General features: G+C 43.4%; 1 protein-coding gene across 2 annotated transcripts; it reads right to left on the bottom strand.

Annotated features, from left to right (window-relative positions):
• Positions 1 to 2,678: 2,678 nt before the first annotated feature.
• SIL1 (SIL1 nucleotide exchange factor) lies at positions 2,679 to 220,916 on the bottom strand. 2 transcript variants are annotated; one of them, XM_004420126.3, is made up of 10 exons: positions 220,739 to 220,916; positions 167,536 to 167,650; positions 160,917 to 161,052; positions 95,443 to 95,563; positions 87,329 to 87,428; positions 79,405 to 79,596; positions 73,392 to 73,513; positions 7,631 to 7,727; positions 6,995 to 7,159; positions 2,679 to 3,215 (listed from the first exon to the last, which is right to left on the bottom strand). In XM_004420126.3, the coding sequence occupies exons 2-10, from the start codon at positions 167,638 to 167,640 to the stop codon at positions 2,859 to 2,861; spliced, it is 1,395 nt and encodes a 464-aa protein (XP_004420183.1). In that variant the 5' UTR covers positions 167,641 to 167,650; positions 220,739 to 220,916; the 3' UTR covers positions 2,679 to 2,858. The 2 variants fall into 2 exon arrangements, with proteins under 2 accessions (XP_004420183.1, XP_087285853.1); XM_087429727.1 differs by lacking the exon at positions 2,679 to 3,215 and adding an exon at positions 3,224 to 3,528 and having other exon boundaries at positions 220,739 to 220,862.
• Between the last annotated feature and the right edge of the window lie 22,877 nt (positions 220,917 to 243,793).

Here is a 243,793-nt window from a genome sequence, read left to right as displayed (position 1 = left end):
GGACCACCATCCCACTCCTTGTCCCTGTCATCCTCCCACATAGAGGGCCTGGTTTAGCCCAGTTGAGGAGCAGGGAACCAACAATCATCCAGGGTCTATGGGGCGTCCACCAGTCACAGCTCTCAGTCCAGTCCTTATCATAAGGCCAAGAGCCCTGTGGTCCCACCATGTGACAGAGGTGGGAGAAGAGGAAAGCAGCCTCCAGGCCCTGGCAGGAAGAAGTCACATAACTCAAAATTCTGGTAGTTGTGGACCCCCATTACCATTTCCTGCCTAACTTTGAGCCCAGGTCACACTCCCTGGCCATAGTTCCCAGGATGGTACCCACAGGGAAGGCAAACAAGGGCTCCTTCTAGACCTGCAGACAATAGCCAATGATGAACTGGGTGGTGGAATCAGAACCCACACCCAAGCAGCCTGAGCCTGAGCCCTGGGTCACACTGCTGCCTGTCTCCTAGGAGGGTCTGCTTCAGGGCCCAGGACCAAGAAGTCCGAGGCCCAGGACAAACCCAAATGAGGTCAATGAGAAGATAGACTGTAGACCAAACTTCACTCTCCCTGATGCCTCGTCTGTGTGTATATGGAGTGGGGAAGAGAGTAGCAGCACTCCCATCACCCGGCCTGTGGGCTCAGCAGCCTGGCACTAGTCTCACTCCCCTCACTTCAGCCCCCAGATGTTCCTCCCTCAGCCCCAGGGACCACCCAAGAGCTTGTGGCCCAAAGTCCCCTTTCTGCTTTACAGATATGCTATTTTGTGCAGCAGACCTGAGGGTAAAAGAGATACTGGGGTCCTCAATTAGGCCTCTACTAGTGTCACTCCTTCTATGGGGATCCCTTCATATCCCAGATCAGACTCTGGTGGTTACTGAGGCCTCAAGGGCTCTGGAGATCCCCAGCCCCAGCCTGATGCTACCCAGGGGCCTCACAAGGCCTCCCTCCACAGTTCCCCACATTCTCGCAAGCCCTTGCTCAAAGAGTGCAACTGCTCCTATAGTCTCAGTGCTCACCGCTGCCAGGATGAGGCCCAGACCAGACTCCTCCCCAACCCCAAGCCCTCCTCTCTCCCAGCGTGTGCCAGGGCAGCCCTATCCTCCCATGCCTCACCTTCCCCCTTTCTCAAATCCACCTGCAGAGCCTGCTGACACCGTCTTTAAAGTGATTCTTGACCTTGGCCTTAGCCAGGCCCCAGCACCTCCTTTCTGAACGCTGCCCTGCTCTGCCACAGAATAGTTGCTTTGACATCTCCTGGCCCTCCCACCATTATGCCCTTCTGAGCCACACATTCAAGCCTTCCATAGCATGGTCAGCCCAGCAAATCCCAGCTCTGCCACTTACAAGCTGTGTGATCTCGGGCAGATCATTTAGCCTCTCTGAGCCATGATTTCCTCATCTGTAAAATGTAATTCGAAGGCTACTGAGAGGTTTTAAAGGCAGTGAGGCAGTAATACTTTGGGTCTGATCCCAACTATGCCCAAGACCTGAGGCTTCCTACCCTGGCAAAACAGTTTCCTACTTCCCTCCTGCTCTCCTGGGAGGGCTCTGTGCGGGCAACAGCTCTCTCTCAAGCTTCCTGTGTGTTGTGGCATGAGATGGGCAGGAGAGCGTCTCAGGCTGAGCAAAGGGACTGCAGGGACGGAAGCCCCCCACTACCCCATGTTTCTTTGGGGCTCAGTTTCCCCTTAACCCAGTGAAGCTGAGATTTCTACCTGCAAGGCTAGGAGGGGGAGATTTCTACATGGAGGCTGGGAGGGGCTGCCTGAGCAGCAGGAGTGAGCCTCTGGTGCATTGGGAAAGGCTGAAAAACAAATGCACCAGAATCCAAATCAGGAAAGCCCAGAGCTGCGGTTGCCGTGGCAACCCACAGCAGGCTCCCAGCCTGGCGCTCAGCCTCTCTGGGGTGGGGGCCAGGACTTGCCAGGCTCGGCTGCCCCCGCCTCTAAGGCCTCCTCCTCGGGCTGGGCCCAGCTCAGCACAGACACAGGAGAGGGGCAAGGGCACAGAGAGGCAGCTCTGTCCCATCAGGTGGGCCTGGCAGGCCTGGGCTCCCACTACCAGCTTTTTAGTGAGATCACTCCTTTCCCAGAGCGAAGCCTATACCCAAGGGCCTCCAGAGTACAGCAAGCCACCCCCAGTGTCTTTCCACCACCCAGCACCAATTGCTCCAGCCTAGCGCATCAGGTGCCTGGGCTGACACAACAACCCTGCGTGTGGAGATGCCCTCAGGCTTCTGCCAGTGCCAGTGACCTCGAAACTATTACTCGGACACAGGGTAGAGGGAGCAATGAGATGATCCCCCAGACCTCCCCTCATGGCTGGGTGGGGGAAGGGACAAGCACAGGTGCCAGGCATTGGTGTAGTGCTTTATGCACGTTTTCTCTCATTTAATGGCACTCTCCTCTGACACATGAGGAAACAGGCTCAGGGAAGGTAAGCGACTTCGCAGAGTCACAGAGCTACTGGGTGGTAAATAGCTGGGTTCCAGCCAGGGTTTTCCAACTCCTGAGCACAGACCCTTCCCACGGAGTCTGTTACTGGATGCCCTGGGCTAACTATCCAGCATGTTACCAGGGGCCCTCAGGAGCCTATCACGCAATAACCCACCTATCTACCCTTGGGGGCTCCCAGACACAGCCCCACAACCAGAGGGCTCTGCCCAGTCTGCACAGACACACAGTAGAGACAGACAAGGGCCTTCATGCCTATATTTAATGGCCAAGCCAACAGTGCCCAGATGATACCCAGGTCCCAGCAGGGAAGTCCTCCCTCTTGTCTGGTGTCCTCTGAAGAGCCCACCCAAGCTGGTGCCCTTCAGCCTCGCTAGCAGCATCCCAGTCCAGTCCCGGTACTGGGAGGGCACCTCATCTCAGTTCCTTCAGCAAGCTGTTGATAGAGCCCAGCAGTTCCCGGAAGTAGCCCTCATCTTCGCCATCTTGGAGCTCCAGGGTAGCCAGTGCCTGGTACTCCGCCTGCAGGCTGGCCAGCATCCTGCTGAGCTGGGGGTCCTGACGGTAGCGGTCCCGGCAGGTGGCCAAGAGGGCACCCAGTGTCTGCAGCACCTTTTCGCGAGCATCATGCTCAGGCAGTGCCAGGAGGTGGGCAGTGATCTCACACCAGCCCTGTTCCCGCAGGCCTGGCAGAAGATGCACCTGGCGATACTGCTGCAGCTTCTCTGGGGACATTTCTCGGGTCAGCTTGGCTTCCTCCTCGGCAAACATCTGCCATCCGCACGGCCAGGCGCCAGGAATGGGGTGGTGGGGGGTGGCGGGGAGAGAACACACAGAGAGCAGTCAGCACTGCCCTTCAGACATGAAGGCATGTGGCTGACCCGTGAGTTCACACTCTCTTCTTTTATCCGCTTGGGCCTCAAAGCCCTTCATGGGAGAAGGCTAGCTGGATTCACAGCTTCACACATGCTCTCCCATCCACCCAGCTGTCCATCCATCCAGTCATCAAAAACAACTGCACAATGTGCCAAGTGCTGGAGAAACCAAGCTGGAGACATGTCCCTGCCCTCAGGGAGCTCAGGGTCTAGCAGGAGAATAAAAATTAACTAAATAATTCCCAAATAACATGATAAATTTAGTCCAGCAGTGTAGTGTGGAGGCAGTCTGGGTTCACATTCCTGCTCCCCCACTGACAGTTGAATGATCTTGGGCTGGCACTTAGCCTCCTTAAGACCCAATGTCGTCATCTCTATGTGGAGGTATGACCCCTTCACCACTGTTGGGAGGACTCAATGGGATAGTGAACATGCAGCCAGGGTCCAGCACAAAGAGCACACCCAACAATGAGAACTTTAATATCAAGTATTATTACACCATCTATACCCCAACAAACTTTAGCTATATCAGCAACATTGCCATCATTACCACCACTACAGATCTACTTCCTCAGAGGAGTTACGGCATGTGGAATAGAGGAGGACGGCATTTCTCTCAGTCTTAAGGGGTAAGTGAGAGTCGTCCAAGCGGACGAGGGTGAAGGGTCCACACAGAGAAGGGTCGAAACAACAGGCCTCGGCCCATCTCATGTTTGAAGAATGGCAAGTTGTGCTGGTCGATGGGGTACGAGGGCCTAAGGGCTGGGCTGGAGCCCAGAACACACAGAACCCTGGGTGTCCCATTAAAGAAGGTGGCCTTTAACCGAGGGCCTGGAGAATTGAGGAAAGTTTGGGCAGGAAGTCATATGCTCAGCCCCTGTCTGTAAAGTGCAGAAACCCAGCTCTGTCAGCAGAATATGGTGGGAACCGATCCTGCCAGGCTGCCGGAGGCAGGAAAGGAAACACCTGAAACCTGACAAGTTACCAGCTTACTTCAAATGTCAGAGGAAGGCCAAGCAGAGGTGGAGGGTTGGCAGGGGGCAAAGATGTCCCATATCGGCTACACTAAATGTACCTGCAAGAAGAAAGAAGGATTCTCTGCCCTAACTCCAGGTGAGAATGAGGCATGCAGAGGACACAGAAGGCAAGAAGGAAGCCCAGGAAAAGATCAGGGGCCACAGTGGACTACCTGACGGCCTTGGGACCCATCCGGGCTGGCGGAGGAGGCAGGGGAGGGGTGGGGGTCAGCATCCTGGGACAGAAGGCTGAGAAGAATCTGGTAGTCCTTTCCTAACCTACCCCCAAGTCCTGCCAGCTCGACCTCTAAAACACATCCCAATCCTCCTAGCTCTCTGCCTTTGCCCCATGTACCCTGCCCCTCATTGCACTTTTGCAGTCCACTGCCTCCAGCTCACAACCCACCTCCTCCAGTCCTCTAATGGCAGACAGTACTGCCCAGCCCCAAACCCTTCACAACCTGGCATTTCTGATGATCAAGACTAAATCCCTTCCCTGGGAGTTCTGCAGGATCTCCCCCTGCCTGCACTTGGCCTCATCTCCACACATGCCCTCACTCTGGCAGCTGTCACATTAACTCTTCCCCCAAGACTTTGGAAGGGCAGCTCCTACTTCAAGGCATATTCTCACCCAACCCTGACTCCACAGTTAACTGGGCTCACCCCTCAGATCTCAGCGCCTCACTTGACTCCCCTGAAGAGGTCAGGGCCCTAATCAGAGGGAGGCCTCCATGACCCACATGCTCTGGGTGGTTCTCTGATAAACGTCTGCCTGAAAGCACCAGGAGAGCAGGGGCCACGGACTTGGCACACCATTGGACAGGACAGATACCCAGTCAACACTTGTGGAAGGAACCAGCGGGTGGGTCACCCCTGTGGCCCTTCAGCTCCATGGAGGTGTGAGAGGACATGGGCTCACAACCACAGGCAGGCATCCCTTTCTGCAGAAGCAGCAATCTGAGAGGTAGGTCCACATTTTCCATGGAAATTCTGCAGTTCAGCTGCCACCTCCCCACGCCAACAACACCCTTGAAGTGCATGGTGCCCCAAATGGCAATCTCTACATCTCCACCTTCAGGCAGCTCTGGACCCATCCCCAGTTTGGCTAGTTCTTCACTCTTTCTGAGGAACCACAAGAACAGAGAAGCTCTGACTGCCTCAGGCATCGAGTATGGCTGACATCTGTCCTAAAGCTTTCTGGCTGAAACTCCTCCACTATTCCCTTCCCTATAGGAGGATGACTGTCTCTATACTATTTACAGAGAGATGCCAGTCCCTCCCCGATCTTCACAGCACCCCAAAGCCTCAAAGGCAGGCTCCCGGGGTCAGACTCAGGACAGCCTTGATGAATCTTCCCAGTGGTAGCTCTCTGGGAATGAGCCAGTGTCATAGTGCCTGCCATACCAGGGCTGGGGGAGCAAAGAGACACCCAAGACACCAGACTAAAGAGATCAGTTTCTCCTGGGAAATGCCAAGCCAATGTACATGTCCTTCTCCAGGCTCACTGGCCCACTCTCAGGATGTCAACTGTGCCCAGGCCTTATTAATTGGATGTGAGCACCACATGGCTGCCTGCTGTTCTGAGAAACTGGATTTCTGCAGCTTGGAGGGGTGGGGAGGCAGAGAGAGAGAGAAACAGATTGAGAAACAAGACAGGCCAAGAGAGACAGAGAGGCAGAAAGAGTGAGCGAGCAAGCGCATACACAAAAGCAAATAGCTGACAGAGAGAAGCAGCAATAGACAACCCTGACCCTCAGCCTGAGGCCTGGAGGAGGGGTGCACAAAGCAGGAGAGGGGGTAGGGAGGAAGGGGTGGGCCCCTTGGCCTCCAACACTCAGCAGCAGTTCCAGTGGCTGCCCAGCCCTGCTCTACCAATTGCAATCAGCTCTTCTAGGGAGAGTGTGGCCCAAGAGAGACAGCTGAGAAAGCCATGCCAGTGCTCTCTGCAGCAGCTGAATTAAGAACCTAGGCCTGGCTGGTTTGACTCTCTCCTTAATTAAGACACTTTTCAGGCTCATAAAGACCAAAGTGGGCCAGGTGCCAAGTCTCCTCACAGGCGGAAGCACCTGGGTCCCCGAGGCCCTTGAGGGCAGCCATTCTGAGCCCCTACCCAGAGCCAAAGCTCCCAGAGGAGGCACCTCTAGGTTGTTAGAATCTCAAGATTCAGCATCATTCCAACCCCTGGCTCCTTGGTCTCCTGGCTGCTGTGATGGCTCCCAGGTGCAACTGCTTCATCCCACCTGCTCCTCACAACCCCACACTATGCTTCAGCCAAATGACCTTTCATTCCATGAAGGGCTGATCCTGGCTATTTCTGGCCGTCAATCATACTGATCCCTCTGCTTGCACACTTTTCCCTGACCACTGACAGTGCCCCTCCTCCCTTCGCCCTCCTCATCAGCCCTCAGGTTTCAGCTTAGCAGTCATTGCCCAGAGGACATCCTCCCTGATGTCTCAGAAATCCTGGGTACGGGGCTCTGAGGAGGGTCCCCCACAGCAGCCCTGTCTGTCCAGCTCAGGGCTGGCATGTTTGCTCAGGAGCACTCAGTTATGAGGATGGAGGGATGGATGGGAGAGACGTGGGAGGGGCCAGGGTCAAATGGCCAGAAGTAAACACAAAGCAAAGTGAGGGGGAGGCAGGGCAGGCCTGGGCACTCACCTTCTCAGTGACCAGGTCATAGAGCAGGGTGACCACACGCACAGCCAGCACCTCTGTGCCCTTCTCCTGCACCAGGTTCCTTAGGACATGCAGCCCCCCCAGCTTCAGGAACTGCTGCTGGGCATAGGGGAAGTGTCGCAGTAGGGAGCACAGTGCAAACAGGACCTGGGGAGGCACAGATCCAGATGGGTGAGGGGTGAGGAGCCACATAGACCTGGCTCTGCCCCAAGGCCCAGAAAAGGCAGTCAGAGGTGCCTCAACTACCCCAGCCCAGCCCCCTTTCTTCCTCGCCCCACCCACATCCCTCAGGTATAGCTACACCCAGAATCCAGGTCTGAGAGAGCCAGAAGAGATGTCAGCCACCTTCAACATCACCCAGTAGACAAACTGAGGCCCATGGCAGGAAGCCAGAGTGCAGGACCCAAGACTACACTATGGGAGCTGAACCCAGGCCTCCAGACACCTTGGCATGCTGCCATGCTGCTTTAGGTGAGTGGGACCTCTCCCCCTATACCACATAGCACACGACCAATCAGACCCTCAAAGGGTGACATGTACAGCCTGGAAAGGAACCTTGCCTTCCAGGCTCCATCACTGTGCTGGGGGCTGGGCAGGAGGAAGGGAACAGAAACACACCTTCTTCTTTGCAGTGAGAGGCTGCTCCGTAGCCAGGATTACTAGCAGTTTCTGCAGGGCTCCTCCTTCGATGGCCTCCACCTGGACCTTTGGGTTGCTGAGGTGGGAAGCACATGAAAGTGTGACATTGCACATACTCACTGAGTTGAGGGCCCACCACTGTGCCCAGCCCAGGGATCCTGGTGGTTAGGGAGATGACACCACACCAGCCACCCCTGGGGAGAAACAAGGTGCACAAGGTGGGGAGTGTTCCCCCTCTGGACAAGCTAGAACTTAGCTGGGGAAACAGAGACTAATTGGTGTGGATACACCTGGGTACAATGCCTATGGCACAGATGACGGGCCAAGGGCTCCATGCCAGTCTCCCACTCCCCGGCAGCCAACAGGCTGGGGTGATTTGGAAAGGAAAATCACCTCTACCATTTTAAGATTCTTCTGATGCTAAAGGTGCTACTTCAGAGTCCCTCCTATGGAAAGCCTTCCTCTATACCCCCAAGCCAGTGTTGGGTGCTTCTTCTTCTATGACCACAGGCAAATCACACACTGGGGGCTATTACTAAGATATCTGTTCCCCTCTGGGTGTGGAGCTTCTCAGGGCCAGGGGCAGGGACCCATTCCACTCCTTTCTTCTCCTGGGTGGAGAGCACACACAGCACATAGTAACCGCTTGCGAGAGGAAGGCAAGAAGAAAGAACAAGATCCAGGGAGCCTCTGAATCCCTGAGTATTAAATCCTAAAACACGACCAACCCAGCTGCCTCCCCACCAGACCCTCCGCTCTATGAGAGCAGCTACTGCGATTTTCTCTGTCCCTTTATTCTCAGTGCTCAGCACAGAGCCTGCCACGTCGTAGGGCCCTGGACAATAGGCAACGAATGAATAAACACATGTATATAACCATGATTGTACCAACCAACAAATGGCAACACTGAAACACTCAAAATCCATTCTGGGCTGGAGAAAAGAGTGAGGAGATTCAAACAAACTCTTCAGGCACAGCCCTCCTGGATGAAAGGATGTGAGGCCTGGAAGGTGAGACCTCCAACAGGGCTGGGTGCCAGGCAGGGAACATGGCTGGGAACCCCAGCAGGATACCCTTTTGTAGGCTCCTTGCTTTCTAAGCTCAAATTAGCGATCAATCAAGGAGCTAGCGCCAAGCACAGGGACCTGTGTAGTTAGGCCCTTGAGAAAGGGTTAAGGCTCCCTCACCAGCCCTACGAGGCCTCAAAGAACAAAGGCTGCAGGCACATAAAAAGCCTGAGGCCAGCAGCAAGGGGTGGGTCCAGGCCTGAGATCAGAGAGTCCACAACTGGCACCAAGTCTCCACCTGGCTCTGCCTGCCCTACCTTAGCATGGCCACCAACTCCATGGAGACCCCAAAAGCACCTGTTCCTCCTAATCCCAAACCTTGGCAGGGGGCCCTCATGGCATCCTGGAGAGTGAGGCAGGGTTCAGACAAATCAGAAGGAGTTGGCTTCTGGTCTAAAACCCAGAGAAAAGGGGAGGCAAGTAACAAGAGAGTATATACACTGTTGCTTGCAGGAGAGGGCCTGGCACACAGCAGGAGCTCCATAAAAGCTGGCCAAATGGCATGGTGACAGGGCCTGAGTGAGTCCTAGAGGGCCCACCTCTCTATTTCTACCAGGCACGAGCTTCAAGGTTCAAGGCAGTCTTAGCATGTTGAGCCAGTTTCCCTGCTATAAAATGGGAGGCACCTTCTTCCCTCAGTGTCTCTCTGCATCCTCTCAGCCAGAAAGGATGTGCAGGGTGGGTGCTGGCCTGTCCCACTGCAACTCCACTTGTGTCTAAGGAGCAGCCTGGAGATGGCCTGGGTTCTCTGGGGAAGAGAGGCTGACAGCTCTTCACCAGACAGCAGGTGGGTGCTGAAGCAGGGGGGCCTGGGAGCTGAGCCTCTCCCCTGCCCCCTGCTCCCCCAACCTGAGAAAGGCAGCTGCTTCATCAAAGCATGAGCTAATTAGGGCTGTCTCTGCCATCATGTGCCTGAGGAACGCTCACCCGTGACAGGCAGGGTCTAGGAAAAGATGAAGACCATGCTGAGAAATTCATACAAACGTCAAACGCTGCCTCCCAAGGAAGGAGGGCTGCGAGGCCTGACATTTCATCAGCCTCAGTGAGCACTACTGAGGAGCCCTATCCCTCACGGGCCCACAGATCGGCAGAGACAAGACTCTCCAAAGACAGCACACGAGGCTTCATCCTTATCTACAGATCTGCTGAGAACAAGACCCAGAAATGAGATAATCACCAGGCCAACCCTGAAGGCCAAGATCAGAGCTCAGGAACAGAGGGGGCATCCAAGGAGTCCCGGCCTGAGCACGCTGGGCCAGGGACCCGCCTGGGCACCTCCCAGAGTAGCAGCCCTGTCACCAACATGAGGTAGTGTTGGGGGAGGGGAGAGACAACATGCAGAAGACTTGGACTTTGCCCACCCAGGTCTCACCTGGTAGAAGGAGAGAGAAGACTCAAACCCCAAAGGGAACCAAACCACAATCAACAAGAAACAAACTATCAGGGGCAAAAGGGGAGGGCATGTCCTGTGTAAGCAAATCCCTGGGATCCTCCAGAGAAAGAATAAGCCAACTGAGAGTAAAGAAAAGATGCCAAGAGCCAATGAGAGGTATGGCTTCCCTGGTACTTCTTGTCACGGGAGCCCCGATGTGGGTTAGAGAGGGCCCGACAGCACTCTGTCCTAGGAAAGATCTAGAGGTAAGCCACTGCCAGGCAGTTGCTCAGAGAAGCCCCACACACAGGGCAGATCCTCAGGGATGCTCACCCTGCTCTCTGCCACTCAACACTGAACAAGCCAGCATCCACACATCCAAGAGAGACCACACCAGCAGATTCTACTCACAGGTCTCAAGTGAATGAATGAATGGCTACGTAACTTTAGGCCAGACCAGATGACCCCAGGGACAGGAGAAGAGCTGGAGGGACACTCTGAGCCAGGCACAGCCCACCATACCCAGGTCAGGTTGGCTCTAGCTACGGGGTGTGTGCCTGTTTCAGCCCAGCACCCCTTCTTCTCCACCTCCTGGCACTGATACCCTTTCCTCTCTTCCTCCCACTCCTGTGGTCCCGATGGGACAGGTCCCAGCCCCCCAGGCCACAAGGGACAGCTTGTGGCCCAGTGCTGGCCCATCATAGTCCCCCATTACCATGGCCTCAGCGGGTCACCCAGGACGGGGCAATCAGAGCCCCTCAGTCTTCTACACTGGAGTCAGGACAGAGAGAAGCTCTCTTCTCCACAAGGCAGGTTGCTCTAAGCCAGGAGCACCTACAGCTACGCCAACAGCATCCGGGTCCCACCCTATCCTCATGGAGGGAAGCCCATTCAGATTAGGAGAGAATAGAGCTCATACACAGAAGTGAAACCACAGAGAAAAAGAGAAAGCCTGATGCCCTTTGCCACTTGCTGAAATCACTTTCATAAGGCAATAAATCTACTTTTTCACCTGCAGCAGAGTCATGAAGGACCTGGGTGAGTAGAGCAGGACCGTGGGCCAAATGTGGGCCTGTGGCTGAGTGTGGCCTCGGCAGCCCTGGGCCCACACCCTGCCTGGCCTTTTCTCCTGACAAGCTTAAATGAGGGTGCCCACATAACTCTGGGCTCTACCCCACACTTCAGGGCTTCAGTGGCTCTGTAGACACTTCAGGGGTTCCATACAACAGCCTCTGAAGACAGCCTTTTAGCACTGCCCAGTCAAGGGGCTGAGGAAACACAGCAGAGGGAGGGTGGGAAAGACAAAGTCCGCATTTCCAGATGGCACTCAGTCCATCCAGGCAGGGACAGCAGAGCCGGGCATTTCCTGAGCAATCTGCCTTGGAGAGGCAGACACCAACATGCTTTCAGAACCTCTCTCTCCCCAGGCAGCTCAGCATTGGGCTCTGAATGACCCAATTGCTGTGTGCTTTTGGTGAGGAAATGCCCCAAACAGCTCAGAGTGAGGTCTAGGGGATGTGCAAGGGTCAGGGCCTGGAGGACCTTTGGTGAGAATCCTGTGAACAATGGCTGATGACCTTGGGCAAGTCCCTTTGCCTCAGTTTCCTCACCTGGGAGGCAGAGCTAAAACTACCTTGCATTAAAGATAGAATAGCTAACGAATGCCAAAATGCTAGCCAATGTGTTGTGATGGAAAAATTATAATTATAGTGGGTTTGCTACACAGAGAGGCCAGACCATATCCTTGAGAACACAGCTTTATTCAGCCCTGATGCCTTGGACACATATGCTGGCCTCATCCCTCTCCCAGCCTACAGACTCAGGACCAGAGCTGCAGCCCACTCCTAGGGTGGGGGTGGGGGTGGGGGGAAGCACTTGCTGGCTGGAAGGTGGGTATCCTGACAGTTGGGGATCTGAGGGCATGGCCTGGCATGCCTCTCAGTGACATCAGTGGCGCTGGTATGCTCAAAGTCAACAAAAGGATATTTAAGGACGTAGCTCATCTCCGATGGGATAAGTGAGAATAAACCTTGTTCAGGGCTAATCTGGCTGGACTGAATAAATACCATTAGCACTTGGATTACTGGGACATTCACAATCAGCAACCGAGTCAGCTGTCTGTGTGTAGAGGGATGGCAGCAGCTGCTACTCTGTAAGTCTTGGCTAGGGGGTGGAGAGAAGATTGCAGAAATGAAAGTGACTGCATTTGCAGAAACCAAACAGTTTGGGTCAGGATGACCAATGTGAGCAATCTGCCAAGGGTCAGAGGTCATATTTTAGCTAACCAAAGCTGAGTAAGTGTCAGGGTGGGGTGGGAGGTGAGGGGGAAATAGTGGAGCTGATTTCAGGGTGTGCAGCCAAACCCAGCCAGGGGGCCCATAAGAATGCAGCTCACTTCAGATCCAGAAGCTGTCTTTCTCCATCCCTGGCACTCAGGACTGGCTACATAATTTTCAGGCCCAGTGCAAAATGGAAACGTGTGGCCCTTGTTCAAAAACTATCAGGAATTTCAAGATGGTGAGGGCAGAGCATTAAACCAAGCACGGGCCCTTGTCAGGGTGGGGTCCTGTGCAGCTGTACAGGTCGCACGGCCACACAGTGGGCACTGCTGGCACCAGGGTTGTGTGCACAGACACAGAAATCCCGCTCGGGGTGAACTGGAACAACAAGGGCTGAAAAGGGAGTTTGAATTAGTGGAAAAAGAGAAAAACTGAAAAAGGCAGAGCTCTGGGATGGGAAATAAGAATTAGGTTGACCAGTTAGGTGGGGCTGAGGAAATACTAAGGTGAAAGCCCCACAGCAGAACCTGTGTCATCCAGAGTCCCAGTTCAAACCTACACTTTAGGCTTGTCCACAGGACACCAGAGACACATCGGAGTATATGCTCTCATGAGTCCTCGCAATATTTCTAAGTAGGACAATTATTATTTCTTTTCATTCTCTTAATAACAGAGGAAAAAACTGCCATTGTTCTGAAATACCCCCTTCTGAGAAGATGGTGTGCAGTAGGGAAAAGGGGCATATCTGACAGGGATATGTGGTCAGGCTTAATCATTTGCAATCCTGCCTGATGAAGTTGTGCATGTTCACCTTCTTGCCCAGAAAGATTCCTTCTCTGGTGGCCTCACCTTGTCTGTGCCCTAGTGTGTGGACTTGATCACCTGTGTATCACAACGATCGGCAGGACGTGTAATCCTGAAATAAGTAGGTTCATTAGGGATCTATACCAGCATGCCACCTAAGGATTTATAGGGCTAAGCAATCAATAAATCAATTAAGATACAGACAATTACCAACTTGAATAAAAACTGAATAGGTCACCAAAAAAAATGAATGTCACATCCAACTCTTCCACATGAAAGTGAAGCCCCCAGGAGAAACAAAATATCTTGCCTGTAACAAGCCTAATAGCACCTAAGTGTGGTGGGAGCTACACTGGGCTCCTCAGAAGTTCCATCTGAACACTGCGGAAGGGAAGGAGTTATCACTAGGCCCATTCATATATGGTCCCCAACCAGCAGCCAGTCATGTAAGCAAATATGGGATGCCCACAATTCACCACAATGATAGCACTCATAAGAGTATCTCTAGGACCTCCTTCCAGTCTCTCTCTCTCTCTCTCTCTCTCTCTCTCCCACACACACACACACACACACACACACAATCTGCCCACCTGTGAAGAGATAAGTAGGCCTCAGAGGGAGGGGCACCAAAGAATCTTCCTGACAAATAACTGGTAGCTCTCAAACATAGCTCTGCATTACAATCACTCGGGGCATTTTTTTCCCTTAAATCATTTCAGACTGGGCACTTAAAAAATTATCAAAAATTACACAGAAAAATAACTTACAGAAAAGTTGCAAAATAGTAAAAGAACTCCCATCAAGATTCTCCAATTAACATTTTATCACATCTGCTTTTTCATTTCTTTCTCTCTATATATGTTTACACATATTTTTTTCTTTGTCTTTCATGACATTGACAGTTTTGAAGAGCAAAGGTCAGTTGTAGAATGTCCCTCAGTCTGGATTTGTCTGACATTTTTTCATCATTAGACTGAGGTTATGCATGCTGGCAAAAATACCACAAAGGCAATGTTATGTCTTTCTCAGTGCATCATATCAGGAGGCAAATGATGTCAGTCAAGCCCACAACAAGTCATGTTCACTTTGATTACTCAGTCATGGTGGTATCTGCCAGATTTCTCCATTATAAAGATACTATTTTTCTCTTTGAAATTAATAAATATTTTGTGGAAGACACTTTGAGATAGGAAGACAGCCTATTCCTCATCAAACTTTCACCCACTAGTTATGGCATTCACTGATAATTCTTGCTTAAAATAATTATTACTATGATGCTTGTCTAATGGTGATATTCAAATTCCATCATTTCTTCAATCTGTTTTTTTTTTTTTTTTTTTTTTTTAAGATTTTATGTATTTATTTTTCCCCCAAAGCCCCAGTAGATAGTTGTCTGTCATAGCTGCACATCCTTCTAGTTGCTGTATGTGGGACACGGCCTCAGCATGGCCGGAGGAGCGGTGCGTCGGTGCGCACCCGGGATCCGAACCCGGGCCGCGGGCAGCAGAGCGCGTGCACTTAACCCCTAAGCCACGGGGCCGGCCCTCTTCAATCTGTTTTTGTTGGCACTCTACCTGAAAGAAGTTTTCCTTCTTCCTCATTTATTCATTCATTCATTCATTTATATCAGTATAGATTCATGGATTTAATCTATGGGTTAATCTATTTCTATCATTATTTATTTTGATGCTCAAATGATCCCTAATTTAATCACCAGAGCATTGTCATACTGGCTTCTGCATCTTTTTGACACATTTCCATCATTCTTTGAGCACTTCCTTACTTTCTGGCACAAGATGTTCTTGTACAAGATATCGTACTTTTCCTGCACTAGCCGTGGAATCAGCCATTTCTCCAAGGAGCACCTGGGGCACTTTTTGAAAATTCTAACAGATTCTAACCCTTACCCTACACATACTGAAACATAATCCAGAAGATGGGGCCCAAAACCTGATTTTTTTCATACATGCCCCACATGATTCTTATCAGTAGGCCTGGCACTAATCTGAGGACCAGCATTTGGGATAACAGGACCCAATGCACAACCTTTTATCCACTACAGCACCTCTTATAACTAGCTGCCCAATACTTGAAGACTAGCACAGCAGGGAGCTTACTATTGAACAAGGCAGCCTTACAATAGTTTTAAACTCTTCCAATTGCTAGAAAAATGTCTAATACTAAGCTGAAATCTGCTTTCATGAAGCTTATACTCACTGATCCCAAATCTACCCTCTCAAAGTAGACAGGGTTGTCTGATCCTGCCCTGACAGGTCAGCCCTCTAAAGCTTAGAAGCAGCCAATGGCCCAGAGAAAGCTCCCCTCTCACATCATGGGATCCTACAGTCATTCTTCGTGTGACTCTTGAAATCCTTTGCCTCCTTGACAACGCTCTATGGGATGCTGTTCCATGTACCGATGAATCCCTTCAGAGGTGGTACCTAAACCTACGTGCAGGGCTCCAGCCTGGCCAAATCCTCTAGTCCAGTGGGCCCAGCAGCCTCTGCCCCGAGGCTACTCTACTCCAAATGCCTCAGATCACATCTAGGTTTTTGACAGTAGTGTCACAGAACTGACTCACACAGGGCCTGCCTAGGTCAAATCCCTGGAGGCTGTTCACATGATCCTCGGATGAGCCAAGGGTTCCCCAAACGGCTTTGGACATAAGTACAGCAGGCAAAAAGCAAGTTACAAATGGTATGGGTGGTATGACACCATATATTTGTTTCTGGGTGGTAAGATTTATTTTCTGAAATAACGAATATAGGTTATTTATAAAATTAAAAATTTAATAACAACAAAATTTAAAATATCACTTTGCTACCTGAGCCCTTCATCCTAGCCTGTCACTATTCTTTTGGATCCTCATTCTGTCATGTATTCAATATGCTGGTTATCCCTTCATGATCTGTGTCATCTGCTCCCACGTCCTCACATAAGAATCTGAATGCAGGTTGGATGGGACAGAGTCTGATATGAGCTCTCCAGCACGTCACAACAGTGAGGGCTCTGTTGACACTGAACCATTTATAAATAAACATTTATTAGGTCTGATCATTCAAGTAGCTACAAACCCACATATCTTTATCATCATTTCTCTACTTGACTCATTAGATTATCATGAGATTCTGCCAAATGCTTTCCTGAATTGCAGACTCCCTCTGTGTCTATAACATTGATTTAATTTCATAGGCTGGCAAATCTTTTTGGATTTTATTTATTTTATTTTTTCCCCCCAAAGCCCCAGTGGATAGTTGTATGTCGTAGCTGCACATCCTTCTAGTTGCTGTATGTGGGACTCGGCCTCAGGATGAACGGAGAAGTGGTGCCTCGATGCGCACCCGGGATCCGAACCCAGGCCACCAGCATCGCAGCGCGCGCACTTAACCACCAAGCCACAGGGCCGGCCCCTGGCAAATCTTTTTGAAAAAGGAAATTAGAATCGGGGGGGAGCATGAGAGAGTCTTCAGGGGTGCTGATAAAGTTCTATTTCTTGATATGGGTGGTAGTTATACGGGTGCGTTCACTTTTAATAAGCCATCAAGTGGTATGTGTAAGACTGATGTACTTTTCTGTGGAAGAGAGGGAGGGTGGGAGGGAGGGAAGAATTAAGCACTAAAGTAGTCTGGCAAGACCTGCTTTTATAGAACCCACACTAGCTCCAAGAGATCACCTCTTCTTTTTAGAAATGCTCATAAACCACATCTCAAAACCTTGCCCTGTTACTTTGAAAACCAAAACAGTTAGCCACCCTGTCTCCTTGCCCCTCTCAACCGCCATGACGCCATAAAGATTCACACACACAGGTCTCATGATGATGTCCAGAAGCTTTCATTTGATTTTTCAGATCCAAACGAATTTAGAGAAGCCAGTGCCTCTTTTCCTCTTTCCTCATGCTCCTGGGCTCAAGTTCCTCTTCTTTTTTTTTTTTTGTGAGGAAGATCAGCCCTGAGCTAACATCCATGCTAATCCTCCTCTTTTTTTTTGCTGAGGAAGACCAGCTCTGAGCTAACATCTATTGCTAATCCTCCTCCTTTTTTTTTCTTCCAAAGCCCCAGTAGGTAGTTGTATGTCATAGTTGCACATCCTTCTAGTTGCTGTATGTGGGACGCGGCCTCAGCACGGCCAGAGAAGCGGTGCGTCGGTGCGCGCCCGGGATCCGAACCCGGGCCGCCAATAGCGGAGCGTGCGCACTTAACCGCTAAGCCACGGGGCTGGCCCTCAAGTTCCTCTTAACCATGTTTGTTTTACTCTTTCTGGCAAGAAGGCCATTGTCCTTAAAAGAGAAGTCAAAGGCAAAACAGAAGTACAAGAGAGGACAGCAATGCCCTCTCTGTCATCTGCTACATTGAATCATCTGACGGAAGCAGGTGGCCAAACGCTTTCCTTGCCATTCCTCTCACTCTGAACACTAACTGCTCAGGCAGGTCCTTTTGTTCGTAGCATCCCAGGTCTCACCCACCTGGTGTTCCTGACAGTGTTCTCAGAGGTTTACACCCTTCTTCTCTATTCGTTCTTGGTTATAGGCCCCTTTTTCATCTCTTAGACAAAAGCTCAACTTTAACTGCTCCCCATGTGGCCACGTTGGTCTCTTTTTTTTTTTTAAAGATTTTATTTATTTATTTTTTCCCCCCAAAGCCCCAGTAGACAGTTGTGTGTCACAGCTGCACATCCTTCTAGTTGCTGTATGCGGGACGCGGCCGCAGCATGGCCGGAGAAGCAGCGCGTCGGTGCGAGCCCGGGATCCGAACCCGGGTCGCCAGCAGTGGAGCGCGCTCACTCAACCACCAAGCCACGGGGCCGGCCCACGTTGGTCTCTTTAGGTGTCTCCTCTCTTGTTCCTTGAAGTAATCACTTGTGATTGCATTAAGCACATCTCATTTATCAGACTATGAGTCATCCTTCCTTTTAAAGCTCTTGCCCAGACAGACCCACTTTTTCCTGGACCTTCTAAAATCTGCTTTCCCCCAAACTCAGCGAGTTCTCCATTTCCCTTGGCTTCTCCAAACATGGCCACTTTCTGCTAAGGTTCCCAACACTTTGACTTTACCAACCAGATCCTTCTTGTTGCTAAGAATATAATTTCAGTGAAGTCTTTTTCTTTATGGCTTCCTCAGCTTTCTGAGAGATAAAACTGTCAGAAAAGTGAGTTAAGAATTAAAGTAAGTCAAGAATTTATCAAAGTCTTGTTTCTTACAGAAGGAGATTTCCAGCTGCTCAGATACATAAAGACCCATAGCACCACACCAACTTGCTTCTGCACCAGTTTTCTAATCTCAATTCAGAAAGCCTCTTCTACACTCAGGGTAAATAGCTGACACCTTATCCCAAGGATAGTTTATTTTTTGGTGGGCTAAGAGCCAATGACCTGAGCCCAAACTCAGTAAGCAAACTAGTGAATAAGAGTTGCTCTGAAATCAGACCTGGGTTCAAATCCTAGTTCCAGCGTTTTTGAGCTGTGTGACTGGGGTAAGTTACTAAGCCTCTTTGGAGCTCTGTTTCTTCAACTATAAGATGAAGATTAATAATACTTATATCAGGCTGGCCCCGTGGCTTAGTGGTTAAGTGCTCACACTCGCTACTGGCGGCCCGGGTTCGGATCCCTGGCGCGCACCAACGCACCGCTTCTCTGGCCATGCTGAGGCCGCGTCCCACATACAGCAACTAGGAGGATGTGCAACTATGACATACAACTATCTACTGGGGCTTTGGGGTAAAAAAGGAGGAGGATTGGCAATAGATGTTAGCTCAGAGCCGGTCTTCCTCAGCAAAAAGAAGAGGATTAGCATGGATGCTAGTTCAGGGCTGATCTTCCTCACACACACACACAAAAATAATAATAATAATAATACTTATATCATGGGATTGTTGTAGGATGTTGCACAATTCCTGGCAAATACCAAGCATTCAAATAATAGCTGTCTTACCACAATATATTATACTTTTTATGAAAATTATTATTTTTACTTTTCTGCTAAGAAAGAGTGCCTGGGTTTTCAGGCTTCTCAGAAGTGGGAGGGGCTACCTGTGGTGGAGGACAAAGAAGAACGTACCACCTCCCACTGAGTGGCCCTAGATTCTCATTCTCAGCTCCTCTGGCTAGACAGACAAAGCCAGTATAGAAAGAATTCATGGAGGAGAAATGTAATTAACAAGCTAGAGGGAGAGACTGGGAGGAAGGATCAAAGAAGCTAATTAGAACTGGCTAAAAGGAGACCACAGGGTGGGGAACAAGGAAGAGAGAGGACTAAAGAGAAATTATCTGTGGCCTATAAGTATTCAAAGAATGTCTCCTAGTAATTGTCTCAGGCAGTCTGAGGGAGGCAAAGTAGGAGTAACAGGGTTAAGCAGAGGAAAATTTAAGCTAAAACATATGGGAGATTTTTCACACAATGAGATTTATCAAGTTTATTAGAGAACACAGAGAGAGTGTTACCTTAGGTCATCTATACCAGCTGGTGTTACAACTATCTCTCTAGGTGCTGGGGGTTAAGGGAGAGCAGAGAAGGCCAGATCCCACAGGGTAAGAGGGCTCCAGGGAAATCACCGGGCAAATCCCTGTTCCAAGCTGCAGGCAATACACCTTCTTACTAGGCCCTTTGTGGTTGAGGAAGAACTTCCTTACTCGCCCAGATCTTGCTCTCTAAAGTTCAAAGATGTGTGCTGGGAAATTCATCACCTTTCCCTCCAAGCTCCTCATCTCCTCAATCACAGACAATGGAATCAAGCAGGGCCTTATTTTGCTTTGCCACAGAACTGCAAAAATGTTTATGAATGAGCCATCTCTTAACAGTAAAAAAGAAAAGGCAACGATCGTGGGATGGTCTATAGCTGAAAATGACAACACTGAAATGCTTCATTTACAGGATTTGGAAGTCGTATAGACTACAAATCTCTCTGCTGTGCAACATACATAACAAGTCCTCAAAATATCCTTTGTTTGCTAAGGTTTTGCTCAGATATTTAAGGTTTCTGACAGTTTAAATATGGTGAACAATATGGTGAACCACCCAAATATTTTGCATCATTGGTATTTGGAAAGATCTTTATGAACAATTAGTTCTAGTTCTGAGAGGCAAGTGCGGCACCCAGGCTACTGGTTTTCCATGGGGGCAGATCAACACGGCCTCCTTGGCCAGCTCCATTTCATGTGGCCAGTTTCATGGCTCGAGCGAGCATGGGTTTCCTGCCTCCAGCCACTTCTCTCACATTATAAAAGAGGCGAAAACTAGGTGGAGTGGGCCTGCTGACTTCCCAGCTGGGCTCAGGACTCACCAGGTTTCCTCCAGGTTAAGAAGGACAGAGAATTTCCCCTGATGCAGGAACAAAACTGAGAGGCTTGACCTTGCCCGAGGCCCTTAGGCCTGACTCACCAGACTCTGGAATTGGGGGCCTAAAAGGAAAGTGAAGACTTCCCACTCTTTGGCGATCTTTAAGAACTGGAAAAAAGCTCCAATTACTCACAGCTTTCAGAGACACAATGACGGACAGTTTTGTTTGCAAGCATGCTATTTGTCTGAGGCTCTTTGTCCAGTCAGCTGGTTGACAAATCCTGATTGGACCCAGAGTGCACAGGGTCCTCAGCTAATCATCTTGGGGCCAGAGCAAATAATGAAAATACTTCTTGCCCCTATTAGACAAAATTAACAGCCAAGAGAGACATGCAAGGTACTCTATTAGACAAGTCACTGTGCAAGAGGGGTGACTTCAATATTAGGTGTAATCTGAAAAACGGAGGGCTTGACCAAGAAGGTGTTCTAGAAGAATGACCCTGGCAAGATCAAAAGTCATTAAGTAGGAGTAGAAAGGCTAAATATCTGTATATATTACTCAACTGAAGTCAGTAAAAATCTACTTTTTTTTCCCAAAGAAAATATTAAGAACAACCTCCACAGATTCTTTTAACTCTTTTTTCTAATAAAGCATTAAAAGGCCTTCTGCTGGAATCATTCTAATGCCAAGGGAAAAGTTACACTTATAAAATAGTTAATGTCAAATGTAAATGGTTTGTTTAAGATTCAGCAATTGTTGCTGAATCAAATACAAAATCTCTATGGCTTGAATAGCAAGGGAAACAAAAGGCTTGACGATTTAGTGCTCGTTAAACTCTGGCTAAATTTTAGATTGCAACTCAAAAGAAAAACATTAAACCAGTTCAAGTGTGAACGGACATATGCACAGCAGTTTTCAGCTACCTGCAAATGGGGCAAGGACACAGCCTGGAATCTGACTTGCACACACCTGGAATCTGACTTGCACACACCAAGGCTGAGAGTGAGCGTGGTCCCATGTCCAAGGTACAGGGGTAGAGCCTGAGGTGAGCAGAAACCCAGACAAGAAAGCACTTGGAAGGCGAGCCCAGGGTCTCATCAGGGCTTGAGTTCAGCACTGTGGAGAGGGTCAACCCCAGTTAGCTCTTTCCTGCAGGAAGGGTAGGGGGAGCTTGAGCAAAGTCAAATGCTAGGCAGGGGCTCACTTCTGCCTGGGAAAGGTGGGACAGCAAAAGATTTTTGCATTCCTTCCCCTTTTCTGGCCTTCCTTGTCAGACACTTCCATGACACCACAGTGGGACTCCTGACCTGCCGAATCTGAGACAGGCCTGGTGACCCTCACAGGCCTCAAGTCTGGTCTCAGAAATAGTCTTTTGTGATAGGTGTGTGGGGTGCTGAGCGGAACCTTTGTCTAAATCCTCTTGCCCACCAGGCCATAAAAGTGCTTAAAATTTCACTATCTGGGATTTATTTCTTTGAGTCTTAAAGAGAATTCTGTCTTTCAGGGTTCTCAATTAAAATGGCACTGTCCCTGGGTTGAGAGAACCAGTCATGTGTAACAAGGGTGACCATATAATTTATTGCCCAAACTGGGACACTTTTAAGAGTGAAAGGAGGCACTGGGACAAGAGGCATAAACGAAACATATGGTCACCCTCTGCATAAGGCTTTGCTTTGTGTTAGCTTCTATGGAAGATACAAAGGTGAATAAAACACTTTCACAGTCCTGGACCCTGGACACTGAGCTGAGGGGCAAAGGATCCTGGGAACAGGCCAAGGCTAGGCACCCATGGGAGGGAGAAGACGGCACCCCAGGCAGAAACATTATGGTAGAGTCCAAGGAGGCAGCTTCACAGTGGTAAAGACCATGGGCTGTGGAGCCAGAATAGACGAGTTTGAATCCTGGACCTCTTTTCTGCATGACTTAATTAACCTGTCTTTGCTCAAGCTTCCTCGTCTGTAAAACGAGGATTATTTCATAAGGTTGTTGGAGGATTAAATGAGATATTGAATGTAACAGTGCCTGGCACATAATGTTCAATAGGTTCAATGTTAGTAGCATTATCAGGACCAGCCTTCTACTGAAAACCCCAGCTATTTGTATAAATGCCTGAGTCAGAAGGTGGAGGAGAGGCAAGAAGAGAAAAAAACAATACAAGGGAGACTTAGCTTCTCTCTCCAAATGAACCCCTGAAGGGCCACTCCACGGCTGAGCGCTGAAGGGCCTCCATTGCAGCAGCTCCCGAGGAGTGCACCAGATGACGTGCTGCCTTGCTCTCCTGATGGCTCTCCTCCTGGTCCTAGACTTCACACACTGGCCCAGCCCATCAGCTACAGCTACATCTCCAACTCCTGGAGACAAATGCCATCCTCCTGGCTTCCTCTGCGCCAGTTCCCTCAGGGCAGACACAGATAGAAGTGCCTTTCCAAAGTGACTGAGCCCTGTTCTGATGGCCCCAGATAATGCTGTCTGATGGGTAGTGGTACATTCTCCTGGGCCTCTTGTGATAACAGAAATGCAAAAATAAGGGCAGCCTCTCGTAGCTATTAGGAGAATGAATTATGGAGTGCCACCATTTAATAGCTCTTAAGTGCTTTTCAAACGTTAAGTCATGTAATCCTCATGACAACTGTATAAGCAGATACTATTATTACACTCATTTTACTAAACAACAAACTGAGTCACAGAAAGTTAAGTAATTTTTCCCAAGGTCATATAGCTAATAAGCTGAAAGCTCTAGAATAGGAGCTGAGAGACCTAGATTCCACTGGGGCTATAGCACAAACTACTAGCTGAATGGCCAGGAAAGAGTCCTTAACTTATCTAAATTTTACTTCTATTTCTGTCAAGAAGCTGTGCTACTTACCCAAAGGATTACTCACATTAGTGTGAGAATCAAATGATATAGGGTAAGTGAAATCACTGTAAAAGTGTTTAAATATTATGATGTCATTGCCAACATCTGCCATCATTTAGTTTTGGAAAGCTGGACCCAGTTTGGAGAAGAGGGAACCTGGTCCCCTGCTCTTCTGCCCTGCCTAGGGCCCTGGACACTCTGGCTCAAGGTAAAAGAGGAATCACACTAAAACAGTGGTTTTTAAAGTGTGGTCTCTGGACCAGCAGTACCAGCATCACCTGGAAACTAGTATAAAATAAAAATTTGGGGGCCCCAACTCAGACTTACTGAATCAGAAACTTAAGGGGATGGGCCTAGCAATCTGCATTTTAACAAGCCTTCCTGGTGCTTCTGATGCATGCTTAGGTTTGAGAACTACTAGGCTACACTGTCCCTGGACAGATGACAGGCTGGGCTCTCTCCAGTCCTGGCCAGGAAAGGCCTGCTTCAGGGGCTTGAGGCAGAGCCCAGCTTTTGCGAGAAGATCCAGGCCCTGAGGGCCACTGCCAAGAAGATGAAAAGTTCCCAATAAAACCCAGACCTACATGGCCACATTGATCAAAATACAATAAAGAAGAAAGTGAGAAATCTGACAAAAGGAAAACTCAGCTTCGGTGGGGGACAAAATACAACAATCTTCTGTGGGAGATGAGAAGCATAAAAGGGATGATAGATGTTCAAAGAACCAAATGTCGAAATGACATAAAAATACAAGAATAAAGACAAAGTGTGGACATCAATGCCACACGGGCCTCAGTCTACTGATGGCAGTAGCAGGAAACAGCAGCCCCCCCAAGACTAAAGCCTGCTCTCCCCCACCCCCAACATGACAGCCTATATAAATAGAGTCTTGAGGAAAAAAATACCAGCAATTAGTCACTGAATCCTGTTTGTTAGAATGAGGAAAAGCTTGTGAAAAGTCACCAGAGACTCTGGTGAGAAAAGCTCGGCTAAGGAGGCCATGCAGACTGAGGGCGGGAGTGAGATCATTAAGGGAGAAGGCCTGTGGTGTGTTCCTGGCAGTCTTTGATGCCTACCAAGTCTTAACCTGGAAGGGAAAAGGGACGGCCTGGCCACAGGGCCATAATGAGCTCCAGCCTGGGCCCACATCCAAGTCAGAAGGCCTTTAATGTGGGATTGGGCCAGAGGCAAGGTGGAGAAGCGGGAGAGGGAAGAGGAGTTTCAGCCCACTGTAGCAGACCCTGCCCTGGGATGTGGGCACCCTGGAGGCTGAGGCGGTAGAATACAGAGCCTCTGACCAAAGCGCCTCCACCACAGAAAGCCTATCAGCTACATACAAGTCCTCCCCTGGACCCCAGGCGTAAATGCTTTGGAAGCAGTAACAGTAGCAGCCTTAGTGCTTCCATTCAGGAATCTGCTGAAAATGACCCTATGTCAGAACCCAAAGTGGACCTCCCCTCCCCGAATGAATTTCTAAACTCAAAAGTGCCGTGCTGTCTCCTGCTGCTGGCTGGAGTGCCCTTCCCCCACCCCTCCCCATCCCTGTCCCGTCTTCATCTGGCTAGTTCCTATTCCTTCAAGTCTCACTCCAAATATTTCCTTAGAGAAGCTTCACTGACCACCTGACCCACACAGGGCCCCTGCTATGCATTCCTGGGGGCTCCTTTCTCTTTCATTATGTTCAACAGACTTGGTCAAAGTGTTTCCCCTGCTAAACTGTCAAGTCCTCCAGGACACAGACTGTACCTTGTTGCCTGTTTACCTGTAAACTTACTCTCTAGCTAGTTTAGCCCAATGCCTGGTACTCACTTAGCAGGAGCTGCCTCAAGGGACGAGGCTGGCTTGGTGCTGCTCCCCTGCTGGGACACTGAGGCCTGGACCGTCTAGCCCCATAATTTGATGTGTGGATGGGTTGGGTACATCACCTCCCTCCCTTTCTGAGCACCTTACCCACTCCAAGAGCTCACACAGGGTAGACTCCAGCCAGTGCTCCAAATTTTGCCTTCTCTTCTCCTCCCCCTCTAGTTTGATTCCCTTAACCAACTCCCTCATGTGTCCCCATCGCCACACACTCCCCACCTACTTGAAGAAAGGGATACAGCAGAGGTGCTCAATGACTCCTGGGGTACCCCTCTTGGGAGTATCTGCATTTGCCCACAAAGAGAGGTAACAGATATATTTTTTAAAAAGCCAAGAAATTAATTCCCAATGGTATTAAGAGAATTTTTGGCAGCAGCAGGAGAAATAAAAAAGATTTGGGGACCAGGATCCTCTACATGGTTCTTGAAATCACCCTCCAGTAGGTAACGTCTACCTCTGCTGTGTCTAAGATCAGCCTTGACTCAATCCTAATGTTAAGCACCGCTTGCCAGCCATGGCGGGGCAGTCATAGACATGTCCACAGGTGGCCACTGTCATCTCTTTTCAGTCTGACATCACCTGGCTTCCCTCCTTGACAACAGCCCTCTGGCTAAAGACCATAAACCCTAGGCTAGAACTTCTGTTCTGGCACTCTAATATCAATCCAACCTCAGACCTATGTCAGGTCAGCATGGCATCAGAGATGGCTCCTTGGCCACTCTCCTCCTTCTGCAATACTCTAAGCTCCACCAACCTCTGCTCCATCTAAGAGCCACTCACAGTCAGCTCTGCCTGGGGGCCCTGATAGACTGATATGCTAGGGATCCACTGAGGAGGTGGCAAAGAGCCATGCAGAGGGGCACTAACACTGGAAGAGGGCAAGGTCAAGTTGACAAATATCATACAATGAGAAAAAATTGCATGAACTGCAGTGACATAATGTGGCATAACAGATGGATAATTAGATTTATTCTAAGAGCTGTAAAAGTAAGTAATTAAATAAAAATATGGAACAATGAATCTGCCATAGAGAGACACCTAACAGCCTCACAAGGGCCCTGCAGCTGGCACAAGCAGCCTGGGAAAGAAGCAGTGGGCAAGGAACCTCTAACACTGACCTGATGTTTTAGGCACAATAAATTCAGTACCAGCTCAAGCTGGGCACCAGGGTACAGCCCTATTTCAGCAGGAGATAGTCAGACCCATGGTTGCAAACAGTGTTATGCCATGGGAGTATAGTCCCCTGTCTAAATCTGGAAGACAGCAGCCTGAGGTAGGCCAATAAACTCCCCACAACTGGCATGTTTGGCAAGGCCCCTGCAAAGCGAGACTGACAGATTGTATTTATCTCTGCAGAAGCAGAGAAAGGAGACGAAAAATGCATGCACAGATGACAAGATTCACTGATAGCAAAAGGCAGGCTGGGAGACCCAGGCTCAGGCCTCCACTCTCCTCTCAAAGCTTGGTGGCAGGGCCGGCCCTGTGGCTTAGTGGTTAAGTGCGCGCGCTCCGCTACTGGCGGCCCGGGTTCAGATCCCGGGCGTGCACCGACGCACTGCTTCTCCGGCCATGCTGAGGCCGCGTCCCACATACAGCAACTAGAAGGATGTGCAACTATGACATACAACTATCTACTGGGGCTTTGGGGGGGAAAAAAAAGGAGGAGGATTGGCAATAGATGTTAGCTCAGAGCTGGTCTTCCTCAGCAAAAAGAGGAGGATAAGCATGGATGTTAGCTCAGGGCTGATCTTCCTCACAAAAAATAAATAAATAAAAAGCTTGGTGGCAGATGGTGAGGGTGCAGTTACCCATATAAGAAACATGAAGTGAGCACCCAATGTGTGTGAAGCACAGTGCTGGGCACAGAGTTCCACCAAAAAAGCAGCTTCCCTGGACACGGCATTAGCTATGGAAGCAATGTTCCAGCTAGGTCAGCTGGAAGCTGTTTTGTATTAGTTGGGACTCTGTTTTTAAGGGACCAAAACTGAATTCAGACTCATCTAGGGAAAAAGAAAGTTTGTTGGGGCCCATCATGAAGAAGGATGACAAAAGTAAAAGTACAGCTGGGTCCAGAGGCTCAAGCAATGTGCCAGGCTCTATCAAGCTGCATCTCTTGGCTTTGCTTCCCTCTCTATATAAGGCTGCTTTCTCCAGGCAGGGATGTCTGATGGCCACTGGCAGCCCCTAAACACATCAATCCCAGCATAAAGAGTTCTCCCTCTCAGGGCCTGCCTGGTGGCGTAGTGGTTAAGTTTGTGCCTTCTGCTTTGGCGGCCCGGGGTTCACTGGTTCAGATCCTGGGCACAGACCTACTCACCTCTTATCAAGTCATCCTGAGGCGGTGTCCCACATAGAAGAGCTACAACTCTACAACTATGATACACAACTATGTACTGGGGCTTTGGGGAGAAAAAAGAAAAAGAGGAAGATTGGCAACAGATGTTAGTGCAGGGCCAATCTTCCTCAATAAAAAAAAAAAAAAAGAGTTCTCCCTCTCAAGAGTCTTCTCTCATCTAGAGGGATTTCCATACTTAGGAAATCCACACAATACTAAAGCATAAAGCCCCCAGGCAGCCAACTCCTTGGGGGCTTTCCGCACCCACTAACTTGAATCTTCTTTCCATAGCACCAACCATGGAGAATAAACTGCCCCCAACCTGGAAACCTCAGCTCAGCACCTTTGATAAGGAGCCAAGGATGGAGATGAGGCTCAGCCCAGAATCACTCCCATTCACACCAGTGGTTCCACAGGGTGGCTCTCTCTTCCAAGATACTCCTACCTCCTGGAGAGGGGAAACAGGTATTTTAGGTACAGAAATAGAAAACCTACCACATCCCCACTGCCACAAAAGCCACCATTTGTTCAACACCTAGCACGCAGGGCTCACAGTGGGGTCCTCCCCCTAATCTGGCTTGAAGGAAGAGAGGTCCTTGGCCTTCATCACCTCCAGGGCCCACTGCACACTCCTCTAACTCCCTCATCACGATTCAGCCAACAGCCTCAGTCATCTCTCAAAGCAGCTTCCCTTCTCAAAGGACTCTGGGAACTCAGACCTCCTTCAGGCCACACAGATCACACCCTTCCTCCAAAAACCCAGAATGAGTTCTGTCAAGGTGCCTGGGGGGAGCTGTGACATATTCAGGAGGCTTCTTTGTTCCAACATCAGCTGTGGACAGGAGACCACAGGGACCCTCTGGGGCGAGACCCAGCAGAGGCTCTAGGTTTCAGCTCCTAAGCTCTGCACATTCTTAAGTGATTCCGTCAACTTTATCATCGACCTGGGGCCTGCCCTAAGCAGTGACACTGGCCAATAGGTGGCTACCAAGTTTTTTCTGCCACTGAGGCCTTCTCTAGAGATGGAGAAAATTAAAGCTCAGCTCCCATGTGGAGCAGCTAAATGCTCTGGCTATGCCTGGTACTCTGGAGCCACGTTTGAAGGTCTGGTTCAGCACTGCCATGCTGGGCCCAGATGTAAGAACCTCCAGCCAGGCTGAAAAGCAGCTTGCCCATGGATGGGCCCTCTGGCCCCGAGCTCTTTGAGCTGGCTCTGCTCCTGCTCCACACACACCACAATTTATTGCTGCTGTTAAGAGCCACAGAGACAAGAAAGCTCCCACCTCTCACTTGGTCCCTGCCTTTCCTAAGCACAAGCTGGAACCAATCACCAGCCAAACCCTGGAGTGAACCTCAGTAACTATGAACCCCAAACTGAGCTCAAACAACTTTTGTTGAGCCATAAACTAAATGAAACTATTTTTTTAAACCCAGAGAAACAGTTCAAATAGCAACTAACCTTTTTCCCCCTTTAAAAGTACTGAACTTGGAAAAACCTCATACGTCAAAATAGTACCAGAATCAAGACTTTAATTCTCCTTCCCAGAGGCAAAGAGGGGACTATGCTGATAACTTCAGGGCAACCCCGGGTCTAGCAGATCCAGGGCAAATGGTTCCTGGGCCCTCAGGGAAGGAGAAGAGAGAGGGAGAATATGAGCAGGAAAGAGGATGGCAACCTTGGGGCCAAGGCACTGATGACTGGGGGGAGACAAATACTTGTTTAGCTCCAATATGGAGAACAAGACTCTGACAGAATATTCATGAATAATGCCTCACTGGCCACCTGGCTGAAGGATCTGAGGAACCTGTTAACTCCACCCCAAAACTCAAGACAATTAAAGGTTATGTACCATGAAGGTTCAAAGGGCTCATGCCAGGGCCGGCCCCATGGCTTAGCGGTTAAGTGCACGTGCTCCACAACTGGCAGCCCGGGTTCAGAACCCCGGGCACGCACCAACGCACCACCTCTCCGGCCATGCTGAGGCCACGTCCCACATACAGCAATTAGAAGGATGTGCAACTATGACATACAACTATCTACTGGGGCTTTGGGGAAAAAAAAAGGAGGAGGATTAGCAATAGATGTTAGCTCAGAGCTGGTCTTCCTCAGCAAAAAGAGGAGGATTAGCATGGATGTTAGCTCAGGGCTGATCTTCCTCACCAAAAAAAAAAAAAGGGGGGGGGGGCTCATGCCAGAAAATCCAATAGCAACTTCTCTTCTGTGTCTTAATTTTATTATATCTTTTTTTGTGTGTGTGAGGAAGATTAGCCCTGAGCTAACATCTGTTGCCAATCCTCCTCTTTTTGCTGTGGAAGATTGGCCTTGGGCTAACATCTGTGCCCATCTTCCTCTACTTGATATGTGGGAGGCCTGCAACAGCATGGCTTGATAAGTGGTGTGTATGTTCATGCTCGGGATATGAACCTGCGAACCCCAGGCCCCTGAAGTGGAGCACGTGAACTTAACCATTACGCCACCGGGTTGGTCCCTTATTATATTTTTAAATTAGAAAATAATATAAGGTCATGGTAAAAAAAAAAATTCAAACAGTACAGAAGGTGCAAATAGGAAAGTCCCTCTTTCTCATAACCTCATTCTTCATACCCTCAGAGATAAGAGCTGATTTTTATATTACATATTTAAAAATACATATGCACTATAAATTTATACATAAATATTCACTCATTTACTTTTTATATGACTGGATCATTACCACGCATGCTATTTTCAATGTAGAGACCCCACTTTACAGAAAGGAGAGGCTCCTTGGGTCTCCTAGTGCAGTCCCCTGATGCTAAATAGAGCAGCAAATAGAAGGAAAGATGGAGGTCAATCATATTTTAAAAGATTCCAGGAACATCTAACATTCCAGAGTCAAATTTAAGTCCAAAGAGTTCCTCAGGGAAACATGACCCTTAGCTCCATTAGGGCCTCTCCCTTTGGCCCAGGAGAGAGACAAGTCAGCCCTTCTACACTGTTCCTCCCTGGCTCTCCTCATCTGCAGTTGGCAGGCTTGCCTCCCCCAGTGTGTCATTCCAGGGCTCTCATCCTTCACTCTCATGCCTGTCATCACCTCTGTCCTCTCTCCTTGGGCTCTGCTCTACAGCCTCTATGCGCCTCTGAAACATCGCCACTGGCAAGGCTGAGTAACTGAGAACAACAGGAAATGGCCTCATGGTCTTCACATTCTAAAGCCAGCTCCTAATTACTTGTACTGTGAATAAGTGAAGGGGAGAATAATCCACTCAGCTGATTTCGGAAGCTAGCCAGGCACAGATTATCTCAGAGTGAATTATTCACACTAGGGATAATTGGGAGTTGCCCAAACTTCTATTTGTGGCTCAGGCATCACATGGAAGAACATCTAAGATGAAAAGTACGACTGCTAAAAGAGGGAAGGAGACCTGGCTCCCAGACCGTGATTCCCTTTGTGTTGCTTGGTAAGTCACTGCCCCTCTCTCAGTCTCACTTAGGGTCAATGAGCATAATAACGATGATGAGGAGGAGGATGAGATTACCATTAATAATAATATTAGTGACAGCTCGTACTGTATTTCTTTACCCTGTGCCATGCACTGTGCTAGGAGCTTTATTTATACTACACATACATTATCTCACTTACTCCTCACAGTGAGTCTGTGAAGCACCACTGTCTTCTCCATTTCTCAGTTGAGGCAGCTGAGGCTTACACAGGTTAAGTAACTTACCCAGGACACAGAGTGTCAAGCTGTCTGTCTATCCAGAGCCCAGGCTCTTATGCAAGAAGATCTTTTGCCACCCAGCTTTCACCTCTCCCACTTTGTAAGGGAGAGTCTTCCTTACAGAACACATGACACTACAGGAATGAAAATAGCCCCTTTTTAATGATACCATTCACCCTCATCTTGAAATGACTGAATTCCAAGGTACCAAAAATGCCCCCTTCCTCTGAAAGCAAAAAGCTTGTAGGAAGAGACTAGTCAGCTGGTCAGTCTACTTCAAGAAATCCCAAGTCTGAATGCATAAGCCATTGGCAGACTTGCAAGAGAGCACAGTCTTCTATCACACACTTCATCTATGATCATGATCAAAGACTCAAAAATGAAACCACTGTCCTCCCCATGACATGCCAGCACTTCAGCCAAGAGGCAGTTACTGAGCTGGACAGCTCAGTATCATGAGGCCAGAGAGTGGGGGAGCGGTATAGGCTCTGCAAGCCACAATGAGCACTGCGTACCTCACAGACGAGTATCTACAAGGTAACTGGCCCTGGATGCCTGAGGTTCCCTCCCACAGTGCTGGGACAGGGTCCTTGGATACTAGGTGTGGTGGTAGTCAACCTCTAAAATGGCCACCAATGATCCTTTCCTTCTGGTATTTATACCTTTGCATAGTTCCCTCCCACACTGAATCATGGCTGACTTGTGTGACCAAAAGAATACAGAGGAGGTGACAGTGATGACTTCTGAGGCTAGGTCGTAAGAGGCACTGATGCTCTGCCTTGTTCTCTTACATTGCTCACTCTGGAGGGAGCCATGGGGATACCTGAACAGCCCTATGGAGAGGCTCATGTGGAGAGGAACTGAGGCCACTCATCAATAGCCAGCACCAAGTTGCCAGGCATACGAGTTGGAAACAGATCCTGCAGGCCCAGTCCCAGCCAACATCTTGACTATGCTTTCAAAATCCTGACCCACAGAAACTGTGAGAAATAATAAATGATTACTGTTGTTTTAAATTATTAAGTTTAGAAGTAATTTCTTATGCAGCAATAAAAAGCTAACAACAAGAAAAAAAGAGATGTTTCATAGCATTCTGTTTCCTGCAAGTGACACATCAACAGAAGAACTGGGTCCAGTGTTAGGGCCATAGGCCACCAAAATTTGTGACTAAGCCCCTAAGTTCTAGAACACTATGCAAGAGAGGACAATGACCTTCATGGCCCAGAAGTCCCAGCTCTCCAGTCAAGTAAAAGCTTGCAGAAAATACTCACAATGCACACACCTCTGTCTCCAGTCAGGATGACAATTAACAACAATAGAAGTTACCATTACTGAGCGCTTACTCGGTGTCTGGCATGTGCTGGGTATTCTTACATTATCTCCCTTACTGTTCACAATAACCCTCAGAGGACGTACATAATAGGCACTCAACAAATATTTGTCGCATGAGTGAACAAACTACCATTAGGCAGTTCTTCTCTGCAACTGGATCTACATCCTTTTGATATAATTTCAGCTTTCTACATTACATATTACTTTAATGTTTGGAAAGCTTACGCTGATCGTGTATTACTTTTAGAGTCAGAGGAAACAATACATATAAAATTTAAAAAATATATTTGCAGAGCAACCAAAGCTCTAATGACTATGTGCCATCCACCTCCTTCCCCAGAGAAGTGCACCTCTGTCCTGAGCTGACTCTTTGAGATTATGTTTGGGTGAACACAGAGAAGATAATAATAGAAGTTAACACTCTCTGAGCACTGCTTGCCAGGCACTCTTCTAAATGCTTTACATGTATTAACATATTTAGTTTTCCACAATAACCAACCCTATGTAGGTGCTACTATTATCCCCATTTTACAGATGAGGAAACTGCTTAAGAGATTAAATAACTTGCCCAAGGTTAGATAGCTAATGAGTGGGGGGGGTCCAGATTCAAATCCAGGCCGTATAGCTCCTGTCTTATGCTCTAATTCATCATATGATAGGCCTCTCAAGAGCTAACTAGAGCTATAAAAAAGTTCATTCCAACTCTGCCACTGGATTGTGGGACTTCAACACAGCACCCTGCATTGCTTACCTTTCTCCAGATTGCCCTCAACCTCAGGGGAAGGAAGTGGGTATGCTGCTAGCTGGTGGAGGTGGTAGGATTGCCCTACTCACCTTGGGGCCAGGGTACCAAGGTCAGAGCCAGCCCCAGCACTGGAAAACCAAGTAGACACCATGGTCCTGAGCCTGGAAAGTCACAATCTCCTGATGAAAGTAGCCACATCCATGGAAAGACATGGAGGCTTTCTGACTCCATATCCTAATCTGGAGAACAATAATCTTCCCAGTTATGAAGGGCTATCATGGCCATCAGATCTACCAGCCAGAATCCTGAATCAGAAGAGATGACTGCCACAAGACACCAAGAAGAACTTCCTACCATAAGAGTTGTAAGATAACAAGGTAAGAGGCTCTACATTCTGAAAACATGAAGAGATCCTTCCCACAAAGCAACCAGAGGGATCATTCAAAAAACGTAAATCGTATCTTGTTACTTCTCTAATTAAAAGCTACCAGTGGCTTCCCATTATCCTTAGAATAAAATCCAACTATATCTTACCTTGGTCTCTAGGTACGCTGCCAAGTATCGCAACCTCACTTCTTCTCAGTCTCCCTATGGTTCCCCTCACCCCATTAACACTGGCCTTCTGGCTGCTTCACCGACTGGTCAAGCTTGTCCCTGCCTCAGGGCCCTTGTACTGGCTACACCCTCTGCCTGGAAAATTCAGGCTAATGTGTGCATGGATGACTCCGTCTTGACATTTAAGTTGAGGCCAGAATGACATCTCTTCATGAATGGCCTCCCTAACCAACCTATCTAAAAAATCCCTACATAATGCTATTTTATTTTCTTCATAACACATATCACTGACGTTTTAAAACAGCTTTATTGAGATATAATTCACATACCATACAATTTACCCTTCTAAAGTATATAATCCAATAGCTTTTAATATATTCACAGAGTTGTGCAACCATCACAAAAATCAATTTTAAAACATTGTCATCATTCACCCTCCCCTCAAAACTCATACATATTAGCAGTCACTTCCCATTTCTCCCCAGTCTCCTCGCTCCCAGGATTAGGCAACCACGAATCTACTTTCTGGCTCTATAAATTTGCCTAGTCTGAACATTTCATATAAACAGGATCATACTACATGTGGTCCTTTGTGACTGGCTTCTTTCAGTTAGCATGTTTTACAGTTTCTTCCATGTGTAGCATGTATCAGTACTTCATTTCTTTTTTATTGTCAAATAATATTCCATTGTATGAAAAACCGCATTGTATTTATCCATTTATCAGTTGATGGACATTTGGGTTGTTTCTACTTTTTGACTGTTATGAATAGTGCTGCTATGCACACTCATGTATAAGTTTTTGTGTGGACATATGTTTTCATTTGTCTTGAGTATACACCTAGGAGTGGAATTGCTGGGTCATATGGTAACTCTATGTTTAACCATTTGAGGAACAGACAGACTGTTTTCCAAAGTGGATAGATCATTTTACATTCCCACTAGCAGTGTATGAGGGTTCCAATTTCTCCACATTCTTGCTAACACTTGTTATTTCTGTTTTTTTGATAATAGCCATTCTAGTGAGTGTAAAGTGTTATCTCATTGTAGTTTTGATTTGCATTTCCCTGGTGGCTTACGATGCTGAACATCCTTTTATGTGCTTACTGGCCATTGTATATCTTCTTTGGACAGCAATCTATTTAGATCCTTTGCCTATGTTTTAATTGGGTTTTCTTTTTTATTTTTGAATTGTAAGAGTTCTTTACATATTCTAGATACAGGCATACCTCAGAGATATTGAGGGTTCCATTCCAGACCACCACAATAAAGCAAATATCACAATAAAGTGAGCCACGAAGATTTTTGGTTTCCCGGTGCATATTTAAAGTTATGTTTACACTATACTGTAGTCTATTAAGTGTGCAATAGCATTATGTCTAAAAAAACTAAGCCTTCAGCAAATCATAATCTTTTTGCTGGTGGAGGGTCTTGTAAAAAAAACACAATATCTGCGAAGCGCAATAAAATGAGGTATGCCTGTATAAGTCCCTTAACAGGTATATGATCTGTTAAATTTTTCTCCCATTCTGTGGTTTGTCTTTTCACTTTCTCGATGGTATTCTTTGAGGTGCAAAAGTTTTTAATTTTGATGAATTAACTGACTTTTAAAGATTAATTTCTGACTAAAAGGTAAATTATTTAAGAAGTGAGACCTGTCTCGTTCACCAGTATATCCCCAGTACAGCAGAGTGCCTAGCACATAGTAGGTACTCATATATCTTTTTTAATGTATGAATGAATTTTTAAGACCAGAAGAGCCAAGTGTTGAGATGGGCTATGAAAAGGGCTTCCCTGCTAGAAGACAGGGGTAAATAAGATGACATCTGGAATCATTTCTGATCTAGAGAAGATATTAAGAGGGAGAGAATGTAGGCTTCCACAGGAGCATGGGGAAAGAGCATCAAGGGGTGCTAGATGCAACCTACCTGAGAAGTGTACCTCATCAATAATAAACTCCCGCATTTAAATGCCCAGGCAGTCATCTTGTCTTTTCAGCCACTCTGGAGAGCCAAAAGAGGTGCCCAGCCACAAGGGGGAGGTTCTCTCCAGAGTCCTCAGCTCAGTGCAACATCCCTGGGGTGGGCTCCAGGCTCCTCAGTTGTTCGTAACTGTTAGGGCTTGTGTGTCAGTGTGGCTGACAAGCAAATGTTTTCCTGGGAAAAAAGGAGGTGAAAACTGGCTCCCTACTCATCTCACCTAACATTTGTCAAGAACAACAACAACAACAAAAATCTGAAGAGCTGAATGGCCAAGCCAGGGTACCTCAGGGATCCTGAACTTGACTGCCAAGGGGAGGCATTTCACCAGCCAGGCAAAGAGGATGGAAGTATGACATGGGAGGATCAAAGTTGGCTGAGTTCTGAAAAAGGTAGACTTTGGACAACCAGAGCAGGGAGAAAGGTAACCGCACAGACAAGCAGGAACATGGAACAGAGGTGTGGACACTCGTTACTTGCAGCATCAAAGAAAGGAGTTCAAAGACAAGGGACCCTGCTTTCCATTCCCTGTCTTCCACTATGTCACCTTTTATGATAGGAAGGAAAGGAGGGTCAGAACGAATTTGAGAGACACACGCATGTATGCGCACACACACGTATATGGAGTTGCCTCTGGGAGGGTGAATAAATATTCATGAACGTTTCAGCGTGTGAAAAGCAAGGACAGAGGATGACAAATGGTGACAATTAGAAAGAAAGGGTGGTATCTATTTTTAAAGTGGCTGAATAAACAATAATGGATTGCTTGCTAAAAATACTGTGCTTGACCCTCTCCCCAATGGCAGGGTCCCTCTCCTGTGCTTGATGACTACAGGCAAACTCTCCTCCCAGTGTGGTAGGTCCAATGCTGCCATGGCAGCCTCATGTTTGCACCAGAGGTTCACCCTGGGTGCCTGTCTCCAGCAATAAGGAGATGATTTCTCCTGAGAAGCATTCTAGCCACAGGACCAGAAGCTGAAATGGGCACTCATGCTCTCAATGATTCTAAAAGGAGCCCTTGGGCCGGCCCCGTGGCTTAGCAGTTAAGTGTGTGCGCTCCGCTGCTGGCGGCCCGGGTTCGGATCCCAGGCGCGCACTGACGCACCGCTTCTCCAGCCATGCTGAGGCCGTGTCCCACGTACAACAACTAGAAGGATGTGCAGCTATGACATACAACTATCTACTGGGGCTTTGGGGGGGAAATAAATAAATAAATAAAATCTTTAAAAAAAAAATAAAAAAATAAAAAAATAAATAAAAGGAGCCCTTGGTGAGGAGAGGCAAGTGAATGAAGGATTCCATTGAATAATTCAGCTAGAGGGGCACCAGAACCCAATTTATAAAAAAAGGAGGGAAGAATCCCTAACTACCTTCCCCAGGGAACAATCGGAGTCCAGCTCATGACAGGAATGTTTTTCAAGGGTCATTTTATGGGACTGGTGAGCCACTAAAATCAAATTTCTTATCTACTACCCACTCTTGATACATATACTGATTTTCCTCCTTGGGTTTGATCTGACCTATGGTACATGGAAATAATGGCAAAGAGTAAGGCTGATTATCACTCACAGGCAGAAAAAAACAGTAGGAACCCAGATATCTAGCTCTCTCTCTCTCTCTCAACCTCTCTCTCTCTCCTCCTTGCTTCATCTTCTCTCCTATCTCCATTCCTCCCTCCTCTTTCTCTCTCTCTCCCTCTCTCTCTGTCTGTTTCTCTCTCTGTCTCTCTGTCTTTCAGTGTCTCTGTCTGTCTCTGTCCCTCTCTCAGTGTCTCTCTCTCTCAGCATTTATCATCACTCAGCATGGCACAGTGTTAAGAACTTGGCCTATGTGTCACACTGCCTAGGTTCATGTCTTAGCTCTAAAAGTTTAGTTATGTGACCCTAGGGAAGTACTTGACCTTCCTAGGCCTCAGTTTCCTCATGTGTAAAGTGGAAACGATAATTTACTTATTCATAATAGGACTTACTTTGACAGATTCAATGAGAAAATGTAGGTAGCTTAGCTCAGTGTCTGGAATATTGTTAAGTACTCTAGTTATTTCTAAACATTCTTCACGCCTTGGTCTAGACTCTAAACATTTTGAGGGCAGTAAATATGCCAAATGCATCCTTCTATCCCCTTAGAACATAACAGAGTTGAAATTCAGTAAACATATGTCAAATGAGCTGGCCTCTCTGAGCCTGTTTGCCATGGGCAACAAGCACAGCCGCCAAATGCCTTTACCCAGTCCATGGTTCCGGCTGTGCTCACTACCTCCAGGTTAATCCTCCCAACCATCAGTGAGATGTGCAGGGCGGGCAGCATCTGCCCCTCCCTTTATTAGGAAAAAGTGAGAATAAACTGGAAAACAAACAGGTGTGGGCAGTATTTGCAGCTCCTCAGAGTGATGCCCTATTGATTTTCAAGTGTCACTATTTATAACGACAACTGGCAGAGATACAGTATTTTTCTTCCAAGACAATCAGAGCATTTTATAGGGATAATCTCATCGCTCTCCATGGAGGTGTAAGAGAATATTCCTCACTTCCAGATAAGACCACAGAGAGAGGCCAAGAGCTTTGGCCAAGGTCACTGTGCAAGTCAGGGGGATGCTGCTGCTCCCGGCCTTGGGTCCCTCTGCATCTCTAGATGTCATCTCTGCTTCCTGTAGGGTTTCCCTAGCACAGTTCTTTTTGGATTTTTAGCAAAGTTACTTCTTAACAACACACCCATGTGGCGAGGTAGCATCAGGCACTATTCCAAAAAGCATCCAACTTGGTGAGAAGATCTTTAGCCATGACTGCTACTTAGTTTAGTCCTCCCCTTCCAGCTTGTCATCAACAATCACATTTGCCTAGTTGTCTTGAGGTTGGGGTACTACACAGAGAGGGGAGCAGGGCAAGGGCAGGTCCCTTCATACTGCATGAGACATACAGGAGATACGTGTGCAAGTAGATGTCTGTCCTACCACCACCCATCCCACCCTAATGGGTCTTCCATATTCTAGCCCTCCCCAATAGAGCTTGTCCATTCATTCAGTCACAATAGAGACACTGCCCCCAAGAGAAGAAGAGGGACAGGGAGGCCTGGCAGAAACTGTGTATGTGAAGGACGCTGATGCCCAAGCAGAAAGTCTCTGTGAGACACAAGCCTAGTTGGCATCTCTTTTCCCAGAGATGGTTCCTAACCACTCTCGGACAAGAGCTTCTTCCGCTGGGAATTGCTCATTCAGCCATCTCTCTGATACATATCCTGCCCACAGCACTGGGCATTCGACAGATAGGTGGGACACAATAGCCACAAGTAGTGTTTATCATCCTGGAAGCTAAAATAAGAGCTTCCTGTCACATTGGGCTTCATTGGGGAATTACAAAGGTGGCTAGAATTTTCCCCTGCCCCAGAGGACAGGTTCCAACCAAAGACTGGAGAATCAAAGGCTAAGGAAGACACTGTTAAGTTCTTTTTTCACCTCATATAACCAACAGGGTTAAGTATCTGGCCTGTCCTCTTTTTTTTCTTTGCTGAGCAAGATTCACCCTGAGCTAACATCTGTGCCAATCTTCCTCTATTTTGCACATGGGTCACCGCCACAGCACAGCTGACGAGTAGTGTAGGTCCACGCCAGGGATCAGAACCCACAAACCCGGGCCGCCGAAGTGGAGCACACCAAACTCAACCACTATGCCACTATGCTAGAAGGCCAGCCCCTCTAGCCCGTCCTCTTGTCACTGAATAGAGCAACTGCATTCCCAGCACTTTAGGAGAAGTATTGCTCTAGGCAGATGGGAAGTAAGATCCAGGCTCAAGCACAAAAAAAGGAACGAGTCCCTTAGATTCTGGATGCCAAGGATTACTTAGTCCCAGGCAAGACTGACACTGTACCGCTGATTCTTCCCTTTCCCATATACGCTTCAGGCCTTTCAGGTCCAGAGAATCAGGCATGGCCCCCTAAGCAGGATTGCCAATCCCCCTTCCATCCCCACACAGAAGCAAGAAGGAAAACCTGCTGAGCACTGCTTGCTCTTGGGGTCCAGGCAAAGGGTCCAGCTGAGGCTGAGCTGGAAAGGGAGGAGATGCCTCTGACAAAAACAAAGGCTATATCGGACACAGTCTCAGGCGCTATTCTTCACAAAGGAGACTCCAACAAAATAGGCAAATTAAACTCCTTTGTGCCTGACACAATGGCAGCAGTAAAAGCTACAGCTGGAGCAGCTAGTGGGGCCAAGGTAACAGCAGGACATGGCACTGGGAAAACAGGGAGAAGAGAAACAGGGCTCAGTTCTTAGCTCAACAGCAGCCTGAGGGTATGGCATGGGTCTTGGTTTCACCTTTTCTGTTGTGGGACCAAGAAACCTCACCTCCTTCCCTTGGGGATAGTGCCTTTTAAGTATGTTCAATTTGGAGAAAGCCAGAGTTGACAAATGTCATCAAGGAAAAATTTTTTTCCACTCCCTTCTGGGGTGCTTTGCTGTACTCACTTCCATCTAGGGATGAGTGAGATCCCTTATGATTCCCTCTGACCTGCCTGGTTAGCAATTCAACAGGAAAACACCTCCCACGGCAGAATTAAAGTAGACTTCAAGCCGCTTTCTTTCTGGCTGACTCCCATGTAAATGAGCTGCCTGCAGCCTGACTCAGAAGAGCTCAAAATGGAAAAATGAAAGGGAAAGAAAAAGCACAATTTGAAGGTAAGGGTGCGGCTTGCCTATCAGATGGGGCTTCTATGGGCCTAAACCCAGCATGCTGCCAGGGACTTGGCATGGGCACCAGCACCTAGAAGAGAACTCAGGAAGGGACGGGGGCACATTTCTCCAGCCAGAAAGAACCTCAGATATCTAGTCCTCTTGTTTTTATAAGTAAAATGATTACTCAAATGTCAGTGAGTTGGCTGTAGGCCTGAGACTGTGACCCATGTGTCCAGACTCCTGAGTTCAGGACTAGATCAGAGCCACCCTTGAGATCAGGACCTCCTACCCCACATCCTACTCCACGCTTATGGCTACAGTTAGTGGTAGCAGAGGGTTGGAAGGGAACTTGGGCTTCCTCCCTTCAGCTCCTGGCCCAGGAAGTGTAGCCCATCCATGAAGGCAAACTCAAGCTAACAGGCCCCCTGACAAGGCACCAGGGTACTCATCATCCTAATGGACATGCTGGTTAACGCGCTGCAGTCTCCCACAGCCCCAGGCCTTCTCCCTTCCTGCTCCCTGGATTGCAAGGTCCCCACAGGCAGCAGCTGCCCTAGGTGACCGTTTGATGCAAACATTAAAAAAGAACACATCCATCTATTCACTGTGGAGAAGAGGCAGTCATTTCAAACCTATACATTATGTATCCCTGCTGGAGAGAAAAAAGAGCAAAATTAAATTAAAATTCTCTCTGGAAGACATCTACTCAAAAAGACAGAAAAGCACTCTACAGTTGTACCTAGTTTCCAACCCCAAGCAGCAATCTGCTCCCCTTCCCCCTCCTACCCCTTCTAGCTGGACAGCTCCAGATGTGTCACTGAGTTTCAGAGATTCACTCTAATGATAATGCACCCTCAGAACAAATCATGGACTCTGATTGATTTAGAAGGCAACTTGCGCAAATACCTGTAATCTAGTTCTAATCTTGTTTGTTTCCATTCCAATTATCCTGCATCAATGGTTTAAAAATGGGGACCGTCTGGTGCATACATCCAATACATTTTAATAGAGGATAAATCTGGGTTATTGTGACCCTTTCCTCTCCCAGGCTGGAGACAGCACTAGCCGTCTCAAGTTGCTGATTGGGCCGAATCAGCTCTAACTCTATTCAACTCTTCACGGATTCAATTAATCATAAAGCCAATTCCATTCCGGGCTCCATCTGTCTTGCCTCCTTTGGGGACTAATAATCACTCACTGTGTGTTTTTACACACTAGTTGAACTGAAATTAAGACTGATTTCATCATGGAGCACTCAAGAAGAAAATGTATTTCTTGGAGGAAAATTTCAGAGCTATTTTAATGTTCAGTTTGGGTAAATATATTATTAAATAAACAAAAGAACATTTTTTATTTTATTTTATTTTTTTATTTATTTATTTATTTTTTTTAAGATTTTATTTATTTATTTTTTCCCCCCAAAGCCCCAGTAGATAGTTGTATGTCATAGCTGCACATCTTCTAGTTGCTGTATGTGGGATTCGGCCTCAGCATGGCCGGAGAAGCGGTGCCTCGGTGCACGCCCGGGATCCGAACCCGGGCCCCCAGCAGCGGAGCGCACGCACTTAACCGCTAAGCCACGGGGCCGGCCCAAAAGAACATTTTTTAAAAACTTCAGAATTCTTGACATTGTAAAATAATTCCTGGCACCCAAATCATAGGAAGAGGGCAGCTCCTCAGGAGAACTAGGTACTCTCAATGTTGGATCATACAACAGAGAAAGTGAATTTGTCCTTGGGCATCAGCAAAGCATGGATACCCAAAAATGTGAGAAAAAAAAATTGACAATTTGATATTTGATACATTATTTTTAAAAAACCTAACTAGACATCCATCCTAGGGCTAGTGAACTTAATTTAAAATTTGGAATTATTTTTATTTTGAATTACCTATTTGTGGGGAGAAGGGAATGGGCACCCCATTCTTTTTAGTGTTCAGGACCTCTGGATATCTCAAGCTAGCCCTGAGGATTCTAAGTCCCTCTAAAGGGCAAGAAATGTGGCTTTTGTCTTCTGTAAATAGCCCAGCTCTCCCAGAAGCATTAAAGTGGCTGCCCTGGCAAACACTCAAGATGGAGCCCTCTTACCCACCCCAACTCATCCCCCCATTCCTCTGAGGATCATCTCCTTACCAAGAACATGACCACAAAAGGGCCACAGCCCAACCAGTCAGCCACCTGAGGCTAGCAGTATTCCCAACTTGTCAGCAGGTTTCAGTGGGAAAAATGCAAATAGCTAAGCTTCTTATTTTTACTTTTCACAGTTGCAAAGACAAAGCTTCTAGGCATCCTCTGAGTCCAAAGTCCTAGTGACCATGGTACACCTAGCATGTCACCTTATTATTGTCACCCTACACCTTATTACAAAACAGTTCCAACACAGTGGTGGGGAGACACTGCAGCCAAGGAGACCCAGCATGTGGCTGCTTTATTGCCTTAGTTTAGGTTTTAAACTAAAATTCTGATTTGCACAAACTCCCAATCAGAACTAATGACACAGTCATTCCAAACTTATCATCAAAGATGGTTTGTGAGTCATACTGGCTCTAAAAAGCCATCAGTAATCACTTCTTAGACACAACAATCAAATATATCCTTCATTTAAACAATAAATTTTGCCTCATAATAAGTCTAATTAATTGGAGCACTGTCTTCTTTTTTTTTTTTTTTGGTGACGAAGACTAGCCCTAGGCTAATATCTGTCGCCAATCTTCCTCTTTTTGCTGAGGAAGATTGGCCCTGGGCTAACATCTGTGCCCATCTTCCTCTACTTTATATGTGGGATGCCTGCCAGAGCATGGCTTAAGGAGTGGTGCGTTGGTGTGCACCCGGGATCCGAACCTGTGAACCCTGGGCCACCAAAGTGGAGCCCACACACTTAATCTCTAGACCACTGGGCCGGCCCCCCATCTTCTTATATTTCATATGTGGGACACCTGCCACAGCATGGCTTGATGAGCAGTGTGTAGGTCTGCGCCCATGATCCGAACCTGCGAACCCCAGGCCGCCGAAGCGGAGCGTGCAAACTTAACCACTACACCACCGTGCCAGCCCCCTAGCATTGTCATTTGTAAACAGGGGTCAGTGCACACATTTTCCCAAAAGCTTCCGCTGAGTCATTCTATATATATTAAAAACAAAAGCCACTTCCTAAGAAGCTCTGTATGTATTGATAAAGAATGATATCTAATATAAATTGTTAAATAAATTGTAGAATCATGTATATACAGTAACCTGCCTTTTGTGTAAAAACAGGGTAAAAAACACTATATGGGTATATTTGCTTGAATATGCATAAATATCTCTAGAAGAAACTGGAGACACTGGTTTCCCTGAGGAAGGGAAGCTAGATGGCACAGGGGCAGGGTGGGAAGAAGTGCTTTCACCATGCCCTTCTGTGCCCTTTAAATTTTGAACTATGTGAATATATTACCAAATCAGAGTTGAAGACATAAAATTTAAATTTAAGTAAGTCACCTCACAGACACTAATCTGGACATTTACCAAAATACTACGGAGAAGTCTGACCACATTCCATGGGGAAAATAAGGGTCTTACACATCTCTGAGCCATGCAGTTTTAGTGAACCTTCAGGTACAGACTTCAAGAACACAGGGCCAAGATTAGCCACAGCAAGAGAAATGTGGGGACCCAAGTGGTCACTACAAATATCAGAAGACAGGCTGTAGCAACAAAGGAGGGAGGGAAAAGTAGAGGGAAGGAAGGCAGGCAGGCTGGATAACTTTGTATAAGACACCCAATGCCCCATCAGGCACCACCTAGCTTGATAAGCTCCCAATAGTGTCTTACCTTGGCAAAAGGGGAAACTGCAGCTCATTTAAGGCAAAGTTCATTGTGAGTTATAGGGCGAAAGAGGAGGGCTTTATCTGAATCTTGCAGGAACACATTTGTCCAGATCCCAGGAGTTCTTTGACTTGGCAGGAAATGCTACCTGAAGGCCATATCTTAGCCTGAAAAATCAGAGCTTCTGACTCATCTTCTCATTCTGGCTGCCAGCTAGCTCTGTGGTCTTCAACAAATCACTTCAACAGAGGCATTGAAAGGGATTTGAGGCTCCTGCATTCAGCCAGTAACCATGTCCATAGCTCTTTGGCAAGAGCATTTGCGCAACGGGTCTTTCATGTTAAATGCCACAGGTAGGCACCAGGGCTTACCTATTCCTGTCCTCTGTTCCTGGCTAAGAAATGCCCAGCAAGTTTACTCTTGGGCCCACTTTCTGCTTGGCTTTTGCTTCTCTTTGAATCTTAGCACCCACCCCAATGTGGGCATATGCTTACCCAAAAGAGTTTCCACCAAGACACTGAGGATTGTAAAAAGACACTGAACTCAAAGTGAAGGTACCACTACTATGAGGGAAAGTCCCTCAAGATGCCCCCAGAACACCCAGTCTAATGCTAAACAGAAACCCTACTGGGGCAGCCTGTACCCTTAACTCCTTACCAGAAGAATCTAAATGACCTAACCACAAAAAGTAACTTGGGGAGGACTCCTGGGAATTGGGCAGGTGGCTTGCATTTTGTTTTTCCTTCCCAGTTGGCTTTTAAAAAGAGCCTTGGGGCCGGCCTGGTGGCGCAAGCGGTTGGGTGCGCGCCCTCCGCTGCGGCGGCCCGGAGTTCGCTGGTTTGGATCCCGGGCGCGCACCGACGCACTGCTTGGCAAGCCATGCTGTGGCGGCGTCCAGTATAAAGTGGAGGAAGATAGGCACAGATGTTAGCCCAGGGCCGTCTTCCTCAGCAAAAAAAGAGGAGGATTGGCAGATGTTAGCTCAGGGCTGATCTCCTCACAAATAAAATAAAATAAAATAATAAAATAAAATAAAATAAAATAAAATAAAATAAAATAAAATAAAATAAATAAAATAAATAAAATAAATAAAATAAAATAAAATAAAATAAAATAAAATAAAATAAAATAAAAATAAAGGCACTGATTTAAAAAAAAAAAAAGAGCCTTCAGCCCCTTTTATCCTTCCCATTTCCTGGTTGCTCTGCAAAGGGAAGGCTCCCTGACAGCCTAAACTACTCTGCACTTGCCAGTCAAGGAGAGCAGGAAGCCTCTGACACATTCTGCATTTTGGCACATTGGCTAGATGCTCTGGATGAGGCTGGGGCACCAGGGCCCAGCTATAATCTTTTCCTGGCAAGCCTGGCTGAAGTGGCAGTGGGACCAAAGCAACTGATTAAATGCAGTATAAAAGCTGAGAGAAAAATGAGATAGAAATAAATTAGCTTTAAACCTCAAGGTTGGTTAGGCAAATGAAATGCAGTGGGGGCTGGAAGGCAGCCTGGGAAGTCAGTCTCAGAGATTTCCCTGAAACGAAGGGATTACAGATTGTCCAATATGAGGAAATCCTTCTGTTCCATAGCCACATGACAGCCTTTACCCAGTACTGTTCATTAAACACTTTGCACACATTCTGAGATAATGGGATGCAGCCAACTTCCTGAAAAAGCCCTGAGACTCCCCGCCCATTCTTCTACTTAGGCAGCACAGGCTGCAAAAAGCATGGCTGTCATCAGCGGGGGACAGGGTCGATATTTCCTGCCATCTTTCAATTATTGCCCTCCCCCTACCCTTTATGGATTCTCCTCTTTAAGTAATGGACTACTGTTGCCAGCAGAAGTAAGGCTGAAAGAGAAAACTTCTAACTAATCAGAATTCAATAAGCAAAACACTCATAAGTGCTTGAGGAGAGGGAGAGAAGAGAGAAAGTATAATAGGAAAAAGTTTCCCATCTATGACCTTGTAACTTAAATTTCATAAAGAAACCATTCAGAAGAGGCTTGAGTATTCTGAAAAATCAACCAGAGCAGCAGAGTTTGAAACATGCTTGTCCAGTCTAACCAGGCCTATTTCTGGAAAGGTTGGTCAGAGGTGTTTTCAGGCAATGGGGTGAAGCCTGTGGGCATGAAATTCTTAATGAGGCTCAATCCTGTCAGTGCCCATTGGACACCTCCTAATGCATAAGCAGACCATGGAAGAAAAGGAAAGTATACAACAGAGTTTCATCAAGTTACATCCTGACCACCACTCAAACTGCTGGCTATGGGAGCTAGCCTGAATAAGACCTTTCTTTAAATCTCACCTGTTCCTTCCCCCATCTCATTTGCTGCAACCTCAAAATATCAAAGTCAAGAGCTTGTGTGATTGATGAAGAAAAAGACTAGGGTCCCCGTTCAAGACGCTTAGAGGGATGGCCCTTTCTGTGGGAGTCTATTAACTCTTCAAACTATAGAAAGAACATGAGCTTTGACATCAAAGCTCTGAGTTTAAAGTATAGCCCTCCCATAAATTATCATAGAGCCCTTGGGCAAGTATCCTCTTCTGTAGAGCCAGAATACTATTCCCCAAGAATTGTTCCAAGGATTAAATGAGACAACATATGTAAAGCCCCTAACCCTAGCAGGCTCCTTTTCCACAAGCAGCCTTTCTCATATCCACACTGTACCTGGTCCAGGTTAGTCTAGTCCTCCCTGGTATACTGTGCTCTTCAAGTCCTGCCCATTCTACAGAAAAGAAATTGAGTCATTGGTATTTTCTCAGATTATGTTTTGAATCTCAAAAAATTAGATAATTTTATGCTAAATTATTCCAGAGCAAACACAAAAGAGAAATTTTATTTTATTTTCGTTTTTGGTTAAAGCTAGCTATGGCAGAAACTGCTAGTGGTCCCTCATGATCTGCTCTCCCATTCTTCCAGAGTAGCAAAATTCTTGCCAGGCAAATAAAGTATAAGTATAAAGACTACATTTTTGCCAACAGGGTACAAGCAGAAGCATCATTTGACAGCTTTTAGGATTCTCCTTGGAAGACTTTTAAGTGTCACTGGCCTCCTATTCTATGTCCCTTCTATTCTGCTCTCTAGAATGTAAATCTGGCCATCTGGGATGAGGAGGAAACGGTCACTCCGTAGGGATGGCATCATAGTGTGACTGGAAGGAACTCAAGACCCCTGTGTCTACCTGGAGCACAGCTGCCACATCAGCCCTAGGCTGCTGACCTGAAGATGATGTTTAGACTAGCGAGAAATAAACATCTATCTTACGTACACCATTCTCTGTCACTTGCAGCCAATTCATAATGTCTAGATCAAAACCAGACACATCCTTGCGTAATCCCCTCCCCTTAAGTGGGAGAGTATGACTTGCTTCTAACCAATACAGCAAAGGTGGCAGGATGTATGTGATTATGTGTATGTGATCAGACTACATAACACTGTAACATCTGTTTTGCTGAGAACTGTCTCCCTTGCTGGTTTTGAAAAAGAAAGCTGCCATGTTGTGAATTGTTTATGGAGATGCCCACGTGGCAAGGAACAGAGAGCAGGCTCCAGCCAGCAAGAAACTGAGGCCTCTCCTCTGACAACTGCAAAAAACTGAATTCTGCCATATGAGTTTAGAAAGAGATCCTTCCCCAGTCAAGCCTCAGATTAGACCCTAGCTACTGCAGTGATGCAGAAGACTCCACTAAATCATGCTGGACCCCTGACTCATTAGAAACTGATATATTAAATGCGCATTGCTTTAAGCAGCTAAGTTTGTGGTAATTTGTTATGCAGCAATAGATAACTAATACAATGGCCAAAAAAATTCACTATAGATATGAAAGGATAATTCACTATTAGGTAATATACAAATACAATTCACAAAAAGAGAGGTCACAGACCTCTACAATGAAAACTATAAGACATTATTGAAAGAAATCAATGATGATATAAAGAAATGGAAAGATATCCTATGCAAATAGATTGGAAGACTAAACATAGTTAAAATGTCCATACTACCTAAAGCAATCCACAGATTCAATGTAATCCCAATCAGAATCTCAACAACACTCTTTACGGAAATAGAACAAAGAATCCTAAAATTCATATGGGGCAAGAAAAGACCCCGAATAGCTAAAGCAATCCTGAGAAAAAAGAACAAAGCTGGAGGCATCACAATCCCTGATTTCAAAATATACTACAAAGCTGTAATAATCAAAACAGCATGTACTGGTACAAAAACAGACATACAGATCAATGGAACAGAACTGAAAGTCCAGAAATAAAACCACACATATATGGACAGCTAATCTTCAACAAAGGAGCTAAGAATATAGAATGGAGAAAGGAAAGTCTCTTTAATAAATGGTGCTGGGAAAACTGGACAGCCACATGCAAAAGAATGAAAGTAGACCATTATCTTTTGCCATACACAAAAATTAACTCAAAATGGATCAAAGACTTGAAGGTAAGACCTGAAACTTTATAAAACTCCTAGAAGAAAACATAGGCAGAACACTCTTTGACATTGGTCTTAGAGGGAGCTTTTGGAATACCATGTCTACTCGGATAAGGGAAACAAAAGAAAAAATAAACAAGTGGGACTTCATCAGAGTAAAGAGCTTCTGCAAGGCAAAGGAAACCAGGATCAAAATGAAAAGACAACCCACCAACTTGGAGAAGATATTTGCAAATCATATATCTGACAAGGGGTTAATCTCCATAATATATAAAGAACTCACACAACTGAATGACAAAAAAAACAAATAACCCAATCAAAAAATGGGCAGAGGATACGAACAGACATTTTTCCAAGGAAGATATACAGATGGCCAACAGGCATATGAAAAGATATTCAACATCACTAATCATCAGGGAAATGCAAATCAAAACTACACTAAGATATCACCTTACACCCATTAGCATGGATATAATCACCAAGACAAAAAATAACAAATGTTGGAGAGTATGTGGAGAAAAGGGAACCCTCATTCACTGCTGGTGGGAATGCAAACTAGCGCAGCCTCTATGGAAAATAGTATGGAGATTCCTCAAAAAATTAAAAATAGGGCCGGCCTGGTGGCGCAGGTGGTTAAGTGCACGCGCTCCGCTGCAGTGGCCCGGGGTTTGCCGGTTCAGATCCCAGGCGCGCACCAACGCACTGCTTGGCCAGCTGTGCTGTGGTGGCATGCCATATAAAGTGGAGGAAGGTGGGCACAGATGTTAGCCCAGGGCCAGTCTTCCTCAGCAAAAAAAGAGGAGGATTGGCAGATGTTAGCACAGGGCTGATCTCCTCACAAAAAAAATGGAAACAAATAAAAATAGAAATATCTTATGATCCAGCTATCGCACTTCTGGGTATTTATCCAAAGAACTTGAAATCAACAATCCAAAGAGGTCTATGCACCCCTATGTTCACTGCAGCATTATTCATTATAGCCAAGAAATGGAAGCAACCAAAGTGTCCATCGACAGATGATTAGATAAAGAAGATGTGGTATGTATACACAATGGAATACTACTCACCCATAAAAAAGACAAAATCATCCCATTTGCAACAACATGGATGGACCTGGAGGTTATTATGTTAAGTGCAATAAGCCAGAAAGAGAAAGACAAACACTGTATGACTTCATTTATATGTGGAATATAAACTAACACACGGACAGAGAAAACACTTTGGTGGTTACCAGGGGGAAGGGAGTTGGGGGGTAGGCACAAGGGGTGAAGGGGCGCATTTATATGGTGACTGAAAAATAATAATGTACAACTGCACTCTCACAATGTTATAAACTATTATGACATCAATAAAAAAATTTTTTTAATAAAAAAGAAAGTTGTCACAGAAGTATATCATATGGTCATTTTAGTAGATGGCAGAAGGCATGCAGTTCACGATAAATTCCTCTGAGACTCCCCGTTGGTGAAAATGAAATTATATACACATACTTAACATAAACAAATACATGCACAAATAAACAGACAAAACACATACACACAAACACACCACATCAAATGCCAGCATCATGCCTAATCAATACCCAAAATACCAGAAATACCAAAAGGATTCCTGTCAAAAACAGACACAAATAACAGCACCTATTATCATCACTATTACTAAAATATATATATATCATTCTTTGCAGGTATTATTGCAGGTTGTACAAATAAAAGAATAAACTGAAAAGCTGTTAGAAACAATAAGATGGTCTAGTAAGGTAACTTGCAATATTTTTTAAAACATCAATAGCCAACTCTCATTTCCTGTAATGGTGAGTTAGATTATTCAGAGCAACCCACTCTTTGAAAATAAACAAAAAAATTTTGAATATAAAAAGTATTTCCCTAAAAGCCTCAAAAAAAAAACAAGATGATTAGGAACTACCAGACCAAAAGCTAAGGAAGAGAGGGAACCCAGAAAAGTAACCAGAGTATTGAAGGTACTCAGGCCTAGAGCATTCACTGATTCAAACTTGGGTTTTGGTTTTGGCAACCTTGTAGGGAAATGGGGACACAATCAAGGTCTAGAGCCACCCAAAGTGGAAACTCTCCACACATTTATCCTGAGAATGTAGTCTTTTGGAGTCATAGCTTAAAGGTGAATCAGAAAGATTGCTGGCAATAATAAGAACAATGAAAAAAAAAAGAGGAAAAAAATGAAAAAGAAAAAACTGACCCCAAAAAGTTGAAGCCACAATTCAGCCTTCATACAGTTTACAATCTAGGTTCACATCCCTTGGGCAAACTAGGAAACCTCAAGTTGTGAACTTGATTTGAGATGATCCCAGATTCTTAATTACCTCCAGACATCTAGCAGAAGAAAATCCAAATCCTCTCTGAAAGAAGAGCCCTTCTTTGTACGCTCCAAATTATTTTTAAAAATCAATGAGTAGTACAGTCAAAAATAACCAAGCACATAAGGAAACAAGGCACCATTGATGCAAACTAGCAGAACCAGAACTGGAATTATAAAATATGGATTATAAAATAACTATGTTTACAATGTTTGAATAAATAAAAGACATCCTTAAAAATATCCACAGTGAATAGGAAACTAAAAAAAAAGAATATATCAGACTTTGACAAAGATGCAAATAAAACTGCTAAAAATTAGAACTGTAAATCCACAATTGAGCGTTTAATGGACTGATTCAATAGTAGATGAGACACGGCAGAAGGGAAAAGAAGTAAACCGGAAGATAGGTCACCCAAAATTATCTAGATTTTAGCAGAGATGTGACATATAGATGGGAAATATGGAAAATAGGTAAAGAAACATGGAAGACTGAATAAGAAGGTGTAACATATGTTTAGTTGGAGTCTTGAAAGGATGGAATAGAGAAAGAGGCAATTATTAGAGACAATATTTAAAGGATAATAGCTGAAAATGTTCTAGAACAGATAGAAGACACACATACAGATTAAATAAATTCAACAAACTCCAAGCAGAAAATTAACAAATAAAAAATCCACACCTAAACACATCATCTTGAAAAAGTACAGAAAATCATAGACAGAGAAAATCTTAAAAGCAAATGGGGGGGAACAGATTGTTTTCAGAGGAGTGACCAACTGACAGATAACTTCTCAATAGCAACAACAGAAGGTAGAATGGAATGATATATTTAATTTGCTGAAAGAAAATAAATGTCATCACAGAATTCTATATCTAGATGAGAGAGAGACAGAGAGAAAGAGAAAGAGAGAGGATATGGGGAGGGAGAAATAGAAAGGCAGGTAGACTATCTCATGGTCAAAGTACAGAATACGGGCCGGCCCTGTGGCTTGGTGGTTAAGTGCGCGCGCTGCAATGCTGGTGGCCCGGGTTCGGATCCCGGGTGCGCATCGAGGCACCACTTCTCCATCCATCCTGAGGCCGAGTCCCACATACAGCAACTAGAAGGATGTGCAGCTATGACATACAACTATCTACTGGGGCTTTGGGGGGAAAAAATAAAATAAATAAAATCTTTAAAAAAAAAAAAACAAAGTGCAGAATACATTCTTTTAAGGTACATGTGCCTCCCCCTCTCCTCTCTCTTTCTCTTTCTCTCTGTCTCTCTCTCTCTCATCTGGATATAAAATTCTATGATGACATTTATTTTCTTTCAGCAAATTAAATATATCACTCCATTCTGCTTTTATAAAAACTAATTGTATAGTAATCAAACAAAATCTCAACTATTTTCAAATGACTGAAATAGTAAAAGTATTTCTCTGATCGTAAGCTAGATGTCAATAACAAAAACATAATTAGAAACTTTCCATTATTTTGTGGAAATTAAGAAATACTCTTAAATATAAACCATAAATCAAAGAAGTCATAATTGAAATTTTAAAATATTTTGAGTGAACAATACTTAAAATATTACATATCAAACTTTTGGATGCCATTGAAGCAATAATTAGAAGGAAACTACCATAAATGAAAAACATAGCCATTTAAATTGCAACTTTAGGGCCGGCCCCCTGGCTTAGCGGTTAAGTGCGCACGCTCTGCTGCTGGCGGCCCAGGTTCGGATCCCGGGCGCGCACCGACACACTGCTTCTCCGGCCATGCTGAGGCCAAGTCCCACATACAGCAACTAGAAGGATGTGCACTATGACATACAACTATCTACTGGGGTTTTGGGGGGAAAAATAAATAAATAAAGTTTAAAAAAAAAAAAGAAATTAAGCATTAAAAAAAAATTGCAACTTTATAGATGTAACAAACACATTAGACACTAGTGAAGAAAGAATCAGTTAGTTGGAAAAATAAAGTGGAGGAAATCATCCAGATAGAAGCACAAGAGATGGAAAATATGAAATAATAGTTAAGAGATGTTAGAAACAAATGGTCCAATATAATCCTGACAAAAGTTTAGGGAGATGAGAACAGAGAATATGAGGGAGAGCCAATGAACCAGGTAATGGTAAGGAATAAGGAAATTTCCATAATTGAAGTCTGAAGATTGAAGTAGCACATTGAGAACAAAACAGGATAAATTAAAATAAATCATACTTGGACATATAATGGCAAAACTTGCTGATAATTAAATGCAACTGAAAAACTTTAAAACATCAGGGCAAAACTGATTGCCTACACAAGGAAAAACTACTAGACTGGAAATAGATTTTTCATCAATAACAACAGATACCAGAAGGATAACTAGATATACTATCATGCAAGAGGGAAGACAAAATGATGACAACAGTATGAGGAAAGGCTAAGAAAGTTTACCAGCCCAAGACATTTCAGGAAAGAATAACTAGAGGAAATTGAACCCCAGAAGGAAAAAGTAGGCAAAGATATCAGTAAACATATAGGAAAATATGAACAAGCACGAACTGTAAAATATTAGCATTGATTATAATAATGACTAATTTATGAAGTTAGTTAAAAACAAGGTGGAAACAAAATATTAGCCTACGATACCATGGAGAAGAGAGACTGGAGAAATTGGATTTAAAGCATTCTTAGAGTTCTTGTATTGTTTTAAGAGCAGGTAGAAAACCTTACACTTCAGAAGCCCAATCAAGCATGTTAAAAGCTTAAAGGTAATCACTGAAACAGATGGCAGAAATTAATCCAAATATGTCAATAAATCACAATAAAAGGGAGTGGAGTAAAATCACCCAACAAAAAATGAAGATATTTAATTAGATTAATAAAGCAAAATCTAGCTATATGCTGTGAAAAGAAAAGATACATCCAAAATATAATGGGAGAAAGACTGAAAGAAAAGGATGGAAAAAGATATATCAAGAAAATACTAACAGAAAGAAAGCTCATAGATAAATTAATATCAGACAAAGACTTCAAGGCAAAAACGACTTATTAGGAGTAAAGATGATTATAACTTAATGATATAAAGCACAATTCATCAGCAGCTTATAAAAATCCTGAACCTATATACACTTAGAAAACTTAGCTCAAAATAAAACAAAAATTGAGCAATTACAGGAAGAAATAGAAGTACATAATCATAAAAAGAGATTTCATTACTAATTTCTCAGAAAAGAAAGCAAAGCTGGCCACAATTTAGTAAGAAAACAGGAGACATGAACACCTTATAAACAGAATTGAATTCATATACAAAAATATACAAAGCAAAAAAATTATACATATGCATGTATCCAACAAATAAAAAATGCTCATTCTTTAGAAGCACTTACAGGACATTTACAAAAACTAACCACCTGGCAAGCAAAAAAGGAAGTCTCAGCAAATACTAAAGAATCATTATCATAGAGACCATACTCTTTGCTCACAATGCAAAATACGTACACATATACATATAAGAATGAAATACAGAAAAGGGAACACTGTACGGTCACGCATTTCTTAACAGCAGGGATTTATTTTGAGAAATGTGTTGTTAGGCGATTTTGTCATCATACAAACATCACAGAGTATACTTACACAAACTTATATGGTATAGCCTACTATACACCTACACCATATGGTATTAATCTTGTGGGACCACCATCGTATACATGGTCCATCGTTGAGCAAAACGTCGTTATGCAGTGCATGACTGTATTTGGGCAACTAAAACCACATTACTAAATAATTCATGGATCCAAAAAAAATACCCAACTATGATACAAATTATAGAACATTTAACTAAAATGGTATTACAGGGGAAGCTGAAGCCTTACATTTATTTTCAAATACAAAAAGACTGAATATTAATGAGCTATGCATTCAACTTAAAAAGTTAGGGAAAAACCCAAAAGAACGAACCCAAAGAGAATATATAAATGAAAACAATAGTTAAATGCAGAAATAAATTAAATCAAAAACAAAGGGGAAAAAAGGATTAACAAAACCAAAAGACTAATAGAAGATAAACCTCTAGCAAGACTGGCCAAGTAAAAAAGGAGATAAGCACAGATAAATAATATTACGAATAAAAAGGGAGACAAAACTATAGATGCAATACAGATGAAAATAAAAAATCCTAAGATAATATTTTAAACAACTTCATGTCAATAAATTTGAAAAATTAAATGAAATAAACAACTTCATAGAGAGAAAAATAACCAAAATTGACTCAAGAAGAGACAGAAAATCTAGAGATTTAAATATTAATGAAATTGAATGAGAAATTTTTTAAAAATCTACCCACAAAAAAAAGTACCAAACCCAGATGGTTTTACAGGTGAGTTTCATCAAGCCTTTATGCAACTGACAACCCCACCTTGTACCAAATGTTCCAGACTTTAGAAAGAGAAGGAAAGCATTCTAAATCCTTTTACAACATCACTGTAATCTTCATACAAAACCATACAAGAATAGCATGATAAAGAAAAATCACATTGCCAATATCATTTATAATCACAAATAAAAAAATTCTAAGTTAAAAATTAACAAACTAAATCTAACAAAATATTAAAGATAATAATATATCACAGCCAAGTAGAATATTAGAAAATCTCCTAATGCAATGCATCACATCAGCAAATTAACGGAAGCAAAATCATATAATCACCTCTATAGATACAAAAAATTATCAATAAAATCTAATACCAATTCATGATTTTTTTAAAAATCAGCAAACTAAGAAGAGAAGAGAAGTTTTTAGTCTATTAAAAATCTGCAATAAATATTTAATGGTAAAATATTCAAATCATTACCTCTCAAGACAGGAATAAGACAGGAATGCATATTATTAATATTTCAAAAAACATTGTATTAAAAGTGTTAAACAATGCAATAAGAAAAGTACAAATGAGGGATAAAAATTGGATAGAAACAAATGGTTTTTTTTAAATGATATGATTGTCTACAAAGAACATCTAAGAAAAAACAGATAAACTATTAGAAGTAATAATACCTTAGCAAATTTGTTAGATATAAAATCATACACCAGCAACAACAAATTAGAAAATAAAAACTTGAAAATGATCCTATTTGTAATAACAAATACTGTAAGATACTTACAGATAACAAAAGAGATTCAACACCTATAAGGAAAAATTTTGAAGCTTTATTAAAAGAGTTAAAACATCTACGTGGAAAGATAGGCCACATTCGTAGATGGGAACACAATTTTGTAAATATGTTAATTCTCACAAATTAATCTATAAATTTACTGCAACTTTAATGAAAATATCTAAAGTTTTGTTGACCCTGACAAAGTATGTCTAAAATTCATGTGGAAGAATAAAGGGCCAAAAATATCCAAGGCATTTTAAAGAAGAATGAGAAAAAAAAGGAATTTTTTTACCTGATACAGAAACATATAAAACTATAGTAATTGAAATAATATGAGATTGGTGCAAGGATAGAAAAAGAGACCAATGGATCAGAATACAAACTCATAAAAACAAGGGAACTCGGTACGTGGTGGAGGAACTGTTATAATTCACTGGGGAAAAGATAACTACTCACTACATGGTGCCAGGACAACTAGTTGGCTACGTGGTAAAAACTAAAATTAAATCTATATATCACAGCATAGAAAAAATATGTCTAAGTGTCAAAACTTTACACTCTTAGAAGGTAATATAAGAGAATATCTTTATACCCTCAAGGTAAGGAAGAGTTTCTTAAAATATAAAGAGAACAAACTATAAACAAAAAGTGATAATTTTGACGTTATAAACGTACTTTAAAATGTCTATAACAAAAGGCAACATAGGCGATGTTAAACAACCAGCCACATACTAGAAGATATTATACTAGAAGATATTTGCTATGCATGTAACTGACAAAAGATTATATCCAGACTATATTTAATATAAATGAAAAAATATATACTATATGTAAGTATCCAGATTATATATAATATATTTAAAAACACCTACCAAGCAATAAACAAAAGGTTCAATGGAAAAATGGGCAAAAGATATGAAAAAGTAATTCAAAAAGGTGGCAGCCTTGATGGCACAAAAACATATACAAAATGTACTCAACCAAAAAAAAAGAAAGAAAAGAAGGGAGGGAGGAAATTTCTGAGCAGTATGTACAGTATAATTCCATTATGGCGGGGGAAGTACTCAACCTCTATAGTAGTCAGGGAAGAGTGAATTAAAAAGGATGAGATACCATTTCACACTCATCAGATTGGCAAAAACTAAAATAAATAAATACACATATACTTACTATGAAGACAGATATGTAAGACATATATAAAAAAATAGATATGATACACACAAAATTCAGAACAGTGGTTATCTCTGGGGAAGAAGAAAGGGAAATAGAATTAGAAAGTATTATGACAAGGTCTTCAGCTGTATCTAATATTTTATTTCTTTAAAAAATCTGAAGCAGGGGCCAGCCCGGTGGCGTAGTGGTCAAGTTTGCATGCTCCACTTCGGGAGGCCTGGGGTTCATGGGTTTGGATCCCAGGCGCGGACATATACACCGCTTATCAGGCCACGCTGTGGCAGGCATCCCACATATAAAGTAGAGGAAGACGGGCACAAGTGTTAGCCCAGGGCCAATCTTCCTCAGCAAAAAGAGGAAGACTGGCAACAGATGTTAGCTCAGGGCTAATCTTCCTCACCAAAAAAAAAAAATCTGAAGCAAATATAGCAACTTTTAGTTTATTAAATCTGGCTAGTGAGTACAAGATTTTCTAAAATCTTTGAAATATTTCATATTTTTGAAATAATATGAAGAAAATATTTATATACTCTTGGTATAGAAAAGGCTTTTTACTAAGTATGTCATAAAAAACAGAAACCATAAAATAGTAGATTAACAATTTTGTCTAAATGAAGATTTTTAACTTCCATATAGAAAAGTACTATAAATAAGGTTGAAACAGAAATGACAAACTTAGAAAAAATATTTGCAATACAAAAGGTTAATCCTGAAAATATAAAGAGCTCTACTGTTTCAACAATGCACTGGGGCATAAATTGTTCTACAAACTAATCCATCCAATCAATTTATGGCTCCTTTGAAGAAACAGTTTCTGAGGTCCCTGTTTGATGTTTGTTCTGACCCAGGAGGACTCTTCCCAACTGTCTTACTCCCTGGTTCCCTCCTGCAAACCAGCTGGCCTACCATCTAGGCTGTATATTTATTAAATTCATTGTTGGGGGCGAGGGATAATTCCTGCCCCCCACCCCACTGTTTCCCTTAAGTTTCTTATGGCTGGCCAAATAATTAAAAATGCAGGTTAGCAGGAGAAAATAAAGTTTAATAACATATATACATGGGAAAGACCCAGGGAAAGTGAGTAACTCGACAAAATGGCAGAGGTTCTCATCTTAAATAGCATATTCAGGTAAAGACAAAGGAGGATGTTAGGGATGGGGGAAGTCAGCTATAGGAGATTACTAGAAAAGCACACTAAACAAGAGTATGCAGATTTAAGTCTTCACATTCCACATTGATAAGGGTTTCTAGAGATAAGGTCATCCTCACTTCTTCCCGGTACAGAGAGGGAGATACCTTTACAAATGAAGATTTCCCTTACAAATGTAAATGTTTCTTACAAAGGGTAACTTCTACTTTTACTTGGTTTTTAATAAGAATGGACCTAGCAAGGACCCTCCCAGTCTATCCATAACCAGAGTTATCTATGGTGATGGCCTGTCTTGCGGACAGGCCTTCTATCTTAAATTCTTTTAGGCAGTTAGTAGGGGGGGAGGTCAAAGTTTCTTTCAGAGTCTTTTGTTCTTGAAAATAATCAAGATAAAGAGAGAGATTTTGAGGTGGCCAACTCTGATCCCCCACATCATCAATCTCCTCCCAGTTGCCTTTCACCACAAGCTCCACTGTTCTTGCAAGTGTCCTTAGCTTTGAATTCTACACATTCTATTGCAAATCAAGTCAGTTCCACTGGGAAGAGATTGGGAGCTATCTGTTTTATGGTCTTGCTTCTCCCCAAGGCAAAATCTCTGAGCACAGGGCTCTGGAGCTGGGAATGGGGACAATGCCAAGCTTCTCTCTAAGTAACCCCTCACTCTAGGAGTTGAGTGCTTAGTAGGCTGGGGGACAGCAGGCTGAGGTCCTCTCAGCTTGCCTCTCTCAGCATGGAACCACTGCCTCACGAGCCAGGGCAAGGGTGATTAGGGCCCCAGTATTCTCAGTGCTCCACATCCAAGGTAGAGCCTCCATTCCACAAGTGTGGGATGGGTGGAAGAAGGGAGCCCGCACTCTGGAATGCACTCACCCACAACTTAGCTTCCGCAACAGGTAGCTCAGGGCAGGATAAGAAACACCAAATTTCTGCTCCTCCCAAAAGGAAAGCCCTCCAACTGGGAGCTGAGGGCAAAGGAAGTCTTGTGTTCTAGGCTGCAGTAGTTTGGAGTGGAGTCCTACTTCACTGAGCTGGAATTGGTGAGGGAGGGAGCTGTCTTGGCTCAAATAACACAGACTCTTGCCTTGTTACTGGATTTTGAATTTTCATAGATTTCCTTGATTAGATGTTTTTTTACTTGCTGTTTGCCCTTAGGATCACTTTCAGAGGGTTAATTTATTTTCTTTTTAAAATAATTTTCAGCGGAGACTGGGTCAGCAAAACATACACTGTCATGCCAGAAGTCAGTCTCTCCTATATCATTTAAATGTTTTACAACGAGCAAGTATATTCTCTACAAAACCAGTAACATTTTAAAAAATAAAAACAGAGAAAGAGAGAGAAACTGAGGCCTGGTAGGAGGTAAGAAGAACGTAGGAATGAAATAGTTAGAAAAGCCCATACTGGCTGCCTCTCAATCAGACTCTACAGTTCCACTCTTCTCTTTCCTCAAAGAGATGAATTATTCTCTTTCCAATAACCTGAGCCCATGAACAGGCACTTAATGAGAAACCTGGAAGACCTGAAGTACCTCCAACTTTGGGAAGCATGGCGGATTCTTTTTTAAATCCAGATGTCTAAGAGGATGCACATGGAACCAAGAAAGAAATGTCATAGGCAACAGAACTGTGGTGGCAACTACTGTCTAGAATTGATGAAAATGACATCATGGCCTAGTTCTCAGGCCCAGCAACTAGGCTGAGAATACTCAGAGCAAAGTTGTTTTCCCTCTTTCTGCCAAGTACCATTCCAGGTACTTTGTAGTTAATCTGTCTTTTCTCTAGCTGTTTTTCGTAACCCCGTCTTTCTATAGCTTCGGTATGTTGCTAGAAATGTTATTTTTTCTTAATCATCCTGCTTGGGATTCAGTGGGATTCCTGAATAAGAATTCATGTCTTTCACCAATTTTGGAAAAGTATCAGCCAAACTTCTTTAAATATAGTCTCTCTTGGGACCGGCCCAGTGGCATAGTGGTTAAGTGCGCGTGCTCCGCTTCGGCAGCCCAGGGTTCGCAGGTTCAGATCCCTATGCACTGCTTATCAAGCCATGCTGTGTCAGCCATCTGACAAATAAAGTAGAGAAAGATGGGCATGGATGTTAGTCCAGGGCCAATCTTCCTCAGCAAAAAAAGAGGAGGATTGGCAACAGATGTTAGCTCAGGGCTAATCTTCCTCACCAAAAAAAAAAAAAAAAAAAATATATATATATATATATATATATATATATATATATATACATATAGCCTCCGTCACATTCTCTTTACCCTTCTGGAACTCATGTTACACCTTTTCATTCTATTCTCCATGTCTCTTATCCTCTTTTTGATTTTTAATGTTTTCACTTCAGTCTCTCCATGCTGCACATTGAATAATTTCTTTAAATATATATGCCAGTTCACTTAATTACTCTTCAGCTGTGTCTGGCCAGCTGTTTACCTTATCTACTGAATTCCTAACTGCAATTTTTTTTTCCACTTCTATAAGTTCTATTTGGATCTTTTTCAAATCTTACTGGACATGGTCATTTTTGATAGTCTATATTCTTTGCTCATACTTTTGATAGAATCTTTTATTTCTTTAAAGACAATAAAAATTATTTTATATTCTGCACCCTCAGAATTTTACTATCTGTAATTTTGCAGGTCTGATTGTTTCTGCTGTCTTTCACTTGTGATGCCTTATTTTTATGTGTGTGCTTTGTGTTATTTTGATTGGGAGCTCATGATCATTGGAATTTTTTTCTTTGTGGAGATGCTTTCAGGTCTAGATTTAAGACGTGTTTCTCTAAAGAGGATTTATACATGTTTCTACCAGTAACCTGGAAATTCTGCCAATTTGGAACTACATTAAAAAAAACACAACTTTTTCTTATGGCAATTTTCATCCATTTCATCTACTAAAGTAGAGAGAACAGTATAATAATCCTCCATGGACCTTTCATTCAGTTTTAAAAATTATAAAGTTGTGGCCAGTTCTGTTTCATCTATACCCCCACCCACTCACTTACCCACCTCCTCCAGATAAGAATAAAGCAAAACTCAGACATCCTATCACTTTACCCATAACTGAAACTGGCAAAGAGTTAGCCACTGATGATTAAATAGCAAGGAACTAAAGTTTTGCTTTCCTTTTTGCAATTATTGGTTATAGCTTTTAGCTGTTTACCCATCCATTGTCAACTGTGCTGTTTAGGCAATATACTATCTGACTCCCACTAGGTTTCTATAGATAACATCTCCCTAGAACCTGGGTCACCATGGTAATGGGTGTTTGAGCTGTTTTTCAGGAATTAGAACCCCATGTCCACTTCAGGCCAGTTGAGACCACCAACCCATCAACTGGGCCCACACAGATGTCTGATAAGTGACCTTTTGACGTCAAGAGGCTAAAAACTCCACACTTACGTCATGCTAACATCACCATTTTGTGAACATGTGTCCTATGAAGAGGCATGAAATCTGACTACACTTGCGCAGATCATCAATTACCTCACCTCTCCTCACCTCCAATCATCTATCTCCACATTTCAGACCACCTTGCCCCCTACCCCATAAATATCCCTGAGTCCCCAGTATCGGGAAGGCGGATTAGAGACTTGTTCTCCCGTTCTCCTCACTTGGCTGCCTTGTGATTAAACCCTCTCTCTGCTGCAATCTTGTCGTCTCAGTGTTTGGCTTTCTGGGTGATGGGCAAAAACAGACCTGGTTCTGTAACATAACTTATTCAGTATGTTTCTCCAAAAGGACTCTCTTTTTAAAAAACATAACCACAATACCATTTCACATTAAAAACTTTTAACAATAATTCCTTAATATTATCAAATACCAAGTAATTGTTTAAACAGCCCCAATTATCTCATAATTTTGTTTTTAACAGATTGCTGATTTGGTCAGGATCTAAATATAGTGTAATTGGTTGATAGTTATCTTAAGTATCTTTTAATTTATGGGTTTCATTCCCTCTATTTTTTGCTTGTAATTTATTTGGTGAAAAATTCAGTAGTTCTACAGTTTCCAACAGTCTGGACTTTGCTGATTACATGTCCGTTATATCATTTAACATATCCCCTGTCCCATCTCCAGTATTTCCTTTAAATTGGAAGTTGGATCTTGATCAGATTCAGATTCCATTTTCTATCAAGATGACTTCATGGGCGGTAGTGTGTACTTTATCAGGAGGAAGATAGGAAACAGACTCTACGATTTGTGGGCAGGAAGTTTATTGGGGAGTACTCTTGTAAACAAAACCTGTGAGGGATGAGGGAAGCAAGATTAAGCAATAGGAGAAATTAAACTGTAATACAGTTGCAAGAGAGGGTTCATTTGATCCCACAGGGAGCTCTAGAGCTAGGATGGTCTTTCAGAGTTGTCTCCTTTGAGACAGGAGTGGAAGCCCTTTGAACCCCTGCATTGTGTCACTGGAAGCAGGCTGTCCCCAGGCAGGGACTATAATCTTGGGCAAAGCAGCTTCCTTCTGGATTAATTCTTGGAGGAATTGATTCATGAGCCTTGAGTAGCCAACACTCCTGGACCTGGGGGAATAAATGCCTTGGACCTCAAGGGATATCTGGATGTGCACCACATCATCCACTACAAGACACATAATGTTTGACTGTCGTTCTTTCTGTGATGTTAGCAGCCATTGATGATCATTGCCAAGATCTATTAATTCACTAAAGTTTGCAAAATGGTGATATTCTAATTATATCATTCTTCCTTTTTTAGCTGGAATTTCTCTATAAACTTCCCCATATCAACTATTTGAGTACACTGAGGCTCAGTTTATACCAGAAAGGTAGGATAAATGGTTTATTGTTTCTATTTATTTTCTACTTTTGATTATGAATTGGTTCCCTACCTAGTACCCACCAAAGGTGACCAATGAGGTAGGTTTAATTTGTTTTTTTAAGTATCGTGACGAACTTGGGGATTTAAACATATTTGATTTGCTTCAATTCATTGCAGTTGTTATCCTTCTTGAAACTCAGTGTCCCATCTACAGCCAATGGAGACCTTTTCAGGTTGAATCCTGAGTCCTTTACACAAGACCTTAGTACTTTTTGAGAGCTTCTTTGCTTTCTATTAGGACAAGATATCTAGGATCATTTTGCACATGTCTTACTCCAGACTTGAAATGAGCTATTTCTCCAAGAAATCAGTTCCTTTTAGTGGAAAATGCTATTTTAGAAGATAATGGTATCTAGAAAATAAAATCTGGGAGTCAGAGTTGATTATTGTTATTGGGTTTATCTTTTTTCTAGATCCTTTCAGAGACAGAGCTAAAAAATACATTTTTTTTTTTAAAGAAAAAATTCATCATGAGTTCATACTAATACTTTCAGTTCAAAATCAGGACTAAAGGAGATGTTACCCAATCTCTAGTTTCACATCTGTATCTCCCTTTTGTCATGCTGAAAATCCAAGTTCTCAGAGAAATCAGCATAATTGTTCATCTGCTTTATTCCACGATACATACAGCAGTCTCAGAATAACACCAACACTTCCATCGACAATAAGATTTCTGAAAAGTTTTGCAAGTTTTCCTTGTCTTTAAGATATGTCCAAATAGGGATGTATAAAAGTATTGGGTTGTAAAACCACATGAAATAGTTTCTCCCTGTGTGATTATGCCACTAATTCCATAGACAGTTAGATTCAATTGTTTCATTTTGCTCTCGATTTTACATTTTAATTGAGTTTTTGAGTTATATAAAATATTGGCATGATTACAAAGTCCCTCTCCCTGTAGTAACTTTTTCTCCTTCATTTTTAAAAATATAAGTACATACACATGCTTAATAGCAGTTATTCATACTTTTCTCTACCTTCTTTTTTTCATTTAACAATATATTCTAGGATATACCACAATAGAAATATTCTATATTATATAGAAATATTCTTCAATCTTTTCTACAACTGCAAGGTATTCGATGGAATAAATTATACAATTCATTCAATCAGTTCCCTACTTTTCCCTACACAAAAAGATTCCTGGCTTGTGCTATTACAAATAGTGCTATAACGAACAAGCTTGAGCATACATATATCTTTTCATATTTTTATCAATGTATTTTATTTTATTTTTTATTTTTTTTTTTTTTAAAGATTTTATTTATTTTTTGCCCCCAAAGCCCCAGTAGATAGTTGTATGTCACAGCTGCACACCCTTCTAGTTGCTGTATGTGGGACTCGGCCTCAGGCTGGACAGAGAAGTGGTGCCTCGATGTGCACCCGGGATCCGAACCCGGGCCGCCAGCATCGCAGCGCGCGCACTTAACCACCAAGCCACAGGGCCGGCCAATATCAATGTATTTTAGAGGTAGAATTCTAGAAGTAGGAATAATATTTCAAAGGGTAAATATATATGCAATTTTGCTAGATATTACCAAATTTCATTCTGTAAGGGCTGTACCATTTTATAGTTCCACCAGCAATGTATGAGAGTCTATTGCCCCATAGCTTCACAAACAGAATATGCTCTCAACTTTTGGATTTCTGTCCATCTGATAGGAGAGAAACAGGGTCTCAGTATAGTTTTAATTGATCTTTGTCTTCTTATGAGTGAAATTGAGCATTTTTCATATGATTAAACCATTTGCATTTCTTTTATTCTGTGACTTGTGTGTGTCTAGCCCATTTTTCTACAAGGTTGTTAGTATAGTTATTCTCTATTTTTAGGTACTCTTTACATATATTAGGAATATTAATGCTACATCTGTGATATAAATTGCAAACATTTTTTCCAGTTTATTATTCAACTGAGACCATCTTAGAGTAAATTCTCAGGTTGCAGATTTTCAAGCCACAAAAGGAATAAGATTTCCAGCCCAAAAGCACTCTAGGGCTGGCTTGAGTGAAGAATTTTCTGGGAAATTTTTCTCCCTTCCATTCAAAACCAAATTGCCTTAAGATATCCTTTTGAGTGGAAGATTTTCATTTTTCTAATTCTCCCTTTCATGGGCTGTAGGCTTTGTCTCCTGTCCCCCAACTTACAAAGTCTGTTGAAAACAAAAGCTCTCAGCCACCAGGGAATGGCAAATGTTCCCAGGATAGCTATAAGTTTCAGTGTTCCAGATCTCTTAGGATTTGTACTTTCTATTATGTTTGTCTTTAGGACTTCTCTCACTTTCTTACAGGGCCACCACATAAAGAATATGATATTATTAATTTCTCCTTTAGTTATACAAAGCTGGGGCCCTACAGTTTGTAAGCTGAAATGAGCACTTAAGGAAATGTTTAAATATTTAATCCAGCATCTTGAGGCATTCTGAATGAAGAATGATTCTTGGGAATGTAATCCACCATTTGCTAGATATAGAAGTTACCCAGTTCTGTTTTGTTTTGTTACTTACTGTTTAAATTTTAATTACAAATATAACACATACTCATTGGAATAAAAATAAAATAAAATAGAAGAGAAAATAAGATCCTCTGCTATTACTGGCTTCATTCTTCCCACCAATTTTTGGTGATTTCAGCTCTTGTGTTAGACCATTTAGTTTGTACCATGAAATGCTCTAAGCAGCCACATGAAACTTATCCTCTGTAAGGTTTTATGGGTACCATAGACTTGGCACCAGTTTCCACTCTCAAGAAGTTTTCAATTTTATTGGGGAAACAGAGGAAAGAATTGGCACACACAGAGAATAAGATGTATTAAAGAGTCAATTTAGGAGTCCAGACAACAAACGCTAATAAAGCTAAAAGGAAAGTACTTTGTGGGCTGGACTTATGCAGGGAAGAAATTAAGAAGGAGGTAGTCAACAATGAAAAAATCTGAAGGCAGCCACATAGAGGATGTGGAGGAGGCAGAGGCACATCACAGAGTAGATTCATAAAGCATAGTGCCTCCCTCCCCAGAATGAAGTCTTGGTTTCTGCAGTACGCAGGGTGACTGGTCAGGCTTAGAGCTTATTTTCCATTTGTCATTAATTCCCATTTGAAAAAAGAAATCAGACTTTGAATGCAGTTTTAAGAGCTATGGCTATTCAATTGCCTGGGCCAATCTTGATTAATATGCTAATCAATTTATCAGATACAAAATGGTTTGAGCACCTTCCCTGTCACTGAAGGAGTATGAAAAATTAGCTTCTGAAGTCAAGAAGTCAGAACTAGTCCTACGGGTCACATTTGAACTTTTATTCAAATGCTGGCATCTCCAACATCTGACCTCATCCCAATCTCTAACGTTCTCTCTTCTGGGCCTTCAGCCAGGGGGGCTACACACTCATTTCCACGGCCTTAGATTTTAAAGGGTCAAGGAGCAGTATCTGAATCATCCACTATTACATCATTAATAATAATGACAGCACTCTTCATTCAGCCTCCATATGCTATCTGGAAAAACATTTCATTTCCCAGGTATCTGTTCATTCTTTTGTTTCTTCATTTATTCACTCAATAATTATTTTCTAGCACTTAATGCTAGGTCCTGTGTTACATACTAGGGACACAGCAAGATTAAGAGAGAAAACGAATCCAATCCTCCTCATACTGTCTAACAGGGGTTATCAAAACTAAACAGGTAATCAAACAAATATATAATTGCAAATTGAGATGAGTACTATGAAGAAATAAGGGGAATTTAAAAGATCCCAGAGAAATTTTATAAGTTTTATGAGTATCTTCAGTTGCAAGTAAAAGAATAATGACTAACATTGATTTTTAAAAAACAAAGACATTTAATTCTCTCTCACAACAAAAGTCTGGAAGTAGATGATTCCAAAAATCAGTACAGTGGCTAAACTATATCACAAAGGACCTAGTCTCCTTCTATCTTTCCCCTCTATTATGCTCCTCAGCATGTTGACTTTTTGTCCTTGTGCTTCTCACCTCACTGGTCTAAGCCAGCTGCTGTAGCTCTAAGACAATTGTAATTAAGGCAGGAAGAGGTAGGCAGGGTCTCCTTGCTATCTTTCTTTTTATAAGGGAGCAAAATCCTCCCAGAAGACTTTCCAGTGAACATCTCTTTATGTCTCATTAATCAGAACTGGGTCACATGCCCATCCCTAAATCAATCTACATCCAAGAATGGGATTACTATGCTTGGTTTAGACTATTCATAGCTCATTTCCTAGCACTGAGAGAGGGAATCCTCTCCCTAAACATGCTGCAGCCCTCACAATATCTACAGTCCTTAAAATAGATTTAAAAAGGGATATAGTTGTTTAGTAGACAACAATAGTGGAAACAAAAATCCACAAGATTCATTCACCAACTAAATAACTAAATAGGGAGAAAGAAGACTCAAATATCACTCAAAAGTTTCAAGCTTGGGTAACTATGACAATCATACCAGCAAGAATAGATAAAAAGAGAATGTGGGGGAAAAAACCTAGTTTGTGAGAGAGAGAAAAATGAATTCCACTTTCTTCTCCTTGAGTTTGAGTTGCAATTAGACAGTCTGGTAGAAATGGAGGATACGACCTGAGGAGAAAGGCTGGACTTCAACATAGACATTGGAGTCATCCACAATGAGGTAGAATCTGAAACCATGGGAATAGACAGGACCATTGACAGAGAAAACGAAGAGAGAAAATGGACAAGGCCAGAAAAATCTTGGTGAATAATGAGGAGATAGTAAGAAGATGATATTGCCATTAAAGGAAAAGGAGAGGGAGTAATTAATTACAGACATACAAGAAACAAGGGATAATCACACGGCAGCCAAGAAGTAAAGTTTCCAAAGGAAAGTAGTGCTTGACATTGTTGACTGCTAAAGACATGTCAATGATTTCAAAATACTCTTGAAAAATTTCAGGGATGGTAGAAACATAATGCTCATGTGTACTTACTTGGATCCCTTTTTGTCTATTCTTTTAAGAAGTTTGGGGGCCGGCCCCGTGGCTTAGTGGTTAAGTGCGCGTGTTCCGCTGTTGGCGGCCTGGGTTCAGATCCCAGGCGCACACTGACGCACTGCTTCTCCGGCCATGCTGAGGCTGCGTCCCACATACAGCAACTAGAAGGATGTGCAGCTATGACATACAACTATCTACTGGGGCTTTGGGGAGGAAAATAAGTAAATAAATAAAATTATAAAAAAAAAAAAAAGAAGTTTGGAAGGGAAGGAAAATATAGGTTGGCAAGTTGGAGGCGATGGACAAGTTAGTGGTGGGACAGGGGTCAGTGGATAGGTAGTTGAGAACATTTGTGGGCTAAGAGAAAGGAGCCTAGAGAGAGGGACGAGAGTGAGGAGGACTGATGGTGAAGGAGAAAACAGGAAAATGTGCAGAGGCGGGAGGTCACAACAAGGATAAACACCACGTTCAACAGGAGAGATAAAAATGTGAAGAGAGGGGCCGACACAGTGGCGCAGCGGTTAAGTTCACACGCTCTGCTTTGGTGGCCCAAGGTTTGCAGGTTCAGATCCTGGGCGCAGACCAACGCACTGCTTGTCAAGCCGTGCTGTGGCAGCGTCCCATATAAAGTAGAGAAAGATGGGTGTGGATGTTAGCCCAGGGCCAATCTTCCTCAGCAAAAAGAGGAGGATTGGCAACGGATGTTAGCTCAAGGCTAATATACCTCACAAAAAAAAAAAAGAAAGAAAATGTGAAGAGATAATGAAGGTGGTCAGAGAACATGAGATGTTGGAAAAAATGAGAAATGAGTTTCAAGACATCTAGTGGATGACAGAAGCAAAGATAAAGATCAGTGGAGTTGAAAACGTTGATCCCCAGCAAGCTCACAACAGCCATCAGGAAAGACAGAGGAGAAAAGATGCAGATGAGCACTGAAATTCACTAAGGATGGCAGGAAAGAAATCTGGAAATTGGAAGCCAACAGATGGAGATGAGACACAGTGATAGGGCACTGGCCAAATCGTTAAACATGAACTGGTAAAACGTTAGTGGGAAGAGTACAACTGAGGAAACTAGAGAGCCAACAAAGCATAGGATGAGAGGGTGTAAGGTTGGGATTAGGGGAGATATTCATTTTATAAAGAGCTGTACGTAACCCAAAATCTGCTAAGGAGTTCCAAGGAAGAGGCCAAGGAGAGAGGGGATAGAACAGAATCCTGTTCCAGGGATCCACCATAACAGAACATAATCGCACTATGACTCATGACACATGTACATCCTTTTTTGTACTGGGCACAGGTCCATGACACCCCTGCAAATTGTGGACAGTTCAAACAAAAGTACTGTGTACAATGACCACTTACAAGCCCATATAATTGCATAATAATTCATATGTATGCAGATGAGAATATGAGTTATTAAAGATGGATATAGGACACCAAAAGTGACTGAGGTGGGGGCATGAGAACAGGAAAAGTCAGTGCTCCCTGGGGTAAGCACACCAGTTTCTTGATAATTTAGCTCCTGACAGTTAAAAGTTAAAGGCTACATATAGGGAGGCAGGAGGAAAACAAAAGGAGGCAGCCAGATTGCTGCTAAGTAAAACCAAACCAGATTACAGAAGGCTGCATGGCCTCTGAAACTCACAAGGCCTTTGTGAGACTTCCCTTACACAGAAACACAAATGACTTGTCTGGGACTCCAGAGACTCCTGGTAGGTCAGACTGTAGACAGAAACACACAGGTGCCATCATGAGATGAAATCAGGTCATAGAAAGGCCATTGAAAATAACTGACTTGAAGAAGAAAGGAAGGTTAAAAAAAAAAAAAAAGAACCATGACAAGATGAAGCTGCCAAAAGCATCACACTCCTATCTCTGCACATCTTATTCAAGAGCTTGACTTCCCTTATACATGGGCGACAAACAGCATAAAATAAGTGTGTGACCTACTAATAAGTGTGAATAATATTTAAGTAAGGGAACAAACTATTTCAGTGGCCATGTAACAGTCGGTGGCCACATCAATTACATTTATGTCAACTCTTTCTTCTTGATCTTGGAACAACTGCTTCATGTTTAACACCAGGGAAGAGATCTCTTCATCCATAGAAATGTGTGTGGAGGCCTTATTAGGCAATTAACCAGGTAGGCAAATAAACACCCTCGTGAAGCAGCAAGATTAGCACCAAGAGATATATGTGGTAGAACATAAGCATCTTAACAGAAGAGAAAATGAGGAAGATAAAGGTTTGTACTGTAAAAACAAAAGGAATAAGAATTGCCTTAGAGTGAAAACTCATAGTAAAAAGGACCACAATGAATATGATGATGTTATATCCCTTAACACTGACAGGTACTTTATAGGCATTTTCATAGGACTTATTGTATATTATGTTATTTCATATTCAATTAATCTTATGAAATTCAGAGAACATCTCTATTATTGTTCCTAGTTAACAAATGAAAAAGATGAGGCTTAGAAAGGTGAAATCACTTGCCCGTGGGCAAACAGCCCGGAAATGGTAGAGATTGGACTTGAACCTAGATTTTCTGACTCCAGCTACAGTGGTCTGCCTAGTCCTTCCAAATTACCCAAACATCTGGACTGATTGAGCAGTTTCTTGCCCATCAGCAGAAAACTAGAAGGAGTGACCTCTAAATAACACCCCCAAATCCTGGGACTCCATGATTCCTCTGTGTTCACTGTCCCTCGAATGCCCTCTTGACAAAGAGCAAGCTCATCCAACCACTCTGTGTGTGTGTGTCTGTGTGTCTGTGTGTGTGTGTGTCTGCAGGCACATGTGTGAGATGTGTGTGTACACCTGTATGCCAGGGGCAGGTAGGGAGCTGCAGAACCAATACTTAGGACATCAAGAGTAGATAATGAATATCAGAATAGAGCACTGAAACCTGCCTCTCTGCATAGAACTATTCTTACCTTGCATCAAGTTCCTCTTTACATAAAATATTGACATTTTCATGATGTTCAGGAGCATGCTGTTGACTTCCAAAAGCTCTGGCACCATACCATGCTGTCATTGTAACTGCCCTCCAGTGAACCATCAAAAGCCCAGCTAGAACATTTTGAATATAGCAGTTTGCTTGTCACCAAAACACTACATTGCAATATTTCATATTTATCTCTATTTAAATTTTAGTGATGCCGCATAAACGTTAACATGTTCTTATGCTAATACAATCACAGAAAAGTCTTAATAACATCACATATTGGCACAGCCCCTGGGTGAGTTATGGCCTGCTAAGCAGGCCTAATGCATGCTTCTTGTCACTTAGTTAGTCCCCTTTAACTAAGATGTGACATCAAGACGCTACACAGTTTCCTCCAAGAAATGTGTTTCCATAAGCAATGGCAAGGGACATCTAGGATCATTTGTTCATATTGAAAGTAGAAAGAAAGTGCTTGGGATTACAGAAAAGATTTCCAAAAATGGTCTGGGGAGAGAGGTTAATAATGTTTAACTATTTTATCACTTGAGAAACAAAAAGTGAGCCTCAGTAAGTTCTCAAGCCACTAAAGCCTTATGAGGACAAGACCTTGAACTTCTCCAGGGCTGAAATCACAGCTACCAATGACAAACTCACAGATTCCCCACCTTTCCAGTGGATGCACAGGCAGAGATTTCCCTGTGATTCCTAGGAGACTGCCTGGCTCTGGTAGGTGAGACCAAGGGAGGTGGAGTGCCTTGGAGGCCACAGCCTTGACTGTCAACAACACAACCACAGGACAACCAGGGCTTTAGCAGGTTAGTGATAAAGGAAACAAAGGCCTGCAGTGCTCTCAGCCTCTCCTCATGGAACAATTCTTCTGGACTTCCCAGCTTTGCCCCTCAATTTACTAAGAAAAGATAGTGAAGCTTCTCAGAATGAGAGAGCATCAGACTGAAATTCTGATTAAATGAAGATAAGCATGGATGAAAGGCAAAGGGAATCTTTTCAAAACAAAGTCTCCAATGGTAAAAATGTTCAGAATAGCCTTTCTCCTGCAACATCACAATTCCTGCAGGCAAGCAGGGCAACCCTTAAAAGCCACTACCCATGTCCTTGCAGCAAGAATCAGAATATCGGTTCCTGTTTTAGAGGCACAAATGGTCCTAGCAGCCGATTTTCAAAAATGGAAGGAACTACAACTCCAATGGACCAATTGCAGCTTGAAGACATCTTGACTTTTTTTAGGATGAGTATAATGATGTGGTGCCCACATATCTTTCTGCATCCACTCTTCAGAAATGCTGTCTCCCCACTCCTCTTGCCTGATCAGTCTTCTAGCACAAGTCAGAGTAATTGAAATTTAAACAACTCCCAATCCAGAGAGTGCAATAACCTGATTATTTATAAATGCTGATTGGTTCCAGACAACTAGGGGAAGGCACATTCCCCTCAAAAGGCCCTCCTTGGTAGGTTCATCCTTTATTCATCATCAGATGTATCTTTACTGCCAAAAGGATCAACTCTTGGAGTTCATTCTCCTTCTTCTCAATTATTTATGGTTAGTCTAACTTTTTTTGTTTGTTTGTTTTGGTGAGGAAGATTAGCCCTGAGCTAACATCTGTTGCCAATCTTCCTCTTTTTGCTTGAGGAAGATTTACCCTGAGCTAAGATCGGTGCCCGTCTTCCTCTAGTTTTTGCATGCGGATTGCCACCACAGCATGGCTTGATGAGTGGTGTGTAGGTCCACATCCAGGATCTGAACTTGCGAACCCCCGGCTGCCGAAGTGGAGCATGCAAACCACTACGCCACTGGGCCAGCCCCTAGTCAAACATTTTATTAGCTTTGAATAACACAGAAAGTGTGACCTAAAATATGCTATTAAATGTCCATATATATAAAAGAAGAGGAGGAACAGAGACTCACAGATAATGACAACATGGGTGAAAATTTCTGTCTACTTGGAGTAAGGGCAGAATCAAATTCTTACTCTAGTTTCATTGGGATTACACTGAAATATGGATAGGGACGTGCATGAGTTCAAGTATAACCTTCTGCCAGGCCAATCAGGCCAAGAGTAAAGCTAGACTTCACCTGAAGGGCCCAAATGATTCTGACCAATGGGTTGTCCATCCACGCTGCTCACCTGGAAAAGGCAGCCCCCAGTACAAACGCTGCGTATTCCTTCACCAGGGGCTCTGTGCTGTTCAGCCCATTGATCACCACTTGAAGGCCACCAAAGGAAAACAGGTCCTGTGCATTATCCATCTGTAACAAAGGGCTCTGCTTAGTACATACAGTACAGCCATCTTCAAGGAAAGAAGAGTTCTTATAGCTTTTCTTCTGGTGGCTATTCAAAAACAAAGTAAAAAGTCAAGTAAAAAGCAACAGTGGCCTTTTTGACTAACTAGGAAAGGGTTTGTAAAAACAAACTAAATTTTTAAATAATCTTAAATTGAAGAACTCCTAATTCATCTAACATGATTTATGAGCACCTGCGTGGGAACTGGCAGAAATGGCACCTAGCTATTGCTTATGCCAAACATGTCCTGGAAAATTCTAATACCATAATGAGTCACAAGGCTTACTCCTAATGTACAAGCTGTTAACACAAAGATCTGGCGTCATCAGCACTACTAAATGGTGCCATGCTTCCTGTTGATGTCCTGCCCCAATGTGGGCACTGGAAGCAGCAGACCCTTAAAAAAAAAAGCTGATTTTTAATTAGAAGTCAAGGACTATAAAAGGAACCTGTTACAGGGGGAACGGGGGCTGGAAGAGTGCTAGGAGAGGAATAACAATAGTACCCTTCTCTTCCCTCTTCTTCACTTCATACAGAATAAGGTTGACTGAATCTTAGAATATTCATGATAAAATCTACACAGAAGTCTCTCTCAAAGGCTTTAGTTGAGGCCTGAACCATGGGCTAGTGGCTATTATTGGACAGTGCAGAACATTTCCATCATCACATAAAGTTCTATCAGATAGCACTAGTCTAGGCTATCATTTAAGGTCCAAAGCCCCAAGTCCAGACTCTCTCTCTCTCTCTCTTTTATTCTATAGGGGATCTCATTCCCCAAGCTTCATTAGTGTCCTAGAACAAGAAAACTCAACTTCCTCAGGAAGGTCACTGGATCCTGTTTTCCCCATGTAGCAGCTACAGTCTCCCTTGAAAATATCTTTCTTGCTACAAAGGCTGCCTCTTGCCCACCTGCTGATCCCACTCTATAAATCATCAGGAAGCTAGAGTCCAACAACAAGATGACTGCTACCCACCTTTTTCCTTCAGACGCCACAGAGTCCTTTTCTACCTGACTGTGTCGTTCAGAATTGGAAAAGGGCTCTAACGGAGAAATTGAGCTTGAAGGACTATATTTGACTCTGCCTATGTTTTGCGGTGGGCTTAGCCTGTTCATGTCACTTAGAAGATCATTCTTCTACATTCTGATATAATATCAAGAGCAGGGGTTTTTGTCTGACTGTCCACTGTCATACGTCCAGTGACTAGAATAGTGCTGAGCATATAGTTAGGTGCTCAATAAATAATCGTCAAACCAATGAATGAATTTTTTTTTTTTGTGAGGAAGATCGGCCCTGACCCAACATCTGCCAATCCTCCTCTTTTTTTGCTGAGGAAGACTGGCCCTGGGCTAACATCCATGCCCATCTTCCTCCACTTTATATGGGACGCCTGCCACAGCATGGCCTGACAAGTGGTGCATCGGCGCGTGCCCGGGATCCAAACCGGCGAATCCCAGGCTGCCGCAGAGGAGTGCACACACTTAACCACTTGTGCCACCAGGCCGGCCCCCAGTGAATGAATTTGATCAGACAAAAATATTACTAAAGTAAACTCCACTGTGAGTAAAAAAGGCAATCTGGGGTATCTGTGCCAACAAAATGGATGCGTCCCTGGTACCACAGATCTGAAGAGATCACCAATCCAGGGTCGTGAAATAAGCATGGAGTCTGTTCTGCCATAAGGGCCCCAAACCAGGGCTGGGATTTTTCTGCCCTAATCTGTCCTTATGAAGAGGAATGATTATTGGGCCATAGCCCAGCTAACTAGGGAGACTCAGAGCTGGGTGCTTTGCTGACATAAGCACAAATAATACTTAGCAAACCTTCCTTCCTCACATACTCTGATTTTAAAATCTAAGAATTCACTGCCTCTCCTTCGTTCCTCCTTCCTCCAGGTTTTCTGGATACAAAACCATGGCTCAGAGTCCTGTCATTCCATGCCTGGGACGGTTACTTACCAAAGCTGGCGTGAGCAGCTGCCACTCTGACAGCCCCAGAGCAAGGCAGCCCAGAGTCACAGAGGTTCTGTTCTAAATTCACTTTATTACTACAAAGATAATTCAGGGTGTTATAAATGCTGACATTTATATAAGCACTTCAGCCTTTTCAAGATGTTTTCTCATTTGTTATTTTACTGGAGATGAGGAAGAAAAGAGTCATTCTGCCCACCGCACACACAGAAGATCAAGCTCCAAAATCTGGGCCCTGCCCAGCGTCACACATGAGAAGGCAGGACCAGGGCCCAGGTCTGCAGCTCCCCATCTGGGTCTGTGGCCAGAACTTTTCCCAGGCTGCCTTCAGTGTAGGGTGGGACAGGTGGAGAGGAACTCAAGGTAGAAGGAGGGAGTACATAAGGAAGGGGGCAGTAGGGAACTGTGCCAACATTCAAGAGGGAAAAAGAGAACCAGAGCTCTGACAAGACAATGAGAAGACAGGAAATAGAGAAAGGGAGAAATAGTGACGGTAAATAATTGAGGAGTCATATGAGGGAAGGCTAACACACCGCCTCACGGTGGATGGGGCAGACAGAGGCCGCTCCTCATAAATAACTCACAAACTATTTTCTACACACACGGTTTTGCTTTTCACAAATCCTTTTTAATAATTCAAATATGGCTGTGAGAAATCCTTGGGCAGATCCAGTTTAGGTCCTTGAAGCCCATGGCTCCTCAAAACTTCCAATCAGTGGGTCTAGAATAGGAGTGGACAGGTGAAGTTTCTGGCAAGAAAAGTCCTATCTTCCTCAAAGGTAGCACTACCTCACCCCAATTCCCCATCACAACTAGAACTCGAGGCTGAGCTGCATCTTCTTTAATCCCCCTGTGAAATCACAACTTAACACTGTTGTGTGGAAGCCTGACATACCAGCCCAAACTAAAGACTATATTTTCAATCAAAAGGCCAATGGTCCAGAACATTTATGACCTTCTGCCAACAGAGCAAGTTTGGCCTCCACCAGGGGACTGGTTCCTGGGCTGACCTCAAGCTGAATTTGGTGATGTCCAAGAAACTGTTTACCCCACCCAGTAAAAAGCTATGAAAGCAGAATGGGATGTCACCCTAGAGATGACACTACCAGGTGACCAGCAGGCTTGCAGAGAAAACAAAATTTGTTGGGGCCCTGCTTAGCCTCCCATGTACTCACTCCTCTCTAGGTATGATAAGCTCTCTAGTCATTTTGGCCTTTTATCCTGTGACTAAAGGAAGAGCCTACAGAAACCTGATACCTAAAGATCCATCCAAGTATGTTAAGATGAGAAAAAATAAAAGCTGTCAACATCAGAGCAGGACTGAATTGGACAATAACCCCTAGGATCCTTAATCCTTTAAATATCTATAACAGAAAAGCTGCTGGAATTTTTGTTTGTTGCCCTGGAGAGAAAGATTGGAAAGAGGAAAGAGAACCCAAGTCCATTTTTTCTCTAAGAGGATCACAGACCTGCTATTTGAAGCCTGAGAAAGAGCCATGAGCAGAGAGAAGATGAAGAGGTTGCCCCATAATTCCTGCAGATACAGTATACACTCATCCTCTCTCACCACCACAAAGGCTGGCAAAATCCAAAAGAAAGAAAGAATGTCTTTTAGCCTAGTTTATAGAGAACAAGGACGCTGTTGTGCGTGGGAGGATGTTGAACATCTATGTTTCGATAAGGATCTCAAATAAGCCTTTGATTTGGATTACACAGCCTTCCTGGGCCACCATTGTCCCTAGTCTGGATTACTGCAATAGCCTGCTATCTGGTTTCCCTGCTTCTATCCACGCCCCCTGCCTCCAGTCTAATTCTCAACACAGCAACTGGAGAGATCCTTTAAAAGCAAGTCAGATCATGTCATTCTTCTGCTCAGCATCCTCCAATAATGTTCAATTTCATTCTTCTCCATGGCCTACAAGGTGTTCCATGATATTCCTCCAATTATCTCTCTGAGCTTCATCTACTTCTCTCCCTCTTCTCTCAGCTCCAGTCACGCTGACTTCCTTGTGGTTCCTCAAACACACTAGACATGCTCCCACCTTAGGGCTTTGGTACTTACTGTTTCTCCTGCCTGAGATGCTCATTCCCAACACTGCCAATTCTTACCGTACTCTACTTTTTATTTTCCACAATATTTATCACCTTCAAACATATTATTTATAACTTACTTATTAGTTATGTTTATTATCTATCTGCCTCTGCTAAAAGGTAAGCTCCAATTTTGTTCACAGATGTATCTTTTTGTGTGTGTGTGTGTGAGGAAGATCGGCCCTGAGTTAACATCTGCCAATCCTCCTCTTTTTGCTGAGGAAGACTGGCCCTGGGCTAACATCTGTGCCCATCTTCCTCCACTTTATGTGTGACGCCGCCACAGCATGGCTTGCCAAGTGGTGCGTCGGTGCGTGCCCGGGATCCGAACCCGCAAACCCCGGGCCGTCACAGTGGAGCGTGCGCACTTAACTGCTTGCGCCACCAGGCCGGCCCCCACAGATGTATCTTAAGTGCCTGGAACAGCACCTGGGACTTAACAGGCATGCAATAAATTAATTCCTTAGTAAACAAATGGCTTCTCTTGGCTCCTTCTCTTTAGATCCACCTCTTCCCTTTTGAGCTTCATTCAAACAGTACCAGTATCCTGTGAGAGGCAGAGTGGCCAAAAGGGTAAGAGCACAGAGTTTAGGGTCAGACAGACCTTGTTGCAAATCGCAGTTCCACCACTCACTAACTGAGTGACCTCAGGGAATCACAAGTGTGATCTTAACTTGCCTTGGTTATAAAATGGGATTAATAGTAGCGCCTACTCACGAGGCAGCTGAAGTCAATGAATTAATGTGTACAAAGCATGAATATGTACCTAGTATATGATAACGATCAATAAATATTAACTATTATAATTATGGCACAAGTCTGATCAGTCATTTCTCTGCTTCAAACTTTCCAATGGTTCTTAGGATCAAGATCAAAATCATAAAGAGTGTGATAGTCCCAGCCCCACCTCTCTGACTCCCTAACCTTTCCACTTTATCTATGCTACCCCACATCTATGCTACCCCACATCCTGGTCACTGCACTCCAGTCACTCCAATCTTTTCCAAGTCCTCAATCTCACTAAGCTCTTCTCTGTCTCAGAATCTTTACACATGCTGTTTCCTCTGCCTGGAATACTCTAATCCAAGGGTTGGTAAACTTTTTCTAAAGGGCCTGAAAGCAAATATTTTTGGCTTTGTGAGCCATATGGTTTCTGTCACAACTACTCAACTCTGCCATTGTAGCATGAAAACAGCCAAAAACAATAAAACAATACATAGACAAATAGGTGTGGCTGTGTCCCAATAAAGTTTTATTTACAAAAGCAGGCAGTGGGCCAAATTTGGCAAACGGGCCATAATTTGCCATCCCCTGCTCTAATCTCCCCTCTTTACCAACCCCTAATCATTCTTTAATGCTCAGCCTAAATGTCACATCCTCAAAGAAGCCTTCCCCAATACCCCTGACTATACTCCTACATTACCCTCTGGAACCCTTATCACAATCTTAAATTATCTCATTAAATTGTTAATTTGTTCATTGTTCAACTGTTCATTATTTAATTGTTCCCTCTTCTGGACTATAAGCTACACGGAACAGGGATCATGTCTACTTTACTTTTGCTACATCCTCAGTGTTGAAAAAGTAAAGGAGGTAAGACTCCAAACAAAAAAGAAGTTGGCTCTGGCCTCTAAGAATGTATTTTACTACAACAGATTTTGGCCTAGATTAAAAATACTGTACGCCCTGGGAGAGAAGTAAAGATGCTGACGCTATTTTCTTAGAGCTTAGGGCAGGGGAGTTTATTTTTGGAGCTGTTAGGTAAAAGTCAGAGTTATGGACAAGGAAATATAATACCTGATGCACATAATATTCAAGATCAAAGAGTGCAGCAATCTTCTCTTCCAGACTGGAGCTGGAACTATTGAACTTGTTGATCAGTCGTACCATGATCTGCATGTCAGTCTCAATGACAACATTCAGCTCCTCAAAATCCTTCTTCAGCTCCTCAATAGGGCGAAAGAGCCGTTTAACCTCGGCCTGCCTTGCCTAAGGAAAGCAGCAAACAGATGATTAATCAAATCGATTGGTGATATCTCCCCAAGACCTCTGTGGTCTACCATGGATGCCCATCCTCAAAGAATTACTGCTCCAGGACTCAAAATCTTCTTTAATCTATACTATTAAAAATCCAGTTACCTTCTAAGATGCCTACAGAAGAGAGCCCTCAGAGTCTACCCATATAGCCCTCTGCCCCAAAAAGATACTCAAGATTTTCCAAGTTTCACTTATCCCAGTCTAACTTTCAATGTTCAGGAAGAAGGGAAAGTCTTCTTGTTGCAATCACTGAGGTCAGGGGAAGCAATGCAAGCTCACCTTCAACCCATAACCTCACATGAGAAGGCTGAGGTCTAAGGTGGAATAATCTACAGCCTGGTTCTCTATCTTCTACAGTCATAGAATATCTTGGCTTTGCCCTGCCCAATTCAGTAACATTTTAGGGAAACCTGGATGTAGGAAACTGTGGGTAAAGAGCTGTCAGAGTGGGAGAAATCTGCTGATAAAAATTAAATCACTGTCATTACTGTCAATCTAACTACAGGTGTACAATTTGTTCAACTGTTTGAAGTGGCTAAATTACTGTATGTACTATACTCAAGTCTCAAACAATTTTTTCTCAATCTCGCCCCCCCACACACATATAAAGATTTTAAAAACGAAGTTATGTTGGAGGTGAATAAAAGACTTTAATTACATATTTTACACATGTGACACTCCCTGTTTTCTTCCCAATTTTAGAGGATAGTGCTTGTAAAAAGTCTGAAAGGTCACAGTGGTTTGTGTTTCTATCTTCCAAGAAAAATTAAAAGGCACGAATATTTATAAAAAGCAGGATGATGAGCAGCTGTCAGCTCCAAATTGCTCATCTATTACCTATGGGTTTTCGCCCCTGTTACAAGCACTCCATAGAAACACCAACCAAAGAAATGAATTAGCCTCTTTTTCAAAAAGACCTAGCCCCTAGCAGAGCAATCGCATTTGTGGGATGCCATATCCTACATCTTTGGGCTAAAACAACAGTGAAATGCTCTCCCTACACCCAGCTAAAGGATGCTGGATGGCTGCCAAAGGCCAAGCAAAGAGGTCTGAGAAAGCTGAGTCACTGCCTAGAACTGTGGGATGACAGGCAAGTGAGCAGGATAAGAAAACAGTCACCTCTCCCTCACAAAAATGATATGTGCCTTGCTCTTTTTTAAAAAAACAAAACACGGCCCACCCCGAGGCTTAGCAGTTAAGTGCGCGCGCTCTGCTGCTGGCGGCCCGGGTTCGGATCCTGGGCGCGCACCGATGCACCGCTTCTCCGGCCATGCTGAGGCCGCGTCCCACGTACAGCAACTAGAAGGATGTGAAACTATGATGTACAACTATCTACTGGGGCTTTGGGGGAAAATAAATAAATAAATAAAAATTATAATTTAAAAAACAAAACAACAACAAAAACAACAACTTTATTTTGCAATAATTCTAAACTCACAGGAAATTACAAAAATACTACAGCAAGTACCATGTACCCTTCACTCAGCTTCCCCCAGTGGTAACACCTTACATAACAATAGTACAATATCAAAACAAAGAACATGACATAGGTACAATACTATTTAAACTAGACCACAGGCCTTGTTCAGATTTCACCTGTACATGTACAGGTGTAACTTTTACATGTACGCATTTGCATGTATGTGTGTGTATAATTCTATACAATTTTATCAAACGTATAGATTCATGTAACCACCATAACAATCAAGCTACAGAACTGTTCCATCACCACCAAATAACTCCACTGTGCTCCTTTATAGCTGCACCTCATCCTCCTACTCTCTTCCTCCCATCCCTGTGCCTGGCAACCACTAATTTGTTCTCCATCTCTATAATTCTGGCATTTGGAGAACGTTATACAGATGGAATCATACAGTCTGTAGCCTTTTGAGATTGGTTTTTACTAACCATAATGCACTTGAGATCTATCCAAGTTACTGCACATATCAATGGTTCCATTTCTTTTTAACGCTGAGTAGTATTCCATTGTATAAGATGTACAGTTTGTTTAACTATTCACCTGTTGAACATTTGAGTTGTTGCCGGGTTTTGGCTATTATGAATAAAACTGCATGAACATTTGTATAAAGGTTTTTGTATAAACTTAGGTTCTTATTTCTCTGGGATAAATGCCCAAGAGTGCAATTGCTGGGTCGTATGATAAACATATGTTTGGTTTTATAAAAAACTGCCAAACTATTTTCCACAGAGGCTGTACCATTTTACATTCCCACCAACAATGTATGAAAGATTCCGTTTCTCCACATCCTCACTAGTATTTAGTACTATCACCATTTTTATTTTAGGTATTCTATAGATGTATAGCGATATCTCATTGTGGATTTAATCTTCATTTCTCTAATGGCTAATGACATTAAATATCTTTTCATGTGCTTATTTGCCATCTACATATCCTCTTTGGTGAAATGTCTGTTCATGTCCTTTGCCCATTTTATAAATAGGTTGTCGGTTTTTACTGTTGAATTTTCAGAGTTCTTTATATATTGTAGATACAAATCTTTTATTAGATACAGATAGTCCTTGCTTTGCATAGATCTGATATGCACCAATTTCAAATACCACAGTTTAAGTAACACCAGTCTCCCAACAAGACAAATTTCAGTTGCCACAGTATATTAACTGTAATTGCATGAAGTATCAACTTGGCTACTAGTTCTTCAATCCACAAATCACTACATAAATAACATAAATGCCCATCATGATTGGTGGCTGATCCTACCACTTCTTGTAAAGTCTGTCAGTGACTGGTCATTGTACATTCACTATTCAGTTCACACACAGATGTCAAGTATGTAGTTGTATGGCTTCCTCATCCCCCAATGACAAATCCATGTAACATTTCATAAAAATGGATCATCAAAAGAGAGGCTTGGCCACCAAGGATGAAAGCGCAGCAAAGAAACAAAAAGTGATAACCCTGACAGTGAAATTCATATTGAACATATATGGAGTTACAGATGATGTCATAATTTTTGCTTCAACTATCAAACATAATTTTAAAAACTTGAGAGAAGGATACTCTATTATATTTTCCCCTATTTTTATTCATTTCATTGTTCTTTTTTCCTGATGTTCCAAGTTTCCTTCTGTTACTTCCGTTCTATTTGGAGAATATTCTTTAGTCATTCTTTTAGGTAGGTCTGCTGGTGACAAATTCTTTTAATTTTCTTTTGTGTGAGAATGTCCTGATTTCCCTTTCACTCCTTAAGGATATTTTCATTGGCTATAGAATTATGAGTTGACAGTTTGTTTCTTTCAGCACTTGAAAAATGTTATGCCACAGACTTCTGGCCTCTTTTTCAGATGAAAAATCGGCTGTTATTCAATCATTGCTCCCTAGAGATAATGTGTTGTTTCTGTCTAGCTGCTTTCAAGACTTTTTTCTGTCTTTAGTTTTCAGAAGTCTGACTGTCATGTGTCATGGTGTTGATTTCTTTTAGTTTATTCTATTTAGAAGTCACTCAGCTTCATGAATCTATAGGTTTATCCCTTTCACCATATTTGAGAATTTTTCCATCTTTATTTCTTTGATTATTTTTTCAGCCCCAAATTCTTTCTCTTCTTCTGAGACTCTGATGACAGAAATGTTAGATTTTTTGTTATAGTCCCACAGGTCCCTAAGTCTCTGTTCATTTTTTTTCCCAACTATTTTCTATCTGTTATTTGGTTAAGGAATTTTTATCTGTCCCCAAGTTCACTGATTCTTTTCTCTCTCATCCCTATTCTGCTATTGAGCCTATCTAGTGATTTTTTTAAAAATTTAGTTGTATTTTTCAGTTCTAAAATTCCATTTGGTTCTTTTTTATATCTTCTGTTTCTCTGCTGAGGTTGTCATTTGTTTTGAGAGTGTTCATAATTGCTTGTTGAAACATTTTTATGATAGCTGCTTTAACATCCTTGTTAGATAATTTCAACTTCCACGTCATCTCAGTTGGCATCTGTTGTCATTTCTAATTCAAGTTTTGATTTTCCTGGTTCTTGGTATGATGAGGGATTTTTTTTATTGTATCCTGGACGTTTCGGGTATTAAGTTATAAGACTCCGAATTCTATCAAATCTTCCTTTTCAATAGGTAGTCACACTGTTTAGAAGGTTTATTATGCTGGTTCTAGCCTTCTTGTATGTCTGTGACTCCAAGACAATTTAGTTTTCAGAGGCTTTGCAGTGTTATTTTGGTCTGCTTCCTTTGTGTGCTACCAGAGGCTAATCCAAAAACCTGGGCAGGATTCCACACTGTAGTTCAGTTCTCAAATCTTCTGCTGTGTTAATTCTAGTCAGTTTCCTGTGTGGGTCAGTAGGGAGTATGCCCAGGACTTCATCTGCAAAATCCCTTTATCCAGCTCTCTTCTCTCCAAAATCCTACCACCACTCTCCAGTTAAGAGGAGGAAGAGCAGCACCTGCCACCGTGAGATGCTGGACACAGGGAGTGGAAGTCCTTCTTTTCCCTCTACAGACATCACCCCAGTGGCGGAATTAAAGCACTGCCTCACTGCTGCTAGTCTGGGAGTGGAAATTCAGGCTTCTCACTTACCCCCACAGACACTGCCCCAGAGTAGGGAGCAGAATGTTGCCTCACACTGCCTCACTACCACCAGGTAGAGAGTGGAAGTATAGACTCTTTATTTACCGTCCACCCCCGACCTCAGCTAGGAGAAGTGAAAAACCACCTTGGTGCTGCCAGGCAAGGGACAGATATTCAGCTTCCCTTCTTGGCCTCTGCTGACACCACCGCAACAGGAGAAGCAGCCTGCTATTCCCATGTGGAGGGTGTAAAACCAGTCTCCACACCTGGTCTCTACTGGTAACACACCAGTGGGGGAAGCAGAGAAGTCTCCTACCACTGGGAAGAGGGTAGAAATTCAGGCTCTGCTCAACTCTCGCTGACACCACCTTGGTAGAGGTAGCAGAGCACTGCCTCACACCATTTCATTGCCACTGGGAGGGGGTGTAAGTTCAGGCTCCCTACTTGGCTTAGGCTGACACCACTCTGGTAGATAAATGAGCGCAGCTTACTACCACCAAGTGGGAGGCGGAAATCCAAGTTCCCCATTTAACTTCCACTGGCACTAAGGGTGAGAGTGGGGAGATTTCCATAGTCTTTGGCTAAAGTAGGACAGGTACTGTCATAAAGTTTTTTGTCCTATTAGGCTGCCCTTTTCCCAGTCCTTTCTCTAGAAAGAGCAGGCCTTTCTTAGGGCTTTTTTCTATCTGTACCTGTTGGCATTTTCAAGATGTGGACTTCTCCGGTGCCCACTTTGGGATATATAGAGAGCAAAAAGAAAATCCAAGGAACACAATGCCATGTCATTCCTCAAGTTCCAAGTCCCCAGCCAGTTCGCCTTCTTCTTCCCACCTTGTAGAGTCTTCTTATATTTGCTTTTAGTATTATGCCCAGGGTTTTTAGCTTTCCTTAGCAGGAGGAATAGGGAGAAATGAGTCTATTTTATCTTGTCCAGAATCAAAAGTTTAAGGGCATATTTTAAAATGGAGCAATTTATAGGATACAGGTGAACAACAGCTGACATGATAAAACATAAAGCATCAATTTGTACAGTAATAGAGGGATAAACGGATCAATCCAACAATAACAGCCCCAATCTGTTCGGCAAGACAGAGCTTTTCCACTAAGCAAGGGACTCTCAGAAGGACCGATTCTCTAAAATCTAAGATAGCAATGAATACAATGGAGTTGATGCCCTTCTCCAAAAAAATTCAAGTCCACAAAAACATTCACTCAATTGACAGGCTATGGCGCAATATCTGACAGTATTGTCTTTATAAATAGCAAAAGCACCATGCTGTACTTGCAAGCCACCACACAATCTGGGTTTAAAGATTGATAAACAAAAAGTATGATGGCATCTGCAGCCAGGAGCTTGAGACATGTAAGAAACTCCCCAACCTACTGCAAGTCCATTTATTTGCCAGTCCCAGTGCACTGGCAGTGAGCCGAGTCAGTCCACACATGCTCTAAATGAAAGTGGGAGAAAGACCGCAGAACGCAGCAACTCCATGAAGGAGCTGACAACCTGCTCCACAGAAGTAAAGAAATAGTGTGGCAGCCATATCTCAGAAACGGCAGCTTACTCAAATTAGCTGGTAGAGGGATCTTGTATTTGGGTACTGTTAATGGGACCTCTCCTTGCGAGGGGATAGGATTATTTTTAATTGCAAAAAAAAACAGCAACTGAAAACTTAATCTCTTGCTTTTACACTTAAAAAATGTTTTCATAATATTCATACTTTTCTACACTAACTGAATTATGGGAGAAGAATGCCATTAAAGAGAACAAAGAGAAGAGACATGGGTGCCATGGGTCTTCCACCCACAGAGAAGACATGGAACAGGGGCTGACTTTCATGTTCTCATCAGCCCCACATGGAGCCCATGGTGAGGGGATGAGGAGTGGGAAAGAGCTCATCAATATCTGCTTCAGGCACCTAGGCACGCATTGCTCTCCTCTCCCACCATCACTTTCCCTAGGTTGGTACTTTTGCTTTTCCTTACCCCTCTCAGTTAATACACCTGTGATGGGATGGAATTTTATTCATCACCTTCCTTTACTCATTGGTGCTGCCACTGCCATCCTGCTACTCACCTTCTCACACCACATATACTCTCCATGACAGGAGATGTGACTTTGGTAAGATGAGTAAAGACATGGAGACTTGGCATCATATTAACATATCTTAACTAGGTTCTCCCCCACACCAAAAAAAAAAAAGGTTCATTTGTCTCAGAAATACTTAACTCTGAAGGATCTGAGGGACCTAAGGCTTCCTCCACTAACATACAAGCTGTCAAGAACCTGACGCTGCCCCTCCAAGATACTGCCAGGATTCTGGGGCGAGGGCAGAGAGGTAGGCAAAGCAAAGGGGACTGTGAGGAGGAGAGGAGGGAGGGAGAACTCAGAAAGGTTTCCAAGGTGGTCATCAGAGGAGGATCTTTCAACGATAGGACTCAACTGGAAATGTAAAAAGCGATTTGTGACATTCTCTGGCTAACACATGAGCTCATGATCCAACTAAGAGTGTGATTTCTTTTTGGTATAGGTCTGTACCTATGAGCCTTCCAGACATTAGGGGTATAGCCAAGCGGTTGCAATTCTGCCTCTTTTTCCTTCTCATTTCCTTAGCATGTAGACGAATTCAGAGCTGGAGGAAACCTCAGCTATCCTCTTGTCCCACCCTATGTTGTACATTTAAAGAACCTTAGGCCTGGAAAAGTGAATACATTTGCTACATGTTCAAAGGACAAGGACAAGGAACCAGGCTTCTTCCTTCCCAGCCCAGTTCCTCTGTCCTTTAAGCTTATGTCTAATCCAAGTGTAAGTGAGGAGATCTGGGTTTTAATCTCTATTATCCTCACTCATGTCTGTGATAATGGAGAGAATGGCCATCTCTACTCTGTGTCTCAATTTCCCCAAACATGTAATGGGAAGTTGGATCCTAACGTAAATGATAAGAGAAATGCTCCTAGAATTGTTTATTTTTAATAGTCTATAAAGGGTTACTTATTTGGCATTAACTGCTCTTTAAATTATTTTACAACGTTATTGTTATTATTATCCTATATTTGTTGCAAAAGCTTCAGGAAAAAGCAATTCCCTTCAAGGCAGTACTGCAGGCTTATCCTAACTCCCTGGAAAGAACATCACACACCTTGTCTTCCTTTGAACTTTCCATCTCTGCCCCCTCCTTGAATTTTGCCAGCGCACTCTTGAGGTCCTGAGATGTGTAGGTGTTGGTTTTGATATCCAGCCTGTCCAAAGAGAAGTTGAGAGTCAGGAGGGAGGCACCATCTTTCCCGAGAAAGAAAATTCCCTGGGTAGCTGGCACTCTAAATCAGGCCAGCTCTAACTCAGGGCACACTATCCTACCTTTGCCTTCAGTCAGCCAGAAGTCCAACAGGGTGATCTTACCTTAAAACTAGAGGAGGAAAGACACAACTGAAGATGAGGTCATTTCACAAAAGAGGAAATGGCATAGGGCAGACAGAGGCCCACCACAGACAGAAAGCTCTCAGCCAGAAACAAGTCTGGAATGTCTGTGCAATGCTGCTCTTTCAGCACGTGCCAGGGCAGGACCTCCTGGAAGGCAGTGGGCACAGATAAAGGAAATAACATGAACCCTATTTATATTCTTCTAGGAAAGGGAGAAACAGGGACCTGAGCTCCCTAAGCATGTGCCTGATTTGATTTGACAAGCCAGCTTGTTTTCATGAAAACAGATTGGATAAATTCACACCTTTAAGACCAACCCCTGGGCAAAGAGTAGATGCAGGAGGTATGTGTCAACCTGACAAAAGAATGGGGTTGAGACACTGAGGACTAGAATCAAGGCCAACCATCTTCCATAGCCAGCCTTCAAGGAGAGGGAGGAAAGGAACCAACATTGATGTAATCTCAGGAACCTGGCAAAGACCAGAATGGTATCCTCACAAAGACCCCTGGAGCTGATCCAAGCCACAACCATTCATCTTGACTGGAGAGAAGGCATTCATGGGGTAGACAGCAACTTTTACCACCAGTACTCATTTTGGTACAGTGATCAGAGGTAAGAACAACAGTGATATAGACAAAGGGAAGTGTGGAATGTGGGCTGCGCTTGATAAGACTGTCCAGCTGTGGGGGAATTAAGGATAACCCAGGAGATATATCAGAGGTGGAGGAGGAAGGGGCTACTGGACTGTTCTGCTCCAGGTGAGATGAGCCTATCAGTCTCACAGTCCAAGATCCTAGCAGGCCTCAACTCTCATGAGAGGGACATGCTCTCAGGGCTTTGCTCATTCAGTCTTTTATTCATCCTAGAGACCCCTGAGGACCCTAAGAAAAACACTTGTCTTCTCTAAACGTCAGTCCTCCTAAACTAATCAATAATAGCTAATCACTTCTATTTATTGAGCACTTAACCATGTCTTGAGTACTGTGTTAACCCTTTAGAAGCAATATTTCATTCAAATCATTACCACAATCCTACAAGATAGGGGAGAGAATCCCTCTCCTGGCAGAGCATCACCCACTGCCAGCTGCATAAGGATGCCACTGCCTTGCTCCTTACCCCTAAGAGGGAGCTAAGTATTTAGGGCCACAGCTTATACAGATTTTCTCCTCCCTCCTCTAAGACTTGGTCAGGACTAATCCCATTATGTCTCATATCTCTGTTGACTGACTGCCTTAAGTCCCACTCTCCCAGGCCATCCATCATCACCCACTCTCAGCCCCAACCACACACACACAAGTGTGCCACATGTGTGCCTGCAAGCATGCACGCACACACACAAACACATACATAACCATCCTCAGCTGGTATTCTCACTTCATTCTTCACTGAGAAAAACAGATGTTATCCTCAAGAACTCCCTCATCTTCCTATCATCAGCTCTATACACAAACTCGCACCCGAAACTATATTTTCTGCTTTCCCTTCTATTATAATGGATGACGGTGTCCCTGCTCCTATTAAACTTATGCTCCAGATTCCACTTGCCTTTTCAAACGCTTTAACTCCCATAATTATACTGCTCCCTCCTGCCTACATCATCAGTTTTTCCCTTTAATTGGATTCCATCAGCATACCAACACTCCTTTGACCCCACAGTCTCTAATTATCATGCCATTTCCCTGCTCTCATTCAGAGAAAAACTTTATGAACTCATTGTCTTCACTCACTATCTACCTTCCTGACTATTATTTACATTCCCACTTGCTCTAATCTGGATTCTGTTCCCACAACTCTACTAAAACTGCTCATCAGAATTACCAATAATTGATGGCCAAATCCAATGAACTCTTTACTAATGTCATATTCCTCAACCACTCAGCAGTATTTACACAGTTCACCCACCTCTCCTTGAAACACTCTCCGTTCCTGGCTTCTTGTTACCACACTCTCCTAGTTCTTCCCCTTCCTCTCTCCTTCTCTAATTCTTTTGCTAGTTCCTCATCTCCTACCTGAACCCTATATGCTAGAATGCCCCAGAGTTCAATCCTGGACAATCTTCTCTTCTCTATCTCTACACTCTCTCCTAGTTCTTTTTAAATATCTATAAAGCAATGATGCCCAAATTTACATCTTTGGCCCAAACCTCTCCCAAGTAACAGCCTGACTCTTATACAACTACCTAACTGATATATCTTGGATCTCGAATGTTTAACAGGCACCTCAAAATTATCACAACTAAAACATAGGTCTTGATGGTTCTTCCCATAAATCTGTCCCTCTCTCAATCTTTTCTGTCGTACAAAAAAATGGTACCTGCAAGCAACTAGATGCAGAAATCCCAAAATGAGGCTTTATCCTGAGTCCCTTCCCTCCCCCACTCACCTTCCTTCAACCCCTACATCTAAATCGTAAGCAAGGCCTGTTGGCACAACCTCCAAATTAAATCTCCAAATTCATCCACTATCCACTATGACATCCTAGACTAAGCCACTATTACGTCTTGTCTGATCTACTGAAAGGACATCCTAATTGTCTCTGTGCTGGTTCTTTTGTCCACCTTCAATCTGTTCTCCATATACATAGCAACTAGAATGATCTTGCTAAACTAAATTAAATTAAATCACTCTCCTGCCCAAAATCCTCCAATGGCTTTCCATTATAATTCTGGTTAAATGAAGAACACTCAACATGTTTCTCAAAACTCCACACAATCTGGCCCCTCATACCTCTCCAATCTCATTTCCTATTAGTCTTCTTCCTTTTCCTACTCTCTAGTCACCCTGATCTTTTTCCTGTTTCTTGAACTTGACAAAGCCAGGGACTCTTCTTGTTCCCTCTGCCTGAAATGCTCTAACTCCAAACCCATGAAACTAACCCTTTGCATAACTAAATCCCCCTCATTCTTCAGGTCTCAGTTCAAATATCATCTTGATAAGGCCTTCCCAAACCATCCTATCTAAAATGGCCTCCCCCAGGGACTTATCACCTTGTTTATTTCGTCCTTAGTATTTATTACAGCCTCTAACTACCTTACTTGTATGTTTATTTACCCGTTTTCCTGCCTGCCAGCCTCCATACGGCTGGCAACTTGTCTGTTTTGTTTACTACTGTATCTCCAATGCGTGGCACATGGGCACTCAATAGGTCTGGTGTGAAAATGAATGAATGGAGCAAGTAAAAGGCCCTGTCCTTGGCCCACTCCTTAACTACTATAGCATATTGTACCACGGTAAATGCTCAACTCAAGATGGGACAACTTGGAATGCAGTTTGTCCCTCATCCCTCCAAACAAAAAAGGATGATACAAAGAAGCTGGCTGTTTCAGGGCAAAAAGAGAGATGCTGACAGGGATATGGACTAAAACCAGAGGATACGGCAATGCCTAACATATAAATTAGCAAGAGGAAAACTTGCTGCTGGGAGCCAACTATACACTGGCAGTGCCAGGAGAAGTCAGGCAGTGCCAGGAGAAGCCTCTGTGACAAGTCAGAGTTGAGGGCCCTGTCCCATGCTTTAGAGCCGACAGGGATTGTGGCTCTGGGTAGCAGTGTGGCCAGTCACACATCCAGCAGGCCTAGTGGAGACCGCTGCCATGGATTAGGCTGAATGGACGATCCCTATCTCTCTAGCCAGTGGCTCTTAACTCTGTGGGATCACCAACTTCTTTGACAATCTAATGGAAAGCTATGGGACTTGTCCCCAAAACAGATAAGTGGATAAGCAAAACACTGTAACAATTTTGGAAATTAGCCCGGCCCTTTGGCCTCTGTTCCCATTCAAATGCTAAAGAGCCAGGAAAACACTGTGAAGTAGAATTGAAGAAGCACAGGATGAGGTCCACCCCAGGAGGAGGAATTCACCGCCAATGGCAGCCAGAGACTCACTGAGCTCACAGCAGTGAATACCCACAACACCTTGTCGATGTCTTTGGGCTTCTGTTCAGACAGGTTTGCCACTGCCTATAAATGCTGAGAAGGAAGAGGACATATCCAGTATATCCTGGAGGCCACTCTGGGGCAGAGCCCTCTAAACATTCCAAACGAGAAAAGTAAAGAGGCAAGAGTAGGGACAAATATTTCTCTGTTATGATGTGTCTATTACAGACCACATGGATGACTCTGCTTTCTATTCTAAAAAGATATGAGCAACAGACAAAGCAATAAGTACTCCTACTGACAATCTATGGTCAGGTATTAGAGAAAAAACTTCCCACAGTATTAAAACCAACAAATAAAAAACTCAAAATTAATCAAGTGCCTAACTGAATATTCTTAAACCAAGACTTTTTATTTAGAAAATAAGACTTGGCTTAGACGTGAGAAAAGGCTTCCTGAAGTACTTTGATACATTGAAATATGTGTGTATATGTGTGCTGGGGATGAAGGGAGATTGGTAGGGGTTACAACAATAAGATTTGATTTTTTCTTAGGTGGTTATGAGAAAGGAATCATCATATGACCTGGGTCACTCCAGGTATAGGCCTATCCAGAGAGATGGGGGAAGATAAAGATCCTTACCAGTTTGGGGTGACTATAAGGAAGACAAATATCTCCTGATCTTATCTATCACAATATAAAGTCGAATTTTCCAAGAATGAAAACTGCCCAAATCTGAAAAGGGTGCTTTCTGGGGCTGTGAATGCCACATGACTGAAGGTAAACGTGGACAGGCTGAATGACCTCTTGTCAGGTATAGTAAGAAAAAGACTTAGGTAAGAATTGGGTCTCTAAAGTCCCTTTCTGCCTCATATCTAACTGCAAAACATTGTTAAAATAATAAAAATCTAAGGACTGAGTAACACTAACTGTGCTCAATCCATGATTGATTCCCAATACTTACATGTATTAGAACAGGGGCAACAAACTATCTGTAATGACCAGATAATACTTTAGGCTTTGTGAGCCTTATAGTGATTATCCCAACTACTCAACTCTGCCAATGTAGCAAGAAAGCAGCCATAGACAATACATAAATGAATGAGCATTCCAATAAAACTTTATTTATGGACACTGAAATCTGAATTTCACATAATTTTCATGAGTCATGAAATATTATTCCTTTTTTGTTTTTTTTCCAACCATTAAAAAATGTTGAAGGGAGAGCAAACAGGCCACAACAGAAGGACACACGTAGTCCACATAGGGGTCACCCCTGATACGTTGAGAGCTGAGGGAAGCACAATGCAGGTCTCCTAAGGCATCACTTACCTAAGGTCACCTATCCAAGAGCAGGAGACGTAGCTGACCTACCTAATACGTAGACACAAGCACAGGGAAAGAGGCAAAATGAGGAGGCAAAGGAATACATTCCAAGTAAGGGAACAGGACAAAACCCCAGAAAAGGAACTAAGTGAAACAGAAATAAGCAACCTACCCAACAGAGAGTTCAAACAAAGAGTGTTAAGGATGCTCACTGATCTGGGGAGAAGAATAGATGAACTCAGTGAGAATGTCAACAAAGAAATGGAAGATATAAAAAAGAACCAATCAGAAATGAAGAATACAATACTGGAAATGAAAAATTCACTAGAGGGACTCAAAAGCAGAGTAGAGGATACAGAAGAACGGATCTGTGAGCTGGACGAAAGACTAGAAGAAATTACCCAAGCTGAACAGGTAAAAGAGAAAAGAATTAAAAAGAGTGAGAACAGTATAAGGGACCTCTGGGACAACATCAAGCACACTAACATCCGTGTTATAGGTGTCCCGGAAGGAGAAGAGTGAGACTAAGGGGCAGAGAATCTATTTCAAGAAATAATAGATGAAAACTTCCCTAACCTAAGAAAGGAAACAGACATCCAGGTACAAGAAGCACAGAGATCCCCAAACAAGATAAACCCAAAGAGGCCCACACCAAGACACATCATAATCAAAATGTCCAGAATTAAAGATAAAGAGAGAATCCTAAAAGCCGCAAGAGAAAGTCAAGTTACATATAAAGGAAACCCCATAAGGCTATCAGCTGACTTCTCAGCAGAAACCTTACAGGCTAGAAGAGAGTGGCACAATATATTTAAAGTGCTAAAAGGAAAAAACTTACAGCCAACAATACTCTACCCAGCAAGGTTATCATTCAAAATGGAAGGAGAGATCAAAAATTTCCCAGACAAGCAAAAATTAAAGGAGTTTGTCACCAAGAAACCAGTGCTACAAGAAATGTTAAAGGGACTGATTTAAGGGGAAAAGAGAAGACCACAAATAGGAAAAATTATCTATTTCCATGATAAGAGGGTAATGGATACAAATGCACAAAAAAGAGGTTAGATATGATATCAAAAACATAAAATGAGAGAGGAGGGGAGTTAAAGAGTAGAGCTTTCAGACAGAGGTCAAACTAAAGAGACCATCAATTCTGTATAGAAGAAGAAAGGAACAGAGAAGAACTATTAAAACACTGAGAAAAAAAAAGTTAAAAAATGGCACTAAGTACATACTTATCAATAGCTACTTTAAACGTCAATGGACTAAACGCTCCAATTAAAAGGCATAGGGTGGCTGATTGGATAAAAAAACAAGACCCATATATATGCTGCATACAAGAGACACACTTCAGACCTAAAGACACTCACAAACTGAAAGTGAACACAATAGCCAAGACTTGGAAGCAACCTAAGTGCCCATCAAGGGACGAATGGATAAAGAAGATGTGGTATATATACACAATGGAATACTACTCAGCCATAAGAAACGATGAAATCCAGCCATTTGTGACAACATGGATGGACATTGAGGGCATTATGCAAAGTGAAATAAGTCAGAGGGAGAAGGTCAAATACCGTATGATTTCCTTCATTAAGTAATAGATAATAACAACAATAAACAAACACATAGAGACAGAGATTGGATTGGCGGTTACCAGAGGGGAAGGGGGGAGGGAGGAGGGCGAAAGGGATAATTTGGCACATGTGTGTGGTGATGGGTTGTAATTAGTATTTGGGTGGTGAACATGATGTAATCTATGCAGAAACAGAAGTATAAAGATGTACACCTGAAATTTATACAATGTTATAGACCAATGCTACTGCAATAAACAAAAAAAAAATGTTGAAAACAACTTAGCTTGTGGGCCATACAAAAACAGGTAGCAGTCCCATATGGCCCACAGGCCATAATTTGCTGGTCCCCGTGTTTGAAATTTCATGGCTGGTATTTATATTGACCTTTCAAACCACACAATTCCAGAAGCCTCTGCAACCCCGTTCCTCAACCTCCTTCTCCCTCGTGTAGGAAATAGCAAGGAAAAAAAACTTGGTAATTCAAGGCAAAGAACAGAAAATAGAGACTATGAATTGTCCAAAATCAAATAATCTAATCTTTATTAAAAAATAATGCAGTCTCTTACCATTGGAGAACTTTATATTACAAGAAAGCCTGTTTAATATGGACTAACAAGAGGAAAAGTTAGTCTGAATCAAAGACTTTAAAATGCAATTTTATTGTTCACCAAGGAAGTATTACTGCAAAGCAGAAGGCCTAACAGGCCTGTTTTAATGAATAGATGACTCATCTGTAATCAGCACATTAATTGTTGGGATTCAAATGGGTGCTCTTAAAGTACTGGGAAAAATAGCTTCATTTTTAAAGCAGGTTAAGCATTTCCCCCACAGCTTTTTTAAAGTATCAATTTGCTTTGCAAACTGTTTCTTTCCAAAGACTGTAGAAGTAAACTTCCACAAAACCCTGATAGATTTATCACAAATTCTAGGCTATTAAATTTCAAATTTTTTTAAAAGGCCACATGAATTTGAGTAAGAAACATTATATTGTCATTACTTTCAGTATTACAAAAATCACTGTTGTTAAGCCTCCCAGTCCCTAGGGTTAACACTGTACCTTTTGCCTTTTTTCCACCCTTTCAAATTATTTCGGAACATGTCTTCATCTTGGAGTTTCACTTCTCTTGCCCCAGTCTGGAGATTCAGCCGCACATGGGATCCTGCAGGGACAGCCTGACCTAAAGCCAAGAAGAGAGAAGGCTCATGAGGTATACGGTCCTTGGAAAGACACAGTGATGGAATGGTTGGCTAACAAGCCAACAGGACTTAATTAGTTCATGAAGACCAGACTCTGCTGTGTTTAGTTACCTGAATCCATCCATCTCTCTCTAACACACACACACACCATTCACATATTCTCCTTTTGATAATCCATACCGAATAAGGGAATGAGGCAAGGTGGGCAAGGGTATCTGCACTTCAATCCAGAGACCAATGCCCCCCAGTTAGAACCTGCATATTTAAGCTGTTCTGTTTTCTTTAAATTGAGCTATGATAAGCCTTTTTATTATGTATAGTAGATGAATGATGAATATCTACTCACCCTTCAGGATATGGCTACATTACTGCCTCCTCCATGACCCTTCCTGCCCCTCCCCTTACAATCCCACAGAATCCCAAACAACCTGCCATTCCAGCAAGCTTACACTTCACCGCTCTCATCTACTTAATCAGGCTCCTTCTATGAGGCTCTCTCCTCCCTGAGCAAACGGACTATATCTCCACCTTTTTTATTTCCCCAGCCCCTAGGCCAGAGCTTGACACATAAAATTTGTGGCATTTAAAAACGTTTTGAGAAGGGAGAAGGAAGAAGGACAAGACTGGAAGGCAAGAGGACATAGCAAGCCAAGGAGGCAGAGACTGGAACCAAGATAAACTAAAAACCTACACCCACCTATCTCAGAAGAGCTGATCCACTAGCTGGGAAAACAAGCGTTGTGAATGGATGGGCTATTCATACACATTGTACAAAATTACCCAAGGATAGTTAAAAAGCAACTGTGCAAGATAACATACTACAAATGGAATGTTGCACTCACTCATTCATTTGTGCAACTGACATTTACCAAGCAGCTACTATACACCAGGCCACTGTGGTAGGTTCTACAAATACGAAGAGGAATGTTAATGGCCACAGGGACAGAGAATTGCAGGGAAAGGGCACTTCAGGAGACTGGAAATCTAGAAGCAGAGACGCTGCTTTGTCACCTGAACTTTGACTGTGCTTTCTCCTGCCAAAGGATAGCATTGCCTTGCTGACGCTTCCTGGCTGAATGCTAAGCAGGTCATCCCTGATATTCCCTCTACTTTACCACCTCCCATACCCAATCTATCTCTAAAACCTGGAGATTTTTCCTGCTATATGTCTCTTGAATTCATACCCTTCTCTTTGTCCTCCCCACTGCTGCTCTTGTTCAACCACCACCATTTCTCTTCTGGACACTGCCATAGCCTTCCAACTGGCGTCCCCTATCTACTCTTATCTCCCAATCCAACTGTTCTTTACAATAAATAATATTTTTTTCAAAATATAAACCTGACTATGTCATTCCCCTGCTTTGAACCTTCTAATGGCTTCCTACTGTTCTTAGAATAAAAATGCAAGTCCTCACACTGGTCAATGAGGCCCTTTAGTATCTAGCGCCTGCCTGCCTCTTCAGCCTTGTCCATTCCTCATTCCTCATGCTCTAGGCCACACTGGCCTTTTCCATTCCATGAAAGAACCATTCTCCCTCCTACCATGGGGCCATTCCACCTGCAGTTCCCGTTGCCCAGAATCCTCTTTCTAACCCCAGCCTCCATCTCCTCATCCTTCCCATCCCAGCTAAGAGTCATTTCCTCTGAGAGGCATCCTCTCTTTCCCCAGACCAGATCCGGCTGCCCCCTAAAGGCTTTCACAGCACCATGAATTTTTTCTTTATAGCACTCACCACAATCTGTAGTTATATTTTAGTTTTTTTATTTATCTGGTTAATATAAATGCTCACCATTTTACCTCCAGGGCCTATCACATGGCCTATCATATAGTAAATTCTCAATAATTACTTGCAGAGTGAAAAATTAAAAATGAAAGAGAGAAAATCCCCGCTGATCTAGAGGTGTATGGAAAGGCCAACAAGGACTTTCACTAGGGAAAGTAGATTCATAATAATTAGTAGTCACTTTAATAGTTATTTTTAGAAGTAACAGTACTAATACTTGTAATAATAATAATAGCATTTTGAATTTTCAGACTTCTGATCAAAATTAGAAAGGGAGAAGAAAAAAAGTACGTGACTTTATAAGTTTCAAAACTTAGCAGGTTATATTGTGCTAAGCTAGCCAAGGAAGAAACTAGGCTCTTATGTGAATCAATTTATTTTATTTGGGGAAAATTCCAAAATTACTCCCTTCACATAAGTCACCACAGGGGGCAAGAGCAACCACAATAGCATTAACTTAAAATACAGGTTACGCTCATTTAAAATACACAAAACCAGTCATGGCAGCAGCAGTGGCAGAGGCAGCAGAAAATACAGTATTACAAATGTTTCCACCCCATTGGGAAAAAGGCCAAGCTAGAAAGAGAGTGTGATCTGACCTGCATCCTTCTAGGGCCTCTGTGAAGGGACCAGAACACTTGGGAAGAGCAGAGCAGAGGCAAAGAGTCACAAGATACATGCAAGTAAAGAGTTAGGGATTGGTAGGGGAGGATAAGGGGATAGGCAGAAAATAAGATAGGGATCCAGAAAGGCAAACAGGCCTGCAGCCTACAGTGTCTGTTTCCCTACCACTGGCTCCCTGGGGACAGACTCAAGCCTGAGGAAACTCTGTCTATATTAAGTACAAGTTCTGTCCAAATTATGCAAGGCCACATCATATGAATTTTGACTCCTACTGGGACTCGCTGTAGCTGACTTTAATCACAGGCCAAGATGCAGGTAACAACTCCCGTTTTTCCAAGGGGGGTAAATCTGTGGTAGACTGCATCATTGTCTTCCCCCTTGCCGGTATCCACACCCTTTGCCATGTGACCTTGCAGTCCTTCCTACTAGTGGTGGAGTGTACTTTCCCACTCCTTGACTTTGGACTTGGCTTGTGACATACTTTGGCCAGTGGGATGTTAGTAAATGTGCCACAGAGGTTTGAAATATGCTTGTGTGTTTGGCTTGTCTCATGGAATTCTGCCATCACTATGAGAAGAACATGTTCTGCTGGCATTCTGGTCCAAGAAGGAGGAGAGACCCATGGAGCAGACCCGGACCCAAACTGCAGATTAGAGCTAAGCCCAGCTAAGTCCAGCCATGGTCAGCCAAGTCTAGCTGATCTTCAGACATCTGAGCAAGACTAAAAAACTGGATTCCTTTTTTAACTTTTTACTTCAAACTACCTTTAAACTTACATAAAAGTTGCAAAAACAGGACAGAGAGTTTCCATATATCACTCACACAGTCTTTCCCAATGTTAATATCTTACATAGCCATAGACAATTATCAGAACTGGGAAATTAACAATACCATTAACCAAACTAAAAATCCTTTTCAAACCTTACCAGTGCTTCCACTAATGTCCTTTTTTATTCCAGGATCCCATATGGCCTTTGGTTGTTATTTCTCCCTAGTCTCCTGTAGTCTGCAACAGTTTCTCAGTCTTTCCTTGTCTTTTATGACTCTAACACCCTGGAGGAATACTGATCAGTTATTCAGGACTGTCTCGTGTCTTCTCATGGTTAAACTGAGGTCATACATCCTTGACAGAAGCACCACAGAAATGATGTAGTGTTCTTCTCAGCGCAACATATCACAAGGTTCATGATGTCAGTGTTACTGGTGATACTGGCCTTGATCAACTAATAAAAGTAATCTCTGAGCTTTTCCACTGTAGTAAACAAAAATCATAGCAACTACCAAACTGAGGAAGATAGTCTGGCAGTTTCACAAAAAGTTCAACATAGAGTTACCACATGAACCCAGCAATTCCATACCTAGGTGCATACCCAAGAAAATTAAAAACACATGTCCACACAAAAACTTGTACTTGAATGTTCATTGCAGCATTATTTATAATAGCTAAAATGTGAAAACAACCCAAATGTCTATCAACTGAAGAATAAACAAAATGTGGTATATCCATACAGTGGAATACTATTCAATCATTAAAAGGAAAGAAATACTGATACATACTACAACATGGACGAACCTTGAATACATTATGCTAAGCGAAAGAAGATAGCTACAACAAGCCATGTATCGTATGATTCCTTGGATATGAAATGTCCAGAATAGGCAAATCAAGAGACACTGTAGATTAGTGGTTGTCAGAGGATAGGGGAAGGGAGGAATGGGAAGTGACTGCTAATGGGTATTGGGTTTCTTTTTGGGGTGACACAAATGTTCCAGAATGAGATAGGGAGATGGTTGCACAATATTATGCATATACTAAAAAACACTGAATTGTTTAAAAAAAAAATCATGGGGTAAACACTTTGAGATTATACATATCATCCCTCCTCTCGCCAAACCAAACCATTAGAGGAATCCGTCTGCAACAATAAACACTGTGGTGATGGTCTAATGGCAATCTTCTACTTCCCTCCTTCCTTACTAATTGAAGTTTCACTGATTGAAATTTCACTGCAAGGAAAACTGTCACTTTTAATTACTTATTTATACCCATATGGATCCATGGATATTTTATTCCATGAGTTATAATCCAATCCTATCATTATTTATTTTGTCACTCCAAATTGTTGGAAGTAACAAACAATTGTTGGGCCATTAAGCTTTGGCAATTAAGAGCTCCTTCAGGTTGGCTCTTGTGTTCTTTTAACAAGTTCCTTCCCCCCATCAGGTTCTTTTTCAAGCATTTCCTTACTTTCTGGTTCCATAAGATGTTCCAAGTTCATCTTGTATTTTCCTTTCCAGTCATGGAATCAACTACTTCTCAAGGAGCCCTAGTTTCTCTTATTAAAGAATTGTATTTAGAAACCAAGATCTGGGTGCTAGGTGTGCTCATTACTACCAGGGTGTCATTGCTTCTAGACCCTGTCAATGGACAGAGCTAAGAAATTTATGTATGTGTATACATATACATATATGCATATATACACATACATATATGCATATATACACATTTATATTTCTGTATCTGTCTGCATATCTATTAAAAACTACAAGTTTATACTGATATCTCAGATCCCAATCTAATGCCACAGAGTTCTTTGTCTTCCCACTTTCCTTATTTGTAACTCCTTTCTCCAACAGTGAGAAACTTGGCTCTTATTATCTGTCATACATATATTTATTTTACAATTCTAGTATACATATAAAGGAGTTTCAAAATCGCTAACCCATAGCCCTATGAGAAACATATTTACCAAACTAGATTATAGCATTTATATACAGTTCTTTTCTCTTTAGTTTTACAGTACTATCTGTTTTTAGTTTTTTTGTTTTTTTTTTTTTTAAAGATTTTATTTATTTTATTTTTTCCCCCCAAAGCCCCAGTAGATAGTTGTATGTCATAGCTGCACATCCCTCTAGTTGCTGTATGTGGGACTCGGCCTCAGGATGGACGGAGAAGTGGTGCCTCGATGCGCACCCGGGATCCGAACCCGGGCCACCAGCATTGCAGCGCGCGCACTTAACCACCAAGCCACAGGGCCGGCCCATGTTTTTAGTTTTATAGTATCTAGTCAAGATATCATTTCACAAAGTCACTTAGGTTATTTCTTTTCTTTCCAACCCCCTACAGTGTGATTATGTTACTAACTTGTAATACTTGGTTCATTTGTTAGTGTCTATATTCCATTTTGTGATTCCCACTCCTCCACATTCTGGTAGATATAATTGTTTATTTGCGGGGCATTTGAAGGGTATGTGAACTATTACTACAGTTCTAACACAGACCTATACAAAAAGAAATTATTGTTGTTTTAAGCCAAGTTTTGAAGTACTTTCTTTATTGTGGCAATTCATTCCAATGGTCCTGAAACAAGGAAGTTACAAGTGTCCAATATAAAGAATAGTTCTTTTTTCCGAAATTATATAGTTTCTATCTTTTTGTGTTAAAATGTCCTTTTATAAAATGAGATAATGATGATGATGGATGATAGTGAGTTGTTTCTATGTTAAGGCTCTTAACTCAGCAAAGTAAAAAAGTTGGCCTTTGGTCCCCCAAATTTTCTTTTAAAAATTTTCTGGTCCATGACAAACAGCATAGTCTGGAAACCACCCATCTATTCTACCAACATCTGAGAATTATTCCCATTGTACGCTTTAAATGAGTGAATTTTATGGAATATAAATTTTATCTCAATAAAGTTGTTTAAAAAACTCATTTCTTTGGATAAAGCAGTACCTTCTCCCTTTGAATCCCAGAAGAGCAATTAGTTTATCAGATACAGTGCAAGGTGACAGCAAGTATTTCTAGGGGCCAGGAAAGAGAGCTAAGCTCAGATCTTAAACACAGCCCCAGAAGGACAGTTCTGGGTAGGGAAGAAAGAAGAAAATGGTCTAGAAAGCCTGAGGCCAAGAAACACCTGGGCAAGAGGAACCCTGGTAGAAGGGCAGGTAAGAAATAAAGATCCAAGAGGTAGAAGCCAACTCCAAGGCCCAAGGGAGACAGGCAAGTGAGAGAAATGAGTCAGGAGGGCCATCTGCAAGACAAAAGGGAGTGATGAGGACTGAGAAAAATGCCCCCTCTAAAAGCACTCAAATTTTAAAATATAAAAGCCAAACAAAATACATCTATAAATGGAATTCAGCCCACAGCCAACTTGTGACTACTGGAAAAGATGTTTCACCTATTGACAAATTTTGCCTGACTCAGTCTTTGTCCCAACTCATCCCAGTGCGCAGTGATTAGAAACATGCCCCTCCTGGACTCACAGTGACAGGGTCCTCCTCGGGTAGTGCCCACAGTGAGGCTTCTGTGCAGCCTGACTGCTCCGCTTTAGTGGAGACAGGGCCAACTGAGATGGATGCCACAGTGCTCTCGTTTTTGCCTTGAGATCAGATGCCTCAGTAGTTACACAGCTTTGGCAGGGGGGTGAGTAAAAGGTATGCGGTGTCCTCCGTAGGCCCCTGCCTGGAAACCTCCCCCTCCAGGGACTTCTAGGCTCTTTCAAGTTATACCTGGATGCAATGGCAGAGAATCAAGGGCTGCCCTGGTGTGGCTTATTCACATGAGAGCTGGTCATGCGAACATGAACCCTGGAACTCTGCTACCCACTCAGCTCCGTCTTTGAGGGCAGGGTGAATTTAGCCAAATTCTTTTGTTTCTGAATCCTCATGCCCTTATGTGTCAAATGAAAACAATCTATCATGTGTGCTTTCCCTAATGTGTTAGATTGTTGTGAAGAACAAATGAGAAAACACTGTGTCAGTGCTCAGAAGTTAAAAGTGTTTCAGGAAACACAGCCCCAAAAAGGTAAATGTCAACCAGGATGAAACAAAGACATTTTATTTATCAAGTCCTGTAGGTATGTTTAACAAGAGTAAAAATCCCTGATTATGCTGAGTTTCTCAAGGGCAGGGACCAATCGCTTGTACCCACAGCTCAGCCTCAGCTCCAGGCACACAGGAGGCATCCAGAAAGGTCAGCTTGAATGCCAGCCCCCTGCCCACCATTTCCCAGACGAGAAGGAATGGGAGAAATATGGAACAGGAAGCAATGCCACTCACTTCACTGGGGCCTGCAAGCTCCTAACCAGGGCTGGTCAGAGCTGAGATTTTACAGGCCTTGTTGCCATGACTACCACAGCCCTCTCCTCCAGCTTTTTTATTCCTACCCCCAAACAAGTCCTGGCAAGATCCCTGCCTCACACAAATGAGCATCTATCCTGTCTCCAAGGCAGGACTTGAACTGAACCAGTAACAAAAAAATGTGCACAAACCTCTCTAGGGTGCTGAACCCTGAACCAATGCTTAATGTTATTATTTTCTGAAGGGAAATACAAACAGAGTTTTACTAAAGCAGCGAAGTATATAGCGAACCAGTCTGAATTGCGGTTATATTTATGCATTCTCTAAAAGGACAAAGCAATGATAAAATGAGAAAAAATAAAAATATTCTCCAAACTGATTTTTCACTGAGTCAGTGTTCTCTGGCATGGCTTCCAAACACGGGCAGAAGTCCCTCACCTGCATTAAAGCCCCTCAGAACAAGAGACTCCACAGTTTCCCTCATGTAACAGTTACCCTGACAGCTTCCACCACCCTCCAAAATCTCATCTGCTGTGACCTAACCAATGTCTCCTTCCCAGTCTTCAAGGAGGACAGACAACAGCTGGTCACCAACCTCTAGATACAGAATTCACAAGAGCAGTGCTCTTCAAGGAGAAGGACTAGCAATGCTACTTAGAAGATTTCCTGTATTACAGTCAGAGCAGTACTCTGAACAGCCATCAGGACAAAGGCTCAAAGGAATTAATCGACGACACAGTGAGTCTCTTTCTACTAGGGGCTGGACAACAAGCATTCACTGAGGATTCAGCAAGAGTCTGCTCTCTTCTAGGCATTCCTTCTACCACAGCTTACTGCGCATGCACTGAGGGCCACTTGCTGTGTTTGGCACTGGGAAGGACACCACATGAACAAGACCAATCGCTACCATTAAGGAATACAAGGTAAACGAGGAAGAGAGGTAACAATACTTAGAGTTCCGAGTCCAGAGAACAGCTTTCAGAGAACAAGCAAAAAAGTGGGCATATTTAGGGCAATGAGTAACACCATTTGAAGCATTTGGAGCTCAGTATATAAAACAGGGAGACAAGAAGCAAGGAGGCCAGTTGGAAAACTATTATACTTGACCTAATCAATGATAATAAAGCCTGAACCAGGGGAATGGGTGGGGAATGGGAAGAATGAGATAGTAGTATAGGATGATAGTATTTTGACCAGAAAAACTAGGAATCCTATCATGGCCCTGTCAGTCCTCCTTCCCTCAAAAGCACCAGACCTTTAAGGCATGTGCAGTGACTCCTCCCACCAGCCCAGAGGAGCTGTCAGAGCCCCAAAATTTAATAAAGCCAGGGATAGAGTAAAGGAGAATAGAAGGGGCAGAGGGTCTACTTTCACCCAGAGACCCACAATGGGTGTCCCACACCTGTTTCCTAGCCTGTTGATTGCTTCCGTGCCCCTTCTATCTCTACTCAAAATGTGTCCCATGTTCCTCTCTAGCTTAGAAGATGATTTAGTAAGTGAGACTAATAGGTATAAGACAGCCTGCTAATCAGAAAATTTGGATTTTTACATCCATGCTGGGAATCTGGTTTTAATAACCCTGTTGATTGCTATGGTCTACTAGTTCCTGACATTTTTTTTTAAGAGATACTCCCTATCCACCCCCTACTCTCTCAATCCTACAAAATCTTGAATATATTCAGACTTCAATCTATTTTCAGTTGTGCACATGTGTATGTGTATGTGTTGGGGGTGAGGAGACTGAGAAAAGGCTCCAGAAAATTAGGAGAGTAAGAGAATCACCAAGAGACCAAAGGCTAGGCAGTTGAAATAAACTGCAACACAGCTACAGTTCTTCCATCTTTCTAAACCCACTTGGGAATTACTGAGTCAAATAAAACCACATTTTAAAAAGTCTCACTATACGGGGCTGGCCTGGGGGCATAGCGGTTAAGTTCGAGCTCTCTGCTTTGGCAGCCCAGGATTCATGGGTTTGGATCCCGGGCGTGGACCTAACACTTCGCTCATCAAGCCATGCTGAGGCAGCATCCTGCATACAAAGTAGAGGAAGATTGACACAGATGTTAGTTCAGGGACAATCTTCCTCACACACACACACACACACACACACACACACACACACACACAAAAGTCTCACTATAACTGAAGTTAACCATGAGATACTGGCAATGAGCTTCACTTAATAATGAGGAGGGAAAAGGACGTACGCGCCTTCAGCTCAGCTTCCTGAGTCCTTCCCTCTGCTCCTGACTTCTGGGATACACTGCTGGTCTTGATTCTTCAGTGAGGGCAAGATCTGTCAGTTGAAACAGGTTGGAACTTTTAAATAATGAGGAGGGAAAAAATGGCAAATTGGGCGTGAAGGAGTTAAATGTGCTGGTTTTCCAGGGGTCAGGGGCCTTAGCTCCTCTACTGCTCATTTTCTGGAGAAGACTCTTGGGGATTCCAGAGAGCCTGCATTTCCCACCTATGCACAATTTCATTAGCAGCTCATTAGCAGGAGTGGCAACCATTTCTGACTCTTGTTTTTCATAATATTTATTGGTTAATTGACACTTTGAACACAGGTTGACTGAGAACCAAATGAAAGTGCTAAAACCACTCATTAGTCAAATTCAAAACGCAAAGATTGTATTCTAAACATACTCTTTGTTCTCATTTATTTTCCTCAAACAGAAGTCATTATTTAATAAGGAGGTTAAAAAGGCAAAGTGCCAAGATATTGCACTTTAATTTTTAATCCTTTTTTCGCCCCACCCCATCAATCTCCAGGGATCTTGACATCATAATTGGCTCTGTTTGTTCTCTTTTACAGCACCTGTTACCTCCATGGCCAAACATGGTTCTATGAATTATTTCAAAACAGTATCAGCTACTCCTGACCTCTACAATTTTCCCAGTGCCTGCTGCAAAACTCCCTCGGCTTGGATGCTCTCTGCAGTGGAAAGAGAGGAAATCCATAAGTATGAATAGAGTAAAATTCTTAGGGCAGAATTTCTCTCTCCTTTTTTTTTTTTTTTTTTTTTTTTTGGTGAGGAAGTTCAGCCCTGAGCTAACATCCATGCTAATCCTCCTCTTTTTTTTGCTGAGGAAGACCGGCTCTGAGCTAACATCTATTGCCAATCCTCCTCCTTTTTTTTCCCCCAAAGCCCCAGTAGATAGTTGTATGTCATAGTTGCACATCCTTCTAGTTGCTGTATGTGGGACGTGGCCTCAGCATGGCCTGAGAAGCGGTGCATCGGTGCACGCCCGGGATCCGAACCCAGGCCGCCAGTAGCGGAGTGCACGCACTTAACTGCTAAGCCATGGGGCAGCCCCAGAATTTCTCTCTCAATTAGCTCTAAAGGATAGGGTTCTTAAATCTCTCCTTTTTGGGGGAGCAGGGGGACAGAATGCAAATCAGAAGGGGAAAAGAGGCAGATGGAGCAACAGATACAGTGTAGAGAAGCCAGTCAAGGAAACAACTAGTCCCAAGTCCTTGCCCTCCCATTTTGGGAGAGCCTCCCTTAAACACAGGTGACTTGAACAACAAAATGAGGTCACCTGAACCTTCTTTCACCTATCAAAGTATAATGACTATCTCAATTTGTTGCCTCTTAACTTAAGGTTTTGGATCATCAGTATTGAGACCTACTAAGTAGTGCTGTGCTTTGCTTTCTTCACCTGCATTGCTAGTTTCACCAGAAGGAGCTACAGCCTCTAGCATCTGGGTGACCTGGGCAGTTATCCAGGCCAGTGGTAGAGGGCACAGGCTAAGGAAGACTCAGGTTCCAGTCCAGTTCCACCACTTAACAGCTCTGAGACCGTGGGAAAATAACCTCTGTGGCCCACGCACAGAATGGGGCTCAGAGTACCCACTTCATAGAGTTCATGAGGAGTTCACTGTGAGGAGTAAGAGATAATGCATGCGGGATGCACAGGGTTGACTCCAGAGAGCTTTTAATAATGGTGTTTGCCTGCCTCTTGCCGCTCTGTGACTTGTTCAGTTTTCCCAGCTATGAGACAGGGACCAGTCCCACAATAGATGGTCAGACTGAGTGTTAATAGGCTCTCAGTATATAGCTGATCAAGTTCTATACAGGACAGTACATGATTTTTGTAGAATTTTCATGTCAGACTGCCTCACTAAGGCTGCAAAAAGTTCAATAACAATGAAGGCTTCAGGGCCTCCAAGTTGAGAGGATAGTAAATGAGCCACACTGAAAACATCCACTATAGCCTTCCCCAGCTGCGGCCACCAGCCGGCAAACCAAATCTTTTTATGATAGGGCAGTCTCTACCCCACTCCCCAAGACATCAGAACAGAAATCAAAGAGGCCACATCCAGCAGCATAACTTAGGCAAACGTGGGAAGGATTTAAATGAAAATAATGCCAGCCAACAAAAAGGGAGAAGGGTTTCAGGTTTCCAGATAAACTTAATCACAGGCTTAAGCCAGTTTTGCAACAATGCACCAAAAAGCTTATAAAAGCAGCTACCCCACTCTGTATTCCTGCTCCTCAGGGGACTGTGCTGGCAGGTGCCCACCCAAGCATGGGCAAGGAGGCCTAAATGTTCCCGGCCGCTGAGTACCAGGTTGGCGCTCCAGCAAACCTGCTGATGTGTATATTTCTGACAAGCAGCCTGTTCCATACCTCCACCCCGTTGTCACAACAGCTGATGCTGCCCCCAGTTGTGCCACCGCCTAATGCTCCCAATCGTGAGCACCTAATGTGAACTTTGCAAGTGTCACTTGATTATATACACTCGACTTGCTATACACTCTCAGGTGCCCTCCAGGGACCCAGGCAGTGCTTGGAAGTTCTGGCCTTGGTGCTCCCTCCCACTCATGAGTGGATTTACTCCCAATTGAGCACTTCCTGTCTGGATCTCTTTTGATAGAAATCAGCTCCCAAAAAGCCATCTCCAAAACATCCTTCTTTACACCTCCCATTTCAAATTTATAAAAGAGAAGGCAAATCCCTCAGAACTCCAGGGACACCAGCATCCTGAGCTAGAAGGAACCTTAGGAGACCATGAGACCTAATCTCCAATGAAAATATATATGATCCTTCCTTGTGCCATGCCTCCTGCCATTGCAGCTAGGCAAAGCATCCCGAAAGGACAACTCTGTTGGCACTTCCCTTCTTAAAAACCTTCAGTGGTTCTTTGCTACTGTGATATTGTGATTTATAAGAAATATATATTTGGTCATTCAGATCACCAAAATATATTTCTCTTGTATATTTGGTCTTAGTCCACAGTTCCTGGCTCACAGCTCCCAAAAGCCTTGGAATTTCCTAAGTGTTGAGAGTGATAAAGGTGTCTTTTGTTTCGTGAATGAGGCGATTTTTGCACCCCACCCAAAGGCGGGGGCTGGTTGCCAGGAGAACTAGCCCTGTGATCAGAGGATTGGAACCTTCAGTCCCATCCCATGATTTCCAGGGAGGGGAGGGGGGGGTTTGAGGTTGAATCAATTGCCAATGGCCAACAACTTAGTCAATCATGACTACGTAACAAAGCCTCCATAAAAACCCAAAAAGGACAGCTCCTCAGCCTTTTTTCAGAGAGCTTCCACATTGGGGAACCAGAATGCTTCCACCATGTGCCACCTTGCTGGGCCCCAAGCTCCACGAGGACAGAAGCTCCTTTGTTAGGAAGCTCGCCCTATGTATCTCTTCATCTGGCTGTTGATTTATATCCTTTAATATTCTTTGTAATAAATCAGTAATCTAGTGAATAAACGGGTTTTCTTGAGTTCTGTGAGCCATTCTAGCAAACTAGTGGAACCTGAGGAGATTGTGGGAACTTTTGATTGATAGCCAGTCGGTCAGAAGCATGGGTAACAACAACCTGTACTTGAGGCTGGTGTCTGAAGTGGAGGGCAGTCTTGTGGGACAGAGCCCTTTACCTGTGGAATCTGATTCTATCTCCAGAGAGACAGTATCAGAATTGAGTTGAATTATCGGATCCCTGCTGGCGTCCAAGAATGGCTTGTGGATGTGGGGAAGCCTACACACACACACAAACACACACACACACAAGTCGGAATTGGGTCCAGTAACCCTTTGCAGCTACCCTCCAAAGTACCAATACCCCTGCTAGTGTTCAAGGCCCACCTAATCCAGTAAGGTCCCTGCCTGATATTCTCTGCTTTATCTCCCCTCATCCACAGGTACCCTACCCCATGCTTTGACCAAACTCATCCCATGCTTTCCTTGGTCCTTAATACTGCCTCTTTCCTTGCTTTTAGCCTGTCAAATTCAAATCCATTTTTTAATGGCCTAGCTCGAACAACTCCATACAATTTCATATATTGTCCTCCTTCCTTTGTGTCTTGCTTATTCCTCTCAAATGACACTTCCTTTATTCATGTTCTCTTACTCATTTGGGTTCTTATTACTCATTAAACAGACATTTACTGACCACCTATGATATGTCAGGTTTTAGGGAAATCAAGAATGAGACATGGAGGAAATCACTGGTCTAGTGAGGGAAGTAAATCCATAAAAATATTATACTTGTCAAATTTTCCCCAGTAGGCTATATTCCCCTTGAAGTCAGGATACCTTTATATTCCTTACACTGCTAAACAGAATGTCTGATACATATTAAAAGTCCATTGTGTATATGTTCCAAAACAAAGATGAATGAGCTTTATGGGAAGAAAAGCAAACAATTTCCTCTTTCTGAAACGTGGGGCAGAGGGAAGTACAGTGCAAAGACAGTCTTTAACTTGGGACCAGGGGAAAATAAAACAATTTACTAATTACAATATGTATTTCTAAATGGGTTTTAATTCCACAGTATCACTCCCCAACCCACAAGGAAAATAAGAGAGAGGTACAAAGATGAAGAATTGCACAAATAGAAACAGAGCAAGAAATCAAAATAGATTGAGTGAGAAGCATGGTTTAGTTCTTAACTGTTAGTAAACCACACACATCAGACTTCATTGTGGACTTCAGAATATTATCACCTCTGACTACAGGCTTTGGTGGATGAACTATTGGTCATAGCTCTACAACTGCTCTTTATCCTTAAACTTTCAAGTGTTTCCAAGTCCCCCAAACAGAAGCAAGAGAGAGCTGGTAGTTAGGAAGGCAACAACAAGAACTATGTCACCTGAGATCAGTTGGTAAAGACTCTGAAATTGTATGTGAAATATTTAAGTATACAATTATATTTTTCTGAGAAGGCCCATAGTTTTCACCAGTTTCTTAAAGAGGTCTGTAAATCACTCTCCAAAAACACATATAAACATGCATACCTTGGAGAGCCTGTAGGCCAATACTGGAAAGGCCACATAGCAAGAGGCATTCTAATACACTGTAGGTAAGGATATAAATTAGTGCAACGCTTTTGGGTATCTGGCAAGATCTATTAAAACTGTTACTGTTCATTACATTTGACCCAGCAGATTCCATTTCTAGGAATTTATCCAATAGAGACATTCACAGAAGTGCACAATGATATATGGATAGAATGTTCATTACAGCATTTTAATAATTGCAAACAATGAGAAACAATACAAATGTCCATCCATAGGGGATTTGTTACATAATACAGCATACCCCTTCAATGGAATACAATAGTTCAACGAGAAGGAGGTTAAACTTGTACTGACATAAAAAGATGACTAAAACTAAGCAAAAAGAACATGTTGCAAATATATGACTTCTTTATAAAGAACATATTTGTTAATGTAGCAACAGCATAGTTTTTCAATCTATCCAAATCTCCACATAAAAACAGATTCAGCACTGGTAATGTCAGCATCAAGGGAGAGTGAGTTGTTCCCTTTGTCTCTCCCCTCTACGTTACAACTAAACAGATATCCATTAACCAACAGAAGATTTCCTACGCAGCACAACAGGACATCTGAGAGACCCACACAGCTATACACCTGAAGGTGGCTGGACTGGACCCCTGGGAAGCAGTGTAACTTGGGGAGCAGCCCCCACCCCATCCTGGGTGGCAGAGAACCAGAACATGGATCCTCATGCAGCCAGCACAACTGTGAGTGGAGGCAGGGGCAGCTGGGCTGTGCCCGAACACTTGCAGAGTGGGGTTAGCCCAGCCAACGAGAGAACCCACCAGGCCACAGCAGCCCCGCCTGTGCAAATGCACGCCACTAAGTGGTGCCCCTGCCCATGTAAGCATGACCCGTTGAATGGCTGTAGCCTGGCCCGTGTGAAAGCAGATCAGCCTGACTGGCACAACTACAAGCAGATGGGACAGGAACAGAAAAAACAGCCCCTGTCCCCCACCAGCAGTGGCAGGTGGAATCTGCAACCAGAAGCATCAGGAACCACAGCAGAACCAGTGACCCAGTCCCTAGTGGCAGCAATGCAACCCCGACACCAGCTCCACCAGCAGCAGGGGCTACATACAATTCCCCAGGTCCCCAGGGCCCCGTCAGTGACAGTGACACTTGTGAACCCAGTACCCCTGGCAGTGGTGCAACCAGGATCCCAAGACAACCCTGGTATAGCAGCACAGGTGGTGCATGGTATAGCAGCATCCAAGCTTGCAGAGAGCCAGTGCAGGAACGTGAGATCCAGGTGACCAGAACCAAAGTAACCTAAGCTGTACCAAATAAGAAAAGGTGATTACTACCACAAATGCTCCAGCAGAGGATCAATTCATCAAACACCATGAAGAACTACAGTAACCCTGTAGAACAGAAGGAAAATGACAACTCTCCAAAACCAAACCTGAAGTCATGGAAGATTACAATCTAATGGACAGAGAATTCAAAATAGCTATCATAAAGAAACTCAACAAGTTACAAGAAAACTCAGAAAGATAATTCAGTGAGCTCAGGAATAAAATTAATGAACAGAAGGAACATTTCACCAAAGAGATTGAAACTCTAAAAAAAACAAACAGAAATTCTAGATATGAAGAACATAATTAATGAGATAAAAAGTAATGTAGAAAGCACAAAAAATAGAGTAGATCTTATGGAGGAAAGAATTAGTGACCTCGAAGATAGAAACCTAGAAATGCTTCAGGGGGAGGAGGAGAAAGAACTAAGATTCAAAAAAAATGAAGAAATTCTTTGAGAGATATCTGACTCAATTAGGAAAATTAACACAAGGATTATAGGTATCCCAGAGGGAGAAGGGAGGGAGAAAGGAGCAGAGAGCTTGTTCAAAGAAATAAAAGCTGAGAACTTCCCAAACCTGGGGAAGGAACTAGACATACAAGTACATAGAGCCAATAGAACTCCTAATTATATCAATACAAAAAGACCTTCTCCAAGCCATAAAATATTAAAACTGGCAAAAGTCAATGACAAAGAAAAAATATTAAGGACAGCAAGACAGAAGAAAATAACCTACAAAGGAACCCCCATCAGGCTTTCAGCGGAATTCTCAGCAGAAACCTTACAAGCCAGGAGAGAATGGAATGATATATTCAAAATACTGAAAGACAAAAACCATCAGCCAAGAATAATCTACCCCGTGAAACTATCCTTCAGATATGATGGAGAAATAAAAGCCTTCCCAGATAAACAAAAGCTGAGGGAGTTTATCCCCACTAGACCTACCTTACAAGAAATGATGAAGGGAGCCCTCCTACCTGAAACAAAAAGGCAAAGCTTTACAAAGCTTTGAGCAAGGAGATAAATAGACAAAATCAGAAAATTGCAGCTGTCTATCAGAATATGTTAGCAAACACCTAATTATAACACAAAAGATAAAGGGAAAGAGAGCATCAAAAATAACTATAAACACTTCAATTTAGTCACAAACTCACAAGACAAAAAAGAATAATTTGTGACAACAAAAACATAGAAGGTTAAGAGTAAAGGGATGGAACCTGTTTAGGCTAATGGAAATAAGAGACTATCAGAAAATGGACTATATCATCTATGAGATCTTTTATACAAACGTCATGGTAACCACAAAACAAAAAGTCAGAGCAGAGCCACAAATCATAAATAACAAGAAAACCATCACAGAAAACCACCAAACTGAAATGGCAGTAAGAAATACAAGAGAGGGGCCGGCTCTGTGGCTTAGCAGTTAAGTGCGCACGCTCTGATGCTGGCGGCCTGGGTTCGGATCCCGGGAGCGCCCGGAGGCACCACTTCTCCGTCCAACGGGAGGCCGAGTCCCACGTACAGCAACTAGAAGGATGTGAACCTATGACATACAACTATCTACTGGAGCTTTGGGGGGAAAAAGCTGAATAAATAAAATCTTTAAAAAAAAAAAAGAAATACAAGAGAAAAGAAACAACAGAAATATGGAACAACTGGAAAACAAGAGATAAAACAGTAGTATTAAGCTCTCATATATCAATAATCACTCTGATTGTAAATAGAGTGAATTCAATCAAAACACACAGAGTGGCTGGATGGATTGAAAAACAAGACACCGGGCTGGCCCAGTGGCATAGTGGTTAAGTTCACATGCTCTGCTTTGGTGGCCAGGAGTTTGTGGGTTCAGATGCTGGGGCGGACCTACACACCGCTCATCAAGCGATGCTGTGGCAGCATCCACATACAAAATAGAGGAAGACTGGCACAAATGTTAGCTCAGGGCCAATCTTCCTCACCCAAAAAAAAAAAAACCAAAACAAACAACCCAACAACATACTGCCTCCAGGAAACACATCTCAGCTCTAAAGACAAACATAGGCTCAGAGTGAAGGGATGGAAGAAGATACTGCAAGCAAACAGCAAGCAAAAGAAAACAGATATAGCCATACGTTTATCAGACAAAGCAGACTTCAAGTTAAAAAGATAATAAGAGACAAATATGGGCATTAAATAATGATAAAAGAGACATTCCACCAAGAAGACATAATACTTGTTAACACACATGCACGTGACACAGGAGCACCAAAGTGTATAAAGCAGATCTAAAGAGAGAAACTGACAGCAACACATAGTAGGGGACCTCAATACCCCACTTACATCAATGGATAGATCGTCCAGACAGAGAGCCAACAAGGAGGGCCGGCCCTGTGGCTTAGCGGTCAAGTGCGCGTGCTCCGCTGCTGGCGGCCCAGGTTTGGATCCCGGGTGCGCACCGACGCACCGCTTCTCCGACCATGCTGAGGCTGCGTCCCACATACAGCAACTAGAAGGATGTGCAGCTATGACATACAACTATCTACTGGGGCTTTGGGGAAAAATAAATAAATAAATAAAATATTAAAAAAAAAAAAAGGGCTGGCCCCGTGGCTTAGTGGTTAAGTGCGTGCGCTCCGCTACTGGCGGCCCGGGTTCAGATCCCGGGCACGTACTGATGCACCGCTTCTCCCGCCATGCTGAGGCCATGACCCACATACAGCAACTAGAAGGATGTGCAACTATGACATACAACTATCTACTGGGGCTTTGGGGAAAAAAAGGAGGAGCACTGGCAATAGATGTTAGCTCAGAGCTGGTCTTCCTCAGCAAAAAGAGGAGGATTAGCATGGATGTTAGCTCAGGGCTGATCTTCCTCACACAAAAAAATAAAAAATAAAATACAATATAATGGTGATTTAAAAAAAAAAAAAGAAAGTTAACAAGGAAACAGTGGTCTTAAATGAAACACTAGACCAAATGGGACTTAATAGATATACATAAAATATTCCATCCAGAAACAGCAGAATACACATTCTTCTCAAGTGCACAGGGAACATTCTCAAAGACAGACCATATGTTTGGAAATAAAGTAAGTCTCAATAAATTTAAGAAGACTGAAATCATACAAAGGATCTTTTCAAACCAAAATGCTATGAAACTAGAAATCAATTATAAGAAAAAAGCTGGGAAAGTCTCAAATACGTGGAAACTAAACAACATGCTACTGAACAACTATTGGATCAATGAAGAAATCAAAAGAGAAATCAAAAAATACATAGAGAAAAATGAAAATGAAAACCCAACAGCAAAAGCAGAACGAAGAGGGAAATTTATAGCAAACAGGCCTACCTCAACAAACAAGAAAAACCTCAAATAAACAAACTTACTCTATACCTAAAGGAACTAGAAAAAGAAGAACAAACAAAGCCCAAAGTCAGCAGAAGAAAGGAAATAATAAAAATCAGAGAAGAAATAAGTGAAATAGAGACTTAAGAAACAATAAAAAGGAGAAAGGAAACTAAGAACTGGTTCTTTGAGAAGATAAACAAAATTGACAAACCCTTAACCAGACTCACTAAGAAAAAAAGAGAGAATATTCAAATAAATAAAATCAGAAATGAAAGAGAAGAAAGTACAATGGACACCACAGAAATACAACAGATTATAAGAGAATACTATGAAAAGCTATACACCAACAAACTGGATAACCTGGAAGAAATAGATAAATTCTTAGAATCACACAACCTCCCAAAGCTGAATCAAGAAGAAATAGAGGGACCGGCCCTGTGGCTTAGCGGTTAAGTGCGCGCGCTCCGCTGCTGGCGGCCCGGGTTCGGATCCCGGGCGAGCACCGACGCGCCGCTTCTCCGGCCATGCTGAGGCCGCGTCCCACATACAGCAACTAGAATGGATGTGCAACTACGACATACAACTGTCTACCGGGGCTTTGGGGGGAAAAATAAATAAATAAAATCTTTAAAAAAAAAAAAAAAAAGAAGAAATAGAGAATCTGAATAGACCAATAACATGCAATTGAAACAGTAGTCAAAAAGTACCCAAAAAACAAAAGCCCAGGACCAGATGGCTTCTCTGGTGAATTCTACCAAACATTCAAAGAAGATTTAATACTTATCCTTCTCAAACTATTTCGAAATACTGAAGAGGACAGGATGCTTCCTAACTCATTCTACAGGGCCAACGTTACCCTGATACCAAAACCAAGTGAGGAAAATGCAAAAAAAGAAAATTACAAGCCAATATCGCTGATGAACATAGACGCAAAAATCCTTAACAAAAAATGTTAGCCAACAGAATATAACAATACATTAAAAGGATCATACACCATGATCAAGTGGGATTTATTCCAAGGATGCAGGGATGGTTCAACATCTGCAAATCAATCAGTGTGATACACCACATTAACAAAATAAGGAATAAAAATCACATGATCACCTCAAAAGATGCAGAGAAAGCGTTTGACAAGAGCCAACATCCATTTATGATAAAAACTCTCAATAAAATGGGTATAGAAGGAAAATACTTCAACATAATAAAGGCCATATATGACAAACCCACAGCCAACATAACACTTAACAGTGAAAAAACTGAAAGCCATTCCTCTGAGAACAGGAACAAGACAATGCTTCCCACTCTCCCCACTCTTATTCAACATACTACTGGAAGTTTTGGCCAGAGCAATTAGGTAAGAAAAAGAAATAAAAGGGATATAAATTGGAAAGGAAGAAGTAAAACTCTCACTTTTTATGGATGACGTGATTCTATATATAGAAAACCCTAAAGAATCCACCATAAAACTATTAGAAATAATCAATAACTGCAGCAAAGTTGCAGGGTACCAAATCAACATACAAAAATCAGTTGCATTTCTATACACTAATAATGAACTAGCAGAAAGAGAAGTCAAGAATACAATCCCATTTACAATCACAACAAAAAGAATAAAATACCTAGGAATAAATTTAACCAAGGAGGCGAAAGACCTATACACTGAAAACTATAAGACATTATTGAAAGAAATCAAAGAATAGATAAAGTAATGGAAAGATATTCCATGCTCATGGATTGGAAGAATAAACATAGTTAAAATTCCATATTACCTAACACAATCTGCAGACTCAATGCAATCCCAATCAGAATCCCAATGACATTCTTCACGGAAATAGAACAAAGAATCCTAAAATTTATATGGAACAACAAAAGACTCCAAATAGCAAAAACAATACTGAGAAAAAAAAGAATGAAGCTGGAGGTATCACACTGCCTGAATTCAAATTTTACTACAAAGCTACAGTAATCAAAACAGCATGGTACTGGCACAAAAACAGACACACAAATCAATGGAACAGAATTGAGACCCCAGAAATAAAACCACACATCTATGGACAGCTAATCTTTGACAAAGGAGCAAAGAACATACAATGGAGAAAAGAAAAGTCTCTTGGGAAAACTGGACAGCAACATGCAAAACAATGAAAGTAGACCATTATCTTATACCATACACAAAAATTAACTCAAAATGGATTAAAGACTTGAATGTAAGACCTGAAACCATAAAACTCTTAGAAGAAAATATAGGCAGTACACTCTTTGACATCAGTTTTACCAGTATCTTCTTGAATACCATGTCTACTCAGGCAAGGGAAACAAAAGAAAAAATTAAACAAATGGGACTATATCAGATTAAAAATCTTCTGCACAGCAAAGGAAACCATGAATAAAATGAAAAGACAACCCACCAACTGGGAGAAAATATTTGCAAGTCACATATCCAACAAGGAGTTAATTTCCAAAATATATAAAGAACTCATACAACTCAACAACAACAAAAATGAACAACCTTGTCAAAAAATGGACAGAGGATATGAACAGACATTTTTCCAGATAAGATATACAGATGATCAACAGGCACATGAAAAGGTGTTCAACATCACTAATTATTAGGGAAATGCAAATCAAAACTACAATGAGACGGGCCAGCCCGGTGGCGTAGTGGTTAAGTTTGCGTGTTGCATGTCGGCAGCCCAGGGTTCGCTGGTTCGGATCCTGGGTGCAGGCCTACGCACCACCCATCAAGCCATGCTGAGGCGGCATCCCATATAGAAGAGCTACAACTCTACAACTATGATACACAACTATGTACTGGGGGCTTTGTGGAGAAAAAAAGAAAAACAGGAAGATTGACAACAGACATTAGGGCAGGGCCAATCTCCCTCAAAAAAAAAAAAAACCTACAATGAGCTATCACCTCATACACGTGAAAATGGCTATAAGCAACAAGACAAGAAGTAGCAAGTGTTGGAGAGGATGCGGAGAAAAGAGAACCCTCATATACTGCTGGTGGGAGTGCAAAATATTGCAGCCACTATGAAAAACAGTATGGAGATTTCTCAAAAACTTAAAAATAGAAATACCATATGATTCAGCTATCCTACTACTGGGTATTTATCCAAAGAATATGAAATCGACAATTCAAAGAGATTTACGCATCCCTATGTTCATCGCAGCATTGTTTACAATAGCCAAGATGTGGAAGCAACCCACATGCCCATCAATGGATGAACGGATAAAGAAGATGTGGCATATATATACAATGGAATACTACTCCACCATAAAAAAAGACAAAATCGCACCATTTGTAACAACATGGATGGACCTTGAGGGTATTATGTTAAGTGAAATAAGTCAGACAGAGAAAGACAAATACTGTATGATTTCACTTATATGTGGAAGATAAACAAACACATAGATAAGAACAGATTAGTGATTACCAGAGGAGGAGGGGGTAGAAGATGGGCGAAAGGGATAAAGGGGCACACATGTATGGTGATGGATAAAACTAGACTATTGGTGGTGAGCACCATGCAATCTATACAGAAACTGAAATATAATAACATATACCTGAAATTAACACGATGTTATAAGCCAATATGACCTCGATTTAAAAAAAAAAACTCCGCAACTAGATAGCAAAACCAACCCCATAAGCAACATTTATATCAAAACTAAGTGAAAAGATATCTATGAATCCCCAAACAGAAGCAGGTGCAGACAAATCATGAAATGACATCAGATCTGCTTGGTATTAGTCTCTATGTGGGAGGACACAGGAAGCAATAGGATGTTTGACAGACTTGAGAAAGGAAAATCCCAAAGAAGTCAATAGGTATTCACTAAAAACACAGTGGGCCAACAGGAGAACAGTAATTGAATCCAGGAGGAATTTTTCATAGTCCAACAGTGGGCAAGTACAAGAAACCTGTGGTAAGCTGTCAAGGGGCTAGAGCAGTCTAGCCCCACTGAACTCTCAAATTTAATCAATCAACGTTCCCCTATCATCAGGACAGGGTTCCACACTGAGAAGACGCTTTTAGAAGTGAAATCAAAATTGAGCAGAACTGGAACAATAAAATAAAGGAAAGAGAAAGTCCAGATAAAAGTGGGAGAAGAAAACGGAGCCAGGAAACCTCATAGAGCAAGATGCCGTGTTTTTGAACACTATATGAAAACAACAGAAGAGGGAGCACTACAAATTTAGAAATGGTAATTAAAGCCATGTTTCTGAAAGTTCAAAAAATCTAATTTCACATAAAAATGATCAAAAAAAAAGCACTGAGGACAAATCCTATAAAGTTATTATAAAAATAAAAAAAGAATAAGGAGAACAACATCCCTACAGATAATGAAAGCAAGCCAGAAAGACATGGCCACGAACAGATCAAAACTGTAACTTCTTATTTCAAAATGAGCTACATACATTTTTTAAATGATACAAGATATTCAAGAACAAAAATAAGAAATGAAGTGCTAGAACTCAAGGAAGAATTAGAAATAAAAGAACAAATAATCACAACAGAAAATGCCTTAAGATAAATAGAAGGTGAAAGGAGGAAAATTGAAAAACCAAAAAGAAATGAAGAAAAAAAAGTAAAATTTGTCAGAAACTGACAAACAATAAAGACAAAGAAGATCCAACATTAGATAAAGAAGAAAGCCCAAACAAGAGAAAAGAACAAATACCAAACACTATAATTCAAGAAAAGTTTCCTAAAATAAAAAAACATTTTTTAAAAATTATGTATTGAAAGAGTACACTGTGACCCTGAGAATATTGACCAGCAATGTCCAACAGCAAGACATATTTTAATAAAATTATTGTATACTAAAGAAAAAAAACAGATCATTTGGGCATCTCAGCAAAAACAACAAATGACTTATAAAATAAAGAAAATTAGATTGTCATCAGTGTTTTTGACAGCAAAGCCTACTGCCAGCAGAAGATGAAGTAACATATTTCACACACTCAAAGAAAGAAAATATGAGCCAAGGATTTTATATCTACCAAAGTGACTTTTGGATTTAAAGACTATGGACAAACTTATCAACACACAAGAACTCAGAGAATATTGTTTCAATGCGCCGTTCCTGAAGAATCTACTAGAAAACACACTTCAGACAACCAAAATAACTACAAAGACATTATCATAAGGACTAGACATAAGAGACAAAAAATAAACATATAGTTATTTGTAGAAATAAGACTGAGGGTTAAAAGGAAGAAAGTATATAATGGCTATATGCTCTGACAATGTAGATATACAGTACAATTATTTAAGAACAATGAGAACACACACAAAAAATGTTTTAAATTGTTTTCAGTAATCATATCAGGGGTGGTAGTACTGCCCTTCTGAAACTGTCATGTGTATAAGATGACACAGAGCAAATGAATAATTATTAGATTTTCTAATTGTATACTCCCCCATGTCCTAGAACCAGGATTCTTATGTGAAAGAAGAGAGATATAGATGTAATGTCAAAGAAGTTAAATAAAAATCCCGTACTCCTGAATATGACTATCCATTTGAACGCATGAGGTATATTTTCATATATATTTCCTAGCTCTTGTCAACAGAAAAGCCTAGAAACAATGATCAATACAGCAGCAATGAGCAATCCTAACGATCAGAATGTAGTCTTAAGATATTTCCTATTAAAAGAAACCAGGGCTTCCAAGACCAGTGGCTGATTCTAGTCCTGAGCAGGAATTAAAGAAGATGAGCCTAGAATATCTTGTCACACCAGATAGCAAGAAAGCCATCAATAACTACTAAGGTAACATCAAAAGAGCTTACTTGAGGGCGGGCCCCGTGGCTTAGCGGTTAAGTGTACGCGCTCCGCTGCTGGTGGCCTGGGCCCGGATCCCGGGCGCGCACCGACGCACCGCTTCTCCGGCCATGCTGAGGCAGCGTCCCACATACAGCAACTAGAAGGATGTGCAGCTATGACATACAACTATCTACTGGGGCTTTGGGGGAAAAATAAATAAAATAAAATTATTTAAAAAAAAAAAAAAGAGCTTACTTGAAAACCTTCAACTAACCAAAGATGGGACAATTTCAGTTTCAGTAAAAGTAATAATTTTGATGGATTAAAAACTACCAAATATGCTTAAATCCATGAGTTCACGAAGAAAAAAAATGTTAATTAATCACCTTCAGAGGATGACTGGGAACCAACTCATTGTCTTGAAAACTGATAAATAAGGAAAAAGAACCAAGCATTTACCCTGTCTTTCTTTTATGAACCGTACCAATGGGCAACCAAATAGTATATGAGAGGAAGTGTCTCTTTGTAAAAGTAATGCAGCTAAAAATAAAAAGGAAATGACAGATTTGAATATCACCATCTTGTAACCCCACAAAAAGAGAGGCAATCAGACATTATGTAATTCCCAATACAAGAACCCAAAACTATTTATAGTCTTGCCATAGAGATAGAACCTAAGTCTGACTGATCCTCTGGATCCAGTTGACAATTTCTAAGAAATATTGAGATCTGAGGAACATGCTGAACTGCATCATGAGTATGACATCAGCAAAATTGAATCTGGGAAATGGCCTGAGTTCTTCAACAGACAAATTACAAGGAAAAGAAAGGGATGGAGGAGTAACCTGTAGATTCAGAGAAACTTAAAGGATATAACAATTTTTTTAACGGGAAACACTATAGAGTCTAAGGTGCACACTTGAATAATATATTATTTTAAAATGCAAAGAAGCAATTACTGTACAAATCAGAATAACAGTTATATTTGGTGGGAGGGAGTTGTAGCTGGGATGGGGCATAGGAGGGGCTTCTGAGGTGCTTGGTAAATTCTATTTCTTGACTTGGGTAGGATTTCAAGAGTGCTCATCATAAAAATTCATTGAGATATACATTTTTGTTTAATTTTCTGTATCTATATTTAATTTTACAATAAAAAAGGGTTTAAAAAAGAGTATACATTAATATATGTTATCTCTGGTGAAGAAATTGGGCTTGAATGACTTTTATTTCCTATGTTATATATTTCTGTAATTATGAATTTTTTAATAGTATGTATTACTTTTAATATTAGAAAATTAAATAAAAATGTATTTTAAAAAGAAAAAAGGGATGGAGCTGGAAAGAACCAACCAACTGTGTGATGTCTCTTACTGTAGGATGGGTTCATTTGGGCTCCCTCGAACTATACTGTTGTAACTGTGATTTATCTATAAATCATATACCTACAACATACACTCACATTCTAAATGAGAAATGACAACTCAGAATATCATATACACATAATCAACATATACTACTCAGACACATTCTAACACACCCTACTAAGTAGAGATGAATGTAACCAATCAAATTTAACTTGCATATTTTCAATGAAGCACCTGACAGGTATCTAGCTAGAGCTATGGTTTCACAAGGAGGTGGTCCAGAAGGCTGGGAACAGGGGCCTTGCTCAAACACAAACCAACAAGATGCTGGGTTCAACCTCAGTGCCTTTGTCCCCAAATGACACTGAGCAGAGCTCTCACCCAAATGACCTTGAACAGAGCCCTCACTCAACCAGCCAATCTGCCCCTCAAGGCTTAAGCAGGGAAGCCAAAGAGTGAAAGAGGATGGGCACTTCAGGAGGGTTTATACCCACACTGGCAGTGGTGGGTGAGGTGGGAGTGAAGAGAATTAAAGAGTTCTTAAAATAGAAATCCCTTCATCCCCTCTTGCCTTCAGAGCTAAGCATCTCTGGATTATATTTAATGCTTGCTATAGACTGAATGTTTGTGTCCCCCAAAAATTCATATGTTGAAATCTAATCCCCACTATGACGGTATTTGGAGGTGCGGCCTTTAGGAGGTGATTAGGTCATGAAGGCGGAGCCCTCATGAATGGGATTAGTGCCCTTATAAAAGAGACCTCAGAGAGCTCCCTTGCCCCTTGCCAAATGAGGCCACAGAGAGAAGATAGCCATCTATGAACCAGACAGCGAATCTGCTGGCACCTTGATCTTGGACTTCACAGTCTCCAGATCTGTGAGAAATAAATTTCTGTTGTTTGTAAGCCACCCAGTCTATGGTATTTTGTTATAGAAGCCTGAACAGACTAAGACAATGTTAAATGCCCATAATGACTTAAAAGCACAAATCAGCATCCAGCGTTTTTGAGCATTGTCCACAGAAACCTCTGAAAGGAGAGTGTCCTGACCAACCTAGACAGGGTTCAGGGCACTTCTGCCTTGAAGCAGATGGATGGAAGCCTGACTTTTTAAATATTTCCATCCCCTGGAACTTTATTTTTCCTCTGCAGCATGAGATATCTCAAAACAAGGACATCAGTTTAAACTGCTCTATTGACTAAAAGCAATACTCCAAGGACTTTTCTGAGTGTGGCAGCCACTGAGAGGCATGAAAATGATATGTGTGCTTAGTTTTTATGTCCACTCCTACTAATTATACAAAACTGAAACTAGTTCCCTAAAAACTAGCTACCCTTGGATGCCCTAGTAGTCTCCACCACTTCCCCTGGCTCTGCAGACCTTAATAACAAAGCACATCACAGGGAATAAAACACGATCATAAGATAATGCGACATACACACTAGTGCATTTATGGGGAATAAATGTCAAGGTAAAGAAGGAATATTTATTTTCCATGAGGGAGATGGTGATCTTGTGTGTCAATGCCCCATTGTACTGAAATGATTTTAGTTTTTACAAATCACTAAAATACTTCACAATCATCATTTTGGATGGTTACGGCCACCAAAGTGACAGAACCTATAATGCCCGCCACAAGGTCTAGTTTCCAGACATCTGGACTTCACAATCTCCTCTATTCTACGGTTCCATTTTCCCAGAATAGAGGCAAAGTGGGGCATGGAGAACTGACAAGTTGTGATTCCCAATAGGACTTGCCACAAGCAGGCCATCCATTCTCTTGGCCTCTTGGCATTCCAGAGAAGCTGGATCCCTGGTCTCTCCACGGACCCTAATGTCCTGTCATTTAGTCCTTTCTGAAAGTTGCCTAAAAGTGACATAAAGGAAGCAGCTAATTTACAGCTCTATTCTTTTAATCTTGGTCAGCCAGATTTCCACAGACATCAGTTTATTTCGCTTTATAATATATTAGACAAAACAACAGTACCAGCATCAGCTCCAAGGCAGCAACTCACTCTCAGGGGTTCTGCTGACATTTATAAACTGATCCTATTTCTCTCTTGTGTTTTATGGTATCAGCTAAACCTGTCAACTTAAATCATTGCCTTGTAACCAAATCAGAGTTATCTATTACTCCGGTATGTGTACATTTCTGAAGCTTTGTACCTGTATCAAGTTTTGCAAGGGTAGAAAACAAGATCATAAATAAACAAACGGAAAAGAGAATATGTTACCATTACTTTAGCAACAGAAGCTAAAAGTCAAATGAAAAGCCACTAAAATGGCTGAATATATAGACCTTGGGAACAGCAAAAGCTTGATACTGATACAGTCATTTGCACACTGCCCCATCCTGTGATCAATCTCTGGGTTGTGGTATCTCAGAGCATTTCCATTTAGAAGAGTAAATGATTATTCCTAGAGCCAATGACAGGTGGGTAGACATTTGAAAACTAGGGACATGATGTCAAAAAGGTCAGATTTACAGCCACCCCATTATTTCACCAGCACAGTGACTAAGAAACCAATTTCCCTTCGATGGGTATGGCTAATGGTCACTCTTATTCAAAGACCATCGTGACCCAAATTGAGCAATAAAAGAGCCCCCAGAAAGAAATAAAAAGCTATTCCTCTCTCAGGGCTAATTCTGGTTCTTTAGCCATCCCCTTCTTCACAATCTAAAAAGAAGTTTTTCCCAAATTTTTCTGGGATTTCATGTTGCTAAATACACGTTACCTTTATGAACAAAACACACCATTCCTTGTTTCCAAAATAAACAAATAAATTCAAAACTACAAAAAGTATAAAACTGTGACATATATTTTAATTTGCCCCCAAATTTCCATTATCTAATACCCATAACTTCCTCATTATTTCACATTTTTAGATACTCCACACATCTGGTCATAGGCATCAGTTAAATGTTCTCCATGACTTTCAATTATAAGCTCACAGTGGCCAGGGACAGTGATTTTTTAACTTGAATTTCTGTACAGTTCCCAGCATGGCAGTATGTCCCCAGAAAGGACAGTGGCTGACTGCAGGCTCAATGGAATAGAGGAGGCACTCTATGCTCTATAGAATGATGCTAAGACTTAGAAGAAAAATGATCACCTGAGAGATCACCCATCAAGTGGGATTGGTGTTTCTCTGAGCTTCATCAGCTTTCATAACTGAAATTCTAACAGGCCCAAATCCAGGAAAAGGAGGCCAGAGTTCCAACCTGAAACAAAACTCCATCTCCCCAAACTGTTCTGGCGTGGATTGTGATTCCAATCTAACAATCTTTTTAATTCTTTCTGGAAATGTATTGTTTAATCTCCCTTAGCTTTTCCTAATGGCTACCACCATACATCCTGAGCCTAGAAACCGAGGCCTCGTCACACATCAAGAGGAACGTCCCAAAAAGCCTCTTCTCTAAATACACCTGCACTCAGACTAAAGGGTAGAGCAGTGGGCACAGTTCTATGCAAAGGCACCAAAACAGTTACTGATGCGTGGGGATTTGAGAGCTACCAGGGAGACACTGCAATCCCAACACCCACCACCAAAGTCCTACTAATCAAATCCCATTGTTAGACAGTCAATTCTTTGGATCAAATCTTCAGCTTATCCTAGGACAAATCACATGCTTTAGTGCACCTTAGGAGGAGGGGATGGCAGGATGAGAGGACTGGCGTATATGAGTGTGCCTTCTCATTGTCTTCATTCCCTCTAACACACCCCAGACAAACTAAAGCACAGAGCAAGGAGGCACATATCTAGATCTGGGATTTGGAAAGATTTTGTATGGGTCCAGGGACCCTCAATGCAGGAAAGATGCCCCTCCAGGGCCACTTGTGCAATGTGGCTATATTTTTCTGTGTAAAATCTCACATTCATATTTCTGGCTACACAATGTTTGGTTAATATACACTCCTGTGTCTCTAATATTTGGCTAAGCTCACCTTGCCTGAAAAAAAACTACAAAGAATTATAGTGGAGAAAATTATAATTGACAAAAAAGCTTCCCAATCTCTCATTGAGGTTTTTAGGAAATAAAAAAGTCTTCACTTCTGAAATCATTTTAACTCTTCTAGAACCCTGTGGACTTGATTTTCACAATATAGGTCCTAAAAGCCAAGCATCTTCCCACCTGAGCCTCCAGATTTCACCAAATCTACTTTCTCCAAGCCTCCCTGCTAGGGAGAGCCAGAGCAGCAGGAAAAGGCAAGACCCAACTTGCAGAGGCCACCCACATCATCAAGTATAGCTTCTCTGCTGAAAAGCTTAGCCTCACAGCCTGCACATCAACTGCTCACCATTCCCAGTGGATGGAGAACCACCACCACATGACACACAGATAAAATACCAAGCAACAAGAGGCAAAGAACTTGGCATTGCTGCCAATGGCTTTAGCTAGCAATATCTAGCACTTTTCACTTGATGACTTTAAATTAATACAGCAGCAAAATAATAATAATGATCATCAAGCAGCTATTTGATAGTGTAGGAGAGGAGGTTGTGTTTCCACGTTAGCAGTCAATTAAGGCAGACTAGCATCACCATCCACTTTCTGGCTGGTCAACTGGTACTATGTAATAGAACTTTCTGTGATGACAGAAATGTTCTATATCTGTGCTGTCAATTACAGTAGCCCCTGGTTATACATGGCTATTGGACACTTGAAATGTGATTAATGAAACTCAGGAAGTGAATTTTAAATTCTATTTAATTTTAATTTAAATGGTCACAAATGGCTAGTGACCACCATATTAAACAGCACAGATATAGATCTTCATTTCACAAATGGCATATCCCTGGAGTACTGTGAGGGCCCAATCAAACATCAGATGGAAAAGGGCTTTGAGAGGCACAATGGGCACCACAAACATAAGCTGGAATCCTGGGGTCTTGCAGCAGAGGCCCCTCTAGAGGACTCAAATCTGCTTTACACACTGAATACCTCCTGCCAGTTCTAATTCAGGAGACCCTGAGCCAATGAGTAAACAAGAGCAGTGGCTCTCCAGAGGAGTCAGATAGGAAGCCAGGGATCCATTAGTACTACATCTCTTCTGAGGACAAGAATTATGGGTAATTCCCCTCTCTCCAGAGCTAATTGTTATAACAGATACCTATTCCCCAAAACAAAAATGCTCAAGGGCCATCTCCATAATTGAAAGGAAGGCTGAGTATAATCGAATGCAAACATAAATAATGGATAAAAACAAGTACAGAATACCCTGCCCTCCCAAACAATTCAGATAACCCTTTCAGAGTTGGAGGGGGACTGGATGGAAAATAACTTACTAAAGAGGGGCAAAGGGATAATGAACTGCCCTGGATTTCTTTAGTTCAGGTGGTGGCAAAAAGAACTAAATGGAAAATTAAACTCAACCAAACAGCTTCTGATGAGACTAATTGAAACCAAAAACCAAGAAAGTAAGAAAATCATTTTATTCATATACCACCTTGTGGTTTTCCTCCATTTCTGAGGTCTGAAGGAATCGTCTCCATTAGCAAATGTGCACTGGCTACACCAACATTTTGCAATGACTTTTTTCTTCCTCATGCCAACTTCAAAGTCCTAAAAAGAGAAAAACCAAAGGGAACAGATAGGAAAACCTCGGATTTCTACTTTCTCTCATGTAGCCACAACTAACATCTCTCAGCAAGTCTCCTAGGCCTATATTTACATTTCTGATAAACAAAAGAATTTCTTATGTAACTGAAGGCTACCATCTTCAGTGGGGGGTTGATGCATATTACTGCACTTGGCAATAGATTGTGAAAGATGTATTTTTCTCCAAATAGAGCTACATATAAATACAAACTTGCTGGATACTGATTTTACTATCCATTGGACACACTAATGAAAATAGTTAAACCAATTCATTAGGTTTTTTAATTAAAAAGTCAACATGTGTCCATTCATTTTCACATTTCTGCAATGTATACAGTATGCACATAAATGGATCATTGCAGACAAAGAGCTGTCGGCTAAGGTTGTCTTGAAAGTGCAACACTGACTCAGATTGTGCCAAATCCTGGCCAGAGTTTTCAATCCTAATCTGACTACTATTCAAGTCCCTACCAAAAACCAACCTGAAGAGCAGATATTTGACGCAGGCAATCTAAAGGACAGGCTCTTTCTCCATCCTGCTAAGGGGATTCTATATTGTATCCTAGTTAAAACAGAAGAATGCTCACTGGATTTGTCCTCTGCCAAACAAACTCATTGAATCCTGCTTTCTTATACACCCTCAGATTTTGTTCAGGGTCTAAATAAGGAACAGATTGAAAAAGACATTTCTGCATTTTCTGAAAAAATCTTGTTAAAAACATTGTCCAGTACATGGTTTAATGTCTATTATAAAAATGCTTTTAGATTAGTTCTTACTAGTAGCAGGAAAAAGCTTCCTTCTCAGCAGACAATCAATATAATTATTGGCTACTTTATTAGATAAATTACGTGATTCATCATACTTCCCTTTTTCTTTTGGCTGCCAGGACATTCAAAATTACATTTAACGTTTAGGTCTTGTAACCAAAGTAGCCAAAGTGGTTATTATATTTGTTTTCCCCGACCTCACACCCACAGAGAGTTTAAATTAATTTTAATTTATATTTAAGCAGTCTTTTATATATATGTCTTTTACTAAAAGCTACTTAAAGTCCTTTTAATTAGCAAGCAGCCTCATAAAAGAGTTGTACTACCACACAACGAGCACAGCATTGACCACTGTTATCATAATATGGTGTCAATGATAGTTCACTTGATAAATTCTTATCCTACAACAGATATTCAAGAGAAGTAACATGAGTACAGGCAGGGCAATGGGAAGGGAGGCACGCAACAAGACACAGCATCCCTCGGGAACAATGAGGGTAAGGGAATGCCCGCTCAGAAAGAAGTAGATTTGGACTACAATATAAATTCTAGACAGGGTAAATATTACTTTTTTACAGATGAGAAAGAGCTCAAGTAACTTGCCCTAGTCCTTGGCTCTCTCCACTGTACCACACTGCCGTGCCATAAGCCACTGCTACGAACAGAGCTTTTGTAGACCATGTGGATGGCTACAAGGACCACTCCAGATGTGGAGAGAGGCCACATTTGCTAAAAAATGAGATCAGCTCAAGCCATTCTCATTGCAGCCTAGTAAGTATGTACATAGTAAGTCATAAGATTCCTAACCTTTAAGGGTGTAAGGGAGAAGGGGGCAGGAAAGAGGAAACTAGTAGTTACCAATTACCTCTTGGTGCTAGGCACTAGAATAGCTGCTATACATATTTCATTTTCATAACAGTCCTATGGGGTAGGTATTCCCATTTTACAGATGAGAATACTTTAGTTATACAACTGGTCCAACTCAACAAATATGAACCAAACATCAAATTACCAAGCATTTTAGATCCTGCGATTCATAGTGGTTCCTGCCTAGAGCAGCCTTCAAGCTGGTGGTAAAACTGGGTTCTGTTAGACTTCAAAAGCAGTTCTTCTACCACCTGACACTGCCTCCCTCTGTCTCTGAGCCAGGCTGAGGACATGCTGAGCCTGACAGCACTTCAGGAACAACCAAATCCTAACTGTCAACACCTCTGCTGCCCACCCCCAAGAAAGCAGATTGAGACCGAATAGAAAAGTCTCACTATGTGCTACAAGTCCTTTGATGCAAAGACCAGAATCTATGCTGAGCTAGGGCCTGCAAGTACCTGCAAAGCAGACATGGTTAAAGCTCAACAGCGGGCTTGGTGGGCTGGTAGAATAATGGATTCCCTAGGGGTTGGACAGCTCAGTCCCTTTGGCCAAAAACCCTTCCATCATTTCCTTCTGCCATTCTTGGCAGGCACTAATCCACACTTCAATTACTTTGTGTCTTGATGGATTGCTGAATCGAATTTATCTAATGCTAGGTTAGGTGAGAATGGATCCCTCTAGGGATCAGTGAGAACACAGATGAGATTTCCAATCACATTCTTATCAATCATAATCATTGGGATCCTAGTCAGGAAGCTGGTAATGAATTAAAGGTCAATCAATTATCCCCATCAGACATACAGCTCCTGCTGTGGAAAAAGCAGAGCTTTCAGTCCCTCCCAAATCACAGGAGCACTAAGGCCCCAGCATACCCAGAGATGCCTGGGGCATGGCAGCCTAGCTCAACAAACACCGATGGAGCAGCCTCTGAGCAGGGGCACCCAGGCAGGCCCTACAGGCGCTCAAAGATTCAAATGATACCAGCCGTTTCTTTTTTGTGTGTGTGTGAGGAAGATCAGCCCTGAGCTAACATCCATGCTAATCCTCCTCTTTTTGCTGAGGAAGACCAGCTCTGAGCTAACATCTATTGCCAATCCTCCTCCTTTTTCCACCCCCCAAAGCCCCAGGAGATAGTTGTATGTCATAGTTGCACATCCTTCTAGTTGCTGTATGTGGGACGTGGCCTCAGCATGGCCGGAGAAGCGGTGCGTCAGTGCGCGCCCGGGATCCGAACCCAGGCCGCCAGTAGCGGAGCGCACGCACTTAACTGCTAAGCCACGGGGCCGGCCCCAGCCGTTTCTGATTCAGGAGCAAGAAGGGGGGAATAAGGCAAATACATAAATTACTGTAATATGAGGCTTGATATGAGCTTCATGCGAGAGGGTATGGTGGGGAGGGGGGATATGAATAAAAGCACCTGCCACTGGGAGAAACTAGGGAGGAGAAAATTCAGATAAACCTTGAAGGTTGGGAACAACTTTTTTCCCACTTTTTTTCTTGCTTTATGCTTTATGTTTTCTGATTACTACAGAAATATGCAACCACCATACTTTAAAAACCAAACATTACAGGAATATATAATCATCCTATAATCCCTATAATCATCACTTTTCTTCAAGAATAATAATTAACAGGGCATAGTTTTCCAATTTTTTTCTCTCTATACATTTATATACATTTATTACTAATAATTTTTTCAAGAACGGAATCATACCATATATATTGTCGTACAACATGTTTTTTATCACCCAGTAGTATGCCTTCAATATCATTCCTTATCAGCACACGTGCATCTACCTCATTTCTCAACAGTGTCACAGTATTCCATTGCAATGGATATAAATCAATATGATTTTAACAAGTAGAAATTATATAGGCTAGGGGGCAAGGGAGTGGAGAAATAGAGAAGTGGAAAAGGAGCTTCAGGACAAAAAGTAGGGAAGGCAGGGTAGAAGGAAAGTCTAGGAAACAATCAGGGAAACAGAAGCAGTTCCAGTAGAAAATGAGATAAGTGTGTATAGGATCATAGCAGGAGATAAAGAGGAAAGAGAGAAGTTGTGGGGCCTCACAATCCAGGTTGAGAAGTTGGACTTTAACTCTCTAGACAGTGGGGAAATATTTCCGTTTCTTCAGGGAAAAAACATGCTACAATAAAAACAATGGTTTAAACAGACTAATGCAGTAGCTGATATGTATAGGATGCACCTGAAGGCAGACACCCTTGGAGCTGGGGAAACTGGGCAAGGAGCATAGCTTAGCAAGAGGTCATGGGGTGGGAACAAGAGGGAGCAGTGGGAACAGAAACAAGTGATGGGACATGGCAAAGCAAGGTGACTGATGATACTGGGCTGTGGGGGAAAGGGGGGAGGGAAATGCCAAAGTTTCAAGGTGAGGTAACTGGGAGAATGATGATGCCATAGTTAAATAGGAAGAAGAATGGCTTTTGGAGGAAATTATCATGAGTTTGGTTTAAAGAGTGTGTAGCACCAATGGGACAGGTGGAGATATATATATCAGGTAGCTGAAAATATGGGAGGCGCGTTCTGGGGGTGAGGCTGAGGCTGGAAACACAGGCTTGGGAGTCATCCGTATGGCAATGAGGGCTGAAACCACAAATCTCTGAGGCAGAAAGCAAAGAGAGAAGAAACAATATTTACGACAGCCTTGATACATAGCTACATCTGAAAAGTAGGGGGAGAAAAGGAGTCAGGAAAGAGGTAAGAATGAACTCCAGTGAAATAACAGATGTAAAAGCAATTTGCCAAATTTAACTTCTACATAAATGAGAGTTATTAAAATAATAATAAATTATTATAGTTATAGGCTTTCTTTCTTCCCCTCTCTCCCAGCTCCAACTCCACTCCTAGGGCTAGCTATCAGACATCAACACCAGTCCAGACCCCAGGACTCTAACTTCCACACCATAGCCATTTCTTACTCCTAATCCAACATCCTGCTACGGTTCCCCCTCTTTCCCCATATGACAATAAGGTGAGGGAATCAAGGGGGCCAGCCATAAAGAGTGTCTTGGAAATGACAGGCGCCATGAGGTCCATGCTGTGTGCAGGAGAGTGAGGCCACAAGGACACAAAGAGACTCTAAGAACCAAGATGGGGCTGATGGACCACAGGCCTGGCTCCCTGAGGTGAAACAGCTTATGGGAAACAGCAATGGACCAGAGTGGGGGGCAGTCATATTGTTTTAAGTTCTGGAGAAGGAGGTGATAGAGTGGGTGGGGCTGTGAGGCTATGCGAAGGAGCTGCCAGAAGTAGTGGAAGGCTACATAGTTCTCACACAGGGGGCAGGGGAAAACCTCTTCAGGGAAAAGGTTACCAGACCACCCCCTCCGTGTCTCAAACGGCTACATGTGGCGAGTATCCAGCTACACATCCACTTCCAGGCACCCACTCTCTCTACCTACAAGGCAGCTGAGGCAGTTGGCACCCAGGTCTACCATAACTTGGGAAACTTCCTACCTTACCCTGGACCACTGCACTTCTGCTCCAAGCTCTATCCTTCATCCTCTCTTTCCACTAAGCCTGCCAAGCTGCTGCCTCTGGAGCGCAGACTCCTCTGAAAAGATGACACAGAATGCTGACCCTCTGTTTCCTGTTACTGCTTTGCCCACAATGGTTCTTTCATTCACTCATTCAGCAAGCATTCGCTGACTGCTGACTAGGTGACTTTTCCTTTTTGTCATTTCTCTGATAAAGAATAGTGAAGTCAAAAACATCATGAAACATTTTCAAAATCCAAACCACTCTTGGTCAGTTGATTGGCTGAGAATAAAGCCTTACTAATAAGCGCCATTTCACTCCCCATGGGAACACATGCCCATGTCCTCAAATGCCAGGGCTCACTCACTCCATCTGAGAATCAGAGTATAACTTCTGGTGCCAGCTCCACCAGCCCACTTGGCTCCTGTCCATCAGCTCAGTTTCTAAGAAAAATTTCCCGGGCAATGATGAGAAGAGTCATCCTGAAGAAGTCTGCTTCCCATGTGCCTCGACTCCAAGCTGTTCCAGCTGGGCTCCCAGCTAGACTGCCTCTACTGTGGCAGATATGTCCATATTCCCTCTTCAAGGAAAGACTTGCTTCAGTCAGCAGGCAACCTTCAGTGTCAGCTCCTTCAGGGTCTGTCGCACCAGAAAGCTACTTTGGTCAAGGTCATGACCTTCTGGGGCAGCCTATAATTGGTGACTGAGCCAGGCACAGGTATAAAAACCTAACCATTTTGGCCTAATGTAGGACAATCTGAAGGACAATACTCACTCCAGAACACCCCTCTGGGATTGCCGTGGCTTCATTGGGCTTGCATTGCAGTTTGAACTTCTTCCTCTGTCCAACCCTGCTTCCTCCTCCTTTCTTTCACAGGTGTTAATCCCTAATAAATATACTGCACCCCAGCCTCTATCTCAGTATCTGCTTCAGGAGAACTCAACCAAAAACTTTTCAAACTTGTGAAGCTGCTACACCGTGTGGATCCCATTTGCGGCAGGACCCTAAGCTCTGATATAGCTAGAACACTGTCTTGGAAGAAGGAAGCAGAAACAAGCAAATATTCCCTCTGTGACTATGCAATATTTGGAAGACTCCCCCCAAAAACCTTTTGTGAGCTGAAACAAACAGTGGGCAAAAATTAAAAGTATCTAGTACCACCTGCCAATCATAACCATGTTTCTCTAGTTAGCACACTCTACCCCCTCTACTCAATCACTAGTTCAGATCATCTACCCTCCCTGGAACCTCTGACTCCCTACTTGTAGAGCACACAGAAGCTATCAGATGGGGTCTCCTCAACTTTCCACTTCAAATGGATGAAGTCCACCTTTTCAAGAACCTTACCTCTTACCCACCCTCTCCTGAATCTTCCATCTGTCCCTGAGTAATAGATTCTTTCCATTAGCATTTATACATAGTCTCCAGTTTCTTCAACATAGATGAACTCTGAAAGCATTATGCTAAGTGAAAGAAGTCAGACACAAAAAGTCACATATTGTATGACATGATGTATATGAAATATTCAGAATAGGTAAATCCATAAAGACAGAAAGGAGTTTGGTGGTTGCCAAGACCTAGAGAGAGGGGGTAATGAGGAGTAACTCTTTAATGGGTATGGGGTTTCCCTTTGCGAGATGACACATTTTGGAACTAGATAGAGATAGCGATTGTGAATGTACTAAATGCCACTGAATTGTTCACTTTAAAATGGTTAACTTTGTATTATGTGAATTTCACTTCAATTTTTAAAAAAAGACAAAGAAAAGAAAAACTTCCCTACACTCCTTCTGGGTACTACCTTTTCTCATTTCCTTTCCTTTCTCTTAGAGTGAGAAACTTTTCAAGGGTTATCTACACTTGAACATACCTCCTGACCTCTCATTCACTTCGTTGCCCATTCCACTCTACTCCCACCTAGTGACAATCACTGATGCTTCCTACTCCTCATCTCGTGAGATTTCACAGCAGCACCTGACACAAGAGACCAGTATCTCAGTCCTAAAGTACTCTGTGCCCTGACTTCCTTGAGATTGCACACCCCTGATTACCTCCTACCTCTACAGTCTCTCCTTCCCCAGGTTCCTTTGCCAGCTTACTCTCTTCTACCTATATTTAAGAGTTGAAATTTCTTACGAGTCAGTCCTTGGTTATCTTCGGAGGCTCATCACACACACACACAGGATTTACTAGATAATAAAATAAAATAGACTGCAAAGTCTATGTAATTAAAACAGTCTGGTAACTGGGACATGAATATACAGAATTAACAATGGAACAGGAAAGAAAATTTAAAAATAGACCCAATTGCATATGGAAATTTAGTACACAATAAGGATAGCATCTCGAATCTGTGAGGAAAGGACAGACTTTTAAATAACCGTTGTTGGGATAAGTTGACAGACATATGGAAAAAGATAAAATTAACTTCATTATGCCTATATATCAGGATAAATTCCAAACAAATCATATTTAAATGTAAAAAATGAAACTATTCAAGTACCAAAAGAAAACATAGGTGAATTCTTCTATAACCTGAGAGTAGTGAATAACTTTCCTAATTATGATTCCAAATCCAGAAACAATAACTAAAATATTAATAAATTTGATTATGCAAAAATAAGTTTATAAAAATTCTAAATGCATAATAAATATCATAAGCAAAGAAAAAAGACAAATGACAAACTGGGAAAAATTTGTAACTTAATATTATAGACAAAGTGTTAATATCCCTAATATATAAAGAGCTTTTAAAAATAAAGAAGAAAAAGATCAATAACCCTATAGAAAAAAGGACTGGAGATATGAACAGGCAGTTCAAAGAAAAACAAATACAACGCCCCTTAACCCTATAAAAAGATGCTCAACTTTGGTCAGACTGTGAGAAAGATAAAACAAAACTACAGTAGGAAACCATTTCTCACTTATCAGATTGGCAAATATATATCTGCAGGTGAGATTACAGGGAAATGGGCACTTACATACAATGCTGATGGAAAAGCAAACTGTTACAATCTCTACGGAAGGGAATTTGACAACATATAATAAAATTATAACTGCATTTACCCTTTGGCCCAGAAATCTGACTTCTAGGAATTGATTCTAAAGACATATGAGCAATAACCTGAACAATCTTGGAAGCAGACTCTTCCCCAGAGCCTCCAGAAAGGAACACAGCCTGGCTGACACCCTGATTTCAGCCTCTGAGACTCTCAGCAGAAAACCCTGATAACCAGTATCTGGACTTCTGACCTACATACATTGTGAGATAAGCCACTAAGTTTGTGGTAATTTGTTACATGGCTATAATTTGTAATATGGTCCTGCAGATGGGAGAAAGCGTTCACACCAAGACACAGAGATGGGAGTAAGTCAGCTGTGTGGGCCATCTAGTTCGGCTGGAGGAGCAGGTAGGCAGAGCTAGGGACTTAGCACAGTTAAGGTTCTTGAGGCCACCTTTCCTTGCCTGACCATCCAGTGCAGGTGGGGGAGTGAAAGGTGAGGAAGAAGGTCAAGGAGGGGAAGCTCCTGGCAGGCTACATTGCTAGTGAAGAGCATATGATCACTCAGATTTCAGATTTACACTCAAAAATCTGTAAGTACTTTGGTTTCTTTTTCTTTCCTTTCTTCTTTCCTGGATACTCAGACTTTAAAGATGATGGTCTCAAAAAAGAAAAAATAAATTTTAACAAAAACGTAGCCCATTATTTGGTACAAATTTCTCCTTTGTAAATTTTCTTTTTATATAAGTCTATTTCTGCAGATAATTGAACCCAACTGTGATATTGGAATAGTTTTAAGAAAGTACATTCTGCCCTACTTGTAAACGGAGGGGACCCCTGGCTTCTTCCTTAAGACAAGCAAAATGGAAGGGGACGCTTGTTTCTCTCAGAAAGGAATCTAGCCCCAGGCCCAGGCCCAATTCCTGTGCCCAGAAGGGAGCAGACCTTTGTTCAGAGAGCATCACAGGTGTGATGGGCACAGCATCAAAAGCAGAAACCAAAACCACGGCATCTCTGGGCTCAAGACAAGGGGAATCTGAAAACAACAGGAGGTGGAGACTGTCGAGCACAAGGGAAATATCTTTTATCTCACAGTTTTGTTGTTCCTGATGACTTTGTTCAGGCCTCAAATCAGTGTGACTTCATTCTCTGGGTAGTATATTCTATGGAGGCTTTAAACTATATTACAAGATAAATCAAGTTCCAACGCAGGAAAAAACAGTTGCTATTGAACAGGCGCTGCCCGCAATCCTCCAGAGCTCAGTCAGACCCATCTCTCTTCCAACATTCCCCACTTCTTGCACCTGAAAAGGCATTGACAATACAATTCTCCACCCAACACACCTCCATGAAAGTATTAGCAGAACCCATAGACCTCCTGGCATGGACACTGAGTGTGGAAGACATTGGTCTTTCTCCATGATGTTCAATGGAGGTCTTCAAAATTCTCTTTCCATCCCTTGCCCATTACACTGCTATCATCCACACATTTTTCTAAGGTATTTTTGAATATATACTTTTAACCATGTATTTACACTCACTGTGTAAGGTAGGTTTTCTTTAGTTTGTCCTAAATTTAGTGCCCTTAAGATCAAGCAGTGTTGTCAGGTTCTACTGACCAGGATTTGTTGAACCAGTCCACATTCCCACTATCTTCACCCTTCAAGTTTTCAGTGTTTGGCACAGAAAAGCTCAATATATGTTCATGATTAAATGAATTTTCCTTCACTGGCTTTACTTTTCCAGATCAAAGAGTCCCATGTTTTCCTCACATCCGTACACATTCCACATTTGCCATGCTGAACCAGCCAGTTCTGGATCATAGGTTTAAACATGTGGGGAGGGGATGAAGAGAGGAGGGTGTCTCTCACAGATCAGCTCTGACCTTCAGGGGGAACAATTTCTGCCAGAAAAGTAGTAAATGATGCCATTTACTTGCTCTTCCTGCTGGTAAGTGAACAAATTAGAAGCACACAACCCACCTCTGACAATACTCTCATTTCCATGAGAGCTAAAGCAAAAAAGAAACAACAAGTGTCATTTCCCCCCATTGGAATGGGAAACCACTAGAAATCTCAAAAGAGAAAGGAAGGCCCAAACACAAAGTCCTCACGCTGTTTAAGCACAAAAGGGTGATATAAAGGAATTCATTCTTTCATTTATTAACAGGTATTTATCGAACACCTGCTATGAGCTAAGCACAGTTCTGGGCCTTGAAGATACAGATGTGAGCAAGAAAGACAAAAATTCCTATTCTCTCAGAGTTTACATTATAACGTAGAAACAGACGATAAACAACATTAGTAAAATATATAGTATTAGACAGTAAGTGCTAAGGAGCAAAATAAGGCAGGGAAAGGGATATGAAATGTCAAGGAGGGAAAAACTTTTTTCAGATGGTGGCCAAGGAAGGCCTTGCTTGAGAAGGTTACTTTTTTTTTTTTTGAAACAATTTTAGATTTACAGAAAACTTACAATGATAGTACAGAAAGTTCCAAGAATTCCTGTACACCTCTCACCCAGTTTCAGGCTCCCTAATGTTAGCATCCTACATTACTGTGGTACATTTGTCAGTATTAAGAAATGAACATTAGTACGTTACAGTAACTAAACTCCAGACTCTTCATGTTTCACCAGTTTTTCCATTAGTGTCCTCTTTCTGTTCCAGCATACAATTCAGAATATCACATTGCATTTAGATGTCATGTCTTCTCTGGTCTATGACAGTTTCTTGGTCTTTCCTTGTTTATCACGACCATGACAGTTTGGGGAGTACTGGGCGGGTATTTTGCAGAATGTCTTTCAATTTGGGTATGTCTGATGTTTTTCACATGATTAGACTGGGGTTATTGTTTTGAGGAAGAATACCACAGAGGTGAAGAGCCCTTCTTCTCACATCATCAGGAGGTCCATCATATCCACATGATAGCACTGGTGATGTTACCTTTGATCACAAGTAATGCTTACCAGGTTTCTATACTAAAGTTACTATACATAATGATAAATAGTGTTTATTAAGAGGCTGTTGTTTCAGTATGGTCCTCTGAGACATAGAGACTAAGATGACATTAGGCATGCAAGAGATTAGTGGGGAAGCATCTGAGAAGGATAAAGGGAGAGGGAGCTGGGGAAGATGGTGAGAGTCTTCTGACTGGGATGCAGGTTTTGACAATCTAGAAAACAAGATGGGCAATACGAGAGGATTGGGTAGGAAAAGCTTCAGATTGAAGTACAGTCCTGAAAAAGTCTCAGCCAGGCTGATAAGAGAGTCTCTGAGCAAAGATTGCCCATTAGATGGATGGATAAACAAAATGTGATGTATATGTACCATGGAATATTATTCAGCCTTCAGAGGAAGGGAATTCTGACACATGCTACAATACAGATGAACCTTGAAGGCATTATGCTAAGCAAAATAAGCCAGTTACAAAAGGACAAACATTGTATGATTCCACTTACATGAGGTACCTAGAGTAGTCAAAATCATAGACAAAAGTAGAACGGTGGTAGAATCACAGACAAAAGCACTGGCGGGAAGGGGGAAATGAGGAGTTAAAATTTAATGAGTACGGAGTTTCAGTTGGGGAAGATGAAAAGTTCTGAAGATGAATGGTGGTGGTGATGGCACAACAATGCGAACGTACACTTGAAAATAGTTAAAACGGTAACTTTTATGTTATGCATATTTTACTACACACACAAAAAGTTGCCCATCAGAGGAGTTCCATGTCAGGCAGGAATGGCCCCACTCTGGTACTCAGCCATAGGCTAAGAGCAGCCCAGAAGAAGCATGGCCTTGGTGTGGATGCTGTGATGGATCTCAAGATCTGTCAACTCTGCTCGCTACAACAGTTCTCTCAAAGGGAACTCTGAGCAGCACATCTCCATGGCTACCATAGCTGTGTAATGCCTCTGGACTCAGACTGACTGGGTTCAACACCCAGCTCCAGCACTTTCTGGCTCTGTAATTATGGACAAATTATTCAACTTCCCTGTGTGTGTCTTGGTTTCTTTATCTAGGGGTGACGATGTTAGAATCTACCTTATAGGGTGTTACATAAATAAGCTAATATATGTAAAGTGCTTAGACCATCACCTATCATAAAGTATGCTGTTTGTAAGAATTTGCTAGTATCATCATGAAACATTTACCATGATATAGGCTCCGTGATAATGAGCCTATTTGATTACTTCAAAAGAGCCTTGCAATAACCCTAAGAGTCAGGTAATAACATTAGTAAAATATATAGTATATTTCTCCATTTAGAGATGAGGAAACTGAGGCTTGGTGAGACCACACAGGCAATTAGAAGTGGAGCCCTGAGAAGTTCACAGGTGGCCCAACTTGAGAGTCCAAATCACCTGCTAGGCAGTGCTGCATCCTGATCAGCCCTTTGCATGTGGCGATGGCTCTGGCTCCATTCTAAGATAAGGGTTCTCCTGGCCCTTGTCTTCAAGGATTGCAGCTTCATCATCATCATTACCAAAATTGCTGTCATCTTCAGCATCATCAGCATCATCCAAAAGGACTTTATTACTGTTCTGTATTTTAGACAACAGTAATTACACAGACTTCTAGAAGCTTAGCAACTAAAGCTTGGATGAGCATGTTAAGAGCTCCCAAATAGCAGAATAAAGGCACAGCTATAGAGCAACTCACTCCTGGTGCTATCTCCTTGGGTAGGCTGCTGGACCTCTCTGAGCCTCATTGATTGGATGAAACCTACTTTCCTTCCCCCTAGACCCTTGTGAGATAAAGTTTGAGAACACGCTTGGAGGCCTGGGAAACACTGCGCAAACTTTAGCTGGCACTTCTCCAGAGCCTCTTTGATTGATCCTGCCAGAGTTCATAGTGATAATGCTCCTGTACTTCTCACCCATGACATCAGCACTAAGTGAGTCACTAAGTCCAGACCACACTCAAAAGATTTAAGCTCCACCTCCTGGAGGAGAAAGCATCTATATATATATATTATTGGAGTCCTTCTGTAAGAGAGATTTATCTTTTCTCTCCTATTTATTTACTTATTCATTCATTCAATCATTTGTTTATATGAGTTCAGACTCATATATTTATTTTATACTTCAGTTTATAATCCAATACTACATTACTTATTTTATTGCTTAAATCATTTCAGCTTTGGCCATTGGAAGAGAAGGTCACTTCTGAGAAGAGACCTAAGAGAAGTAAGGGAGCCAGCCACAAACCTATGTAGGAGAAGAGCATTCTAAATCCCAAAGTGTGATGGGCCTGGTGTGTTCAGGGAACACGAGGGAGGTCAAGGTGGCTGAACGAGAGGGAATATGAAGAAGAATAGTAGGAGATGAAATGACAGAGGTAAGAATAGTAGGAGATGAAATGACAGAGGTAATGGCCACGGAAGGGATTTTGACTCTTACTTTATATGAGAATGAAAGCCAAAGGATATTTTTGAGCATAGGAAGATATGACAAAGGGATCCCTCTGGCTGCTGTGTTGAAAACTGACTGCAGGTGATAAGGGCAGAAGGAGGGAGGCCAGTTACGAGCCTACTACAATAATCTAGGTGAAAGATAATGGTGGTTGTAGGGGTACCGAGAAGTGGTCAGATTCTGGATATATTTTGAAGATAGAGCTGTTAGGATTTGCTGCCAGATAGAATGTTGGTGTGAGAGAAAGACAGGAGTCAAGAATGGCTATGACGGGCCGGCCCCGTCGCTTAGCGGTTAAGTGCGTGCGCTCCGATGCAGGCTGCCCGGGTTCGGATCCCTGGTGCGCACAGACGCACTGCTTCTCAGGCCATGCTGAGGCCGCGTCCCACATACAGCAACTAGAAGAATGCGCAACTATGACATACAACTATCGCCTGGGGCTTTAGGGGAAAAAAAAAAAAAAAATAAGTATTTGTTTGGGCCGGCCCTGTGGCTTGGTGGTTAAGTGCGCGCGCTGCGATGCTGGTGGCCCGGGTTCGGATCCCGGGTGCGCATCGAGGCACCACTTCTCCGTTCATCCTGGGGCTGAGTCCCGCATACAGCAACTAGAAGGATGTGCAGCTACGACATACAACTATCCACTGGGGCTTTGGGGGGAAAAAATAAAAATAAATAAAATCTTTAAAAAAAAAAAAAAAAAAAAAGAATGGCTATGAGGATTTTGGCGTCAATAATTGAAAGGACAGAGTTGCGACTAACTGAGGTGGGGAAGGTTACAGGAGCTGAGTTTTAGACATGTGAAGTTTGAGGTGCCTATTAAACATCCACATAGAGGTGTCTAGTAGTCAGGTGAATAGATGGGTCTGAAGTTCAGAAAAGTATGGGCTGGAGATAAAAAAAAAATCTGGGAGTCATCAGCATAACAGATGAAATGTAAAGCCTTTAGGCTAAATGAGATCACCAAGGGCATAAGTGTAGATAGAGAAGAGTAAAGGTCCAAGGACTGAGCCTGGGGGCACTCTGGCACTGAGTGAAATCAAGACCTTCTTACCCGCCCTTTAATCAGAGACAAATTTAGCAACTTTTTTTTCCCATCCACTGGTTACCTAGTACTGCTCTGGAGCCCATAACTCTCAGGTCTCTCAGTATGCAACCTTAACTCTCACTCCCCTCTCTGCAATTCCCTACCCTCAATCTACTCCTGTGCTGCTGTGCAACTGGTCTCCATCATAAGACAGTCATTATTGCCACCATCCCTTTGCAAGCTGTTCCTACCACCTGGAAAACCCTTCCCACTCCACCTCATCAAATGCCAGCCTTTTTTCAAGTCCCAACTAGTGTCTTATCTTCTCTCTGAGCTTTATCTAAATACCCTGACTCATAACGAATGACCTTCCTCTCCAAAGTAGCCAATTTCTGAATCTCTGTAACACTTGTTGTCTGCATGACTAGATATTTATCATTTATTGACCTGTGTCGCTAGTTAATTTTACCTAGAAGTAGCTCTTATTTATATGTGCTGCAGCTTCCTTAAAGAAGGAGAACAGCATCTCAACCTTTTCTGTTCCCTCAACAATAGCCTAGCACAAGTACCTACCACATAGCAAGTGTTCGATAAATGTGTATGGATTATTTCATGTCAATTCCATTATCCAATCAGTCAGTAAGCCCCTTGAGTGTAGGGGCCTGTTTTGTATCTCTCCCTCATCTGGCACAGGTGGGCAGGCACTCAATATCTGCTTACCATCAAAGAGGTTGATGACAATGTCCCTGTCCCTGGGGATCCTATAGTCTTGACACAAAACAATGGGAATGTGTGTTCTGTGCTTGCTGCCCTGAAGCCAGCTATTTCCTGGCCAAGGAAGAAGTACCTAGGGACCTTAGAGAGAGAAAAATCCCAAGGCATCTGATGTGTAATGCAGAATAGGAGTGACAGAGACTCAAAACCATGGCGTTATCTTAACAGCCCAGACAAGAGGTTGTCCCAGCTGAAGTGCTGGGCAAAAGAATCAGAAAAGACGAGCATTTCTACTTTGGTGAATCTCTTCTAAGAACATAGAGAGTGCATAAAAACATATACAAGGATGTTCACTGTAGGATTATTTATAACAATGAAAAACTGGAAACCACCTAAATGTGGTTTAACACATATAATAATCATATATAATAATATAATAATCACATATAATAATATAAACAATAATAATCAATTAAGCATAATTTGGTATATTCATACAATTGATAAAGAACAGCACCCAGAAAATGTTCACTGTGTGCCTAATTATGTGCTCTAGCTTTCAAAATTCTGCAAAATTTAGTTCCCAATTTCTCAAGGCAAAGTATCAGCTTCAAAATACTGTGTACAGGGCCGGCCCTGTGGCTTGGCGGTTAAGTGCGCGCGCTGCGATGCTGGCGGCCCGGGTTCGGATCCCGGGTGCGCATCGAGGCACCACTTCTCCGTTCATCCTGAGGCCGAGTCCCACATACAGCAACTAGAAGGATGTGCAGCTACGACACACAACTATCCACTGGGGCTTTGGGGGGAAAAAATAAAATAAATAAAATCTTTAAAAAAAAAAAAAAAATACTGTGTACAGAATGACAGCATTTTTGTAAAAACAACTGGAAGAATATAAACCATAATGTTATCTTTACATCTGGATAGTGGAATACAGGTGATTTTGTTGTTGTTGTTTCCCTTTGTGCTTTTCTGTGTTTTCCAAGTTTTGTGCTTTGAAAACACATTACTTTGTCAGTAGGCAAAAAAAAACCCATTTTAAAAACAAACACAGAGCTAAATTCTCAACTCTCTAAGCATCTGACTGCTAGAAGGCTCCTTCTAAAACGCAAGAATCATAAGCTTGAACCCTCCCCTAATCCCTCTCACCCCTCACCCACACACCCAAGATAGAGAGAAAACCAGTGAAACCATGAGACTAAGAGCTTCTTGAAGGAAGCTTTTTGTTGATCTTTGTTTTCCTGCCCCAGGGTTCTTGGCACCCTGTAAGGCATATATTTAGGTGCTCAGTAAACACTAAAGGGAAAGAGAAAGTGTGGTGAACTTACAAGGCACAGATGCCACTAATGCAACGACATCACCCTACCCCCATGCTATCCCCTCCACCCCATCCCAAGTCTGGTCCCTTCATCTCCTATCTCCAGGCATTGCACAGGCCAGCTAAGTAGCTCTTAGAACAAACTGCTGACTCTTTGCACCACAGCACTCATCTTCTGTTCTTTTTTTCCTTTCCTTTTTCTCTCTTCTTAAAAGGTGATCTTGCCTTTCAGCTAGTACAATGCGCCGCACTGAACCAGCCTGCCAGTCAGTCTGCAGAGAATCATTGAGAGAATGAATTTGAATAATAAAAGCCAGAACAATGTGATACCTTGGAGAGAGACTTGGTGTAGTATCTTCAATTTAGAACCTCATTTCAGTGGCTAATGCAGTCGTTGGAGACATTAGCCTAATTTTTGCCAGGAGAGTCCAGCAACACAGCGGTACTAAACTCGGGCACAGAAGACCCTGTTCATCTCAGAGACAGAATGTGGAGAATGAAATTAGCAGCACTGTACTTCTGGTGCAGAGGAAAGCAAATCCCCATTCCCTTCCCCCAATTTACCACCAACCATGTTTAAAATGAAAAAACACAGGAAGGTATGTGGGAGTCAGCACAAGCATGAAGTTCAAGGGAAGCCAAGACCCCTGAAGGGGCCTCCATGGGGCCCTTACGGACTACAGGAAAGTTAATTTCAAAGAACATCCAATAAATGCAGCTCTACAACAGATCTTGTCATTGCTAAGCCCTATATGCTTCAGGCCTGGGAAGGCTCCAGAACCTGCCAGCAGGTCAGTTCACTGAGGCCAGAAATGGGGAGAAAAGCCCACAAAGGTCAGACTTGGAGAGGCTCAGCTCCAGACACATCTACCCAGACTCAAGGGATGGGGAAGTTGTTCCTAAAACAAGAGCATCCCATTGGCTAGGCTAAAAAGAAGCCATATCTGGTCTGGTCTGGACTTGCCCTAAGTCTTTCCCTATGTGGTCAATCTCCTTGCTGCAGCAGCTAAGCAGCTAAGGACCCTCTGCTTTCCTGTGGCTGTGTGGCTATGTGAAGAGAGAAGCGGGAGCTTCAGAAGCAGCAACAATATCCCTAGGGAGCAGTCTCTGAGGGGCTCCCCACTCCCTCCCAGCATGGGTCTCCTTGGCTGGCCAGGCTAAGGAAGGCACTCCTTTCTCTTGTTCTAACAGGTTGGTGGGCGAGCAGCTCTCTCTCTGCACCTACAGATTTCTCATTGTCTCTGGTCCCCCAAAATTCCATTCTGTCCTCCACTCTGTTATCTTAGGTTCTTTTGACTTATATAGGGATGGGTGAGAATACAAAGTTTAACCAAGTCTTCAAAGCCAAGGATTTTCTAGAACCCAATGCTACTTTTTCCTCTCTCCTCCCCAACCAGAAGGCAATGGAGAGCCCAATATCACTAGTAACTCACTCTCAACAGCATCATGGCCTCACTAGCACTAGCCTGGAGGCCTCAATGACTTTAAGAGATCAACATTGTAATGACAGACACAAAGACACCTGCACATCCAGACCTGTGAGTGGAGGAGTGAGACCGTCAACTTTCTTGTTCAAACGGATTCCCAAGTGGGCTGTGGTGCTTAAGGCCAAGGCATTCTACTATGCTCTCACTGTACTTAACACAGTGGTAAGCACATAGCAAGCACTAAAACATCTCAAGGCTTGAACTCTTCCCATAGGTCTCTCCATTAAGTCCCTGGGATGTGAAAGACTGTCCTCTGTACCTTGTAGATACTAAAGGACGGCCCTATAGGAGAAGCAGGGGTTGCTTGGGAGGAAAAGCAGAAGAGATGAGAAGCTGGACATCCCAGATTCCACCCAAGAAGCATATGAAATGAGGGTAGCAGGGCAGGGATAGTAAGGCAGGACTTGCTCTCCATTTATACTGCATGCCTGCCAAAATTTACTGGATGGCAGAAATCTTAGATCTGTGGGGGAGGATTGAGTCATGTTATGAATCTCCTTTTTCTAAGGAGCAAGTACAAAAACTCTTTCATCTCAGGAAGGGAAGATGGGGAGGAAGTGGGGCAATATGCAGGGAAGGTGGTGGTCTGCAACTGAAAGCACAGATTTCATTCTAACACTAGAGCAGCCTCCTTAAATTACAAAGGATCCATTCTGGAAGAAGCTAGGAGGACTAGACCGTGGCTTTGGATAGAATGAAAATACCGTACCATGAAACTATATCATTGCAGTGTTGATAATTTCCCTGTAAGAAGCAAATCTTCCTATAACCATAAATCAATCCCTCACTGCAATTTTAGAATTCTATCCAGAAAAAAAAATCAGCTATTACCAGAAACTCTAAATGTTAGACACTAGAAGCTGAGCTCCAGCATAATTAGGGGAGATTCTGAACCGTGCCCTGAGGCAGACCATACAAGAACAGCATAGAAAGGAGTCATATACACTTAGAAAGCTCATTTAGGGAATAGGCTGTGCATAACTCATGCAGGCCCGGGAGTGCAGACACTCTCTCCCAGCGTCCAGCTCAGAGGCAGGCTGCGGGCCGAGACACTGACAGATGGCTGCCCCGGTGGCAATTGTGCACACTCTAACGGCTGCCTCCTCCCGTCCACCCTTGAGCACAGGCTTATGCTCCCACGAAGGGTGGGGAGCACCGGCATTATCCCCAAAGAATAGTGCCTTTCCCTAGGGAAGGTAAACATTTCCATTAGAAGGCAGAAGCAGTTTTTCCCTGTACAGGGAAAAGGAGCCGCAAACATAAAGTTGCTCATTCAAAATAGACAGATGATCTCTGCAAACCGAGCAGTGCCAACACATCTGTAAAGGGTTTGCACATCCATCAGCACAAGCGGCCGTGTGGGGGAAGGGAGCAAGAGCGTAGAAAGCCCACTCAGGGTGCAAAACTCTCTGGCCTCAGGCCACTACTTATTTAATTAAACAGAAGCCCCAGGAGAGCTGAAGTGGTCTTCTTTCCACTGGGGCTCTAGCCTGAGCGAAGGTGCAGCAAAGGTTTGATTTGCAGTAGAGTTTCTCCTCTAGCCCAGATGCTCCCAATCCTCCCAATCTATACCTAAGGTCTGTCCACTTCAAGCCTCTGCATTCACGAGTCTCTGGGGTAGTTTACTGTTCAATCTTGAGCCAGACACTTCTCCCTCCCACCACCATCCCCCACTTTTTTTTTCAGTCACATGTGACTAAAAGAGAAATGACAGTTCACTAGTCTTATGCCTAAAATAACCTATAGGGAAACACAGTTTATGAACTCCCCCGTAATACAATACATAATTCAGAGCCCAGCCATTTGTCACACTATTGAGTAATCCACACACATCCCAAGGGTATGACAATAAAATTTGTAAATCAAAAACAAAAAGCAGTACACCTTAGCCACTGAGTTAAAATACAAAGAACATTTTTTAGCATTGATTTTTTTTTTTAACTTAGAAAATATGGGCTTCTGAGGGTAAATACTTGTAAGGGAGTTGTATGCTGGAATGGAAGACTTTATACTTTCCATTGCAAAACGGACTTCACTGCAAAAACAAAAACTCCAAGATTCACATGCTCTCAATGATAATAATGGCTTTCTTCTACAAACCCTGCTATTAGCATGACAGAGATGGCCACATCAGTCATAAGAAAAGCACATGTACCTTCTGCACCCAAGAAGAGCAAGCAAAATACCTGCTTTGTGCAAGAGCAAGGCACTTAAAACAGGAAAGAAAATAATAATAAATTATTGCAGAGCTGGGTTTGAACTCATTTTTCTTTCTTCTAGTTGATCAAACAGTGAGCACAGGGGTAGGCATCACAATTCACAAACATATTGCCATAGTGATTGGTGCTTAAATAGAGAGATAAAACAGGCAAAATTTCATCTATATTCCAAGGAACAGAGACAAGTGCCTTGATCATTCAGCCCTGCAGACAGTCCTAATGCCAAATGAGTGGACTCCTCCCCAGTCACTGTATGGCACCGCTACAGGATGAGACCTGGGGTTGTGTGTCTGTGTTGTTATCTGACTAATTATCTGGCCAGAACAGTCCTCTCCTGGGTATGCAGCAGGTGTGCAGGGGCTAAAGAGGCAGGTATTGGGGCCCCTTAGTAAGAGCTCTCCCTCTGACACAAGAAGTGAGACCAAGTCAGGTGTGATCTGCCGTGCATGGCTCCACCCTTGTCAGTTTCTCCTTTATCTAAAGGTCACTTGAATATTCACCTATTTTAACTTTTTATTTTAAAATAATATTAGACTTAGAAAACAGTTACAAAAAAAAAAAGTACAGAGTTCCCATATACCCTTCACCCAGCTTCCACTGATATTAGTATCTTAACACAACCATAGAACAATTATAAAAACTAAGAAATTAACATTGGTACAATAATAGTAACTAAACCACAGACTTTATTTGGATTTCACCAGCTTTTCCTCTAATGTCCTTTTTTCTGTTCCAGCATCTAATCTAGGATACCACACTGCATTTAGTTGTTATGTCTGCTTAGCCTCCTCCAATCTGTGACAGCTCCTCAGTCTTTCTTTGTCTTTCTCGATCTGAACATACTTGAAGAGTTCAGTTATTTTTTAGACCACACCTCAATTTGGGGTTGTCTGATATCCACTCATTTTTACTACAACAGAAACAGTAGCAGCTAACATCTATGGAGAAATTACTATGCATCTGGAACTTCATATTGTGGGAGATCAGAATTGGTCACCTCAAAATATGTCTCCTTACCTTGATTATTTTCTGAAAGACACTTTGATCTCTCCCCCCCACTAACTGATGGATGGGCTTGGAGGGTCCTTGCTAAGCCCATTCTTATCAAAGTTCTGTTTACCAAACATTCATATTTGCAAGGGAAATCTCCATTTGTAAAAGTATCTCCCTCTCTGTACTGGGAAGAGGGGGGTGGGGGGATGACCTCATCTCTACAAACTTATCAATGTGGAAGGCAAGGCTGCATAATAACCTTACTGTGCTTTTCTGGTAATCTCCCATAGCTGACTTCCCCCCCCCCCCAATATCCTCCTTTGTCTTTAGCTGAAGGTAGTATTTAAGGTGAGAACCTCTGCCATCTTGTCAAGATACTCAGTCACCCAATGGGTCTCTCCCTCGGAAACATGTTATAAAGCTTTGTTTGATTTTCTCCTGCTATTCGGTCTCATGTCAATTTAATTTGTAGCCCAGCCAGAAAGGACCCAGAGGGGGTAGAGGATAGTCTTCCTCCCCTTCAATATGCTTACCTTATTTACTACTTAAAAGAACCCTCTTAAGTAGGTATTACTATTCCTATTTTAAAAATGATATTTCATTACAGGATATTTCATCAAACCTTACTGGAATTAAGTAACTTGCCCAAGACTACCCAGCTATAAAAGGCAGAGCTGAGGTGTGAACCCAGGTAGACTGACTCTACATTACTACTGCCTGCTACATTCGAGGCACTCTGACAACAGCCAGATGCTGAAATACAGCCTGGACTCTGCCCTCCAGTCATTCCTTCTCTGAAGGACATGTCTCTTCAAAGAAAGGATGTTCTCAGCTTTTGTCTTTGTCCAAAGGAGGCAAACTACTCCACTTGAATTTCTAAGTTCTGCCCATACAACCAGAAATTTCTTCCTCCTGACAAGAAGCACTTTCCTGGCCTAAGGATAAAGAAGAGGCCATTGTTCTCCTGAGGCTTCCCTCGGGACTAGTACCAGGCAGAGGGGAAGTATTTGAGCATGTAGGTGTGCTCAACTCAAAAGAACTCTCTTCCAAGGGCTTTACAAGTATATGGAGATACTGCAGTCACAGAATAAAAAAGAAAAAAAAAAAACCTTCTGAGATTGCTTCTTTTCCATGTCATGCCCAGAAATATCCAATGATGGGAAACACAAACTGGCCTCTCCTTCTTTAGCATTCGGCTCTTTGGGAAAGTTGAGGCACAACCCATTCATGTAGCACAAGGAGTGTGTATCAAGAGACAGGGCTGCGGGAGACAGGCTGGGAAGAACTCCAACTGCACTCCAGGATTTGTTTTTAATGCTTACGACTGTAGATCACTCAGTTCCACAGACTTGATTTTCCCCAAATCCTCTCTCTGGCAATGCTAATGTGTTCTTCCCCTCTTTGTGACTGATCAGCGAAATACGTGGCTGGAAGGATTGGCTTGGAAATCATTTCTTTGATGCTGGCAGAATTGAGAAAACATTCCCCCAGCTACACACCCTCACATCTATCCATCCCCGCCACTTGCCACTCAGCTGCAGGTAGAGGCCATTACAGCGGCCATTACAGCAAGGAAGGAAAGGAGGCAGAGGGCAGACAGCCAGGGAGGGAGGAAGAGAGAAGAGCTGAGAGCATGAAAACGAAGAAGAGAGAGAGAGAAAAAAAGAACAGTTTGTTCAAACTGAATCCCTATAGAACCAAGACTTTCACTGACATGCATAAGCAGGGTTAGATGATGCCAGCAAATAAGTGAAAAGACTCAGCCTTCTTTTGACTTGTCTTTCTTTAACTTCTATCCACTTCTCTTCACACCCTCCCCCTCAAAAGTGCACCCCCAGACCCATTGCTAAGATGGAACCCTGTAATTCAAACACTATCTGACTGCCCCTATTACTGCCAGCTTTGTAGAAGAAAGAGCCCCTCCCTTTTGAAATCTATCATTCTATACCTAACTCCAAGGTATCCTCAGCTAGCTATTTTGATCAAATACTGGAAGTCAAAATGCTAATGGTCTTTGGGGAACAATTCCTCCAGCCTCTCCATCTGCATTCTATCCCAGTGGGAGTCTAAAGCCAGCTAATAGACCTCAAATCACACTGCACACAGGGCTACTTACTCTACTGTGTTTAGGGACATCTGGATTTACCCCTAAGATCCCTAAGATCTAACCTAGGAAACAAAGATGGGGCAGCTTGAATAATTCTGTATCCTCTTGAATAATTCCTCCCCCGAGTGTCAATGGCCTCCAAAATTCACATTATTTTGTTCCCACATACACCTCAAATAGTACTGCTTTCAAGCAATGATCCTGCAGTTTCTATCTTCAGAAGAAAGAAAGAAAACGGTGCTTTTCCCCACCCCTGGGAAAAGTAATGGGATCTAAGGCCCCTTCACTGGCCAACTACTGGCTCCAAAAGAGACCAAGAGAAGATATAACCACTCCCTCATGAAGCACCTTGAGGTCTCCCTTACATAATGTACAGAAAGCACCGAGCACAAGGGGGTTTCCCCAAAAATGTTAGTCTTCCTCCCTTCTCCAACAGCTAGACTAGAATTCCTGGGTCCTATTCTGCCTCAGTCTTTCTTGGCCATGAGATACTAGACAATCTCCTTACCCTATGTCCAAAAACCTGACTTGGCAAAACCAGAATGACAGAAAGCAGATTAACAAGACGATGCTCATACAACAGTTAGAGGACTGCTTGAGTAGGGGACAGGGGTAGTTATTTTTTTTCCCCTAGGCAAAAAAAAAAAACCTTTACAAATACACCATATTACTATTCCATAAAAACTCACCTCTGCCCAAATAAACTAATTATGGCCACACGTAATCAAATCTGAAAACTTTTTAATCCAAAGAAATGGTTCTCTCCTTCCAAACAACTGCATTATACAAACCAGAAACAGACTATCCTGGAATTAAAGAAATTAAAACATAACTCAATCTTTGTTTGCCCAAATCAACATATTATGAGAAATAAGGCAAGACCAACAACCTATTAGATGAACAATAACAAAACAAAAGCCCAACATGAACAGAAATACAATCAGCTTGATTAGAACACAAGCAACATAAGGCTTACAGAGCCCCCTGCACACAGCTTTGCCTCATTCAGGTTCTTTTCAGGCTGTTTAGAAGACCCAGTGGCCAAAGGGGGTGCCACCCCCACTCTGACCTTGGGCATTGCAAGGGGCCTCAAAGAATCTTCATGTCCCTTGTTTCAGAAGACGAAGGCTGGAGCAGGGTCAGGGGAGCTTCCGGTAAAGCTCTCCAGCTTGCCCCAGAGGCCAGACAAAGATCTCCCTCACCAACCCCAAAGACAATCCAACAGTCCCCTTAATGATTTGCCCATCATTCCTCACACTCCAGCTATCTACCGTCCAGGGCTCAGATTGCTCTAGAAAATAACCAAACCCACTGGTCCTGGCACACCATAAAGTCAGGCTGCCAGGTGTCAACTGGGCCCTTTCTGATACTGGGCGATGCTTAGTTCTGACCTCTTGATTGTCTAAGCACTTTCCTCACAGTGGTTCTTCCTAACCACTCCATTCCTCAAGCAATAAATTGAGTCCTTCATTTTTCATCACCCAAGGTAGAAGCCCCATCCTTGGTTTGCCTCAGAAAACTGAAGACATCTAATGGAAGCTTCCTCAATTTACCTCCACCCCTCTCCCACTTTTCCTTGTCTTCTTCTAGCCTCTGCTTCTAATTTCCAAGGCTTGTCATATTCACAAGGCCAATAGTTTCCCTCTGCCACTTAAACAACTTTGCCTTATCAATGATCTCCTCTCTGGGATTTCAAATCTGTCAACACTGGTTCCCTTTCCTCTCTCCCTTCCAACATACACAAAAGCTCTCTCCACTCAGCTTCAATGACCTTGCCTCTGGGAAGTCTTTCCTTTAGGGCCCCTCCTCTGTGTTCTCAAAGAGCTATATTCCTGTCTGAGGTCCTCCTATACCATTAGCCCAGGCAGGCAAGCCTCTGTCAATGCCTGCCATGGGGTCTCCAGCATCCAAGCACTATACCTGGAACATTACAGGAGTTCAACAAATGTAACACGAAATAAACAAGCTTTTTGATGTGGCTATCTCTAAAACTACCATCTTATTTCTCTTCTTCCACCTAGTCTCAAACTCCTCAAACCCACCAGTTTATATCACCCTTCTTCATTTCCTCATCTCCTATTCATCACAGCCCCTGAATGGACTCAACTACACACTCACAGCTTACCTTACTTTCACGTCTTTAGATCTACTGCCTTGTCTGTTCTCCTCATCTCCCCTCCCTCCCACTGCCCCCTATCTCTGACAGAGGGGATGCTGCCCACCACCACCATCCCATTATTCCCCGACATATCCCTGCCTGTCCAGCCAGGTAGATATACTCTCACAATTAGGTCTCAGTTCATAGCATCCCCCCATCCACTCATGCTTTCTGTCTTCTTCTCTACCCAGTCAAATATTATCTCCTCTTAAGTTACTGATCAATTCTGACCTCCAGTGCTGTGACAAAACTAAGAATGCAAGAGGTTCTAAAAAGGAATCAGCTCTTATTCCAGCTCCAGGCCAGCCCTTGAGAGCTATTCCAGACCTGATTAGTCCCAACCTTGGAGATGGCCTAGACAATCTTAGCCAGGAGGGTGAGGCCAATATTAGAGAGAGAAGGGAAGTCAGGGCTACACAGATTCTCTGAACTAAAGTCAAGCCCTGGGCACAAGAGCTGGGACTAGTTTTGACAGCTAGTTTTCCATTATCCCTACTCCAGTCTACATTTTTCATTTCAGCCAGTTTGGGGGTCTCGATCTTTGAGAGCTGAGGCTGTGCCACTCTGCTAAACACTCTATTAAACCTTCGAGAGAACAGGTGGGTGGAAGCAGAGGAAGGGGAGGATAAGGGCCTAGGGTGAGCATTAAGCACACAAATCCTTGTTAGAAAGCGGATGGCTAACAGCTGCTCTCCATCACCACCAAAGTCCACAGATTGCAAACTGGACCCTGGCCTGCCCCATTTGGGTAATGAAGGCCAAAGCACAGGCAGAGATGCTCTGGTGCCATCACTGAACTCAGCCAGCCAGTCTCAAAGTGGACTTAGTCTTGGCACTGGCTGCCATGGAGGTCACAGGCCTTCCTGCCCTGGCCTCCACCTGCTCCCCTAGAGGGGTGTGGGATTTGGCTGTTGAGGGGCAGTGCTCAGCCATCCTGGGAGAACTCCAAATATGGGAAACGAGGTCTCTCTGAAACAAAGAGATCTATAAACTGTCTTCATGGAGCCTTGAAGACTCTCTGAAACAAAGAGATCTAAACCGTCTTCATGGAGCCTTCTGGGGCCTTCAAGTATTCCAGCCCCCATCCTTTTCTCTCCCAGTACAGGGTAATTTGGAGCCTCAGAAATTGCTCCTACAGGCTTCAAGAGGCCTGGCATCCTGCTATGCCCCAAGCAGTTCCCCTGACAAACTCCTATTACCAAGGAGCAAAGGAGATGCTCAGAGTGGAGAACGCTTAACCAAGACGGGGAGGTGGCAGTAATGGGGGAGATGGACCAGAAGTATAGGTAGGAGAGGAACAAATGAAGTTCTTAGGGAATCCCCCAGAAGACTTGAAAAGCTGGGAGGATGGCATTGTGCAGAAGGAGGTAGCACCAAAGATAAGTAATGTTGAACACACCTCAGCCTGAAAAGTTGTTGGAGATAGCAACTTGTATTCAAGAGAGGAGACAGATTACCCCAATGCAACACAAAAACCATGTGGTTCCTCTATCCAGCCCTGTTCCACCTTCCCAGCACTGAGCTTGAGCCAGGGTGAAAGATCATCCAACAGAGGCCCCTTGCTATACCCTCCCTTTGGCCATCACCTCCTGGTGGCAGCCAACAGGTCTCACTGCCCCATTCTGATAAGCCACAGGGGCTTAGGTATGAATTGCCCTTAACCAACACACCCACTCTCACCCACTGCTCATCATCTAGAGGTGTGTATGTGCGTGCCTGCATGTGAAGGATGGGACAGAAGCAAGTCATACTCTTGTAGACCATCCTGGGGAATAAGATGACCTGTAAGGAAGATCCCTCCAGGCTAGGGGAGGAAGGGACGGTCACCTACCTCCCAACCACAGAACTAGGGAAGTGGTAGAAGGCACTGGGAGCTTTGCCCCTTAGTCCCACCTCAATTGCAGCCTCGGGTATAATAAAAATATATATCTGCTCTTTACCCCCAGTTCCTGGAACAGAGCTCCTAAAACCCTGGGAATTTCCTAAGTGATAGCAGTATCTTTTGTTACTCCTGAATTTATGCTAATAAGATGACCCTTGGTGGGAGGCCTTTAGATAACTTCAGGATAGGGCTGGTTACCAGAAAGATCAAGCCACGAATAGAGAACTGAACTTTTAGCCCCATCCCCTGACCTTAGGGAGGGGAGAGGGGCTGAAGATTGAGTTCAATCACCAATGGCCAATGATTTAATCAATCATGCCTATGCAACGAAACCTCCATAACCTAAACAACAGGGTTTGTGGAGCTTCCGGGTTGGCAGACATATCGCAGAGCTGGGAGGGTGGTGTGCCTAGAAAGGGCATGGAAGCTCTGTGCCCTTCTTCGGATACCTTGCCCTATGCATCTCTTCCATTTGGCTGTTCTTGAGCTGCATCCTTTACAATAAACCAGTAAATGTAAGTAAAGTGTTTTCCTGAGTTCTGTGAGCTGGTCTAGCAAATTATCAAACCTGAGGAAGGGGTCATGGGAATCCCCAGTTTACAGCTGGTCAGTCCAAAATACAGGTGGCCTGGGACTTGTGACCGGCATCTGAAGTAAAGGCAGTGGTACTGAGCCCTTTAGCTTGTGGGATCTGACACTAACTCCAGGTAGATAGTGTCAGTATTGAATTGAATTGTTGGATACCCAGTTGGTGTCGGAGAACTGGAGAATCACACAGCCCCTTCCATACTGTAAGAGGCCAAAGGCCTCACAGAGACAATCCCACACTCACCCAGACTAGAGTCAGGCGGTCCTTCCGTCAGATGTCCAGGACATGCAGAAATCAGACTCTTCTCTTAAATAGTTGAAACAGAGTAGTTGGTCTACTATAAATGAGGTTTTTAAAATTCAATTCTCTTCTATTGCTCGCGCAGATCTGAAATGATCTGACCAGATGGCTGGTGCTCTATAATTCTTGGATTGCTCTCATCAGTTGTTGATGATTCGGATTTTTTTTCTTTTCTTTTTTTTTTTAACCCCCTCACATGAACGTGTTCCTGCACAGGCTTCCTGCGTGCTCCCATCAAGTGAGCTCTTTGTAGCTAATGCCAACATTTCTGAGGCTCTCAAAGCCACCTGGAAGTCAGCTGAAGTCAATAAAGAGCCCCAAGTTTGAGCTTCCTTGAGCCCACATGGGGCCAACATGCAGCACTGGCTAAAGGTAAGACAAGGGGCTCTTTGCCCAGGCTGCCTCCTTACCTCCACTTGTCCTTCAGGTCCCCAAGAAAAGGGAGGTAGCAAAGGCATATTTTTTTAAATGAAAACTATAGCCACTTATTGAATATTTCCTATGTGCCTGGCCCTGTGTGAAACATTTTACATATGGTAATCTTGTTTCAGTCTGACACTATCTCTGTGAAGTAGATATTTTCAGATGAGGAAACTAAGGTTCAGAGATTCTAATCAACCAGACCAAGGCCACACAGCTCATAAAGAGAACTGAAGGTGGGTTGGAGGTTTAGTATCATAAAATTTGACTCGCTGCTCCACTGAGATCTCAAGGGTAGAGAGAGAAGGCCCTGGCCTCCTCATCTTCCTTTGTGCCCTCACTGAGCACAAGACACTTCCACTAGGACATCCAAAACACTTTGGTGGCTTTTTCTGTCTCTGTATCCTCTGTGAAACTGTAAGCTGCTGGAAGGAAGGGGTCATATCCCATTTGCCACCCAGAAAGGTAGTGTGCACAGTGGTTAGGAGCTCAGCTTAGGGCCAGACAAAGCTAGGTTTGAATTCTGACTCTATCACTTATTGGTCATTTGGCTAAGGCACTTCCCCTCTTTGAGACTCAGTTTTGGTTTTTTTGGTTTTTTTTGTGTGTGAGGAAGATTAGTCCTGAGCTAACATCCATGCCAGTCCTCCTCTTTTTGCTGAGGAAGACTGGCCTTGGGCTAACATCTGTGCCTATCTTCCTCCACTTTATATGGGACACCGCCACAGCATGGCCTGACAAGCGGTGCCTCGGTGCGCCCCCGGGATCCAAACCCAGGCCACCAGCAGCAGAGCATGCGCACTTAACTGCTATGCCATGCGGCCGGCCCCTGAGACTCAGTTTTATCTATAAAAATGAGGGTAGTTATAGCACCAGCACTCAAAGGATGCCTGGGACAGTCAATGCTCAATAAATGTGAGCTACTATCTGTATCTCTGGCTACCAGTACATTGCCTGGCACAAAGAAGGATCTCAGAAAATGCCCAGGGAGCATAAGCCCCATGGTATCTGTCTGTGACCAGCTTTCTGTAATAACAAGTGCACAGGCACTCCTGTCCTGGGATTCAGGAGTCCTCAGCCCCAAGACAAATTCCTGAGTTCCCTGCCCAGAACCCATAGGACCTGCCAGCAAACAGCTTTTCTCTGCTTGCTTGTGAACAGCTGATGCTGAATCCACACTCAAATGCTTGCTGTGCCTCCGTAAGGTGAGATAGATCCCAAAATAAACTAGGAGAGAGAGAGAGAGAGACAGGAAAATCACTTCTAGGAACAAGCATCTCACAGTGAGGATGACAGTAATAACAGAGGCAGGCAGACTTCAGGAGAGTGACCTGCAGCTGCTCCAGGGCTGAGTGGCTGGGGCCAAATTCCCACCTGGCCTGGTGGGAAAGCCCATGAAGTCATGGGTTGGTCTCCAGGTGTTCCAGGCCACAGCAGGCAGTCTGGAAATCTGTCTTCAAATAAGCCCAGACTATGTACCAGTATCCCCTCCATGGAGGCCTGAGAACAACAGAGCTGAGGTCCTCCCTTCAGAGAGCTCAGGGGACAGAAGGTACCAAACTAGATCAATAACTGTCAACATAAACTAGCCATTTTGCCATTTTCTTAAAAGTGTCCAAAAGAGACTCCACCATCTTCCTGTGCCATGCCCTGACTCTCAGGCAGGAAATGCTCTGCTAACCCCCTTCTGCTCCCTTATCAAAAAATCTCTGTGGAGAGAGAGAGGGAGAGCATTTCATGACCACGGAAGTCTCTCCTTCTCACCATAAGTTCTTTTCCCTGTCTAAGGCCAGAGAGGACAGGAAGCCTTCAGGCTCACATACCCTCACTGGCACCCAATTCCACAACTGAGTTCAGGGGTGGCACAAATGGAGAATTTACCATTTAAAATCAGAACTGCTGGGGGACCAGCCCTGTGGCATAGTGGTTAAGTCCAGCGTGCTCCACTTCAACGGCCTGGGTTCATGGGTTTGGATCCCAGGCGCGGACCTACATCACTCATCAGCCATGCTGTGGCAGCAACCCACATACAAAATAGAGGAAGACTGGCACAGATGTTAGCTCAGGGCAAATCTTCCTCAGCAAAATAAATAAATAAATAAAATAAAATCAGAACTGCTGGGTACTGAGTGATGTCTTCATGTCGAGAATCCTCACAATGATCTCTGCAGCAGGGAGGGCAGGACATTTCCCCCATGTCACCAACAGGGAAAATGAAGGGCAGGAGGATTCAGCGACTTGCCCAAGATCCCCTAAGCAAAGCTAAGATTTGAACCCAGGGCTGGCTGAGCCTAAAGTCTTCCCTCTGTACCACTAATTATACTACCTCCACATTTATCTACCCATCAAACAACTTCCCAGAACTGGCTACATTCCTTTTAACCTTTAGGTAGCTAGGTTGAAAGATCTCAAGCAGCACTCAGAATGTGGTGAATTAAATATATTCTGAGTGAAGGCAAGTGCCAGCTATCCACACAGACCACCAAGAGGTCAATTCCCTACCAACAGACATACATACAAAACCTCCTCAATACACATACAGAACATCTTAATCCTGTATCAGGGCCTAAGAGAGTCTTGTCTGCCTCCACTGGTCTGACTTGACAGTGCCAGACTCTGAATCATCCCACATCAGACACTGAGGCCATAACAAGCCTCTTGCCTAACCTCTCCTCACCGGTTCTGCTTTGGGGGTGAGTGCAGGCAATAACACTCTTGGGATGGGGCAGATATAACTGGCACCAGAGTTGCTTTGCCCCCTGAGCTGTGGGGCCTCAGCGTCTATGCTCAACTGCAATACACCAGCCTTTGGGGCAGCTTCAAGGGAATCTGGGGCATAAGAATTTATGAGGGGCTCTTGAGAAACTAGAAGGCAGAGGGTCATTGCAATGTGGCATCAAGTAAAATGTAAAAATCAGTGCTCCATTTTAATTCTCCAGGAGGCACTCAGAGCCCTCAGCCCACCTTTGTCATACATGTTCTGGCTCTGCCTCCCCAAGGCTACAGAGAAGGGCTTGTTTGGTTGGCCATTAGTAGCAGCCCCACTGCTCAGAGGTCTGGGCAAGGGGGGTCAGAACTTTCAGCGTTGTTCTGCAATTGGACCAGGGCCTTAAGGGGTGCCACAGGAACAGAGGGTAGAAATGGGGACCACAGGACATTGACCTCCATCTGCTCCACACATAAAACCAGTGGATACAGCTCACATCTCCCACTCCCCACCCCTGAGGGCCCCTCTTAGTTTTAGTCCTCAAGGATCAAGGGGCTCAGTTCTCAGGGAAGCTGGGAGAGGGCAGCCAGAAGTTGAATCTGCTGAACCCAGTACCTCTGTTCCTAAAACCTCCCTCTACCCAAAGCCATTAGCTCCTACTTGGCTTCCTTGGTGCTTCATCACTCTTCTGTGGCAGCAACTACCCGTATGCAAGCCCAGCAGGAGCAATACTGCTACCAGAAACTTGGCTGGCACAGCAAACGCTGCTCTGCCAGCACAGCAGCAATGGGGGCAGTGAGGACATGGTGATGAATATCAGTAAGGAGCTGATGAAACTACAGTGTGGCAGCTGCCAGGGTTTGCCATCCACCTTGCACCAGTGCCGAACACAGTCTATTCTTGAAAACAGGCCCAAGTGTCACCATAGTGTGGCTCCAGCCAACGACAGTTGAAAACTAGAAGGAAAAGTGGGAGGAAGGTGGGTTCAGGCTCTGGGGTCAATGACATAGGACAAGTTAGCTAAATAAAGTGGGTCAAGTTACCTAACCTCTCTGAGCTTCAATGTTTTCATGTGAAAAAGATAATAGTTCCTATTATTATGAAGACAGAACAAGATTATGCAAATGAAGCACTTAGCACAGTACCTGAATATGGTAAACACTCCACAGTGCTGGCTATTTTCATTATTATCTTAAGCCCTGGGCCCAGGCTCATTAAAGGGTTAGAAAGTTGTTCCTTCTGAGGACGGCCCATTTAAAAACCAGGCCAAGACCAGCCCCTGTTTCTTGGCACAGGTTCCTTTACCAACAGAACACTCCTGCCCTGCACCGCTGCTCAGGACTCTCCCGTGAACAATATTTCAGCAGCACTGAGCCGAGCAGTAGAGCCCAAAATAGCATTTGTAGAGCGAGGCACATGTCACTGCCTCTCCTGTGCTTCACAAGCGCAAGGAAAGAAAGTTTTCAATCACTTGCGCAGAAAGCTCGGCCACCCACCACCTGCCTTCCTTCCAGGGCACTCAGACATCGCAATCTCTGTTCTGGCAAGAAACGAAAGTCCCTGAGCCCTGCAGCAGCAGCCACCACTCTGATGGACCACACTGTTCCCCTCCAGTGGGCCAGAGAGTGGCTGCTCCTTCAAAGCAGCCCAGTGGAGACAAAGGACATATGCAGTTTGAATTCAGAGTGTGTTTCCTGGGGATAGGGCTGGGCTTGGTACCTGGCCGAAGGGCCTCCCACTCATGGGTCGGGTGAAACACCTCCAGGACCTCTGGGTCCAGCTCCTCCTCTACTGTCGTTTCCTTTCTCTCTGTTTCTTTGGTGCTGCTCTTCTCTGGGTTGGTCAGTGCAAACTCCTTCAGAGAAAAGAAAACACAGAGCGTGACCCACCACAGCTAGGCAACAGACAAGAAGAAAGAAAATGGCCTGGGTTGATCCACTCTTCTCCTCCAGACCCCTCCTCCCCTTCCCAGCCATGTTTGGACCTTTCACAAGGTTAGCCCCAGAACCAATATGAGTGAGGCGATGTGGTTAAATATGTTCTGTGTATACGGAACTTCTGTATATGCATTTTTAAAAAAGTCCAGAAGGTTCTATACTATCTCAAGAAGGTTAAGGGAATATACTAAGGAAAGGGGTTGACAAAAGGAGACAATAAGAGCCTTTTACTTTTTACTTGATATGTTACTATACTGTTTAATGTTTAAAACTCATACCTATTACTCTTACAATAAAAAAAAAAAGATATTTATAAAAGAAAAAATACACATTTGAATGAGAGAGTAAGGCCTCAAATGGCCAACACAGACGTACAAAAGCTGGCAGCTAAGGCCCAACTGATTCCTAAGCAGCCCAGCAGGGCACAGTAAGAGCCTGGCACTTCCCCAGGGTGCCTATGGGGCATAAATGACCTCTTGGGACATTTCAATCCGTGGAAGAAGGAGTGCAAGTGGGAAGATAGGAGTCCAGCTGGGCTGAGGGAGGAAGATGCCCAGGTTGGAAACCTCTTCCTAAAACCTGTTTCCTTCCACCCTATGGAGAGCATGGAGGATTAATGAGATGGTGTCTGTGGAGCACTTTGAGCTCAGAAGACAGAGATGCAAGATAAATACAAAGTATTATTCATTTTGCTCCTTCCCAGGCTCCCATCCTTCCTGTCCCATTTTTAAATCTGTTCTTGCATAAAAGCAGTAAGGCCTCAGGAAACTGGAACCAGAGGGTTCCAGAGCTCTGGGAAATTATATTTAGGAGGGCAAGGAGGAACCTACACTAGCACACCGGGAGGTTATTTCAGCCCTCCCACATTCTCTGCCATCACTTTTCCTCCACCTCCCAATTCTTCCCCTAAAAATAGTAAGTATATTTAGTAGATTCCTCCTATGAACCCAAACCTGTGCTGGGTACTTTATATAGCTCTCATTTTGGTCTCCTAACAATTCTAACCTGGCATGAGAGGTAACAATGCATCTCTTTCAAGCAGGACCCCAGCTCCAGATAGGTATCCCCACTTGCCTGGGTCCCCTAGGATCTGATCTTTAATTAGCTGTCAGAAGAAAGGTTAAGGTGTTAAAATGTTAGTGAAGACAATGTAAAGCCCCTCCAAGGAGTTTTACATTTTAACAAGAAATAAAGGCATGAAATTCAGATGGCAGAATTGCACATCTTGTTAAGGATTGGTAAGGAAAATATCTTCGGCAAGAAAAGGCCCTCAAATCATGTCAAAAGTAATAGAGGCACTGACGACAGCACTGTGGTTAAGAATTCAAGCTCTGCATCAGATAACCCAAAGTTCGAATCCCAGTTTCTTATGAACTCCAGGAAAATTACTTAACTTTCTAAACCTCAGTTTCTACATTTGTAAAGTGGAAATAATAACAACATCTCATTCATACATCAGATGACGTATTACCTTGTAAACCACTAGCCCTGGGTACATGGTAGCCATTACTCTTATTACTTGTAAAGGCAGTCATAGATTCCAGGTCGGATGAGTCTGTGTTGTGACATCCAACAGTGACTACACAATATGGCATCATTCAGGCAGGTCAAGTTTGGGTTGTGGTCACCTGTGCAGCTTGGCCTCTCAAACCCCTCCTACTCCTTCAACTTGAAGCCTGTACAAACCTGGGCTCAAAAGAAAACTAGGAACAAAAGAGTAGATGTGCTTGTGAAACTAAAGAGAAAACAGACTGGCAGTAAGCACCCTATATTCTGAGGACATGGACATCAAACTTTCAAAAGCCAAGCTTCCTGAGGGCAGGCACTGTGTCAGTCTCTTTCACCACTGTATCCCCCATGCCTAGCACAGGGCTTAGTTTGTAAGCACAGAACAAAGGAATGAAGGAATGCCCCCCTCCCACAGGCAGGTATGTCTTTTGGATGGCTTAGATGTGGGAAACCCAAAGTAGCTGAGTCTGCCAGAAGCCAGGCAGTAGCCCCACGTTCCAGAACAAAGACCACCTTGTCTACTAAGCACGCGGAGCCTATGTACTCCAGGGTCCAACCATGCTGGACAGCCTCTGCCAGAAGCATCATACAATAGACCGTGGGCCTAGGAGATCATTAATAAAATTTACCTCAGAAGTGTGTGGGTCAAATGCCTCCAGGGGTCAGGCAGGGATGGATATAAACGAGTGCGGTGGGCCAGGTGTAAAACAAGAGGGAGTGGCGGGACTGTGAAAACTGGAGCCCTCCTGCCTTGACTAAGGAATGCAGCCGTTACTCAGCTGGTCCACGCTGCCACCAAGGCCTTCAACTCGAAGAGAAAACAGAAATCCAGATTTTTATGTGAAATTTTCTTATTTTTAGAACACTAAAAGGGCCAAACCAAACATCTCTAAGCTTTAAATTGCAGCTCTTGCTTTAGTGTATCTATTAGTCAGGTAACTCCTGGAGGTGTGACTGTAAGCAAGCAACTGAATTCTCATCATCAAGAGAAGTAGAAAGAGGCAAAGGGGAATGGTGATGATAAGAATATGGCAGAAAGCCCTTCAAAATTTAGGCAGGGCTAGTGTTCATTCTGATGACTAGGAGCTGGAAAAGCTTCTTTTTCTAGATTTCTTTAACAAGGTTAACAGAGTAGGTTCAAGAAGAAGGATTAAAACAAGACTGATGAGCCACTAAGCCACATGCTTCAAATGCCCTAGGAAGGCCAAACACTTTTGTAACAATCCAATCACTGCTCAAAATGTTTTTTGAGCTTCCTTTTGATATCATCTTTGAACCAGACTTCAAGTTACACACATACACACACTCACATATGTGAACACTTGCACACATACACACACAATTGGCCATTATTTGATAGTATATGTCAGTTTTTAGTGGAGGTAAAAGAAAATTGGTGCTCCCTGTCTGATCAGCATAACATGTTCACCAAATCTGGCTCTGAGTGACTCTGGAGTGACTGTTTGCCCAAATCATATCTGGAAAGTACTGAGGGAGGTTCAGTCATATGAACATATCACAAGCTAGACAGTCAGTTCAAAAGAGGAATTCCAGAAAATATTTTGAGGAAAAGCAGCATCACAGGGATGAGGTTGTAATAATAACAGCAGCTACCATTTATTAAGCCCTTAACATATGCCCAGCACTGGGCTAAAGTGCCTTCCACGCCTCACAACTCAGCCAAGTTTCATCTGTGAAGCACATACTTTTACTCCCATTTTACAAATGAGGATGGATACAGAGCCTGTGCAAAATCATACTGCTGAGAAAAGCAGAGCAGAGATTTAAGTCCAGGCCTGCTGGCTCCACAGCCCATGCATGACTTCTGACTCACTTCTGTGTTTCTGTTCTTAGTCATGTGTCCTAATGGTTGCGCCCTGGATGCTGAAGGAATTGAAGCAAGGGCAATGAGATCACCTTAGCACATATATCAGCACATCCTCCTTCCTAAGGGAAGGTTTTCATGGATCAGGTGAGAAACTACAGTCTCAGAGAAAGGACAAGCAAGACTAGCCTCTCTCTGCCCAGGCTGTGCCCTAAACAGGAGAGAAAGACCAAGAGGTGAGAGAGGCCAACCAGCCCTTGGTCAGCTCTGAAATAAATCCCATGCTCTCATGCCCTCTCAACTGGCTTCTCAGGGCTCCCTTCCATGCTGAATCCTTAGCACTCTCTTCTCCCTGCCACCATCACTCCAAATACCAATTTCCTCTCAACTGACTGGCAAGAAATCCCAGCTAAGGTGTTAGCTGACAACAGCTTACCATGTCACACTTCCTAGCACTTGTATCTGAATAAGAAATTCTTAAAGACCAAAGTCTTCACCATCCAAGAGAATGAGTGAATCTCTAATGGTAGGTTGATAGACATTGGGTCAGAGACAGATTGCCAGGGCAACATTTTAGGACAGGAGCCTGCCTGACAGAGCCTTAAATTAAACCTTAGAAGCAGCCACCCCTTTACTAAAAGCAACAGCTGACATTTATTGACCATCCATTGACCATATTGTGCCAGTCCCAAAGCTAGTGGTTTATATACATAATCACATTTAATCTACACTAAAATCTTAAGAGGGAGGTACTGATTCTGTATTACAGATGAGGAAACAAAGCTCAGAAATGGTCAAATTGCCAAAGCAGGTGGCAAAAGGGAGTTTACCAAGGGTCTGTGCTCCTTCCACTGGGTTCCACTACCTCCCTCACCACTCACCACCTTTTTGAAGGCCAGTATACCACACAACCACACTCTTTCAGCATCCACGATGCTAAGATGTAGCATCCCAGAAAGGTGCCACAGCAGGAGCCAGGAAGAGAGGCTGGCTCCAGAACATACTCTGATACACACAGCCAACCTTTCCTGGGTGGCCATTAAGCTGCACAAATGCCCCTGGGAAGGACAATTCCAGGTCATCAGCAGCATTTGCCTTGGGCTTTGTGGCTCTGAAGAAAGAATCAGAACCACCCTCACCTCGCCCACTGCCCATTTTCACTGTTGTAAAGTTGCCTGGCTGCATTATTTGGATTTTAAATGCTATCAGGGTAGCAATTTCTATGGTATGAGAGAAAAGATGCTTCAACTCCTACTTGTGCTTAGCACATGATGAAAGATTATGACAAATAGATACAGCTTAGGAACAGACACAAGGATAAAAGCAGCTTCTGTTGATGAAAGTCAGTATTAACATTTTTCTGAGACTAGACTCAATGGAGCTAATATAAATGGGCCAGAATAATTATGGCCCTGAAAGCTCATCTATTTGGTTGGACTATTATCCAAAAGAGACTTACTAACACACGGTCCTTAAGTAAATTCATCAGCATGCTTTCGTTAATTGTGCATCTGCTAAAGCTCACGATGGGGAGCATTGAGATCTTCCTGAGCTGCAGGCTGGGGGGTACACAGCCCTGATCCCTTGAGACACCTGGGTGCCTTCCCGGGCCAGGCTATGCTAAAGACAGCCCCAACTTTATGCTGTGGCCAGTCCCACCCTCAGGGACTAACAGGATCTCATTCTCATTGTCCTTGAAGAAGAGGTCAAAAAACTGGCACCAACAAGATGGTAGAGAACATTAAAAGCTCAAAAGAATTCGTGACTCCTATGTTCTCTCCTGCTCCACAAAGTGGGGAGAAAGGCAGAGAGAAAACAAATGACTTCAGAGAGAAAGCGGAAACTTGCCACGAGCCAGAGGTGAACCTCAGCTGAGCTGGATTGTTATTAAATTCATCACAATTGTCATTTGCACTTCAAGGTCCTCTCACTCCAAAGCCTCTAGAACTTTACCCAACATTTAGTGGGAGCCCCTGAGGCTAGGGAAGGTAGCCAGGGGACCATGAAACTGTCAGAGACCTTACAGTTAGGGCTTCTCAAGGGAGGGGAAAGAGGGCACTGGATGCTGGTCAAGGGCAGGCTGTTGCTGGGGCCAGGAGCCTTAGCGTGCCGCAGCCAAGCCAAGCTCAGGGCCTTCTTGGGCATTCTGCTCCTGCCTGTGGCAATGAGAGAAACCCTGAGCAATGATGTCTAGGTTAATGAAGAGAGGCCTGGAAAGAACAGAGAGAAAAGGAGAGAGGGACAGAGAATACAGACATACTGATAGACTGAGAAAACACAAGGAAGAGGGGAGTAGAGGAGGAAGCAGAGTCTTACTGGGTGCTCACCACACAGGTACTCAGCTCTTGGGCAGAATCCTGAACTTCCCAGCTCTGCTATAAACCGCTATATGATTTTGGCCAAGTTTTGGCTAAGTCTCTGAGCCTTAGTCTCCTCCTTCTCAAAATGAGGATAATAACTGTAGTTGTCTACTTCATAGGGTTGTTGGGGGATTAAATGAAAATATATAAAAAACACTTAATACAGGGCCGGCCCCGTGGCTTAGCGGTTAAGTGCGCGCGCTCTGCTACTGGCAGCCCGGTTCAGATCCCGGGCGCGCACCGACACATCGCTTCTCTGGCCATGCTGAGGCCGCATCCCACATACAGCAACTAGAAGGATGTGCAACTATGATGTACAACTATCTACTGGGGCTTTGGGGGTAAATAAAAAAAGGGAGGAGGATTGGCAATAGATGTTAGCTCAGAGCCAGTCTTCCTCGGCAAAAAAAAAAAAAAAAGCACTTAATACAATGCTTGGTACATGGTAAGCTGCTCATCATTATTATTATTATTATATCATCATCATCATATTTTCCCCAAAGGGAAACTGTGCCATGAGCTTTAAACAGAGATCAGAGGACTCAGGGATTAGGGGGAAGAAGTACACATACCATACTCTGTGACCCAGCTCTAGCCACATTCCTATAAGAAAAATAAAAGCTTGTCCCATTCCCACGGCAGCCCTGGTGGCACAGAGGCTTTCTTGGACCGAACAGGGATCTCTCTACTTGTGATAAGATATTTACCGGGTTCTGATGACTGAGGCAGATGGTGAAGCAGGAGGCAATCAGCAGCCCGAGAGGCACGCCCAGAGGAGTCATCCTAAACAGGGGCAGACCCTGGGGAGGCATAGTTAGAGACCTGAGGAATGTAAACAAAGAAAACAAGGTCAACAGGAAGTTAGTGCCTGATCCCTCAGCATTGTGATTCCCATGATGTCACTTGTTCAACATATGTCAGATGTTTCCTGCATAGAGGTATCACAGGTCTTCTATCACAGGGGTAGATCAGTCTGAAGTAAGCCTCCATATTCCATAAGGACTCCAGCCACCCAAGGGGAGATATGCCTTGGTTGGAACTGTATAGCCAACTAAGACATTTGTATGAGCTATAACATCCCTGTTCCATTCCTTCTTCATTATCAACTTATTATCAGGTTGTGCAGGGTAGTATTAGCTATGGTAATGAGAGAAGAAAACTAACCAATTGATTTGTGTGTGAACAGACATGGGCCCAAAGCTGCATAAGCCTTTATAACCATTCACTTTTAAACCAGACCCACTGTCATACCTGAAGACAGATGCCATCAGCATCCCCTAAACCAGCAGAGTTCAATATTCCCAAGCCACAAAGCCTTTCACATCACTTTTCAAACAGCCAAACAAACCAAAATGCAAGCCCTAGTAGCTGTTAAAATTAAAATGATACAGGGCCGGCCCCAGGGCTTAGCGGTTAAGTGCATGCGCTCCGCTGTTGGCAGCCCGGGTTCGGATCCCGGGCGTGCACCGATGCACCGCTTCTCCAGCCATGCTGAGGCCGCATCCCACATACAGCAACTAGAAGGATATGCAGCTATGACATACAACTATCTACTGGGGCTTTGGGGGAAAAAATAAATAAATAAAATTATTAAAAAAAATTAAAATGATACAAGGATGAAAGAATATCCACGTTCACGGATTGGAGACTTATATTGTTAAGTCTACTCAAAACTACCCAAAGCAATATGCAGATTCAAAGCCATTCTTATCAAAATCCCAATGGTGTTTTTTACAGAAATAGAGAAACTCATCCTAAAATACATGTGGAATTTCAAAGGACCCACAACAGCCAAAACAATCTTGAAAAAGAAGAGCAAAGCTGGAGGATTCACACTTCCTGATTTCAAAACTTACTACAAAGCTACAACAATCAAAGCAGTGTGGTACTGACATAAGGACAGACATATAGACCAATTGAATCTAATTGAGAGCCCCAAAATAATCACATATATGGTCAAGTAATTTTCAACAAGGGTGCCAAGACCATTCAATGGAGAAAGGACAGTCTCTCCAACAAACTGCTCTGGGACAATTGGATATCCACACACAAAAGAATTAAGCGGACCCTTCTCTTACACCATACACAAAAATTAACTCAAAATGGGTCAAAGACTTAAATTTAAGAGCTGAAACTCCTCTTAGAAGAAAATATAGGGGAGACAACATGGATGGACACTGAGGGTATTATGCTAAGTGAAATAAGTCAGAGGGAGAAGGTCAAATACCTCATGATCTCACTCATAATTAGAAATTAAAAACAACAACAAACAAACACATAGAGACAGAGATTGGACTGGTGGTTACCAGAGAGGAAAGGGGGAGGGAGGAGGGCACAAGGGATGATTACGCACATGTGTGTGGTGATGGACTGTAATTAGTATTTGGGTGGTGAACATGATGTAATCTATGCAGAAACAGAAGTATAATGATGTACACCTGAAATTCATACAATGTTATAAACCAATGTTACTGCAATAAAGAAAATAAATAAATAAATTTAAAAAACAAAAATAAATACAGGTCTATTTGAATCTGAAAAAAATAAAACAGATAATATGCAACAATAAAAAATAAATAAAGCCATTGAATTGTACACTTTAAGTGGGTAAATTGTATGTATGTGAATTATATGTCAATAAAGCTATAACAAACATCCTCAAGAAAAAGAAGAAAACATAGGGGAAATCTTCACATCCTTGGAATTGGCAATAGTGTCTTAAATATGACACGTAAAGCACAGGTGATAAAAGAAAAAACAGATAAATTGAACTCCATCAGAATTAAAAAAATTTTTGCCTCAAAGGACATTATCAAAAGAGTGAAAAGACAACCCACAAAATGGGAGAAAATATTTGCAAATCAGATATCTGATAAATGTTTAATATTGAGAATATATAAACAACTATTACAACTCAACAACAAAAAGACAAGCAACCCAAATTAAAAATGGGCAAAGGACTTGAACAGACATTTCTCCAAAGAAGATATATAAATGCCAAGGGGGACATGAAAAGATTCTCAACATTATTAATCATTAAGGAAATGCAAATCAAAGCCACAGTGAGACATCACTTTACATCCACTACAATGGCTATAATTTAAAAAGAAAGAAAAGAAAAGAACAAATGTTAAAAAGGATGTGGAAAAACTGGAACCCTCGTACATTGCTGGTAGGAATGTAAAATGGTACAGCTGCTGTGGGACACAGTTTGGCGGCTCTTCAAAAAGCTAAACATAGAATTACCATATGATCCAGCAATTCCACTCCTAGGCACTCTACCCCAAAGATCTGAAGACAGTGACTCAAAAAGATACTTCCATGTGAATGTTCATAGCAGCATTATTCACAATAGCCAAATGGTGGAAACAACTCAAGTATCCATCAACAGATGAATGGATTTTTTTAATGTGATATATACATACAATGGAATATTATTCAGCCATAAAAAGAATGAAATTCTTCTATATGCTTCAACATAAATGAACCTTGAAAACATTATGCCAAGTTAAATAAGCTAGACACAAAAGGACAAATATAGCATGATTCTACTTAAATGAAATATCTAGAATAGGCAAATTCAGAGAGACAGCAAGTAGATTACAGGTTACAGGGGAGTTATTGCTTAATGGGTATACAGTTTCTGTTTGGAGTGGTGAAAAAATTTTGGTCAGTAAACTAGAGTGGAAGTCAAGAGAACTTAATCCAAATTGGCAAATGATCTAGGAGAGAAAGGCAGAAAGAAAAACAAAATAAAACAAGCAAAAAAAAGCCTTAGAAAAATTCAGAACATGTCAGTATTAGCCCAGACCCTTACAAAAGGTTTGCATGTTGATCACTCAGCCCCAAAAAACCTCATTAGGCAGTTTACTCAATAGAGGCTTAACTGAATTAATTATGGGGGAACATCTCTGAAGAGGATGGTGTTTACCTTTTCTCTCTTCTATTCCTGCCTCACTCCTCTGTGTTCTATCTCAAGAAATTGGTCCTGTGACATGACCGTAGTGGGACCAAAGTCCTGCCTAAATCCACTCTCAGAAGTTATTACCCCTTTGCCCAGCCCACACCTCCTCAGGGGCAGACAGAAACTTTCCCTAAGGACATCTGGAGCCATGAAGGAAAACAGCCCGGCTGGACCAGCACTGTGCTAAAAAAGCACAGCCAAATGCAAAAGCAAAGGCTTGGACGCTAAAAATAGCTGCTACACTCACCCAGCAGCAAAAGCCTTTGCTTTCTGCCAGTTTCTCCCCGCTTTTTTCGTCAACAAAATGGAACAGCTGAGTGCCACATGAGCTTCCCCCAGCAACCTGGCTCCCTGGGGCACCAATTACACCAAAAGACAGGGAGTGAGTTCACAGCACAGCACTAGGTTCTGGACAGGTGCCTGGTCATGCCTGGTTTGGGGGAAGGAGTAGGGGAAGGCTGGGTGAGGATGAACAAGAGGCAGAGGCTGCCACATCAGGAGTGAGAAGGCTGAAAAGGCCCAGGGAGATGGGTCTCAAGAGGCCCTCGACCATTCTTAACCCTGAGCCTTGGCTGTGGGGAAAAGGGGAATAAAAAATGGAAGGGGGGGACTCTCAGCATGTTCAGGACAACATACAATAAGAGAAAACAAAGATTATCCCAAAAGCCACAGATTTCCCTTCCCCTCCCCTACGTGAGAGCCTTTATGTGTATATGCATGTACACACACACACCAAGTTAAATGCTCCCTTCCCACAGCCAGAGATAATCACTGGAACTGGTGCTGGAGAAAAAGATGAGGAGGAAGAGATAAATGAGAATGAAGTAGTCAAGGGCAAAGAAGACAAATGAGCAGGAAGAGGCCCAGAAGGGACTGAGGAAAAAGAGATCAGGGCAGTTGATGCACAAACAGTAGCTTCCCCACCTCCTGGAGTGGGAAAGGGAGTGGGGAGCAAGAGAAACGGCAGATCCCACAGGGCTCCCAGCCGCCTCCATCTCCTGCAACACACTAACGCCTTCAGAAGCACTTTCTGCCAATACTAAAAAATAAGAGATCGATTCACAAATGGATCCTTCATCTCTCCCCAATAATTCCACACGGACTGCACACCTGACCTATTTATTGCCTCCACATATTTTTCCATGAAACAGGAAGAGAGAGAGAACATGTGTGTGGGTGGGGGGGTTGCTGGGGAGAGACAGAGGAGAAATGAAGGTGGGACAAAGGTGCGAGACAGTTTTTCAGGCTTTGCAGGGGCACCCAGAGAGCAAGTGCAAACTCTGTAGCCCACAGGCATGGGTATGGTGACCTCTGTCCTCTTAAGGCCTGGCCTGCAGTCAAGTCACCTGGCCTTGGTCCTTATTCAAGAAGCAGCTGGTGGAGAGCAAGCAGGCATAGTTTTCCCTGGGCTTTATGCTGAAGCTGAGGGAGGGGGAGGGAAGGGGAAATGGCATACAGCTATGTTCTGCCAGGATGGCCCACCAAAATAAGCAGGGACCTAGGCAGCAGCAGCAGCAAAAGGAAACGTCAGACCCTGACATAAGTAAAGCCAAAGTCATGGCATCCCATTGAGGCACAGTTTGGCACACTTGGCCTGAGGATAGTACCCTCCCCAAATCACCTGCCACCCACTAACCCTGGGTTCACTTGATCACCTGCCCCTGCACACCCTGCAGAACAAACCTTCCCATCATCTTTGGCTCTCAATGGAGGACAGATCTACATCTTTACATTTATGGCCTTCTTCCGACTTAAAACACATCACTCAGTCCAGGAAAGGGGAACGTATTTCAATGTTTCACCAGTAACTCTTTAAGTATCCTTGGGCTTCAGGACAAAAGAAATAATAAGGTACTTGAGATGCCCATTTTTCTATCAAAACTGGCCATTTGTAGGCTGTACTTCTACTTAAACAGAGGTTGGATGGTCTCAGCAATCTGTATTGCCAGCTTACTGCAGCCCGGAGCAGATGCGTGGGGCGCAGTGGGAGGAGCCCCTTGGACTCGCAACTCCCTTGGCACCTCATGTCTTCTACTCAACTCCGACAGGACTAGGGGAGGGGACTGGGCCCTGTATAAACAAGACATCCTCCCATAACTTTTGTTTTCTCTCAAGGCAGGAAAACAAAAGAATGAGATGAGGATGGCAAAAAGCCAACAGAGGAAGGAGGAGTGGGACTGCTGAATCTCTGGAAGCTTCTGACATGGGGCTGGCAGGCTCCATGGACAGTGGCTGTTCTCCAGTCTCAAGGCCAGAACAACAGGGAGAATAGGAAAAGGTAGCAAGTCATCATGGGCAAGCAGAGCCACCTCAGCAGCCTGCCTGGGAGCACTTGGAGCTCCATCTTATAAAATGTTCAGATACTTAAGTATATGTCCTACAGTATATGTCCATGTATCTGTTGCCCCTAATCTCCTAGAAAAAGTGAAAGGGCAAGAATTCCTATTTCCATCTTATAAGGAGGAAACTGAAGCAAAGAGATAAAAACATTGGATAGAAAGCATAGTACATGGATCTAGATTCAGACAGACCAAAGGCCAATCCCTAGCTATGTGATCCCGGACACAACTTCACTAGGCCTCAGTTTCTTCATCTGTAAAATCGCCATAATAAGAGCTTCTACTTCAGAGTGTTAGGTAGAATCAAATAAAACAGTACATGGAAAGTCCTTGGTACAGCACCTAGCACCTAGGTATCACACCATCATTGGAGTGGGGATGATGACTTGCCCCTGGACCCACAGGAAGTCAGGCACAGGCCAGGCACCCTGGAACCACTGTCATGAGCAATTGCCTCCTGCAGGATCTACACACCCTCTAGCTGACCCACACCTCAAACTTTAGAACCAAAGCCTTTTGTTGGGTATCTACCCCCAGGAGGTGAAGGAAACAGATGTTAAAGGAGGACCCCTACAGCTGAAAATGGAGAGATGCAAGCCAGTTTTCTGCTGAGCCCTGAGGCAGATCCAGCCCACTCAGCGCTTTTCTCAGCATACTAGTGTCCAGAAAGCCAGGTCACCATCATGTAGAACTCTCAGCTGCAGGAACAGCCATAAAACAATCTTCTGCTTTACAAACTGAAGGTTAGAGAATGAGCTCTTCCCACACACACACATTCATTACTATTTATGGGCTGTACAGACTCATACACACACACCCAGTCACTCACCTCTACACAGAAGCTCACCACCTAATTTGAGCGGACAAACATTAAGCTGAAGAAACAATGCAAAGAGGACACTGAAAGGACAGCCCTGACAAGAGAACAATGTGCAAAGGCTTAGGAAAAGAAACGAATTTTTAAAGAATAATTTGAAGGACAAGAGAAATAAGTTTGGAGCAGTCAAGCAAACAGGCTTGTTCCCCCTAAGAAATAAACTAAACAGAAAATCAGGAGGTAGACAGCAGTTAAACGGAAAGAGCTTTTAAACAGCAAAAGAAATGTGGCTTTAACCCCATATCCTTAAGCCACTGACCATTTGTGTCATGGGGACAGTATCTGCCCCAAATATTGAAGTCATGTCTATGGCCAAGCAAATGGGGACTGCTCTCAATAAACCCAAGGTACCCAAGAAGGAAAGTGATTAAAGGAGGCTGTTGGAGGGTAGAAAATTCACAACGGACCCAAGCCTCCACCTGACCAGAGAGCTACAAAGCCAAAATCTGCTCATGTAGCCTGGAAAGGAGAGCCCACAAGAGGCCTTTCCAGTAACAAGACAGGGATAGGTGCTGATCCCACTAGAGAGCACATGGAATCAAGAAGGGCTCCACAAACCCAGCTAGGACAGGAGCCCGGGAAGGAGGGTAACATGGGATGGGATGAAATAAGAAGGGGGCACTCCTGACCCCTTCTCAATACTCTGTATTCCAAAAGGTGGAGGACATGACCAATCCCACCCCTACTCCAGTAGGGAAGAGAACAGATCTTCAAGAAGGTAGCTAAGCAGATTAGTAAAAAACTGTAATCTCAGAGATAAAGACAGTGGCTCCACCTAAAAGAAATCAAATAACAAGCACAGTAATTTAATAAAAGGAAGCCCAGCCTGGCCCTCTCCAGACCTACCCTACTTAGCCACAGCCTTCAAAGAAGCTGAATGTTGGAAGGGAGCTTAAGACTCAATCTTCATTTGAACTGCTAAAAGATTCAGAAGACACACCAGATACTCAATATCTACATATAGGATAACCAGAGTTCAATGTCTTTAGGCATGGAGCTTGTCAGTAGATACAGGAAGGCTCCGGCAACTTCATACCTGTTGAAGACAAAGAGGTAGAGAAAGCTAGGGGAGGGCAAGAATTTTCGTCCCACAAGCACTGAGGTGGTAACTAAAGCAACTAGAATAGAGTCCCTCTTAGGGAGAAACCTTAGAGAAAAAGGAACACTAGGCCAAGAACAGTCTTCAAGTCATGGCTGGTGGTTAGGAAAAGAAAGAGGAGCAAGCAAGGGAATCAGATGAGGAACAACAAGAATAGTGCAGAACTACACAGGTCATGAGAAGGGAGAATCCTGAGAAAATCAAGTTGTGGGCCACAATGTCAAGAGATCAATCAGAATAAGAATGAGAAAATCCACTGGATTTGGCAATGAGGCAGCCAGAGGACCCTTCAAAAGAGGGCACCTGTGTGAAGAAATAGAGGCACGAGGGTAGAACACTTTGAAAGGTTGAGTGGGTCCACCGAAGTGTGAAGATTTGGGGCCACTTTCCTAAATCCAATTTTTTCAATACTTTCACTAGACTGATAATGATATGTGAGAAAAAACTGACTCCAGTGGTCCTATAGAGGGATTCTCCAATGCCATATGATAGGTTCCTGTGATGGTGGAGAGCTACTCCCCAACACACATGTCCTCAGGATAGTGATGCGCACAGTCACACTAGCAGAAGGAGGGGGCAGGGACGTAAACTCTCCAAGAACAAACTCCCATCAGACACAACTCCACCTTCTCTGAGCTCTCCGCCACGCCTCAGACTGCTCAGAAGCTTTAGTCCTCGCACTTTGTAGAGCTGTAATGATCGTAACTGTAGCACTTGGAGTGAGGAATGGAGAGAAATACCCCAGTGACACCTAATCCCCCAGTATTCAAATGCAATATCTGGGCAGCCCAGAGGAAAATAAATTCTATCAAATAATAATTATAGTCAACATTTATAGAGCACTTTCTATGTTCCAAGCAAGTACTAAGACAACAACCCTCTGATGGGGTTCTAATATGCTGCTCATTTTGCCCACAAGGGGACTGAAATTCAGAGAGGTTAAGTAACTTGCTCAAGTTCACGGAGCCAGAGAGCAGTAGAGTCAGGATTCAAAGCCAGTTTGGCCCTAGAACCCATGCTCTTTCCACAGACCATTCTGCCTTTCCAGTGGTCTATGAAATCAGCCACAGAAACTGGACTCATTTTATTTGTTCTGCAACAGTGTGACTAAAAACGCATATATTTTGTGTCAGGAGAGAAATTTTTAAATGAGCCTACTAGGGCCCTCTTGTAGAGAGACCCACCTCTACTGCATCTAAGTTTCTGTACATTATACACCATACACACACACACACACACACACACACACACACACACATTTTGATTATTGAATGCCCTTGGCACAGCCCAGCTCATAGGAGAGGCACACACATTCAAGAGGAAGAACATCCTTTTTTTTTTTTTTTGCTGGGCAAGACTTGCCCTGAGCTAACATCTGTTGCTAATCTTCCTCTCTTTTTTTCCCTCCCCAAAGCACATAGTTGTACATTCTAGTTGTAGGTCCTTCTAGTTCTTCTATATGAGCCGCCGCCACAGCATGGCCACTGACAGACAAGTGGTGTGGTTCTGCGTCCGGGAACTGAACCTGGGCCGCTGAAGCTGAACATGCCAAACTTTAACCACTAGGCCACCAGGGCTGGCTCAGAATGCCCTTGACTCAGACTGCAGCCAAGTCAATGGAGCCCTGTGTGGCTTGACCTCTTAACCTCCCATCATTCAGGCTTCTCAGCTGTACAAAAAGCAAAAGCTTCCTTGCTCTCCCTCACAGAGCCCAGCACTAAGCACTCCCCTCATATATACCCAACTATCCGGCAAGAACTCAGCAGAGGGGAAAGGAGAATTATATTGGGTAAAAGTTGGCCAAGATGATACCCAAGCTCATTTCCAACTAGTCTATGATCCTGACATACCATTCCTCATCCAGGAAACATATAGAACAGAATTATTTCTACAGGGCAGAAGAAGAAAATGGAGCCCAAAAAGGTGCATAGGGCTTGCCTAAGCATACCAGCAAGTGACCAGGTGAATTAGAGAAATACCCCAGACCTGGTCAGTGTACTTTCCACTAGGCCCCAGATTGCAAGCTCCTAGCAGGAAGTAGACAAGGAGACCTACTCCTTATACTTGCTCCCTGACCCTGCCTGAGGTCCTGAGAGTGATCAGCCTGTGTCTGATGATAACAGCCAAGGTTACCAGAAGCTCCACTCTAGTCCGTCTCCATTGCAGTGTAACAAAAAGAACGTGGGCTCTGGATTTCGACCCAGGTCTCCCCGACTAGTTGTGGGACGACTTTGGGCTAGCTGCTTTACCTCTTCAAGTTTCAACTCTTTCATCTGAAAAGGTACTTACTAGTAACTACTTTGTAGCATGGTTATCAGCATAAATGAGATGATATGAAGTATACAGCACAGCGCCTGACACAAAGTGAGGGCTCAAAAAGCTTGTAGCTCTCACTAACTACTGTTAGAGAAAATTCTGAACAAAGGACAGGATAAACAAAAGCAGTGAGGGTTTCAGCCCCCATATAGAATTGTCTTCTGTTCTGACAACCAAGTGTCTCCTTGGAACCCAGCTTCCCTGAGCCGCAGGTCTGCCCACACACCCATACTACACTCTAGGTGGCTACAGAGGCATTTCCATTGAAACCTTTAAGCGATACTGGCTGGCTCTGCATCAGTGCCCACTGAAGAGTTGACTGAGAACAGCCACTTCAGAACCCAGCTTCCTAGTGATTCAGGCCTATCTACAAATTCCTGCTGCTGCTCTCCTATCTCTAATGGAAAACAGGGAGAGCAGGAGCAGGGGGGCGATAAATTCAGCAGATCTAGACTGCTTGGACCACCCTAGACAGTCAGCTGGCACCCAGAGAGTAAAAGCCCCAGGGCCTCCTTTTTCCCTCTCCTTTTAAAATAATAACTGGATCTCCTGACAGTAGACATGATGGGCTTTCTCTATAGCTTGCTCCCAAAGAATACCAGAGACTTTCACACACTCATCCACACAACAGAGTCTGGAGCTGGGGAGGGATCAGAGTTCATCTTTCCTTTCCCCTGATGTCTCCACACTTCCAGAGAAGGTTAGAGCATCTTAGCAGGACTATGATAGGGAGGAAGGTATGACTTCTAGTCCATACTGCCAAATGAACTATCTGCAAATCAGTAAGCACACTAACCCTTATTCCGTACCTGCCACTCTGGTACTTTGGATTATAAGCATTCAGCATTCACATTCTAGAAACAGGTGCCTCACAAAGATACTTTAGCATTAGCCTCAGTCTCCTGAGCACACTAGGCACCATACTATGGAACCGAACATACAAAACATACAAAAAATACCATCACTGCCCTCAGGTGGTTGATGTGCTGTTCACAATCAGTGGACGGCATGACTTTTCACATCTGAGTCTCAGACAGTACAATTATGAAAAAGAAAGCCCTTTTAAGAAATATGCATGAGAAAATGGATACTGTTCTGGGCAACTTGAGACACAAATTATAACTTTGAAATGATGAGATGGGCAACAATTAGGGTGCTCCTTAACTAATTCAGGAGCCCCAGGGAAACAGCATTTACTTACAGAAACACTTAGTGGCAGCAGGAAGATGGGTCAACAAACACGGTAGTTGCTACTACCATGCTGGCATTGACTATGTCTTTCAGGTAAGTCAGCAACTGAAACATCATATTTTATTTTTAACACGCCTGAGAGTCCAAGACTATTTATAATCCCAGATCCTTAAAAACTTGAAAGGAGGATGAATTTTAAAATGTACACATTTACATACGTGGGCAGAAACACAAAAATCAGATGCCTCTCAACACAGCTCAGGGAGCCATAACTCACGGCTTTCACAATCCCACCCAACACCCAGAGAAAATCTGGGTGCCTTCTCTGAGAGATGGTGGGAGACTGGGTAGGTAGCCAAGAAACAAAGAAACCTAAACTCAGCGCTTGGCAGGACAATTAAGGAGCAGAGGATTTTAAATGCATTGTTTCTGACTCTAAATATGTCTACATTTATTACCAATTTGGGATCAGAAACCAAATTTAGCTCTGCCGTGACCACGCACTGAAAATATTAAGCAGAGTATTGCCTAGGAAACAGCAGTCCTCCCTGCTGCGGCAGCCCCGTTTCAGAGCTGACTCTGACATGGTCCCAGGGCTCCCCATCCTGGGCTTTGCTGAGAGCCCAGTTATGAGCAGAACTGCCACTGTCTTGCCGAGGCCTCGCTTGCTTTTTAGAAGGCAGCAATAGGAGCCAGGCTAGGGACTACACAACCTCCTCATCCTCTCCTCACCCACTGACCACTGTGTTAGAGGTCAGTGAAATTCCATTTCACAGGCCTATAACAACTAGAACCCACCTGACTAGGAGCTCCATAAGGGTAGGGACAATTGTCCACCTAACCCACTGCTGTATCATTGCCAGCACCGTGCTTGGCACTCAAAAAATATCTGTGATTGAATAAAATCAACAATCTAAAAAGGAATACACAATGGAAAATAATGTTGTCATTAAAATAGGTGAAAATAGGGACTGTGGTGACACCTGAGAACGGGTACACAAAATACTGCTGAGCGGAAGCAGACATAATAGCACACATATGTAAATTACTTCTTTGAAAAAGTACGTGTGGCCACCTCTTTGATCAGATATGAAGTTAGAATTATGGAAAGCCGTGCTCAATGGAATCTTTCTTCCTGAAATGTTAGCTATAAGAAAACCCTTAAAATAAATATTTTCAACATAGAACCTGCTCCCTTGTCCGCTGACTTAAGCTGGTGCCTGGGATGGCTTAGAGACCTTGTTCTTGTTCGGCAAGCCCAAGAACAGATCATCCATCCATTAGCACAAGGAAAGAGAGAGCACAAGGAAAAGCTGTAGTCTTAAAGTCCAACTTATCAGCTTGACTCTGTTTGCCAGGGCAGCTTCCAGTCTGCATCATCAGTATGATTGGGAGGTATAGAGACAAAAAGTATGGAAAAGTTGACCTGACCCAGCTTCAAGATCAGAACTCCAAATAGCGGTCAGAGCCCCATGCCACACAGCCCAGGGCCTATCAGCCAGCAAAGTGCCTGTTAAGAAGGGTAGCAGCATACCAATCCTTCTAAAACTTCCAAAAAAATAGAAGAAAAAGGAACATTTCCTAATTCATTCTGCAAGGCCAGAATTACCCTGATACCAAAGCAAGACAAGGAAACTACAAGGGAAGTACAGACCAATATCCCTTATGAATAGACATGCAAAAATCCTCAACAAAATACTAGCAAACAAAATTCAGCATATTGAAAGGATTATACAACATGATCAAGTGGGATTTATCCCATGAATACAAGGGTGGTTCAATACATGAAAATTAATCCAGTTAAACACTACATTGATAGAATGCAGGAAAAAAACACATGACCATCTCAATAGATACAGAAAAAGCACATGACAAAATCCAACATCCTTTCATGATAAAAACACTCAATAGAGCCAGCCCTGACGGCCTAACGGTTAAAGTTCAGCGCGCTCTGCTTCGGTGGCCTGGGTTCAGTTCCTAGGTGCAGAACTACAGCACTTGTCTGTCAGTAGCCATACTGTGGTGGCGCCTCACACAGAAGAACCAGAAGAACTTACAACTATACCCAACTATGTACTGGGGCTTGGTGGGTGGGGCAGGGCAGGGCAAGGGGGAAGGAAGAAAAAAAGAGGAAGATTGGCAGATGTTAGCTTAGGGCAAATCTTCCTCTGCAGAAAAAAAAAAAAAAACCATACTCAATAAACAGGGAATAGAAGAGAACTTCCTTAACATCATAAAGGTCATATATGAAGAACCCACAGCTAACATCATACTCAATGGTGAAAGATTGAACTTTTTCCCTTAAGATCAGGAACAACACAAGGATGCCTGCTTTTGCCACTTAGTCAACATAATATGGGAAGTTCTAGCCAGAGCAATTAGGCAAGAAAACAAAATAAAAGGCATCCATATTGCAAAGGAAGAAGGAAAACTATCTCTGTTCATAGATGACATGATCTTATACGTAGAAAACCCTAAAGAATTTACAAAAAACTATTAGAGCTAATAAATTCAGCAAAGTTGCAGGTACAAAATCAACACTCAAAAATCAGTTGTATTTCTATACACTAGCAACAAAAAATCCAAAAAGGAAAGATAAACTAACACACGGAAAGGGAGAACAGTTTGGTGGTTATCAGGAGGAAGGGGATTGGGGGGTGGGCACAAGGGGTGAAGGGACGCATTTATATGGTGACTGACAAACAATAATGTACAACTAAAAGTTCACAATGTTATAAACTACTATGACATCAATTAAAAAAAAAATCCAAAAAGGAAATTAAGAAAACAATTCCATGTAAAGATTTTATTTATTTATTTATTTTCCCCCCAAAGCCCCAGTAGATAGTTGTATGTCATAGCTGCACATCCTTCTAGTTGCTGTATGTGGGACGCGGCCTCAGCACGGTCGGAGAAGCACTGTGTCGGTGCGCACCTGGGATCCGAACCCGGGCTGCCAGCAGCAGAGCGCGTGCACTTAACCGCTAAGCCACGGGGCCGCCCCACAATTCCATTTAAAATAGCATCAAAAAGAACAAAATACTTAGGAATAAATTTAACCAAGGAAGAAAGACTAACAAGGTGAAAGACGTACACTGAAAACTATAAAACGTTCCTAAAAGAAATTATAGAAGACCTAAATAAATAGAAAGACATTCTGGGTTCATGGATTATTGGAAGACTTGATATTGTTAAGATGATAATACTACCCAAAGTAATATTCAATGCAACCTTTGTCAAAATCTCAACAGTGTTTTTCACAGAAATGGAAAAACACATCCTAAAATTCATTTGGAATTTCAAGGGACCCTGAATACCCAAAACAATCTTGAAGAAGAAAAACAAAGTTGGAGGATTCACATGTCCTGATTTCAAAAGTTTACCACAAAGCTACAGTAATCAAAACAGCATGGTACTGACATAAGGATAAACATACACTCTCCCATCCACTGTCAATTGATTTTTAACAAGGGTGCCATTGACTAAAAATGGATCAAAGAACTAAATTTAACAGCTAAAACTATAAAATTCATGGAAGAAAACATAAGGGCAAGACTTCTTGATCTTGGATTGGGCAACAGTTTCTTACATATGACACCAAAACCACAAGCGATAAAAGAAAAAATAGATAAATTGAACTCCATCAAAATTTAAAAACTTTTGTGTCTCAAAGGACACTAGCGAGAGAGTGAAAAGACAACCCACAGAATGGGAGAAAATATTGCAAATCACATATCTGATAAAGGTTTAATACCCAGAATATACAAACAACTCCTACAACTCAACAACAAAAAGACAAGCAACTCAATTTAAAAATGGGCAAAGGACTTGAATAGACATTTCTCCAAAGAAGATATACAAATGGCCAAAAAGCACATGAAACAATGCTCAATATCATTAGTCATTATGGAAATGCAAATCAGATCCATAATGAGATACCACTTGACACCTATTCGGATGACTATAAATTTTTCTTAAAAAAAAAGGACAAGTGTTGGCAAGGATGTGGAAAATTGGTACATTGTCAGCGGGAATGTAAAATGGTACAGCTACTGTGGAAGTTTGGCAGTTCTTCAAAAAGCTAAACACAGAATTATCATATGACCCAGCAATTCCACTCCTGTTATACACCCAAATATCTGAAAACAGTGACTCAAACAGATGCTTGCATGTGATTGTTCACAGCAGCCAAAAGGTGGAAACAATCTGGGGCCGGCCCAGCAGTGTAGCGGTTAAGTTCACACTCTCCGCTTCGGCAGCCCAGGGTTCACAGGTTCAGATCCCGGGCACGGACCAACAAACCGCTTGTGAAGCCATGCTGTGGCAGCGTCCCATATAAAGTATAGGAAGATGGGCACGGATGTTAGCCCAGGGCCAATCTTCCTCAGCAAAAAGAGGAGGATAGGCCTCGGATGTTAGCTCAGGGATAATCTTCCTCAAACACACACCAAAAAAGGTGGAAACAACCTAAGTATCCTTGAATAGATGAATAAATTTTTTTACAGATTTTTTAGTGTGGTATATACATAGAATATTATTCAGTCATAAAAAGGAATGAAGTTCTGATGCATGCTACAACATGGATGAACCTTGAAAACATTATGTTAACTGAAATAAGCCAGACACAAAAAAACAAACATTGTATAATTCCACTTACATGAAATATCTAGAATAGGTAAATTCATAGAGATGAAAGTAGATTAGAGGCCACCAGGGGCTGGGGAGAGTGGGTAAGTAATGGGAAGTTATTGCTTAATGGGTTCAGAGTTTCTTTTGGGGTGATGAAAAAGTTTTAGAAGTAGATAGTGGTAATGGTTGCGCAACATTGTGAATGTAATTAATGCCACTGAATTGTATACTTAAAACTGGTTAAAATGGCAAGTTTTATGCTACATATATTTTACCACACTAAAAAAGAATATAAGATTGCCCATGGGGTCAGCCTCGTGGCTTAGCAGTTAAGTGCGTGCGCTCTGCTACTGGCAGCCAGGCTTCGGATCCCAGGCACGCACCGACGCACTGCTTCTCCAGCCATGCTGAGGCCATGTCCCACATACAGCAACTAGAAGGATGTGCAGCTATGACATACAACTATCTACTGGGGTTTTGGGGAAAATAAATAAAAGATTGCCCATGAGTTGGTGATTGCTGAAACTGGATAATGGGCACATGGATACATTTTTTTTTTTTTTTTGAGGAAGATCAGCCCTGAACTAACATCCATGCTAATCCTCCTCTTTTTGCTGAGGAAGACCGGCTCTGAGCTAACATCTATTGCCAATCCTCCTCCTTTTTTTTTCCCCCCAAAGCCCCAGTAGATAGTTGTACATCATAGCTGCACGTCCTTCTAGTTGCTGTATGTGGGACACGGGCTCAGCATGGCGGGAGAAGCAGTGCCTCGGTGCGCGCCTGGGATCCGAACCCGGGCCACCAGTAGCGGAGCGTGCGCACTTAACCGCTAAGCCACGGGGCCGGCCCGGACACATTACATTGTTCTCTCCTCTAAAAGTTTATGAAACAAAAAATGATGTTTTCTGTAGTTTCTTTGGTACATATTCTTTGTCAAAGTAAAGAAGTTCCCTTCTATTTCTAAACAGCTAAGAGGTTTTATCATAAATGGGTGTTAACTTTTATCACGCGAGTGTTTTCTACATCTACTAAGATGATCACATAGTTTTCCCTGAAACCTATTAATAGCAAATTTTATGTGTAGATTTTCTAATGTGAAACCACCCTTCCATTTCTGGGATAATCCAACTTGGTCAGATGATCATTTTTATATCTTGCTGGGTTTGATTTGCCATATTTTATTGGTCCTCCATGTACTCCCATAATTCTTTGTGCAACTATCATAAGACCCACCAAACCATACTGTAAATATGAATTCCGTGAAGGCAAAGACTCCTTCTTTATCCACTGTTCCATCACTAGCTAGTGCCAGATCTAGGACCCAGCAGGCAGTCAATAAAAGTATCACTGATAAAATAAGTGAATGAATGGGTGAGTGGAGACATCAACAGGTGAGCAGAACACCTTAATCCAGAATAGTGACGCTCATCCTGGCAGGTGTGCAGAGCAGATTTTTCAGGCAGGGAGACCTTCCAACGGCTTGCCAACCACTCCATAGAGGCATCTGTCTATGAGCAACTCAGCGTGTCTGCAGCTCTGTAAGCTGAACCCTAGCCCTAGACTCTCATCTCCCCACTTTCCCTCGTTACCCAATCAACAACTTTCACCCAAGAGGATGCAGCCCTCGTATCAAAGCACATCCCAAAGCTTACCCCTGTGCTGGGACTGAGGTGGAACGTGGCTTCAGTTTCTAACTTAAAGTGTTCCTCCCAATCTCAGAGTTTATTCCCAACAATCAAAATGGCCTCATCCCACCCTGACTGGCACAGCAAGAGCCCATCCCATTAACAATTCACTGCATCAGCAGTACAGAGGAGGAAAGCAATCAGCAAGGGAAACAGCTGAATTATTTCAGCAGCTGTAAATTATGTTCTCTCTTCCCCTCCTCCTCCAAGTCCACGTTCAAGTGTGCCCCACACCTCCACATTGATCTTGGGTTTGTCAAGTATCCATGTCAACAGCAGTAACCAAAGTTGAGTTCAAGAAGCAATATTAAAAAGCACTAATTAACTGATCTTTAAATAATTGTGTTTAATGTCAAAAATATCACACTTTAACTTTAAAAATCCCCTAGTCTATTAGTTGCTTAATTAAATTCCTTAAGATCCTTAGACGCTGCAACTGAGCACACTGCCCTGGGGAGCCATTCCCAGGCCCTGGCTTTGGCAGGCTACAGAAGGGGAGGTGCCCATATCCCTGGGGAAGCGCCAGGAGAGCCCAGTTTTCTTCTAGAGTCTCCTAATGAGGTGGTTTCTCTTTACAGCTCTGCTGATCTCCAGAGGGCAGCAAGAACACGAAAAACATATTCTGAGCATGAAAAAATCACCAAACCAGGCTACAATTTATTTTTTTGAGTGTAGTTTTTAAAAAACAAAAAAGCACACATAAACTCTCGAGAGATGCTCTTCCCATCTGGTATCTGTCCTTCTTAAGAGTGGTACTTCACGAGACATTCAAGCATATGTACAAGGGGGACACGACAGGATTCATGACAGCTGGTAGGGTCAGGGGGCTCTGCGAGATGCCACCAACCAAATCCCAGCCTTCCAGGACTCATCAGCCGGCAACTGACAGGGGTAAGCTCAGCCAGCGGCAGCATCCTAGACTGGAGCCTGCAAAGGGACTCTGGGTTCCAGTGAGTGAGCTTGTGATGGGGATACCAAGAGTACCCCAGGAAGTCTCTCCTGCCACAGTAGGCTCCATGGGGACGACCTGCCAGCTAGCCTTCTCACAGCACCAGATTTGCTAAAAGGGGATGACATGCCAGCTAACAGCCCAGGTAAATATATCCTAGAAACAATCGGTCTCACAATCGGCCTCTAGGCAGAGCACGTTCAGCCAAGGATCAGTAAGCATTTGGAGTCCACATTTTGGGCAGCAGATGCTCTGAACCCAATCCTCCTGGGTCATGAGTAAGACAATATCATTTTAAAAGTATCAAGGGTGTGCATTTCTGTATGCTAATAACGAACTAACAGAAAGAGAGCTCAAAAAGATAATACCATTTACAATTGCATCAAAAAGAGTAAAATATCTAGGAATAAATCTTAGCAAGGAGGTGAAAGACCTATACAATCAAAACTACAAGACATTATTGAAAGAAATCGGTGATAACATAAAGAAATGGAAAGACATCCCATGCACATGGATTGGAAGAATAAACATAGTTAAGATGTCTATATTACCTAAAGCAATCTACAGATTCAATGCAATCCCAATCAGAATCCCAATGACATTCTTCACAGAAATAGAAAAAAGAATACTAAAATTCATATGGGGCAACAAAAGACCCCGAATAGCTAAAGCAATCCTAAGAAAAAAGAACAAAGCTGGAGGCATCACAATCCCTAACTTCAAAACATACTACAAAGCACTATAATCAAAACAGCATGGTACTGGTACAAAAACAGACACACACATCAATGGAACAGAACTGAAAGCCCAGAAATAAAACCACACATATATGGACAGCTAATTTTTGACAAAGGAGCTAAGAACATACAATGGAGAAAGGAAAGTCTCTTTAATAATTGGTGTTGGGAAAACTGGACAGCCACATGCAAAAGAATGAAAGTGGACCATCTGCTATCGCCATTCACAAAAATCAACTCAAAATGGATCAAAGACCTGAAGGTGAGACCTGAAACTATAAAATTCATAGAAGAAAATATAGGCAACACACTATTTGACATTGGTCATAAAGGAGTCTTTTCGGATGACATGCCTACCCAGACTAGGGAAACTAAAGAAAAAATAAGCAAGTGGGACCTTATCAGATTAAAGAGCTTCCACAAGACAAACGAAACCAGAATCAAGATGAACAGACATCCCACCAGCTGGGAGAAAATATCTGCAAAACATATATCTGACACAGGGTTAATCTCCATAATATATAAAGAACTCACACAACTGAACAACAAAAAAACAAACAACCCAATCAAAAAATGGGCAGAGGAAATGAACGGACACTTCTCCAAAGAAGATATACAGATGGCCAATAGGCACATGAAAAGATGTTCAATATCACTAATCATCAGGGAAACGCAAATCAAAACAGCACTAAGATATCACCTCACGCCTGTTAGAATGGCTATAATCACCAAGACAAAAAACAACAAATGTTGGAGAGGATGTGGAGAAACAGGAGCCCTCATACACAGCTGGTGGGAAAGCAAACTGGTGCAGCCTCTATGGAAAACGGTATGGAGATTCCTCAAAGAATTAAAAATAGAAATACCCTATGATCCAGCTATCCTACTACTGGGAATCTATCCAACGAACCTGAAATCAACAATCCAAAGAGGCTTATGCACCCCTATGTTCATTGCAGCATTATTCACTATAGCCAAGAAGTGGAAGCAACCTAAGTGTCCCTCAACTGATGACTGGATCAAGATGATGTGGTATATATATACAATGGAATACTACCCAGCCATAAAAAAAGACAAAATCGTCCCATTTGCAACAACATGGATGGGCCTGGAGGGTATTATGTTAAGTGAAATAAGCCAGAAAGAGAAAGACAAACCACTGTATGATCTCACTCATATGTGGAATATAAACCAACACATGGACAGAGAAAACAGTATTGTGGTTATCAGGGGCAATGGGGGTAGGGGGTGGGCTCAAGGGGTGAAGGGAGACATATATATGGTGATGGACAAACAAAAATGTACAACCCAAAATTTCACAATGTTATAAACTATTAAAACATCAATAAAAAAAATTTTTAAAAAGTATCAAGGGTGTGAGAGATGCCAAGTGGCCCTCCCTTGCCTTACCCTTACAGCCCCAGTTCTTTCTAGTTTCCTTACAAAACTATCACCTTATCTCTCGGTTGGCCTTATTTTTTTGTCTCTGTCACTCAGCACCTTCCCTACACATTCTTCTGTTTTGCTTAGAGGGCCTGCCCTGCCACAAAGTCTCCCATTCTGTCTCTCATTGCTCAGGAATTCCTCTTGTGGCACTGCAGGGGCTGGCCCGGTGGCGCAAGCAGTCAAGTGCACGTGCTCCGCTGCGGCAGCCTGGGGTTCGCCGGTTTGGATCCCAGTGTGCACCGACATATCGCTTGTCAAGCCATGCTGTGGCAGCATCCCATATAAAGTAGAGGAAGATGGGCATGGATGTTAGCCCAGGGCCAGTCTTCCTCAGCAAAAAAAGAGGAGGATTGGCAGATGTTAGCTCAGGGCCAATCTTCCTCACAAAAAAAAAGAAAGAAAGAAAGAAAAAAAAAAAAAAACAGCCATTGCAGCCCCTGGTAATGCCAACAGAAAACACTGTAGATGAAGCTTGGTTAATATTACGGCTCTCACCCTGAAAGGCAACCAGTCCCATAAACAATTGGGCACAAGCCCTGGCTTCAGAGAAGCCAGATGTTTGCATTGTAGCTCACAAAAACATGGAGAACATCCAAAAAAACTGAAGAGCACCACGCCCACACAGCCCAGACATGCTGCTCACTAACTACCTGCGGTTTCATACCCACGCCAAAGCCATTTCAACCCCAGGTGAGCAGTTAACAGACACGCCAATCCAGAAAAATATTTTTGCAAAGACCTTGTTCATTCTCCCATATAGGAGAGCTACCAAAAGAGCAAAAATTTGTGCACTATGAAAATATGAAGAAACCCTTACTGCCTAACTAGGGAACATATATCCAGTTGCCACCACCTCCAACACATTCAATTGGCAGATTATTCATCCTTCAACACATTTATTGAGACCTCCTACATCCCAGACATGTGCCAGGGGGGCGCTGGGGATACAAACACCAAGGGGTTCTGTCCTCCAGGAGGTTCCAGACAGCCAATGGAGATGGGTGAGTAAATCAGTAGTTATAGTAAGCACTGGGTTGAAAGAGCCCTGACAGAGATGGCTAGAGGGCTCTGAGGCAGGAGAACAGATATCTCCATCAGGAGATAGGGTGAGGGAGGACTTCCTGGAAGAGGCGAGCTTTCAAGTTTAAAAAAGGAAAAGGAATTAGCCAAAAACAATGAGAAAGGCATCCCAAGCAGAGGCAAGAGCACTTTTTGAAGGCCTAGAGGCATAAAACTAGGAACATGCATTTATTTCAACAATGCTGGAGCAAAGGGCTTATGGGAAGTGATATCGTGATATACAAGAACCCTCTCTGCCAGATGGGTCAGATGGGTTTCAAACACATAGCTCAATGCATTGTCTTAGCAAACCTCTGGAATCTCCTTTTCAGAACTGCCCCATGGTAAAAGAGAGGTTAGAGAGGTAAAAAAGAAGCCTGCTAAGATAAGAGGGTCACCATTGTCATTAACTCTGCTTATGAACTCATTCCTTTGCCTTGCAGTTCAGCAGTTTGTTAGCTCTTGCAAATTCTCAACATCTATTATAGAAGAAGCCAGTAAACAGAATTTGGAGTTGGACTGTATTACCCTCACACACAGTGGCCTAAAACTTCTGTGGATAACTTGAACAGGAAAGCAGCCTGAGATTCTAGGCACATTCTCCCTGAAGGATATGTCTGCTCTATTCTCCTCTGTATGTTTCGTACTCAACAACTCCAAAGCTAAGCTCATGCTCTTCCCCTCACACTCTTGATCCTCCTATACAGTTGCCTAGCTATTCTGTGCCAGCCAGAAACTCAGGAGCTCTCCTCAACACCTCCCACTCCTTTCCCCAATTCCCTTCTGCCCCCTGCCCATCCATCATCAACTACTGTCAATTTTATCTATTATCTCCCTGCCTGTTCACCTACCCAAATTGCTACAGCCACCCCCTTCTCTCAGGTGAGGGCAACCCAAGCCAAGCAGCACAGTGAGGAAGCACAAGGCACACCCCTCTAATGAATCTCTTCTTTGCTCAACCCAGGGTTTCTGGAATAACCCAAGTCCAGTCTCCTGAAACCCTCTGAAATTCTCTCAATAAAAGCCACTTTCTTCCTCAGATGAACAACAACACTCAAGGAGCCCATTCAATCACAGTAGCAAGCTGGAGCACAGGCTGCAGGGAGGGTTTGGTGTCTTGCATGAATCCTCTGGAGATGCCAATGCCTTGGGAGCCCAGAGCTCAAAGCCAGACCTATGATTATGGTAATCAAATTGCAGGCAAGGGCCGGCCCCGTGCCTTAGCGGTTAAGTGCATGTGCTCCGCTGCTGGTGGCCTGGGTTTGGATCCCAGGTGCGCACCGATGCACCACTTCTCCGGCCATGCTGAGGCCGCGTCCCACATACAGCAACTAGAAGGACGTGCAGCTACGACATACAACTATCTACTAGGGCTTTGGGGGAAAAATAAATTAATTAATTAAAAAAAAAAATTGCAGGCAAGGCAAGCTTGGCTCTCCACAGCGCCTCCCCCGGTCACAGCCCATGGAGACATACTATGGGGATAGCCACTGAGCTGAAGTCTTCATCCCTACTCTCTCTGCCACTCTCCCTCACCATAAGGGAAGCCATTTCCTTCCACCAAAGCAGGTGGAAAGAAGGCAATTTTCAGGAGAATGATGTTGGTGTGATAGTAGCTTAGAAATCGATTTCCCAAAATAAAGGATAAAATAAGTATTGAAAAGGAAGGAGAGATCTCACCATGCCTCTCAGCCTCAACTCAATGGAAACTTCCCTTCATCCCATTCTCTACCATTGGCCCTCACACCAGCTCAGAAGGAATAAATGTATGTTGTGTGAATGAAGAAATGAACAAACAGGAGACCGAGGAGCTGCAGGGAGAGGGCAACAGGAGAGCAAGAAGCGCCTGCTCAAATCACCTTTTCATTCGTTCAGATGTCTCCAGGCACCTACTGTGTACTACGTACCTGCGCAAGGTGCTGGGAACACACAGGCATGCACAAACTATGAAAGAGAAGAAGGGCAAAGAGAAAAGCACTCTCCTCCATCTCCCCAGGATGGTGTATTTCCAAATACTATTTTGACAGCACCTCCTGTTTTTCCTGACATTAAAGCCATGCCTAACAGCACACATGTAAATTAAAACTTCACTTTTTATTGTATCCAGTACTTTGGGGCCTTGTAGTTTCTTTTCTAAGGAAAAACCTGTCATTCATCTCCTTGATTAAAAATTGATTTAATTTGGCTTTCATTAGGTAGGTACAAGGGGAAAACATACAGATTCACCGAGATAACTCGCCTGGCAACCGGACTGTGATGAGCTCTGGCAACTGCACAGTTGGGTCTCAACCCACCACCGACGAAAGAAAATGAAAAAGCGCACAACACTGAACTTAAGCTCCAGCCAAAAGGAATTATCTTCCCACAAGCGTCTCTGTAGGGTTTTTGGTTAATGTAAAAAACTTTCAAAAGGAAAGGAAAGGAAACCCCGAGGATATTTAACATATAACTTAGCATTTCTATATTTTTCATATTCCCTTGCAGGGAGAAAAGGCAAAGAGGTCTTTATTTCTCAATCCTACTTTTCAAAACTTTTCCCATTGATTTGACGTTGTCATAAAAATTTTCAATCTATAGAGAGCGCAGAGCAGAGGAAGGTACAGTGGCTGAGGAATTTTAAGCTGCTGTGAAGGGGCTCTGAGGCAGGAGCAGGAAGAGCTGCAGAAGAGGTGGGAGCTAACAGTCCTGAACACCACATGCTCAGCAGCACAGACTTGGGCTCTGGGTCTGAGATCAAATACCAGAGACTCAGGCCTGTGGCAGACCAAGCTCTCCAACACACTTCAGGCTCCTGCACTCAGACAGTGGTTTAGAGCAAATGGGCAGACTTCACTGCAATGTCAGACTATCTCAGGGTAAAAGATAAGCAAATTATAAGTACACACCTTGATTAAATGTTGGAGGGATTATTCTATAGCCAGAGCATGAATTTAATCCTACCCTCCCCCGCTTGAAACCATTCAATGGTTTTCCAGGGCCCTCAGGAAAAAGGCCCAATTCCATACCCACGCCCTCCACCATCCAGCCTGGATCAGCATCTCCAGCTTTATCTCTTTCCTCTTCCTGTCTACAGCTGGCCTTATGGAACTTTTTTTCCAATGCTCTAGACATCTTGTCCCCAACCTCTAGGCTTTTGCACATGTCTGCTTGCAATGCTATTTCCCCTCCTCTTTATCTGTCAAGTTCCTACTCATCCTAAAGGTTTCCTACTCATCCTAAAGGTTTCCTACTCATCCTAAAAGACACTTCCTCTAGGAGGCCTTCACCAACCCTCCGCACTAGAACAGATTAGGTGCTGCCGCACCACCCATACTTTCTTATCATAGCACTTATTACACTTTCTTATACATACAGTTGTCCTTCTCCACTGCTAGGCCTTAAGCATCATAAAGACAGGGACCATGTCCATTCTGCCCAGCTAGCTCAACACTTGACACAGAAGAAATGTTTGGCAAATTTTTTATTTAGATTCTACGTCAGGCTCACTTCTCAGTTCTACCCTGATTCACCCTCCAAGCCAGTTATGTGCTGGTCTCCCCTCTGCCCCGCCCCAATCCCTCACATTTCAGTCCTTAATGGATGGCTCGCCCAGGCCTTAACCTCAAGAACGTTCATCAGTCATCTGTGCAGCACCTGCTATGTGATGGACACAGTGTTAAGCAACAAATACAGAGATGACTGAGCCCCCCCCCACCTTCTAGGAGAAGAAAAGGCATATAAAAAAATAACTGCTAGATGGTATGACAAGTGTCATAATGGAGAGATACATGATGTGTAGGTGGTGCAGAGAAGAATTAAGCCATTCTTCCCAGTATTTCCTTTCCCCCCTATCCCAGGCTGTTTTCTCCCTCCTCATTCTTACAGAAATCCCTCCAATGCTCTCTCCCTGGGTATCTAGCCCAGATCAGACTTCTCTAAGCCAGGCTCCCATTCAGTTCCAGATTAATTCAAATCCTCTCTGGCTTCTGCTTTCTCACCTTCTTCACTTCTTTTCCCAGGCATCTCACTTCACATACATCCCTGCCTCTGCCCTATCCTGAGCCAACTTGTCTAAACTATTTTTCCATGTCCTCCCTCAACTGTCTTAGGTGATCACTTGACATTTATGAAACATCTGTACTTACAAAGAACATTCATAACAGTGCCTGTCTACAATGACAAGAGGGGACTCAGGCAAAAATACCAGAAGAAAATAAATGCAAAATAAACCGTCCTCAAGACAATCTTTCTCCTCTACTACTTCCTCTTGCAGATCCAAGTGCTAGGGCATCATGGCCCTCAAGAGGATACTCCCAATTCTGTGACATTTCCAGGGATGTTACAGCACCTTGCATCCACTAGCCCCCAGGCACTGAACCCCTGGCCTGCCCCTTCAGTCTCTCTGAATGCTAAGACCACTCTATCTAGCCACATATTCACTTAATCAACATATACTGAGTACCCCTATGAGCCAAGAACCATGTTCCCCACAGGGCTGCATACAATGTCCTGTACATAACACAGGCTCGATTAATGTCTATGACTGAATCTCTGCTAAGAAGAAAACCAAGTGAACCTCCCCTGCCCTTTGCCCAGGAATACTCCAGTGCAAAAAATATTCTGCAATGCAGCCTGAGGCCAGAGGTACCCCAAAGCCTCTTATTCATCTGAGCCCAGACCAGGGAGACCTTCACCCCAGCTACAAAGATGCTGACACAGCCCTCCCATCAGTGTGCCAAGGGAGCCAGAGAAACTAGTGTTGTAAAACACCCTTTTAATCAAGTGACTTGTCTCTAGTTAGTGTAGATTTAGGGAAAAATTTTCTCAAGAAACCAGTAATAAATGGAGGGGAAGAAAAGAACAGAAATTTATGACCATAGTAATTATCCCCCAAAGTTGCAAATCAGAACAATTCCTCACACGAAGACAAGCATAAAAAAACAAGATTAAAATGCTTCAGGGACGTGTTCGTGAAACAGCAAGTAATAGAACAGATAAAATGTATTTACAGTACCTCACTGGGGACACGTACCTTTTGGCTAATAGCTATCAGATACTAAATACCACTGTAAAAATAATATTCTTTCATGCTTTGTTATGGAGTTAAAATTATCCATGGGAAAGCAGCAACACAGCAAATTGTCTTGAATGGTAATTGGGAATAATTCCAGAGTCCAAGCTTCTCCCTAGGTGTCTGGGCACAACTGGGTATGAGCCAGGTTATATTCCCAATGTTAGTCTGCTAGGGCTGCCATAACAAAATACCCCAGACTGTGTGGCTTAACAAAAATTTATTTTCTCACAGTTATGGAAGCTAGAAGTCCAAGATCAAGGTTCTGGCCAATTTGGTTTCTAGTGAGAGTTCTCTTCCTGACTTGTACACAGCAGCCTTCTCCCCATGTCCTTACATGGCCTTTCTTCAGGGCATGAGTGCAGAGAAAGAAAGAGAGCTCTCTGGTGTTTCTTCTAAGAACATTAATCCTATCAAATGAGGGCCCCACCCTTATGAACTCATTTAACCTTAATTACTTCCTTACTCCAAATATTGCCACACTGGGGGTTGGGGCTTCAACATACGAATTTTGAGGTGACACAAACATTCAATCTATAACACCCTCACACCTGAAAGGTGAGGCCTGTTCCCAAAGACCAGCCCATGCACTGAGAAAGGAAAATGGAGGACTGGGTAAGAGGGTGGCCCTGGGGACACAACTGCTGACTGTGGGGGGTGATGGCCAAAAATCCTACGGCTGTGGGGGCCATGATGGGTGGGTGGGGGGACTGTCCCAAGTCAAATAAACTCTTAGGGAATTATTCCTCTCTCTTTCACAGAAGATGGCTAAATAACAATAGTAGTAATGTATAATACATAGAAGTAATAGTATTCACTAGTACTACGTACCACTACATACTTGGCACCGTGCCAAGTATTTGGCATGCAAGGTTTCATTTAAGCCTCATGGAAATGAGGTGCAGAAGATATTATTACCATTTTTATTTTACAGATAAGGAAACAAACTTATATTGGTGAAAATCACTTGCCAAGGTCACTCAGTGTGGTAGACAGAATAATAGCCCTCCAAAGATATCAGGTCCTAATACCTCGTACCTGTAAATGTTACCTTATAAGGGAAAAAGATCTTTGCAGATGTAATTCAGTTAAGGATCTTAAAATGATTATCCTGGATTATCCAGATAGGCCCTAAATACAATCATAACATCCTTATAAGAAAGAGGCAGAGAGGGAGATTTCGCACAGGCACAGAAGAGAAGGTGATATGAAGACAGCAGAGAGATTTGACAATGCTGAACTTGAAGATTGGAATGATGTGGCCACAAGCCAAGGAATGCCAGCAGCCACCAGAAGCTGGAAGAAGCAAGGAACAGATTCTGCCATAGAGCCTCTGGAGGGAGTGGGGCCCTGCCAACACCTTGATTTCAGCCCAGTGATACTGACTCCAGACTTCTGACCTCCAGAACCAGGAGAGAATCTCTGCTGTTTTAAGCCACCAAGCTTGTGTTAATTTGTTACAGCAGCCACAGGAAACTAATATACTCAACTAGTCGTGGCAAAGCAAGGCTTTGAACCTGAGTCCTGTGACTCCAAGCCTGCACACTTGAGCCCTATGCCTTGCTCCTTTTCTGCACACAGCCTCCCCAAGCCAGACCTGAGCACTGTCTGGTGGGAGACCCTGCCAAGACTTGAAGCAACTGGCACTGACAACTCCTCTGCTGCAGTGGCCCAAGACAAGCTTCTCTCCTTTCTTCCCCCATATCACAGCAAAAGTTTATCAGAGACCAAACCAATATCTCAGTGTTTTAATTATCAGATGTGAAGAGAAACAGCCCAGAAGTCCAACTTCTTGATGAGAAAACAAACCAAACTGTCTGACAAAGGTTTTCATCTAATTTATTTGTTTGCACTTGACTGTTTTCCAAAACATCAAGAAGCTCCTAACCTCTATTGCTCTGCTCCATCCAGCCCATGAGTTATTCTTTCCCACACAGACACATTTGGGAAGAAGTATCAGCCACAAGTAGTTTCCCCTCCCTGCCTCGTGTTCACCACTTTATGACTTCCCAGTGACAGAGAGATGGAGTGAGCCACACTGAGCTCCTCTCTCAAAGCCTTCAGGATGAGTGTTGGTGTGAACAGGCTGGCAGAGAGGTGCTTTTAATTGACCAATCCTGGAACTAACAAGCAAGCTAATAAACACATTGTCAGGGCAAAGGTACAGGATCCCAAAATGCACTTTTTGAACCTATTCTGACAAGTATGGTTTCGCTTTAATTATGTATAACACTTCAAAGTGCAGGTGGCAAAACACAGCAGTATGTTTTGTAAAAATAATGATGTCTTGGTCATGGAGGACATTGTGGCTGCTGTGGCCATTAAAACTTTGCTGAGGAGCCACTAGCCAGCTTGAGGTTTCTGGGAGAATAATCAGCTTGGTGGATTAGCAAAGGGGAAGATTTGGGAGTTATTAATAGTAGTAGTAAAACAATAGGTAACTCATTAGACTACCCAGAGTTCTCCTACTTTTCTTTTTGCTAGGTACTTTTCTCTCTCCCTCAACCCCATATCTTCCTTCATGGTTCTTCTAGCAACTTTCTACCATCTTTTCTCTTGCCAAGAAGGTTCAATCTGATTTTCCATCAGATCTCAAAGTAACAATTACAGCTAACATTTAGAAAGTGTTTCACTCACCAGACATGGTGCTGACAAAAACCCTATGTCGTAGGTACCATCATTATTCCCATATTACAGATGAAAAAGCTAAGACTCAGAGGGGTTAAGTCATTTTTCCAAGGTCACCGAGCTACTCAGTGACAGAGCCAGAATCAGAAAGCAGATCTGACTCCAAAGCCCAAGCTCCTAACTACTATATCAAACCGCCTGCCTCGCAAATGAATTGGGGGCCTTACTACTGTCACCTAGAGAAGACCTTAAAGAGACATATGCACATATCTTTGGCTTGAGGCTCTGACTGCTCAGAAAGACTGGAAAAATGCTCTTAGAACGGTCCAGAAAATTTCTTTCATTCCTCATTTCTCAGAGAGAATCATCTGGAAAATACAGTCAGTCCCAAGGAATGCTTGGGAAAATGCAAATGAATCTAGAAATGAAAGCAAGCTTACCCCTTCCCCCTGATGAACCAAAATCCCTGGATTTAGCAGTAGCTCAAGGCAGACCACTCCTGCTCCCTCTACCTGCCTGAATCTCAGCAGACTGTCACCAACAAGATCCGCATTCCACCACCAAGGGAATAACGGAGAGTCCCCAAGTCTTGGGAAGAAAACCAAAAAACATACATAAATAATGCAAAAAGGGAAGGAATAAGTAAGAAGAGAACAAAGCTCAAATTCCTATTTATTATGTATCAGCAGGTTCTGATTTTTTAAGCTTCTTATTAAAATATTCTAGCTCCAAATTAGTTTTCTTTGCTTAGTCCTAATTATTGCTGTAGCTCTCTTCAAATGGGCCCCTAAAAATGTTGAAAAAATGTAACTGAAAGGTCAACTTGTTCCATGGGAACTTCAGGGAGATTCCCTGACATCTTGCTCTGAAATCCTATTTTGTAACTTCATAGGATAATATACCAGAACTAATCATGGTAAAGAGATCTCCATTTCCCCTAGCAACAGGGCTCACCAGGGCTAGGCAGGCAAGGGGAAAGATGGTACTGAAAGAAAAAAAAAAGTCCCCATTTCCTCATCTAGCAGCACATACACAAAACAGGCTCCCAAATTCTGCCCAAACCACTAGGGTAGTATTGATGACATCAAATTCCAAAGCTACATGTCACTGGAGGTGACACTTTCCATTCTAATAGGGGAAGGGTCAACAGGATGCTGCAAGATGAAGAACTGGGGCAGGAAAGAGAGAATGGAGAAGAAATGTAAACTATAAATTAGAGCCAGAAGCCCTGCTGCTTCTCCTGCTAAGAGCTGGCAAGGAAGGACTGAACCAACTTTCTAGAAAGGTAAGACCATGGGAAAGTTAAAATAAATTGAGAGGGAAAAAGGAAAAAGATCAGAGGAGAGAAGGAGAGTCTTATTGTATCAGGTTTGCAATTTGTCTACTTTCAGAGCTGAAGCTCTGAGTAGCAGGTTTTTTAAGGTTTATTTTAAGAGCTTTGAGGCCTTTGGGGGAAAAAAAATCTCACTAATTCTACATTTTTCAAAGTCTCCTGAATTGTGTTGTAATGGAGGGCATTTGCATGAAACAAGATGAATTCCTCTTAGAGAAGTGTCCATTCCTTAGAAAATGAATGTGTTCATGTGTGTGTGTGCACATGTAAGAAAAGAGAGACATTTGAGAGCTGTTTCCATAGTAGTCTATTATTCTATCAGACACACAGGTAAAGAATACGGGGGGCAGGGCTGGGAGGCCTGATCTTCCAAATCCTTATGAGCACAAAGATTGGCAACTGGTTTTGAAGAAGTTCTCACTCAGGATTTAAGGAAAGAAGAGAATATCAATGAAAATAAAAATAAAAAGAGATGCAAGTTTATTTACTTTTTAACTAAAAAAAATAGGTTGCCGGATTAGGCATCACAGAAACTTAGGCCATCACTACCCCTAAAGGTTAGGATCTCCAGTTTGGAGACTCCCGGGCTGATCTACCTTTAAATGACACAGAATTATGGATGACAGTCAAAATGATGTGGGAAAGTATAACAGTACATTTTATCCATCCCAACCACATTTCCAAAATCACAAAAAAACATGTTATAGCCTGGAAAGTGGAGGAGATGGAGCCTAATATGTTACCTACAACCCTGGCCAGAAGAAAGCTGTGAAAAATTCTCAAAGAAAACACTCCTTTGAACAAGAATTGCAGAAACAACACAAGGGCCAGGAAATAGGGCAAGTGAGAAAAGATTAAAGGAACAGAGATCATCATTCAGCTCTCAAGAGGAGAGGTGAAAGAAGCAAGAGCAGGCTTAATAATGATTTTTGAGCCCAGAGAAGTTGCTTGAGAGAGCCACTCACTGTTCTACTAAAAAGCCACCTGTGGTACCAGAATCTTCAAATACCTGTCTTGCTGGCTTATAGCTAAAATTCTTGCATAAAAAAGGGAAGGGGAGCTTCACTTTTAAGTGGACCTCTAGATAAGTTTAAACATAAATTAAAGATTACTCCAGATGGATAGAGGATGGTCAGTAACTATAGCAAGTTAAGACACTGACTTAGTAGTAGTAGCAAGAGTGACCAAATACCCCGAGTTAGCCACAAGGCTAAGTCCTTCAAAGAAGGAAAATAAGCAAAGGAGAGAGCTGACAAGGAGGCTGTCCAATGTCCTTCCTTTGAGAACTTTATAAATAGTGAAGAGAGAGAGGTGGGCCGGCCCCGTGGCTTAGCGGTTAAGAACGCGCGCTCCGCTACTGGCGGCCCGGGTTCGGATCCCGGGCGCGCACCGATGCACCGCTTCTCCGGCCATGCTGAGGCCGTGTCCCACATACAGCAACTAGAAGGATGTGCAGCTATGACATACAACTATCTACTGGGGCTTTGGGGGGAAAAATAAATAAATAAAATTATTAAAAAAAAATAGTGAAGAGTCAACAATAACTACGGTAGTTTAAGATAACCATGTGCCCAGAGAAAGGAGAAGGCAGCTTTGGGTGGGAGAAAAGGAGTCTTAGCAATGATTGGAGACCTGTACATACTAAGGTTCTCAATAAACACAGAAACTTTTTAGGAATATAAGCTCACGTCTGCTGGCTCTCCCTGCTCCAGACACCCTCTCCTGCTCATATCCATGCCTAGGATTTGGATTTTATTCTCTAAATCCAGGACCAGGTCTTTGAGCACTAGTAACATTTAGGATCCAGACATTTACAAAGGTGGCTGGAGTCCCACTTCCTCCTTACTCCAGAAGCTTGGGGTGCTTCCCTCGCAAAAAAAAAGGCTTGCCTAGGCCTCACCAGATGTGCACACCAGCACTGAGCAGCCCCCCTACAGTCCTTGCAGCTCCATAGATTACAGGCCCTCTGCAACGGGAACAGTTAACTGGTCCAGAGTCTCACTCATACCACTAATATTCGCTATGAAAAACACAGGCCACTGGCAGGAAGAAAAGCGCTATCCCCTCTGACCTCTCCATGTCTCACCCTACTACTCACTCACACTCGTGAATTTGCTTCTATCTGGCCATGGTCAATTCGTCAATTCTTGTCTAACACCCTTAGAACTAAGGTAGTATTGCAAAAAGCACCCGTAGAAAATCAGAGTGAGATAAATTTGCCATGTCCTGGTAAGCTTTTGTGTTTGTATTATTCCAAGCAAATGCACTAAAACTTGCTTCTTTATAACAGAAAACCTAAAAAATCAATGACCAAAGCCTAGCAACCACAAACTCCCCTTTCCAATAGCAAAATGCCAGGAAGAAAGAGAGTCACATAAAATGAAGCTGGGAAAAAACAGCCTCTCCCCAGAAGGTTCCCATTAATAGTGAGAGGGAGAGGGGAAGACACTTAATAAGTAATGAACAAGAAAGATAATCATCTTGATTACATTTATTTAGGAAACAAAGCAGTATAAATGTCAACATCTATGTACCCAGGTTCTAAGTAATAACAGAATCCAATCTCACAAGCTCATTCATTTAACAAATGTTGTTTGATCATCTACTATATGCCAGGCACTGTTCCTAGTACTGAGAGTACAGCTATGAACATGACAGACATGGTCCCTATGCTCATGGAACTTACATTCTGGTGGAGGGAAAACCAATTCACAAGAATCAAACAAACAAGAAAAAGATCACATGGCTATGTTACAGTGACATGAGTAGTTACTTCATACCAGAGGAAAGGAAGGGCCTTTCTCCCAAGTAACAGAACTGAGATATGAATGACAAGGAGCCAATCAAGTGAAGGTGAGGGAAGAGCATTCCAGGCAGAGCGTACAGTTGGAGCAAAAGCTCTCTGTGCAAGGAGCAGAAAGAAGGTCACTGTGGCCAGAACATACAAGACGAGGGGAGAGTGTAAGTAATGTGGCTGCCAAGGCAGACAGGCAGGCAGGCAGGCAGGCAGGGATCTACTCATGAAAGGTCTGTAACCAGGGTAGGGAGTTTGGACTTTATTCTAAGTATGATGGTAAGCCAGCAGAGAGTGAGAGGCAGGAGAGTGACGAGCTCTTTAAGAACTTATTGAGGGAAGCAGCTAACTGATTCCAAGATGTAGACTGACTTTTCAAAAAATTTATCTGGCCACAGAACTTTAAAAGAGTTTTATTTCCCAAGGTGTATTTCCTTGTTTTTTAATCTATCAGTTATTGAATATGTACTGTTCTATATGAAGGGCACTGTGCTAAGTGTTTTATATACATTATTTTATTTTATTTAATCTTCACCCAACACTGTGAATAGATATTATCATTTCCATTTTATAAATGAGGACACCAAAGCTCAGAGAGGAGGGGAAGTGACTTGCTCAAGGCCACCCAGCATGTACGTGGCAGAGCCTGGGCTGCAACCCAGGTCAGTCTGACTCGAAAGAGCCAGAGTTCCCAGCTACTTTGCTTTAATGACTGCACCCCCTTTCCTGATGGGGAAAGAGACAATAACAGTTCTTTTGGGTTACCACTCAAGCCTTCTGTCTATTGCCTTCTCTCTAATTAAAGCAGTCACTCATCTTCCCAAGGGAAATCTGAGGGACACAGATTGGGGCCTGACTCCAAATACCTTCCCCAGGAACCTTCCCTAAACAAGCCAAATCCAATCTCACTATTCCATGCCCTTGGCCAGCCTTTCTCAGCACCTACTGTCCCATCCATGGCTTCTCTCCTGATGGGGTTTGAATTCTTTGAAGGTATTATACTCCTCACCATTCACTAAGCACCTACGATGTGCCAGGCACATGATGTGTATTATCTCATTTCATCCTAACTGCTCCAGGAAGGGGGTATCAGTACATCCTTATCCAGATGAGGAAACTGAGTCACAGAAGTATCAAGACAGGGTCAAAAAGCTAACAATTACCAGAAGTAGAATTCTATTTCTTCCTACAGAATGCAGTGCACAAAGTTTACTAAATGGTGAGTGAATGAAGTGATATATAAACTCATCATGGCAACCCCCAGTCCCATGAATGAAAAAGAAAGCATGGGCACAGGTCAGGGCCTGCACATTCAGCTCTAGACACTCTATACAGTACATCCTCTCATCTTCTCAGCCAATATAGGCTCCAGTTTGGAGAACATGAAAAGCTCTGTCCTTTCTCCTCTGCCCTTCCAACTCCCAAGGAATCAAATTAACCTTCCCTAACACCTCCACCAAATATAATCTGCTTATAAAGGTCATGCCTCAAACCCCACCCCAGAGACCACTGGGGAGTATTTTATTTCAATAACTCAGCACTATACAAACCTTTACAGAAAATACAACCCAGCTTATTTTTCATAGTCTCTTTTATGTCAACTATCTTACACAGTATTTTACAAAGGAAAAGTAGCAGCAATGATCGAGTTTTAAGGAACAAATAAGAGGAGCCAGGGACGTTCACTATCAGAAATGGAAACTCATGAGGCAGCAAAAAGAGAAGGCTGCTCCAGATGGGGCAGTCCCAGCAGGAAGCAGGGCTACCTTACAAAGAACTGGCACCCTCCACCCCCAAGCTAGGAGCAAACAGGAATCAGGGCGTGCTGGAGGCTGGGGGCCGCAGAAGAGGAGGCCTGAAGAAGGAGAAAGCGCCACCAAGTGGACATCTGATCTGGATCCCCTGTAGGAGAGTCCTTTTTTGCTGAAGCATGACCACACAGAATGAGACAAATAGCAGAAAAAGTGACCACAAGACTGAGCCCCTCAAGGCCAAGACCACATCCTTATACCATCCCCAGCATGGATTCCAGCACACAGCAGACATGTAAAACAAACAAACAAAAGTTAGCCAAATAAATCATAACAACAATCATTACCACTTTTTATTCAACATTTACCCTGTGAAGGACCCTAAGCACCTTTCATCTATTCTCATTGATACTTTACAATAACTACCGTGCAAGGTAGACACTATTATTATTCCCCAGTTAAAAAACTATGGGTCAGGGAAGTGAAGTAACTTGTCCAAGGTCACACAGCTTATAAGTGGTGAAGCTGAGATTCTAACTAAGGTCTATCCAAGTCCGAGGGTCATATACTCCTAACCATTGTGCAACACAGCCTTCCAGCTGAGTAAGTGAAAGGAGTGGTGGGCAAGGCCACAGTACTGCCGAGGAAGGGCTCTGGTCTAGAGTCTGGAACCACCTACCACACACTTAACACTTGGTTTGACAGTGTGTGACTGACCCAGGCTTCTTTATACCACAGGTCCCTTTTGTACCTGAGTCTTCCTGGCTACACAACGGGAGAATATCTACAGCCCATTTCCGGCCCTCCAGATATTGGCTGCTGCCAAGAGAGAACATGTACACACCTGCATCAACCAGAACTGAACGCTACACAAACCGCAGGTGCTGGCTTTGCTAACCTGGCACATCACCTCTCAGGGAGTTACCCATGTCAGTGGTTGAAGTGGTCCAAGGTGAAAGGGGTCAGGCCCAGTAGTGACAGCCAAAAGAGGGACGGCGAGACAACGGTGTTACAAAGGGCTTTGCTGCTGCCAGATATTAACAACTGGCAGGCCTGAAACCTCCAGACCTTTTTCTGGGAAGGTGGAAAAACGCCAAATGCCAGCACTCTGAGCCACCATGTCTGCTGAGTAGCCAGGTGGCCCCAACATACTGACCAGGGACACGGAGAGAGGACTTGACTCAGGAAGAAGGTGGCGAGACTTCAGGAGGTCAGTCTCAAGATTACCATTTATAGACTGAAGGAAAATAAGCAACCTATTATAGTAATGTTCCTTTTCTGACCTTCACCCCCTCATCAAAACCCATCCAGTGTACCATCTGACAGAGTGATCTACTCATACTGAAAATCCAGTCATCTCACCACCACAACCATGACTAACAACTCTCCAAAGGATTCCCTGCTCTCTAGGGCATCACAAAATGCCTTGCCATGACTGACCAGGCCTGCCCTTGCCAGTCTCTCCAGCCTTATCTTGTACCCATCTCCTCTCACTGTCTGTGCTCTGGCCACACTTTCTTTCACCTCCTCATAGAAGTCATGCTTCTTTGCCTCCCCGCCCCCACCCTGGAGCCTTTGTAAAAGTTGGGCCCTCAGTCTGAAACACTCTTCAACCTCATGTTGCTTTGCTTAGTAAACACCTGCTTGTTCTTCACAATTTAACTCAAACATCACTTCCTCAAGAAAGCCTTTCCTGATACCCTCTTAACCCCAGGACCACGTTAAATCCCTATCAAATGTTCTCATGGGGGCCGGCCCCATGGCTTAGCGGTTAAGTGCGCGCGCTCCACTGCTGGCGGCCCGGGTTCGGATCCCGGGCCCGCACCGACGCACTGGACGCACTGCTTCTCTGGCCATGCTGAGGCCGCATCCCACATACAGCAACTAGAAGGATGTGCAGCTATGACATACAACTATCTACTGGGGCTTCGGGGGAAAATAAATCAATAAATAAAATCTTTAAAAAAAAAAAAAAAAATGTTCTCATGGCACCAAATTCCTTTCTTTCAACACATTTATTACAATTATAACTTTACATTTATGTGTGTAATTATAATTTGACTAATGTCTATATTCATCAATACACTCTGAGCAGGAACTGTATCTGACTTGGTCACAACTGTATCTCAGGGCTTACCATAGTGTCTGGAATGTAACAGACACTATATATATATTTGTTGACTAAAAGAACAAAATTTCAGAGAGAAGGGAAACGAAGCTCTGTCCAAATCAAATGGTTCTGCTTAGAGAAGCTGTTCTCCCTTCTGACCTTAAGCCAAACTATTCTTCCCCTTCCCCCTTCCTCTTTCCCAAATTTCTTATAGAAGTTACTGTCTATGTCCTGCCATTCTCCAGGCGAGTGGTAGCCATAGTGATAAGCTGGCCTACAGCCAAAAATAGTCTAAAAAGATATGACCTTGTCTGAGTGCTCTGGCTTCCAAAATAAAAGTCCACAGCAAAGGCCCAGGCAGAAAGAAACACAAAAACCTTTACCCATTAAAGAGACTTTGCCAAACAACTAGCAGCCTCTGCAAGAAACAAGTGCTCCCCAGGGCAAGCAGTGCCCCCAAGCGACCCACCCAAAGGAAAAAGGGGAACAGAAGCAAGGCTGCTGAGGGCTGAGGTAGAAGCAGGTATACTGTTCCCTGAAGGGATTTTAAACCCTATCTTTCACTCCTTGGATAAAGTAAAGATGTGCCCAAACATTAAATATCAAAGTCTCCCCTGATGAGACAGCTTCAGAGGAGGTCTGCGGATGGCGGCTCAGAAAAGCAACACCAGCACCTGAAAGAGCTCACATAAAGCTCTAACTGAGGCCAAAACTCCCTACAGAAGAAGGAGGGTCTTGTCCTTGCCCTTCTACTCTTTAGGGTAGGCAGATGGGGGTGGGTGGGGGAAACAGAAGTATTTACCAAGCTCTATTTAGTGGCAGGCATAGCGATAGGTACTTCAGAGACAGGGCTGTTAGTGAAAAATAGATGAGCACATACACAGACAGGCAGCTGAGGCTAGGAAGGTTAAACAACTTGTCCAATAGCTAGTGAATGGCAAGTACAGGAGCAAACCCAGGTCTGCCTGAGTCCAAAGACTCTTTCCTCCTACCCCAGTGCTGCCTTTGTGGGTTATCTATGAGCCCAGCTCTGCTCCTCACCTCTTCATCACCACCTTTCTAACCAAAATGGGAATGTAGCTCCAGCAAGCTCTCTGGGTAAGGAGAGGCGGTCTTCCACGAGCACAGCCCACCACAATCAGTATGTACATAACTGAGGTACACCACCACCCCTTAGGTATGGAGCACGGTTCGCTGTAGGGAGTGGAGTTCATCATCTGTAGCTATGGGGATGAAGCTGGATTTTCTGAAAAGCCCAAATGGACCCACACAGATGAAGTCTCTGCCTTCCCCAAAACCCACTGGTGCTGGGTACTGGGATGGTAAACCTGCAACCCAGAGTACCTTAAACCATAAGATGGTGTGTGCTCCATCACAGCATGAGAGACAGTACTACAGAGCAGACAACCCCAGCTGAAGTCTCCATAGCTACTCTAGCTATGCAGAGAGGGTAGCAACTCCATACCTGAATCATCTGCATCCACATGGCATCTCCTGCAAGGTTAAGCACCCATTCATTGTGTTGTAATTCAAGGTTAACCCTTCCCTCTGCACTCATTTCAGGATCTGCCTCTTATCAAAAGCTATGCCAGCTGATTATTATAATGATAACTATTATGCTATTATAATAACATTATTGCTCTTTTTTCCTGCACTTGACATCTGTTGGCTGATAGGTTTAACTGGTACATAAGCAATAATTATGCAGTACTCTCTCCTTCCCAACCAAGCCTCTAGTGTGACTCTTAAAACTAAATCCAACTGCAGCAAATGCCCAGCCCCAACAGCAGTGGGAAACATGGCTCATCTGGGCTCAAACACCATAGTTTCAGTGGTCACAGTGCCAGAAACAGAGGTTCAACTATGTCCCTAATTGTTGACACACTCCCTCACTCCTGGGAAGGTGATGGAATTTGGGGGAAACACCAACCAGCAAGCAATTTATTGTTGAAAACCCCACCAGGGCTGGAGGAATCATACATAGGCCTCAGTATTGCAGAGAGACAAGCAGTACCAAATCACAATGCTACACACCACAGCAAGAGAAGGAGAGGAAAACGCATTTCTCTGCTGGGAGTTCTCAAATAAACGGTTCCCTATGAGCCATTCTGCCTGCTGCCCCACACACACTTCTTGGTAACTGCTGGTAAAATTGGCAACAGGGAGAGAACGAGAGAGCAGAGGGCAATCTTCAGGCCCCGATTTTGAAGCTGAGAAATTCATCAACCTGGCTGCTGGATCTTCTTTAAGCAGGGCCCACTAGGGGCCAAGATGCAGTCTAGAGTCCAAAGTGGAGAAAAGTGGAGAAGCAAGTCCCACTGTTGGCCAAAGCCCCTGAATCTACCTGCCACACTATTTATGACAAACAAGGTAAAGATGTGAGATTCTATCACTGCAGAATATCAATATGCCTGAATTACACATTAGCCTTATTAAAGTAAAGGTAACCCATAGCGAGGCTACATATAAAACACACATGATAAAACATACCTGGGGCTGGCCTGCTTTGTTCTCTACCTTGTAATACACAGGCCTTTTTTTTTTTTTTAGGCGGAAAGGGGGAGGAAGGTTATTTGAATTTAAATCACCAGTGAACACTATAATCCGTGTGCAAGGAGAAAAGGAACATTCAAGAGTGCCAAACACAGGCTTTTGAGACATGTGTGGCCGAGGCAGTAGTAGCCCACAGGGCTTTCTCCTTCAGCCTCAGCACACTGCTCTCATCGCTTGGGAGCAGGCAAGCCAGCCGGCAAAGCCCAGGCAGCAAAAAGGGGCACTGTCCCCTAGGTTAGGGAGAAGATTGCCCTCTCAGAAGGAAATTAGTATGAAGCAACAAAGAATGAACAAGACCAGTCATCCACAGAAGTAACTCATCTAAGGAGGAGGTTTGGAGAGGTGTTATTGAGGACAGGGACCATATTTGTCTCACTCACCACTACATTCCCATGGCCAAGCAGTAACTGACATACAGTGGGTGCTCAGCAAAGAACTGTAGGATTGAACAGCAACAAACAAGATTCCATAGGTTGGAACAGATTGACAAGAGGTAGAATCTAATTGTTCCTACCATAACCTGTGGTAAAAGAAGGGCTGTGGCCTGCAAAGGATACATGAAAGGGAACCTAAAGAATGAAAATGAGCCTCTCTCCAATACCTTCCTGGTGCCCTAACAGACTAACAAGTGTATTTTGTTCAGACTACAGATACAGCCCTAGAAGAACAATGCTGGGAGGAGAGAGAAGAGGGAAGGAGAGAGGGGAGTAAATGGGACAAAACATTTACTGAGTACTTACTATGTACATATATGAAAACCCCAGGAAGTTTTACAGATGAAGAAATAGAAGGAGAGAGGTTAAATAACTCATCTGAAGTCTCACAGCTAGTACATGGTTAAATCTGGGTATATCTGATCCTACAGCCAAGAGCTTTCTACCATACTTCACCTTGATTTCCTCCAGGGCTGAGCTGGTTTCCCAGCTAACCTTTCCTATAGAGGAGACGATGCTCTTACCTGTCCACACAAATCAACTCGGTAGTCATGTTTCTTAGAGTTAATTAGTTAACTGGAACTGTGGCTTAATGATCTCATGAATTTCATGTACTTGAGACAGCCCACTGGAAGTTAAACCTGGGTGAATTAGCTGAGTTTCTGGACCTATAAAGCTGCCAACCAGTTAGGCCCGGACTAAGCCATCTGCTGGTACCTATCTCTGGGACAACTCTCTTGGGATAGCACAAGTTAGGGCTGGGTGAGGAAGAGACAACCCAAGCATGTTCTCTACACACCCCCAACAAGTGCTCTTCAGAGACTGCAAAGGTGGCACCAGGAGGGGCCCAGCTCCGTGGTGTAGCGGTTAAGTGTGCACACTCCACTTCTGCAGCCCGGGGTTCACAGGTTCAGATCCTGGGCGCACATCAACGCACCGCTTGTCAAGCCATGCTGTGGCTGCGTCCCATATAAAGTGGAAGAAGATGGGTATGGACGTTAGCCCAGGGCCAGCCTTCCTCAGCAAAAAGAGGAGGATTGGCGTCGGATGTTAGCTCAGGACTAATCTTTCTCACAAAAAAAAAAAGGTGGTACCAGGAGCCTCTCTCACTCTGAACTGTCAGTAACGCAGAGAATTCTCTTTGAAGGCAACCTAATTCTAATTTAAGTAGGAATAGAAAAGGCAAAAAGTCAAGGATTTCTGCTTGGTCCTTAGAAGCAACTCAGCCTTCCCTCCATGGTGCTCACTGCCTCTCTGGAGCTTCCAGAGACCTTCCACATCCATCATATCAGGGGCAGCAGAGCAGAAAGGGCAAGATGATTTTCAATGTTGTATTCCGAAGAGACTGGTGGTGAGGATCAGCCAGTGTTTCTAATGGAAGTGAATACTCTGGACAAACTCAGGGGAAGCTAAGTAGTACTAAAACATACTGTCTCTCAGGGTTGTCTGTTTATTTTGCCTCCTATATGAGGGCTTTCATCAGTTAAAATTGTTTTTTTCAACGCTTCGGGAAGCTGATGATTCACCCAGGTGCACAACGGCTGCTGGGAAGACCTGTGAGAAGGGGCCACCCAGCAAAGGAAGGCTATGTATAGTGAGAAGGGTCTCCCAGGAGTGCCCTACATGCCAAGCCATATGTTGTCAGCATATTAATCCAAACCCATCTTGCGCACTTAACAATGTTTACTCTCCCTGGGATGTGGAGCATTAAATTATATCCAAGGACTACACAAGTCCTTCCAATTCTATTCCACACTTACTTCTTTGCTAAAAAGATTTGCAACCTGGAAACAAAGCCCTCTGCCTAATAGCAGCAATAATACTCAGCAAAGAATAGGAAAGCAGACTGTCAATTCAAGCTTCCCTAAAAGTTATGGCACCAATGGAGCCTTAGTTTACTTTATCTAGAAAATGGAGAAACCTACTATTGACCCCTTTTTTCCAGAGAAGACAGACCTACATTACTGCGAGTCCTAAAGAGGGGAAGGCTAGAGCCAAAAGAGAAAAGAGGGAACACCACAGCTCCACTCCTGCTCCAAGTGACACAGCTTTGAAAACCCAGAAGAGAATTCCAAAAAGAGAAGACGACCTCACTGCCACAAGAATTAAGAGCAAGGGGCATGAGTATGAAGTAAGGCTATCTGGATTAGTCACGGCTCTACTCTGACCAGCTGATATCACCCTAAGTTAAGTCATTTAGACTCTCCAAACCTCAATTTTCCACCTCTAGAAAATGGGGATGTTGTAAAGATCAGATAAAATAATGTATTTGAAAGCCTTTAAAAACAGTAAAATGTTAAAAAAAATGATGTACACTTGAAATTTATATAATGTATATAAATTATATAATTAACCAACGTTACCTCAATAAAAATTAATTAAATTTAAAAAAACAGTAAAATGTTGAACATACTTTAGGCCTGATTGTTATCCCAAAGACCCCGGGGGAAGAAACCCTAAGACACTTGGGGAGCAGAGAGGCAAGGCTGTCACCTCCAAGAGGCAGTCTACAGTGACTGGTTCCAGGTGTCTGCAGAGAAACCCACACTTCAGGAAAAAAGTGAGAACAGAGTGAAATTCGAAGAGGAGACCACACTTGGGTCTGCTCAGGTACATTAAAAAAATAATAATACAGGGGCCGGCCCCATGGTGTAGTGGTTAAGTTCACGTGCTCTGCTTTGGCAGCCCAGGGTTCGCCAGGTCGGATTCTGGGTACCAACCTATGCACCATTCATCAAGCCATGCTGAGGCAGTGTCCCACATAGAGCAACTAGAAGGAGGTACAACTATGACATACAACTATCTACTGGGGCTTTGGGGAGAAAAAAGGCAGATGTTAGCTCAGGGCCAATCTTCCTCAAAAAAAAACCAAAAACAAATAAATAAATGACTGATAAATAACAAAAATATAAAAATAATAATACATGCACACAGGTCAAATTTGAAAAAGCACACAAAAGTACACAGTGAAAAGTAAGTTTCCCTCCTCCCCATTCTCCAGCCACCTAGGGCCTGCCACCAGAGACAACCACTCTTTTCAGTTTCTCATGTATTCTTCCAGAGATATTCCAATCAGCTCATTTCTGCCTCAGATGGGGATATCACTGGTGGCAACACTTTCAGACCCAGAAGGTAATGCCAATCAAGTAAGCACTGCCAGGAGCCCTTAAGGACTATGAAAAGAACAGGACAGGGAGAGGACAAGATATGGCCCTGAAAAGGTTCCACGGAGGTGCAGTTTTCCTTCTGGCTATTATACTGCTTTGCCCTTTGGCTGACCACATTTAGGCAATGATTTTGTACAATATATTTCCCTTTCAGTTGTGCTTGTTCACCCAGAGCTCCTTCTCAGAGAAGCCATTAACAGGAATGGTCTTTGGGACCTTACACTGTACCAGCCTGACCACCATGCACTTAGAGGTAGACAGAAGCAAGAACAACCATCAAACCTGCCTCAGCAAAGGCTGCGCAAAAATCACAGAAGTCCCTAGGTCACCATCTTTCCAGGGACAGAATTACAAGACTGGATGAATCACAGACCACAGACGGTCTCTGCAGGACTCAGCCCAAGAGACTAAGTCAATACCCATAGACAATTACAGTACATTCTCAACCAAAGCTAGGCTTTCACCAAAACTTCCTCAAAAGCTTTCAGGTTATGTCCTCTCCTCCCCACTTTCTTCTTCCATAAGGAACTTAAATGTATGAAATTCCAGCCTCCACCCAAAGGTCACAAATGGGTAGCCTATAGGTTAAATCTGGCCCATAGATGTACTTTAGTAGTTCCTGGGGATTTCACATAAAAGTCTAGATTTCTGGCTTCTCTTGTAATATGAGATGAGGAGGCCACTAGAGCCACACTCACCCAGTAAAACAATAGGCTGGGTAGCACAGGAGCACTCCAGTTTGACACAGCACTACTGTTCCCTGTTGCCTCCCACTGACTGTTCCCTACCTGGCCCTGAAAACATCTGAGTTGGAGACTCCTGGCCAGCGAGTGATAGAGGAAGCTGATCAACTAGCAGGCACATCAGCTGACCAAATAGCAGGACTCCTGCCTTCACAAGCATTTATTAAACACTCTCTGTGTGCCAGAAACTGAGCTGGGGGCTGGCTACACAAAGAGGAATGAGGTATACAGTTTCTGCCCTCCAGGAATTTCTAATACAGTTGGGAAGATTTACTCTAAAGAATCCGACTGCTTCAGACACAGAGGGTTCTGGGAGTTGAGCATGCCAGATTCACTGTGACTAGGAATCAAGGAATGCTTCAGAGAAGAATTGGCATTTGAACAGGACTGTTATCATTTCTCAGGATTTCACGTATTCGTTCATTCAACAAGCATTTATGATGTCCGTGTTACACTCAGCATTATGCTGGAGACACAAAATAAAGCACAGCCCATGTCCTTGAGAAGCTCATATAATAAGAGACAAAACAACTAACCAGGATAAAGTATGCTGAATTCTATAATCAAAGTGTTGCTATAGGGACACAGATGAGGAGGTATCAGGCAAGACTCACTGAAGAAGGCAGCTCTGCAGCATAAAATAGGAAACCAAGAACAGGGTACTCTGGGCAAAAGAACTGGCAGAGACACAAACACGAGGCATGCTTAGAGGACCACATGGACCAGTTTATCAGAAGCAAAGGGTAAACATGGGTAATGGTAGAGAATATAATTAAAGTGGTAGGACAGGGATACACTGCAATAGGCATGGAACACTAGGACAACTGATATTTTGGAATTTATTCAGCAGCCAGTGGGTGCCACTGAAGGCTTCTAAGCATTAAGCATGAGTGTTCTCTGATCAGCACTGTATTTAGGAAGATCCCAAGGGGCAATGGTACACAGTGTCCTGGAGGAAGCTGACACAGAAGATAGGAGGAGGCTCCTGTAATAACTCAGGAGCAGTTACAGGAAACAGGGGAAGCAGTAAGACTAGGTGAAAAAGACACTGCAGAGGCTTGCCAAAAAATTTAAGACAATGGCATTTCTTTGAAAACATTTTTTTTTTTTTTTACCAATTCAGACTGGTCTTTCCCCAAAATAATGAGATTTTACCCTATTTGGTAAATACTATCTATCAAATAGTAATAATAGTAAATACTATTTACCAAATACTATTCATTTGGAATAGTAAGGCACAAGCTATAGTTATGGTGCTCGGGTTTTTAAAAAACTCAGCTTGAGATCAATATAATCGTGGGTAGTAGCTTCAGGGGCTTTTTCCTCACTCCCATCCCCACTGCCTCACTAAATCAGTCGTAAATCTCAAAGGGAAACAGCATAAAATCCAGGTTAGTGTACTTGACTGTGCCTCCCTGACCTTGCACAAGGACCAGAAACGGGCATACAAATTAGAAGAAAGCCGTGACAGAAGTCAAAGTTCCCTTAATGAGCTAATTGCTTCATGTCTGGCTGAAGAGCAGAAAGCAAGAGACAAAAGAACACACTGTCAGAGGGCCCCAGGCAGGCTCTGGACCAGCCAGCCCTGCTCCATTAAAATCCTCATCTCAGACACTGCCCAGGAAACAGGGCCCACTGGCTGGGACTCAGAAAAGCGAGAACTAAGCCAAGTAAAGAAGGAGACAGCAGAGAAGCTGTGAAGTTCCTTGCTATTCACGACTTTCAGTTATTTATCATGAGCTAACTATGACTATTGACCTGAATAATAAACCAACCAATAAAGACAGACAATGATGGGATGGATAAAATAACACTTGCTTGGTCAGCATAATTTATCCTCTAATCCAGTCTTGGGTCAGGAACTGGAAACTGCTGCTGTTGTCATTACTGATGATAATACAGGGCACTTACGTTGTGCCAGAGGAAGCACTTTCCATATAAATTCTCTCAATTCTCAAGACAGCCACAAAAGTAGCTATTACTATTCCCATTCTACAGATCATAAAATTAAGGCTTAGAGAAAATAAGTAACTTCTTCACAATCTGACAGCTAGTAAGTAAATAGCAGAATATGAAACCAAGTAAGCTGACTCCATAGTGTTTTGTTTGTTTGTTTGTTTGTTTTTATTTTTTTTGTGTGAGGAAGATCAGCCCTGAGCTAACATCCATGCTAATCCTCCTCTTTTTGCTGAGGAAGACCGGCTCTGAGCTAACATCTATTGCCAATCCTCCTCCTTTTTTTTCCCCAAAGCCCCAGTAGATAGTTGTATGACATAGTTGCACATCCTTCTAGTTGCTGTATGTGGGACGCGGCCTCAGCATGGCCGGAGAAGCGGTGCGTTGGTGCGCGCCCGGGATCCAAACCCGGGCCGCCAGTAGCGGAACGCGCGCACTTAACCACTAAGCCACAGAGCCAGCCCCTCCATAGTGTTTTTAAACCACTCTGACATACCATGCATTCCTTCACTCTCATTTTCTTTTAGAGATGTATTAAAGGTTTGCTTGGGTCACCAGATAAGGTCCACTGGTGCATTGGCCCCATTCTTTACAGAACACACTCACAGTAGTCTGGCCTGAGCACTATTTCTGTGTGTTTAAAACAGAGGAAAACTTCAAATTTATTTCTTCTGGGGTAAGAGCAAAAGGAAACACACTAAGAGCAAAAGGAAACATGAATAGGAGAAAAATCAGCATGACAGCCAAAAAACTCACCAGTGAAGGTTATAAGATAATGAACAACCCAAACAGTGGAGGCGGGCCTTCTCCCTCGCTGGAGATTTTTAACTGCAATGGCATCTTGCATCTTTATAAGGCTTTAAATAACTCTAACAACTTCTATGGCCACCTTCTATGAACCCTCTGGCTTGAGTCTCAGCTCTGCCACTAAATACACTGGTGGCCTTCAAAAAGCTATATGGCCCATTTCACTTCTCTGGGGCTCAGGTTTGTCATCAGTAAAATAAGAACCCATCAAATGCAAAACTGCAGCTCTGGGTGGCAACAGAACTAGAAAGGTATCTGTTGACTCTTCACTCACCCAAGTAACCATGAACATCCATCCCTGGGATCTGAACCAGATCCAGCCCTGATGTTTGCAATGAAACTGATTTAGAATAATCTCTTCCAGTGCAGAAACACCATGATTTCAGACTTTAGCAGCGAGCCCAAGGATGGAGACTTTGCTTCATGAATACCATGAAACCCAACTCTCCATGAGTATGAGATGGGGAGGGTCACAAAATCGACTTTAAATACCTTGCTTAGGAACTGGCCCCTTAAGCTTCCAATGTTTACTACCCACTGGATTCAAAGCGTGACCAATCAATGTTGTCTGTATCGATTGTCCTACTTTATGTTACTTCCACTGAACTGAAGCCTGCTGATTTTCTAGAGTTTGGTCAGACGGCTGCTGCACCCTTGGGAGCCTCATAGAAATGAGAAGTATAAGCATGCAACTACTCTCAGACGTAAAGAAATGTCCATTTAAAAGTCGGCTAGCGGGGCCAGCCCAGTGGCATAGTGGTTAAGTTCGCACACTCCGCTTCGGCAGCCTGGGATTCGCAGGTTCAGATCCCAGGCGCAGACCTATGCACTGCTCATCAAGCCATGCTGTGGCAGGTGTCCCACATACAAAATAGAGGAAGACTGGGCATGGATGTTAGCCCAGGGCAGATCTTCCTCAGCAAAAAGAGGAAGATTGGCAACAGATGTTAGCTTATGGCCAGTCTTCCTCACCAGAAAAAAATAAAAATAAATAAAAATAAAATAAAAGTCTACTAGCATCAGCCTTCCTCACCAGACCTTTGGGATGCATCTCTGATTCTTCCCCCAGTTTCTAAAACTCCTCTTCCTCACAAGACAGAAGGGCCAGACTACTTGCAGAAAGGGAAGTGGCTAGAAATGGATCAGTTCACTGACTCCTATGATGTTCCTCTGCCAGTGACGATAATAAGTGGTAATCAAAAGGCATAATCAAGAATATCCTCAGTCAAGACACAGCCAGCAAGCAGACCTCAGAAACATTCCCCTTCTCATTTCTCTGTGGGTATGATATGTGACATGGGCTAAATATCAGCCACTACCCAAAGGCTCCAACTTCTAGTCCAAGAACACCTGGGCCAAAACAGCAGGCTCAGCTATGAAAAAAGAAGACCAAGGAGGCACCAGAGAATCAGATGGTAAACAGAACACCTCAAAAGTCCAAGACTTGGAAGAAAATAAAAACAATAAAGAATAAACTCAATTATAGCCTCTTTGGATAAATCCAAGTAAAAATTCTCTCTCCCACCTCCAACTCTATTCCATTTCTTCTCCAACTTTCTCAACAGCATTAGGCTTTGAGGAAGGCAATATGGAATAACCTCAGAAAGGGATAAACAACTTCTGCTCTGAATTACTAGGAATATCAATAAGCAAAGCAGAAATGTCATTCTTACTAATCCTCACGCTCACAAACATCTAATGACCAAGGAGTTTACTGGGCCTGCTACAACCAGTAATGCTCAGTGATTAGAAACAGCTCAGCTGGTTGGAAAACAGAACTAGTAAGGACAAATTCACAGCTTTGACCCTCCTAAAGTCCAACTAACTCAAATCTTTCCATGACAGCCCTTAGCTATAGCCAGCCATCTCATAAGATGCCCAAAGAGGAGAGGGTAACAAGGGCACTAGCCCTAAGGCATCCCCATCCTGGAAAAACTTGGTGAGCTCTTCCACAGCAGGAACTCTTTTTCACTTTAGTGTCCCCAATATCTTCCACTGGGCCCGGCACCTAGTAGGACCTTGAGAAAATAAGCTGAATGGTCGAATGTCCTGCTGATGACTGCAGACTCATGGGGCCGGGGGGCAAGGGGAATAGCACAGTGCAACAGAAATAGCTTTGGAGTCAGAACTGGCTTTAAAGCCTGGCTGCACCAAACTTTTTGACCTTGGTCAAATCATTTAACTTCACTGAGCCTCAGTTCCTTCATCTGTAAAATGGGGATAATACCAACTATCTTAAAAGGTTGATGTGAGGATTGGATGAGATAATGCCTGCTTTTACTAGTTTGATGTCTGAGGCATTGAAAAAGCTTGTGGTAACAGTTGGACCTTCTGGATAGAAATCAAGCCTTGATGGGGCCGGCCCACTGGCGCAAGCGGTTAAGTGCACGCACTCCACTGTGGCGGCCCAGGGTTCGCCGGTTCCGATCGCGGGCATGCACCAATGCAACGCATGGCAAGCCATGTTGTGGCGGCGTCCCATAAAAAGTGGAGGAAGATGGGCATGGATGTTAGCACAGGGCCAGTCTTCCTCAGCAAAAAAAGAGGAGCATTGGCAGATGTTAGCACAGGGCTGATCTTCCTCACAAAAAAAAAAAAAGAAAAGAAAACAAGCCTTGATAACTATATTAGAAAGAGAATATAGGATAAAACCAAGCATTCTCAATGAGGGCACTATTGTTCCCAAGGAGGTGAAAACTGATTCTTGGGGAAGAAAAATCTTAGATATTACAACAATTTGTGGCCTCCAAAGGGCTATAATACATAAACAAATACAGAGTATAACTGTGGTATTAAAATTCCACTGGGCGGGGTGGGGGGACAATAAGGAAAAAAATGTCTCAAAAGGTGATAATGAACAAAATGTTGACAAACACTTGATTAGATATCCAAAGGGCTGACCCAGTTTCCACAAAAACCTGACCATGCTGGTACCCTGATCTTGCATTTCCAGCCTCCATAACTGTGAGATATAAATGTGTTATTTAAGCTACCCAGTCTATGGTACTCTATTATAACAGCCCATAACTTACTAACACACTTCTCAATGCCTCAAACACCAAAGCCAAGGGTACTATTAGGAGAATGAGGGCAGACATGGCCAGCCAACACAACCACACCCTTGTCTGTGAGCTGCCTAGTGAAACCCAAAGGAACAGGAACTACACATCTGGGTTGAACATAGTTCTGTTGCTCCTGGATTCTCAGTCTCCAAGGCAGAAAATTGTACAAGTGAGGATGCCAGGTGTAAACTCTTCACAAGCCAGGAAAATTCCAGGACGTTCTTCACATGTGTTCTGAGCAGCCTGAATCTTTTACAAGGTTTTTGTCCCAAAGACAAACTCAGTCACTGAAGCTAGAAATCAGGGGTTACCCAAAGCCCCACCTGAATGGCAACAATGTATTCTCCTCCTCCCCTACTCAACAGTGAAACTCTTGGTGGAAGTAAACCAAGAAAAGAAAAGGGCAGGATATTCTCTCTTTAGACCACATGTAATTAAAATAAGAAGGTCTATGTTGTGGAAGACTAAGGCTTGCAGCTTAAGGCCGACTCAGAAAAGGATAAGGTATTCATCCTCGCTCAGAAAGAGAAAACATTAGCTCCACAAGGACAGGTCTCCAAATTGACACCAAATCCAGGAGTTAGAGATGCCTGTGCTACCGAGTGTGATCTAAGCACCAGCTGGGGCCCCAGAGAAAAATCCCCAGGAATAAACAACCAAGAGGCTGGCATTATAAGAATGCTCAAATTGGCTCTCCTGAAAAGAGGCTTACTCCAAGAGGCAGAGAGCATCTGCAGCACAGCTTCGCTTAGGATAGGAAGAAAATGAATGAAGAAAAAGAGAGGAGGCAGGATGAGAAGGTCAGAGCATGAATCCACAAACATAATGAAAAGAGAATTGGAAGGCGTTCACCTATTTGGAAAAAGGTACAACTTGCCTTTAGAAACTGTCATTTTTTTTTAATATTCTCAATAATAGCAAATCTTCACTCTTCGAGGGTAAAACAAACAGTTATTGCATTCATATGTCCTGAGCTTTCATATGTATTACCTCATTTAACCACACTTCAAAGTAAGCATTATTCCCATTTTCATGCAGTGGAAAACCAAGCCTAAGAGGTGAAATAACTTGTCCAAGGTCACATGGCTAGTAAGTGATAGACTCGGAATCCAAACTCACTGTTCACCACACTCCAAAAATCTGTTAGTCCATTTCAAAAGAACTGTTAACTCATCTGAAGACAAGTCAGGTGATAAGGATGCTTAACCATGCCATTTGAGGTTAAAAAAAAATGCAGTATGGTAACATGTATTAATAAGATTGTTCTCTCACATGGTTCAAAAATGTCACTGTAGAGCCGGCCCCGTGGCTTAGCGGTTAGGTGCGCGCACTCTGCTGCTGGTGGCCCGGGTTCGGATCCCGGGCGCGCACCGACGCACCACTTCTCCAGCCATGCTGGGGCCGAGTCCCACATGCAGGGACTGGAAGGATGTGCAACTGTGACATACAACTGTCTACTGGGGCTTTGGGGGAAAAAAATAAATAAATAAAATTATTTTTTTTTAAATTGTCACTGTAGACAATTTCAGAGGTGGATTTTCAAAATTGCTTTGGACAATGGCCATATCACTTAAATGATGCCACTCTCAACCCCCACCACCCACACCTACAAATACCACTCTAAAGGAGAACAACACTCTTTGAAGGATTCAGTTCTGGCATGTTTATTTTAAAACCCATTTTGTAACTTTTCCGTTTCATTTCACTAGCCTTTTTTCCTGCCAATGAAACACACCAGCAAGTAACAGCTGGCCTTCCAAGACAGCAGGGAAGAGGAAGAAAGCAGGAATCAGAGCACAAGGCAACTTTTCATTCCCAGTCTAGCACATCCCTACTAACATATTCCCCATTCCCGCCATCTATAAAATGGGGGCAAGTAAGTCTTCTCTGTAGCCAATTTCATCAGAACAGCACATATATTAATTAGCAGATTAAATTCACTAAACACCAAAAAGAAAGGTTAAAATAAATCTGGCGTGGCAACACCTTAAAAACCCAACAGCCATGTTCTCAACTGAAACCACAGACCAAGCACTGATCTATGTTATACAAACATCCTAATATCCTCATGCCCTGGCTTCCAACAAATCCTATCCAACCCCCAAATCTGGCTATACTTTTATCAGAAAAGGAAAAAACTTGGGAGAGAGCTAAAGAGACACACAGATACAAAACATCTTTCACACTGTCAAAACAAACACTGTTAGTGTTTATAAACACATCAGTTTCTTCTCTTACAAAACACGGAGGATTCCTTCTCCTGCCTACCTAGTCTGGGTTAATCTAACCCCCTCAATCCCCCAAAGCAGTTTGGTTTTGTTTTATTGAGGTAGGAACACCAGCTGGGCTTGAATCGAAGCCAGGCATTTTAAAATAGTTTTTAGAAAACTGATCTTACATATGGGTCGTCGATACGTATTTTTTTAAGTCATCAAACGGCTGGCCCTCTAGCTCCTATAGTGCGAAAGAAGCCCCCACCGGCCTCTCAGATTTTGGGCATTTCCTGACTCCTGGTCTTTCCCACTAGAAGCCCCATTCCAGGGATCATATGTCAACTGATTCTCTCCTGTCTTCTGAAGAGGAGAATCTCAAAGTGAAGATTTTGCCACCACCCAAATCAGAACCACCTGGGGAGGACTGCAAGTACCCTCGCTCTACTTTATCCGAAATCCCTGTGGGTAGAGCCTCCTAGGTGATTTGAGACACACCAAAGCCTGTAACCCCTACTTTAAAGGCAAGTCTTCCGTCTACCAGGACAAAGGAAAACACAAGATAGGAATGGAAATACGACGCGGGTAGGGCGCAGTGCCATATGGTGAAGAGAGACAGAGGTCTAGGCCAAGAACCAGAATGTCAGCACTGGAGCGGTTGGACAGATACAGAAACTGAGGCCAGGAAAAGGCAACAAGGAAGGAAATTAAAACAGATGCGGAGCCAAAAGCCAGTCTCGGACCCCCACTGCCTCATCTCCTGGCATTTAAGAAGGGTTCTTGGGGACGTTCTGAGTAAGAAAGTTAGGGAACGCGTCCCTTGCGCTGAGAGGCCAGGTCTGCGGAACTACTGAGGAGCGCGGGGTCCACTTGGACGTCCCGGTTAGGAGAACTAGGGCGGATGTGTGGAGACCCCAGAACAGTGACCGGAAGGCGCCGGCGCCGCTGGCGGGAGGAGGCCGGGCAGCGCCCTGAGCCCCCCCGCCCAGCTCCATGGCCGGGCGGCCCTCACTGCCCCTACCTTCGGCTTCCCGCTCGGCAGCCGAGGGGCAGACACAACCCCCACAATTCCAGGCGGCCGCAGCGGTCACCAGCTCCCGGTGCGCAGACGCGACGGCGACCGTCTGACCCGGTGCGCGCGCGGCTATTACGTCGCTCGCAGCCTCGCCCAATTGCCGCCTTTACGGACGGCCACCAACCCCCTCTCTCCCTTTCGGGCACTCGGAGTTGTGAGCCCCGCCTCGCCCTGTCTTCTGACAAGTCCCGCCCCCTATCGTCTCCCTGCGCAAACCTCCTGGAACATTTTTTACTGCGTTGCATCATTTTTTCTCCCCTGTATCCCTCCGCCAGAGATAGAGACACGTGTGAAAGAGATGCCCACGGGCGTGGGGTTGTTTCCAAGCTAGACCAAAATGGAACTTCGAAGTTTGTTCACTGATTTCCGAAAAGCCTAGTTTCTTTCTAGCGGAAGGATCCTCAGAAAGAAACCAGAAGGGGTGGGGAGTAAAAATAAATCAAGCGGTTGTGACTCAGATTGGGATAAAGCCGTGTCTCAAGCAATAAATAGTCCTTTGAAAATTCATGCCGAATAGGCCACCTGCAAGTCATCTACTTTATTTTTTTTTAATTAACTTTATTTATTTATTTATTTTGTGAGGAAGATCAGTCCTAAGCTAACATCCATGCTAATCTTCCTCTTTTTTTGCTGAGGAAGACCTGCTCTGAGCTAACATCTATTGCCAATCCTCCTCCCTTTTTTTTTCCCCCCCCAAAGCCCCAGCAGATAGTTCCATGTCATGGTTGCACATCCTTCTAGATGCTGTATATGGGATGCGGCCTCAGCATGGCCGGACAAGCGGTGGGTCTGTGCTCGCCCAGGATCCGAACCCCAGGCCCCCAGCAGCGGAGCGCATGCACTTAACTGCTAAGCCACAGGGCTGGCCCTCATCTACTTTATATACTTGTGTATTGTGTGAATTTTTGACAACCACCAGTTATTTTAAAAATGAAAGTCACCTGCAGCTCTAATTCTGCTGTACCACTAAATAACTATGATTTTATATATGCCAGATGCTGCATATACATATTACTTCTCATAACTTCCTATGATCAGAACTGTCATCCCTTTTTTTTTTTTTTTTTTAAAGATTTTATTTATTTATTTTTTCCCCCCAAAGCCCCAGTAGACAGTTGTATGTCATAGCTGCACATCCTTCTAGTTGCTGTATGTGGGACTCGGCCTCAGGATGGACGGAGAAGTGGTACCTCGATGCGCACCCGGGATCTGAACCCAGGCCACCAGCATCGCAGCGCGTGCACTTAACCACCAAGCCACAGGGCCGGCCCTGTCATCCCTTTTTATAGATGCGGAAGCTAAGGCTCAAAGAGGTTAAAGGACTTATACAAGGTCATAGGGTCAGGAAGTGGTAGAACTGAGTACTTAAGACAAATTTGGGTGCCTCTGAAACTCCTATTCTCTTTCCATGATACCCCTCTGTTAGACCTTCCTCTTGCCTAGAGATGCTTAACCTGAACAGTAAAATGGGGTGCTCCGTCAGGCTTCATAGTCCAGACACGGTCATTCCTGGTCATTCAGGAGTGGAGAAAAGGATAATCCACACAAGCAGTGACCTCCCACAAACAGTAAGTATTCCCCAAGAACAATCAACCTATAGAGATCTCTGCAGTTCCTTTCCTTGTTCAATGTATTATGTGAGCTTCTAGCAGTTAATCTACTTTTTTGATTATGTTTACTTCAAGCAGGTGGGAAATTGACTTTGCAGCCATGAGCAAACTTTGGTTAGTAGCCTGAGGAGGGAGAACAAGCCCCTGGGCAGTGCTTGAGTGGGTAGTGCCAGTTTATTAGAAAGGTCTACATAGGACACTTACCTGGGACTGGATGGGAAAGGACAGGGAACAGCTCCGTTTCCCCATGGAACACCCAGGAGACCAGCAAGAGTAGCTGGGCCCAGGAATAATTCTAGATTGTGTCGCTGCCTAGTACTATGAGGACAGATAATAAATGTTCAACAAATATCTATTGCATCAGTGCTAAATTACAGAATGAACATATAAACCACAATCAACCCTGACACAAGCTATAAAAAAGATATTAATAAATTGCTACAAGAGTAAGATGCTGGGCCGGCCCCGTGGCTTAGCGGTTAAGTGCACGCGCTCCGCTGCTGGCGGCCCGGGTTCGGATCCCGGGCGCGCACCGATGCACCGCTTCTCCAGCCATGCTGAGGCCGTGTCCCACATACAGCAACTGGAAGGATGTGCAGCTATGACATACAACTATCTACTGGGGCTTTGGGGGGCAAAAAATAAATAAATAAAATCTTTAAAAAAAAAAAGAGTAAGATGCTTAAAAATAGAATAAGCTCAAATCTTAGAAGGAATAAATAAATGCAGGGGCCAAGAGAAGAGTCCAGCTGGACACAGAGCTGCCAGCACTCCCAGGAGCCTGGCTTCCTTCTTGGGACAGATCTAACCAGCTCAAGTGTGTGGGGAAGGGAAATCTGTGTCCCCCAGTCCCCAAACCTTGAAAAGCCCTGACTGAGAATCACCTTCCCAGGGGAACTAGTCTGAGCTCAAGCCTCCTGAGCTGCTAAAACCAGTGTGCAGGGCCAGGCCTAAGCAGACAGCCTCTACTTTCTTGGCCCCAAACAAGGAGGACTACTGTACAGATGGGAAGTTTGAAGTCCAGGGATCAGAGTGGGTGGTGGGATCATAGTAGTGTCTTCTCTTTGTTTCTCTGTTACTCTTGGCATTGAGCAGAAATAAGTTTTAAATGTCCTTTTAAATAAGTAAACAACAACCAAAAAGCCATTTCTCCCTTGATGCTGTGTTGGAGAGCTTTCAAGTTCCTTCTTCCACTCCCCAGAAAAGCAGAGGCTTGGAAGGGTAGAGAGCCTGAGGACTCACCTTCAACCTGGCCACCGTCAATCAAAGGAAACCACAACACCCACCCCCAGAGCCTTGGCTAGGCAGAGATTTATATGATCAGTCTGGCCTTCCTCAACAAGCAAAATGTGTTGAGTACATCGTTTCTCCTCTGATCAGCCTTTCTCAATTAATATCCCACAAGCCTGAAACCCAGCTGTGTGAAAGCATTCCCAGCATCAGGAATTGGCTCCCTGCTTTCTCTGGATGGGCCTAGAAAGTTGAGTGTGGGGAGCAGGAGCCCTAGCTCTCTGTCTCACTGCTGTATTGTCCCACCTCCTCCTCTCTGCCTCTTCCTCTCTGCCCTTCAGCTTTCACCATATACATTAAATTCTGCTTCCAAGAATCCCTTCTGGACCCCAGACATGTAATTCACTTGAACATGAGTACCAAGCTACATGCCAGCCATTGGCTGTGGGGATACAGCTGTGAAACAGCCCCACCAGGTTCATACCCTCAGAGAGCTCAGGGTCAGATGAGAGACACAGGAATGTAAACAGATCAAATCAGAACAGTCTAGCAAGGGCCATAAAACAGAAATATTAACAAAAAGCTATAAGAATAAGCCCACTCAGTTCACACTGCTGTCTTTCTTTCCGGATCCCTTATGTGAGTAAAACTCTTTCGCACTCATCATCTTGTTTGCTCCAGACAGCCCTGTGAGGCAGATGGGGCAGATTTTATCCCCATTTTACCGATAAAACAAAAGGTCTTCTCTCTGAACTCTTCAGAGCTGTGCTGTCCAATGTAGTAGCCAACAGCCACATGTAGTATTTAGATTTAACTTAATTAAAATTAAAAACTCAGTTCCTTAGTCACACTAGCCACATTTCAAGTGTTCAAGAGTCACATGTGACTAATGTCTACTATATTGGACAATGCAGATTATAGAACATTTCCATCATCGCAGAAAGCTCTATTGGACGACAGTGCTTTAGAGGTCCTGAGAGAGCAAGGGCAGGAGTGTGAAGCCAGAGCTCTCACGTCCCCAGAAAAGCTAAGTGGAGCTGCAAACATGGAAGAAGCAAGAAGCTGAGGGGCACTGCCAAGGAGACCAACAGGAACTAGCCATCTGAACCAGGGTCCTTCACTTCCTGCGCTGCACTCAGATGGAGTGGGTGGCAGCAGCTAAGGCAGGGTGGAGACCAGATGATCTCTACCCTGGGACCTGGGAACACCTCAGCCCATATAGGCAGCTTCCTTGGTGGCAGTCAAGAATTCTAGGTCTCTCTACCCCAGGAGACCTCAAGGACCCTAGTGACTGTGCTTTGCTCTGTCTCTGGTTCATTTCTAAAGGCCTCAGTAGCAAAGGAAAAATAAAAAACCAGCATTTTCAGCCCTTGTGAAAGAGAAGTGAGGCCTCTGGATGGCAGCCTCCCCCACCTGCTAGAAGGCCTTGGCAGCTTCAGGGGGCTTTGGCCAGAAAAGGGTCAGTAAATTTAAGCTGCATTTGCTCTCAGCTAAACAGGCCTCTCTGGTTCAAAGAAAAACATTCAAAAGAAGAGACCTAGAAGACAGACAAGATTTCAAAGGGTTTTCACCAAATGGCTCCCACTGAGGCCAAAGCAAAACCCCAAGAACCATGATTCTGTCTTCAGAAACACCTTCGACTACCCGCCGCTTATGTGCACAGACAGACACAAATGCACTGCCTGCGGGCACTCACAAAGGCACCGAATCACAAGAACACACACAGTGAGGCAGACACAGCTACAGCCCTGTTCTGGTTGTCCACTGCCACATAACAAAGCATCCCAAAACAGCAATCATTTACTTAGCAGTTTGGGCAGGGGTTGGCAGAGAAGAATCGACTCTGCTCTGTGCAGTGTCAGCTGGGCTGGCTCAACTAAGGCAAGATGCTCACTCACGTAGCTGGCAGTTTATGCTGGCTGGCAGTTGGGACCTCAGCTGGTGCTATCGCCAGGACACTGACAAGTGGCCTCTCCCAATAACTTGGCCTCCTCACAACTTGGTAGCTAGTTTCTAAGAATGAACATCCCAAGAGAGTAAAGCATGAAAATACGTGGTATTTCTATGATCTAGCCTCAGAAGCCACATGGCGTCATTTCTGCTATACTCTATTTGTTGAGGGAGTCACCAAGGTCTGTCCACATTTAAGGAGAGGGAAAGAGAGCCCACCTCTGGATGGGAGGAGTGTCAATGTCATATTGTAAAGAGAACGTGTGGGATGGGATATATCATGGCAGCCACCTCTGGAAAATAGTTGGCCACCCACAAGCCCCACACCGTGGCACAAACACCCACACTCATGCACACAGCTTACACGTCCAAACTCATGCATACAGCACACAGACGTGTTTACACTTATAGATAAATTAAAACATCCTGCATTCACATACATAAACATTGTCACACACGATATGCACATTGCCACATGTATATTGCATAATTACACAGACGTGTCTAATGAAACATGGAAACATCCACATATAGAGTAGCCTTGAAAACTAATCAGAGACCCTGAGGAAACCAGACTGGGGACACAAGAGTGAGTTGTTCCCTCACCCTTCTCCATTTCCCCACCAAGACCCCATACCTGAGGGCTGGCCCAGTTGCCTAGTGGTTAAGTTCGGCGCACTCCACTTCAGCAGCCCGGGTTTGGTTCCTGGGAGCAGACCTATACCACTCGTCAGCCATGCTGTGGCCACAACCCACATACAAAATAGGGGAAGATTGGCCACAGATGTTAGCTCAGGGTGAATCTTCCTCAAGCAAAAAGAGGAAGATTGGGGACAAATGTTAGCTCAGGGCGAATCTTCCTCAGCAAAAAAAAAAAGAAAGAAAGAAAAAGAAACCATACCTGCAAAAGCATCAACGTGAAATGCAGAATTTACTGAAGGTATCGTAGGAGTGATGGAGGAGAACATCCCACAGTAGACAACTTGACAGCCTACTTGAGCAGTTGTTTCCTCCTAAGTCCCTGTCTCACCTATATTGCCTCCGTGGATCATTTTTTATCTTTTCTTTCCCTTGCACAGGACCCAGTCAGCCAGTTCACATCTCCTTCTCCTGTATTTTTCCTCAAGCTTGCAAATTCTTCACCCCTTTATCAAATAGAGCAGTTCAAGTTTGTCCTGACCCATGGTAAAGGGTTGATTAAAGACAGGCAGGCAGGGACTGGAGCTGGAAACAAGGTGGTCTAAAGACAGGCTACTCTTTCATCTCTCCCTCTCACAGACCACTTGTTCTCTCACTCTTGTTGTCTGCATCACACCGAGATGTCTGACTGGCTGAGACAGTTTAACTCCACATACCAAATCTGTGGTGAGCCAAGTTGACTGGAACAGTTCATTGCAATCTCCACCCCTCAGCACCTGGAAGAGCCAGGCCACTGCAGGGCTGTTGTAGAGGAGCCTATGTGGGCCCTCTCCCTGGTCTAATCTGTGCCTACCCCTCCACAAGGACCAGGGGTGCCTCTCCAAGCAGGGAGCTGCAGAAGGGATGGTGTCTGCTACAAGGGAATCCTGGGCCTAGTGGGTACAGTGACTGATCACTTCTCTGACACTGTCCCTAATAAAGGTTCCCAAGCACCACAGCTTTGGGAGATCACATGTAGAGAATAAGGCTTGCCATGTGGCATTTGTCAGAACATTAGATCATTGAATCCAATATCAATGTCAGCAGAGAGCCTGGATTTGGGATTGTGGAGCAGTTTAAGAACAGTCTTTGGAATCAGACAGACCTAGGTTCAAGTCCTGACTGCCCGTTACTAGCTAAGCAAGTTGCTTAACCCTAACCAACCTTAGAGAGGTGTTTCCCGATCTGTAAAATGGAGATATTATCAGTATTCACCTCAACAATTGTTATGGAGATTAAATGAGATGATATAGATAATGTATTCAGCCCAGTGCCTGGCATGGTAAGTACTGAATAGTTCTTAGCTATTAGTACTATTCTTTTCCTTGCCAACTGGCTACACAGACATTGTGCTAGAGGCTGGGCAAAGTTAAATTACACACGAATACATGTGTGGGTACTTACAAACTCACACAGGGGATCCCTCTTTATATCCTTACTTAACACTCTAAGTAATTATTCCACTCCAGGCCTACACTCACCACACACACATTATACATCATGCCCAGGCTGTATAGGAGCTTTTGCGGAAAGGTTGGAAGAAGAGGTGTTGCTCAGGCAGACAAACTCTCCCCCAGTCAAAAATGAGATAGGAAATGAAAGGTATGGGAGTGTCTCTGGGACAGAGGGCTTCAGGGCCTCTTCTGGGGATAAGCAAAGTGCATTATCTGAGCTGGGTGAGGATGACAAGGTGAATGTGGTTTTTCTCAGCAGTGTCTTTATTACTCCATATGTTGGAGCACACAATAGGCCAGCTCAGGCAACAAGCGGCTGGTCATATACAACTAATCATTCTTTTTTTTTTTTTTTAAAGATTTTATTTATTCAGTTTTTCCCCCCAAAGCCCCAGTAGATAGTTGTATGTCATAGGTTCACATCCTTCTAGTTGCTGTACGTGGGACTCGGCCTCACGTTGGACGGAGAAGTGGTGCCTCGGGGCGCGCCTGGGATCCGAACCCGGGCCGCCAGCATCAGAGCGCGCGCACTTAACCGCTAAGCCACGGAGCCGGCCCTCAACTAATCATTCTTATTTGTTTAGTTAGTGTGGCTTTCCATTTCCCCACAGCCTCTGCAGAGATGCCCAGGGTAGGAGGCGTTGGCACCAAGATCATTATGGAATTATGAGGCCCATCGAACCATCATTAGAGCCACTGTGGGGAAATGAGTCTTTCCTGGCTAGAACTAGATCACATTGTCATAGGAACCCTACTTTATTCTCCTAACACCTGTTCCTCAGGAACTAGCAGGGGTAAGAGCTGAAGAGTGGCGTAAGGTTGAGGGGTCCTTCCCCAGGCCAGGGGATCTAGGGGCTCTGGGCTTGTCCATTCCCCACCCAGGGGAACAATGACAATAATAACAACCTAACGTTAAACAGAACTTTACAGTTTAAAACACTTTCTCACATTCGTTATACCATTTAATACTCACAGGAATCCTGTGAGACGCAAGTTTTATTGTCCCTCATTAACCAAAAAGAAACTGAAGTTCAAATACTCTGAGAGATGCAGCGTAGTGCTGGGCTCATGGTAGCCCCAAAATGAAACATGTGGAGCGGAGTGCTTTTAAGGGTCCAAGTAGAGCTCAGCTTTGATCTAGCTCCAAATCTAATATTTTTATATTACAAATAGGTCAGATTCCACCTACCAGAATGTGTCCATTAGTTAACAAATTTATTGAGTCCGTATACCAGGTGCAGTGCTAAGAGATGGGGATACGATGGTGAACAAGCCAACTTAGTCCTCAAGTCCTCAAATTCTTTGCACTCCTATCATTGAGAGGTGAGGTATATTTCCCCTCCCTTTATCTAGGCCATGACTACTTTGACCAATAGAGTACAGAACAAGTGACACTATCCAGTTATAAGCCTAGTCTTCAAAAGTTTCCATTTTGGTCTCTTAGAGCCCTGAACCACTTTGTAATAAGTCCAACCACCCTGAGAGAGAGAAAGCATGGAAAGGGAGAGGGGCCTAGCTGAGCCCAGCCTTCCAGCCATCTTGCCAAAGTATCAGACAAGTGATTGAAGCCTTCTTGGATCCTCCAGACCAGACCAGCCTCCAGCTGAGTGCCACTGTGAGGTACCAGACAATATCATATAGAGCAGAAGAATCATCCAGCCAAAGTCTTTCTGAATTCCTGATGCACAAAATCATGAGGTGTAACAAAATGGTGGTTGTTTTAATCCTTGGTTGGCAAACTTTTTTTATAAAGGGCCAGATAGCAAATATTTTAGGCTTTGTGGGCCATGTACTATCTCTGTCACATGTTGTTCTTGTTTTGGGGGGATTTTTTACAACCCTTTAAAAATGTAAAAAAAAAATTCTTAGGGGCTGGCCCCATGGCCTAGTGGTTAAGTTTGCCATGCTCCACTTTGGTGGCCCAGGTTCAGTTCCTGGGGCGCAGACCTACACCACTCATCGGCAGCCATGCTATGGCGGAAACCCATATACAAAGTAGAGGAAGATTGGCACGGATGGTAGCTTGGGGCGAATCTTCCTCAAGCAAAAAGAGGAAGATTGGCAACAGATGTTAGCTCAGGGTGAATCTCCCTCAGCAAAAAAAAAAAAAGTTTAATTTTCTAGTTATACAAAAACAAGCTGTGGGCTGGATCTGGCACATGGGCCCTACTTTGCCAATCTCTGTTTTGAGTTACTAAGGTTTAGGGTAGTTTGTTACCTAGCAATAGCTAACCAGAATAGTCCCTTACTTCATGAAGCTAAAAGACTGTAAGACAGACATAAAGCAAAAAAATAATAATTAATCAAATTGCTACACATGCCCCAGGTGCCATGGGACTTAACATCACTGAGGTCTTCAGGAAAGGACTCCCCCAAAAGGCAACATTTAGGCTGAGACTTGAAGGATGATTAGAAGTTTGCAGGTGAAAAGAAGCAGGGAGGAGTATTGTGGCTCAGCCATTTTGGCTCAATTTGGGGACCTTCTGAAGGGCAATACTAGTTCCAGAGCTCTCTGCTGGATTGGCCAATGGTCTACATCACATTTTGACTTCTTCATCTGCCCAATCATCTGCTTCTGCCTCCTTCCTTTTGTAGGTGTTGTTCCCTAATAAACATCTCTTGATCTCTAGACTCTGTCTCAGTGCCTGCCTCTGGAAAACCAAACCCATGACACTTGCTAAAAAAAAGGGGGAATTTATTGACTCATGTAATCAGAAAGTCCACAAGTAGAGTCCTGAGTTTCAAGCAGGGGTAGATTCAGAGCTCTAACTAGGATGACCAACATGGGACATGGGGCTTTCAGTGCTAAAGCCAGGAAAGCCCTAGGCAAACTGGGAGGATTAGTCATTCCTGCTCCAATGTGTAACCACGTCTTGATATCTCTCCATTTCTTGGCTATGCTTTCAGCTGGGATGGATTATTCAATCTCAGGCTCTACACACAGCAAGACAGGTCAGCAGCTTCAGACCTTGTATTCTCTCAAGTTGGAATCCTGCAAGAAGGCAACTAGTTTGTTCTCCTCATAGCTCCAAAGGATTGGATTGAGTCTTTTTTTTTTTTTTTTAAAGATTTTATTTATTTATTTTTTCCCCCCAAAGCCCCAGTAGATAGTTGTGTGTCATAGCTGCACATCCTTCTAGTTGCTGCATGTGGGACGCGGCCTCAGCATGGCCGGAGAAGCAGCGCGTCGGTGCGAGCCCGGGATCCAAACCCGGGTCGCCAGCAGTGGAGCGCGCTCACTTAACCACCAAGCCACGGGGCCGGCCCTGGATTGAGTCTTATTGGCTCTCATTGGCCTGCTTGAGTCATGTGCCCATTGTTGCTGTTTTTTTTTGTCTAGTTTTTTTTAAATTGAGACATAATTCACATACTATAAAAATTCTTCCTTTTAAAGTATGCAATTCAGTGGTTTTTAGTATATTCACAATGTTGTACAATTATCACCACTATCTAATTCCAAAACATTTTCATCGCCTCAAAGAGAAACCCCATACACATTAGCAGTCACTCCCCATTCCCCCTCCCTCTAATCCCTGGCAACCACTAATGTACTTTCTGTCTCTATGGATTTGCCTATTCTGGATATTTCATATAAATGGAATCATACAATATGGAGCCTTCTGTGTTTAGCTTCTTTCACTTAGCGTAATATTTCCAAGTTTCATCCTGTAGCATGAATCAGTATTTCATTCCTTTTTATGGCTGAATAATAGTCCTACTGTACAGATATACCAACATTTTTATCTACTCAGATGATTGACATTGAGTTATTTCCATTTTTGACTGTTATGAATAATGCTGCTATGGTTGTTTCCATTTTTGACTGTTATGAATCTACCCCTGCTTGAAAGATTCGTGTACAAGCTTATTCAAATATAGCTAGTGGAATAGCTATAGGACTCAAATTGCTGGGTCATATGGTAACTCTATGTATGTCCCCAGTTTTGAATTAATCACTGTGGCCTGGAGAATGGAATGGTCTGATTCGTTTAAACCTAAGTCACATGCTGTACTCCTGGTGCTGAAGATGGAATCAGTTTCACTAGATCCACATAGACTGAGGGTGTGAATGATGGTTCACCACAATGAAATGGGGTACAGTTATCAGATGGAGGGTGAATGGACTCTAGGCAGAAAACTGCAGATAACCATTGCAAATTTCTACATTTATTGAATGCTTACTATGAACCAGGCACTGTGCTAAGTACATGCATTATCTCATTTAATCCTCACAGCAACCTCATGAGGATTCTACTATTATTCCTATTTTCCTCAGATGAGGAAACTGAGCCACAGCAAAGTTGAGTAAGTTGCCCAAGTTTATATACCTGAGAAGTGGGAATTTGAACTCAGGTGTGATTGCAAAGCAAAGTGTCAGAGAAAAAACAGATTTCAGGTTATGTTAAAAAATATCTACTAGAGGGGTCAGTCAGTGGCACAGCGGTTAAGTGGGCACACTCTGCTGCGGCGGCCCAGGGTCCGTAGGTTCGGATCCTGAGCGCGCACCGACGCACCGCTTATCAAGCCGTGCTGTGGTGGCGTCCCATATCTTCCTCAGTAAAAAAAAAAAAGAGGAGGATTGGCATTGGATGTTAGCTCAGGGCTGATCTTCCTCAAAAAAAAAAAAATCTGCTAGAGGCTCTTTTATTTCATTTGCCCAATATTTTTATAATCATTGGAGAAAAGTCTGTGTAACCAAAAATTTCCTTTCACATCAAGGACAGGGAAGAACAGGCTTTTATAATGAAAAAAAATCAGACTTGACATTTTTTTCCTTTAGATTTCCAAGTAAGCTTCCAGTTTTGTCAGATACCACATCATTGGCATTGAAATTAAGCAGCTATATTTTTCAGAAAGCCCAATGCTTCCTGTAACAAACCATCTTTTTCTAATAGATCTAGCAGAAATTCAGCTAAATTCTTCTTGTCCTGAGACTAGGAAATGCAGAACCCCACATCAGGCTCTTAACCTCCTTCAGATATGATTTACAAGAGCTCTTATCACAGGCTTTTCTGTGGTCCTCATGGTGAGGACCTGGGTCCAGGGATCTCTGACTCCCTACTCTCTACTCCAGTAGACCAGAGCTTAGATGGTGTGAGATGGGTGGGACAGAAGATATGAGGTAGCCAAGACTCAAAGGAGTATAAGGAGCTGCATTTCATTGTCCACCACCCTCCGCCAATTCCAAAAGGCCAGCCTTTGGAATATCATTGCAGAATAACTTCATGTTAAGGTGCATACTGTATTAAGCTTCATACTAAGCTGCAGGCTTACAGCACCACATTTACTCTTCCTTGAGAGACCCCTTCCCACCACCTCTTCCTTCCCAAGACACATACATCCCCACCAAAGCAACTTGCATTCTAAGCCCTTGAAAGATTTACTGCCAGTACCACAGACAAATTAGTGAATACCCCAGCAGTTGATTCCAAAGACAGGATGCTCATTTGCATGAGGAGTTGCATTCCATTTGCATTATATTTGCAAGTCATTTGCATATCACGTCTGCCCTGTCAAAATGTACATAAATCCTTTATACTTTCACTTTTTTATTTTCTAAAAAAGATTACACCTCCACATCCTGCCCAGACTGTCTGGTAAAATTACTAGTTGAGTATTCCTAGCTTGATCGTGAAGAGTCTCGCATGTCACGCTGAGGAGATCTCAAACTGTAGAAAATCCCCAAGGATATCAGAACCCAGTTTGGGACACTTCATTCATTCATTTATTCAACAAATCTTTATTGAACATCGACAATGTGCCAGGCCCTGTTCTACGTGTTGAGGCTATATCTCAACATGTAGCAAGTAGTTGAGCATTGCTCAACGGGTGAGCAATGAGACAAAAATAATTACAGCATTAAAAGTTAAATGCTGTCATCTCAGAAGATCACTTGGCACCAATTCAGTCAATAAATACAAGTGCAAAACAACACTAAAATCTCCTCCAAGTGCTTAGTTATAAGGTGGTCATCTGGGTTAACAGACTAGGCTTACATTTTCTTTAATTAATCCTGAAATTAAATAATACATTTCTTTTTCTTTTTTTTTTTTTGTGAGGAAGATCAGCTCTGAGCTAACGTCTATTGCCAATCCTCCTCCTTTTTTTTCCCCAAAGCCCCAGTAGGTAGTTGTATGTCATAGTTGCACATCCTTGTAGTTGCTGTATGTGGGACTCGGCCTCAGCATGGCGGGAGAAGGGTGCCTCGGTGTGCACGGGGGATCTGAACCGGGGAACACTGGGCCGCCGCAGCGGAGCGCACGCACTTAACCACTTGCGCCACCAGGCCGGCCCAATAATACATTTCTTAAAAGGTACTGAAGACCCCTGAGAATGTGTCCCCAGTGATCCATGAGCCCCAGGTTTAAGAAACACTGATTGGGGAGCCATTAAAGGATTTAAGCAGGGAAGTGACCTAGGTTTGTGTCTTACAAAGATCACTCTGGCAGCTACTGGAGGGCGGGCTAGAAGCGGCTTGAGGCCAGAGGCTAAGAGATCAGAGAGAGGCTTTGACAGTCTGAGTGTGACTCAGATGTGGGGCTGTCCACACTACCAGCCCCATAAACCTGTGGCCCCCTCACTGCTGTCTCTGAAATTGTGGCACATCACATACATGGTGGCTTCAGAAGTTTTCAATAAAAATTTGTGCAGTTACAGGGAGGAGTCATAACACACACTGTTTCACTTGGAAAGTCAGCTTTAGACACGTCTATCCAAATTCTTTTATGTAGCCATAAGTGGTAGGTCCTTCTCAACTCTTCCATCACCCAGCTGTTAACTGACTCTAGTCTCTCTCTTCTCGATCTTTTAAACTCTGGGACTCCAAATTCATCATCTCTTTATTTTATGGAGCAATTCAGCTTCTATCGCAAAATCCCAGGGAGTATGGGAAAACAAAGGGGCTTTCAGTTCCAGGACCTACCCTATGGGAGGTTATAAGTAACTTTTTTTAAAATTCTGCCCCAGGGACCGGCCCCTAGGCTTAGCGGTTAAGTGCGCGTGCTCTGCTACTGGTGGCCCGGTTTGGATCCCTGGCGCCCACCGCCGCACCGCTTCTCAGGCCATGCTGAGGCCATGTCCCACATACAGCAACTAGAAGGATATGCAACTATGACATACAACTATCTACTGGGGCTTTGGGGGGAAAAAAGGAGGAGGATTGGCAATAGATGTTAGCTCAGAGCTGGTCTTCCTCAGCAAAAAGAGGAGGATTAGCATGGATGTTAGCTCAGGGCTGATCTTCCTCACAAAAAAAAAAAAGTTCTGTCCTTCAGAAAAAGCTGGTAAGGACCTTATCAAGAGCAATAGCTGCCTAATGGAAAGAAGAGACAGAGACATGGCGGAGGGAGAATCAGGACTCTAGTGGGGAAAGGAAGCCCATGGCCAAATACAAATGTTCAAGGAATAGGCCACAAACAGCTCTCATTAGATCTTGGTCGCATGGTTAAGGTGGATCGCTTGGTTTAGATGGTCAGAGGTGCTCAGGCAGAGTCTAGTTAAAAACCCAGGGAAACACTAACCTATAAGAAGGAGAAGGGTAGTGGAGGGGAGCCCAAGGAGAAGTGATCAGAGAGGTAGAGAGAATGTATGAAATGAAAACAAGAGAAGAGTTTCAAGAAAGAGGGAGACAGCAATGTAAAACATCACAGAGAGGTCCAGTACAAGGAAAACTAGAGAGAAGTCATTGGATCTAGCATTTAAGGTGCTAAGAGCAGTTTTAGTGAGGTCTTGTGGGAGACACTGTTGATTACTTACCCAAAAACCATTTTCCCACTCTTCTTCCCTACTGGTAAGGACTACCTCCCACTATAGGGGCTCAAAAATGCCAGATACTTTCTCAGTACCCCTTCTCCCACTCCTTTAAACCTAAGGGTAGACAAGTGACCTAGTTCTGGATAATGGGACTTGGGAGGAAGTCTGGAGACTTCTGGAAAAAATTTTCCTCCTCAATACAATAGTTATCTTCAAACCCTTTCTTTCCTGCCTTCAAAGTTGTCATGTGCGCTCATGATGTTCAGAGCTGTGGCAACCGTCTTAGGACTATGAGGGGACAAGCCCAAGAATGGAACAAATACCCTAAGGATGGCAAATGAGAAAAGCCTGGATCCTTGATGACATTACTGAGTGACTAAATTTACCAAATCTGAAGCTACTTACCTCTGGATTTCTTGCTATGTGAGATAAATAAATGTCCTTACTGTTTATAATTTTATTTATTTATTTATTTTTTCCCCCAAAGCCCCAGTAGATAGTTGTATGTCATAGCTGCACATCCTTCTAGTTGCTGTATGTGGGACGCGGCCTCAGCATGGCCAGAGAAGCAGTGCATCAGTGCACGCCCCGAATCCGAACCCGGGCCGCCAGCAGCGGAGCGCCCGCACCTAACCACTAAGCCACGGGGTCGGCCCTGTCCTTACTGTTTAAATCACTGCTAGTCAGCTATTTCATTATTTGCAACCATGATACATGGTGGACCCGGAAGCCAGAATTACATTTATTGAGGAGGGAATGGAAAACAAGAAAGTAAAGATTCTATGTGTTGCCAATGATTTCCAAATGCCAATTAATGAACTAGTTGCCTTAAAATTACATGGGGAGCTTTCTAAAAATACAGCTTTCCAGGCTTTATTCCTGGAACATTCTGATTCAGTAAGTCCAGCACAGAGCCCAAGGATCTTTCTTTTTAATAAGGGCCCCAACTGGTACACCATTTTGGAAAACTGTTGGTACTTTCTTGTTAAGTTACAAACACACCTACCCTGTACCTGTAATTCTACTCCTAGATATTTACCCAAGAAAAAGAAAAACATACATCCACAAAAAGATATGTATGAGAATATCCATAGCAACTTTATTCATAACAGCTGAAACTGGAAATAAGCCCAAAAGCCCATTACAGGAGAATGAAAGAGATCGAGGACTGGGGATGATTATAAAGATTACTAAGGGGCATTGAAGGACTGACCACAACTGGAAATCAGACACTGGAGCCAGTGAGCATAGTTCTATGGTTTTTCTCTAGTAGCCTAGAGGCAGGAGCAGAAAAAATGAACCTTGTCTGATCTATGTGTGGGAATTAGAGTGGGAGAGACAAAATGACAGGAGGCAGAGGAACTAGAAGTAGTGGTGAGAATGGAGGCAAAGTGATTATCTTTGTCTAAGAGTGCTTTTGAAACACCCCTGTCCAGAGCTTCCCTTATTCTGCCCCCTTTAGCTCTGCCCTCCATGTGTTGCTTGCCTCCTCTTCCTTGGATTCAAAGGTAGAAAAACCAGCCAACCCATTTTGCACACTGGGACTGAGGCTTGAAGGAGAGAAAGTAGGAGAGTTCAAAGTCAGTGTTGAGGGAAGCTCAGCATCAGCTCCAGGGCAAGGCAGAGATGCCTCTGAGATGTTCAGCCCACCTGGGGACCCCAGAAAGAGCAGAGGCAAATCTCGCATTTGTGTGGCCACCAAAGAGGAAGACCCCGCTCTCATTGAGGGTCTGAGGAGCTGTCATCTATGGCATATGCTAACTGGTGGCCTGAAAAATTAATTGGGCTGCTCCAGATAGGAGATAAAAGGAAAATTCTGTCCAAGCAGGTGTCACACTAATTTGACAGGAGGCTGGGTACTGATTTGCATATGTCAACATCCTCTTCCCTTCCCTCCTCCCTCTCCTTCAGTCATGGCTGGTTTCAAGCTGCTCCCTGGGGAGGAGCATTAGAGAAGTGCAGCCTTGCAGGAATGAGAAGGAGGCTTTCTTTTTTTATTTATTTTTTTTTTTAAAGATTTTATTTATTTTATTTTTTCCCCCCAAAGCCCCAGTAGATAGTTGTATGTCATAGCTGCACATCCTTCTAGTTGCTGTATGTGGGACTCGGCCTCAGGATGGACGGAGAAGTGGTGCCTCGATGCACACCCGGGATCCGAACCCGGGCCACCAGCATCGCAGCGCGCGCACTTAACCACCAAGCCACAGGGCCGGCCCCGAAGGAGGCTTTCTAAAGAGAGAGGTCCAGGAAAGGAGAGTGGAGATGGTTGCAACATTACAGCTCTAACTTCTCTTCCTCTCTGTCCTTGCAGGCTCAGTGGAAGGAAAGAAAAATAAACTAACACTATCAAAGGTCTACTTTGTGTCCAGCCCTATGCTGAAGGCTTTTACATTAATCTTCCCAACAACCCTGCAGACCATACTCCACCGAGATAAGGAAAGTGGAATTTGGGGGAGGGGAAGTGTCACACAGGTAGTGAGGGGCCACGCCAGGGCCCCACCGCAGGTCAGTCTGACTCCAACTCTGAACTGATTCCACTGTAACAAGCTGAGTGGTGCTTTCTGTGTGTGTCAAAGATTAATCTACCCTGTGGCCAGTGTAGACACTGAACTGTAGAGCAGTTGAGTCAGAGTCAGCTGAACTGACGTGCAGGAGAGGGCTCAATTTCCCTAATTCCCAGGGTACCTAGTGACACACCAAGCAACGACTGAGACTATCACTCACCAACAATAATAGCAAAACAACAAGAGCCACCACTTCCTGAGATCTCACTAAGTGCTAAGCACTGTTTTAAGTGCTTTGCAGGTATTATCTAATGTTTATCTTTACAATAACCCTATGAAGCAGCCAACAATTATTGTTTCAAGCACCCATGGAATATCTAAAACACTGATCACATACTAGACCAGAGAGCACATCTCATCAGATACAAAAAAATTAATAGACGACTTTCTCTAATCAAAATAGAACTTAACGATAGAAAGATAACAAGGGCCCCATGCATTTGGAAACACTTCCAGACTCGTGGGACAAAAAAGAAATCAAAATGGGGATATTTAGAAATGAAAGTTAGCTGTGGAAGGCAGATAAAGTGGTACTTAAAAGGCAATATATGGATTTAAACACTTAGGAAAGCAAAAGCTGAAAAAAAACATCTAACTCAAGAAACTAAAAAAAGAACAGACTAATCCAGAAGAGTGTAGGAGGAAAAAAATCATAAGACAAAGGCAAAAATTAATGAATTAGAAAAATAGAGATACTGTAGAGGATCAAGAAGATTTTTTGATAAGCCCAATCAAGAAAAAGAGAAGGCATAAATAAAAAATATCAAAAAATGTTAAAGAGAACATACCTGCAGATATAGTAGAACATTTAAAGTCATAAGGGAATACTCTAAAGAACTGTAGGTCAATAAATTTTACATTATGATGAAACAGATAGTTTCCCTTAAAATGGAAAAACAATCCTGTAATGGAGATATTAATATTATTTCTTTTCCACAGATGAGGAAACTGAGGAACAAGAGAGGAACCTGTTCATATTCCCATATCTAGCAAGAGATAGAGTCTGGATTTGAAGGCCTAGGCAGTGGACCTCTAATTCATCCTTCCTTCCTCCCTCCCACATGTACTGAGCATCTGCTAGGCACCAGTCATTGTGCTAGGCATTACAGGAATAAAAGACAAAGTTCTTACCCTCAGGAAGCTCCCAATCTAGAAGAAACTAGAACTGGGACTAGGGTGAGTCAAGTGAGGTACCTAGGGCACAAAATATAAAGATGTATTCACTCTCACTTGCGCAACTCTTAAATATTGCATCCTAGTCCTGGCCTTGCTAATAAGCATAATCACAACCGCAAAATTACATGCTTTCAACAACTTGAAACAGGTAAGAATTCTGAGCTATGGATGTGAGGAAAGGGCATTCCAGACAGGGGGGCTAGTCTGAGCAAAGGACAGAGCAGGGAAGCAGCATGATCCCTGGTGGGAATTAAAAGCAGTTTGGTATTTTTGAGGCATACAAATCAGTGTAAGGTAGAGAATGGCAGAGGAGAGGTTAGAGAGGTGGCCAAGGTCCAGGTTATCATAGGTGCTTTATATCATGCTAAGGAGTTTAGACGTTACCCTAAGGGTTTAAGCAGAGGAGTGACACAAGCATAGTTGATTTTAGAATGATCCCTCTGGCAGGAATGTGGATGGTGATGGGGGTGGGAGCAAGGCTGAAGGCAGAGAGATGAGTTAGGAGGCTATAGTAGCATCCAGGCAAGAGATGAAGGGAGCCTGCACTAGGGCAATAGCAGTTGAAATGAAGAACAGGAAATGGATTTAAGAAATATTTGAGATGTAGGGCCAGCCCAGTGGCATAGTGGTTAAGTGTGGCGCGCGGGTTCGGACCCTGGGCGCGCCACGAGGCACCACTTGTCAGGCCATGCTGTGGCAGCGTCCCATATAAAGTGGAGGAAGACAGGCACAGATGTTAGCCCAGGGCCAGTCTTCCTCAGCAAAAAGAGGAGGATTGACATGGATGTTAGCTCAGGGCTGATCTTCCTCACAAACAAAACAAAAAAAAACAAAAAATTAAAAAAAAAAAAAAAAGAAATATTTGAGATGTAAAATTGGCAGGACTTAGCAGCTGATTGAATGAGAGAAGAAAGTGTGGAAGGACTCACCACCCAGTTTCTATCGTGAATAACTGGAGTGCAGAGTGGTAATATCAACGTCCATCCGTTTCTCAATTCATTCATATATCCAGTAATCAATCCATCTGTTTAGTCATTCACTCATTCATTTTTCTACTCATACATCCATATGTCCATTCATCTATACATCTGCCCTTTGATCAAATTCTTATGAGTGTCAAAGCACCATGAAGAATGCCTGTATAGGGGCTGGCCTGGTGGCATAGTGGTTAAGTTCACACGTTCGGCTTCGGCGGCCTGGGGTTCACCAGTTCGGATCCTGGGTGCAGACCTACTCACCACTCATCAAGCCATGCTGAGGCAGCTTCCCATACAGAAGAGCTACAACTCTACAACTATGTACTGGGGCTTTGGGGAGAAAAAAAAAGAGGAAGATTGGCAACAGATGTTAGTGCAGGGCCAATCTTCCCTCCCCCCAAAAAAAGAATGCCTGTATAAAAAAGCATAACAATTGGCCTTATTCATTTATTCATTCATTCACTAAACTTTTATTTTTATCTTCCCGTGTGCCAGATACCATTCTAGGTAATGGAGCTACAGCAGCAAAACAAGCAGAAAAGGTCCTGTTTAAGGACCTAATGTTGTAGTGGGAGATACAGATAGAATGCAAAGAAATAATATAATTTCAGGTAGTGAAACTTCTTTGTAATAAAAGAAACCAGAGCTCCTTGGAGAAATGGCTGATTCTAGGGCTGGGGCTAGAAATATATAATATGAGCCTGGCGCATCTTTCAGTTCCAGAAAGAAAGGAAGCGCTCAAACAAAAACACAGTGATGGAGGTATATCAAAGGGACATAGGAGCCAACTGAAAGAGCTCCCAGTAACCAAAATTGGAACAATTTGAGCACCAAAATTAAATATTATTGGATCATAACCCAAAGTGTAAAATAAGTATTCATGAGTCCAAAGTGACATAAATGAATTGACTGAATAAACAAATAAATGGGGGAGAAGAGACAAATCTCCCTTGCAGAATTCCAAGTAATTTATGTAGATATTCCACCTTCCAGGGGGTAGAGCACAACTCCCTACTCCTTAAGTATGGGCTGTACATAGTGACTTCATTCCAAAGAGTACAGTGTGTGTGTGGGGGGGTAACTTTACAGTGGAGAAACCTGGCAAACTTAAACTCAGGCAGGTGATCCAAACAGATATGAGAGGAAAGAGTTTACCCAGCAGAGAGATCAGCAAATGCCAAGATCTTGAGATTAGGGCACATTTGATACATTTAAGGTCAGTGAGCCTGGAAAAAGTGAATGATAAAGCTACTTGGAGGCGTAGACAGGGGTGAGATCATGTAGAGCCTTTTTTATTTTATTTTAGTTTAGTTTAGTTTATCTTATTTATTTTTTTTTTATTTTTTTTATTTTTTTTTTTATAATTTTATTTATTTATTTTTTTCCCCAAAGCCCCAGTAGATAGTTGTATGTCATAGCTGCACATCCTTCTAGCTGCTGCATGTGGGACACGGCCCCAGCATGGCCGGAGAAGCGGTGCGTCCGTGCACGCCCGGGATCCGAACCCGGGCCGCCAGCAGCAGAGCGTGCGCACTTAACCGCCAAGCCACGGAGCCGGCCCTATCTTATTTATTTTATTTTATTTTATTTTTTGCTAGGAAAGTTTCACTCTCAGCTAACTTCTGTTGCCAATCTTCCTCTCTTTCTTTTCTTTTTTTTTTTTTTTGCATCCCCAAAGCCCCAGTACATAGTTGTATATTTTGGTTGTAAGTCCTTCTAGTTCTACGTGAGCCACTGCCACAGCATGGCCACTGACAGACAAGTGGTGTGGTTCCATGCCCAGGAACCAAACCGGGGCTGCCAAAGTGGAGTACACCGAACTTGAACTGCTAGGCCATCAGGGCTGGCTCTTATTTATTTTTTAATCATGGTAAAATACACATAACGTAAAATTTACCATCTTAACCATTTTTTTCCATTTTAATCATTTTTTTTTTTAAAGATTTTATTTATTTATTTTTCCCCCAAAGCCCCAGTACATAGTTGTCTGTCATAGCTGCACATCCTTCTAGTTGCTGTATGTGGGACGCGGCCTCAGCATGGCTGGAGGAGCGGTGCCTCAGTGCGCACCCGGGATCCGAACCCGGGCCGCCGGCAGCGGAGCGCACGCACTTAACCGCTAAGCCACGGGGCCGGCCCTCCATTTTAATCATTTTTAAGTGTACAATTCAGTATTGTTAAGTACATTCACATTGTTGTTCAACCAGTCTTCAGAACACTTTTCACCTTGCAAAACTGAAACTCTATACCCATCATGCAGAGCCTTTTAAACCACGAGAAGTATATTAGTTTCCTATGACTGCCATAACGAATTACCGCTCCTCTGACTTAATAACAGAAATTTGTTCTCTTACAGTTTGGGAGGTTAGAAGATCAACATCAGTTTACATATATTCAGAGTTCATTGTTTTTCATTGCCATGCAGTATTCCATTGAATGAATATACCACAATTTATTTAGCTATTCTCCTATGGGTGTACAATTGGGTTGATTCCAGTTTGGAGCTATAATGAGTAAGGTTGCTATGAACATTCTTTTTTTTTTTTTTTTTTTTAAGATTTTATTTATTTTATTTTTTCCCCCCAAAGCCCCAGTAGATAGTTGAATGTCATAGCTGCACATCCTTCTAGTTGCTGTATGTGGGACTCGGCCTCAGGATGGACGGAGAAGTGGTGCCTCGATGCACGCCTGGGATCAGAACCCGGGCCTCCAGCATCGCAGCGCGCGCACTTAACCACCAAGCCACAGGGCCGGCCCGCTATGAACATTCTTATACATGTCTTTTTGTGGACATACACACTTATTCATCTTGGGTATATACCTAGAAGTGGAATTGTTGGATAATAGGGAAGGCATATTTTTAACTTTAGTAGAAACTGACAGGTTCTTTTTTTTGTTTTTTTTTGTGTGTGAGGAAGATCAGCCCTGAGCTAACATCCATGCCAATCCTCCTCTTTTTGCTGAGGAAGACTGGCCCTGGGCTAATATCTGTGCCCATCTTCCTCTACTTTATATGGGACGCTGCCAAAGCATGGCCTGACAAGCGGTGCGTCAGTTCACGCCCGGGATCTGAACCAGGGCTGCCAGCAGCCAAGTGCGCACACTTAACCGCTATGCCACGGGGCCGGCCCCAGAAACTGACAGGTTACCTAAGTGTATTTACCAGTTTACATTCCCACCAGCAGTGAATAAGAGTTCTAGTTGCTCCACATCCTTGCCTACACTTGGTGGTGGTAGAATTTCAGCATTCTACTGGATACATAATTGTATCTCAGTGTGGTCTTAATTTGCATTTCCTGATGAATAATAATGCTGAGCATCTTTTCATTGGACAACTTTGAGCAAAAGGGAGACATGATTTGACTTAATATTTTTAAAAGATTACTCTGACTCCTGAGTTGAAAATAGACTATGAGGTAAGCAGCAAGGGTAGAAGTAAAGAGACTGGTTAGGAAGTTATTACAGTAATCTAGGTGAAAAGGATGATGGCTTGGACCAGGATGGTAATGATAAAGTTTACAGAGCTAACTGACAGATTGAATGTGGGGAATGAGGGAAAGAGAAGAGTCAAGAGTGGCCCCTAGGTATCTGACTTGAGCAACCAGGTAAA

This window comes from Ceratotherium simum, chromosome 4 (genome assembly GCF_057802395.1).
Source record: "Ceratotherium simum simum isolate JZ-2026a chromosome 4, ASM5780239v1, whole genome shotgun sequence".
In the NCBI taxonomy this organism is placed as follows: domain Eukaryota; kingdom Metazoa; phylum Chordata; class Mammalia; order Perissodactyla; family Rhinocerotidae; genus Ceratotherium; species Ceratotherium simum.
Note: the sequence above shows the minus strand (reverse complement) of the source record. Positions and strands in the feature narration are given on the sequence as shown.

Excerpts from the sequence above, each read along its gene's own strand:
- SIL1 (XM_004420126.3), bottom strand. The coding sequence starts at position 167,640 with ATGCCTCCCCAGGGTCTGCCCCTGTTTAGGATGACTCCTCTGGGCGTG. Across the intron at positions 95,564-160,916 it reads GTGGGAGGCCCTTCGGCCAG|GTCAGGCTGTCCCTGCAGGA; the intron begins GTACCAAGCCCA and ends TCTTGGCTTTAG. Across the intron at positions 3,216-6,994 it reads ATGACCTGGTCACTGAGAAG|ATGTTTGCCGAGGAGGAAGC; the intron begins GTGAGTGCCCAG and ends TGCGGATGGCAG.